General features: G+C 39.8%; 5 protein-coding genes and 87 non-coding genes across 95 annotated transcripts; 5 read left to right on the top strand and 87 right to left on the bottom strand.

Moving 5' to 3' along the window:
* Positions 1-1,304: 1,304 nt before the first annotated feature.
* On the bottom strand, positions 1,305-12,196 carry otulinb (OTU deubiquitinase with linear linkage specificity b). 2 transcript variants are annotated; one of them, XM_017472788.3, is made up of 9 exons: positions 11,895-12,196; positions 11,490-11,665; positions 8,648-8,842; positions 8,455-8,525; positions 7,844-7,956; positions 6,506-6,649; positions 6,004-6,114; positions 4,077-4,346; positions 1,305-3,421 (listed from the first exon to the last, which is right to left on the bottom strand). In XM_017472788.3, exons 2-9 carry the CDS (start codon positions 11,618-11,620, stop codon positions 3,155-3,157), a joined length of 1,302 nt encoding a protein of 433 aa, XP_017328277.1. In that variant the 5' UTR covers positions 11,621-11,665; positions 11,895-12,196; the 3' UTR covers positions 1,305-3,154. The 2 variants fall into 2 exon arrangements, with proteins under 2 accessions (XP_017328277.1, XP_017328278.1); XM_017472789.3 differs by having other exon boundaries at positions 11,850-12,196.
* A 5,008-nt stretch (positions 12,197-17,204) lies between these two features.
* amph (amphiphysin) lies at positions 17,205-57,270 on the top strand. Of its 2 annotated transcripts, XM_017471127.3 has the most exons (25): positions 17,205-17,489; positions 27,080-27,160; positions 28,523-28,577; positions 28,699-28,793; positions 30,241-30,336; positions 30,501-30,608; positions 30,756-30,841; positions 34,490-34,565; positions 37,578-37,660; positions 38,801-38,939; positions 39,536-39,658; positions 39,824-39,925; positions 40,113-40,136; positions 40,334-40,354; positions 42,199-42,354; positions 46,092-46,136; positions 48,481-48,669; positions 49,093-49,146; positions 50,581-50,631; positions 50,844-50,897; positions 51,300-51,341; positions 54,069-54,398; positions 54,781-54,957; positions 55,106-55,207; positions 56,304-57,270. In XM_017471127.3, exons 1-25 carry the CDS (start codon positions 17,421-17,423, stop codon positions 56,406-56,408), a joined length of 2,463 nt encoding a protein of 820 aa, XP_017326616.2. In that variant the 5' UTR covers positions 17,205-17,420; the 3' UTR covers positions 56,409-57,270. The 2 variants fall into 2 exon arrangements, with proteins under 2 accessions (XP_017326616.2, XP_017326618.1); XM_017471129.3 differs by lacking the exon at positions 54,069-54,398 and having other exon boundaries at positions 17,207-17,489.
* A 4,172-nt stretch (positions 57,271-61,442) lies between these two features.
* Positions 61,443-70,306, top strand: LOC108267144 (uncharacterized). 2 transcript variants are annotated; one of them, XM_047156358.2, is made up of 6 exons: positions 61,443-61,659; positions 61,752-62,060; positions 66,795-66,842; positions 69,066-69,377; positions 69,473-69,586; positions 69,918-70,306. In XM_047156358.2, the coding sequence occupies exons 1-6, from the start codon at positions 61,611-61,613 to the stop codon at positions 70,067-70,069; spliced, it is 984 nt and encodes a 327-aa protein (XP_047012314.1). In that variant the 5' UTR covers positions 61,443-61,610; the 3' UTR covers positions 70,070-70,306.
* A 6,371-nt stretch (positions 70,307-76,677) lies between these two features.
* LOC108267226 (uncharacterized) lies at positions 76,678-205,637 on the top strand. Its single transcript, NM_001329268.1, is given in 6 exon segments — positions 76,678-76,720; positions 76,816-77,124; positions 200,919-200,975; positions 204,279-204,602; positions 204,867-204,965; positions 205,165-205,637. Coding segments are annotated over 6 exon segments (960 nt in total). The 3' UTR covers positions 205,293-205,637.
* LOC108267227 (uncharacterized) lies at positions 87,208-87,931 on the top strand. The gene is made up of 3 exons (XR_008396760.1): positions 87,208-87,307; positions 87,414-87,826; positions 87,913-87,931. It is a non-coding gene; the product is annotated as an uncharacterized LOC108267227 (transcript).
* trnar-ucu (transfer RNA arginine (anticodon UCU)) lies at positions 96,066-96,155 on the bottom strand. The gene is given in 2 exon segments: positions 96,066-96,101; positions 96,119-96,155. It is a non-coding gene; the product is annotated as a tRNA-Arg (tRNA).
* On the bottom strand, positions 96,413-96,486 carry trnat-agu (transfer RNA threonine (anticodon AGU)). Its single transcript has one exon. It is a non-coding gene; the product is annotated as a tRNA-Thr (tRNA).
* On the bottom strand, positions 98,022-98,111 carry trnar-ucu (transfer RNA arginine (anticodon UCU)). Its single transcript is given in 2 exon segments — positions 98,022-98,057; positions 98,075-98,111. It is a non-coding gene; the product is annotated as a tRNA-Arg (tRNA).
* trnat-agu (transfer RNA threonine (anticodon AGU)) lies at positions 98,385-98,458 on the bottom strand. Its single transcript has one exon. It is a non-coding gene; the product is annotated as a tRNA-Thr (tRNA).
* On the bottom strand, positions 100,005-100,094 carry trnar-ucu (transfer RNA arginine (anticodon UCU)). The gene is given in 2 exon segments: positions 100,005-100,040; positions 100,058-100,094. It is a non-coding gene; the product is annotated as a tRNA-Arg (tRNA).
* On the bottom strand, positions 100,368-100,441 carry trnat-agu (transfer RNA threonine (anticodon AGU)). The gene has a single exon. It is a non-coding gene; the product is annotated as a tRNA-Thr (tRNA).
* trnar-ucu (transfer RNA arginine (anticodon UCU)) lies at positions 101,988-102,077 on the bottom strand. The gene is given in 2 exon segments: positions 101,988-102,023; positions 102,041-102,077. It is a non-coding gene; the product is annotated as a tRNA-Arg (tRNA).
* Positions 102,351-102,424, bottom strand: trnat-agu (transfer RNA threonine (anticodon AGU)). Its single transcript has one exon. It is a non-coding gene; the product is annotated as a tRNA-Thr (tRNA).
* trnar-ucu (transfer RNA arginine (anticodon UCU)) lies at positions 103,971-104,060 on the bottom strand. The gene is given in 2 exon segments: positions 103,971-104,006; positions 104,024-104,060. It is a non-coding gene; the product is annotated as a tRNA-Arg (tRNA).
* trnat-agu (transfer RNA threonine (anticodon AGU)) lies at positions 104,334-104,407 on the bottom strand. The gene has a single exon. It is a non-coding gene; the product is annotated as a tRNA-Thr (tRNA).
* On the bottom strand, positions 105,954-106,043 carry trnar-ucu (transfer RNA arginine (anticodon UCU)). Its single transcript is given in 2 exon segments — positions 105,954-105,989; positions 106,007-106,043. It is a non-coding gene; the product is annotated as a tRNA-Arg (tRNA).
* trnat-agu (transfer RNA threonine (anticodon AGU)) lies at positions 106,317-106,390 on the bottom strand. The gene has a single exon. It is a non-coding gene; the product is annotated as a tRNA-Thr (tRNA).
* trnar-ucu (transfer RNA arginine (anticodon UCU)) lies at positions 107,937-108,026 on the bottom strand. The gene is given in 2 exon segments: positions 107,937-107,972; positions 107,990-108,026. It is a non-coding gene; the product is annotated as a tRNA-Arg (tRNA).
* trnat-agu (transfer RNA threonine (anticodon AGU)) lies at positions 108,300-108,373 on the bottom strand. The gene has a single exon. It is a non-coding gene; the product is annotated as a tRNA-Thr (tRNA).
* trnar-ucu (transfer RNA arginine (anticodon UCU)) lies at positions 109,920-110,009 on the bottom strand. The gene is given in 2 exon segments: positions 109,920-109,955; positions 109,973-110,009. It is a non-coding gene; the product is annotated as a tRNA-Arg (tRNA).
* trnat-agu (transfer RNA threonine (anticodon AGU)) lies at positions 110,283-110,356 on the bottom strand. The gene has a single exon. It is a non-coding gene; the product is annotated as a tRNA-Thr (tRNA).
* trnar-ucu (transfer RNA arginine (anticodon UCU)) lies at positions 111,903-111,992 on the bottom strand. Its single transcript is given in 2 exon segments — positions 111,903-111,938; positions 111,956-111,992. It is a non-coding gene; the product is annotated as a tRNA-Arg (tRNA).
* trnat-agu (transfer RNA threonine (anticodon AGU)) lies at positions 112,266-112,339 on the bottom strand. The gene has a single exon. It is a non-coding gene; the product is annotated as a tRNA-Thr (tRNA).
* trnar-ucu (transfer RNA arginine (anticodon UCU)) lies at positions 113,886-113,975 on the bottom strand. The gene is given in 2 exon segments: positions 113,886-113,921; positions 113,939-113,975. It is a non-coding gene; the product is annotated as a tRNA-Arg (tRNA).
* On the bottom strand, positions 114,249-114,322 carry trnat-agu (transfer RNA threonine (anticodon AGU)). Its single transcript has one exon. It is a non-coding gene; the product is annotated as a tRNA-Thr (tRNA).
* On the bottom strand, positions 115,869-115,958 carry trnar-ucu (transfer RNA arginine (anticodon UCU)). The gene is given in 2 exon segments: positions 115,869-115,904; positions 115,922-115,958. It is a non-coding gene; the product is annotated as a tRNA-Arg (tRNA).
* Positions 116,232-116,305, bottom strand: trnat-agu (transfer RNA threonine (anticodon AGU)). Its single transcript has one exon. It is a non-coding gene; the product is annotated as a tRNA-Thr (tRNA).
* Positions 117,852-117,941, bottom strand: trnar-ucu (transfer RNA arginine (anticodon UCU)). Its single transcript is given in 2 exon segments — positions 117,852-117,887; positions 117,905-117,941. It is a non-coding gene; the product is annotated as a tRNA-Arg (tRNA).
* Positions 118,215-118,288, bottom strand: trnat-agu (transfer RNA threonine (anticodon AGU)). The gene has a single exon. It is a non-coding gene; the product is annotated as a tRNA-Thr (tRNA).
* trnar-ucu (transfer RNA arginine (anticodon UCU)) lies at positions 119,835-119,924 on the bottom strand. Its single transcript is given in 2 exon segments — positions 119,835-119,870; positions 119,888-119,924. It is a non-coding gene; the product is annotated as a tRNA-Arg (tRNA).
* Positions 120,198-120,271, bottom strand: trnat-agu (transfer RNA threonine (anticodon AGU)). The gene has a single exon. It is a non-coding gene; the product is annotated as a tRNA-Thr (tRNA).
* Positions 122,990-123,079, bottom strand: trnar-ucu (transfer RNA arginine (anticodon UCU)). Its single transcript is given in 2 exon segments — positions 122,990-123,025; positions 123,043-123,079. It is a non-coding gene; the product is annotated as a tRNA-Arg (tRNA).
* Positions 123,353-123,426, bottom strand: trnat-agu (transfer RNA threonine (anticodon AGU)). The gene has a single exon. It is a non-coding gene; the product is annotated as a tRNA-Thr (tRNA).
* trnar-ucu (transfer RNA arginine (anticodon UCU)) lies at positions 124,973-125,062 on the bottom strand. The gene is given in 2 exon segments: positions 124,973-125,008; positions 125,026-125,062. It is a non-coding gene; the product is annotated as a tRNA-Arg (tRNA).
* Positions 125,313-125,386, bottom strand: trnat-agu (transfer RNA threonine (anticodon AGU)). Its single transcript has one exon. It is a non-coding gene; the product is annotated as a tRNA-Thr (tRNA).
* Positions 126,933-127,022, bottom strand: trnar-ucu (transfer RNA arginine (anticodon UCU)). The gene is given in 2 exon segments: positions 126,933-126,968; positions 126,986-127,022. It is a non-coding gene; the product is annotated as a tRNA-Arg (tRNA).
* Positions 127,296-127,369, bottom strand: trnat-agu (transfer RNA threonine (anticodon AGU)). Its single transcript has one exon. It is a non-coding gene; the product is annotated as a tRNA-Thr (tRNA).
* Positions 128,916-129,005, bottom strand: trnar-ucu (transfer RNA arginine (anticodon UCU)). The gene is given in 2 exon segments: positions 128,916-128,951; positions 128,969-129,005. It is a non-coding gene; the product is annotated as a tRNA-Arg (tRNA).
* Positions 129,279-129,352, bottom strand: trnat-agu (transfer RNA threonine (anticodon AGU)). The gene has a single exon. It is a non-coding gene; the product is annotated as a tRNA-Thr (tRNA).
* On the bottom strand, positions 130,899-130,988 carry trnar-ucu (transfer RNA arginine (anticodon UCU)). The gene is given in 2 exon segments: positions 130,899-130,934; positions 130,952-130,988. It is a non-coding gene; the product is annotated as a tRNA-Arg (tRNA).
* trnat-agu (transfer RNA threonine (anticodon AGU)) lies at positions 131,262-131,335 on the bottom strand. Its single transcript has one exon. It is a non-coding gene; the product is annotated as a tRNA-Thr (tRNA).
* On the bottom strand, positions 132,882-132,971 carry trnar-ucu (transfer RNA arginine (anticodon UCU)). The gene is given in 2 exon segments: positions 132,882-132,917; positions 132,935-132,971. It is a non-coding gene; the product is annotated as a tRNA-Arg (tRNA).
* Positions 133,245-133,318, bottom strand: trnat-agu (transfer RNA threonine (anticodon AGU)). The gene has a single exon. It is a non-coding gene; the product is annotated as a tRNA-Thr (tRNA).
* On the bottom strand, positions 134,864-134,953 carry trnar-ucu (transfer RNA arginine (anticodon UCU)). The gene is given in 2 exon segments: positions 134,864-134,899; positions 134,917-134,953. It is a non-coding gene; the product is annotated as a tRNA-Arg (tRNA).
* Positions 135,227-135,300, bottom strand: trnat-agu (transfer RNA threonine (anticodon AGU)). The gene has a single exon. It is a non-coding gene; the product is annotated as a tRNA-Thr (tRNA).
* On the bottom strand, positions 136,847-136,936 carry trnar-ucu (transfer RNA arginine (anticodon UCU)). The gene is given in 2 exon segments: positions 136,847-136,882; positions 136,900-136,936. It is a non-coding gene; the product is annotated as a tRNA-Arg (tRNA).
* On the bottom strand, positions 137,210-137,283 carry trnat-agu (transfer RNA threonine (anticodon AGU)). The gene has a single exon. It is a non-coding gene; the product is annotated as a tRNA-Thr (tRNA).
* trnar-ucu (transfer RNA arginine (anticodon UCU)) lies at positions 138,829-138,918 on the bottom strand. Its single transcript is given in 2 exon segments — positions 138,829-138,864; positions 138,882-138,918. It is a non-coding gene; the product is annotated as a tRNA-Arg (tRNA).
* Positions 139,192-139,265, bottom strand: trnat-agu (transfer RNA threonine (anticodon AGU)). The gene has a single exon. It is a non-coding gene; the product is annotated as a tRNA-Thr (tRNA).
* On the bottom strand, positions 140,812-140,901 carry trnar-ucu (transfer RNA arginine (anticodon UCU)). The gene is given in 2 exon segments: positions 140,812-140,847; positions 140,865-140,901. It is a non-coding gene; the product is annotated as a tRNA-Arg (tRNA).
* Positions 141,175-141,248, bottom strand: trnat-agu (transfer RNA threonine (anticodon AGU)). Its single transcript has one exon. It is a non-coding gene; the product is annotated as a tRNA-Thr (tRNA).
* On the bottom strand, positions 142,795-142,884 carry trnar-ucu (transfer RNA arginine (anticodon UCU)). Its single transcript is given in 2 exon segments — positions 142,795-142,830; positions 142,848-142,884. It is a non-coding gene; the product is annotated as a tRNA-Arg (tRNA).
* trnat-agu (transfer RNA threonine (anticodon AGU)) lies at positions 143,158-143,231 on the bottom strand. The gene has a single exon. It is a non-coding gene; the product is annotated as a tRNA-Thr (tRNA).
* trnar-ucu (transfer RNA arginine (anticodon UCU)) lies at positions 144,778-144,867 on the bottom strand. Its single transcript is given in 2 exon segments — positions 144,778-144,813; positions 144,831-144,867. It is a non-coding gene; the product is annotated as a tRNA-Arg (tRNA).
* Positions 145,141-145,214, bottom strand: trnat-cgu (transfer RNA threonine (anticodon CGU)). Its single transcript has one exon. It is a non-coding gene; the product is annotated as a tRNA-Thr (tRNA).
* Positions 147,347-147,436, bottom strand: trnar-ucu (transfer RNA arginine (anticodon UCU)). Its single transcript is given in 2 exon segments — positions 147,347-147,382; positions 147,400-147,436. It is a non-coding gene; the product is annotated as a tRNA-Arg (tRNA).
* Positions 147,710-147,783, bottom strand: trnat-agu (transfer RNA threonine (anticodon AGU)). Its single transcript has one exon. It is a non-coding gene; the product is annotated as a tRNA-Thr (tRNA).
* On the bottom strand, positions 149,324-149,413 carry trnar-ucu (transfer RNA arginine (anticodon UCU)). Its single transcript is given in 2 exon segments — positions 149,324-149,359; positions 149,377-149,413. It is a non-coding gene; the product is annotated as a tRNA-Arg (tRNA).
* On the bottom strand, positions 149,687-149,760 carry trnat-agu (transfer RNA threonine (anticodon AGU)). Its single transcript has one exon. It is a non-coding gene; the product is annotated as a tRNA-Thr (tRNA).
* trnar-ucu (transfer RNA arginine (anticodon UCU)) lies at positions 151,307-151,396 on the bottom strand. Its single transcript is given in 2 exon segments — positions 151,307-151,342; positions 151,360-151,396. It is a non-coding gene; the product is annotated as a tRNA-Arg (tRNA).
* Positions 151,670-151,743, bottom strand: trnat-agu (transfer RNA threonine (anticodon AGU)). The gene has a single exon. It is a non-coding gene; the product is annotated as a tRNA-Thr (tRNA).
* On the bottom strand, positions 153,290-153,379 carry trnar-ucu (transfer RNA arginine (anticodon UCU)). The gene is given in 2 exon segments: positions 153,290-153,325; positions 153,343-153,379. It is a non-coding gene; the product is annotated as a tRNA-Arg (tRNA).
* trnat-agu (transfer RNA threonine (anticodon AGU)) lies at positions 153,653-153,726 on the bottom strand. The gene has a single exon. It is a non-coding gene; the product is annotated as a tRNA-Thr (tRNA).
* Positions 155,273-155,362, bottom strand: trnar-ucu (transfer RNA arginine (anticodon UCU)). Its single transcript is given in 2 exon segments — positions 155,273-155,308; positions 155,326-155,362. It is a non-coding gene; the product is annotated as a tRNA-Arg (tRNA).
* On the bottom strand, positions 155,637-155,710 carry trnat-agu (transfer RNA threonine (anticodon AGU)). The gene has a single exon. It is a non-coding gene; the product is annotated as a tRNA-Thr (tRNA).
* On the bottom strand, positions 157,257-157,346 carry trnar-ucu (transfer RNA arginine (anticodon UCU)). Its single transcript is given in 2 exon segments — positions 157,257-157,292; positions 157,310-157,346. It is a non-coding gene; the product is annotated as a tRNA-Arg (tRNA).
* trnat-agu (transfer RNA threonine (anticodon AGU)) lies at positions 157,620-157,693 on the bottom strand. The gene has a single exon. It is a non-coding gene; the product is annotated as a tRNA-Thr (tRNA).
* Positions 159,240-159,329, bottom strand: trnar-ucu (transfer RNA arginine (anticodon UCU)). Its single transcript is given in 2 exon segments — positions 159,240-159,275; positions 159,293-159,329. It is a non-coding gene; the product is annotated as a tRNA-Arg (tRNA).
* On the bottom strand, positions 159,603-159,676 carry trnat-agu (transfer RNA threonine (anticodon AGU)). The gene has a single exon. It is a non-coding gene; the product is annotated as a tRNA-Thr (tRNA).
* trnar-ucu (transfer RNA arginine (anticodon UCU)) lies at positions 161,223-161,312 on the bottom strand. Its single transcript is given in 2 exon segments — positions 161,223-161,258; positions 161,276-161,312. It is a non-coding gene; the product is annotated as a tRNA-Arg (tRNA).
* trnat-agu (transfer RNA threonine (anticodon AGU)) lies at positions 161,586-161,659 on the bottom strand. The gene has a single exon. It is a non-coding gene; the product is annotated as a tRNA-Thr (tRNA).
* On the bottom strand, positions 163,206-163,295 carry trnar-ucu (transfer RNA arginine (anticodon UCU)). Its single transcript is given in 2 exon segments — positions 163,206-163,241; positions 163,259-163,295. It is a non-coding gene; the product is annotated as a tRNA-Arg (tRNA).
* On the bottom strand, positions 163,569-163,642 carry trnat-agu (transfer RNA threonine (anticodon AGU)). The gene has a single exon. It is a non-coding gene; the product is annotated as a tRNA-Thr (tRNA).
* trnar-ucu (transfer RNA arginine (anticodon UCU)) lies at positions 165,189-165,278 on the bottom strand. Its single transcript is given in 2 exon segments — positions 165,189-165,224; positions 165,242-165,278. It is a non-coding gene; the product is annotated as a tRNA-Arg (tRNA).
* Positions 165,552-165,625, bottom strand: trnat-cgu (transfer RNA threonine (anticodon CGU)). Its single transcript has one exon. It is a non-coding gene; the product is annotated as a tRNA-Thr (tRNA).
* trnar-ucu (transfer RNA arginine (anticodon UCU)) lies at positions 167,758-167,847 on the bottom strand. Its single transcript is given in 2 exon segments — positions 167,758-167,793; positions 167,811-167,847. It is a non-coding gene; the product is annotated as a tRNA-Arg (tRNA).
* On the bottom strand, positions 168,121-168,194 carry trnat-agu (transfer RNA threonine (anticodon AGU)). The gene has a single exon. It is a non-coding gene; the product is annotated as a tRNA-Thr (tRNA).
* On the bottom strand, positions 169,735-169,824 carry trnar-ucu (transfer RNA arginine (anticodon UCU)). Its single transcript is given in 2 exon segments — positions 169,735-169,770; positions 169,788-169,824. It is a non-coding gene; the product is annotated as a tRNA-Arg (tRNA).
* trnat-agu (transfer RNA threonine (anticodon AGU)) lies at positions 170,098-170,171 on the bottom strand. The gene has a single exon. It is a non-coding gene; the product is annotated as a tRNA-Thr (tRNA).
* trnar-ucu (transfer RNA arginine (anticodon UCU)) lies at positions 171,718-171,807 on the bottom strand. Its single transcript is given in 2 exon segments — positions 171,718-171,753; positions 171,771-171,807. It is a non-coding gene; the product is annotated as a tRNA-Arg (tRNA).
* Positions 172,081-172,154, bottom strand: trnat-agu (transfer RNA threonine (anticodon AGU)). Its single transcript has one exon. It is a non-coding gene; the product is annotated as a tRNA-Thr (tRNA).
* trnar-ucu (transfer RNA arginine (anticodon UCU)) lies at positions 173,701-173,790 on the bottom strand. Its single transcript is given in 2 exon segments — positions 173,701-173,736; positions 173,754-173,790. It is a non-coding gene; the product is annotated as a tRNA-Arg (tRNA).
* trnat-agu (transfer RNA threonine (anticodon AGU)) lies at positions 174,064-174,137 on the bottom strand. The gene has a single exon. It is a non-coding gene; the product is annotated as a tRNA-Thr (tRNA).
* trnar-ucu (transfer RNA arginine (anticodon UCU)) lies at positions 175,684-175,773 on the bottom strand. Its single transcript is given in 2 exon segments — positions 175,684-175,719; positions 175,737-175,773. It is a non-coding gene; the product is annotated as a tRNA-Arg (tRNA).
* Positions 176,047-176,120, bottom strand: trnat-agu (transfer RNA threonine (anticodon AGU)). Its single transcript has one exon. It is a non-coding gene; the product is annotated as a tRNA-Thr (tRNA).
* trnar-ucu (transfer RNA arginine (anticodon UCU)) lies at positions 177,667-177,756 on the bottom strand. Its single transcript is given in 2 exon segments — positions 177,667-177,702; positions 177,720-177,756. It is a non-coding gene; the product is annotated as a tRNA-Arg (tRNA).
* trnat-agu (transfer RNA threonine (anticodon AGU)) lies at positions 178,030-178,103 on the bottom strand. Its single transcript has one exon. It is a non-coding gene; the product is annotated as a tRNA-Thr (tRNA).
* On the bottom strand, positions 179,650-179,739 carry trnar-ucu (transfer RNA arginine (anticodon UCU)). The gene is given in 2 exon segments: positions 179,650-179,685; positions 179,703-179,739. It is a non-coding gene; the product is annotated as a tRNA-Arg (tRNA).
* trnat-agu (transfer RNA threonine (anticodon AGU)) lies at positions 180,013-180,086 on the bottom strand. The gene has a single exon. It is a non-coding gene; the product is annotated as a tRNA-Thr (tRNA).
* On the bottom strand, positions 181,633-181,722 carry trnar-ucu (transfer RNA arginine (anticodon UCU)). The gene is given in 2 exon segments: positions 181,633-181,668; positions 181,686-181,722. It is a non-coding gene; the product is annotated as a tRNA-Arg (tRNA).
* On the bottom strand, positions 181,996-182,069 carry trnat-agu (transfer RNA threonine (anticodon AGU)). Its single transcript has one exon. It is a non-coding gene; the product is annotated as a tRNA-Thr (tRNA).
* Positions 185,622-194,050, top strand: LOC108267231 (T-cell receptor gamma chain C region DFL12). The gene is made up of 5 exons (XM_053681463.1): positions 185,622-186,051; positions 186,161-186,514; positions 190,785-191,093; positions 191,502-191,573; positions 193,469-194,050. The coding sequence occupies exons 1-5, from the start codon at positions 186,009-186,011 to the stop codon at positions 193,618-193,620; spliced, it is 930 nt and encodes a 309-aa protein (XP_053537438.1). The 5' UTR covers positions 185,622-186,008; the 3' UTR covers positions 193,621-194,050.
* Positions 205,638-239,779: the final 34,142 nt, after the last annotated feature.

Raw genomic sequence — 239,779 nt, forward strand, 5'->3', positions numbered from 1 at the left:
GTTGTTGGGCTACCTTACACGATTTATAATTGAGTTCTAGAGAAGCAAAGTGTGCAGAGTCGAGGTGGAAGAGCCAGAGTAAGCTTATTTATTTATTATTATTTTTTTAAATAATGGCGGGGGGCAAGTTTGGGGTTAGCTAAGCGTTCACGGAAGAGGTGGGTCTTTAGCTGTTTTTTGAAGATAGTGAGAGATTCTGCGGTCCGGATTGAGGTTGGAACTTCATTCCACCACTGAGGGACGGCCAGTTTGAAGGTTCTGGAAAAGGATCTCATGCCTCACTGAGCAGGCACTAACGGGCGTCGGTCGTTAATCGATCGCAGGTTTCGTGAGGGAACATAAACCTCAAGGAGAGTGTTGAGGTAGGGGGGCGCTGTACGTATACAAAGAACCTACGATGCTTCCCCTACAGTTAATATTAGCCAAAAATGACATCGCTTTCAAGCACAAACTGCAATTGAACTGCTTGAAAGCCATGTTATATGACTATAAACACATGAATTTATGCTCATAATGATTTATGAGGAAGGCTATATTATTTTTGTCCTGTTTTTTTGTTGTTGTAATGAGCTCTCAAGCTTTGGGTTCTGGTTTTGGTACCATTAGCTACACAACGGGCCATTTAACCTCTTGAAAGCCAAGTAATAACGCTCTGAACACATGAAACTCAGCTCATGCTGATTTATGCGAACGGTCAAGAACGCCTCCGCTATCCTGTTTTTCTATTCAGTGGAATGTAAATCTACTCAAAGTATTTGATTTCCGTAAAGCCAACCATTCAAACAATTCAAAGCTTTTACAGATTGCGTTTGCGTACTTGTCCAATAGCAACTTCATTTCTGCGTCCAGCTTCAACCCCTTCTCCAATAATAAATGACTCCCTCTTCAGAAAAGTGCTGCTAGTTTTTTATTCTGGTTTTACTGTGTTGTTTTGTCATTACATTGTTGTTTTTTTTGTTTGTTTTAAGTACAGTAGGGTTTTGTTGACAGAATTACCTGCATGTTCTGGGTTTTGGTGATTTTAGACATCGTCCCCTCCAAACAGACTCAGATGGGGGTGGAGTGAAGGGGCATTAGGGAATGTCTATGGAATGACTGACAGATTTACGAGGCCACGGCCTAAACATTTTTTTAATCGTGTCGTCATAAACTGTACAGGTTTTTAAATTTTTTTTTAGCACTACTAAGAAAAACAAAAATTTGACTTTAATCCCCAATAGTAGTTCCAATGTTTCAATGTCTCTGTGATCATGTTAATACACTCACACCCTCGTGTGGATGGAACTCAACATGACACCGAAAACTCTCACCAATTAGACGTTTTATTGTCTTGCCTGAGAGAAACATGCACAAACACACAATTTATCATGAAGACGGAAATAAAAGTCGGATCTGAAATAAAGCTACATGTGCAATTCTCGTATGATTTCATTTCTTGCAGCATGTTTGGAAAAGCAAAAAAAACCAAAAACAACCCAAAAAGCTATGTATAAATGTAATTACTTCTAAAAGAGTAAACCTAAATGACATTTTAGAAAATTAAATATTTTTCATTTCACTTTCATAAATTAGACAAACAAAAGACAATCAGCCAGATGAGGACTTCCTTTCGGAAAACCTAAAATTGCACTTTCTGAATTTCTAATTTAAATCCAGTCTCCTCCAGATATATCGTCTATAATTCGGTATATTGTTTAGGTACGTACAGTAGTCCCTGAATTTTGCATCAGCATTCCGTTATAGCGTTGCTAAACCTGTGCAAACAATGCCTAATAAACTGGTTTGTTTATTGAATTATTGCAATTAAATAAATAGACAAAAACAGAAGGAAACTTGTGAGGAGGGTTGGGAATGTGCGGACGTTTGGGGAATATAAAAACTCAATACATTTTCAATCTATTCCTTTCACAAAACATTCTCAGAAGGTAGAAACAGTTACTGGACGTGTTTCAAGTGTGTTTCCATACGAACTACTGACAGCAGAACGCGCAACAGTGCACTCTGATTTTGAATTGGTTTCGGGAATTCCAGCATTCAGTTATCAGTTATGCGTAGATGAGTTTACGGTTCATGCGAGAGAGATACTAGCTGCGAAATCTTTAATAATTAACGGCCTAGTGTAAAAGCCATGTGTGAAAGAAAAGAAAAGAAAAAAAAAAAGCACGAAATCAAATATTAACTGAACCGAATTAGGTCTGGTCTGAATTGGCGTTTAGTATTGATCACAATTGTTACTGAACATTTTATTTAGTGCTGTACATGTTTCATTAATCTACGAGGCTTGGTGTTTATAACGTTAGCGGATTTTAAATGAAGTTCATTAGCTTGTTATGTTAATTACCTTGGACTGAAACACCTGTATAAAAGTGCGTAATACAGTACGTTATTACATCAGACTCCCTCATTGCCAATAAGCGACGGCAGCTGACTGTCAAGAACATACCGGATAAGAGCCGTTTTCACACCCAGCCCTGTCTGCAGACACTTTTCTCAGCTAGCCTGTAATGTTCGCTGTTGTGCACTCCTTGTTTTTACTTGAAGTAAGTTTATACTTACATGCTTGGAGGTGTTTTTATTCTCTCATAGCATATTTTTGTTTATTTCTTGAAAGGTTTACGTTCAATACATTTGGCACGAATTGAATTCCATAAACAAGTGTCTCTTTCAATGGAATCCCTACTAAATATAATGATTAATGACGTTAACTAGCCTATATATAAAAACAAAAAACAAAACAAAACAAAAAAAAAGTCTAAATGTTAGCCGAGTCGAACATACATTAATAGATTTTTTTTTCGCATGAAAACACGCTCCGTTTACCTGCACAGTGCATCTTTCAAACCGGAAAATCAAGAGCAGACGAGAGATTACTAATGTGAGATAAGGGGAAGGGGTGGGACTTCCAAGGTGTCAGCTAATATCAGAGAGATCAAAATATCTGTGCAACTGTCAGTCAGTCTGTCTAGATTCACATATTGATTGGCTTATCTGTCATTTATACTGGAGGAAAAAATCCCCAGAAGACTCCTCAGCTCACGCCAATGCTGAATTCTATGCAAAATGCATAAAGGATGGAAGGTCTGTGGCTGAAAATGATCTGACATAATAAAGCCTCCAGACGTTTGGAGGCTGTGTCATTGTCATCAGATTTTCTCTATAGAAGTGTAGTTTTTCCTGTTCCATTTGAAGGCAAGTTCCATTTGGGCCTGATTGACTTGTCAGGTTTTGTGGATTGCAGTTTGGGCTGTTTAGGGACTGGCACGTTATAGTGTCGATCGTCCTCGGTGACCAGGCTAAGGCAAGGCCACTCCGTCATGTGGTCATCTGGGTAGTAGGTGATGAACTCCTCTGTATCGGTCTTGTAGAGCCGATAGGCCTGAAGCGTATGCTGTAGCGAGTAGCCGAGCAGAAACATCTCCACCTGCAGCAGACAGGAAAGGTGCTTAGTGTCTCATACCCTTCACTAAATCTGCAAATATCTGGAATGGCATGATAGGATTTGCCTCAGTAAGAGATTAGCATATGTGCACAGATATGGTATCAGCATGTATGTATTGTGAAAAATGTTTTTCTTGTATCACATGTCTTCGTTTCAGTATTTTGAATGAGGACCTTCTATAAGGTGGCTTGACGGTTAAGGCTCTGGGTTACTGATCAGAAGGTTCAAACCCCAGCACTGCCAAGCTGCCACTGTTGGGCCCTGGAGCAAGGCCCTTAACCCTCTCTACTCCAGGGGCGCCATATCATGGCTGACCCTGCACTCGGACCCCAGACTCTTAACAGAATAACCTCTTAATATGCAAAGAAAAAAAGAACTTCACTGTGCTGTAATGTACGTGTGACCAATAAAGACTATCATTATAAACAAAGAAAATACACATTGTTATAGTACAGCATATTGTTATAATACACGGAGAACACTTTATGGTCAGACTTAATAATAATATTTACGTGGTATGATGATATACTGTAGATTTTGTCTGCTTCAGGAAGGTACATCTCAGTATCACTGGACCTTACTGCTGCTCAGGAGGTCAGGATACTTTGTTTTTATAAAACTTCGTTGAAGTTCTCACCTGTTCCAGACCTCCGCTGAAACCCACATGTCTGAGATGATTAATGAGAAAGCTCCTGGGACATTTGGAGGTGTCACGGGCAAAAAGAAGCCAGCAGAACTCAGGCACACTGGAGCCCTTCTTCATGGCCGAGTGCAGCTGAATAACTGTCTTCAGCATCAAGAACTTCAGGGCCTCCAGCAGCTCATATTCTTCACGGCCCCCCACAAACAGTTGCTGGCAAAAACGTTCCCGCTCCGCTGGACTCTCACACTGAACTGCCTCCTGCCACTGTGGGAACGTGATAGGAGAAATACCATTCCACCAGGTCTTCAGGTAAGTCACATACAGTCCAAGTCTATTCTCAGTATACTTCATTCATTATAATGTTTCATAATTAGCAATAATAAATATCTCCTTCCTTTGCACAAATATTAAATGCAATGCCACATGAATTAGAAAACAAATGTGTACAAAGTAAAACATAATACAGTAAATCTTAAATGTCCAAAATGAGAACAACTTTTAACATCGATTATTGCTTGCATTGAGATGCTCACTGTCAGGGAGTGTTAACCAATTCCTGATACTTTAGCACAGTGGACATTTAGTGTAATATTGACATGTCTACTCATGCTAAACAGAAATATACCTTCAAATGTTTCCAATTCCATGCTCTCAAAGTACCAAGGTTAAGAGTAAACAGAGTGGCGGCTACCAATTTCCCCATCAACTCTAATTTCAAATCACATCGAAGAGTTATTTTACTTCTGAACAATTAATGATTCATTGTCAGTGCTTATATTTACATTTATGGCATTTGACAGATGCCCTTATAAAGGCTGACATACTGAAGGGCTTTGAAGTCTCCATCAATAAATACACCCTTATACTGGTTCACTCGGTCAGGGACTACGAGTACTATCAGTGTAAAAACCCTGCTGGGGCAGTAGCATAATATGAAAAACACAAGACACAAAGTCTTAATTTACTTGGTTCTCAGAATCAGAGTTCTTAGTTAAAGCTATGTCTACAGCTGCATCTGGGAGGTTCTTCCAGGTTAATACTGACCTAAGCTGACAATTTCAAAACCGTTTTTTATCAACGTTTGGAAAAGGGTTTAAGTTCCGCCACACACTAGCTGTGGTGGTGACAGACCAGGTAGGGTTGGATGATGCAATGCATCCCACATCAACTGCAGACTTTCACATGGCAGCTGATCACACAAACTCCATGGCACATGTTCTGGCCATTTTGTTGAATCATAGGCTGTATGGGTTTGGCCATACGCTTGCCTTTGATGCCCGTGTTGCATTACTGGTGGTCTTACCAAATGGAGTGCTACAGCTGTGACGACCCTTTGCTTTTATATAAAACAAACGAATAAATAAATAAAGTGGTCTCAGGTACAACTAGTGTAGTTTTATAAGGAAATGAGCTGTAAGTATTATTGAGCATCTTACAGAGCCAGCCAAAGTTCTTCTGGAGAACTTCTCACTTGCTTCTTATTTTTGTAGCAAAACCCAGCAGCCATCATTATGGCTGAAAAAAAGTAATTTCTTAAGTAATACGCCACTTTCTTTACTAACATATAAACAAGTTTCTGTAACATTTAATTTTGTGCTGGAAAACTAATGTTTGGAAATCTAAAATGTTTTTGTACTGACTCGTTAACGTAGAAGTCATAAAACAAAAAATAATGTTTGTACTAAAAAACCCAATAGGGTGCCTAAGCCTTTTGCACAGTACTGTACATGCGTAAAATTTGCTTTTATTAAATCAACTTGCAAATGCAGCAGATCTGTAATTTCATTTCAAGCAGTCTGGCCTTTAAAGAAAAGATGGCAGCCTTCCAATAGGACCAAACTACGAATCTTTTGATTACACTGACATGAAAAAGGCATTAACAAGATGCTGTGAAATAGGATGGAGGTTCTATGAGTGTTACCCTGACTCTAAGGAGATTTAGACAATGTTCCAACTGTTCCACTGCTCCTCCTTCATCTCTGCTCCCGAAAGGAAACCTCCATTCTTCCACTAAATCTTGCACACACTCCAGCTGTGTTGAAACACAAAACAGACAGCTAGACACCTCAGCTATCAATTAGGCCTGTTTGATTTCACCATAAACATAATAAAATGTCTGTATGTCAATTTATTTCTGTCAGTGTATCCTAAGCCAAAAACACAGGACGTTTTTGTTTATGTAAAATAAGATTTATTAGTCCATGTAATAAAATCAGAACTAATAATGGGTGCCAGAATATAACATCCTTACTACAATTACAACAACCACAAGTGCTTACATATAAATCATTTGAACTCTTGACAGTAAACCTAGACGGGGCGGTCAGAAAATTACACTGACATCTGTAATAAAATGTAAGAGTGCGTTATCTGTAAAGTATAAGTGTGTGTGTTTGTTTTTTTGCAGAACACTGAAGACAAACCTGAACAATTTCTGCATTTTGCAGCCAGTTACTGAGTATGTAAGACTGGCTGAAGAGCTGAAAGAGGGTTGCCCTTAGAGCGCAGTAGTTATCACCTCGTACTCTGCGCAGACTCTCAAACTTTTGAGCTATAGCTTCATACCCCTAAAGAAAATGGCACATGGAATTAGTATGAAGGCAAGTACTGGCTGATGTAGAGACATGTCCAGAACTGTGTAGAGCGGCTTTCCTCCTACAAAGGGTACTTAGCAGAAGAATGAAAATCGTGAAAACTGAAAAAAAGTAAATATAATAATAAAAAAAGTGGATTTACAGTAATTAGACCTTCTACTATGGTTAAACTTGATTAAATATGTAACTAAGTAACAATAACAAGTAAGAATTACTCAACACTGCCAATTATGAACGAGAGGAGCTGTAAAGAAAGTAACTTACAAAAAATCCAAAACAACAACAACAACAAAAAAAGGCCACATGCCTTATGGGTAATTCCTGCATCGAATACTTCATTTTGTCATCCTTACGGTTATTTTTATTTAGCTTAAAAGATTACTGAAAGGGGTTATTATTGTAACCAAAAAGGTTTAAGCACCACTGGTGTAAAGAATCAGATTTCTCCATTAAAGTGCAGATGATGTGATTGTCAAGGTATAGTTCATAGTTTAGGGGTTAACACTTCTGCTGTCACTGTTTGCTCCAGGCACAGTGGTGCTTGAAATTTTGTGAACCCTGCATAAATATGATACAAAACATCAGATCACAAGTCCTGAAAGTAGACGAGATCCCAATTAAACAAATGAGAAAAAAAAAAATACAACACTTCTTATTGAGGAAAATGATCTAATATTTCATATCTGTGAGTGACAAAAGTATGTGAACCTTTAGGATTAGCAGTTCATTTGAAGATGAAATTGGAGTCAGGTGACTGCACAAGCGGCTCACGCCGGATACTGAAAGCAAATGTTCATGTACATTTGCCACTCACAGATATGTAATAATGGATCATTTCCCTTAATAAATTAATGACCAAGTATAATATTTTTGTCTCATTTGTTTATTAGGGTTCTCTTCATCTACTTTGAGGACTTGTGTGAAAATTTATGATGCTTTACATCATATTTATGCAGATATATAGAAAATTGTAAAGGGTTCCCAAATTTTCAAGCACCATTGTATATCATACACAAGAGAAACGGAACTACCTGTGAAATTAAATGCCACCCCCCCCCAACCACACACACAAAATTACACATTATATGTCAAGCCTTGAAAACATTCCTTTACAATTCAAATATTTTAACATCTTCAAGCAACTGTACAAAAACTGTTAAAGCGTACTTTTCTGATAAGGTGGCTTTTGGTGGTATTTCCTTTCCATTCTCTCTGACTGTAGGATAGCAGACCCTCAGGAGCTGACACACTGGTCTGGTCCTCAGAACTAGGCACTGAAGCTAAAAAACATAAATATGACCTTGAAAACAATTATCTCATCTCGAACCATAACACGACAGAAAAACGCACTACACTACAACTACACTGAACCACATCTTCCACAGCAATAAGCATGAAGATAGATTTCACCTGCTTTCATCAACAAAGTATGAAACTCTTACTGTCCACTTTAATAGGAACACCTGTACATCTGCTCATTTATGCGGTTATCTAATCTTCAACTGTTAAGCAGTAGCCCATCCACATCAAGATCTGATGTTTTATACTCAAATCACCCCATCACACTTCCTCCCCCATTCTGATGTTTGATATGAACATTGTCTGACGCTCTTGAGCTGTATCTGCATGATTTCATGCACCGTGATGCTGCCACATGATTGTCTGATTGGATAACTGCATAAATGAGCAGGTCTACAGGTGTTCCTATTAAAGTGGACGCTGACTAATACAGAATACTAGTGGCTGATCTTTAGTATACTTTATTATTGCTTTAATACCTGCATGTGACAGCTGCTTCTCCTGTCTTTCCTGCTCTATTTCCTCTGCTGCCCTGTACAGATCCTCCTCACTGTGAAAGAGGAACATGGTCAAAACGTGAAACACTGTATGATATTTGAACAACATGAACCAGTGTACATTCTGGTTCACATCACAAGGCTGACTAGTTCGACCCAATGAGAAGCGGAGCACCTGTTATCCACCGCTGTCGACATCTCCTCTGGACGCTTGCACAGATGACGATCTTGATTTGAAGACTTGGCTTCTTGCTCAGGAGCTGCTTGCATACTGAAAGTCATCTCTTTGCTTTTTCCATGTTTAGACGGACAAGCATCCTTTTCACTGGCAGTAGCTGGAACGGTTTGACCGGGCTTCTTGAGAGATAATCTAGAGAATAGGAATTCGCACATTATTGCTTAAATATTACATACTCAGCAAAAAAAAAAAAAAAAAAAAGAAAAGAAAAGAAAGAGAGACGTCCTGGCACATTCAACTGCTTTTATTTCCAGCAAATTTCTTAACGTGTGTAAATATCTGTATTAACATAAAAACATTAAACAACTGAGACATAAACTGAAGAAGTTATTTGACGAACAGAAATGGAATAATGAGTCCCTGAACAAAGGGGGGGGGGGGGGGGGGGGGGGGGGTTGTCAATATTAAAAGTAACAGTCAGTATCTGGTGTCCACCAGCTGCTTTAAGTCCTACAGTGCATCTCATCTTCATGGACCGCACCAGATGTGTTAGTTCTTGCTGTGAGACGTTCCCTCAATCTTCCACCAAGGCATTCGCAAGTTCTCGATCACGTCTCAATCACGTGATGGTTACATGTAATTTTCCACTGCAAGAACAATCAGCTGTCCTTTCTGTTTCCCTGTAGCATTGCAGTTTATTTATTTACCCAGACATTGCAGTTTATTGCTCTGAACACATCTGCAGTCCTCATGCCTCCCTGCAGCAGGTCTATGGCATGTTCACGCAGGTGAGCAGGAACCCTAGACATCTTTCTTCTGGTGTTTTTCAGAGTCACTAGAAAGGTCTCTTTAGTGTCCTATGTTATTGTAACTGTGACCTTAATCACCTTCCGCCTGTAAATTGTTTGTGTCTTAAGGACTGTTCCACAGGTGCATGTGTAGTAATTGTTTACGATTCATTGAATACGCATGAAAAACATTGTTTAAACCCTTTCCAATGAAGATCTGTAAAGATTATTCGGATTTTACAAAGTTATCTTTAAAATACACTCTCCTGAAAAAGTACGTTTCTTTTTTGCTGAGTATATATACATACCAAATATTTGCTCTGCCCAGATACTAGGGCTGCAATTATATGGAGAAAATAATGATACAGTCTCCTCCAAAAGTATTAGAACAGCAAGGCCGATTCTTTTGTTTTTGCTATACACTGCAAACATTTAGGTTTGAGATTTAAAAGATGAACATGAGACGATAGACCAGAATTTCAGCCTTCATTTCCCGATATTTTCATCTAGATGTTTTAAACAATTTGGAACCCACCCATTTTTCAAGTGATCAAAAATATTAGAACATGCGCCTGACAGGTGTTTCTTGTTGCCCAGGTGTGCAATGTTAGACTGATTGTTAACAGCTCTGAATATCTACTCGGTCTGAGGCCTTGGTTTCACCTGTGAAGAGTGGATTTGTTGTTACAAAGGATAAACCAACATGAAGACCAGAGAGCTGTCTGTGGGGAAAAAACCAAACTATTTTGAAGCTGAGAAATGAGGGGAAAATCTATCAGAACTAGATGACAAACACTGAGAACTGTAAATAAAAACCCCAAAACAACAGTCAGTGACATCACCAACAACCTCCACTGATGGTATCACAGTCCAGCATTCAAAGCAGATTTCAAGAGCAGAAATATATAGAGGCCATATTACAAGATGCAAACCACTCATCAGCATCAAGTATTAGAAAGCCAGACTGGAATTCACAAAGAAATATAGAGATGAGACTCAAAAGTTCTGGAATCAAGAACACTTGCAAAGTGGAGGTTGTAGCTTGCATGACTGCTTTTGGAACAGGCTCACTATAGTAAATGGCACTTATATAGCACTTTTTTAACCTTAGCAGTTCTACAAAACGCTTTACCCTGTGTCTCATTCACCCACCCACCCACCCACCCACACACACACCCACACACACACCCACACACACACCCACACACACACACACACACACACACGGTAGCAATACCGGACAACAATAATCCGATGTTAACCCGATTAAGATGATACTCGGATTAAGAAACTAGCATGTAAACAGCGATTATTGATGACCTTAATCCGATTGGGGACGTAATGACGTGTGACGTTAATCCATCTACGTTCTATAACATGTAAAACCTGAACATGAAAGGAATATTCTAAAAGCGACTCATGTAAACACCTTAATCAGAATATTGTCTTATTCAGAATAAGGTCAATAATTAGATTACTGCTGTCCGTGTAAACGTAGTCAATGACCCAAAACACTACAAACACAACAAAGGACTTCAGTAGGGGGGAAAACATCGAAGGGTTTAGACTGGCCAAGTCAATCACCAGATTTTATCTCAGTCAAGCATGCATTTTACCTCCTGAAGAGGAGACTGAAAAAAGACTCCCCCAAAACAAACAAACAAACAAACAAACAAAAAAAGTGACAGAAGCTGTGGTACAAACCTGGAAAATCATCAAAAAGAAGAATGCAACAGTTTGGTGATGTAACTGGGTCACCGGCTTGATGCAGGTAAGGAAGGTATATGCAACCAAATATTAATGTCTACTTCAATTTACTTTAAATGGATCTGTTCCAATACTCACCTAAATACGACTTTCTGGAGTCAGAATGTATTTCTCGGTGTAAAATCGCTAAACACGAGTCTGTGTTCATGTCCTTTGTTTGCTCTTTTGAGAATTTGTTAAGAAGTGTCCAGAGTTATTGTGCAGCATTCCTCTCCCACAAAACACTACATGTTCACAAGTTTGGAATCAAGACAGTAATAAACATAAGCTCGTGTAGCACTTACCCTACTGTTTTGGATTTTTTGCTCTCGCTGCAGGATTCAGGAGGACACTCATCTACAGCTCCCCGGTTGTTCTTGGTTTTGTTAGTCTTGCAATGGCGTCCATCTTTCGCACCTGGTTCAGCGGGACGCATGTTGCAGAGCACACAGCATCTCTCCTACACCTTAATAAGCTGCAGCTACACAAACGTAAACACAGTGGAGTAAACAAGCACTTACAAAGTGCTTCACATCCAGTAAACACAGCTGCACTTCCGCAAGATGAGATAGTTATTTGCATTAAGCCTCTTAGCTAGATAACTAGCTAGTTAAGTGATGTTAGCACTTGACAGACAATGACAAGGCAGATGGAAATAAATATACCTAAATGTATATTTCAATAGTCGACTTCTTTAAATGTTTATTCACCTTCTAGTTTATGTACCCACGAAAGCTAACATGTAAATTAAAGTTAGCAACAGCCTGCTAATCTCCGCAAAAGCAGTCGCTTCCTGTTTAAAACGGATGTTGGGAAGTGTAGTTTCCACAAATGGTTAATACCAATGACCGTGTATATTTGAGTGGACTTCATAGCGTCATTTTTTTTCTCCTACTGTGCGGTTTTGTAGCCTTTTTTGGTCAAAATCTGTAACGGTATATATATATATGAGTAGACATCATGGCGCCATTTACTTCCATTGTGCGCTTTTAAAGCCTTTTTTGGTCGATTTGGGAATACTGGAGCCAGAGCATGCGCAGTAGAGACCTTGGAGCCAGAGCATGCGCAGTAGAGACCTTGGAGCCAGAGCATGCGCAGTAGATACCATATTGGTGATGGAAACTGTAAATGAAAGTGTACATTGTAAGATATTGCCTGAACAGGAACTAAATATGGTACATTGGTTAAACATGGTTTGTCCATCATTTTAATCTAAGTAATGTAAGTATAAGTAGCCAATATGATGTACCAACTAAAAATATACTGGTAAACTGCATTAAACATTTACACTCAGCACAACCTATTTTTTGAGAAAAACTCATCGCTGCCTACCATGATTTTCATCTAGCTCTAACACCTGCCATAACTTACCCACCGAGTAACTTACCCATAACTTACCCACTTATCCAACAGAGAAATGCTCCAGTCAACCTCTCGTGGAGTTTGTTTAAAAAAGGAGTGACTGTCTAAACTAGCTAAACAAAGCTACTTCGAGTGTTTCCTATGGTCATACATTAAATTGTAGATTATTATGAAATGTAGTTAGCTGCCATAGTGTTTCACTCATATTGGTTTGCTAGTTATAATATCAGTACAAAGAGCTAGCTTAGACATCAAAAATGATAAACATACCAGGAAAAACTGCAAAGAACTCCCCGCTGAGGGTCTGTTAGAACAGTCAACAGCAGAACAAGACATGTCTTTGTTACAGAACTGTCAAGAGCTTCAGGTGTGTATTGGAGAATACGAGCATGTTTATGAGACTCAACTGTCATGTTCAAAACTGTCCATCACCTCATCAACTATGCCCTTTTATTTATCACCAAATAACTCGTATAAGATGCATTATTATAAGGAAAAATATTGGTGGAGATACCAAGGTCAGCTGAACGGAAAATAATTTGTGGAGCTGTGAAACTTAAAATGTAATTTGGGGTCTTTTCACTAATAAGAGGACAGCTGGGGTTAAAAGTGTAGCTGCAGCCAGCCAGTACAAGGGAAAACATTTTGACATCACTTTTGAGTCTCTGTTACAACATCCACCCATATATACAATCATTGTGTACTACTAATTACACACCTTCTTTTTTTGCTTTTCTTGGGCTTGCTCCTTGCATCGTTTTCATTGTATTTGTCACCATCCTCATGGCACTTTGGCTATAATGAATAATTGTCTATGTACTGTTTATGCCAAAGTTAGGGTTATGTTGTTTTCGAATCCTTTTATATAAATTTATCATGTGTTCTTTATAAAACACTCTGATATTTCTTTTGCTGTTGATAACTGTACTTTCAAATGATAGCTGTCTATTCTCTTTCTCTACCCTGCTGTATGTCTTTGCTTCTTTTATCTGAGTATTTGTTGCAAGCAAATATAACACGATAACCTGATTGAGCTATAGGACACAGTTTCCTTTTGAGTGCGTTAACTTCAGTGAGTCATTATGCCTTGTATGTCCTATTCTTAGCCTTATAATTATGATTTGATCTGTTTCACCTGTTAGATCATACAACAGTTACAATTATCACTTATTTGCCAGTAAAACATCCAGAGAGAATAAGGTCTGGTTTAAGACTGGTTAAAGTTGACCTGGTTAAAGTTAGACATTATTATTATGTTCCTGGAAATGCTTGGCTTCCCTGCCATGCCAGCAACCCTGCCAAGGCTTTGCTCGGTCCTGGTGGGCACAGAAGGTTCTACCTATGTGGAGAGAGAGAGGGAGCTGGGGGAGACATTGAAGAAGAAGGAGAAGGAGGAGAGGAAAAGCGGGGCAGGAACTGGCTGAAATTTTAATTAGTAGATCATTTATATAAAAATACTGTCACGATCACCATGGATAATTTCCCCCAGACCACCAGAAGGCATCCTCACTGAAATTTCTTCCTTTGTTGTCTGCCCCAGATCAGTGTTTTCCCTCCTTGATTGCCAAGCATTATATGTTGTTGTATTTGCATTGTGAGCAGATTTTGTTTGCCTTACCCTGTCCTGCCATAGTCTTGTCCTTCGTTTTAGTTCTTGTTTATTGGTTCTTTTCCTGTCGTTTAATAGTTTGCCTAGATTTAGTGATTTAGTGATTTAGTAATGTCTTTGTGCTGAAACAGGGAGCTTGCAAAAGGGGGCTGGGGGTGTGGACTTTTAGGAACCAGTTCAGAATAGGATGAAAGCCAACATATTTTTTTTTGTGAACAAGAAAATGCATTGACTAGAACCTTTTGTTCTGAACAGCAGCTTCCATTTTTTCTGTCCTGACTCTATCCAAGCACGAAGAAACTTCTTTGGTCACTATTCTGGGGTGTAAAATTGGTCAGGCCTTGAGTCCCAAGAAGGTTAAGGGTCAATGGTGGAATTGGAGTTTGTACTGTAACATGGTCATCAGCACGTGATGTAGTCTATGTCCAATGGGTAATGTTTTCAGCCTAGAAGCATTCTGAAAGCAGCAACTGCCATATATTGTTAGGTCACGTGCAATTCTTTTGAGGGGGTGGACGCTACTTAGGGCTCAACCCACGAGGTGGAGCAAGGGCACTTGGGCATTTGTAAGGGTCCTGTATTTGTGATTGTGTAAGCTTGTGTCTCTAATGAGGCATATGGACATACAGAGGATGTAGGAGCGTTGGTTTAGCCTTTGGTAACTTACGTATTGGTGCTGTGTATCCAGTCTGCTTTGTTCTGTTGGCTTTGTGATCCAGAAACCTGAACTCTTCTCTCTATGGCTACTTCTGCTGCAACCCTAAGGGTGTCCCATGTAGGGAAGACTTGGCAGGGTTGCTTTGTATGCTTCTGTGAGTGTGAACTTTGCCAGCCATGCTGAACCCCCCACATAAACCAGATTGACTGAGAGCTTTGCTCTCTCCTAGGCAATGTGCCCTGCTCTTAGAAGCAATGCTTTGATAAACTCCACAGTGGAAGGACCAGCCTGTACTGATTGGGGCAGCCACTCTAATTCTAGCAAGAAATTCATGTGCTCATGTGTGTCAGATAACTGATATCATAATCTCTGGTCATGACTTCATCACCATGTCTGCATTTGGTACCCAGGAACAGTATGTCTGCAACAGACCTTGGGGCATAAACTACCAGCGATAAAATACAGGGCCCACAGGGGGCATACAGTCCAGGCTGATCCCACACATGCTAAGATCCCGTATCCTGGAGCGATCGAGTGAGCAGCTTGGTGGTGGTGCAGTTGGCAGCTGAAGCGGCAATGGACACACACACACATATTCTGGTGCTGTTAATGCCAATGGCACTGGTGGATGAGACATAAATGGAGGGGCACACATGCTCCTATCCTCTGATCCTGAGCAACCCACCGAACAACAAAAACAACAACTCAAAGGTGCATGGGCACCCCTCTCTCTCTCTCTCTCTCTCTCTCTCACACACACACATATATAGAGTTCACCCCACAATATTTTTTCCAGTGAGATTGTACATATTTAAGACAATATCTTGAAGATGTTTGAGAGGGAATGAGCACAGACTCAAAGAGTAAACTCCAGGCAACACACATGAGATGATTTAGAAGATGAATTAGAATGCAGGAGCTGTACAACCAAAACTACAGGAATGACCCAAGTTCAATACTAACTAGGAACTACTGTTGAGTGATACCTGCAGTTTGCTGTTTGTTTTTTTGTGGGTGGGGCATATGCATTCCAGAGAACATACCTGTTTACCCGAAGCCTGCCTTCCCCAGCCACCTTACCGCAATGTACCATGAAGCCAATGGCACTGTTAAACAGTTCAAACAGACAGAAATAAGTAAAATGCAGGATTCTGATCGGTTAATCTTGTTTTTCACCATGACAGCTGGTGGTAAATAAAATATAATAAATTAAAAGTATGGGACATGTTCATTTGATCCTTGGGGCAGTTAAATATGACATCACAACTATGACTACATTGACCTTTTTATAAGCATCATTATAAAGCAATTATTGTGCAAAACATGTTATTTGTGATGCTTTTTTGGAATAACATTTTGGTGTAGTAATTGCACAGTAATGTAGTAAAATACTATATATACTTATCATATTAATGATATATAATTAAAAAAAAGAAATGTTCTCCTCCGGCTTGCCTTCTTCCCATAGTGGAGCCTCTTCCCCAGGTAAGCGACGCTCACACACCCAGCCATCACATGATATAAAAGAAAACATGAATCATCAGACCAGGGCACCTTCTTCCATTGCTCCGTGGTCCAGTTCTGATGCTCACGTGCCCATTGTAGGTGTTTTGCGGTGGTGGACAGGGGTCAGCATGCGCAGTCTGACCAGTCTGTTGCTACGCAGCCCCATACGCAGCAAGCACCATGTATGCTGACACATTTCTATCATAGCCAGCATTAACTTTTTCAGCAGCTTGTGCTACAGTAGGCCTAGCTCTTATATGGGATCAGACCAGATGGGCTAGCTTTTACTCCTCATGAGCCTTGGGCACACATGACCCTGTCACCTGTTGTCTTTCCTTTGACCACTTTTGGTAGGTAGCCCACTAACTATACTGCATACCGGGAACACCCCTAAAGACCTGCCATTTTGGAGAAATCTTTTTTTCTCCCCCATTTGCTCATTTTTCTTGCTTCCAACATATCAACTTGGAGAGCTGACTGTTCACTTGCTGCCTAATACATCTCACCCCATGATAGCAGAGATAATCAATGTTATTCGCTTCACCTGTCAGTGGTTTTAATGTTACACACACACACACACACACACACACACACACACACACACACACACAGTATATATACAACAACAAAATAGCATTATAACCATCTCTGCTACTTAAACCCTGTAAGTTAACGTGGCCTAAATGTGTGTCACTGGGAATCTTCTGTCACTTACAAACCGCATACTTCTGCACTAAATAGTGTACAAAAAAGAGCTCACGTGCTCTACAGTAGAGTAGCACAGGATGCGATTTGGGACGCAGCCATATAAGCGACTGTTTATAAGCACTGACGTAGGAGCGAGAGACACACACACACACACACACACACACACACTGGATATACAGTTCTAAACTATTAGGCTCTTTTGTATTGACATATTACTAATAGCAGTATTATTGAATGTAATTGGAGTGTGGTGGTAGGTGTTCAGGTGGTAATGCGGGGGTTGGGGTGTGGCGTATAGCTTTAAGAGCTCCTCCTCCTCCTCCTCCTCCTCTGCCGCTGTCCTCCTCCGTGTAGGTGCTGAAACACTCCAACCGTTTCAATCCCTGAGCAGCCATGGCAGAAATAAAGACGGGCATTTTCGCCAAAAACGTCCAGAAGAGGATCAGCCGGGCTCAGGAAAAGGTAAGACGCTATATTAAATTTGCTTATTGATAAGCAAATTACTATCACAACACAAGCAAGCGTTCAGGTTGATTTATTTATTTATTTGTTTATTTTTATTTCACGTCTGAATTGCTAAGGGAAGATGCTCAGGGTAGCTACAAGGCGGATCAAGGAAAACACAAGCCTGTGGTTAAAAAAAAACCAACTACTTTATATATATATATATATATATATATATATATATATATATATATATATATATATATAGCCTAACAAACAGGCTAACAATCATGTTTTTAAATAGCAAATAATTTCTTTTACCACTTAACTCTCCTTACAGCTTGCAATCTTATCCACTACTGTCATTTGAAACGACTAATGCAAAGGCATTTCGTCACACTATGCCCATAAATGAAAACATTTACAAATCTGGTCGTTTAAAAAAAAATATATATATATATATATATTTAATAAATACATAAATTCATAAATCCATTTACAGCAAGCGAGCTCGCGCGAGGAAATCCAGTTGACCTCCGTTTTAATAACAGCCTCAAGCGCATAGGCTGAATCCCAAATGACTGCTCGCTCCCTACAGTCGCGCACTACATCCGCTCGTGCACCCTCTGTGACTGCGTTATAGCAGGGCAGATCATAGAACCGCATCTTCGTGGTTCAGTGTAAAATATATCCCAAAGATTATATTTTGTGGTGTAGTAGACTATATTTTATCTGCAAGGTCAGAGAGAGGGAGAAGGAAGGAGGATGTGTGTGTGTGTGTGTGTGTGTCTGTGTGTGTGTGTGGGGGGTATCCCTCTTTCCTTATGAGGGGGGGGGGGGGGGGGGGTGTTAGGCATGCATAAAATTAACCCATTGTGGCTGGAGAAGGTGGATACGCTCCTTTAAAATTTTTTTAGACATGGACAAATAGACATGGACCATGGACTTAATGTAACCTCAGTGTATCCCTGTACATCAAATACATTCAGAAAAGAGCTTTCGAAATGTCCTCTGATGCCCTCCCATCAGTTTCCATCTGACAAAAGCTGCAGAATCTTAATAACTAAAACAAGACGCTTCCTTCTGCCATCAGAGAGCTGATCAGAGGCTGAGGTCTTCCATTCTGAACTGCTGGGATATTTGCCCACACTATACTTTATAAATCTTCTGATGGTATTAATGTATAATCACTAATGTTACACGTCTAACAATTGCACATACTCATCTGCTAAATGTGCACTGAACTGAACATGCACATGTTGTCTTTCCCTGGACTTTACTGTTTAGTGAATTGTTATTGATATATTATTGATTGTCGATCTGCACCACACTTAATTACCACCAACTCCAACGTTATGTCGCAATAACATCTTAAGATCTAACGTATGAGTCAAAGTGTTTTTGCTGCATAAACTTTTTAGTTTTGCACTGGAGCTTTGAGGTGAACATAGCTGACACTTAATTACTGCTTATGAAACCATCATACGATAGCGTCAACATACAGTATCATTACGTTTTTTCTTTAAATATATACAATTTTATCCTGGATATAAAATGCCTTGGGTGGCATTGCCTCTTCACAGCTCCAAGGTCTCAGGTTTGATCATGAGCTTGGGTTATCGTGTGTGGAGTTTTGCATGTTCATGTGGGTTTCTTCTGGGTTCTCAGGTTTCCTCCCATCTTCCAAAGACATGCCAGTTAAGTGAATTGGCTGTGATAATTGGCTCTAAGTGTGAATGAGCATGTCATCCCGTCCAGGGTGTCTTTGGGCTCTGGAAACGTCTCCTCTTCTCGGCAAAAGCAACCAGGCTTGCAAGTCTAGTGGTAACGATGCATGGTAACGTGGGTTTTTTCAAAAACGAGGAATCTCTCCGTATACTTTTAAGACTAAAGAATTTAGCACCTAAAAGCTATCTGCATTTTGAAGATACCCATGCTACCGTATCGTGTTTCCACATGACTTGCAAGCTTGATTGTATTTGCAGAGAAAAGGAGATGTTTCAGAATATTATAGTTTTATAATTGTTCTTATGCTAGAACTTTCTGCATGAAGTGGGCAATGCTCAATATGTTAAAAAAGGGGGGCAAAATTATTTATTAGACATCAGACCTATTCAAATAGGCTAGTACTAGAGGTTAACTTGGTTAAAACATTGCAGCAGAACCTCTTTAAGTAATATCACACGAGTAAGAGTGCAGCTGATTACCTATGGCCAGATCACAGCTGTGCCAAAATATAGTATAACTGCATGATTGTGTGTGTGATATGGCTTTTTGTTATGGTTCTTTAAACAAGAAATTAATACTGAGTACCTGACATTTCGGACACAATATGGCCAAGTGTACTGTTTTTTTTTTTTTTTTTTGCTCTGCCAGCAGAAATAGATTCTGAAGAATGTACAGAATCTAGCTAACTCACACTGATTTGTACATTTTTGTTAAAGGTGCTTCCAATAAAATTGGCGTCCCTTCTTTCTTTTCATCTTCATCTGATGAGCTTTCATATTTTACGTCAAAAGTTATATTCTCATGTCCGCTGATGATGTCGCGAACACTACTGTAGTAACAGTTTCGAACTAGGAAGTAGAATTTCATATGCCCTGGATCCCAATTCACCTACAGTACTTGTATTATGTACTTTAAAAGTATGTACTCTTTTTGTGTAGAATACTTTTGAGTGTGTAGTAAAAAGAGTATGAAAGTACTGGGACATACTAACACATCATTCAAAGGAAGAGAACGCTGCTGCCCAGAAGAGAACCATGTCACCATAAACAAACAGCTCCTTGCATTTGAGCTTTTCTTCATTCATTATTCCTTATATAATTCATACTATATAATTTCATGTACCATTCCCTTGATTTGTTTTTCCACATTTCATTTACAATTCTCTAAAATACAGTGTCCTCCGCTAATATTAGCACCCTTGGGAGGCATTATAGGAGAAGACTCGGAGATGTTATCTTGGCAAAGGGAGGTAGCACAAAGTATTGACTAAAAGGGTGCCAATAATTGTTGCACACCGATATTTAACAAAGATTTTTTGGGGGGATAAACCTGTGTTGTGTTTGCAATTGTTTGATATCCATGACAGCAGGTTATTTTTGTGATTTTTTTTAAAACAACAAATCAAAAGGTTAAACAATAAAGACAATTTTTCACAGCCTTCTTTGCTCATATTTACTAAGGGTGCCAATATTAGTGGAGGACACTGTACGTGCTTGAATTCAGCAAAGAAAAAATTCAGCTGCGTTCTAGCACTTTAACCCAAACCATTTGGTTAAAACAGACATATTAACCAAACCAAGATGAATACTAGGTTAAATCTACCCTGTTTATACAAGCAAAGCCAGAGGCTGGTTGTCACACTTTACACGCTTTTTTGGACATTTTCGGTGCATGGTGGCTTAATGGTTAGAACGTGTTTCTCGCACCTCCAGATTTGGGGGCTCGATTCTCGCTCGGTACTGTGTGCATAGAATTTGCATGTTTTCTCCGTGCTTCGGGGGTTTCCTCAAGGTACTCTGGTTTCCTACAAAGTCCAAAGACATGTGCTGTAGGCTGATTGGCATTTCCAAATTGTACGTGGTGTTTGAATGGGTGTCTGAGTGTGTGTGGATTGTGCCCTGCAATGTATTGGCACCCCGTTCAGGTTGTCCTCTGTCTTGTGCCCCGGGTCCCCTGGGATTGGCTCCAGGCTCACCTTGGATAAGCAGTATGGAAAATGGATGGATGCATGTCCTAGAAAGGTACATGTGAGAACCTGCTTTATTTTTGGCTGTGGCTAGAAATCCTCTAAGGTGTTTTGTTGTTGTTGAGTTGTTCTTTTCCCCCCCTTTCAGTTGTAGCCTATAATTCCCAGCGCACTTTTTGTTGCAGTTCATTTGAAATACAACGTTTTGTAGTCTACAGCCAAACTGGGCTTTCCCAACATGATGTGTGACATTGTAAGAGGATTGCTCTTCTTTTTATATCCAGTGAGACAGGAAGTGGAAATCTCACTGTGGCTGTTATGTGTTGTGGAAAAGCCCAGATCGTACAGCTTGATTTTGTTTTCCACAAATGCTCAGATGACTGTTTTAACGGATGGTATAATATTACACAAGTATTAGACAGGTATTAGACCACCTTCAATATTTTCCAGATATCTGGGTTCCTGTGATCGTTATAAAACAACCGCCTACAGACAAACACAGACAAGTGTACGCGTACAGTTCACCCAGGTGGAATATGAGATCCTCAGCCAGGACAGATAATATGAAGTGGTGAAAGAGCTTATTCCTAGTTTAACCCCCACTGTTTACAAAATATCAAGATAAACACTCATAATTCATCAGGTGTTAGCTGATTAATATACAAATGCACAATCCACAGCAATATTATTATGTAAAACTGTATTGCATAGCAAATAAGATCTTTGGAATCCACATTATTCAATCAATTCTAGAAATATCTGCTAATTATAGCTGAAATTTCTGAAAACTGGCTTAGCCAGTGCAAACAGTGGAGGCGGTTGGTGGCTGCAGGCCAAAAGCTGAACACAAGCGACATGTATAATTAACAGTTTGTCACAAGACCAGCCAGTCTTATTTCCTGTGATAAGAGCAAATGATGCACTTTTAAAATTCTCTCCCAGAATTGACCAGATGCTAATATTACATTCTCAGAAAGAATAAAAGTATTGAAGCTGCAGAAGAAAAGAAGGCTCTGCAGTGGTCGCGGTTTGCTTTTCGGGGCCCAAGTACTGTTAATATTTTATAGGCTGGCTGTGTCTGCATGGTGTCTCCAGCCAGTTGGGAGTACGGTTGTTGCATTTGTGCCAAACTGCATTGCATTGCTGCATTTTCTTTCCTTTGGAATTTGAGACATTTGTGCATGCATTATTTTGCTCTTTTTTTTAAGTACAAGGGTTTCTCCAAATGTTACGGAGGAGAGAGTAATAGCAAAGCATTTAGGTTATTCCAGGGCTCATCAACTGGTGCACGGTGGTCCGAATGCAGACCCAGCAAAGTATCTCAGTGGACTGAACTGAGTATCTGAATAAATACAGTAAACAGAGGAAATGAATATATATAAAAAACGGATTGTAGTATAGTTAATAAAATTTTTAAAAAGTCAAACTAGTTCAGTTTCTGTAGCAGATCCTCAGTTGCAGCTTATCCTCTCAAATGCATTTATGTAAATTATTTAACTCAAGGCAGCTCATCAGACCCGAGACTAGCTAGAGGTCTGTACACATTAGTTCACAAAGGAGAGAGTTTTAACAGACATTTATAGATTTTTCATTTTATTTACTCTCTCTTGAGCTGACAGTAGGTGGATGAAAACAGAAAGTTCAATGATTAATGATTAGACAGTGATGTATGTGTGAAATTTCTTGCATCAAATTTAAAATGGATGAGTCGATAACTACGTGTACATGCACAGTCATATTCCAAATACAATGTTTATACAGGCATTGGAATATTCCTGTATACGTGGTTGTTGTAAGTATGCCTGAGTTGCCATTCCTAAATACCTAGCCTACACCTATGCATGTGTTAGCACCCACAATTCCTTGCAAACAGAGCACGCGCATGGATCTCCTTTCAGTATGCAACAAATTTCCGATTCAAGCAGGCATGTTGGATTGTGGTGTTTACATGACTCAGAACTAATTAAACTATTGGCAAATTCTGATTAATATTGTAATATTGATGTGCATGTAAACGTAGTCAGTGACACTGGTCATGAAGCAATAGCCATAAACTAACCTTTGTAAACAAGGAAGTTTCTGTAACTGGACTTTTACAAATTTTAGTAGGATACTGCTGCTTTATTCTATAAGCAGGGCCTTTGTGTATATGTGTGTGTGTGTGTGTGTGTGTGTGTGTGTGTGTGTGTGTGTGTGTGTGTGTGTGTATCTATATCTATATCTATATTTTTATCTATATATCACCCTTGGTAAATATGAGCAAAGAAGGCTATGAAAAATTGTCTTGGTTGTTTTGACCTTTTGATCTTTTGTTAAAAAAAAAAAATCACCAAAATACTCTGCTCTCATTGATATCACACAATTGCAAAGAAAAACACAGGTTTATCAAAAATATCTTTGTTAAAAATAGGTGTGCAACAATTATTGGCAACGTTGTAGTCAATACTTTATGCTACATCCCTTTGCCAAGATAACAGATCTGAGTCTTCTCCTATAACGCCTGATGAGGTTGGAGAATACATGGCGAGGGATCTGAGAGCGTTCCTCCATACAGAATCTCTCCAGATCCTTCAGATGTCGAGGTCCATGCTGGTGGAGTCTCCTCTTCAGTTCACCCCACAGGTTTTCTATGGGGTTCAGGTCAGGGGACTGGGATGGTCATGGCAGGATCTTGATTTTGTGGTCAGTAAACCATTTCTGTGTTGATTTTGATGATGTTTTGGATCATTCTCCAGCTGGAAGATCCAACCACGGCTCATTTGAATCTTTCTGTCAGAGGCAGTCAGGTTTTCATTTAATATCCATTGATATTTGATAGAGTCCACGATGCCATGTGTCCTAACAAAATGTCCAGGTCCTCTGGCAGAAAAACAGCCCAAAACATTAAAGAGCCGCCACCATATTTAACCGTGGACATGAGGTACTTTTCCATACGGCTACCTCTCTGGCTCAAAAAGCTCTGTTTTGGTTTCATCTGACCACAGAACCCTGGCAAACTGAAGATGCTTGAGTTTGTTTTTGGTAGTTTTGGAGACTTTCTGACCCCAAGACGCAACTAACTTCCGCAGTTCTCCAGCTGTGATCCTTGGAGATTTTTTGGCAACTTGAACCGTCCTCTTCACAGTGTGTTGAGATGATATAGACACACGTCCTCTTCCAGGTTGATTCATAACATTTCCAGTTGACTGGAACTTCGTAATTATTGCCCTGATGGTGGAAATGGGCATTTTCAATGCTTTTGCTGTTTTCTTATAGACACTTAGCATTTTGTGAAGCTCAACAACCTTTTGCCGCACATCACAGCTATATTCCTTTAATCCTTACCCATTGTTATGAATAACTAAGAGAATTTGGCTTGTGTGTTCCCTCATATTTATACCCCTTGTGAAACAGGAAGTCATGGTTTTCCTGTTCCTAGTCACCCAGGTGTACTTAAAAAAATTTAAAATATCAATGTTTATCAATATATAACAAAGATTTTTTGGGGGGATAAATCTGTATTGTATTTGCATTTTTTTGATATCCATGAGAGCAGAGTATTTTGTGAATATTTTGAAGAAAAGCTCAAAAGGTTAAACAATAAAGACAATTTTTCACACCCTTCTTTGCTCATATTTACCAAGGGTGCCAATATTAGTAGAGGGCACTGTATATATGTATATAAGACTTTTATTTCGCATTCTTTTCCAGTTTCATACAACAATTTTCATTATAAATTATATTATTGACAACAATTTGAGTGAAAAGTAGCATCTTTGAAATAGATTCATGAATTTCAGAGTTTCTTAATATTTGATATGTCGCTTTTTTGTTTTTGCTTTAATGACAGTGTGCACTCGAGCTGGTACAGACTCCGCAAGTTTGTGCAAAACCTTATGATCCATTTTAGATCAAATCCATCAGAGTGTTGTCTGAACAAATGTTTCAGGAGAACAGATTAGGCCTTTTGTACAAAGCACTTAACATGGTCAGTATCACACATTTTCTTACATTTAAATAGGGACCTAGAAATATTAAATATTCAAGATACTGAACATTTACTTTCCTTGTTTTTAGACATTTCCGCATTCTGTTTATTTCTGATTTTAAATGAACCAGAACCAGATTTTCTGAGTGGTCTCAGACTTTTGGACCCCACTGTATTTCCAAAGTGTGTTGTTTCTATATAACTGTTATGTTCGAATAATCTGCTTTAAATGTAATTTTAAATCTGCTGAGATAATTACTCATCTATTGGAGTTAATCATCATCTGCAGACACACATATCTGACAGCCTGTGTCAGAGAAGCAGGTACACACATGGAATATTATGATTATGCTGTAGCTCTAGCTGTAGTAATCCTGTTTTGTGTGTGTGTGTGTGTGTGTGTGTGTGTGTGTGTGTGTGTGTGTGTGTGTGTGTGTGTGTGTGTGTGTGTGTGTGTGTGTGTGTGTGTGTGTGTATTCCCTGGTGGCCCACTGCGTAGCTCTGTGTCACGACATCATTGTACACACAGATTCCCTTCTGTACACAGTTGGGACAAAACTCATGCATAATGATGCATGTTAATGTTACACTGGGCATTTAGTAATGGTAATAGAAATGTCACTCCCTCTATCAGACAGCAGAACATTAAACTGAGAGTTGTGTTCACTGATCAGAGTTGGTCATTTGATCTGGTTATGTTGCTTCTTTTATGTGGAAGCTTTTGCACAGCAACACCAGTGTGAGAGCGGTGTAACGACACTGAGTGTAGGAGACTAGTTTACCACTGGAGGTGAGAATTTTCACACCGCTGAAATTTGTGAACAAACTGTGAGCATAGTTGTGTAATAAAATGCTTGAAAATTTCGAGAATCGGATCATGTAGGAAGATATGTGGATGTGTGTGTGGCGTAAGGTGAAAATAAAGCTCTTAAATATATATTGAGTTGGTATAGCCGGATTTTTATGAACGGTTTATGAGCAATGGAGCCTCGGATACCATAAGGATCTGCAGCTTGTGCTGAAAATGGTAGCAGTTGTCTCACTCATGGATGGCATGTGTCATCGCTCTTTGTTTGGAATGTTTCCCTGTTAGAAATTCAGTGAGAGTTTTATGGAGTCAGCCGACATGAAGAGTTTAGCAGTGAGCTGTTACGGTCCATTTAGGGACAGATGTTTTATATTTGCATGTACTCATTTGGCTGATGCTTTTAACTATCTCGTTGTTGGACAGCTGCTGAATTAGTATATTTTAAAGAACCATATTCAGGTAAAAGACAGTTGTAGGATGAACCGAGGAAACATCATCTAAGCACAATCTAAACATGATACGGACCACGACTACAGCCATGGCAACGGCAAGCAGAATTAACTGGAGCGCTTGTGCATACAGTATGCGTAAAAGCCTCTAAGTCTACTGCAGCAAAAACTCCAGTTTGCCATAGTCAGTACAGTGTGAGGTTCAGGCAAGATAATGTTACTTTATATTTTGTTTATAGTACTCTTTATAACGATCACTCTACCTTGAATACTTTTTTTTTTTTTAGAAGATCAGAGGTGAATCAAACGTCTGTGATTTGCAAAGTGTCAAAAACCATTTCAACAAAGGAAACACATCAAATTTGTTCCACCACCTCAAGCTAAAACACTGACTACTGTAAGCTGACGTGGCTTCACTTGTGGCCAGAAAGATAGTGTTGAATGTTATTATATTTTATATTATTTATATTATTTTATGTTATTTATATTGTTACCTCAAAAAATACTGTGAAGTATCATGGTAATAGCTTTAAGTCCCTAGTTGATCATGTGACAGCTTTATTAGAGATAATGGACATGACAGCCACTAGTTGAATAGTTTAATATAATATATTATACTGTATGATATGCACAACATGAAGGTGAGCTCCATGCAGTGGATGATGCTGTATTCCTTCTTTCTTCTCCCAGGTGCTGCAGAAGTTGGGGAAGGCTGATGAGACAAAAGATGAGCAGTTTGAACAGTGTGTTCAGAACTTCAAGAGGCAGGAGGTGAGATATCAGAATCAAACCATCATCTATATTATGATTACATAACATGACCAGGATGCTATGCTTTTAGAATTGGCGTAGTTGTTTTTTTTTTTGTCTCGTCTCTGTTTCTGGTTGTGAGACTCATTAATTCTCATTAATAGCTAAAATATTGATCTTAACCCTCTAATATTGTATTTATGAATGGCTATAACAAAAAGCATGTTTTAATAATAAATAATATTCATTATTTATTCTTCATAGCTTGTGACTATGAAACAGGTGGAATTATTCTGTCAGGGATATTGTCTCAAAGCTCAAATCTCAAAGCTGTTGATGTTTAGAGCTTTAAAAAAAAAAAGGTTATATCTGGGCAATAATTATCATGCCTCTTTCCCTGTAGTTTCTTCACTCGTTTCTATGAACTACGAGTAAGAAACTATTAAGATACGGTATATTCATACACATTAATGTGTTAAGTCTCACATAGTATTTTGCTTGGATTCAAAACTTGGAACATGTTTTAAGATTGGATTAGTTTCCTATTTTATTATGTATTTCCACTTGAGGTATGTAATTAGGGTAGTCTGCAGGAGAAGAATAAAAATTAAATTTAACAGGGAAATGTGTTGTATTGGTACCTGTGGTATTGATGCCTGTTGTGAAGACAAGCAGCAGTCTAATCCCGCCCTTTCCACCTGTCCTCACTAATCCTGATTAGACTGTTTTATATATCAGCCTGCTAGAGCTTAGAGCAAAAAGTCTTCTTCCTTTCCTTTCCTTTCCTTTCCTTTCCTTTCCTTTCCTTTCCTCGCCTCTACTTTCCTCTATGTGACTATCTCTGTGTGTCTGAACTGCAAACTGCCGTTTCCAGATGGAAACCAAATACCAAAGCTGCTGAGTCAGCATCTGTCAATCGCGTTGTGCAGGAGGATTTCACCTCCAGTGCGGAAATGGGTCCTATTTACCAGCTATTACAATAGCTGCACACAAATGCCAGTGAAATACAGCATGGTGAACCATTAACTACCCACACACATCATCGTACCCACCCTGTACTTTTTTATAAATAAAATTCTGCCTTGTTTAGCTTGAACATTATTGTTTTTAGTCTCTCTTGTTTATCTGGTGGTATAAACAGTACACCTCCCTGTTAATTCAAGCCAGTCTAATAACCACTCTCTATTTTGTGGCATTCACTATTAATATTAAAGCTACGAATGTAGTTTGCACATTCTGTATGTGACCTAACCTATATGTGACAGATATGATGTACAGTATACCATGCTCTGTGTTTATAGGCCTACAGGGTTTAGGTAAATATTGGTCTGGTGCTACTTGGTGCTTTTATGCTCTGAGTCTTATTTTGTTTTGTCTCTCCAGTCTGAGGGTGCAAGGCTACAGAGGGAGATGAAGGCTTATATAGCAGCTGTGAAAGGTGATTCATCCTAACACACACTCGCACAAACACACACAAAATAAACAGACCTTTGTAAATGATGCTACTGGAGTGATGGATAGGAGTGCTTAGCTAAGCCTGCTCTATTGTAATACTACAGGAATGCAGCAGGCCTCCATGAACCTGACAGAATCTCTTCACGAAGTGTACGAGCCTGACTGGCATGGCAAGGATGATGTGATGTCTATTGGAAAGGTGAGTGTTATTTTAGTTGTTTCGGTTAATCTATAAGAAAATGCATATTGAACACTAGCCACTTTGTATTACCCTTGACTTCCTTTCTGAACAAGGTTGCACTAATTAGTCTGCTACAGCTTAGATAGTGTCTATTTGCTGGGCTATGAGAAACCTGCTAGAATGACTAAAGGGAGGCCCTGGGCTTTGTATTTCAAACCCGTCTCTGAAGCAAAGGATCAAGGTGAGGCATGATCGAATTTCCCTCTGCGGTTTTGTGTGCACATGGATTCATTTACTCTGGCAGCTAGAAGAAAACTGGATTGCTTGAGAGATATGTTTAAACAAGATTTGAATAAGATCCTTTAAAGCAAGAAATAGCATCAAGGATGAATGGGAAAGCTTGTCAGGGCATTCTGGGTCAGTTTGAGATGGGTTGAGTTGTACTGTCTACATTGGCCTTGGCTTTATTGTCATCACTTTTAGAGGAAAAAAAAAAGCCTCACTGAAACATACCGCAAAGTATGACCGCAGAGAGGGATTTTAATAGCATAAATTATAGCCTGCAGCTTCAATAAGCTGTTGTCAGTATCTAAACAGACACAATGTGTAGTGTAATAAAACATAATATTCCCTTGCTTGCTTACCTACCCTTAATCAAAATAAAAAAAGGCTTTAAGTGACAGCTTAAATGCATGTAATTTAAATACATTATCGGTTAAAAATAAACTCCTTGGAAAAGGCAATTGCAATGATAAGGCCGTGGAAAATCAAACTCAATCAATGCCATCTATCCTTTTTAACTAAACCATGTTGGCAGTTGAGCAAAGCAGACAGCTCTTCCTTTTTGAGAACTGAATCCCAGATGATGAAGCATGACTAAGCACATTTTTCACTTATTGTTCCATTTACCCAAACATTCTCCTTTTTCAGAAGGATGTTGATGTTCTATCCAAAGACTTATGAGTAACTGTCTTTTGTGATGCAGTGAAAGCATAATTTGTGCCCTTTTTGTTACCTTCAGATCTACACTGCAGATATATACACTGATCAGCCATAACATTAAAACCATGGACAGGTGAAGAGAATAACATTGATTGTCTCATTACAACGGCACCTGTTAAGTGGTGGGATATATTAGGCAGCAAGTGAACAGTCGGTTTTCAAAGTCGATGTGTTGGAAGCAGGGAAAACAGGCAAGTGTAAGGATCTGAGTGACTTTGACAAGAGCCAGATTGTGACGGATCGACAATGGGTCAGAGTATCTCCAAAACGGTAGGTCTTGTGGGGTGTATGCAGTTGTTAGTACCTACCAAAAGTGGTCCAAGGATGACAGGGTCAACCGGTGACAGGGTCTTGGGCACTCAAGGCTCAGTGAAGGCTTGTCCGTATGGTCCGATCCCACAGTTCTATTTTCTTGTTCCTTTTGTACTGGACGATCATTACAGCACTTCATACTCTCTTCTAGAATTGTGATGCATTATGGGAAGACTTCCATCAAAAACTGGTGGACTCCACAATCTTAGCACTGGACACATATTTGGCTCAGTTCCCTGATATCAAGGTACCATTCTACAATATTTATGGCTCCTCTGTCAGTGTACTAGTTTAATGAAACATATGTGCATGTTATAGTCTGAGGGTATAAACGTAGCTTATCACTGCTACTTAGCAAAGGACAACTTGATTGTAAAGCAAAGGTCTGATCATTATTTTCCCCTTCTCTAGGTGCGTGTAGCGAAGCGGAGCAGAAAGTTAATTGACTACGACAGTGCAAGGCACCATTTTGAGACCCTGCAGACATCTGCCATTAAGAATGAAAGAAAGGTCGCAAAGGTACAGGAGGATATGCTTTATACACTCTATAGCCTGTACTGTAGATTATGTACTCTAGATTATGGATGTGTGGTCAGTACGTACTGTATTGGTCTTGCTGGATGTGCTAAAGATTAACCTGATTTCCTGTTCTATGTTTTCACACAGGCAGAAGAAGACTTGAAAAAGGCACAGAAAGTGTTTGATGATCTGAATGTGGATCTGCAAGATGAGCTGCCCAATCTGTGGGACAGGTGAGCAATGTTTGAAGAGAGCACTGAAACTGTGCAGTAAGCACAGCTTCATTAATGAATAAATTGGTGGGAAAAAAGCTTTTAAGGTCAGTAGTTGTGGCATCGGTGGTAATCGTTCTGTTTGTTGTGGCTACTTCATGTATTTTGGATGCAAATTGGACTCATTCGCTTAATGCTCGCTCATTACTTGAATCCTACAATGTCACCCACTCATAACCTGTTCTTTAAACCATTATGCTATGTCCTGACCCTACATTGATTAAAAAAAAGGAATATATAGTTTACGTAAAAATATTATATTTGTCATCAAAATGTGATTTCTTTACTTATAGTAAATTTTATTTAAACAGGTATCAATTATGTAGAGCTAATGTTAATATTTATGTAGTATTAATCTGATCCAGTTACATCATAAATTCTCGTGAGGATGTTGGAGCTGAGAGGAAGAAATTAAGTTAATATTAAATTAACTGGGGTAACTCATGTGTAGCATAATAGTCCAGTGGGTAATGTTGCCACTTTACACTCCATTATAAACTCCATTGGTACACAAAATGGCAGTGACATGGCAGTACACCCAGTGCAACAAATTCATCATAGACAAAATATACACAATCAACAAAGCAGGAAAAAAAAAAAACAGTCAGAATTAAGTGCACTGCTTAGAAAAACCAGGTCAATCGATCAATAAAAAGAGACAGCAAGATAACAAGTGACTGAAGATAAAAAGTCCTATTTGCATATGCCTTAAGTAGCCACAGGGAGTAATGAAGCACAGGGAGGATGGGAAGTGGAGCTGGAATGAACTGGACCTCTGGGAAACCTGAAATGGACATTCACAATACACATAGAGAGAAAAAACAGAAAGATTACCACAGATGCGGGTGGGTCATAACAGTACCTTTTTGGGGAACGCTTAATATGATAGTGGTTTATTGGGTACAATTTTTAGCAGCTACTAAAATTGTAATTGTGAAATAATAATGATGAGCTCAATTCAGGTAACATTATTTGCTTTTTTCTTCGGAGCACCACAATTAGATATTTGTACTCAAATATCTAATTCATAAAATTCATGCAATTCATAAAATTCTGCAGATTGCATGAAAATTGATTGCATAATTTTGCTCTGCACTGCATTATTAGTTGTTTCCATTTGTCTTACTGTGCTATGATTAAGACACAAAGCAATTAATTATGCAGGAATTAAATACTTTCGCGTTACACTTTCAGTGAACATTCTCATGTAATGTAGCACATGATAAAACAGACTTTTGCATTCGCGAGAGTCTTTAAGGTTAAGAGTGAAGCAAAAATAATGAGAGAATGAAAAGTAAACAATATGAAATTATACAGAAGGGCCCAGTGCCCATATTTTAGCCCATTTCTTTTCAGTAGTTGTCGAATACTAAATTAAAAGAGTCAGTCTTCAAATAGCTGCATGTGAAATACATAAGTGAAGCTTCGGTTCATTGCACCCGAGGTGATTCGCATATTGGGCAAAACAGGAAGGACTCCAGTCTGATACTCTGACAGTGAACTGCTCCTATCAATATTATTGAATTCTTTCGAACATGACTTTTCCCTGTAGCTCAGTGTATCCATTTGTGCAGTTTGCTCTGTAACATAGCAGCTGGACACATTCATGGCATCATCGTCATCACGATAACAGAGTACAGGTATGCTCCTGAGATATGCTGAAGGATTCTGAGGTACGTCGTTAGTTAGCTAAAGCAGGAGAATGACCGTTTCCTCTTTAGCATGTAAGCTGAATTTGCTGATTCTCATGTCAGTGTGTTGTTGCAGCATTGAGGCATATTATCTCTCTCTTTTAATGGGGCTTGTAAATTATATGGCTTATTTATTGGACTGTATTGCAATCTGTGTAGAAATAAACAGAAGAAAAGTATTGACAGGAACTGTAGGAACGTGTTGATGGACTTTTTGTGGGTCAGTATTAAAAATACAACTCTCAGTAAGGCTATATAATCGGAATGATTTATTAGGGACTGCAACGTTCATGTACTCAGAGACTGATAATGATATCCTGCAAGTTAATAAGGAGTTATAATGACTTTATATAACTGAGCTGCAGAGGTATTGTTGCTGTGTTGACTGTGGTTGATTTCTATACAGAGCATATGGAGAGTCTTGTAGATAGAGTGCATATTCATCATTTGTAGAGAGCTAAAGTACTGTGCAAAAGTCTTAATTTTTTTTAAATACAAATTTTTGTCTTAGATATAGAATTTATGGGTGTCCAAAGACATGTGATATAGACTGGCATCTATGATTGGCATCTCTAAATATATGATAAATATAATATATGATTGGCATCTCTAAATTGTCAGTAGTGTGTGAATGGATATATGTGTGTGTGTGTGTGTGTGTGTGTGTGTGTGTGTGTGTGTGTGTGTGTGTGTGTGTGTGTGTGTGTGTGTGTGTGTGTGTGTGTGTGTGTGCGATTGTGCCCTGTGATGGGTTGGCACCCCATCCAGGGTATCTGGATGCCCCGAGTCCCCTTGGATAGACTCCTCCATGACCCTGTGTAGGATAAGTGGTATGAAAAATGGATGGATAGAAGTGTATTTTATATCTTCTGCATTATTAGGTTAGTAAAAAAAAAACATTATTAAACAAGATTTCCAAGCATTACTTGTCCATCAAAAATGAAACTTTCGAACAGAAAAATGTTTGTACTCCAGTAAAGACCAGTAACATCTTACTAGACCACTTAATAGACCACTTTTCAGACAAAAACCATAATGAAGTCTGTCAGGTTTTAGAAGCATAAACAGAAGTAAGTGTGACAAAGTCTCCAGACGTTTTGTGGCAGATTCTCCAAGATGCTGAGAAAAACTTACCAGCCAATTTCATGCACAAAGTGTACTTAAGACTACTGCTGCATTTTTAAAGGCAAATGTTTATCACCAAATATTGGCTTTGTATAGTTTACAACTGTTCAGTGCTCCTAATACCAGAAATTTGAAAAAAAAAAAAGTATAAATGTTTAATTTTATTATCATTTATACATTTTTTTTTTCAAATTTCTGGTATTAGGAGCACTGAACAGTTGTGAGCTATGAGCTTCAGCATTTCTTTACTGTGCCTAAGACTTTTGTACAGTACTATATATCCTAAATGACAAGCTTATGAATGGCATGGGAGTGTATTAATATATAATAAAATAGCCTTATAACAATACATGTACTCTAGTGAGTGTAGCATTTAGAGGGACTGCGCATTTGCTGCTTACAAGAGGAACAGCAGTGTGCTTACATAATCGTTTCAATCATGTTTGTCCCTTCAGCTCTGTTCAGTCATGACCTGGGAAAAAAAAAATACAGACATAAAATAAAATATACTTAAAAATGTGTTTGTTCATCCAGCTTTATCTTGATATTCTGAGATTGCTTGTACACATTACTTTTACTAATGTATATACATACTATGATGAATCAGTATACAGTATAGGCGGTATGGATTTGCCTATCAGACTGGCTTTTTAATAATAGTTTGCAGGTCTTCACATTCAGGCTATTCATACTTTTCTATGAGACATAGATGTCAGCATTTTCATGGCTGAATGGGATGTTGAAGCATGAGTCCTCTGTGTATTCTGATAGAGTTCTCTTCTTGTCTTTGCAGTCGAGTGGGCTTTTATGTGAACACCTTCAAGAGTGTCAGCAGCCTGGAAGCCAAATTTCACAGGGAAATCTCAGTTGTAAGTCACGCTTTTAAAAAGAAAACTCATTTGTGTAATTGTGTTTCTTCGAAGTGGACATGAAATGACAAAACCAAAATCGAATGATGATGGCTTACTGTAATCACTACAATGCTCATTTTTGCTTAATGCACTGTTGTATCATAACACGACTCATAGTAAGAGATATGCTAATGCCGCTAACTGTAAGAGGTTCTTAGACTCCTAGGAACGAAAATGATTAGGCTAAGTGCTACCTTTTACTGTGTATGATTATTAATGTTCTTAGCTTTTCTCAGCCAATAATCCGACTATAGCCGGTCATGTGGTCTTTCGGTGATTGGTAGACGTCATCATAATAAGAATAAAGTGAAGCGATGACATATAACCATGTGGAAAATGAGTAATCTGTTCATTAACAAAAAGTAACAGATGTCTGGCAAGCATTGCTTTCATGCACTGAAGACATGCACGTCCCCTTGGAGGCAGAGACTATTATTGCCCTTTCAATCTCATCTTCCTCCCAGCTGGATGTGCAGTGCTGCAGTTGACTATTATCCATATAATTTCTAAATTGCAGCGCAGGCATAGATTTTCTCAACGGAGATATTTATGGCCTATATAACTCTATAACAGTGCTTCCCATCTGTGTTATATTTAGCTTAAAGAAATTGTCCCCTCTCAATCCTTTAAAAACAAAACCCACATATTTGTGGCCTAAAACACACTGAGATATGACTAAACGCTTTGTCTTATTTTTAAATCTTCAGTTGACAAGAACTTATTTAATCTGCGGAGGATGGTTTGTTATCTTAATGGAAAAAGACCCCCCAAGAACCAGTGTTAAACACTTTATCTGCCCATAAATTTAGATTTATATTTAAGCCCTTTTGTTTGGAAGATAATCATTGGGAAATTCACTTGTCAATTAGACAGCATGTACAACAGTTTTACCATTAGAGGTCATGATGTAGCGTCTGACGAGTGTGTGTGTGTGTGTGTGTGTGTGTGTGTGTGGGGTGTATTTTTAGCTTGAGTGCAGTGCTCTGGGTAAATACTGCCATAGCCAGCAGGGAACCAGACTGAAGCTCACCTCAGACACTTCTGTATCTATCGCTCTAAATCAATCATTCATTCTTTCTTTAACTCTCTCCATTCCTCCCCTATTCTGTATTTTAGAATAATATCAGTGTAGAGAGAGGGAATAGAAAGAGGGAAGGTTATTATTTCATGTTTTATCAAGACCTTACAGGCACATTAACACATTAAGTCGTTATATTATTGGATCACGTTCAGAAAATGTAGTAAAATCAGTTCAATTCAGTAAACTAATATTAGCGCTTGTTAGTTCTGGTTTCATAGTCTAGAACTAACTAGTCAGGTCTCGGTTGTGAAACACGTTACTCATTATTTGAAGCTGACAAAGAGTTGCCCATTTAATGCATAATGTTTGTGCTTTTCATGACATATGGTTAGACTCATGAACTAAGCCTAACTTCTCTTCTCTGCTAAAGCAATCAGGCTTTTATGTCTTGTTGGTAACGTGGCACAGTAATGCAGGTACAGTATTTATGACAAAAAACAGAATCTATGCATCTATTAATGTATAAATATTAATTAATTAATTAATCATTCAGGGTGCATATTATCCAAGTGGAGTATTTTACAGGGGAGGACACATCAGTAGACAAGGCATCAGGGCTAAGCAGATTTCATATCCAAGCTATTAGTTTGTATTTGTCATTGCCATGGCTGCACAAGTAGGTTAAACAACCAGAAAAAAAAGCAAAACTACTTACTGATTTTCCCAACACAAAAGTATTAATTTAGTATATGTTTAAACATAATACAGTCCGACAAAGTTGACACAGTTTTTTTTTTTGTGATTGCTGTGCCCTCCAAATTTTTTTTTGATGCAACTTTCAGAGTTTTTTGTGCTTATTTGTGGAAAACTACTCAAAAGTATGTACTTTTTCTTCACAAAAAGAGTACATACATTTAGTGCATAGTATAAGTATACCGATTGGGATGCAGGGAATGTTATTTATCATTTTTAAGCCTAGATGTACTGTATCTTGGCAACCAAAACATGATACTGGAGCTTTTACTTGCTCTGTGTGCTAGCTAATGAATTTAGCTAGCACACTGATTTTTACCATACGTAGGCATTTACTTTCTAAAAATCTGCTTAATCACCTCAAATCTTTCTTTCCAATGAGAGAAAGACCGAGAGAGAGAGAGAGAGAGAGAGAGAGAGAGAGAGAGAGAGAGAGAGTATGTGTGTATAAAACCTGTCATCTAAGTGTGTTTTTTTTCTAGGTGAGTGTTTTTGCATCATTTCTCCTGCTTTTACACATTACACTTCACTCTAGAGTCTGAATAAACCAGAGCTCATATATAAACTAACCTGTACTACACTGAGTCATTTTGGGTGCTGTTCCATTTTAACTGTGCTTGGCTCAGTAGTGACAGACATCCTCGATACTGCCTTCTGCAGGACAACTCACGTGTTACACCAACCATCTGCTTTTCTGTCTGTCTCAATTCCTTCCTGCATGCAAATGAAAGACCAAATGTATTGACACTTAATGAGGTTTCCTGCCTATTCAAATATACTGATCAATACAAGTTGATGTTTTTGACTGTAGCATCTACTGTTTGATTGTTGCTAGTAGGAATAAAGAGAAAAGCTAACCTATTTTGTGGTTGCAGTATCACAATATCATAGTTCTAGTACCAAATCATTTCTCACTGAGCATTTGGAACATACTGTAATAAAAGCCAGGTGGAAATGTATGTTGAAGTCACACTTTTAGTTTCACACTGAAGTTTTAGGTGCATTTCATATTTCATATCTACACCATATATGGAATATATTGATGTATATTTATAATAAATTATAAATTACCCTTTGCACTTAATTATCGAGAAAGAAAATTCCACCAGAGGCTGAAAGTTCAGAGATATTGTTTGTATGAATTTACTAACACTATAATTGATTTTACCTATTTTATTGCTTATTTGTTTCACTAGTTCTGTCACAAGCTGTATGAGGTGATGAACAAGCTTGCAGAGCAACACTCAGACAAAATGTTCACCATTCAAGGAGCACCCAGGTGAGCATCTACCATTTATTTGTTTACAGATATACACGTTTCACCAAAGTCTAGATAGTCCCGAGACATTAATACTGCCATGATTGCTTTATTACAGAAAGCTCTAGAACTATTCAGTTACCTAACCTATGGTTTTGAAACTATTTTCTGATTTAGTTATTCCTGTATTGTGGTTCTATTTGTCCTCCTCTTATAGCTGCCACAGAAGGTATGTGATGTATTATAGAGAGTAATGTAGGATAGACACCCTGGGGCTGTGGTACTATACAGTGTCATAGTAGTGTCATAGTAGTGCTGCTGAAGTAAAATATCTTAGCAATATAGTTCACACTGCAAATGGAAACAGTTGTGAAGCTCTGGGTAGTCTTTGTGGTAACACTTTATTTGGATAGTCCAATGTAGACACTCAATAGAGTCGACAACCCATAGCCTGTTAATAACCTGTTATTTGGATGTGATTAACTGGTAGGTAACATATCCATTGTGTAATTCAATGTATTTCAGTTCAGTCTATAGAGCTTGATGTTTAGTAGATATGGACTGTACAGGGTGTCCCAAAAGTCTCCATGCAGAGGGGACTATGTTTGCCAGCACCATGTTGGTTGTGCCTTTGTCAATGGATGTTCGTGGACTTCTTGGTCGGTCCGCAACACTCCCAGTCTTTTTGAATTTGTTAATTAATAAGTTTGGCGACAGTGTCATGTGTGATGTGCTTGCCATGTTTCCTGTTAAAGTCCATATATAATACAAACTAAGTATGAAACATTTTAGAAGACATTTTGTTTAAAAAAAATGTTGATTTCCCCTATGTATGGAGAGTTTTGGGACACCCGGTATAAATAAATTTTATCACATGCTGCTGAAACTTCATCTGACATGTTGATAAGCAGCTAATACGCTTGTTCAGGACAGTCTCTAGATGGCTAGTAGAGTAGAATGTCTACATTGGATTATTCAAATAAATATATTACAGTATCTTTGGTTGCTATATCAAACACAACAGTCTATTTAACCTTTGTTGCGTTCATGTAGGCTGGCATTTTGTTTAATATTTTTTCTTTACTTCATCTTAATGCTGTTAATTTTCTGATGTTATGAATAAAACAAAGCATACCTGTGTATATACAATTTTATTTTCAGTGACTCGGGTCCACTGCGCTTGGCCAGAACCCCAACACCTCCTGAGGATGAGAGTCCAGAGGACAGCCCTGTTGTCAGCCCCAACCACACACTGAGACCTACTTCACCTGGCCCTCCTCGACCTAAATCCCCCTCACAGGTTAGCCCTGGAACCCCTCTGCCCTGAATAAACTAAACCAAATAACATCACGACAGAAACTGCATGCACAAATCATATTGGAAGTTCTAAAACACAAAAGTTTACAAATGTAATATCTCAAGGCCCATGACATACCAATGCATTGGTTATGAAATTAAACAGTAATTATGAAGTTAGTTGTGTTAGCATCAATTTCAGGACACTTTATGTCTGTCAGTTTTGAGTGAACATAAGAATCATGACAGTGAGACACATTTTACATAATCCTTCTCTAAATCTGTGAAGTCACTTCTCTAAATCTGTGAGATTATTATAAAATTCATAAGTATTAAACCTCTGAAACATTGGCCTCTTCAGTACATGTTGCTTTTTAGTGTAAACTTTTCAAACAAAACATGAAATTAACAAACATCTCTGCTGATCCATGTTTGCTTTTTTCTGTTTTGCATGATACAGAGTGAAGATGTAAGTGAGCCTGTAGTTTAGAGTAATTTCTTGTGATTTTGACATGCATATATTAGCGTGGTAGTGATACACAAGTTTTGACATGGGATGATGGTTTACATAATTGCATGCTCACAACATGCCATTATCAGCTCAAGATGGGACCACCAAAGCCTCCTCCTCCCAAAGTCACTCCAACCAAGGAGATGCCCCAAGAGCAAATCATCAACCTGTTCGATGGAGGCTTTCCAGAGATCAGTGTTACCTCACCACAGGTGAAGGCACATATGAAAAATTATTATTTATTTTAAAATAACTACTTTCAAGTTTCTAGAAGATATATGTTTGTAGTTTGCTAACCTTACATGACATTGCAGGTAAACTCAAAATGCATCATTCTCAAAATCCTTTTTTTTAATTTTTTTTTTTTTTTTTTTTAGCCAAATGAGAAACCCACAGAATCTCTCCTGGACTTGGACTTTGACCCATTCAAGCCAGACAGCAATCAAACCATTGGTCAAACCCAGTCATCTGCATCTCAGGTCCATTTCTCTCTCATGTCCCATACTCAGTCAGTGGGATTTACCTTATTGATTATGAAAATGACAACATGCCTTTTCTATGTGCATTTCCTTTTAAAAAGGAATATATAATACATAAATGATAATGTAAATAATACTATGCAACAATAGGACCCTAATGCAGATTCTCTATTTTGTACTTGTCTAGGCATTATCCTGGGATCTTTGGACGGTGAGAGCTTTTATTATTTTTTTTTGCTTATGATGATGGTTATTGGGTTAAATGTTATGCTGATCAGTGAACCTGTGTTACAATTCTTTTGTCCTGGTTACTCATATATGGAGCATTATGAGTAGATATTTGTTCTCAATACAGTCTTTCCAAGTACGACATACATACATTTTGACATACATTTTTCTGTTTTCCAGACAAATACTGAGGCCCAGCCTGTAAGTAATGATTAAGAATGATCTGTGTGCAAGAGGGAGAGAACAGTGTTAAATGGTATTAAGTTATTATGGGTTTTATTTGTCACAGAAACTGTTACAATGAAAACTTCCTAATAATTGTAGATAAAGTTAGTTTTTAATTTTTTTAAATTTATTTTATTTATTTTTATTTTTATTATTATTATTTTTTTTAAAAACAGGGTGTTCACAGCAATGGGGCAATCACAACATGAAATTTTTCTTTTGTTTTATTTGTAAATAATTCTGCAAAGAATATTGATGGCTTAGTGGTTAGCACGTTCGCCTCACACCTCCAGGATCTGGGGTTTGAGTCCTACCGTGGCCCTGTTCTCCTCATGCTATGGGGTTTCCACCGGGTATTCCGGTTTCCTCCCCTAGTCCAAAGACATGCATGGTAGGCTGATTGGCTTGTCCAAAGTGTCTGTAGTGTATGAATAGGTGTGTGAGTGTGTATGTGATTGTACCCTGTGATGGATTGGCACCCTGTCCAGGGTGTACCCCGCCTTGTGCTCACTGGGATAGGCTCCAGGTTTCCTGTGACCCTGAAAAGGAGTAAGCGGTTGAAGATAGATGGATGGATGGATTTAGTTTATATTTATGACATATAAAGCCAATTAAATCCATATCAGTTCCAGGTTGATACATTACAAAATGTGGAGTGTAAACACAATACAGTTTTTATTTTAATTATTTTTTTTTATTGAAGCAAAAAAAAAAAAAAAAAAAAAAAAAAATCCAACACCTATCACAAATATGAAAAATTAATTGCCCCTTTAAACTTAAAATCTGGTTGTGCCACCTTTAGTAGCAATAATTGCAACCAAATTCTTCCATAACTGAAGATCAGTTTTTTACTTACTTCTAGAACTAGGATTTACTCATATGATTTGGATCATTGTCTTTCATTTATCTTTTTGTGGAATTTAGTGATTCTTTTGCACCAGATGTAATGGGACCCCTGTCTTCCAAACAGTTTGGGGATCATCGAGGTGTGCTTTGGCAAAATCCAGAAAAGCCTTAATGTTTTCTGGGTTAGCATTGTTTTTCACCTTGCCACTCTTCCATGGATGCCATTTTTGCCCAGTGTCTTTCTGATAGTGCAGTCAGAATATTGACCTTTATTGATGCAAGAGAGACCTGTAGTTCCTTTGATGTTGTCCTTGGCTCTTTTGTGACTTCCTCCATCTTGGAGGAATATTGGAAGGTTGGCCACTTCTGGGAAGGTTCACCACTTTTCCATTTGGAGATAATGGCTCTCACTTTGGTTCTTTGGAGTCCCAGAGCCTTTGAAATTTTCTCAGGCTGATGTATTTCAATCATCTTCTTCCTCATCATTTGAATAAAAACGTTATGTTGTCTTTACTCAGGTTGGCTTTGTTTTATCTTAGATTTTGTTTTAATTTCTGAAACAATTTAGTACGAGATATACACACAAAAAAATAAGAAATCAGGCAAATACTTTTTCACAGCACTGTATATGTTAGGTACAAACATAATTTGGAATACAATGAATGGTATTGGTAATGAATTTCTTGGTAATGAATTGCAGTTTGTACATCTGCTTTGTAGGTGATATATGATCAATCCATTTGTGCATTCAGAATGTACCTTTCACATAAACACTTATAAAGGAACACAGTTATGTGATGTGTTATTGGTCAGCTAATCTGATATTTTGTTCCAGTCCACTAGACATTGGACTGAGTGTAATGTGGCCCGATACCTAAAATAAGCTTGACACCCCTGATGTAAGACTTTGTGTATGTGACTGCTGAGGACTTGGTCTTGACAATAAATACTCACTACCTACTTTCTCTGACTAGGCTTCAGATGCTGGTTTCAATGCCAACTGGACGGCTGACTTTGGTTCTGCAGCTCAAGATTTGGGAGATGTTCAGCCTGCAACAGATGGGCAAGGTTGGCCTCCTGCAGAAGGATGGTCCACAGATACAGTGCCCCAAGGAGAAGCCACAGGCGAGGTTAGAAGCTGGGATACAAAGTATGACCAAGAGCCAAATCCAGACTGTGAAGCGTGTGCTCTCAGAAGTGGCAAGATAGATCTTCCATTTGAACAGCAGCCTGTTCAGGAGGTTACTGAGGAAGGGTGGGCATCAGAGCAATCAGACTCAGACACACATCACTCTGGGTGGACAGGGCATGAGGAAGGATGGACTGCAGAAATGAAAACCACAGGTTTAGAGGAGAGTGGAGCTGGAAAGTCCATGCCAGGGATTATATTCACAAATGAGTTTGGCCAAGAAATAACAGAGGCCCCAGAGGGAAGTGGGCAGGGATCATACTCAGAAGAAGAGGGAAACAACTCTAGGTGGTACTTAACAGGTCAGGGAGAGGTGGATGGGTCAGGGTCTGAATATGAGACTGCTGAGGAATGGGGAGATGCTCCAGGTCAGAACAGTGGATGGATCAGTGCTGATGATGAGCTCGAATCTGCAGAAAATGAGGGACCAATATCAGATCAAGATATCACCAACAGCAATTTAAATCAAGAGAGCTTTGTGAATACTGACTCCTTCTTGGAACACAGCACCATAGATGTTGCAAGCTTTATTGGTCATACTTTTATAGCTAATTGGGAGCAGCTGGAAAAGGCAGAATCAACAAAGCCTAATAAGGCAACAGAGTTTGGACAACACAGTTCATCACAGTATGTTTTCAACACAGCAGATCCTTCTCATATCACAGAGCAGAATGACAGAGTAAACAATAAACTTTCAAATTTTTCTGAACCCAAATTATGCTCTGACCCATTTTGCAAACCAGAGAGTGACCTATTTGGTTCAAGACCTGATCCTTTTGCTGCATCAGAGGAGGATTCATTTGTTACTGGCAATGACTCATTTGCCAACTCAGACAAGAGTCTATCTTGGCCATCAAAGTCAGAAAACTGTCAGATATCTCAGAAAGTTGCCAGTGATCCATTTGCCATGCCCACGGGAGATAATTTTGGCTCTGAATGTTCATCTACAGAGGGTCAAGCAACTGGTTTTGCTTCAGATCCTTTTCAAGCAGGAGTTGTATGGGCTCCAGAAATCACACCAGATCCTTCTGCCAGAGGGACAAATCAGGAACCCTTTGCCAGTGAGATGAACCATCTTTTTGCCAATAAAACTGAACAGGATCCTTTTGCCAGTGAGACTAACCAGGATCCTTTTGCCAGTGAAACTGACCAGGATCATTTTGTCAGTGAAACTGACCAGGATCCTTTTGCCAGTGAGAGTAATCAGGATTCTTTTGCCAGTGAAACTGACAAGGATCCCTTTGCCAGCAAAAGTAATCAAGATCCTTTCACCAGTGAGACTAACAATCTTATTCGCAGTGAAACTGACCAGGATCCTTTTGCCAGTGAGACTAACCAGGATCCTTTTGCCAGTGAAACTGACCAGAATCCTTTTATCAGCAAAACTGACCAGGATCCTTTCACCAGTGAGAATAATCAAGATCCTTTCACCAGTAAGACTAACCAGGATCCTTTTGCCAGTGAAACTGACCAGGATCCCTTTGCCAGCAAACCTAATCAGGATAATTTCACCAGTGAGACTAACCAGGATCCTTTTTCCACTGAGATTAACCAGGATCCTTTTGCCAGTGAGACTAAACAGGATCATTTTGCCAGCAAAACTGTGCAAGATCCTTTTGCCAGTGAAACCAATTGGGATCCCTTTGCCAGTGAAAATAGTCAAGGTCCTTTCACCAGTGAGATTAACCAGGATCCTTTTGCCAGTGAAACTGACCAGGATCCCTTTGCCAGCAAACCTAATCAGGATAATTTCACCAGTGAGACTAACCAGGATCCTTTTGCCACTGAGACTAACCAGGATCCTTTTGCAAGTGAGACTAACCGGGATCCTTTTGCCAGCAAAACTGTCCAAGATCCATTTGCCAGTGAAGCTAATTGGGGTACCTTTGCCAATGAAAATAATCAAGATCCTTTCACCAGTGAGACTAACCGGGATCCTTTTGCCAGTGAAATGGACCAGGATCCTTTCACCAGTGAGACTAACCAGGACCCTTTTCCCAGTAAAACTAACCAGGATCCTTTTGCTAGTGACACTAACCAGGATCCTTTTGCTAGTGACACTAACCAGGATCCTTTTGCTAGTGACACTAACCAGGATCCTTTTGCCAGTGAAACTAATTGGGATCCCTTTGCTAGTGAAAATAATCAAGATCCTTTCACCAGTGGGACTAACCGGGATCCTTTTGCTAGTGTGAACCATGAGAACCAGGATCCTTTTGCTAGTGAGAATAACCAGGATGCTTTTGTTAGTGTGACTAACCAGGACTATTTTGCCAGTGAGACCAATCAGGATCTTTTTGCCAGTTACAATAACCCAGACCCTTTTGGTAGTGCGACTAACCAGGATCCTTTTGATAGTGAGACTAACCAGGATACACTTGCTAGTAAGGCTAATCAGGACTTTTTTGCCAGTGGAACTAATCAGGTGCCTATTTCTAGAGAGACAACCCAAGACCCTTTGGCCAATGAGGGCAACCAGGGATGTGCAGGGGTCTGTGTGTCCACAATGAATAGGCAAGCAAGTGGGGAAGAAACAGACTTTTCAACCAGGAATGGATTTGCCCCGTGGGCAATATTTCCTACCCCAACTGCTGATTTGGTGATCTCCAGTAAGGATTCTTGGCAGGAGCTGGATGACAGCGGTGGCTACTTCCTGTCTGGTGACCAGGGTGACATCATTACAGGCTGGCCTGGAGACAGTGGCCCAATTCAAGACCCATTTGTTCCCTGTCCTGGTCAAAACAGCATATCTAGTCCAAAGACTGCAGCCATGGAAAAGACAGCCAGTGTTAAAGAACCAGAAAATTCTGACCTGTCTGAAGATGAGGTTGCAAATCGGAGATATGGAAAGTTGTACCAAGAAATAGATGCACAGAAGGATGAGGTACCTGAATTCCTCCCTATTTTAGTGTAGCATGAACCCAAACACAGTCAGAAGCTCTTTTCCTGCCTGCAGATGAAGCAGTAGTTTCCAACTACAAACCCCTTCAGACCCCAGAATCCCTCACAGTCAACAGATCCTGGTCCTTTGTCTCTGTCTCTCCTCTGCTTGCTTCTGATGTTTGGTTTAATTGTTTAATTAGTATTCCTAATCCCATTACTCGTATACAGCAAGTGTGTTGAGGGCCAATATTCAGACTGTTTCTGTGATTTGGTTTAGGTGTCCAATAAAGCTCTAAATGGACTTGCTCAGGTAAATAGGCAATTAGACTTGTTGATTAAGCTTGAAGTGCCAATAGAGTTTTGTACTGACTGCTGCAAGAATGTTCTTAGATTGCTCTGATTATCATCAAACTTAGAAGTAGCATTGTCATTATTGTAACATTGTGGTTACAAAGCATTTTTTGTTTATACTCTATAGTTTAGAGTTTAGATTGTAGTTTAAGTCAACTTAAACTTTACTGCAGATTGTTTAAGCTTATATATAGCTTAGCGCTGGACTGATCTTTAGACACCTTGAACAATTATGGAGTGGTTTTTGTTAACACATCTAGCATTGTCTCTAATACCGTAATGATCCTTAATCACCCCCCTTCTCTAGAAGGTTCAGATTCCTTAAAATATTTTTTATTTTAGATACAATTTTTGGACGTCTTACCTTGACAACTAACCTTGATGTTTCATATGTTACTTGATTTGTTAACAGTTCCTCTCATATCTTTTGTATTGCTTACGAAGGTGGATTCCTCAGTTCCAACTTTTGTGGCTGACTTTGATAAAATGGTGAGTCATTGGTTCTCTTCAATACAATATATTATTCTCTCATAGTGTGCATTGTAAAATGTTAAATTAATGTAAATGTATTATGTTAAATTAAAGTTTGATGATTTGCATTATGTATACAGCTCAGGGGTGGCACCACTACTCCAAAAGTGGTGGGGCAAATTTGAAACATTGCCTATTAATAAAGTATCACTATCACCATTAATACACTATCAAATGACAAATAAAACTGACATTTTGTAGTAATTTTCACAATTTATTTGGACAAAAAACAGATCAGTCACATGGAAAAAGTAAGTACACCCCTACATTTACCACACCTTCAAATCCATAAAATTATAATTAGGTGTTCAAGATTGGGTGCCAGTGATTAAAACCTGCTTATGGAGTGCAGGTGGAACCGGTCTTATTTATACCCCTCTCATATCTAATGTCTGGTGTTCCCTTTGCTATTGAGGTGTGGTGTCATCATGCCAAGATCTAAAGAGTTCTGGAAGGCCTTCAGAATAAAAGGCTGTAGATGCCTATAAGTCTGGCAAGGGATTTAAAAAGATCTCAAAATTATTTGAAATACATCATTCCTCTGTAAGGGAAATCGAGTTCTGCTGATTTCAAACGACTGCCAATTTGTCCAACACTGCCCGTCCCAGCGAATTCAGCCTAACAGCAGACCATCTCATGCAAAAAGAAGTCTCCAAGAACCCCAAAATTTCATCACAGGATCTGCTAGTAAGTCTTGCAATTGTTAGTGTCAACGTGCCTGATTCTCCAATCAGAAAGAGATTGCACAAATTTGACCTGCATGGGAGGTGTTCCAGGAAAAGGCCTGTGCAATACTACAGTTTGCCAATGAGCATATAGGTAAAGACCAGGCCTTTTGGAATAATGTGCTCTAAACAGACGAATCAAAGATAGAGTTGTTTGACCACAGTAACAGCAGACATGTTTGACGCAGACCAAAGACAGCTTTTAAGGGGAAGCACCTAATACCTCATCCTCATTTTCAGGAGAAGCACTGTGAAGCACGGTGGTGGACATGTTATGGCTTGGGGTTGCTTCGCTGCCTCAGGGACTGGAAAGCTTTCATTCACTGATTCAACTATAAATTCTGCATCGTATCAAAGAGTGATTTAAGATAATGTGAGGCCATTTGTCCAAAAATTTAAGTTGAACCGAAAGTGGACTTTTGAACAGGATAAGGATCTTAAGCACACTAGCAAATCCACCAAGGAATGACAAAAAAATCAGAAATAGAGGGTTTTAGAATGGCCTAGTCAAAGCCCGGATTTGAATCCCACTGAAATGTTGTGGGGATCTGAAACAGGCAGTACATGCAAGAAAACTCTCAAGCATCTTGCAACTGAAAGAATATTGCATGGAAAAGTGGTAAAAAAAATTCCAGCAAGCCTGGTGGACAATTATGCAAAACGCCTACAAGAAGTTATTTCTGCTAAAGTGGGCAATACTAGCTTCTTAGGCCAAGTGTGTGCTTATTTTGAATATCACCTCTATTAATATTTTAGTTGAATAAATGATTGAAAAAGGTATTTTTCCTTGTGGTTTTGTTCAAGTATGTCAACTTTATTAATAGGCACCGTTTCAAAGATGATCAAATGTTTGCTTGTCCAAATATGTCAAAAAAAGCCAACAATTTCCATTGGATGCACTTATTTTTTTCACATGACGGAATATCTTTTTTTTTTTTTTAAAACAAGTTGAAAGAGTATCTGAAACTCAGAAAAGCATCTGTTTGGGATGACTGTTTTGGGATCCATCACAATGATGCATGTTGTATATACTCAGAAACAGAATAGCAAATGATATAGGATAATTATCATAAAAGTGTTGTTTTGTAAGTAATATAAGTTTTGGTTTTTATTGTTTATCTGGTTGTAACATATGAAATTCTTCTCTTCTAATCTGTACTCAGATTCACTAATCTTTCTCTTTGACAGTGTATGCACCTGTGTGATTTTATGTAATTATATTTGAACCCAGACAGCTCGTTTTCAGTTTTTCATTAACATAAAAGTATAAAAAGAACCTCTTGGTTATTTAAAATGTCTAATAATGTTATAAATATTATAGGTAAAGCTAAAATTGACTTCCCCTAGGTTAATAACTCAGTGTGCATGTTTCATGACCTTTACAGGTTGACTATTATACACTATTTTCACACATATACTTGTATATAGACACAAACCTCCTGGATTGTTTAGATCTTTTAGATCTGAGATAATATTTATTGACCATTATTTCTAAAGCTGCTCCCTTGTGAGAGGACAAAGGGTGTCTGGTCTGAATTTGCGATTCTCATACTGCATATGTGTGTGTATATCTAAAGTCTGAGGCCCCAGAAGGGGCAGAAACTGGTACAGAAGCAGCCCCAGAGGGATTGGGAGAGGGGGAAGGGGAGGTGTCCCCAGCCCAGGCCCCAGAGGCTGAGGGCAGTGTCACAACTCCTCCTGAACAAACCACTACTGAACCGGCAGAGACCACTGCTGCTAGCAGCCCACCTGCAGAGACTGATTCTGTGAGTGATACTGGGCTATTAATGCCCAAATATTATTAGAATTGTAGGTTATGTTAATCATTTGTAAAATAAAAAATCATCATCATCATCATCATCATCATCGTCATCATCATCATCATCACATTTATCTCCATCAGCACCTTCTTCAATTTACCTAAACTACAGAAATCTATATCTTTGTCAGCGGCTTCACTGTATTTATTTATTTACTTATTTATTTACATCAGCTGCATCATTCATCAGTCATCATTCTTTACCATCACAATATCATCTTTCTGTTTATCATTATGCTTTGGGGATTATGTTCGACCATTTAAAAAAAACAAACATTTTAGATATGCTCCCATCATGAGTCTTTTGTGAGATGATGATCAAAGGGTTGTAGTTAATGGTATTTTTCCATGTACTGTGCTGCTCTTTAAGAGCATAGTGGAGTCTTCTGAAGCTGCTGAAACTATGGCAGCAGAGCAGACTGAGGTATGTACCTTTTTTTTTTAATCAGCCTCACACTGTCTGTGCTGCCTGCATTATCTTGCTCATCACATTACTGTGCTTTATGAGAAACTTAAACATTTTTATTTTTATTTTTATTAATTATTGCTTTTACTTATACACTAATCTTGATCATGTATGACAGTGGGAATCAAAGTTGTGGAACTGTGGAAAAAAATGTTTTTTCTTTTATTTTTTTTCTTTCTCATTTTAGTATTTTCTGTGATTAATTTGATGTCTGTGATTGTAGAAGTTTGGTTTAAGAAAAAACAGATTCTCACTGCATCATTCTTGGTGTATGTGTGGTGACCTGGGAAAACCCTTCACATGGTGAAATTCTGACATTATGTACTACATATGCACTATATAGCCAGATGTTTGTGGACACCTGATCATCACACCCATATGGGTTTTTGAACATCCCATTCCACATTTAATCCCCTCTTTTGTTATAATAACCACCACTTTTGTGGGAAGTCTTGCTGCTAGATTTTGGAGTGTGGCTTGTGCCCATTCATGAGGCACTAATGAGGTCAGGCATTGGATTCAGGTGAGGAGGCCTTGGGTGCATTTCAGTTCATCCCAAAAGTGAGGTCAGGGCTCTGTGCAGGCCACTCGGGTTCTTCCACGCCAACGTTGGCAAACAACGTCTTCATGGAGCTTGCTTTGTGCACAGGGGCATTGTCATGCCGGAACATGTTTGGGCCCTTTAGTTCCAGGGAAGGGAAATTCAATTCAATTCAATTCATTTTCATACCCACATATTGGCGTGATGGTCAGGTGTCCACAAATTTTGGCCTCTATAGTGTAGTTCTGAAAACTAGGAACGGGGGTATACTAGGCAAGACTAAGTATCTAATAAAACATTTCCATATTATTTTGGTTAAATATATATTTATCGTTTCTTAAATTTCTTCAGACTGTGTTATAGAGAGAAAAACACTATTTTGACCAATTTTTTTTCCTGTTTGCCAGACATCTGACAGGTTTTTCCCAGACTGCCACAAATATGTTGGCTTTTATTAATCATAAGTTATTTTTTGTTTGTTTTACCATTGATTATGTTGATTCTGTTTTAATGAAACTGAAGATAAACTTAGCCAAATGTCAAATGGTAAAAATAGTACCTATGACATAATTAATGTTCATATAAATCATGTAACACTAGCTTATCTTGACTTTGGATGGCAATAATATTTTACTTGTCTGTTCTCATTTACATCATAGCCACAAAAACATATCGTGGAAAAATGAGGTTGAGTGTCTACCCATGAGAATAATTTGTCTTTTACTGTTTTATTACTCTTACTACATCATTTATATGGCATAATGATATGTATTATCTTTAGTTATCTGACTGATGCATATTTGAGCCAAGCATTTCTTTAGTAACTGGGGATTAAAATATTTTATGTGTAGACCACCCCAGTTGATGAGACTGAGAAAGAACAACTCATCCAAGCGTCTCCGGTAAATATGCCTTTTGTCTTGAATGGTATTAAGTTAAAAATAATTTCAAATTCAAGTTCTAATATAGCACTAGATCATATGAGCTTGCCTTCGCTACAGTGCAAATCCACTGTGCCATCTAATTCTTACCACTTTTGTACTTCTGCATATATGTAACAGAAATAAGGCCAGAGTTTTAAATTACAGTAATTATTACACATTTTTGCCATAAGGAGGAATCTGCTCCAGTAGCAGAACGAGGAGAGGAGCCATCTACAGAGGCTCTGGTAACTCCCCTCTTACTCTTCCCATATAAAATTGGACCTGTTTACACTGTAATGAAATTATTATTATTATTTTTTACACTACGGTAGAACCCCAATACAGTCTACATAGACATTTATTCAGACGTTTGTGCTTTACATTGTGTAGGTAATAGCAGAACAAACTATTCCAGATATACCTTTTTTAAATCAGTTACGGATATATCTTGGTAGTTGATTATTCTGTTTTCATAATATGTACAAGAACTACTAGTTATATTGCTTGCTTTAGAAATAGACCATGGAAACAAGCTGTGTCTAGGTTTTGAGGCATTTTAAACACACCCTTGTGTAGGAGGTATTCTGCAAGTTTCATGCTTGTGCATGTGTAATAATTATAATTATTCACCTTTCTTTTGTGTGTAGGCACCTGCAGAAGATAAAGAGTCTCCCATTGAAGAGACTCCGGTAACTACTTAACACTCTCAATTACTATTGTCATGGTAAAAGCCATAAGACCCATAAGTGGAGTAGTGGTCGATTAAATTTACACTGAATTTAGCACACTTTTCCAGCTGTGGCGTCTGCTTTGTATACTGTCTCAACATGAAGTCTTTTAAGTTTATCTTAAGCAAAATATTTTTCTTCTGATCACAAACATTTATTAGGAGAATTATGAAATTCTCAAAATGACAACCTGATTATCAGGCTACCTAATGAGTCAATAGTTATATAATTTAACACACTAGTAAAGGAAAATATCATTATATTACTCATACTTTTATTATTTAAAATATTCTTTCTTTTATTTTATTAACTAATGCACATATTTAATAATTTATCTATTAATTAAATCTCACAACATTTTCTAATCTCCTAACCACTTATATGATAATGAGGGGGTGTGTCCAAACCAATCCAGGAGGTTTCGGGCTGACATCAAGGTTAATGCAGGCTATAACCATGGACGGTGTTGTCCACATTGTCTTTGTCCAGTGAGGAATTTTTCAGCTTCTAATATAGATTACAACATGCTCTCATTACTGTCAACATTATTTAAAGATAAGGCCTCACAAATATTTTCAGAACTTTCTCCAGCTCAATTCAAAATGTCATAACACATTTTAAAATACTATATACTATACTACTATACTCTATAACACTACAACCCTAATTCTGAAAAAGTTGGGACATTATGGAAAATGCAAAAAAAAAACCAAAAAAAAAAAACAACCCCAAAACAAAAAGAGTCATTTGAAAATTCAATTCACCCTGTACTATATTAAAAACACACTATTAACACATTACTTGATGTTTTACTTTGTGAATTTAATTTATTTTGGAAATTAAACACCCATTACAAATCTGATGACTGCAACACACTCCACAAAAGTTGGGAAAGTTGACTGTTTAGCACTGTGTAACATCACCTTTTCTTTTAATAACACTTATTAAGCATTTGGGCTTAATAATCAATCTGGCCACCACCAATCTGGCCGAAATGTGAAATGCCCAAAATCCTACCGATTTGTCTTTGGGGAATGTTGCTCTGAAAGTGTTGCATTAGTCACTGATTCATCTGTTGGCAGATTGGCGAGCCTCGACCTGTCCTTGCTCTTGAAGGACTAGGCCTTTTTTTTTTTTTTTCTTTTCTCGAGGTTCCTTATATACTCTGATTAAACGATTGCCTCATCTATTTATTTATCAAGTTGTCATGTTGCTATTAGTCCTAAATTGCCCTGTCCCAACTTTTTTGGAACATGTTGCATGCAACAATTTCAAAATAAACATTTACCTTCAAAAAACGATGCAGTTTTTTGTTTAAATACAAGTCAAAGTACATTTACAAATCACTCCTCTTTGTTTTTATTAGCATTTTCCATACTGTCCCAACTTTTTTGGGCTTGGGGATGTATATACTATATAAAATACTACTAATTAATGTTTACATTTTTGTTTAATTCGTATATTGTTTTATGAATATTTATTGTTTTTGACTGTTGTTTTTTTTGTGAATAATTTATTGGTGGATGGAGAATGTATAACATTCATTTAAACTGCAGTGCATATTTCATACTGTTGGTTATGCCATTGCTCAACATAATAGCTCAGAAAAAAAAAAAAAACATTTTAAAGTTTACTTTAAAACAATTCACTTTTCTGAGCCCCTTCCCCACTTAATGAACATGAATGAGATCTGATCCTTGGTTTGATTTATATTTTTTATGATTTGTTATATTTTGACACAAATTATTTAAACCACGTTACCACAAAGTCAACTGAAAACATATTGGACTTGAAAAACGAATGAAAAACACAACATAGCATTTTGTTGCATATTGAACATGAGCTCTAATTTTAAGTGACAATTGTAAGTGTCTGTTTTGACATTCATACACTTGGCACAGATGACACTTTGTGGTTTCAGTGGAGATTTCATTCCATTTCATTGTAATTAACATTTTTTCCCCCCTATCATTTTAAGCATCATCATTCAAAATTTCTGAATGTGTGATGTGCTGTGGTACTATTTAGCTTGTCAGTTCCAGGGTAGTATAAGGTAGCAGGTTGTATACGTAACAATTACATAATGTAACCTATATTCAAAATATAAAAAGGAAGGTCTCAAAAGTTAGGTTGATCAGTTTCGAAATTATTTTTCTTACTTTCTTTTTATTGCAGTCAAATGTACTCTGCTGTATATACTACATTAAATTCAGTATATATTAAATACAGTTTTTACAGAGACTTGAAATTGTAGTGGTGTCAAATGTAGAAGAAGAAGAACTTAAAAAAGGGATTGATCACACCCAAGGCTAATTCCTGTTAACTGGTAGCTTAGCATTCAGATTACTTCGTTCGTGTTGTTACTGATTTCATCTCAGCTATTAGTCCCTTTCCCCTGTGTGTTAAGTAAGAACCCCAGTAACCATGACTTCTTTTCTCCCCCAAAACCCTTCATCATACCTAGTAAACCTTCCCCAATTCAAATGGCATGATCCAGTTTGTTTATCCCTAAACTGACCCTCATCCCCTCCTTACTGAGGACAGTTTCAACCACTGCAGTTAAACTGGTCCCAGTTCCCTTCATTGTGCTAAATGCCTTCCCATGTGCTGCTCCGCACTGATCCATCCAAATAAGTGGCTGTAGCAAGTCTCTCGTGCCTGACTCTCACAACTGGATGCATCTTTTAGACCATAGATAACAAACCAGAAGATGCAACCAGTACAGTAGAGACCAAACCGGAAGATGAAACCGCTACCCTAGAGGTCAAACCAGAAGAAGAAACTGGTACAGTAGAGATCGAACCAGAAGGAGAAACTGGTACCATAGAGGTCGAACCAGAAGGAGAAACTGGTACCATAGAGGTCGAACCAGAAGGAGAAACTGGTACCATAGAGGTCAAACCAGAAGGGGAAACTGGTACCATAGAGGTCGAACCAGAAGGAGAAACTGGTACAGTAGAGATCAAACCAGGGGATGAAACCAGTAAGGAAGGGGCTTCAAAGAATTTTGAAGAGGAGGTAGATATTCAGCCATGAGGCTATACTTTGGTACACTTGTCACTAATAAGAACCAGGATGTATGTGCTGTGGATGTAGCATAAAGACTTTGATGAATGAGATGTTAGTATGTTGTATACAGAATGTTAATGGGCTATTTGCCTTTGGTGTATAAATAATATTTTAAATTGTAGAATGTAACATTTTTAACCTGAAATTTCTTTTTTTATTTTTTTTTTGATGTACTTTTTTTAATTTTAAATTTAATGAACCATGGGTTTCTTGTGTTTAGAATGTTACCTGAAGAATTGGTTGAACAATTTGCTTAAAATGTTGCTTGTGAAATTTACATTCATGAAATTGTGGTGAAGTTACATTTAACATACATCTTGGCTCATCTCAGGAAAAGATGCCTATTCCCTCTGTGGTCATTGAGCCTGCTTCCAGCAATGAGGGCGATGATGACAGAGATGGTGACATTATATCTCCAATAGCATCTAGTGAAGATGGAGTGACACCAGACAACCAGACAGCCAAAGATATTTCCTCCTCTGGCATGCCTCCAGGCTTTCTGTATAAGGTCAATAAACAGCATCAATAGACATGTAATCATATTTGACAGCATATGTGTACCCCCCCCCCCAAAAAAAAACCCCAAAACAAAACAAAACAACAACAACAACAACAACAACAAAACAATGAAACAAAATCTATTCCCTTTGTTTTAGGTTGAAACAATGCATGACTTTGAGGCTGCAAATCCAGATGAGCTTGAACTGAAGAGGGGAGATATTGTTCTTGTTGTTCCCACAGAGCTGGTGGAAGATCAGGTATGGACTGTGTTAATGAACTATTTGTTTGAAAATTTTAGTTCCTTTAAAGGTTTGGGGAACCTAAGCTCAAGTTCATCATATGCGTCAGCTTGCATGCAATTTTAAACCTGTTATAAATAATGTAGGCACGGTGGCTAAGTGGTTATCATGTTTTCCTGGCACCTCCGAGGTTGTATGTTCAAATCCCGCTTCCACCCTGTGTGTATAGAGTTTGCATGTTCTCCCCATGCTTCAGGGGTTTCCTCTGGGAACTCCGGTTTCCTTCCCCAGTCCAAAGACATTTGTTGTAGACTGATTGGCATTTCCAAATTGTGTGTGAATGGGTATGTGATTGTGCCCTGCAACGGGTTGGCCCCCCATGGTGACTTCCGTCTCATGCCCTGAGTTCCCTGGGAAAGGCTCCAGGCTCCCCATGATCCTGTGTAGGATAAGTGGTATGGAAAATGGATGGATGGATAAAACTGAATTATCCAGCCTATACAAACGTTGATTTGAAGATCAATGATTTTTGTATACTGAATAATTTCTTGACATGGTGGATCAAAAAAATAAATTATATTAATTTACATACTGGCTTCCTCCGAGAGACCGGTTTTGCATGACCTGTAATTGTACAACTTTTTTCCAGATTTTATGCATCTGTGTCTGTTTCCTAAAAGAATGAGGAAAAATCTCTGATATGATAGCTGAAGATATTTTTGGACTTTGACCTGTCTAAAGACATTTAATCATTTTTTAAGGGTAGCTTATCAAGCATATATTGAAATGTGAATACAAAGGTAATGGACATTCAGTATGTGCTTTAGTATTTAGTGATCTCTAGCCTAAACTATTACACACTAAAACCTTACTATACTTTTAAGAACAGCCTTATACCTGCCCGTTCATACACTTATCTAATCAGCCAATCATGTGGCAGCAGTGCAATGCATAAAACCATACAGATACAGGTCAAGAGCTTCAGGTACAATGCCCTTTAAACATAACAGAAAACTATCACATCATTTCAATTATTAGGTTGTTGGACAACCTCTACTCCATCCATCCATTTTGCTCAATAGAATTGGCTTAAACTGACTAAGTGTCTCTGCAGGATGCTGGCTGGCTCACTGGCATCAGGGAGAGTGACTGGCTACATCAGGGAGCCTCTGCTCAGAAAGGATTATTTCCAGAGAATTTCATACAGCGAATGGACTAAAGCCTCAGAGCATGCTGGGACACGACGTATAAAAGCCAAGAGCTGCAGACAGTCCTAACACTACAGTGCAGTCTGGAGCCCTGACACACAGTTGTGGATCAGAGCGAACAAAGCAAATCATATCTAAGAGGAAAATACACAATCAACAAAATGCGAGGACACAAAAGCTCTACTCAGATTGTAAAGAAAATAACAGAGCATGATGCGATAGTATGGTCTACCTTACTCTTGAATTGAGAGTTCTCTGTTTATGTTTGTTTACTTGTAAGCAGCAACGAATTGATGTGTGCTTTTTTGGAACTGTGGTGACCTCCACCTGTAATCCCTGTAATCTGTTTAAAGGTAAATTATGCTCTAAAGACAAAAAAATATTTTCTCTGCAAGTGTATCGTATCGAGTTTGTTGCTCTGCAGCAAATTTTATCCAAATTTGTAGTGATATGATCTATTTAACCGTTCTAAGTGTTACGCAAGACTTCAATGTTTCCTTTAAGACATTTCCAACCTAAATGTTACCTTGCATCCTTGTTAGTGTTCTCTGTAGTTTTAATGGCTGGACATGTATGGCTCTGGTGATCATTTCTGGAGAAACCAATATCGATATTTTGTGATTTTAGTATTATAAGTCTCTACCTGAAGACAGAATTCCAGATAGAACCTTGTAATACTAAGGGCACAATTTGCTTAGTAAATACTTGCTGTGCTCTTGCCAAAATAATAATAATAATAATAATAATAATAATAATAATAATAATAATAATAATTATAATGAAATCCTAAATATGTGACCTGATTAAAAGAGAAATATGGATATCTGTAGAGTTATAAACATGAAATGTTTCAAGAAGAACATCCTTTTTTGGGGTGGGGGTGTGTGTGTGTGTGTGTGTGTGTGGGGGGGGGGGGGGGGGGGCAAAATGCAGCTTTGCAAAATACACAACACAGAACCGTAAACGTTTACTTATACCCACAATTAAATAAAAAAAAAAACAACAATTACCCTGCAGACATTTCTGAAAAAAAAAGTGTTGGATAAAGTTTTATGTTTTGAAAAGTTCTATTTATTTAACTTTATATTTTTTAATGTGAAGCTCATTGGGAGAGTTTTGGGCTGGGATCTCTGCAAAAATATGCAATATTTGTTGTTTGGTTTAAACCGTAACCATTGTCTTGATTGTTTAGAGGTAAAGGTCACTCCTGTGTTTGTTAGCCTTCACTGTAGAGAATTTTTGTGATGTACATATCTCCGTTAATTTATCTTTAAAGTGAATAAAGAATACTCCATATGGCTTGGTGTTTCTTCTTCAGGAAAGCAAATCTATTTTCAACTTAATCAGCAACAATGTCAACTGAAGCAACTTGACACAATGTACTTTAAATCCTCAAGATGCATACATACGACACGCACAAAACATTCTTTGGCTTAGAATACGTCTTACACGTTCATAGTGTGACCGTCAGAGTCTGGAAATGAATGTACACATGTAAAACTAACTTGTGGCCACTAGAGAGCGCTATTGGCCTTGTTTTATGTTTATAATGTCGCGGTCACGTCTCGATATACATTTGGTTTTACAATAATCTTATATAAAAAAAATTGCATTAAAAATATATGTCCGGATACCCAGAATTCATCATCTGTTACAATTATTCTCTCACCACATTAGATGGGAATTGGAATTAGGCCTAATATGCAATTACTTGAAGTGCATATTTCTCCTCCTCACCTTTTATACATTTTTTGTACGGGTTATTTTATTGTAATGGATTACTTATGCATTTTTATTTGGTTTAGTTTACATTTATTATAAACTATTATTATTATGATATTAATATAACTATTATATTATTAACTATTATTTTTAATCACAAAGCTGACAATCGTAAATCAATATAAATTTATGCCAGACAAACATACACATACATACATACATACATACACACATTCATGCATACGGACTATGGATTTGGTGTTTGTTGGCCAAATCAGGTGTCTTAAACACCATACAGGAAATGACTGAGCATTAGGAGTACACTGAATCAGCACACGAGTACTGATAAGTAGTATATCTTAAGAAGTCCTGTTCTTTCACACTTTTTGGAGGCCTAAGATGTTTTACCTCTCCAACACTTGGCTGAATGATGATTAGCAGTTATAAACACACTTTGACACTTTTAAGAGTGAAGAATACTTTGGACCAGGCTGCAGTTATGTCACCACATTTTAGGAAGTCCTATGACAGACTGGGTTGAAAGTTTACAATATTACAACAATTATACAACATATTGGGACAATTTACAAGGTGCAGATGACTTCATTCTCCTAATTTTAGAAATTTAATTTCTTCCGTAGAGGTGTTGAGATTGTGGTGGCCTGGGTCAGCCTCTTAAACAGTAGTCTGGCTACTGTTTCTTTCATAAGGAAGTTATGGATTTCACAATACAATAGTTCAACAAAGATTTTCCCATTAGTGATTTTATTTTCCAATCATTTTTCATTAAATGAATCACAGTATATAATACAGATATATTGTACAATGGAAACCTACTCACATCTTACAAACTCACGTGTGCAGCATTAGGTGATGCATTATTTCTTTTGAGGCAGATGAAGTAGGTTGTATTTTCCTCTAGAACCTAGATCTCAGGTAGTTTCTCTTGCAGTGACTGATTGAATGAAGCTAAATACACAGTGCAGACACTACCACTGTCTCTGAAATAAAGTGGGTCACTTGATCAGCATTGCCCTACTATGGGCTGCCCACATCGGGCTAATGCTCTGATGCCAATGTTGTGCCCATGTGCAAATCCCCAGTGGTCTTATGTAGACATGTTTGCAGGGCTATGATAGCAAGTCCCTAATTAACTGTCAGCTAAAACAACTAAAAACACATTGTGCCTAAATGTTATCCACTTGTAACACATTCCTGCTTGAATGGAGCAGTGGGTTTTGCTTTTGTTTTGTTTTTTCACTGACTTTCATGGACAATTCCCATCAGGCAGCTCTCACCTTCCTGATAACCAGGAGGGTGAAGGCTATCACATGCTTCCTCTGAGGCATGTGAATCCAGCCAACCGCATGGGTCATAATACACTTGAATAGTTTTGAAAACAGTACACAAGCATGTGAAAAAATGGCTTTAGAGTTTTGTTTTTCTGAGAAAAAGAATCCATGAAGTTGAAGTTATTCAATGCTTTTTGTGTCAAACCAATAAAAATGATCCATAGTTCTGTTCACATAGACCTCTGGTGTGTTCTTCTCAGCGTTGAGAACCGTGTGAAAATAAAAAATCAAATCACTTACAATGTTCATATAAAAAGAAAGGAGAAGAGCAGGCCTAAAACAGTCAAATGAATTATGTGAAACAAGAACCTTTTCCAACATGCCATGCAAAGCGAGAAGTGCTACTGTACATGAGGGGGGATGTGAGAGAACTTAGGCAGATGGTGGCAAGGAGGAGGCGTTAATAAACCATATCCAGATCCCCACCACATAGATCTGTCCCCATGCCAACCAAATGTAGAAAAAAAAAAACACCTACAAAAAAGATGTTAAAATGTAAACAAATAAACAAAAACGCAAACAAACTAAACTTAATGTCCCCAAAATAAACAAACAAACAAGCAAATAAATAAATATAAAATAAACATAATTAAAAACTTTACTGTATTTTCTTTTTTCTTTAAATGTTTCTTTGCTTTCTGGAAAGATGGACAAATACTTACTTATTATTAGAAGTAGAAGAAGAAGAAGAAGATTTTATTTATTTATTAATTACTTGATACAATAACAAATAAATTAACAAAACTGAAATCTGAAGCCTGGATTCCAAATGTGTCCCGATTAAAGAGCACTGCTTGTGTTGTGAAAGATCGTTATTAAATATTTGCTCTAATTTAAACACACACACACACACACACACACACACACACACACATGCGCGCACCCTCACACACACACGCACACACGCACACACACACACACACACACACACACAGAGGGAAAGTTTTCCGTCCAGTATCTCCAGTTTTAAAAATAAGATATAATTATCAAGTTATTACTCACTGACAGTTTGTCGTAAATAGGCCTACTCATTCACTAGAAAGTTTAAATCCCACTGATTCTGATCCTGTGTGTCTCATTCCTGAGATATAAAACCAAACCAAATGTTTTTTTAACAAAGGAAACATATGCTTTAATACATGATGGTCAGTTTGAATGCTGAATATAAACATTAATCAGTGTAATATTCCACTTTACTCCACATGCCCTGTCAATTTACATTACACATCTAATACTTCAATGCTAATAGTTCAGTGCTAATACTTTACTGCTAATACTTCAATGTTAATATTTCAGCAGTAAGACTTCAGTGCTAACACTTCAGTGCCACCAGACATAATTTAATTTAATAATTTAATCACTGAATAGTGATTTGCCATTTTGCTGTTGTTGTTGTTTGTTTGGGTCTCAATTAGGGCTGAACAACAACTGGAAGTACTTACTATTTCATTTACTTATTTACTCAGGCCTACTTAATTGCTTACTTACTTACTTTTAAAATCATAATGCTAACCCATACCGGCTATAATAACAGCAATGCAACGCTGTTCTTCTTCTGTGAGTGGGAACGATCAGTATCAAAATGTGGTCACGGCTGTTAAACTTTAAAGCTGAGTGCAAATACAAAAACAAACCAACGGAAAGTTTTGTTGCTCTAAAATAATTTTTTCCACCTTCATTTGGTCTTTAGGGTGTGCACATTGGTAGGAGTCTATACCTGTGAACCCCATTGCAATCACAACGTTAATTTCTTTTACACAAAATGGCTGCTTTTTAAAGAAATAAATAATTGTATATATATTTGCATTTTTGACAACTGTAAGTTGGTTTTGCAAAACAGAACACTAACTATAGAAGTTAGAATATGGAGATCTATCAGATAGGCTAAACCACATACACACACACACACACACACACACACCAAAAACCCCCCCCAAAACAATTACATCTAGTTCGAGTTCGTCTCATTTTTGTCAGTGATGATGAAATGTTGTTTGCTTTGTGCACAAAACTTCCTTAAGCCTTTAATCCCCACCCACTGCAACATATGAGGGCTGCACGTTGTAGTATTGTATTTGAATCCTTAGAGCCATTCTCACAAACAAACCCCTGCAAAGACGTGAGGCCTGTTGTCCAAGTATGACCATGTCCAACATGACAGCTGCATGCTTTCTGCTGGTTCTAATCGGTGAGACATTTAAATGTGCTGACAAACTTTACTCATTTAATTTAGGTCCTTCTATGATCTTAGGAATTTTAGCGACTGTTTCTGCTGCTTAGGTTGCATCAGTGCGCAGTTTTCGCACCCGGGACCGTGGGAAATCATTAACCGTGACAGGAGTAAGCGGATGAGCTGCACTGTGGACTCTTCAGTGACCCTCTCCTCCACTGCTCTTCACTGGTACAGAGCCAAACCTGGAAAGGCCTTGCAACGCATTTTGTACTTTGCAGCTGGAGCTTCAACAGGCACCAGCGAGAATGAATGTTTAAGCAGATGTAACGGTGGTAGAAAGGGAAATATCTTCACTCTGACCATCACAAAAGTAAACGACGACGACGCGGCCACTTACTATTGCGCGCTGTGGCGCGGGGACACGGTTACACATTATCCGCTTACAGCGGTGCAAAACCCCACAGCTTCCTTCCTTTACAGAAAAATAGCACGAGCTTGACAAGCAAAATAATAATCACATGATTCACAAGTAAAAGAATAATAATGCGATTCACAAATGAAATAATAATCAGATGAAATTTACATGAGGTTTTCCAACATTGACTTTTAAACATTTTCACATGACGTGCATGTGTTTTTATTTTTCCACATTTTATTCACACGCCATTTTTTTTTTTTACAAATTGAATTATTTTATTTTATTCTTTTAATAATTATTAATTTATTTTGAATGTCTTTTTATACACTTTTTTTTATTTTCACGTTATTTTATTCTTTTTTTCACGATTTATTTTTCACATACGATTTTACATACCATTAATTTACTTTCCCATGTTTTCTTTTTTGTTTTTTTTACACAAGTTTACATTTTTCATGTGATTTTGAGACCTTTATTTCAACATAATATTTATATATTTATAAAATATTATACAGTGGCAAGAAAAAGTATGTGAACCTTTTGGAATTTCATGGTTTTCTGAATAAATTTGTCATAAAATGTGATCTGATTTTCATCTAAGTCAAGGGTATTGACAAATATAATGTGTCTAAAATAATAACACAAAATAAATTCTGATCCCTCACTCTTTCAACATTCAAAATGGCAGTGGAAAAAGAAAGTGAACCCTTAGAATTAATAACTGGGTGACCCGCCTTGGCAGCAATAACCTCAACCAGGTGCCTACTGTAGCTGAGCATCAGACCTGCACATCGTTCAGGAGGAATTTTAGCCCATTCTTCCTGGCAGAACTGCTTTAGCTCGGTGATATTCTTTGGACGTCTCATGTGTATGGCTCTCTTCAAGTCATTCCATAGCATCTCTATTGGGCTGAGGTCTGGGCTCTGACTCGGCCACTCCAAAAGGTGGATTTTGTTTTTTGAAGCCATTCTGTTGTGGACTTGCTCCGGTGTTTTGGGTCGTTGTCCTGTCACATCACCTAACTTCTACACAGTTTCAGCTGACATACAGATATTCTCACATTATCCTGAAGAATTGTCTGATATACTTGGGAATTCATATTCCCCTCAATGTTTGCAAGCTGGCCACGCCCTGATGCAGCAAAGCAGGCCCAAATCATGATGTTTTCGTCACCATACTTTACAACTGGGACGATGTTTTCATGATGAGAAGCCGTGCTCTTTCTATGCCAGATATAGTGCTGTGTGGTTTTTCCAAATAGATCAATCTTAGTTTCATCAGTCCACAAAACATTTTGCCAATACCGCTGTGGAGTGTCAATGTGCTCTTTTGCAAACTTCAGGCGTGCAGCAATGTTCTTTTTAGTAAGCAGTGGCTTCCTTCGTGGTGTCCTGCCGTAGATACCCTGCTTGTTCAATGTTTTACGTTTGTGGACTCATGAACAGAGATGTTAGCCAGTTCCAATGATGCCTTCAAATCTTCGGCTGTCATTTGGGGTTGTTTCTTTACCTCATTGATGAGTCTTCGTTGTGGTCTTGGTGTCATTTTGACTGGTTGCCCTTATTCTTGGTAGAGTAGCAACAGTGCCAAAGTGTCTCCATTTGTAGAATGTTTGCCAAACTGTAGACTGCTGAATTTTAAAGTCTTTGAAATCACTTTGTAACCCTTTATGTAGCTTTATATAAATCAACAATTCTTGATCATAGCTCTTCGGAAAGCTCTTTTTGGCGAGGCATGGCTCACATAAGCGTGTCCTTCTTGTGCAGAGCAAACTCCAAAAGTTTGACGGGTTTTTATCAGTCAAAGTAGCTGTAGTCCACACCTCCAAACTCATTTTCTTAACGAGACTCCAGGTTTGCTAAAACCTGACTCCAATTAGCTTTTTTGAGTTCATTAACTCAAGGGTTCACATACTTTTTCCGCAAGTATTATGAGGTTTTTTTGGTTGTTCTCAATAAAGACATGAAAGATCAGATTTTTTTTGTGTTATTATTTTACACACATTATATTTGTCAATACCCTTGACTTAGATGAAGATCAGATCACATTTTATGACAAATTTATTCAGAAAACCATGAAATTCCAAAAGGTTCACATACTTTTTCTTGCCACTGTATATAATTTTTTTCATACATTATCCTTTTATTTCCATTTGTGACTGTTTTTCACAGATGAATTTTTTTTTTAAGTTTGAGTTTGAGCTGTGAAATGGGTAGGAATCACTTCAATATAATTTTGACATACTGAGATGGTGTATCATATAAAAACTGTGGTGCTTTTAAACATATTCTTTTTGTTCTTCTTTTCTAAATGGTTTGTGCATAGTGTATTCAGCAAAACTAAGGCCAGCGGGCTACCTCCCCATCACTCCTATGACTTGTGCTGCTTCCTGGGACCATCCCCCTCGCAGTCGAGTTTACCTTCTATCCTTTACTGAGCAAAGAGCCATGGAGGAGTACATACAAGAAGTGCTCCAGTAGGAAACTGTCCACTTCTCCCGTGTCTGCTGGTTTCTTTTTTTGTGGAGAAAAAGGAGAGGACTCAGACCTTGTATTGACTACAGAGGTCTAAACCAGTGCACCGTGAAGTACCATTACTCCTTGACCCCTTGCCTCTAGTCCCAGCATCCCTGGAACAACTCTGTTTGTCCCAATTCTTCACAAAGTTGGACCTCTGCAGTACTTATAATCTGGTGCACATTCGTGATGGGGACGAATGGAAGACCACCATTAGAGCCACCTCTGGCCACTATGAGTACTGCATGATGCCATATGGGTTCTCTAGCACCTCCTCAGTGTTCCAGCGCCTAAATAATGATGTCCAAAGGGACATGCAGGGTAAATTTGTGATTGCCTACATGTATGATATTTGGTCTATTCATCCTCTCTGGAGTCCCATGTGAACCATGTTCATTAACTCCTACAGCACCTCTTGCAAAATCCATGCAAAAAATACATGAAACGGGATAAGTGTGAATTCCATCAACACACCATATCTTTCCTGGGCTAAGTTATCAGCCCCAATAGAGTGTATATGGACCAGTCTAAAGTGGCCACTGTCATTGTAGCCCCAGTCATGATTGGCCCATGCCTCATACATTCAAAGTCCTACAGCGGTTCCTAGGCTTTCTCAAAACCAAGCTCTGACTCAGTAAAAAACAGCATTTACCACAGCTTCCATCCTAAAGCATTCAGACCCTTCCAAGCCCTTCGTAGTGGAGGTAGATGCTTCTGAAATGGGAGTGGGTGCCATTCTCTTCCAGAGGTTTTGGGACAAGTAAGTTGTGGACTAGTTCAGAAAGTACATACTACTTTTTTAAGGCATTCATTGCACTATTAGTCACATAAAGCTGAACAGCATTGTATGAATTATAGCATTGTTGTGTGTGTTCATGTGCTGTTTCAAGAATAAAACACAGTGGTTCACTGAAGCATGCGTCTGTTAACTAGTTAATCTGGGAAAACTAAAAAAACCTGACCCCCCAGAAAGTCAACGTATAATTCGCACACTACTATAAACTACTATTTTGGGATGTTTAATATTGGATAATCCCATAATAGGCAGGTGAGAGTCAACAACATAGTCAATCAGCATACAACAGTTTGTTTTGAGCAGTTCTAGACATAAATTTGTGTTCAATATAGCAGGTGAGTTTCCCACTGTTACAGTGTGCGAGACAAACACAAAATGGCTAATATCATTAACCAGGTTTCCGCAAAATTTCCATCCAAAATCAATCTCACAATCTCACAAACAACAGAAAAGACCTGAAACTAGATTGGAAAGTCCATCAATCCCCTTTTCCCTTTCCCAGTCTTGCAATATAAATGTTTCTTAGATCATAGACACACTATCCGCACTTAGACTTTGCCTTTTTTTTTTTTTTTTGGGTGGAAATCTATCACATTCCATTTCTGTTTATTTTCTAATAAACAAAATCTTGGTGGATTGCATAGTATTTTTAAACTATCCCAAATGGCATAAAAATCATGAACTTGGCAACCCTTCCATTACCTGTCCTGTACACTCCTCCACTGAATATATTCAGGCCATGCACGTGGCAGTGTAATTTCTGCCCCAGTAGGCCTTTATTAGTGCTTGTTGTAGTTACCATATTTGACCAGTAGGTGCAATATAAACACTATGGAAGCTAAGTTAGTGTGCTGCTACATGGTTGTACAACATCTAAAGTGTGCAACAAATGCATTGAATTGTGAAGTCTTACAATTATTGAGACTCCAGGAAGGTCCAGGAAGCTTCATTTGGAGCCAGTTATGTCTCATCAATTAAAACCAGCAGACATGAGGCTGGCCATCATATGGATACTACAACATATTTACTACTGGATGGCAAACAAAGCAAAGGGTTAAAAAATAGCCTCAAATAATATTGGTGTTTATGAGTCTCTCATTGTTTGTAATGTACTCATAATTAATATAGATTTGACAAATTAAGGCATCATTTCAGAGTATGGCGCCATCAAATGTTTGAAGAAAGACAGACTTACAGATGAAGTGGTTAGGTTTATTTACTCTCAGCCTTCTGACAATAAAACAAAAGACAGATTAGGGCAAGGCATCTAAAAGTTCCTTCAGAAATTCACATTTGTTTTGTTTTGATTTACAGTTCCAGGTAAATATGATAAAGGTACATGATGGGACAAGTTAAGCTACTCACACATCTTTGAAAATATGCTCACCACTTGATACTTTTTGTTCTTGCCTGTCACATTGTGGGAATGAGAAAGTCTTCAGCTCCGGCATCAGACTGTATGTTACAGGTAAGAATGAAATCTGAATGGTTTTGCTATATAATATGATATTTGACATGCAATATTAGCTGATTTTAAAAGCTATATTACTAAGCATGACTTGGGCTGTTACTATGAAATATTTATATTTGTACAAGCTAAATAATGACTGAACATTCAAAACAATATTCTGTATGACATCCTATCTACATACTGACCACGGTTTTAATAATCCATTTAAAAGTAAAACTAAGAGATTTTTTCCAAATTTCTTATTTTGCTTTTAGAAAGTTCATACTCAGTGTCAACAATTGATCAAATAAACCGATATAAGGAAAATCTTATAATCTTAAAAATGTTAATGGTTATTTAATTGCATTATTATTGTTGTTTCCCAATAGCATTGTAGTAGAAAGCTAACAAATTCATACAATGGTAAAAGCAAGTAAACCCTTTAACACAATAATCTAAATGAGCAGTTTTAAATGTAAAAAAGAAAAAAAATCCAAGACAAAACAAACAAAACAAAACAACAAACCCACAGTAACTCGTGGTATAACTCACATTATAAACCTCAAACTAAAATATTTTGCACATCCATGAGAAGAAATACTGAAATATTGTATCTGGTTTTGCATTTACATTTACAGTATTTATTAGCAGTGACTTTCAGAAGTTCTTTACAGTTTTAATCAAAAGCATATCCTAATACTAGTTCACTGTGTCAGGGTTTGAGGATATCGGTAATAAAAAAACCCCAAATCTGTAAGAGCGGAGTTCAAAACAAGTCAAGACAAAGCAGGTTAATTTTAAATAGCACATTTCATACACAAGGCAATGTTATTTACATTACAAATAAAATGAAAAGCATTTTAAACATCCCTAATTCATTTAAAAATAAATTGCAAATATATTGGAAATATGCAGTATTTAAGTCAAATTAAAATTTTATTTGTCACACACACAAACACACACAGTACGACGTGTAGTGAAATGCTTTTTATGACTGTCCATAACATAAAATAGAATTTACATAAACCAGATTTACTTGTATACAGTTAGAAAAAAAATAAAATAACGTATGGCTCTAAAGATGGGTGGCAGCAACAGTCTGACTATAACTGGGATAAAGTGCGAATGTGTGCAGTTGTTTATGCAGTATAATTCTGTGCAACATTAAGCTGAGGTAGTTGTACTGAAACTGTCCACATATGATAAATACTTATAAATATAGGATAATACAGGATAAGTGGTTACTGAAGATGGATGAATAGAAGATGTATTAATGGAATGTAGGTGGTGTGGGTGTACATCATTGAAAATTTAAATACATAAAATGAAATAAAAAGCTTAAAATGCATTAAGAGAAATACAATTGAGATAAAAAGATAAGTAAGATAAAAACATAGAACAGCAATGCATTCCTAAGTGCAAAGTTAGTATAGCAACAAAAATAGGGCTCATATAACGAAATAAAATGTTTCTACATTTACTATAAAATACTATAAAGAATAGTAAACAGTAACACATGAAACAAAGTCAATATTTGGTGTGACGACCCCTTGCTTAAAAACTATATATAGTAGTCTTGGGTATAATTTGTGCAGTTTTTTTAAGTGAATTCGCTGGTAAGTGTTGTTGAGCATCTTGCAGAACCAGCCACGGTTCTTCTGGAGACTTTGACCTTAGAACTTGCTTCTTATTTTTGCATCAAAACCCAGCAGCCTTAATTTTTTTCCATGTTTTTTTTTTTGCCTGAAAAGTGGTCTCTTACGTAATCTTTCCTCTTTTCTCTTGCCTCTTTCTTTACTGACATACAAAAACATTTTCGGTAACATTTAATTTTGTGCTGTAAATCTAATGTTTGGAAATCTAAAATATTTTTGGACTGACTTGATAATGTCATAAAGAAATAAAAATAGAAATATATAAAAGTAATATACAAAAAAAAGGGTACCTAAGACTTTTGCACAGTACTGTACATGCAGTGTGGATTGCCTAAGCTGTATTACCCCTAGTTGTGAATGAGTGTTTCTGTTACCCCTAGTTGTGTTACCCCTAGTTGTGAATGAGATATGTCTGTGTGAATGGTGCCCTGCATGGGACTGGCATACAGTCTGGGGTGAATTCTCCTTCCTTCTGACCACTGTTGCAAGGATAGGCTCCAGATCGAAGAATACATGTTGTTATATACATGCGTTTATCATGTAATGATTGTTCAGTAATTATATTCTGTGTTCTATACACTAACAGATGGTAACACAAAGGTTCCCAAAGTGTCCGTGTACCAAGTGTCCAGGCCACAATCAAATGGAAAGCGTGTGTTGCTGTGCCAGGCGAGAGGCATGTTCCCGGACCTCGTGAAATTCACATGGCAAGCAAAAGGTCAGGGGGGAGAAACTGTAGAGCTGAAAGATGATGAGCAGCTGGAGCAGAGAGATGAGGATCAGGAGGTCAAAATAACCAGCATGCTCATTGTAGACGAACAGAAAGTGAAGACCAATACATTCATCTGCTCTGTTCAACACGGGGTCAGCAATAAACAGAACGTCAACACACCACAAGGCAATGCCCTGCTCTTATTTCATTAAATGCTATTGTTATCAGATTAGTCCAGTTTATTTGTATATAAATGCTTCTATAATGTTGGTACTCTTTAGATGAAGAGAAACCTGATGCTGATCCTGATCCTGTCCCTGTTAAACCCTGCCCAACACCAAAAGAAAAGGAGCAAGAAGAAAAAGAAGAGGAGGAAGAGGAAACACCTATACATGGTATATATATATATATATATATATATATATATATATATATATATATATATATATATATATATATATATATTCAGATATTAGGTCCTCTTCCTTTCCAAGCTAGACCTCTGTCTTTTCTAAAAGCTGCCAGAATAACAAATTGAAGAACTCTTTAGGGTGCTAGTGGAAAACAGTTGAAAAAAAAGGTTCATATACAGCATATATAGATGGGATAAGAATAAAATCAATATTAATACAACATCAAATAATATGTTTCTATTTCCATTGTATGATGCTAAAATGATTGGAGTGAAATTTAAATGCATGCATTAATGATTTGTCTCTTGTGCAGGTGTGTTTGAGCTCAGACGCAGTCTGTATCTGTTCACTGTGACGTATGTGATACTGCTGGTGAAATGCGTACTGTATTTCTGCACCGTCTTGCTCTTACTTTACAAAAGAAACACTGCAAACAAGGAGATGCTCGGAAGCAAGACTCGTTGATCACCCCAGAATGAAACACCACACCAAGATTTTTCAAGACAACACACATTTAGCACATTATTTTCCTATGTACATTGCAACATGTTTGTCTCAGTTACTCTGATTAATTACAATATTAAGTATTTGGATAAGTGATGAGTAAATAATAATTGTGCTTTACTAAGTTTGGAGATTAATATTTCTACTCCACTCTGTTTGCATTACCAAGATGTTCTTCAATAAATTACAAAAAATTAATATGTAATGGTTTCTTTTTTTGTTTTTCAACAACACTTCAATATAATTCTATATGAATTAATTTCCCTACATTCATATCATATACTGTATTTCGTTACACATAAATCCAAAAAGCCAAAGAGCATTTGCTATTGCATTTTTATGAAGTTTATTACTTTGATTAGAATGGAAACTGCTGTGGAAGGAAAGTGTGGTCGTGGTGGGTTTTTAATTTTTTTTTTAATTTTACATACACGGTAGCTGAATGTGCTTACTGAAAATAAAACACATGCAGCAGCTTCACCGCAATTTGCTGAGCTGATAAGCTATTAGCTGTACAGGATGTGTCTGTATGATTCTCTGAATCCTTATTTGTACTACATTATTTCTTCTTTGTAAGAGTTTTTTTTCTTCTTATTTTAATAAAATGGTTCCAGTTTGGAAACATCTATATACAGCCTTTAACGGTTTCCCCAAATAGACAATCAAAGAACCATTAAAGGTTGTACATTTGGTCTATTTTTCATAAGAGTGTAGATGGATTTACAGATGGTTTTTCAGTACTACTTTTCTTACATGGCCTACCTCATACATGGCTTGCCTTTCTCTTGACATGCACTAAAATCTCAGGAATAGAAAAATTCACAATATAGCCAATTATAACAATATATAATAAAAAAAATATAAAAACTATTGTAATTGTGAAAATATAACATGATATTGATACCATATTTAAAATTTTTTGTGAATTTTTAAAAATTGTAAATAAAAAAGGGTAGCACTGAGAATTTTGGCTGTTGGAGAGGGGCTAAAACCACATTGTAGAACGTAATGATGGTAAATTAAACACATCCTTTGCGGTACAGTTGCACACTCGGAAAAACAAGTAATACTAATGTTAACATAACAGCACAAGATAAATTGTAGTATCTGAATTGATTGAGATTGTCATATCTCTGACAAATAGTCACACACACTACTGAATTAAGCAATGAGATACAAAATTAAGGTTGTGAAATTGTAATGTGTGCAGGTGATAAAAGCTTCTATTTTGCAGGTGATAAAATCTTCTATTTTCACTACTTTAATTTGACAAATAAATAATTTCTCAAATAAACAATTTGGGGACCAAAAACCTCACTGAACCCTGTAGTTTGGAATTGTTAATGTTGGTTTGTGTCAGGCATATTTGCTGGTAATTATCTTTCATGCTATTTTCTAGATCAGATTTTGCATCTGTTCGTGTTCTTTTGGGAGCTGGGAGAAACTCAGACGATCATCATATGATTAGTTGGTGGAGGGGGCACAATTTATCTTATTTTATTTTATTTTTTAAATTTGGTATACATCAGAAAGATCAAAGGAGATGGAATCCTAAATGGAGGCCAATTTTCAAATACTTAAACTGAGCTGCAACTATAGCAGAAGACAGTCAGCTTCTTCATTAATCCAGGAGAACATTATGGTTGTAGAAGAGCATATATTAACCATACATTGGCAAAATTCACTCATTTATTTTCAGGAACTGTGTTATCCTGGTTGGGAGCCGGTGTATCCGAAACCTTTTTTTGGGAACACTGGTGACGGGATTACACGGGAAGTCTACACACAGACAGTAACTCAGGATTGAACTGGGCACTCTGCAGCTGTGAGGCAGCAATAGTACATGCTGCACCACTCTACTGACCTTTGGCATCTAAACTCTAAACAAGATAGCATAATTAAAGCATGAAAAAGTACACTGCAAATTATGATTCCATGACTGCACATGTATGTCTTTGTGTGTCCAATTTACGTGTGCAATGTGTGTACAAGGATTTATTATTATTATTATTATTATTATTATTATTATTATTATTATCATCATCATCATCATCATCATCATCATTTTGCATACCGCTTTTATTCATCCCATATTTAATACATACATGCCACATACTCAAATCTTGACTACATGACTCTGATGTATTTTGTACTTATTAATATAAACCTGACAGAACAAAAAACTTCCAGTGTTGTCAAATTATTTTTGCATTTCTCAACATCATATTTATTGCCAAATCCTACATTAATTATTATATTCATTGTCAAAATGTGTCATCTGAGTAAATTGTTACTCTGAATGTTCAAAGGTGCAAAGTTTCTTTTATTACTGCTAAATGATTGTTTAACAGTGAGGATGCACCTGGATTCTCATAGAGGTATTTTAACAAAAACTTATTTGTGGTTCAACAGTTTGATTGTATTTGATTAAACATCAAATTGCAAAATAAATAAATAAATAAAATAATAATAATACCTTTGGATATATTCACGTTCTTTAGTATTAAAAAAACCCTCATACTACTTAATGAAAATACATAACATTAGGTTACATTATTGTACTTACTGAAATGTTTCTTCATAATCTTCTTCTTCTTATTATTCTTAATATAACATTTCATTCAATCACTTAAACAAAATTAAATGACATGGCAACCATAAACTGTAATAATGATTAGTGTTAGTGCAGTTTGCATTTTTCCACTGAAGAACTATTCTTAAAAATACTGTTTTGTTGGTTTCTCATCTGGTAATTACTTACTAATGACTAACATTTAATGAACATTTAACTTGATGCAAAGTTCTATTCTCTTGCCAAAATTTACTATGTTGATACTTTGTTGAGTTTAATGTATAATACTTTTAATGTAATAATTAGTGAATGTGTGAGTTGTATTTTGAAAATAAAAATAACACAAAAAGCCAAATATATTGTGGCATTACATTATTATATATCCAGGGGAAAACACTCTGAAATCAGATGTTTTGTTCTCTATGATGTATTTTAGCTAGTTTGAGTCTATTACTAACAGCCTTGGTGGTGCATTTAGTCACCTCTTGCACAAGCAGTTCTGCACACATTGTGAGATCACAGCCAAGCAGTCCCCTTCACCCAGAGCTTTTATTATAATTAGCCAGCTAATGTCAGGCAGCTAGCTTGTTTTGTAGGGCCTTATAGGTGTGCAGCAACAACAGCAACAATAATAATAATACCGAGCATAATATGATAGAGTACATTTATCTTTTGTGCAAAAGAGCCATGTTTTAATACCCAAATTCCTAGAAAGAAATATTAGGTTTCTTATGAAGAACAAAAGTCCATCAGGACAGTGTGGGCATTCACTTGTTATTGCGATGGTTGTTTAACCAGTTTCTGATTTTTTATTAATACTGAGCACTACTGCCCCCTGTGTTAAACGACTGAAACACATCATATTTGTAGGATTAGCTGTATCTTGTTTGCCCACAAGTGGCACAGTAAACACATTGCATGTACCAGTACAAGCCCGATGAATACCAGAATCTAGACGTGCCAAAACTGGAATGTGTAATATATTATAATAATTTATTACAAAAAACCTTCACGTGCTTAGCTGTATTACTGTAATGAAAAAGGAACATAATTTATAAAGATTATTTTAAGATCAGTTTGACCTCAAAGTAACAAGATTTAAAAAAAATAGTGTCAAATTCCCTTCATTTCCTCCTATTCCTAAAAAACTAGTACAAATAAGATGTCTTATAATAAAATGTCTTACATTATTGCTGTTATTGTTTCCCCCTCCCCCAGTAATAAGAAAATAACAAATACACCAAGTCTGGATTAATGCTGACTGACAAGGTGTCCAATCCCCACCCCAGGAAATGACATCATTACTAGAAAAACTCGTGTTCTAATCTTGATTAATGCAGGTGCAGTATAGAGTGCTGAATCGTGAGCTTATTTTATATTACAAACTAATTAAAATGTTTATAGCCATATATGCTGTTCTCTTCTCTTTGGTCACAGGTAAGTATCATATCACTGCAATGAAAACTTAAAAAGAGAAAAAGTGAAAAAGAGAAAAAGTTGAAAACAAAATAATGGAATAGCTGTTTTTAATGTTGATTCCAGAAGCTGTCCTGGGACTGACACTGGAGCAAAAAGATCTCTCCATGACTAAAGAGGAGGGCAAAACTGTGTATATCAGCTGCAAAGTGACCGGATTATCCTCTAGCAATTATGTCCACTGGTACCAAAAGAAAGAAGGTGAAGCTCTCGCAAGGATCCTATATATCAAAAGTGGAAGCCTGGAACCTGTTCATGATGCTAACCATAATGAAGCAAAGGAGTTTGGTGTGAGGAAACAGGATGATAATTATGACCTAAAGATTGCAAACCTGAAGAAAAGTCACTCTGCAGTTTATTACTGTGCCTGCTGGGAATCCCACAGTGTCATTAAATATTCACAGTGTGTACAAATACCCTGATGTTACACAACCACAACAGGAAATGATATTCAAATGAATGATACAAAGTGTGAAAAGGTAAATATATACCTGTCAAACACTATACAGTAAAATCCCTAGTGTTGAATTAACACCCAGAGTGTTTATATCAGTCCAATGGTCACATAGGCTGTGGACTTATATTCACACTGTAGGGTATGAATTCAACACTGTGGGTGTTAATTCAACACTGGTGATTTTGCTGTGTACAGGAGTCTCAAAAAGAAATGTATTAAAACACTGATAACTTTTCAATTTTATGTCCTACAAAAGAGTACATGTTGATTCAGTGTCCAGTTTGATTCATGGAAAGGGCAGAAATAAAGCTTTGGGTCAGGATGCATTGACACACACCTGAAAAAAAAATCTGACAGTCTATATAACCAGTGTATGGATAACCCCATTATGGAAGAGCACACCGTGTTTCTGTTTGCCATTCAAACACTGACGATTCTTCTAAATTTTACTTCCACCTGGAATAAATGATCAGTTTAATTAAATGCAATAAATTGCACTAAAGAGCATTTTATTTGTACAAGTAATATGCTGGTCAGTGTTGGAGTCTGATCTGAAGTCCGATCTGGACCCTACTTATATGACTGTGGGCATAAAGCCCTGATCTTGCTCTGTGAACAATGTTTTTTCTTTTTTTAGAGTCAGCTAGAAGCAATACCTTTAGGTCTACCCGAAAATTGTACATGGCAGCATCAATGCCAGCGGTACATGGCACAATTACTTTTGGTCATTTTAAAATGGAAGAACCACATATAAAAGTGCTGTACTACTAACATAAGTATAACTTTGTTAATGTCCAAATATTCATGTGCATGTGTGTATATTATTTTTTATAACAGTGTCATGTAATGTGAGGTTGAGGATGGATGCAAGCACACATAAGAGCTTTATTAGAGGAGAAAGGCAGACAAATTCAAAACATGAGACATAGGTGTGGTCAAACAGGCAATTGGTCAGGCCATCGGCAAACGGGCATAGACGAGGCAAAACCAAATTGAAAAATGAGGACGAGAACAAGATCAAAACTATTCAATTCAATTCAATTCAATTCAATTTTATTTGTATAAGCGCTTTTTATAAAAGACATTGTCTCAAAGCAGCTTTACAGAAATATCAACATGGTATACAGATATTAAAGGTGTGAATTTATCCCAACTGAGCAAGCCACTGAGTGGCGACGGTGGGAAGGAAAAACTCCCTAAGATGTTTAAAGAGGAACAAACCTTGAGAGGAACCCGACTGAGAAGGGAACCCATCCTCATCTGGGTAACAACAGATAGTGTGAAAAAGTTCATTATGGATTTATATGAAGTCCGTATGGTGTTAGGAGCAGCCGTAGTCCCAGCAGTGTGGAATTAGAGAAGATTTGAGCTCCATCCATAGCTCCAACTATGGCACAGAAACAAGGAACAAAGTCTTGGCACGGTGATAACACTCAATACTTCGCCATGAACAATACGACATAACAGGTTTAAATGACATACGTAATCAAGGGTGAACACAAAAGGGCTGAGACTAATGATGAAACATAAGGGAAATAACCAATGACAATAGGGGGTCAGAGACAGGACAGAAATCATGACAGATGCACGTGTGGAAAGTAAAGTCAATGTCACTAAAAAACAAAGAAGTGTGCGCTCGTGCTGTTAGCTTCGCTTAGGGTTTCAGAGTGTGTTACGTGCTCCAGTGCTTTGGCTTTGAGGGGAAATCGTGACAAACAGATATGTCAAATCCTGTCAAATTCTCTCATTTTCTTAATAGAAATTTTTAAATATAAAACATACAAGTAAAAAAAAACAAAAAACCAAAAAAGTTTTACTGGTGGCTTGGGTCAGTGGGAAATTCAATCCAATGTAGTAGTTTAAAAGTAAACAGTTTTTATTCAATAATAAGAAAATAATTAATGAACCAAGTATGGGTTAATGCTGGCTGCCAAGGAGGCCCCACCCCAGGAAATGACATCATTACTTTATAAAGAAAAGACTCATGTTCTATACTAGAGTTAATGCAAAGACAGGTGAAATAAAGGGTGCTGAGAGCAAATTTTATTTTACAACCATATCAAAATGTTTATAGCCATATATGCTGTTCTATTCTCTTTGCTCACAGGTAAGTATCACTGCACTCAAATCATAAAATGAAAATAGAAAAAGAAATAGAAGAAAACAAAATACTGGAATCGCTGCTTTTAATGTTGATTCCAGAAGCTGTCCTGGGAGTGACACTGGAGCAAAAAGATCTCTCCATGACTAAAGGGGAGGGCAAAAGTGTGTATATCAGCTGCAAAGTGACCGGATTAACCACCACTTATGTCCACTGGTATCAGCAGAAAGATGGTGAAGCTCTCACAAGGATCCTATATGTCAGTAGTGGAAGCAAACCTGTTCATGATACTACCCATCCTGAAGCAAAGGACTTTGATGTGAGGCTACAGGCTGATAATTATGATCTAAAGATAACAAACCTGAAGAAAAGTCACTCTGCAGTTTATTACTGTGCCAGCTGGGAGACAGGCTACCACAGTGACAGTAAATATTCACAGTGGGTACAAAAACCCCGATGGTACACAACCACAAAAGGAACTGTACAGAAACTAAATTTATTTAAACATTGATAAAAAAATTCTAACACTACTTTATTTTATTTATTTATTTTTAATTTTTTTTTTAGTCATTTGTCAATAAATGATCAGTTACTAATAGAATAATAATTTTCAGTGCACTAATGTTTCTTGAAGACTTCTATATATCTACAAAACTATCTTTTCTCATATGCGGTAAAATTCTTTCTATTAAGTTGCTGCTGATCAGTGGTGCATTCCAGTCTGAAGCAGCCCTCTAACAGCATTGCTCCCTACCAGAACTATTGTTCTCTTTTTCCAGTATCACCAAACATGTATAACCTACTGTACATAACCTAACTAACCACAAGGTGCTAGGATTGTAGCATCATATCATCAGCCAGACTGTGTGTGAGTTTGCACCACTGAAATATAATGTGTACAAGGAAATAATATTCCTGACAATGACAAGAATGAAATTATTTGTGAGATGTTTGGTTCATAAATTCATTCAACAATACATTCATGGTCTCTGTTACATCCATTACGAACATTTCACTGCCACACCACAACAGGGCAAGTTTGGATAGCATTTAAACCACATTGACACTTGGCCTAAATGTATAGCCTTGCCAACGGTTTACTTTTGTTCTGAACCTTTTGTTCCTGACAGCCATTCTGTGTATGACCTTGCATTGTTTATTGACTTCTATCACTTTGGATTATCCTTACCTTGATCCGATTTTGATCCGTGTACTGACCTTTGCCTGTGACTTTGCAAATGTAATACTCTCTGGATATTGTTGATCACGGCCTATTCTGGATGACCTGGAACTGTTTAATGACTAAGTGGCTTGGAACCCGGATTGCATTTGTAATAAACCTTCTGCACATGGATCCTCACTATTTCACTGACTCCTTCATTACAGTCACCTAATTATAAATGATCTTTATTTATTGAATCCTTAAACAGGTAAGACCCTATGTATATGTGTCACGTTATTTAACGTAATGGAGGTTAGGACAGATGCAAGTGCAGAAAAAAAGTTTTTATTAATGAGAGGCAGGCAAAAATCCAAATTATGAGATAATAGCGTGGTCAAAAAACATGCAGTGGGTCAGGCGATTGGCAAACAGGCACAAACTAAGCAAAACAGGAATCGAGAACGAAGGCCAAGAACAAGATCAAAACAATAACACATGAACCAAGAAACAAACGCTTGGTATACGGAAACTCACGAAATACTTCGCAAAGTCTAGTGTTCAAACAGTCTCTTTTACTGAGGGGCATGTGGGAAAATCTGAGCGTAAGAAAAAAATGGAAAATTTTGTATTCACTGAGCAATCAATTTTTATTTGTATAGTACTTTTAACAATATGTTTGTAAAGTTATGGTTTTGATAAGGTAGGTGTGGAAGAAACTGAGTGGCATGCACAGAGTCATGACCTCAACCCCACTGATCACTTTTGGAATTAAATGAAATGCTTACTGCGTGTCAGGCCTCCTCACCCTACACGGGTGTCCAACTAATTCTATTGTGGCTGAATGGTCACAAATCCCCTCTGTCATGGTCCAAAACCCAGTGCAAAGCTTTCCCAGAAGAATGGCAGTTACTATAACAGCAGAATGGGGATTCGAATCTGGAATGGTTCTTCAACAAACACATATGGATGTGATTGGTCAGGTGCCCACATACTTCCTGCAGAGAGCCAAAAACTGGAATGTGCTATTAGTTAATTAATTACTTTCATTAATTTTATTTAATAAACCTTTATGTGCTTCTAATGAAACAGTAGCATAATCTAAAAGTTATATATTAAAGTGGTTATGTAAGAGACCAGTTTGACCTCAAAATAATATTAAAAAGTATTCTTTGAAGGTCTAAGCAAAACGTTTATTTTTATCACTGTCCTATATATATATATATATATATATATATATATATATATATATATATATATATATATATATATATATATATATATATATATATATATATAAAACTGTCCTGTAATATACTATAATATATACTGTCCCTCCAGTTCTTTGACTTGGACTCAGACTTTAACTTTGAAACATAAGAAAATATACACATTTATAATTACTGTAGGTGGCTGAATGTCTTGCATTTTTTTAAAGTAGTATTTTTCTGTTCAATAATAAGGAAATAACTAATAAAACAAGTCTTGGTTAATGCTGGTTGCCATGGTGGCCAAACCCCACCCCAGGAAATGACATAATTACTAGAAAAACTCATGTTCTAATCTTGATTAATGCAAAAACAGGTGCAGTATAGAGTGCTGAATCGTGAGCTTATTTTATATTACAACCTAATCAAAATGTTTATAGCCATATATGCTGTTCTCTTCTCTTTGGTCACAGGTAAGTATCATATCACTGCAATGAAACTTAAAAAGAGAAAAAGTGAAAGAAAGAGAAGAAGTTGAAAACAAAATAACAGAATGGTTGTTTTTAATGTTGATTCCAGAAGCTGTCCTGGGACTGACACTGGAGCAAAAAGACCTCTCCATGACTAAAGAAGAGGGCAAAAGTGTGTATATCAGCTGCAAAGTGACCGGATTATCTTCAAGCAATTATGTCCACTGGTACCAAAAGAAAGAAGGTGAAGCTCTCACAAGGATCCTATATGTCAAAAGTGGAAGCCTGGAACCTGTTCATGATGCTAACCATAATGAAGCAAAGGAGTTTGGTGTGAGGACACAGTCTGATAATTTTGACCTAAAGATTGCAAACCTAAAGAAAAGTCACGCAGCAGTTTATTACTGTGCCAGCTGGGACTCCCACAAAGTCATCACATATTCACAGACTGTACAAATACCCTGATGTTACACAACCACAACAGGAAATGATATTCACACGAATGATAGAAAGTGTGAAAAGGTAAATATATACCTGTCAAACTCTACAGGAGTCTCAAAAATAAATGTATTAAAACACTGATAACTTTTCAAAATTTTATGTCCTACAGAACATTACTGTTACGAAACAGGACTCAAGACAGGAAGTAAGTGCAGGAGTGACGTCTTTATTCGGACGTAAGCTAAGGACATGAAACTGAAACTCTTATCCCTCAACACGGGATGAGGCATGAAGCACAAAACTTAGAACAAGACTATGACTTGAGACATTCGTTTAACTCACGCATGAAATGTTCATCTAACTCAGGCATAACCCTCATTTAATTCAGGCATGAACGTTTTTAACTACAGCATGAACACTCTTTAAACTCTGGCATGAACACTCTCTAAACTAAGATATAAACACTCTTAACTATGGCATGGCATGAACACTCTTAACTATGACATGGCATAAACACTCTTAAATATGGCATGGCATGCACACTCTTGACTATGACATGGCAGGAATACTCTTGACTATGGCATGACAGGAACACTCTTAACTAACATCACAATCTGGCACCATTATTCATTCTGTCTTCTTCTCTGTTAGTCTTTTCTCTATTAGTCCTTTCCCTACTTTAATACTGCGCGATGTGTGCAGCAACACGAGGGGTTTAAATAACCAGTCACCATTCTCTTAATTGCTGACAACTGGCAACACTTGACACAGTCTTAGCGTCCATGTGCACTTCAAGCACGTGCACATGCGTGCTCTGAAGCCGTTCGTGCACATTGTCGTCACAGCTCCATCTGCCGACGAGATCGTGACAGAACCCCCTTCCAAAGGCCAAAACTCCTGTCCAACGGTTGTCCTGGGCACCTGTGTAATCTGTCTCTTGATGCATCGGAAAACAGGGCAGCCTCTGCTGGGCAGCAGACAGGCGGAGCACCACCCCCAGCGAGGCTGGGTATTGGGCGATATCCACCGCGGGGCTGGAGCTCGGGACGACATCCTCAGCAAGACTGGAACTCTGGGCGACGTCCTGAGCAAGACTGGAACACTGGGCAACATCCTCAGCGGGATTGGAGTGCTGGGCGACGTCCTCAGGGGACTGGAACACTGGGCGACATCCTCAGCGAGACTGGAACGCCGGGCAATGTCCTCTGCGTGGCTGGAGCTCGGAGGGACGTCTTCTGCGGGGCTGAAGCTCGGAGGGACGTCCTCTGTGGGCCTGGAGCTCGGAGGGCCATCCTCTGTGGGCCTGGAGCTCGGAGGGACGTCCTCTGTGGGCCTGGAGCTCATGACAGTTTCCTAACAGGACAGGACAGCAGGACAGCTTCCTCGGCAGGACAGTGGGACGGCTTCCTCGGCAGGACAGGACAGCGGAACAGCTTCCTCGGCAGGACAGGACAGCGAGACAGCTTCCTCAGTGGGACAGGACAGTGAGACAGCTTCCTCGGTGGGACAGGACAGTGGGACGGCTTCCTTGGCGGGACAGGACAGCAGGGGAGCTTTCTCGGTTGCAGAGACCCCCCCGCGGGTCTCTGGCTAAAGCTGGTCTGGAGCTGGAGCTGGTCTCAATCTGGTGACCTCGGGCTGGAGCTCTGGAGCTGAGACCTCCCAATAGGTCTCTAGCTGGAGCTCTGAGGCCACCAGGTTGACCTCCAACGGTGGCCCAGAGGTCGCCAGGTTGACCTCAGATGGGGACCCAGAGGTCACCAGGTTGACCTCGGGCTGGAGCTCCGGAGCTGAGACCTCCCCGTAGGTCTCAAGCTGGGGCTCTGAGGTTGGCAGGTTAACCTCAGATGGGGGCCCAGAGGTCACCAGGTTGACCTCGGCTGGAGCTCTTGAGCTGAGACCTCCCCAAAGGTCTCAAGCTGGGGCTCTGAGGTCGCCAGGTTAACCTCAGACGGGGGCCCAGAGGTCACCCTGTTGACCGCAGGCTGGGTCTCTGCATGAGCTCTCCGGTGTAGTTGTTTATGCTCCTGCCAGCTGCTCTTGAAGCATTCCTTTGAGCAGTAGAATGCTTCCTGGAGACCCAGTTTTTTGCAAGTAGGGCATTGTAGCTGAGTCTCCCTCCTGCAGCCCTCAGACATGCATCTAGATGTCCTCTCCATCACATAGAACAGAACCTGACGTGAAGCTGTGGATTCGGGCATGTTCACCCACCTGGGAGCTGCGGAGTCTAGCATGTCCACCCACTTGTAAAAAAGGTGGAAAGGCGGGTCAGGCTGGGGCTTTCCATTAACCCGCCACCCTGGCAGATCCAGACCCCGAAGATGTCCTGGCTGGAAGAACTCCTCGATACACAATTCCACGAACTGGGTGACATCCTGGAGAGCGGGGGACTCAGCACTCACCAGTTACTCCACCCAGTCCCTGGCCGGACCACAAAACCAGGACACCAAGAACCCGATCCATTGGCTCTTGGTAGGCTTGGGATACGCCAGGCTGCAGAAATAAACCTGGCAACTGCAGAGGAATTCCAGCAGGTAGCTCCCCAATCCCGCTGTCACCGGTGGGAGCTCGGCAGCGAACCTCTGCGGGAACTGCACAGACTGGAAACGCGGCCAGTAGTCCGAGCGCCTCCCAATAAGGTGCCCTCCTGCTACTTCCATGGTTTGGCGTGGTATTCTGTTACAAAACAGGACTCAAGACAGGAAGTAAGCGCAGGAGTGACGTCTTTATTCAGAGGTAAGCTAAAGAAATGAAACTGAAACTCTTATCCCTCAACTTGGGATGAGGCATGAAGCACAAAACTAGAACAGGACTATGACTTGAGACACTCATTTAACTCGGGCATGAAACGTTCATCCAACTCAGGCATAACCCTCATTTAACTCAGGCAATAACACTCCTTAAACTAAGACATGAACGTTTTTAACTACAGCATGAATACTCTTTAAACTCTGGCATGAACACTCTCTAAACTAAGATATAAACACTTAACTATGGCATGGCATGAACACTCTTAACTATGGCATGGAATGCACACTCTCAACTATGATATGGCAGGAACACAACCCACTGACCCCGTAAGGCCGAAAAACCAGCTTGCCCGTCTTTGACCTATCCCCGTAAGGCCGGTATACCGACATTACTCTGCTATGATTTCTTACTTATTTAATTATTATTATTTGACCCAGAAGGTTGATGACGTCATGACGTCATTACGCCGTCATTACGATGAAGCAGATCCAAGCGTGAATGTTGTTGAAACTAAAAATGCCAAAGCAAAAAACTATTCGTGTTCCAGCTAAAGTTACACCTACAGTGAACACAGGTACATCTAAAACAGTGGGAAAAAAACAAACATACACAGTTACACAGGCGAAAGCAAGGATTCTAGATAGTGACAGCAGTGAAAATTCAGGCGGTGTTGAAACCGAAACTGATAGTGAGAAGGCTAGACACTTCGCCAAGAAAAATCCTTCCGTTGAAAAGAAGAACAACCCCCACAAGGAAGCAAAAACTGTTTTTCATTGTCGGGAATGCGACCAATTTCTGTGCATTCGTGAAAACAGTACCTGCTGGTCTGATTATCACCAGAAAGTTGACTTTTGGCCATCGGCAAATGGGCATAGACGAGGCAAAACATAATCGAAAAATGAGGACGAGAATAGGATCAAAACTATGGCACAGAAACAAGGAACAAAGGCTTGGCATGGTGATACCACTCAATACTTCGCCACAAACAATACGACACGACGGGTTTAAATGACAAACGTAATCAAGGGTGAACACAAAAGGGCTGAGACTAATGATGAAACATAAGGGAAATAACCAATGACAATAGGGGGTCAGAAACAGGACAGAAATAATAACAGATGCACGTGTGGAAAGTAAACAAAGTCAATGTCACAAAAAAATCCCGGAAGCGATTGCTCACGCTTTGAGCTTTGCTTAGGGTTTCAGAGTATGCTGCATGCTCCAGTGCTTTGCACGAGGGGAAATTGTGACAAACAGATATGTTAAATCCTGTCAAATTCTCTCATTTTCTTAATTGAAATTTTTAAATATATAACATACAAGTAAAAAAAAACAAACAAAACAAAAAAAGTTTTACTGGTGGCTTGGGTCAGTGGGAAATTCAATCCAAAGTAGTACTTGAAAAGTAAACAGTTTTTATTCAATAATAAGGAAATAACTAATGAACCAAGTATGGGTTAATGCTGGCTGCCAAGGAGGCCCCACCCCAGGAAATGACATCATTACTTTATAAAGAAAAGACTCATGTTCTATACTAGAGTTAATGCAAAGACAGGTGAAATAAAGGGTGCTGAGAGCAAATTTTATTTTACAACCATATCAAAATGTTTATAGCCATATATGCTGTTCTATTCTCTTTGCTCACAGGTAAGTTTCACTGCACTCAAATCATAAAATGAAAATAGAAAAATAAATAGAAGAAAACAACATACTGGAATCGCTGCTTTTAATGTTGATTCCAGAAGCTGTCCTGGGAGTGACACTGGAGCAAAAAGATCTCTCCATGACTAAAGGGGAGGGCAAAAGTGTGTATATCAGCTGCAAAGTGACCGGATTAACCACCACTTATGTCCACTGGTATCAGCAGAAAGATGGTGAAGCTCTCACAAGGATCCTATATGTCAGTAGTGGAAGCAAACCTGTTCATGATACTAATCATCTTGAAGCGAAGGACTTTGATGTGAGGCTACAGTCTGATAATTATGATCTAAAGATAGCAAACCTGAAGAAAAGTCACTCTGCAGTTTATTACTGTGTCTGCTGGACCGGGGTCTCAAGCTACCACACTGACAAAAAATATTCATGGTGGGTACAAAAACCCCGATGGTACACAACCACAAAAGGAACTATACAGAAACTAAATTTATTCAAACACTGACAAAAAAAATTCTAACACTACTTTCTTTTTTCTTTTTTTTCTTTCTTTTTATTTATGTTGAGTCTTTTGTCAATAAATGATCAGTTACTAATAAAATAATAATTCTCAGTGCAGTAATGTTTCTTGAAGACTTCTATATATCTACAAAACTATCTTTTCTGATATGCAGTGAAATTCTTTCTATTAAGTTGCTGCTGATCAGTGGTGCAGTCCAGTCTGAAGTAGCCCCCTAACAGCATTGCTCCCTACCAGAACTATTGTTCTCTTTTTCCAGTATCACCAAACATGTATAACCTACTGTACATAACCCAACTAACCACAAGGTGCTAGGATTGTAGCATCATATCATCAGCCAGACTGTGTGTGAGTTTGCACCACTGAAATATAATGTGTACAAGGAAATAATATTCCTGACAATGACAAGAATGAAATTATTTGTGAGATGTTTAGTTCATAAATTCATTCAACAATACATTCATGGTCTCTGTTACATCCATTACGAACATTTCACTGCCACACAGCAACAGGGCAAGTTTGTATAGCATTTAAACCACATTGACACTTGGCGAAATGTATAGCCTTGCCAACGGTTTACTTTTGTTCTGAACCTTTTGTTCCTGACAGCCATTCTGTGTATGACCGTGCATTGTTTATTGACTTCTACCACTTTGGATTATCCTTACCTTGATCCGATTTTGATCCGTGTACTGACCTTTGCCTGTGACTTTGCAAATGTAATACTCTCTGGATATTGTTGATCACGGCCTATTCTGGATGACCTGGAACTGTTTAATGACTAAGTGGCTTGGAACCCGGATTGCATTTGTAATAAACCTTCTGCACATGGATCCTCACTATTTCACTGACTCCTTCATTACAGTCACCTAATTATAAATTATCTTTATTTATTGAATCCTTAAACAGGTAAGACCCTATGTATATGTGTCACGTTATTTAACGTAATGGAGGTTAGGACAGATGCAAGTGCAGAAAAAAAGTTTTTATTAATGAGAGTCAGGCAAAAATCCAAATTATGAGATAATAGCGTGGTCAAAAAACAGGCAATGGGTCAGGCGATTGGCAAACAGGCACAAACTAGGCAAAACAGGAATTGAGAACGAAGGCCGAGAACAAGATCAGAACAATAACACATGAACCGAGAAACAAACGCTTGGTATACGGAAACTCACGAAATACTTCGCAAAGACTAGTGTTCAAACAGTCTCTTTTATGTGTGGTGTGATTGTGCGTGAGATTGTATGCAGGTGTGCGAGATTAGAATGAAAGTGAGTGTTCTGGGAATTGTGGTCCATGGCGGCCATGTTTGAAGGCCGCAGTGCAGGATGGGAAATGTAGTCACTGGTTTGCTGTGATATGACAATATGATTGTGAAACACATGCAAAAATAACGCATAAGTATGTGGTGTTACTTATTCAAGTAATACTTTACAATACATCTATGTTAATAATCATTACTTAATACAGTAATTACTTAATACAGTACTATTAAAATAACTAATGACAGAAACAATAACGAAAATTATTTGTATTATCTGTATTAAGCATTTTAAGCAGTATTAATATATTTAATATTAATTAAGTAGTGGAGTAATAAGAACTGCAATTTATTCAGGTCTGTGATACAGATTTAAAATTGTATAAGTCTGAGATCCAAATTACACCCACAGACAGATTTTAGACTAGTGGAGCATAATGAGACAAATCTGCACAAAACTGAGGGGCATGTGGGAAAATCTGAGAGTAAGAAAAAAAAAAGGAAAATTCTGTATTCATTGAGCAATCAAATTTTATTTGTATAGTACTTTTAACAATATGTTTGTAAAATTATGGTTTGATAAGGTAGGTGGGGAAGAAACTGATATTAAAAAGTATTCTTTGAAGGTCTAAGCAAAACGTTTATTTTTATCACTGTCCATATATATACATATATATATATATATATATATATATATATATATATATATATATATATATATATATATATATATATATATATATATATATATATATATATATAAAACTGTCCTATAATATACTATAATATATACTGTCCTTCCGGTTCTTATTTGAAACTTTGAAACATAAGAAAATATACACATTTATAATTACTGTAGGTGGCTGAATGTCTTGCATTTTTTTAAGCGTTGTTTTTCTGTTCAATAATAAGGAAATAACTAATAAAACAAGTCTTAGTTAATGCTGGTTGCCATGGTGGCCAACCCCCACCCCAGGAAATGACATCATTACTAGAAAAACTCATGTTCTAATCTTGATTAATGCAAAAACAGGTGCAGTATAGAGTGCTGAATCGTGAGCTTATTTTATATTACAACCTAATCAAAATGTTTATAGCCATATATGCTGTTCTCTTCTCTTTGGTCACAGGTAAGTATCATATCACTGCAATGAAACTTAAAAAGAGAAAAAGTGAAAGAAAGAGAAGAAGTTGAAAACAAAATAATGGAATGGTTGTTTTTAATGTTGATTCCAGAAGCTGTCCTGGGACTGACACTGGAGCAAAAAGACCTCTCCATGACTAAAGAAGAGGGCAAAAGTGTGTATATCAGCTGCAAAGTGACTGGATTATCTTTAAGCAATTATGTCCACTGGTACCAAAAGAAAGAAGGTGAAGCTCTCACAAGGATCCTATATGTCAAAAGTGGAAGCCTGGAACCTGTTCATGATGCTAACCATAATGAAGCAAAGGAGTTTGGTGTGAGGACACAGTCTGATAATTTTGACCTAAAGATTGCAAACCTAAAGAAAAGTCACGCAGCAGTTTATTACTGTGCCAGCTGGGACTCCCACAAAGTCATCACATATTCACAGACTGTACAAATACCCTGATGTTACACAACCACAACAGGAAATGATATTCACACGAATGATAGAAAGTGTGAAAAGGTAAATATATACCTGTCAAACTCTACAGGAGTCTCAAAAATTAATGTATTAAAACACATAACTTTTCAAAATTTTATGTCCTACAGAACATTACTGTTACGAAACAGGACTCAAGACAGGAAGTAAGTGCAGGAGTGACGTCTTTATTCAGACGTAAGCTAAAGACATGAAACTGAAACACTTATCCCTCAACTTGGGATGAGGCATGAAGCACAAAACTAGAACAGGACTATGACTTGAGACACTCATTTAACTCGGGCATGAAACGTTCATCTAACTCAGGCATAACCCTCATTTAACTCAGGCAATAACACTCCTTAAACTAAGACATGAACGTTTTTAACTACAGCATGAATACTCTTTAAACTCTGGCATGAACACTCTCTAAACTAAGATATAAGCACTTAACTATGGCATGGCATGAACACTCTTAACTATGGCATGGCATAAACACTATTAACTATGGCATGAACACTCTTAACTATGGCATGGTATGCACACTCTTAACTATGACCTGGCATGCACACTCTCAACTATGACATGGCAGGAACACAACCCACTGACCCCGTAAGGCCGAAAAACCGGCTTGCCCGTCTTTGACCTATTCCCGTAAGGACGATATACCGGCTTGGTTGTCTATGCCAAATACCCATAAGGCTGATATAGCAGCTGTACAGTGTAAACGTTATCCCCGTAAGGCCGGTATACCAACATTACTCTGCTATGATTCCTTACTTATTTAATTATTATTATTTGACCCAGAAGGTTGATGACGTCATGACGTCATTACACCGTCATTGCGATGAAGCGGATCCAAGCGTGAATGTTGTTGAAACTAAAAATGCCAAAGTGAAAAGCTAATCGTGTTCCAGCTAAAGTTACACCTACAGTGAACACAGGTACATCTAAAACAGTGGAAAAACAAACAAACATACACAGTTACACAGGCGAAAGCAAGGATTCTAGATAGTGACAGCAGTGAAAGTTCAGGCGATGTTGAAACCGAAACTGATAGTGAGAAGGCTAGACACTTCGCCAAGAAAAATCCTTCCGTTGAAAAGAAGAACAACCCCCACAAGGAAGCAAAAACTGTTTTTCGTTGTCAGGAATGCGACCAATTTCTGTGCATTCGTGAAAACAGTACCTGCTGGTCTGATTATCACCAGAAAGTTGACTTTTGGCGCTAAAATGCATTTATTCAAAGGCACTGACCACGCTGATGCTTGTATGGTACTTCTAAATGAGTATAAGGATTTTAGCGAGCATTTTTTGTAATTTCTCTAGTTAAGAATTTTGCTCTAAGTGGAGTAAAAACACTGAACTGCTTCATTTTCAAAGTAATATTACACAAATACATTTTTATAAGTTGTTTCAAGGCCTAAAAATGTTCAAACTAAAATGTTGATTTTGGGGCCAGTTTTGGCCCGGGAACTCAGGGTTGGCATGCTGTTTCTATGGGGAATATAGGGTTGTGGGACATAATACTGGGGGAACTAAGGGGTAAGAGGGATAACTATGGCATGAACACTCTTAACTATGGCATTACAGGAACACTCTTAACTATGGCATGAACTAAGGAACAGGAGAACATACAGAGTATAGTAACATTATAACCTGACACCATTAGTCATTGCGCCTTATTCTCTGTTAGTGTTTTCTCTATTAGTCCTTTCTCTACTTTAATACTGTGCGATGTGCACAGCAACACAAGGGGTTTAAATAACCAGTCACCATTTTCTTAATTGCTGACAGCTGGCAACATTTGACACAGTCTTAGCGTCCATGCGCACTTCAAGCACGTGCACATGCGCGCTCTGCAGCCGCTCGTGCACATTGTTGTCACAGCACCATCTGCCTGCGAGATCGTGACAATTACAAGTTGATTCAGTGTCCAGTTTAATTCATGGAAAGGGCAGAAAGAAAACTTTGGTTCAGGATGAATTGACACACAACTGAAAAAAAAAATCTGACAGTCTATATAACCAGTGTATGGATAACCCCATTATGGAAGAGCACACCGTGTTTCTGTTTGCCATTCAAACACTGATGATTCTTCTAAATTTTATTTCTACCTGGAATAAATGATCAGTTTACTTAAATGCATTAAAGTACACTAAAGTGCATTTTATATGTACAAGTAATATGCTGATCAATGTTGGAGTCCGATCTGGACCCTACTTATATGACTGTGGGCATAAACCCCTGATCTTGCTCTGTGAACAGTGTTTTTTCTTTTTTTAGAGTCAGCTAGAAGCAATACCTTTAAGTCTACCCTAAAATTGTACATCAACGCATCAATGCCAGTGATACATGGCACAATTACTTTTGGTCATTTTAAAATGGAAGAACCACATATAAAAGTGCTGTACTTCCTACACGGTTCCGCTGATTTGAAGTAAATGCCCTCTATTTAAAGCTGAAAGTCTGCACTTTGATGTCATATTCATTATTGAATTCAACTCAACTATATACTGTGGTAGACAGCTAACATAAGTATAACTTTGTTAATGTCCAAATATTCATGTGCATGTGTGTATATTATTTTTTATAACAGTGTCATGTAATGTGAGGTTGAGGATGGATGCAAGCACACATAAGAGCTTTATTAGAGGAGAAAGGCAGACAAATTCAAAACATGAGACACAAGTGTGGTCAAACAGGCAATTGGTCAGGCCATTGGCAAACGGGCATAGACGAGGCAAAACCAAATTGAAAAATGAGGACGAGAACAGGATCAAAACTATGGCACAGAAACAAAGGTTTGGCACGGTGATAACACTCAATACTTCGCCATGAACAATACGACATAACAGGTTTAAATGACATATGTAATCAAGGGTGAACACAAAAGGGCTGAGACTAATGATGAAACATAAGGGAAATAACCAATGACAATAGGGAGTCAGAGACAGGATAGAAATCATAACAGATGCACGTGTGGAAAGTAAACAAAGTCAATGTCACTAAAAAACCCAGAAGTGTGCGCTCATGCTGTTAGCTTCGCTTAGGGTTTCAGAGTGTGTTATGTGCTCCAGTGCTTTGGCTTTGAGGGGAAATCGTGACAAACAGATATGTCAAATCCTGTCAAATTTTCTTAATTGAAATTTTTAAATATATAACATACAAGTAACCCCCCCCCAAAAAAACAGTTTTACTGGTGGCTTGGGTCAGTGGGAAATTCAATCCAAAGTAGTAGTTTAAAAGTAAACAGTTTTTATTCAATAATAAGAAAATAACTAATGAACCAAGTATGGGTTAATGCTGGCTGCCAAGGAGGCCCCACCCCAGGAAATGACATCATTACTTTATAAAGAAAAGACTCTATACTAGAGTTAATGCAAAGACAGGTGAAATAAAGGGTGCTGAGAGCAAATTTTATTTTACAACCATATCAAAATGTTTATAGCCATATATGCTGTTCTATTCTCTTTGCTCACAGGTAAGTATCACTGCACTCAAATCATAAAATGAAAATAGAAAAAGAAATAGAAGAAAACAACATACTGGAATCGCTGCTTTTAATGTTGATTCCAGAAGCTGTCCTGGGAGTGACACTGGAGCAAAAAGATCTCTCCATGACTAAAGAGGAGGGCAAAAGTGTGTATATCAGCTGCAAAGTGACCGGATTAACCACCATTTATGTCCACTGGTATCAACAGAAAGATGGTGAAGCTCTCACAAGGATCCTATATGTCAAACGTGGAAGCAAACCTGTTCATGATACTACCCATCTTGAAGCGAAGGAGTTTGATGTGAGGCTACAGGCTGATAATTTTGATCTAAAGATAGCAAACCTGAAGAAAAGTCACTCTGCAGTTTATTACTGTGTCTGCTGGGAGTCAGCTACCACAGTGACAGTAAATATTCACAGTGGGTTCAAAAACACTGATGGTACACAACCACACCAGAAATATATATTATTATTTTTGCCTTTGCCTGTGACTTTGCAAATGTAATAATCTCTGGATATTGTTGCTCATTGCCTATTCTGCATGACCTGGAACTGTTTATCACTGTCAAATTCCTTCCATTACTTATTTGAAACTTTGAAACATAAGTAAATATACAAATTTATAATTACTGTAGATGGCTGAATGTCTTGAAAAAAAAGTATTATTTTTTCTGTTCAATAATAAGGAAATAAAAGAAGTATGGGTTAATGCTGGCTGCCAAGGTGGCCAATCCCCACCCCAGGAAATGACATCATTACTTTATAAAGGAAAATGGTGCAAATAAGCATTAACACAGAAACCAGGTGCAATAAAAAGTGCTGAACCAAGAGCAAACTTTATTTTACAACCAAATCAACATGTTTATAGCCATATATGCAGTTCTCTTCTCCTTGGTCAAAGGTAAGTATCATATCACTGCATCTATCCATCCATCCATCTTCTATACCACTTATCCTTTCCAGGGTCATGGGGAACCTGGAGCCTGACCCAGGGAGCATCAGGCACAAGGCAGGGGTACACCCTGGACAGGGTGCCAATCCATAGCAGGGCAAACAATCACACACACACTCACACACCCATTCATACTGTACGGACACTTTAGACATGCCAATCAACCTACCATGCATGTCTTTGGACTGGGGGAGAACATGCAAACTCCACACACACAGAGCCATGGGAATCGAACCCCCGACCCTGGCAGTGTGACGGGAACGTGCTGTTTTACAGATGAATGTTTTACAGAAGCTGTTCTGGGAGTGACACTGGAGCAAAAAGATCTCTCCATGACAAAGTTATGCTAATCATCATGAAGCACTTCATCATGAAGGACTTCAATGTGAGGAGTCTGTGAAGTCTGATAATTATGAGCTAAAGATAGCATGCCTGAAGAAAATTCACTTAGCAGGTTATTACTGCACTAGATGTGTGTAAAAAAAACAAAACCCTGATGGTACACAACCACAACAAAAACTCTACAGAAGTGTCATATCTATATTTATTCAAACACTGAAAATGTTTAGAAATATCATGCCTTAATGAAATAAATTATTCAGTTCCAAATTGAATTTGATAAACAGATTGTAATCAGTAATTAAATGAATTAATATTAATAACAAGTAAAAGAATTGGGCACTGCAATTTATTAATGTCTGACAAGCAGATTTAAAATTGTATTATAAATTGTATTCTTAGGCAGGAATGTATAGTATACATATTAAATTATCCATTGAAAAACACTTATGTCCTAGGCATAAACAGTGTGAAGTCTTACCAGTTTACTACAATCGTATGACAAAAGCTGTCTTTTTTTCTGTAATAAAATGAGAGATGAGCCAGCTTATATGTGAATCTGGAATGATCTGTGCAGGTGTTTTAAACTCTCCAATGCTAACAGACACTTCCTGGAAGCTATGCCTCCCTTTCCCCATCTTATGTGCTCTCTTTTTCTGTCATGGTAAATGGAGAATATTTTAAGTTCATTAATGTGAAATAAAATCTATCAGTATATGTGGAACTTAGCTAAATTAGACACGTATATGCTATGTTTAATATAATATGTATTAGAGAAAAAGTTTGGCCAAAAATGGTCAAAAAGGCTCTTTCAGTTTTCAGCCAAAAAAGAAAAAAGGAACTGACTGCACAGCTAATAATATAGTTAAACGTACCTTACTGTCTTTAACACTGAAACTTGTTTTCCAGTCTATTTTAGGCTAAGGGATGGTGGTGGCAGGGACATTCAGCTGTTGTCCGGACTGTACTGTTTGATCCTTGTTTTCTTTTCAGGTTATTACGATTACTTCACAACATAGCATACATAGCAATCTTTTGGGTAATTCCGTGAATTTTAAGCTGCAACATTTCAGGAAACCCTAAAGGGGGGTCACACATACTAATGAAGACTGACAACATCACAGCGGTATTTTATTTCATCCACCAGGGAAAAACAAATTTGCAAACACTGCTGAAGTAGGCAGATGCACATGCACTGTCTTCTTCCTACTGCTGCAGTTAGAGAGCTGACACTCTGTCTTGCAGTGTTCCTGTACCTGAGGATTAGCAAATTTATAAGGAGTTAGTTCAGCTAATGTGGAGCAATTATAGAAAAGCTTAAGTAGCTCAGTTTGTGAACAGTCAGGATATGCAAAGAAAAGAATTTCACTGTCTGTTATGTATATGGAACAAATAAAGGCTTCTTCATCTTCATAGTGAATGAGACCAAAGTAAACTCAAAACCCCAAAGAAGCATGATTAAAATGAAGTTTTGAAACCTACAAATAAAATCATAATTAAGTGGTCTAAATGAATGGGAAACTCATTCCAAGCATAATAAACAGAACTTAAGAGCTAAATATTCAATTTATTCCTAGAACTACTATGAATATAGCATTATTGTTAGTATTGATTTTATGTTCAGTAATAATAATGAGAATTAACAAATACACCAAATCTGGGTTAATGCTGGCTGACAAGGTGGCCAATCCCCACCCCAGGAAATGACATCATTATTTTATAAATTAGATTCATATTCTAAATGCAGCGCACATTTTATTTTACAACCAAATCAAAATGTCTATAAGCATATATGCTCTTCTCTTCTCTTTGGTCACAGGTAAGTATAATATAACAAATGTATGACAAATATAAAAAGAGAAAGAAAGTAGAAAAAAACAGAAAAGAAAATACCAGAATTGTTTTACAGATTAGTGGGTTTTTTTTAATGTTTTTTTTTTTTTTCCTTTTTTTTTTCCAACAGAACCTGTTCTGGGAGTGACACTGGAGCAAAAAGATCTCTCTGTGACAAAAGATGAAGGCAAAACTGTACCTATCAACTGCAAAGTGACCGGATTATCCTCTGGCAGTTATGTCCACTGGTACCAAAAGAAAGAAGGTGAAGCTCTCACAAGGATCCTATATGTCAAAAGAGATAGCTCAGTTATCCGTGATAACCATGATGATGCAAAAGACTTTGATGTGAGGATACAGTATGATAATTATGATCTGAAGATTGCAAGCTTGAAGAAAAGTCACTCGGCAGTTTATTACTGCGCCAGCTGGGAGTCAGCTAACACAGTGACAGTAAATATTCAAAGTGTGTTCAAAAACCCTGATGGAATATATATATATATATATATATATATATATATATATATATATATATATATATATATATATATATATATATATATATATGTGTGTGTGTGTGTGTGTGTGTGTGTGTGTGTGTGTGTGTGTGTGTGTGTGTGTGTGTGTGTGTGTGTGTGTGTGTGTGTGTGTGTGTGGTTGTCTGAGAGTGAGAAAGAGAAAATCATGAATTTATTTATTTTTCACACCAAATTGTTGAGGCACCCCCGGGCCTCCCCTGGCGGCCCCCACTTTTAAAACCACTGGGTTAGATGACTGGGTCAGAGCATCTCCAAAACAGCAGGTCTTGTATGGTGTTCCTGATATGCAGTAATTTGTACCTACCATAAGTGGTGTAAGGAAGGACAACCGTTGAATCGGTGACATGGTCATGGGTGCCCAAGTCTAACTGATGTATGTGGTGAGTGAAGGCTAGCTTTTGGAATTGCACAGATGCACACTCACAGTCGTCTTCCTACCAATTGGGCCTAGACAGTTAGAGTGGACACAGTTTCTTGCAGCATTCTTGTACCTGAGGATTAGCAAACATATAAGGAGGTAATTCAGTTAAAGTGAAACAACTATAGAAGAGTGCAAGTTGATCAGTTTGTGAAAAGTCAGGCTTAACGAGTCAATAACTCTGACGGATATGGTGGCTTGGTTCAGGGTAAGTTAGTTCTTCCAAATTCAGGGAGGGCATTGTGCTTGTTTATTAAACATGTGTTTTCCGGTTGATAGCACAGAATCTACATGAAACACATGTCTGAAAGAAAATAGCTCTGGCTCAACCAATCTAGGCTTGCTGGTGTTTAATCTTGCCTGTAAAACAGGAATGGAAGGTATGGCTCTTGCAACAAGAAAAGAGACCTGCAACAGGTACTGCTGGAATTTGAACCCAGGATCTCCTATTTGCAAAACAAGCACTTTAACCAACTAAGCCACCACACCAAAGACATGAACAGAGATGATATATTAAAGCATCTACTCAACCAGATATGCAATGCACATTCTGTAGTGTCAGGTTCAGAAAAAGATAGCCTAGACCAGTGGGCACCAACGTTGTTCCAGGAGATCTTCCTTTGAAAAACTTAGGTCTGTATAAAGTAGCTTAGACATAGGCGTCCTACGCAGAAAAATCTAACAAGCAACACCCACATGAAAGCAGACAACTCTGGTGGGACTCAAACCCACAACCTTTGAATGGCTCCACTACTGAGCCTAGAAGTCCAACACGCTATCCATTGCGCCACAGAGCCAAAGCTACTGGGCTGCTCAGTCCAGTAGCAGAAACTTCATCTGGGTTCCTTCCAAATTCAGGGACGGCATTGTGCTTTCCTGTACTTCTTTAATAAACAGGAGTTTTACTGTTGATAGCACAGACTCTACATGCTGCAACACATGTCTGAAAGCAAATAGCTCTGGCTCAACCAATCTAGGCTTGCTGGTGTTTTATCTTGCCTGTAACAAAGGGATAGTAGGCTTGGCTCTTGCAACAAGAAAAGAGACCTGCAGCAGGTACTGCTGGGATTTGAACCCAGGATCTCCTGTTTACTAGACAGGCATTTTAACCAACTAAGCCACAGCACCACCCACCTCAGAATAAACCTTCCTAAACTGAATGTCGACTCTTAGTCAAGCTAAGATTTAATGGCATGCAGACTTAGATGACATAGATGACTTAGATATGCAATGCACATTCTGTAGTGTCAGGTTCAGGAAAAGACAGCCTAGACCAGTGGCCACCAACGTTGTTCCTGGAGATCTTCCTTTGAAGAGCTTAGCTCCATCTAAAGTAGCCTAGACATAGGCGTCCTACAGAGAAAAAACAGCCACATGAAAGCAAAGGACTCTTGTGGAACTTGAACCTACAACCTTTGAATTGCTCCAATGCTAAACCGAGAAGTCCAATGCACTAGTCCCTGCACCGCAGAGCCAACACCAAAAGGCCGCCACGGTGTTTCAGCTCAGGTTCTTCCAAATTCAGCTAGGGCATAATGCTTTCCTACACTTGTTTATCACACAGGTGTTTTTATGTTGAAAGCCGAGAATCTAGAATAGGCATATGCATCCTACACAGGTGCTGCTTTGGCAGATGCATATATGTTATTTTTAGGAACTTAAATTTAGCACAGCTTCAGCTTCATTTTGGCCAAATGAGTAGAAACATGTGGAACATGTTTGGAATATCTAAGATTGAGAGTCGGGAATTGCCATATTCAACAGGATTCCTCACCATGGAATTCTTCTCAGATATAAGGCATCCACTCACCAAGCCATGCAATGCACATTCTGTGGTGTCCGATTCAGAAAAAGATAGCCTAGTCATCACCAACCCTGTTCCTAGACATCTTCCTTTGAGGAGCTTAGCTCAATCTAAAGTAGCCTAGACATAGGCATCCTATACAGATGCATATATGTTGTTTGTGTCTGAATGCCGCTCCTACCACTGATTTGAGGCTTGCTAGGATCCTCAACCTATGATAAACCACAAACATAGGTCAAGATATATATCTACTGATAAATTTCAGGCATGATGTCTGTGTTTCAATTCTGATGGTCTCTAGCTTGTGTCATAATGTACCGGAAGCAAGTTGTTTTGCGTTCATGGCATGTGCTGTTTTGAGCAGTCCTAATCACCCTGCCTTTCGCCCTCACTCTCTCTCTCGGTTCTTATTCTTCTCTTTTTATCTTGTAGAGTAAACTCTTTAAATGGACTCTAACACTCATTCTGTTATCAGGCATTAAGCTCAGCCCTGGCTCTGGGAATCCCAGACTACTCATCTCCATTCCACCTGTATACTTCCAAGGATGGAAGCACTGCAGCGGGGGTCCGGGCCCAGGAACATGTTGGTAGCTATCGCCTGGTAGCATATCTTTCCAAATCTTTAGAACCTGCAGTACAAGGTATGCCTGCCTGATTAAGGGCTATTGCTGCATCTGCTCTCATGGTCATTGACACTGAAAAACTGGTTCTTTCACACCCACTCACATTGCACACGTCTCATCATGCCTTATCTATCCTGAATAACAATCAGAGCTGCAACTTAGCTCCGTCTAAAGTAGCCTAGACATAGGCGTCCTACGCAGAAAAATCTAACAAGCAACACCCACATGAAAGCAGACGACTCTGGTGGGACTCGAACCCACAACCTTTGAATTGCTCCACTACTGAGCCTAGAAGTCCAACACGCTATCCATTGCGCCACAGAGCCAAAGCTACTGGGCTACTCAGTCCAGTAGCTGCTCAGTCCAGTAGCAGAAACTTCATCTGGGTTCCTTCCAAATTCAGGGACGGCATTGTGCTTTCCTGTACTTCTTTAATAAACAGGAGTTTTACTGTTGATAGCACAGACTCTACATGCTGCAACACATGTCTGAAAGCAAATAGCTCTGGCTCAACCAATCTAGGCTTGCTGGTGTTTTATCTTGCCTGTAACAAAGGGATAGTAGGCATGGCTCTTGCAACAAGAAAAGAGACCTGCAGCAGGTACTGCTGGGATTTGAACCCAGGATCTCCTGTTTACTAGACAGGCACTTTAACCAACTAAGCCACAGCACCACCCACCTCAGAATAAACCATCCTAAGCTGAATGTCGACTCTTAGTCAAGCTAAGATTTAATGGCATGCAGACTTAGATGACATATTAAGGCATCTACTCAACCAGATATGCAATGCACATTCTGTAGTGTCAGGTTCAGGAAAAGACAGCCTAGACCAGTGGCCACCAACGTTGTTCCTGGAGATCTTCCTTTGAAGAGCTTAGCTCCATCTAAAGTAGCCTAGACATAGGCGTCCTACAGAGAAAAAACAGCCACATGAAAGCAAAGGACTCTTGTGGAACTTGAACCTACAACCTTTGAATTGCTCCAATGCTAAACCGAGAAGTCCAATGCACTAGTCCCTGCACCGCAGAGCCAACACCAAAAGGCCGCCACGGTGTTTCAGCTCAGGTTCTTCCAAATTCAGCTAGGGCATAATGCTTTCCTACACTTGTTTATCACACAGGTGTTTTTATGTTGAAAGCCGAGAATCTAGAATAGGCATATGCATCCTACACAGGTGCTGCTTTGGCAGATGCATATATGTTATTTTTAGGAACTTAAATTTAGCACAGCTTCAGCTTCATTTTGGCCAAATGAGTAGAAACATGTGGAACATGTTTGGAATATCTAAGATTGAGAGTCGGGAATTGCCATATTCAACAGGATTCCTCACCATGGAATTCTTCTCAGATATAAGGCATCCACTCACCAAGCCATGCAATGCACATTCTGTGGTGTCAGATTCAGAAAAAGATAGCCTAGTCATCACCAACCCTGTTCCTGGACATCTTCCTTTGAGGAGCTTAGCTCAATCTAAAGTAGCCTAGACATAGGCATCCTATACAGATGCATATATGTTGTTTGTGTCTGAATGCCGCTCCTACCACTGATTTGAGGCTTGCTAGGATCCTCAACCTATGATAAACCACAAACATAGGTCAAGATATATATCTACTGATAAATTTCAGGCATGATGTCTGTGTTTCAATTCTGATGGTCTCTAGCTTGTGTCATAATGTACCGGAAGCAAGTTGTTTTGCGTTCATGGCATGTGCTGTTTTGAGCAGTCCTAATCACCCTGCCTTTCGCCCTCACTCTCTCTCTCGGTTCTTATTCTTCTCTTTTTATCTTGTAGAGTAAACTCTTTAAATGGACTCTAACACTCATTCTGTTATCAGGCATTAAGCTCAGCCCTGGCTCTGGGAATCCCAGACTACTCATCTCCATTCCACCTGTATACTTCCAATGATGGAAGCACTGCAGCGGGGGTCCGGGCCCAGGAACATGTTGGTAGCTATCGCCTGGTAGCATATCTTTCCAAATCCATAGAACCTGCAGTACAAGGTATGCCTGCCTGATTAAGGGCTATTGCTGCATCTGCTCTCATGGTCATTGACACTGAAAAACTGGTTCTTTCACACCCACTCACATTGCACACGTCTCATCATGCCTTATCTATCCTGAATAACAATCAGAGCTGCAACTTAGCTCCGTCTAAAGTAGCCTAGACATAGGCGTCCTACGCAGAAAAATCTAACAAGCAACACCCACATGAAAGCAGACGACTCTGGTGGGACTCGAACCCACAACCTTTGAATTGCTCCACTACTGAGCCTAGAAGTCCAACACGCTATCCATTGCGCCACAGAGCCAAAGCTACTGGGCTGCTCAGTCCAGTAGCTGCTCAGTCCAGTAGCAGAAACTTCATCTGGGTTCCTTCCAAATTCAGGGACGGCATTGTGCTTTCCTGTACTTCTTTAATAAACAGGAGTTTTACTGTTGATAGCACAGACTCTACATGCTGCAACACATGTCTGAAAGCAAATAGCTCTGGCTCAACCAATCTAGGCTTGCTGGTGTTTTATCTTGCCTGTAACAAAGGGATAGTAGGCATGGCTCTTGCAACAAGAAAAGAGACCTGCAGCAGGTACTGCTGGGATTTGAACCCAGGATCTCCTGTTTACTAGACAGGCACTTTAACCAACTAAGCCACAGCACCACCCACCTCAGAATAAACCATCCTAAGCTGAATGTCGACTCTTAGTCAAGCTAAGATTTAATGGCATGCAGACTTAGATGACATATTAAGGCATCTACTCAACCAGATATGCAATGCACATTCTGTAGTGTCAGGTTCAGGAAAAGACAGCCTAGACCAGTGGCCACCAACGTTGTTCCTGGAGATCTTCCTTTGAAGAGCTTAGCTCCATCTAAAGTAGCCTAGACATAGGCGTCCTACAGAGAAAAAACAGCCACATGAAAGCAAAGGACTCTTGTGGAACTTGAACCTACAACCTTTGAATTGCTCCAATGCTAAACCGAGAAGTCCAATGCACTAGTCCCTGCACCGCAGAGCCAACACCAAAAGGCCGCCACGGTGTTTCAGCTCAGGTTCTTCCAAATTCAGCTAGGGCATAATGCTTTCCTACACTTGTTTATCACACAGGTGTTTTTATGTTGAAAGCCGAGAATCTAGAATAGGCATATGCATCCTACACAGGTGCTGCTTTGGCAGATGCATATATGTTATTTTTAGGAACTTAAATTTAGCACAGCTTCAGCTTCATTTTGGCCAAATGAGTAGAAACATGTGGAACATGTTTGGAATATCTAAGATTGAGAGTCGGGAATTGCCATATTCAACAGGATTCCTCACCATGGAATTCTTCTCAGATATAAGGCATCCACTCACCAAGCCATGCAATGCACATTCTGTGGTGTCAGATTCAGAAAAAGATAGCCTAGTCATCACCAACCCTGTTCCTGGACATCTTCCTTTGAGGAGCTTAGCTCAATCTAAAGTAGCCTAGACATAGGCATCCTATACAGATGCATATATGTTGTTTGTGTCTGAATGCCGCTCCTACCACTGATTTGAGGCTTGCTAGGATCCTCAACCTATGATAAACCACAAACATAGGTCAAGATATATATCTACTGATAAATTTCAGGCATGATGTCTGTGTTTCAATTCTGATGGTCTCTAGCTTGTGTCATAATGTACCGGAAGCAAGTTGTTTTGCGTTCATGGCATGTGCTGTTTTGAGCAGTCCTAATCACCCTGCCTTTCGCCCTCACTCTCTCTCTCGGTTCTTATTCTTCTCTTTTTATCTTGTAGAGTAAACTCTTTAAATGGACTCTAACACTCATTCTGTTATCAGGCATTAAGCTCAGCCCTGGCTCTGGGAATCCCAGACTACTCATCTCCATTCCACCTGTATACTTCCAATGATGGAAGCACTGCAGCGGGGGTCCGGGCCCAGGAACATGTTGGTAGCTATCGCCTGGTAGCATATCTTTCCAAATCCATAGAACCTGCAGTACAAGGTATGCCTGCCTGATTAAGGGCTATTGCTGCATCTGCTCTCATGGTCATTGACACTGAAAAACTGGTTCTTTCACACCCACTCACATTGCACACATCTCATCATGCCTTATCTATCCTGAATAACAATCAGAGCTGCAACTTAGCTCCGTCTAAAGTAGCCTAGACATAGGCGTCCTACGCAGAAAAATCTAACAAGCAACACCCACATGAAAGCAGACGACTCTGGTGGGACTCGAACCCACAACCTTTGAATTGCTCCACTACTGAGCCTAGAAGTCCAACACGCTATCCATTGCGCCACAGAGCCAAAGCTACTGGGCTGCTCAGTCCAGTAGCTGCTCAGTCCAGTAGCAGAAACTTCATCTGGGTTCCTTCCAAATTCAGGGACGGCATTGTGCTTTCCTGTACTTCTTTAATAAGCAGGAGTTTTACTGTTGATAGCACAGACTCTACATGCTGCAACACATGTCTGAAAGCAAATAGCTCTGGCTCAACCAATCTAGGCTTGCTGGTGTTTTATCTTGCCTGTAACAAGGGGATAGTAGGCATGGCTCTTGCAACAAGAAAAGAGACCTGCAGCAGGTACTGCTGGGATTTGAACCCAGGATCTCCTGTTTACTAGACAGGCACTTTAACCAACTAAGCCACAGCACCACCCACCTCAGAATAAACCATCCTAAGCTGAATGTCGACTCTTAGTCAAGCTAAGATTTAATGGCATGCAGACTTAGATGACATATTAAGGCATCTACTCAACCAGATATGCAATGCACATTCTGTAGTGTCAGGTTCAGGAAAAGACAGCCTAGACCAGTGGCCACCAACGTTGTTCCTGGAGATCTTCCTTTGAAGAGCTTAGCTCCATCTAAAGTAGCCTAGACATAGGCGTCCTACAGAGAAAAAACAGCCACATGAAAGCAAAGGACTCTTGTGGAACTTGAACCTACAACCTTTGAATTGCTCCAATGCTAAACCGAGAAGTCCAATGCACTAGTCCCTGCACCGCAGAGCCAACACCAAAAGGCCGCCACGGTGTTTCAGCTCAGGTTCTTCCAAATTCAGCTAGGGCATAATGCTTTCCTACACTTGTTTATCACACAGGTGTTTTTATGTTGAAAGCCGAGAATCTAGAATAGGCATATGCATCCTACACAGGTGCTGCTTTGGCAGATGCATATATGTTATTTTTAGGAACTTAAATTTAGCACAGCTTCAGCTTCATTTTGGCCAAATGAGTAGAAACATGTGGAACATGTTTGGAATATCTAAGATTGAGAGTCGGGAATTGCCATATTCAACAGGATTCCTCACCATGGAATTCTTCTCAGATATAAGGCATCCACTCACCAAGCCATGCAATGCACATTCTGTGGTGTCAGATTCAGAAAAAGATAGCCTAGTCATCACCAACCCTGTTCCTGGACATCTTCCTTTGAGGAGCTTAGCTCAATCTAAAGTAGCCTAGACATAGGCATCCTATACAGATGCATATATGCTGTTTGTGTCTGAATGCCGCTCCTACCACTGATTTGAGGCTTGCTAGGATCCTCAACCTATGATAAACCACAAACATAGGTCAAGATATATATCTACTGATAAATTTCAGGCATGATGTCTGTGTTTCAATTCTGATGGTCTCTAGCTTGTGTCATAATGTACCGGAAGCAAGTTGTTTTGCGTTCATGGCATGTGCTGTTTTGAGCAGTCCTAATCACCCTGCCTTTCGCCCTCACTCTCTCTCTCGGTTCTTATTCTTCTCTTTTTATCTTGTAGAGTAAACTCTTTAAATGGACTCTAACACTCATTCTGTTATCAGGCATTAAGCTCAGCCCTGGCTCTGGGAATCCCAGACTACTCATCTCCATTCCACCTGTATACTTCCAAGGATGGAAGCACTGCAGCGGGGGTCCGGGCCCAGGAACATGTTGGTAGCTATCGCCTGGTAGCATATCTTTCCAAATCCATAGAACCTGCAGTACAAGGTATGCCTGCCTGATTAAGGGCTATTGCTGCATCTGCTCTCATGGTCATTGACACTGAAAAACTGGTTCTTTCACACCCACTCACATTGCACACATCTCATCATGCCTTATCTATCCTGAATAACAATCAGAGCTGCAACTTAGCTCCGTCTAAAGTAGCCTAGACATAGGCGTCCTACGCAGAAAAATCTAACAAGCAACACCCACATGAAAGCAGACGACTCTGGTGGGACTCGAACCCACAACCTTTGAATTGCTCCACTACTGAGCCTAGAAGTCCAACACGCTATCCATTGCGCCACAGAGCCAAAGCTACTGGGCTGCTCAGTCCAGTAGCTGCTCAGTCCAGTAGCAGAAACTTCATCTGGGTTCCTTCCAAATTCAGGGACGGCATTGTGCTTTCCTGTACTTCTTTAATAAACAGGAGTTTTACTGTTGATAGCACAGACTCTACATGCTGCAACACATGTCTGAAAGCAAATAGCTCTGGCTCAACCAATCTAGGCTTGCTGGTGTTTTATCTTGCCTGTAACAAAGGGATAGTAGGCATGGCTCTTGCAACAAGAAAAGAGACCTGCAGCAGGTACTGCTGGGATTTGAACCCAGGATCTCCTGTTTACTAGACAGGCACTTTAACCAACTAAGCCACAGCACCACCCACCTCAGAATAAACCTTCCTAAACTGAATGTCGACTCTTAGTCAAGCTAAGATTTAATGGCATGCAGACTTAGATGACATATTAAGGCATCTACTCAACCAGATATGCAATGCACATTCTGTAGTGTCAGGTTCAGGAAAAGACAGCCTAGACCAGTGGCCACCAACGTTGTTCCTGGAGATCTTCCTTTGAAGAGCTTAGCTCCATCTAAAGTAGCCTAGACATAGGCGTCCTACAGAGAAAAAACAGCCACATGAAAGCAAAGGACTCTTGTGGAACTTGAACCTACAACCTTTGAATTGCTCCAATGCTAAACCGAGAAGTCCAATGCACTAGTCCCTGCACCGCAGAGCCAACACCAAAAGGCCGCCACGGTGTTTCAGCTCAGGTTCTTCCAAATTCAGCTAGGGCATAATGCTTTCCTACACTTGTTTATCACACAGGTGTTTTTATGTTGAAAGCCGAGAATCTAGAATAGGCATATGCATCCTACACAGATGCTGCTTTGGCAGATGCATATATGTTATTTTTAGGAACTTAAATTTAGCACAGCTTCAGCTTCATTTTGGCCAAATGAGTAGAAACATGTGGAACATGTTTGGAATATCTAAGATTGAGAGTCGGGAATTGCCATATTCAACAGGATTCCTCACCATGGAATTCTTCTCAGATATAAGGCATCCACTCACCAAGCCATGCAATGCACATTCTGTGGTGTCAGATTCAGAAAAAGATAGCCTAGTCATCACCAACCCTGTTCCTGGACATCTTCCTTTGAGGAGCTTAGCTCAATCTAAAGTAGCCTAGACATAGGCATCCTATACAGATGCATATATGCTGTTTGTGTCTGAATGCCGCTCCTACCACTGATTTGAGGCTTGCTAGGATCCTCAACCTATGATAAACCACAAACATAGGTCAAGATATATATCTACTGATAAATTTCAGGCATGATGTCTGTGTTTCAATTCTGATGGTCTCTAGCTTGTGTCATAATGTACCGGAAGCAAGTTGTTTTGCGTTCATGGCATGTGCTGTTTTGAGCAGTCCTAATCACCCTGCCTTTCGCCCTCACTCTCTCTCTCGGTTCTTATTCTTCTCTTTTTATCTTGTAGAGTAAACTCTTTAAATGGACTCTAACACTCATTCTGTTATCAGGCATTAAGCTCAGCCCTGGCTCTGGGAATCCCAGACTACTCATCTCCATTCCACCTGTATACTTCCAAGGATGGAAGCACTGCAGCGGGGGTCCGGGCCCAGGAACATGTTGGTAGCTATCGCCTGGTAGCATATCTTTCCAAATCCATAGAACCTGCAGTACAAGGTATGCCTGCCTGATTAAGGGCTATTGCTGCATCTGCTCTCATGGTCATTGACACTGAAAAACTGGTTCTTTCACACCCACTCACATTGCACACGTCTCATCATGCCTTATCTATCCTGAATAACAATCAGAGCTGCAACTTAGCTCCGTCTAAAGTAGCCTAGACATAGGCGTCCTACGCAGAAAAATCTAACAAGCAACACCCACATGAAAGCAGACGACTCTGGTGGGACTCGAACCCACAACCTTTGAATTGCTCCACTACTGAGCCTAGAAGTCCAACACGCTATCCATTGCGCCACAGAGCCAAAGCTACTGGGCTGCTCAGTCCAGTAGCTGCTCAGTCCAGTAGCAGAAACTTCATCTGGGTTCCTTCCAAATTCAGGGACGGCATTGTGCTTTCCTGTACTTCTTTAATAAACAGGAGTTTTACTGTTGATAGCACAGACTCTACATGCTGCAACACATGTCTGAAAGCAAATAGCTCTGGCTCAACCAATCTAGGCTTGCTGGTGTTTTATCTTGCCTGTAACAAAGGGATAGTAGGCATGGCTCTTGCAACAAGAAAAGAGACCTGCAGCAGGTACTGCTGGGATTTGAACCCAGGATCTCCTGTTTACTAGACAGGCACTTTAACCAACTAAGCCACAGCACCAACCACCTCAGAATAAACCATCCTAAGCTGAATGTCGACTCTTAGTCAAGCTAAGATTTAATGGCATGCAGACTTAGATGACATATTAAGGCATCTACTCAACCAGATATGCAATGCACATTCTGTAGTGTCAGGTTCAGGAAAAGACAGCCTAGACCAGTGGCCACCAACGTTGTTCCTGGAGATCTTCCTTTGAAGAGCTTAGCTCCATCTAAAGTAGCCTAGACATAGGCGTCCTACAGAGAAAAAACAGCCACATGAAAGCAAAGGACTCTTGTGGAACTTGAACCTACAACCTTTGAATTGCTCCAATGCTAAACCGAGAAGTCCAATGCACTAGTCCCTGCACCGCAGAGCCAACACCAAAAGGCCGCCACGGTGTTTCAGCTCAGGTTCTTCCAAATTCAGCTAGGGCATAATGCTTTCCTACACTTGTTTATCACACAGGTGTTTTTATGTTGAAAGCCGAGAATCTAGAATAGGCATATGCATCCTACACAGGTGCTGCTTTGGCAGATGCATATATGTTATTTTTAGGAATTTAAATTTAGCACAGCTTCAGCTTCATTTTGGCCAAATGAGTAGAAACATGTGGAACATGTTTGGAATATCTAAGATTGAGAGTCGGGAATTGCCATATTCAACAGGATTCCTCACCATGGAATTCTTCTCAGATATAAGGCATCCACTCACCAAGCCATGCAATGCACATTCTGTGGTGTCAGATTCAGAAAAAGATAGCCTAGTCATCACCAACCCTGTTCCTGGACATCTTCCTTTGAGGAGCTTAGCTCAATCTAAAGTAGCCTAGACATAGGCATCCTATACAGATGCATATATGTTGTTTGTGTCTGAATGCCGCTCCTACCACTGATTTGAGGCTTGCTAGGATCCTCAACCTATGATAAACCACAAACATAGGTCAAGATATATATCTACTGATAAATTTCAGGCATGATGTCTGTGTTTCAATTCTGATGGTCTCTAGCTTGTGTCATAATGTACCGGAACCAAGTTGTTTTGCGTTCATGGCATGTGCTGTTTTGAGCAGTCCTAATCACCCTGCCTTTCGCCCTCACTCTCTCTCTCGGTTCTTATTCTTCTCTTTTTATCTTGTAGAGTAAACTCTTTAAATGGACTCTAACACTCATTCTGTTATCAGGCATTAAGCTCAGCCCTGGCTCTGGGAATCCCAGACTACTCATCTCCATTCCACCTGTATACTTCCAATGATGGAAGCACTGCAGCGGGGGTCCGGGCCCAGGAACATGTTGGTAGCTATCGCCTGGTAGCATATCTTTCCAAATCCATAGAACCTGCAGTACAAGGTATGCCTGCCTGATTAAGGGCTATTGCTGCATCTGCTCTCATGGTCATTGACACTGAAAAACTGGTTCTTTCACACCCACTCACATTGCACACATCTCATCATGCCTTATCTATCCTGAATAACAATCAGAGCTGCAACTTAGCTCCGTCTAAAGTAGCCTAGACATAGGCGTCCTACGCAGAAAAATCTAACAAGCAACACCCACATGAAAGCAGACGACTCTGGTGGGACTCGAACCCACAACCTTTGAATTGCTCCACTACTGAGCCTAGAAGTCCAACACGCTATCCATTGCGCCACAGAGCCAAAGCTACTGGGCTGCTCAGTCCAGTAGCTGCTCAGTCCAGTAGCAGAAACTTCATCTGGGTTCCTTCCAAATTCAGGGACGGCATTGTGCTTTCCTGTACTTCTTTAATAAACAGGAGTTTTACTGTTGATAGCACAGACTCTACATGCTGCAACACATGTCTGAAAGCAAATAGCTCTGGCTCAACCAATCTAGGCTTGCTGGTGTTTTATCTTGCCTGTAACAAAGGGATAGTAGGCATGGCTCTTGCAACAAGAAAAGAGACCTGCAGCAGGTACTGCTGGGATTTGAACCCAGGATCTCCTGTTTACTAGACAGGCACTTTAACCAACTAAGCCACAGCACCACCCACCTCAGAATAAACCATCCTAAGCTGAATGTCGACTCTTAGTCAAGCTAAGATTTAATGGCATGCAGACTTAGATGACATATTAAGGCATCTACTCAACCAGATATGCAATGCACATTCTGTAGTGTCAGGTTCAGGAAAAGACAGCCTAGACCAGTGGCCACCAACGTTGTTCCTGGAGATCTTCCTTTGAAGAGCTTAGCTCCATCTAAAGTAGCCTAGACATAGGCGTCCTACAGAGAAAAAACAGCCACATGAAAGCAAAGGACTCTTGTGGAACTTGAACCTACAACCTTTGAATTGCTCCAATGCTAAACCGAGAAGTCCAATGCACTAGTCCCTGCACCGCAGAGCCAACACCAAAAGGCCGCCACGGTGTTTCAGCTCAGGTTCTTCCAAATTCAGCTAGGGCATAATGCTTTCCTACACTTGTTTATCACACAGGTGTTTTTATGTTGAAAGCCGAGAATCTAGAATAGGCATATGCATCCTACACAGGTGCTGCTTTGGCAGATGCATATATGTTATTTTTAGGAACTTAAATTTAGCACAGCTTCAGCTTCATTTTGGCCAAATGAGTAGAAACATGTGGAACATGTTTGGAATATCTAAGATTGAGAGTCGGGAATTGCCATATTCAACAGGATTCCTCACCATGGAATTCTTCTCAGATATAAGGCATCCACTCACCAAGCCATGCAATGCACATTCTGTGGTGTCAGATTCAGAAAAAGATAGCCTAGTCATCACCAACCCTGTTCCTGGACATCTTCCTTTGAGGAGCTTAGCTCAATCTAAAGTAGCCTAGACATAGGCATCCTATACAGATGCATATATGTTGTTTGTGTCTGAATGCCGCTCCTACCACTGATTTGAGGCTTGCTAGGATCCTCAACCTATGATAAACCACAAACATAGGTCAAGATATATATCTACTGATAAATTTCAGGCATGATGTCTGTGTTTCAATTCTGATGGTCTCTAGCTTGTGTCATAATGTACCGGAAGCAAGTTGTTTTGCGTTCATGGCATGTGCTGTTTTGAGCAGTCCTAATCACCCTGCCTTTCGCCCTCACTCTCTCTCTCGGTTCTTATTCTTCTCTTTTTATCTTGTAGAGTAAACTCTTTAAATGGACTCTAACACTCATTCTGTTATCAGGCATTAAGCTCAGCCCTGGCTCTGGGAATCCCAGACTACTCATCTCCATTCCACCTGTATACTTCCAATGATGGAAGCACTGCAGCGGGGGTCCGGGCCCAGGAACATGTTGGTAGCTATCGCCTGGTAGCATATCTTTCCAAATCCATAGAACCTGCAGTACAAGGTATGCCTGCCTGATTAAGGGCTATTGCTGCATCTGCTCTCATGGTCATTGACACTGAAAAACTGGTTCTTTCACACCCACTCACATTGCACACATCTCATCATGCCTTATCTATCCTGAATAACAATCAGAGCTGCAACTTAGCTCCGTCTAAAGTAGCCTAGACATAGGCGTCCTACGCAGAAAAATCTAACAAGCAACACCCACATGAAAGCAGACGACTCTGGTGGGACTCGAACCCACAACCTTTGAATTGCTCCACTACTGAGCCTAGAAGTCCAACACGCTATCCATTGCGCCACAGAGCCAAAGCTACTGGGCTGCTCAGTCCAGTAGCTGCTCAGTCCAGTAGCAGAAACTTCATCTGGGTTCCTTCCAAATTCAGGGACGGCATTGTGCTTTCCTGTACTTCTTTAATAAACAGGAGTTTTACTGTTGATAGCACAGACTCTACATGCTGCAACACATGTCTGAAAGCAAATAGCTCTGGCTCAACCAATCTAGGCTTGCTGGTGTTTTATCTTGCCTGTAACAAAGGGATAGTAGGCATGGCTCTTGCAACAAGAAAAGAGACCTGCAGCAGGTACTGCTGGGATTTGAACCCAGGATCTCCTGTTTACTAGACAGGCACTTTAACCAACTAAGCCACAGCACCACCCACCTCAGAATAAACCATCCTAAGCTGAATGTCGACTCTTAGTCAAGCTAAGATTTAATGGCATGCAGACTTAGATGACATATTAAGGCATCTACTCAACCAGATATGCAATGCACATTCTGTAGTGTCAGGTTCAGGAAAAGACAGCCTAGACCAGTGGCCACCAACGTTGTTCCTGGAGATCTTCCTTTGAAGAGCTTAGCTCCATCTAAAGTAGCCTAGACATAGGCGTCCTACAGAGAAAAAACAGCCACATGAAAGCAAAGGACTCTTGTGGAACTTGAACCTACAACCTTTGAATTGCTCCAATGCTAAACCGAGAAGTCCAATGCACTAGTCCCTGCACCGCAGAGCCAACACCAAAAGGCCGCCACGGTGTTTCAGCTCAGGTTCTTCCAAATTCAGCTAGGGCATAATGCTTTCCTACACTTGTTTATCACACAGGTGTTTTTATGTTGAAAGCCGAGAATCTAGAATAGGCATATGCATCCTACACAGGTGCTGCTTTGGCAGATGCATATATGTTATTTTTAGGAACTTAAATTTAGCACAGCTTCAGCTTCATTTTGGCCAAATGAGTAGAAACATGTGGAACATGTTTGGAATATCTAAGATTGAGAGTCGGGAATTGCCATATTCAACAGGATTCCTCACCATGGAATTCTTCTCAGATATAAGGCATCCACTCACCAAGCCATGCAATGCACATTCTGTGGTGTCAGATTCAGAAAAAGATAGCCTAGTCATCACCAACCCTGTTCCTGGACATCTTCCTTTGAGGAGCTTAGCTCAATCTAAAGTAGCCTAGACATAGGCATCCTATACAGATGCATATATGTTGTTTGTGTCTGAATGCTGCTCCTACCACTGATTTGAGGCTTGCTAGGATCCTCAACCTATGATAAACCACAAACATAGGTCAAGATATATATCTACTGATAAATTTCAGGCATGATGTCTGTGTTTCAATTCTGATGGTCTCTAGCTTGTGTCATAATGTACCGGAAGCAAGTTGTTTTGCGTTCATGGCATGTGCTGTTTTGAGCAGTCCTAATCACCCTGCCTTTCGCCCTCACTCTCTCTCTCGGTTCTTATTCTTCTCTTTTTATCTTGTAGAGTAAACTCTTTAAATGGACTCTAACACTCATTCTGTTATCAGGCATTAAGCTCAGCCCTGGCTCTGGGAATCCCAGACTACTCATCTCCATTCCACCTGTATACTTCCAATGATGGAAGCACTGCAGCGGGGGTCCGGGCCCAGGAACATGTTGGTAGCTATCGCCTGGTAGCATATCTTTCCAAATCCATAGAACCTGCAGTACAAGGTATGCCTGCCTGATTAAGGGCTATTGCTGCATCTGCTCTCATGGTCATTGACACTGAAAAACTGGTTCTTTCACACCCACTCACATTGCACACATCTCATCATGCCTTATCTATCCTGAATAACAATCAGAGCTGCAACTTAGCTCCGTCTAAAGTAGCCTAGACATAGGCGTCCTACGCAGAAAAATCTAACAAGCAACACCCACATGAAAGCAGACGACTCTGGTGGGACTCGAACCCACAACCTTTGAATTGCTCCACTACTGAGCCTAGAAGTCCAACACGCTATCCATTGCGCCACAGAGCCAAAGCTACTGGGCTGCTCAGTCCAGTAGCTGCTCAGTCCAGTAGCAGAAACTTCATCTGGGTTCCTTCCAAATTCAGGGACGGCATTGTGCTTTCCTGTACTTCTTTAATAAACAGGAGTTTTACTGTTGATAGCACAGACTCTACATGCTGCAACACATGTCTGAAAGCAAATAGCTCTGGCTCAACCAATCTAGGCTTGCTGGTGTTTTATCTTGCCTGTAACAAAGGGATAGTAGGCATGGCTCTTGCAACAAGAAAAGAGACCTGCAGCAGGTACTGCTGGGATTTGAACCCAGGATCTCCTGTTTACTAGACAGGCACTTTAACCAACTAAGCCACAGCACCACCCACCTCAGAATAAACCATCCTAAGCTGAATGTCGACTCTTAGTCAAGCTAAGATTTAATGGCATGCAGACTTAGATGACATATTAAGGCATCTACTCAACCAGATATGCAATGCACATTCTGTAGTGTCAGGTTCAGGAAAAGACAGCCTAGACCAGTGGCCACCAACGTTGTTCCTGGAGATCTTCCTTTGAAGAGCTTAGCTCCATCTAAAGTAGCCTAGACATAGGCGTCCTACAGAGAAAAAACAGCCACATGAAAGCAAAGGACTCTTGTGGAACTTGAACCTACAACCTTTGAATTGCTCCAATGCTAAACCGAGAAGTCCAATGCACTAGTCCCTGCACCGCAGAGCCAACACCAAAAGGCCGCCACGGTGTTTCAGCTCAGGTTCTTCCAAATTCAGCTAGGGCATAATGCTTTCCTACACTTGTTTATCACACAGGTGTTTTTATGTTGAAAGCCGAGAATCTAGAATAGGCATATGCATCCTACACAGGTGCTGCTTTGGCAGATGCATATATGTTATTTTTAGGAACTTAAATTTAGCACAGCTTCAGCTTCATTTTGGCCAAATGAGTAGAAACATGTGGAACATGTTTGGAATATCTAAGATTGAGAGTCGGGAATTGCCATATTCAACAGGATTCCTCACCATGGAATTCTTCTCAGATATAAGGCATCCACTCACCAAGCCATGCAATGCACATTCTGTGGTGTCAGATTCAGAAAAAGATAGCCTAGTCATCACCAACCCTGTTCCTGGACATCTTCCTTTGAGGAGCTTAGCTCAATCTAAAGTAGCCTAGACATAGGCATCCTATACAGATGCATATATGTTGTTTGTGTCTGAATGCCGCTCCTACCACTGATTTGAGGCTTGCTAGGATCCTCAACCTATGATAAACCACAAACATAGGTCAAGATATATATCTACTGATAAATTTCAGGCATGATGTCTGTGTTTCAATTCTGATGGTCTCTAGCTTGTGTCATAATGTACCGGAACCAAGTTGTTTTGCGTTCATGGCATGTGCTGTTTTGAGCAGTCCTAATCACCCTGCCTTTCGCCCTCACTCTCTCTCTCGGTTCTTATTCTTCTCTTTTTATCTTGTAGAGTAAACTCTTTAAATGGACTCTAACACTCATTCTGTTATCAGGCATTAAGCTCAGCCCTGGCTCTGGGAATCCCAGACTACTCATCTCCATTCCACCTGTATACTTCCAAGGATGGAAGCACTGCAGCGGGGGTCCGGGCCCAGGAACATGTTGGTAGCTATCGCCTGGTAGCATATCTTTCCAAATCCATAGAACCTGCAGTACAAGGTATGCCTGCCTGATTAAGGGCTATTGCTGCATCTGCTCTCATGGTCATTGACACTGAAAAACTGGTTCTTTCACACCCACTCACATTGCACACATCTCATCATGCCTTATCTATCCTGAATAACAATCAGAGCTGCAACTTAGCTCCGTCTAAAGTAGCCTAGACATAGGCGTCCTACGCAGAAAAATCTAACAAGCAACACCCACATGAAAGCAGACGACTCTGGTGGGACTCGAACCCACAACCTTTGAATTGCTCCACTACTGAGCCTAGAAGTCCAACACGCTATCCATTGCGCCACAGAGCCAAAGCTACTGGGCTGCTCAGTCCAGTAGCTGCTCAGTCCAGTAGCAGAAACTTCATCTGGGTTCCTTCCAAATTCAGGGACGGCATTGTGCTTTCCTGTACTTCTTTAATAAACAGGAGTTTTACTGTTGATAGCACAGACTCTACATGCTGCAACACATGTCTGAAAGCAAATAGCTCTGGCTCAACCAATCTAGGCTTGCTGGTGTTTTATCTTGCCTGTAACAAAGGGATAGTAGGCATGGCTCTTGCAACAAGAAAAGAGACCTGCAGCAGGTACTGCTGGGATTTGAACCCAGGATCTCCTGTTTACTAGACAGGCACTTTAACCAACTAAGCCACAGCACCACCCACCTCAGAATAAACCATCCTAAGCTGAATGTCGACTCTTAGTCAAGCTAAGATTTAATGGCATGCAGACTTAGATGACATATTAAGGCATCTACTCAACCAGATATGCAATGCACATTCTGTAGTGTCAGGTTCAGGAAAAGACAGCCTAGACCAGTGGCCACCAACGTTGTTCCTGGAGATCTTCCTTTGAAGAGCTTAGCTCCATCTAAAGTAGCCTAGACATAGGCGTCCTACAGAGAAAAAACAGCCACATGAAAGCAAAGGACTCTTGTGGAACTTGAACCTACAACCTTTGAATTGCTCCAATGCTAAACCGAGAAGTCCAATGCACTAGTCCCTGCACCGCAGAGCCAACACCAAAAGGCCGCCACGGTGTTTCAGCTCAGGTTCTTCCAAATTCAGCTAGGGCATAATGCTTTCCTACACTTGTTTATCACACAGGTGTTTTTATGTTGAAAGCCGAGAATCTAGAATAGGCATATGCATCCTACACAGGTGCTGCTTTGGCAGATGCATATATGTTATTTTTAGGAACTTAAATTTAGCACAGCTTCAGCTTCATTTTGGCCAAATGAGTAGAAACATGTGGAACATGTTTGGAATATCTAAGATTGAGAGTCGGGAATTGCCATATTCAACAGGATTCCTCACCATGGAATTCTTCTCAGATATAAGGCATCCACTCACCAAGCCATGCAATGCACATTCTGTGGTGTCAGATTCAGAAAAAGATAGCCTAGTCATCACCAACCCTGTTCCTGGACATCTTCCTTTGAGGAGCTTAGCTCAATCTAAAGTAGCCTAGACATAGGCATCCTATACAGATGCATATATGTTGTTTGTGTCTGAATGCCGCTCCTACCACTGATTTGAGGCTTGCTAGGATCCTCAACCTATGATAAACCACAAACATAGGTCAAGATATATATCTACTGATAAATTTCAGGCATGATGTCTGTGTTTCAATTCTGATGGTCTCTAGCTTGTGTCATAATGTACCGGAACCAAGTTGTTTTGCGTTCATGGCATGTGCTGTTTTGAGCAGTCCTAATCACCCTGCCTTTCGCCCTCACTCTCTCTCTCGGTTCTTATTCTTCTCTTTTTATCTTGTAGAGTAAACTCTTTAAATGGACTCTAACACTCATTCTGTTATCAGGCATTAAGCTCAGCCCTGGCTCTGGGAATCCCAGACTACTCATCTCCATTCCACCTGTATACTTCCAAGGATGGAAGCACTGCAGCGGGGGTCCGGGCCCAGGAACATGTTGGTAGCTATCGCCTGGTAGCATATCTTTCCAAATCCATAGAACCTGCAGTACAAGGTATGCCTGCCTGATTAAGGGCTATTGCTGCATCTGCTCTCATGGTCATTGACACTGAAAAACTGGTTCTTTCACACCCACTCACATTGCACACGTCTCATCATGCCTTATCTATCCTGAATAACAATCAGAGCTGCAACTTAGCTCCGTCTAAAGTAGCCTAGACATAGGCGTCCTACGCAGAAAAATCTAACAAGCAACACCCACATGAAAGCAGACGACTCTGGTGGGACTCGAACCCACAACCTTTGAATTGCTCCACTACTGAGCCTAGAAGTCCAACACGCTATCCATTGCGCCACAGAGCCAAAGCTACTGGGCTGCTCAGTCCAGTAGCTGCTCAGTCCAGTAGCAGAAACTTCATCTGGGTTCCTTCCAAATTCAGGGACGGCATTGTGCTTTCCTGTACTTCTTTAATAAACAGGAGTTTTACTGTTGATAGCACAGACTCTACATGCTGCAACACATGTCTGAAAGCAAATAGCTCTGGCTCAACCAATCTAGGCTTGCTGGTGTTTTATCTTGCCTGTAACAAGGGGATAGTAGGCATGGCTCTTGCAACAAGAAAAGAGACCTGCAGCAGGTACTGCTGGGATTTGAACCCAGGATCTCCTGTTTACTAGACAGGCACTTTAACCAACTAAGCCACAGCACCACCCACCTCAGAATAAACCATCCTAAGCTGAATGTCGACTCTTAGTCAAGCTAAGATTTAATGGCATGCAGACTTAGATGACATATTAAGGCATCTACTCAACCAGATATGCAATGCACATTCTGTAGTGTCAGGTTCAGGAAAAGACAGCCTAGACCAGTGGCCACCAACGTTGTTCCTGGAGATCTTCCTTTGAAGAGCTTAGCTCCATCTAAAGTAGCCTAGACATAGGCGTCCTACAGAGAAAAAACAGCCACATGAAAGCAAAGGACTCTTGTGGAACTTGAACCTACAACCTTTGAATTGCTCCAATGCTAAACCGAGAAGTCCAATGCACTAGTCCCTGCACCGCAGAGCCAACACCAAAAGGCCGCCACGGTGTTTCAGCTCAGGTTCTTCCAAATTCAGCTAGGGCATAATGCTTTCCTACACTTGTTTATCACACAGGTGTTTTTATGTTGAAAGCCGAGAATCTAGAATAGGCATATGCATCCTACACAGGTGCTGCTTTGGCAGATGCATATATGTTATTTTTAGGAACTTAAATTTAGCACAGCTTCAGCTTCATTTTGGCCAAATGAGTAGAAACATGTGGAACATGTTTGGAATATCTAAGATTGAGAGTCGGGAATTGCCATATTCAACAGGATTCCTCACCATGGAATTCTTCTCAGATATAAGGCATCCACTCACCAAGCCATGCAATGCACATTCTGTGGTGTCAGATTCAGAAAAAGATAGCCTAGTCATCACCAACCCTGTTCCTGGACATCTTCCTTTGAGGAGCTTAGCTCAATCTAAAGTAGCCTAGACATAGGCATCCTATACAGATGCATATATGCTGTTTGTGTCTGAATGCCGCTCCTACCACTGATTTGAGGCTTGCTAGGATCCTCAACCTATGATAAACCACAAACATAGGTCAAGATATATATCTACTGATAAATTTCAGGCATGATGTCTGTGTTTCAATTCTGATGGTCTCTAGCTTGTGTCATAATGTACCGGAAGCAAGTTGTTTTGCGTTCATGGCATGTGCTGTTTTGAGCAGTCCTAATCACCCTGCCTTTCGCCCTCACTCTCTCTCTCGGTTCTTATTCTTCTCTTTTTATCTTGTAGAGTAAACTCTTTAAATGGACTCTAACACTCATTCTGTTATCAGGCATTAAGCTCAGCCCTGGCTCTGGGAATCCCAGACTACTCATCTCCATTCCACCTGTATACTTCCAAGGATGGAAGCACTGCAGCGGGGGTCCGGGCCCAGGAACATGTTGGTAGCTATCGCCTGGTAGCATATCTTTCCAAATCTTTAGAACCTGCAGTACAAGGTATGCCTGCCTGATTAAGGGCTATTGCTGCATCTGCTCTCATGGTCATTGACACTGAAAAACTGGTTCTTTCACACCCACTCACATTGCACACGTCTCATCATGCCTTATCTATCCTGAATAACAATCAGAGCTGCAACTTAGCTCCGTCTAAAGTAGCCTAGACATAGGCGTCCTACGCAGAAAAATCTAACAAGCAACACCCACATGAAAGCAGACGACTCTGGTGGGACTCGAACCCACAACCTTTGAATTGCTCCACTACTGAGCCTAGAAGTCCAACACGCTATCCATTGCGCCACAGAGCCAAAGCTACTGGGCTGCTCAGTCCAGTAGCTGCTCAGTCCAGTAGCAGAAACTTCATCTGGGTTCCTTCCAAATTCAGGGACGGCATTGTGCTTTCCTGTACTTCTTTAATAAACAGGAGTTTTACTGTTGATAGCACAGACTCTACATGCTGCAACACATGTCTGAAAGCAAATAGCTCTGGCTCAACCAATCTAGGCTTGCTGGTGTTTTATCTTGCCTGTAACAAAGGGATAGTAGGCATGGCTCTTGCAACAAGAAAAGAGACCTGCAGCAGGTACTGCTGGGATTTGAACCCAGGATCTCCTGTTTACTAGACAGGCACTTTAACCAACTAAGCCACAGCACCACCCACCTCAGAATAAACCTTCCTAAACTGAATGTCGACTCTTAGTCAAGCTAAGATTTAATGGCATGCAGACTTAGATGACATATTAAGGCATCTACTCAACCAGATATGCAATGCACATTCTGTAGTGTCAGGTTCAGGAAAAGACAGCCTAGACCAGTGGCCACCAACGTTGTTCCTGGAGATCTTCCTTTGAAGAGCTTAGCTCCATCTAAAGTAGCCTAGACATAGGCGTCCTACAGAGAAAAAACAGCCACATGAAAGCAAAGGACTCTTGTGGAACTTGAACCTACAACCTTTGAATTGCTCCAATGCTAAACCGAGAAGTCCAATGCACTAGTCCCTGCACCGCAGAGCCAACACCAAAAGGCCGCCACGGTGTTTCAGCTCAGGTTCTTCCAAATTCAGCTAGGGCATAATGCTTTCCTACACTTGTTTATCACACAGGTGTTTTTATGTTGAAAGCCGAGAATCTAGAATAGGCATATGCATCCTACACAGATGCTGCTTTGGCAGATGCATATATGTTATTTTTAGGAACTTAAATTTAGCACAGCTTCAGCTTCATTTTGGCCAAATGAGTAGAAACATGTGGAACATGTTTGGAATATCTAAGATTGAGAGTCGGGAATTGCCATATTCAACAGGATTCCTCACCATGGAATTCTTCTCAGATATAAGGCATCCACTCACCAAGCCATGCAATGCACATTCTGTGGTGTCAGATTCAGAAAAAGATAGCCTAGTCATCACCAACCCTGTTCCTGGACATCTTCCTTTGAGGAGCTTAGCTCAATCTAAAGTAGCCTAGACATAGGCATCCTATACAGATGCATATATGCTGTTTGTGTCTGAATGCCGCTCCTACCACTGATTTGAGGCTTGCTAGGATCCTCAACCTATGATAAACCACAAACATAGGTCAAGATATATATCTACTGATAAATTTCAGGCATGATGTCTGTGTTTCAATTCTGATGGTCTCTAGCTTGTGTCATAATGTACCGGAAGCAAGTTGTTTTGCGTTCATGGCATGTGCTGTTTTGAGCAGTCCTAATCACCCTGCCTTTCGCCCTCACTCTCTCTCTCGGTTCTTATTCTTCTCTTTTTATCTTGTAGAGTAAACTCTTTAAATGGACTCTAACACTCATTCTGTTATCAGGCATTAAGCTCAGCCCTGGCTCTGGGAATCCCAGACTACTCATCTCCATTCCACCTGTATACTTCCAAGGATGGAAGCACTGCAGCGGGGGTCCGGGCCCAGGAACATGTTGGTAGCTATCGCCTGGTAGCATATCTTTCCAAATCTTTAGAACCTGCAGTACAAGGTATGCCTGCCTGATTAAGGGCTATTGCTGCATCTGCTCTCATGGTCATTGACACTGAAAAACTGGTTCTTTCACACCCACTCACATTGCACACGTCTCATCATGCCTTATCTATCCTGAATAACAATCAGAGCTGCAACTTAGCTCCGTCTAAAGTAGCCTAGACATAGGCGTCCTACGCAGAAAAATCTAACAAGCAACACCCACATGAAAGCAGACGACTCTGGTGGGACTCGAACCCACAACCTTTGAATTGCTCCACTACTGAGCCTAGAAGTCCAACACGCTATCCATTGCGCCACAGAGCCAAAGCTACTGGGCTGCTCAGTCCAGTAGCTGCTCAGTCCAGTAGCAGAAACTTCATCTGGGTTCCTTCCAAATTCAGGGACGGCATTGTGCTTTCCTGTACTTCTTTAATAAACAGGAGTTTTACTGTTGATAGCACAGACTCTACATGCTGCAACACATGTCTGAAAGCAAATAGCTCTGGCTCAACCAATCTAGGCTTGCTGGTGTTTTATCTTGCCTGTAACAAAGGGATAGTAGGCATGGCTCTTGCAACAAGAAAAGAGACCTGCAGCAGGTACTGCTGGGATTTGAACCCAGGATCTCCTGTTTACTAGACAGGCACTTTAACCAACTAAGCCACAGCACCACCCACCTCAGCATAAACCATCCTAAGCTGAATGTCGACTCTTAGTCAAGCTAAGATTTAATGGCATGCAGACTTAGATGACATATTAAGGCATCTACTCAACCAGATATGCAATGCACATTCTGTAGTGTCAGGTTCAGGAAAAGACAGCCTAGACCAGTGGCCACCAACGTTGTTCCTGGAGATCTTCCTTTGAAGAGCTTAGCTCCATCTAAAGTAGCCTAGACATAGGCGTCCTACAGAGAAAAAACAGCCACATGAAAGCAAAGGACTCTTGTGGAACTTGAACCTACAACCTTTGAATTGCTCCAATGCTAAACCGAGAAGTCCAATGCACTAGTCCCTGCACCGCAGAGCCAACACCAAAAGACCGCCACGGTGTTTCAGCTCAGGTTCTTCCAAATTCAGCTAGGGCATAATGCTTTCCTACACTTGTTTATCACACAGGTGTTTTTATGTTGAAAGCCGAGAATCTAGAATAGGCATATGCATCCTACACAGATGCTGCTTTGGCAGATGCATATATGTTATTTTTAGGAACTTAAATTTAGCACAGCTTCAGCTTCATTTTGGCCAAATGAGTAGAAATATGTGGAACATGTTTGGAATATCTAAGATTGAGAGTCGGGAATTGCCATATTCAACAGGATTCCTCACCATGGAATTCTTCTCAGATATAAGGCATCCACTCACCAAGCCATGCAATGCACATTCTGTGGTGTCCAATTCAGAAAAAGATAGCCTAGTCATCACCAACCTTGTTCCTAGACATCTTCCTTTGAGGAGCTTAGCTCAATCTAAAGTAGCCTAGACATAGGCATCCTACAGAGAAAAAACAGCCACATGAAAGCAAAGGACTCTTGTGGAACTTGAACCTACAACCTTTGAATTGCTCCAATGCTAAACCGAGAAGTCCAATGCACTAGTCCCTGCACCGCAGAGCCAACACCAAAAGGCCGCCACGGTGTTTCAGCTCAGGTTCTTCCAAATTCAGCTAGGGCATAATGCTTTCCTACACTTGTTTATCACACAGGTGTTTTTATGTTGAAAGCCGAGAATCTAGAATAGGCATATGCATCCTACACAGATGCTGCTTTGGCAGATGCATATATGTTATTTTTAGGAACTTAAATTTAGCACAGCTTCAGCTTCATTTTGGCCAAATGAGTAGAAATATGTGGAACATGTTTGGAATATCTAAGATTGAGAGTCGGGAATTGCCATATTCAACAGGATTCCTCACCATGGAATTCTTCTCAGATATAAGGCATCCACTCACCAAGCCATGCAATGCACATTCTGTGGTGTCCGATTCAGAAAAAGATAGCCTAGTCATCACCAACCCTGTTCCTAGACATCTTCCTTTGAGGAGCTTAGCTCAATCTAAAGTAGCCTAGACATAGGCATCCTACAGAGAAAAAACAGCCACATGAAAGCAAAGGACTCTTGTGGAACTTGAACCTACAACCTTTGAATTGCTCCAATGCTAAACCGAGAAGTCCAATGCACTAGTCCCTGCACCGCAGAGCCAACACCAAAAGGCCGCCACGGTGTTTCAGCTCAGGTTCTTCCAAATTCAGCTAGGGCATAATGCTTTCCTACACTTGTTTATCACACAGGTGTTTTTATGTTGAAAGCCGAGAATCTAGAATAGGCATATGCATCCTACACAGGTGCTGCTTTGGCAGATGCATATATGTTATTTTTAGGAATTTAAATTTAGCACAGCTTCAGCTTCATTTTGGCCAAATGAGTAGAAACATGTGGAACATGTTTGGAATATCTAAGATTGAGAGTCGGGAATTGCCATATTCAACAGGATTCCTCACCATGGAATTCTTCTCAGATATAAGGCATCCACTCACCAAGCCATGCAATGCACATTCTGTGGTGTCAGATTCAGAAAAAGATAGCCTAGTCATCACCAACCCTGTTCCTGGACATCTTCCTTTGAGGAGCTTAGCTCAATCTAAAGTAGCCTAGACATAGGCATCCTATACAGATGCATATATGTTGTTTGTGTCTGAATGCCGCTCCTACCACTGATTTGAGGCTTGCTAGGATCCTCAACCTATGATAAACCACAAACATAGGTCAAGATATATATCTACTGATAAATTTCAGGCATGATGTCTGTGTTTCAATTCTGATGGTCTCTAGCTTGTGTCATAATGTACCGGAAGCAAGTTGTTTTGCGTTCATGGCATGTGCTGTTTTGAGCAGTCCTAATCACCCTGCCTTTCGCCCTCACTCTCTCTCTCGGTTCTTATTCTTCTCTTTTTATCTTGTAGAGTAAACTCTTTAAATGGACTCTAACACTCATTCTGTTATCAGGCATTAAGCTCAGCCCTGGCTCTGGGAATCCCAGACTACTCATCTCCATTCCACCTGTATACTTCCAAGGATGGAAGCACTGCAGCGGGGGTCCGGGCCCAGGAACATGTTGGTAGCTATCGCCTGGTAGCATATCTTTCCAAATCCATAGAACCTGCAGTACAAGGTATGCCTGCCTGATTAAGGGCTATTGCTGCATCTGCTCTCATGGTCATTGACACTGAAAAACTGGTTCTTTCACACCCACTCACATTGCACACATCTCATCATGCCTTATCTATCCTGAATAACAATCAGAGCTGCAACTTAGCTCCGTCTAAAGTAGCCTAGACATAGGCGTCCTACGCAGAAAAATCTAACAAGCAACACCCACATGAAAGCAGACGACTCTGGTGGGACTCGAACCCACAACCTTTGAATTGCTCCACTACTGAGCCTAGAAGTCCAACACGCTATCCATTGCGCCACAGAGCCAAAGCTACTGGGCTGCTCAGTCCAGTAGCTGCTCAGTCCAGTAGCAGAAACTTCATCTGGGTTCCTTCCAAATTCAGGGACGGCATTGTGCTTTCCTGTACTTCTTTAATAAACAGGAGTTTTACTGTTGATAGCACAGACTCTACATGCTGCAACACATGTCTGAAAGCAAATAGCTCTGGCTCAACCAATCTAGGCTTGCTGGTGTTTTATCTTGCCTGTAACAAGGGGATAGTAGGCATGGCTCTTGCAACAAGAAAAGAGACCTGCAGCAGGTACTGCTGGGATTTGAACCCAGGATCTCCTGTTTACTAGACAGGCACTTTAACCAACTAAGCCACAGCACCACCCACCTCAGAATAAACCATCCTAAGCTGAATGTCGACTCTTAGTCAAGCTAAGATTTAATGGCATGCAGACTTAGATGACATATTAAGGCATCTACTCAACCAGATATGCAATGCACATTCTGTAGTGTCAGGTTCAGGAAAAGACAGCCTAGACCAGTGGCCACCAACGTTGTTCCTGGAGATCTTCCTTTGAAGAGCTTAGCTCCATCTAAAGTAGCCTAGACATAGGCGTCCTACAGAGAAAAAACAGCCACATGAAAGCAAAGGACTCTTGTGGAACTTGAACCTACAACCTTTGAATTGCTCCAATGCTAAACCGAGAAGTCCAATGCACTAGTCCCTGCACCGCAGAGCCAACACCAAAAGGCCGCCACGGTGTTTCAGCTCAGGTTCTTCCAAATTCAGCTAGGGCATAATGCTTTCCTACACTTGTTTATCACACAGGTGTTTTTATGTTGAAAGCCGAGAATCTAGAATAGGCATATGCATCCTACACAGGTGCTGCTTTGGCAGATGCATATATGTTATTTTTAGGAACTTAAATTTAGCACAGCTTCAGCTTCATTTTGGCCAAATGAGTAGAAACATGTGGAACATGTTTGGAATATCTAAGATTGAGAGTCGGGAATTGCCATATTCAACAGGATTCCTCACCATGGAATTCTTCTCAGATATAAGGCATCCACTCACCAAGCCATGCAATGCACATTCTGTGGTGTCAGATTCAGAAAAAGATAGCCTAGTCATCACCAACCCTGTTCCTGGACATCTTCCTTTGAGGAGCTTAGCTCAATCTAAAGTAGCCTAGACATAGGCATCCTATACAGATGCATATATGTTGTTTGTGTCTGAATGCCGCTCCTACCACTGATTTGAGGCTTGCTAGGATCCTCAACCTATGATAAACCACCAACATAGGTCAAGATATATATCTACTGATAAATTTCAGGCATGATGTCTGTGTTTCAATTCTGATGGTCTCTAGCTTGTGTCATAATGTACCGGAACCAAGTTGTTTTGCGTTCATGGCATGTGCTGTTTTGAGCAGTCCTAATCACCCTGCCTTTCGCCCTCACTCTCTCTCTCGGTTCTTATTCTTCTCTTTTTATCTTGTAGAGTAAACTCTTTAAATGGACTCTAACACTCATTCTGTTATCAGGCATTAAGCTCAGCCCTGGCTCTGGGAATCCCAGACTACTCATCTCCATTCCACCTGTATACTTCCAAGGATGGAAGCACTGCAGCGGGGGTCCGGGCCCAGGAACATGTTGGTAGCTATCGCCTGGTAGCATATCTTTCCAAATCCATAGAACCTGCAGTACAAGGTATGCCTGCCTGATTAAGGGCTATTGCTGCATCTGCTCTCATGGTCATTGACACTGAAAAACTGGTTCTTTCACACCCACTCACATTGCACACATCTCATCATGCCTTATCTATCCTGAATAACAATCAGAGCTGCAACTTAGCTCCGTCTAAAGTAGCCTAGACATAGGCGTCCTACGCAGAAAAATCTAACAAGCAACACCCACATGAAAGCAGACGACTCTGGTGGGACTCGAACCCACAACCTTTGAATTGCTCCACTACTGAGCCTAGAAGTCCAACACGCTATCCATTGCGCCACAGAGCCAAAGCTACTGGGCTGCTCAGTCCAGTAGCTGCTCAGTCCAGTAGCAGAATTCAGGGACGGCATTGTGCTTTCCTGTACTTCTTTAATAAACAGGAGTTTTACTGTTGATAGCACAGACTCTACATGCTGCAACACATGTCTGAAAGCAAATAGCTCTGGCTCAACCAATCTAGGCTTGCTGGTGTTTTATCTTGCCTGTAACAAAGGGATAGTAGGCATGGCTCTTGCAACAAGAAAAGAGACCTGCAGCAGGTACTGCTGGGATTTGAACCCAGGATCTCCTGTTTACTAGACAGGCACTTTAACCAACTAAGCCACAGCACCACCCACCTCAGAATAAACCATCCTAAGCTGAATGTCGACTCTTAGTCAAGCTAAGATTTAATGGCATGCAGACTTAGATGACATATTAAGGCATCTACTCAACCAGATATGCAATGCACATTCTGTAGTGTCAGGTTCAGGAAAAGACAGCCTAGACCAGTGGCCACCAACGTTGTTCCTGGAGATCTTCCTTTGAAGAGCTTAGCTCCATCTAAAGTAGCCTAGACATAGGCGTCCTACAGAGAAAAAACAGCCACATGAAAGCAAAGGACTCTTGTGGAACTTGAACCTACAACCTTTGAATTGCTCCAATGCTAAACCGAGAAGTCCAATGCACTAGTCCCTGCACCGCAGAGCCAACACCAAAAGGCCGCCACGGTGTTTCAGCTCAGGTTCTTCCAAATTCAGCTAGGGCATAATGCTTTCCTACACTTGTTTATCACACAGGTGTTTTTATGTTGAAAGCCGAGAATCTAGAATAGGCATATGCATCCTACACAGGTGCTGCTTTGGCAGATGCATATATGTTATTTTTAGGAACTTAAATTTAGCACAGCTTCAGCTTCATTTTGGCCAAATGAGTAGAAACATGTGGAACATGTTTGGAATATCTAAGATTGAGAGTCGGGAATTGCCATATTCAACAGGATTCCTCACCATGGAATTCTTCTCAGATATAAGGCATCCACTCACCAAGCCATGCAATGCACATTCTGTGGTGTCAGATTCAGAAAAAGATAGCCTAGTCATCACCAACCCTGTTCCTGGACATCTTCCTTTGAGGAGCTTAGCTCAATCTAAAGTAGCCTAGACATAGGCATCCTATACAGATGCATATATGCTGTTTGTGTCTGAATGCCGCTCCTACCACTGATTTGAGGCTTGCTAGGATCCTCAACCTATGATAAACCACAAACATAGGTCAAGATATATATCTACTGATAAATTTCAGGCATGATGTCTGTGTTTCAATTCTGATGGTCTCTAGCTTGTGTCATAATGTACCGGAAGCAAGTTGTTTTGCGTTCATGGCATGTGCTGTTTTGAGCAGTCCTAATCACCCTGCCTTTCGCCCTCACTCTCTCTCTCGGTTCTTATTCTTCTCTTTTTATCTTGTAGAGTAAACTCTTTAAATGGACTCTAACACTCATTCTGTTATCAGGCATTAAGCTCAGCCCTGGCTCTGGGAATCCCAGACTACTCATCTCCATTCCACCTGTATACTTCCAAGGATGGAAGCACTGCAGCGGGGGTCCGGGCCCAGGAACATGTTGGTAGCTATCGCCTGGTAGCATATCTTTCCAAATCTTTAGAACCTGCAGTACAAGGTATGCCTGCCTGATTAAGGGCTATTGCTGCATCTGCTCTCATGGTCATTGACACTGAAAAACTGGTTCTTTCACACCCACTCACATTGCACACGTCTCATCATGCCTTATCTATCCTGAATAACAATCAGAGCTGCAACTTAGCTCCGTCTAAAGTAGCCTAGACATAGGCGTCCTACGCAGAAAAATCTAACAAGCAACACCCACATGAAAGCAGACGACTCTGGTGGGACTCGAACCCACAACCTTTGAATTGCTCCACTACTGAGCCTAGAAGTCCAACACGCTATCCATTGCGCCACAGAGCCAAAGCTACTGGGCTGCTCAGTCCAGTAGCTGCTCAGTCCAGTAGCAGAAACTTCATCTGGGTTCCTTCCAAATTCAGGGACGGCATTGTGCTTTCCTGTACTTCTTTAATAAACAGGAGTTTTACTGTTGATAGCACAGACTCTACATGCTGCAACACATGTCTGAAAGCAAATAGCTCTGGCTCAACCAATCTAGGCTTGCTGGTGTTTTATCTTGCCTGTAACAAAGGGATAGTAGGCATGGCTCTTGCAACAAGAAAAGAGACCTGCAGCAGGTACTGCTGGGATTTGAACCCAGGATCTCCTGTTTACTAGACAGGCACTTTAACCAACTAAGCCACAGCACCACCCACCTCAGAATAAACCATCCTAAGCTGAATGTCGACTCTTAGTCAAGCTAAGATTTAATGGCATGCAGACTTAGATGACATATTAAGGCATCTACTCAACCAGATATGCAATGCACATTCTGTAGTGTCAGGTTCAGGAAAAGACAGCCTAGACCAGTGGCCACCAACGTTGTTCCTGGAGATCTTCCTTTGAAGAGCTTAGCTCCATCTAAAGTAGCCTAGACATAGGCGTCCTACAGAGAAAAAACAGCCACATGAAAGCAAAGGACTCTTGTGGAACTTGAACCTACAACCTTTGAATTGCTCCAATGCTAAACCAAGAAGTCCAATGCACTAGTCCCTGCACCGCAGAGCCAACACCAAAAGGCCGCCACGGTGTTTCAGCTCAGGTTCTTCCAAATTCAGCTAGGGCATAATGCTTTCCTACACTTGTTTATCACACAGGTGTTTTTATGTTGAAAGCCGAGAATCTAGAATAGGCATATGCATCCTACACAGATGCTGCTTTGGCAGATGCATATATGTTATTTTTAGGAACTTAAATTTAGCACAGCTTCAGCTTCATTTTGGCCAAATGAGTAGAAACATGTGGAACATGTTTGGAATATCTAAGATTGAGAGTCGGGAATTGCCATATTCAACAGGATTCCTCACCATGGAATTCTTCTCAGATATAAGGCATCCACTCACCAAGCCATGCAATGCACATTCTGTGGTGTCAGATTCAGAAAAAGATAGCCTAGTCATCACCAACCCTGTTCCTGGACATCTTCCTTTGAGGAGCTTAGCTCAATCTAAAGTAGCCTAGACATAGGCATCCTATACAGATGCATATATGCTGTTTGTGTCTGAATGCCGCTCCTACCACTGATTTGAGGCTTGCTAGGATCCTCAACCTATGATAAACCACAAACATAGGTCAAGATATATATCTACTGATAAATTTCAGGCATGATGTCTGTGTTTCAATTCTGATGGTCTCTAGCTTGTGTCATAATGTACCGGAAGCAAGTTGTTTTGCGTTCATGGCATGTGCTGTTTTGAGCAGTCCTAATCACCCTGCCTTTCGCCCTCACTCTCTCTCTCGGTTCTTATTCTTCTCTTTTTATCTTGTAGAGTAAACTCTTTAAATGGACTCTAACACTCATTCTGTTATCAGGCATTAAGCTCAGCCCTGGCTCTGGGAATCCCAGACTACTCATCTCCATTCCACCTGTATACTTCCAAGGATGGAAGCACTGCAGCGGGGGTCCGGGCCCAGGAACATGTTGGTAGCTATCGCCTGGTAGCATATCTTTCCAAATCCATAGAACCTGCAGTACAAGGTATGCCTGCCTGATTAAGGGCTATTGCTGCATCTGCTCTCATGGTCATTGACACTGAAAAACTGGTTCTTTCACACCCACTCACATTGCACACATCTCATCATGCCTTATCTATCCTGAATAACAATCAGAGCTGCAACTTAGCTCCGTCTAAAGTAGCCTAGACATAGGCGTCCTACGCAGAAAAATCTAACAAGCAACACCCACATGAAAGCAGACGACTCTGGTGGGACTCGAACCCACAACCTTTGAATTGCTCCACTACTGAGCCTAGAAGTCCAACACGCTATCCATTGCGCCACAGAGCCAAAGCTACTGGGCTGCTCAGTCCAGTAGCTGCTCAGTCCAGTAGCAGAAACTTCATCTGGGTTCCTTCCAAATTCAGGGACGGCATTGTGCTTTCCTGTACTTCTTTAATAAACAGGAGTTTTACTGTTGATAGCACAGACTCTACATGCTGCAACACATGTCTGAAAGCAAATAGCTCTGGCTCAACCAATCTAGGCTTGCTGGTGTTTTATCTTGCCTGTAACAAAGGGATAGTAGGCATGGCTCTTGCAACAAGAAAAGAGACCTGCAGCAGGTACTGCTGGGATTTGAACCCAGGATCTCCTGTTTACTAGACAGGCACTTTAACCAACTAAGCCACAGCACCACCCACCTCAGAATAAACCATCCTAAGCTGAATGTCGACTCTTAGTCAAGCTAAGATTTAATGGCATGCAGACTTAGATGACATATTAAGGCATCTACTCAACCAGATATGCAATGCACATTCTGTAGTGTCAGGTTCAGGAAAAGACAGCCTAGACCAGTGGCCACCAACGGTGTTCCTGGAGATCTTCCTTTGAAGAGCTTAGCTCCATCTAAAGTAGCCTAGACATAGGCGTCCTACAGAGAAAAAACAGCCACATGAAAGCAAAGGACTCTTGTGGAACTTGAACCTACAACCTTTGAATTGCTCCAATGCTAAACCGAGAAGTCCAATGCACTAGTCCCTGCACCGCAGAGCCAACACCAAAAGGCCGCCACGGTGTTTCAGCTCAGGTTCTTCCAAATTCAGCTAGGGCATAATGCTTTCCTACACTTGTTTATCACACAGGTGTTTTTATGTTGAAAGCCGAGAATCTAGAATAGGCATATGCATCCTACACAGGTGCTGCTTTGGCAGATGCATATATGTTATTTTTAGGAACTTAAATTTAGCACAGCTTCAGCTTCATTTTGGCCAAATGAGTAGAAACATGTGGAACATGTTTGGAATATCTAAGATTGAGAGTCGGGAATTGCCATATTCAACAGGATTCCTCACCATGGAATTCTTCTCAGATATAAGGCATCCACTCACCAAGCCATGCAATGCACATTCTGTGGTGTCAGATTCAGAAAAAGATAGCCTAGTCATCACCAACCCTGTTCCTGGACATCTTCCTTTGAGGAGCTTAGCTCAATCTAAAGTAGCCTAGACATAGGCATCCTATACAGATGCATATATGCTGTTTGTGTCTGAATGCCGCTCCTACCACTGATTTGAGGCTTGCTAGGATCCTCAACCTATGATAAACCACAAACATAGGTCAAGATATATATCTACTGATAAATTTCAGGCATGATGTCTGTGTTTCAATTCTGATGGTCTCTAGCTTGTGTCATAATGTACCGGAAGCAAGTTGTTTTGCGTTCATGGCATGTGCTGTTTTGAGCAGTCCTAATCACCCTGCCTTTCGCCCTCACTCTCTCTCTCGGTTCTTATTCTTCTCTTTTTATCTTGTAGAGTAAACTCTTTAAATGGACTCTAACACTCATTCTGTTATCAGGCATTAAGCTCAGCCCTGGCTCTGGGAATCCCAGACTACTCATCTCCATTCCACCTGTATACTTCCAAGGATGGAAGCACTGCAGCGGGGGTCCGGGCCCAGGAACATGTTGGTAGCTATCGCCTGGTAGCATATCTTTCCAAATCCATAGAACCTGCAGTACAAGGTATGCCTGCCTGATTAAGGGCTATTGCTGCATCTGCTCTCATGGTCATTGACACTGAAAAACTGGTTCTTTCACACCCACTCACATTGCACACATCTCATCATGCCTTATCTATCCTGAATAACAATCAGAGCTGCAACTTAGCTCCGTCTAAAGTAGCCTAGACATAGGCGTCCTACGCAGAAAAATCTAACAAGCAACACCCACATGAAAGCAGACGACTCTGGTGGGACTCGAACCCACAACCTTTGAATTGCTCCACTACTGAGCCTAGAAGTCCAACACGCTATCCATTGCGCCACAGAGCCAAAGCTACTGGGCTGCTCAGTCCAGTAGCTGCTCAGTCCAGTAGCAGAAACTTCATCTGGGTTCCTTCCAAATTCAGGGACGGCATTGTGCTTTCCTGTACTTCTTTAATAAACAGGAGTTTTACTGTTGATAGCACAGACTCTACATGCTGCAACACATGTCTGAAAGCAAATAGCTCTGGCTCAACCAATCTAGGCTTGCTGGTGTTTTATCTTGCCTGTAACAAAGGGATAGTAGGCATGGCTCTTGCAACAAGAAAAGAGACCTGCAGCAGGTACTGCTGGGATTTGAACCCAGGATCTCCTGTTTACTAGACAGGCACTTTAACCAACTAAGCCACAGCACCACCCACCTCAGAATAAACCATCCTAAGCTGAATGTCGACTCTTAGTCAAGCTAAGATTTAATGGCATGCAGACTTAGATGACATATTAAGGCATCTACTCAACCAGATATGCAATGCACATTCTGTAGTGTCAGGTTCAGGAAAAGACAGCCTAGACCAGTGGCCACCAACGTTGTTCCTGGAGATCTTCCTTTGAAGAGCTTAGCTCCATCTAAAGTAGCCTAGACATAGGCGTCCTACAGAGAAAAAACAGCCACATGAAAGCAAAGGACTCTTGTGGAACTTGAACCTACAACCTTTGAATTGCTCCAATGCTAAACCGAGAAGTCCAATGCACTAGTCCCTGCACCGCAGAGCCAACACCAAAAGGCCGCCACGGTGTTTCAGCTCAGGTTCTTCCAAATTCAGCTAGGGCATAATGCTTTCCTACACTTGTTTATCACACAGGTGTTTTTATGTTGAAAGCCGAGAATCTAGAATAGGCATATGCATCCTACACAGGTGCTGCTTTGGCAGATGCATATATGTTATTTTTAGGAACTTAAATTTAGCACAGCTTCAGCTTCATTTTGGCCAAATGAGTAGAAACATGTGGAACATGTTTGGAATATCTAAGATTGAGAGTCGGGAATTGCCATATTCAACAGGATTCCTCACCATGGAATTCTTCTCAGATATAAGGCATCCACTCACCAAGCCATGCAATGCACATTCTGTGGTGTCAGATTCAGAAAAAGATAGCCTAGTCATCACCAACCCTGTTCCTGGACATCTTCCTTTGAGGAGCTTAGCTCAATCTAAAGTAGCCTAGACATAGGCATCCTATACAGATGCATATATGTTGTTTGTGTCTGAATGCCGCTCCTACCACTGATTTGAGGCTTGCTAGGATCCTCAACCTATGATAAACCACAAACATAGGTCAAGATATATATCTACTGATAAATTTCAGGCATGATGTCTGTGTTTCAATTCTGATGGTCTCTAGCTTGTGTCATAATGTACCGGAAGCAAGTTGTTTTGCGTTCATGGCATGTGCTGTTTTGAGCAGTCCTAATCACCCTGCCTTTCGCCCTCACTCTCTCTCTCGGTTCTTATTCTTCTCTTTTTATCTTGTAGAGTAAACTCTTTAAATGGACTCTAACACTCATTCTGTTATCAGGCATTAAGCTCAGCCCTGGCTCTGGGAATCCCAGACTACTCATCTCCATTCCACCTGTATACTTCCAATGATGGAAGCACTGCAGCGGGGGTCCGGGCCCAGGAACATGTTGGTAGCTATCGCCTGGTAGCATATCTTTCCAAATCCATAGAACCTGCAGTACAAGGTATGCCTGCCTGATTAAGGGCTATTGCTGCATCTGCTCTCATGGTCATTGACACTGAAAAACTGGTTCTTTCACACCCACTCACATTGCACACATCTCATCATGCCTTATCTATCCTGAATAACAATCAGAGCTGCAACTTAGCTCCGTCTAAAGTAGCCTAGACATAGGCGTCCTACGCAGAAAAATCTAACAAGCAACACCCACATGAAAGCAGACGACTCTGGTGGGACTCGAACCCACAACCTTTGAATTGCTCCACTACTGAGCCTAGAAGTCCAACACGCTATCCATTGCGCCACAGAGCCAAAGCTACTGGGCTGCTCAGTCCAGTAGCTGCTCAGTCCAGTAGCAGAAACTTCATCTGGGTTCCTTCCAAATTCAGGGACGGCATTGTGCTTTCCTGTACTTCTTTAATAAACAGGAGTTTTACTGTTGATAGCACAGACTCTACATGCTGCAACACATGTCTGAAAGCAAATAGCTCTGGCTCAACCAATCTAGGCTTGCTGGTGTTTTATCTTGCCTGTAACAAAGGGATAGTAGGCATGGCTCTTGCAACAAGAAAAGAGACCTGCAGCAGGTACTGCTGGGATTTGAACCCAGGATCTCCTTTTTACTAGACAGGCACTTTAACCAACTAAGCCACAGCACCACCCACCTCAGAATAAACCATCCTAAGCTGAATGTCGACTCTTAGTCAAGCTAAGATTTAATGGCATGCAGACTTAGATGACATATTAAGGCATCTACTCAACCAGATATGCAATGCACATTCTGTAGTGTCAGGTTCAGGAAAAGACAGCCTAGACCAGTGGCCACCAACGTTGTTCCTGGAGATCTTCCTTTGAAGAGCTTAGCTCCATCTAAAGTAGCCTAGACATAGGCGTCCTACAGAGAAAAAACAGCCCATGAAAGCAAAGGACTCTTGTGGAACTTGAACCTACAACCTTTGAATTGCTCCAATGCTAAACCGAGAAGTCCAATGCACTAGTCCCTGCACCGCAGAGCCAACACCAAAAGGCCGCCACGGTGTTTCAGCTCAGGTTCTTCCAAATTCAGCTAGGGCATAATGCTTTCCTACACTTGTTTATCACACAGGTGTTTTTATGTTGAAAGCCGAGAATCTAGAATAGGCATATGCATCCTACACAGGTGCTGCTTTGGCAGATGCATATATGTTATTTTTAGGAACTTAAATTTAGCACAGCTTCAGCTTCATTTTGGCCAAATGAGTAGAAACATGTGGAACATGTTTGGAATATCTAAGATTGAGAGTCGGGAATTGCCATATTCAACAGGATTCCTCACCATGGAATTCTTCTCAGATATAAGGCATCCACTCACCAAGCCATGCAATGCACATTCTGTGGTGTCAGATTCAGAAAAAGATAGCCTAGTCATCACCAACCCTGTTCCTGGACATCTTCCTTTGAGGAGCTTAGCTCAATCTAAAGTAGCCTAGACATAGGCATCCTATACAGATGCATATATGTTGTTTGTGTCTGAATGCCGCTCCTACCACTGATTTGAGGCTTGCTAGGATCCTCAACCTATGATAAACCACAAACATAGGTCAAGATATATATCTACTGATAAATTTCAGGCATGATGTCTGTGTTTCAATTCTGATGGTCTCTAGCTTGTGTCATAATGTACCGGAAGCAAGTTGTTTTGCGTTCATGGCATGTGCTGTTTTGAGCAGTCCTAATCACCCTGCCTTTCGCCCTCACTCTCTCTCTCGGTTCTTATTCTTCTCTTTTTATCTTGTAGAGTAAACTCTTTAAATGGACTCTAACACTCATTCTGTTATCAGGCATTAAGCTCAGCCCTGGCTCTGGGAATCCCAGACTACTCATCTCCATTCCACCTGTATACTTCCAATGATGGAAGCACTGCAGCGGGGGTCCGGGCCCAGGAACATGTTGGTAGCTATCGCCTGGTAGCATATCTTTCCAAATCCATAGAACCTGCAGTACAAGGTATGCCTGCCTGATTAAGGGCTATTGCTGCATCTGCTCTCATGGTCATTGACACTGAAAAACTGGTTCTTTCACACCCACTCACATTGCACACATCTCATCATGCCTTATCTATCCTGAATAACAATCAGAGCTGCAACTTAGCTCCGTCTAAAGTAGCCTAGACATAGGCGTCCTACGCAGAAAAATCTAACAAGCAACACCCACATGAAAGCAGACGACTCTGGTGGGACTCGAACCCACAACCTTTGAATTGCTCCACTACTGAGCCTAGAAGTCCAACACGCTATCCATTGCGCCACAGAGCCAAAGCTACTGGGCTGCTCAGTCCAGTAGCTGCTCAGTCCAGTAGCAGAAACTTCATCTGGGTTCCTTCCAAATTCAGGGACGGCATTGTGCTTTCCTGTACTTCTTTAATAAACAGGAGTTTTACTGTTGATAGCACAGACTCTACATGCTGCAACACATGTCTGAAAGCAAATAGCTCTGGCTCAACCAATCTAGGCTTGCTGGTGTTTTATCTTGCCTGTAACAAAGGGATAGTAGGCATGGCTCTTGCAACAAGAAAAGAGACCTGCAGCAGGTACTGCTGGGATTTGAACCCAGGATCTCCTGTTTACTAGACAGGCACTTTAACCAACTAAGCCACAGCACCACCCACCTCAGAATAAACCATCCTAAGCTGAATGTCGACTCTTAGTCAAGCTAAGATTTAATGGCATGCAGACTTAGATGACATATTAAGGCATCTACTCAACCAGATATGCAATGCACATTCTGTAGTGTCAGGTTCAGGAAAAGACAGCCTAGACCAGTGGCCACCAACGTTGTTCCTGGAGATCTTCCTTTGAAGAGCTTAGCTCCATCTAAAGTAGCCTAGACATAGGCGTCCTACAGAGAAAAAACAGCCACATGAAAGCAAAGGACTCTTGTGGAACTTGAACCTACAACCTTTGAATTGCTCCAATGCTAAACCGAGAAGTCCAATGCACTAGTCCCTGCACCGCAGAGCCAACACCAAAAGGCCGCCACGGTGTTTCAGCTCAGGTTCTTCCAAATTCAGCTAGGGCATAATGCTTTCCTACACTTGTTTATCACACAGGTGTTTTTATGTTGAAAGCCGAGAATCTAGAATAGGCATATGCATCCTACACAGGTGCTGCTTTGGCAGATGCATATATGTTATTTTTAGGAACTTAAATTTAGCACAGCTTCAGCTTCATTTTGGCCAAATGAGTAGAAACATGTGGAACATGTTTGGAATATCTAAGATTGAGAGTCGGGAATTGCCATATTCAACAGGATTCCTCACCATGGAATTCTTCTCAGATATAAGGCATCCACTCACCAAGCCATGCAATGCACATTCTGTGGTGTCAGATTCAGAAAAAGATAGCCTAGTCATCACCAACCCTGTTCCTGGACATCTTCCTTTGAGGAGCTTAGCTCAATCTAAAGTAGCCTAGACATAGGCATCCTATACAGATGCATATATGTTGTTTGTGTCTGAATGCCGCTCCTACCACTGATTTGAGGCTTGCTAGGATCCTCAACCTATGATAAACCACAAACATAGGTCAAGATATATATCTACTGATAAATTTCAGGCATGATGTCTGTGTTTCAATTCTGATGGTCTCTAGCTTGTGTCATAATGTACCGGAAGCAAGTTGTTTTGCGTTCATGGCATGTGCTGTTTTGAGCAGTCCTAATCACCCTGCCTTTCGCCCTCACTCTCTCTCTCGGTTCTTATTCTTCTCTTTTTATCTTGTAGAGTAAACTCTTTAAATGGACTCTAACACTCATTCTGTTATCAGGCATTAAGCTCAGCCCTGGCTCTGGGAATCCCAGACTACTCATCTCCATTCCACCTGTATACTTCCAATGATGGAAGCACTGCAGCGGGGGTCCGGGCCCAGGAACATGTTGGTAGCTATCGCCTGGTAGCATATCTTTCCAAATCCATAGAACCTGCAGTACAAGGTATGCCTGCCTGATTAAGGGCTATTGCTGCATCTGCTCTCATGGTCATTGACACTGAAAAACTGGTTCTTTCACACCCACTCACATTGCACACATCTCATCATGCCTTATCTATCCTGAATAACAATCAGAGCTGCAACTTAGCTCCGTCTAAAGTAGCCTAGACATAGGCGTCCTACGCAGAAAAATCTAACAAGCAACACCCACATGAAAGCAGACGACTCTGGTGGGACTCGAACCCACAACCTTTGAATTGCTCCACTACTGAGCCTAGAAGTCCAACACGCTATCCATTGCGCCACAGAGCCAAAGCTACTGGGCTGCTCAGTCCAGTAGCTGCTCAGTCCAGTAGCAGAAACTTCATCTGGGTTCCTTCCAAATTCAGGGACGGCATTGTGCTTTCCTGTACTTCTTTAATAAACAGGAGTTTTACTGTTGATAGCACAGACTCTACATGCTGCAACACATGTCTGAAAGCAAATAGCTCTGGCTCAACCAATCTAGGCTTGCTGGTGTTTTATCTTGCCTGTAACAAAGGGATAGTAGGCATGGCTCTTGCAACAAGAAAAGAGACCTGCAGCAGGTACTGCTGGGATTTGAACCCAGGATCTCCTGTTTACTAGACAGGCACTTTAACCAACTAAGCCACAGCACCACCCACCTCAGAATAAACCATCCTAAGCTGAATGTCGACTCTTAGTCAAGCTAAGATTTAATGGCATGCAGACTTAGATGACATATTAAGGCATCTACTCAACCAGATATGCAATGCACATTCTGTAGTGTCAGGTTCAGGAAAAGACAGCCTAGACCAGTGGCCACCAACGTTGTTCCTGGAGATCTTCCTTTGAAGAGCTTAGCTCCATCTAAAGTAGCCTAGACATAGGCGTCCTACAGAGAAAAAACAGCCCATGAAAGCAAAGGACTCTTGTGGAACTTGAACCTACAACCTTTGAATTGCTCCAATGCTAAACCGAGAAGTCCAATGCACTAGTCCCTGCACCGCAGAGCCAACACCAAAAGGCCGCCACGGTGTTTCAGCTCAGGTTCTTCCAAATTCAGCTAGGGCATAATGCTTTCCTACACTTGTTTATCACACAGGTGTTTTTATGTTGAAAGCCGAGAATCTAGAATAGGCATATGCATCCTACACAGGTGCTGCTTTGGCAGATGCATATATGTTATTTTTAGGAACTTAAATTTAGCACAGCTTCAGCTTCATTTTGGCCAAATGAGTAGAAACATGTGGAACATGTTTGGAATATCTAAGATTGAGAGTCGGGAATTGCCATATTCAACAGGATTCCTCACCATGGAATTCTTCTCAGATATAAGGCATCCACTCACCAAGCCATGCAATGCACATTCTGTGGTGTCAGATTCAGAAAAAGATAGCCTAGTCATCACCAACCCTGTTCCTGGACATCTTCCTTTGAGGAGCTTAGCTCAATCTAAAGTAGCCTAGACATAGGCATCCTATACAGATGCATATATGTTGTTTGTGTCTGAATGCCGCTCCTACCACTGATTTGAGGCTTGCTAGGATCCTCAACCTATGATAAACCACAAACATAGGTCAAGATATATATCTACTGATAAATTTCAGGCATGATGTCTGTGTTTCAATTCTGATGGTCTCTAGCTTGTGTCATAATGTACCGGAAGCAAGTTGTTTTGCGTTCATGGCATGTGCTGTTTTGAGCAGTCCTAATCACCCTGCCTTTCGCCCTCACTCTCTCTCTCGGTTCTTATTCTTCTCTTTTTATCTTGTAGAGTAAACTCTTTAAATGGACTCTAACACTCATTCTGTTATCAGGCATTAAGCTCAGCCCTGGCTCTGGGAATCCCAGACTACTCATCTCCATTCCACCTGTATACTTCCAAGGATGGAAGCACTGCAGCGGGGGTCCGGGCCCAGGAACATGTTGGTAGCTATCGCCTGGTAGCATATCTTTCCAAATCCATAGAACCTGCAGTACAAGGTATGCCTGCCTGATTAAGGGCTATTGCTGCATCTGCTCTCATGGTCATTGACACTGAAAAACTGGTTCTTTCACACCCACTCACATTGCACACATCTCATCATGCCTTATCTATCCTGAATAACAATCAGAGCTGCAACTTAGCTCCGTCTAAAGTAGCCTAGACATAGGCGTCCTACGCAGAAAAATCTAACAAGCAACACCCACATGAAAGCAGACGACTCTGGTGGGACTCGAACCCACAACCTTTGAATTGCTCCACTACTGAGCCTAGAAGTCCAACACGCTATCCATTGCGCCACAGAGCCAAAGCTACTGGGCTGCTCAGTCCAGTAGCTGCTCAGTCCAGTAGCAGAAACTTCATCTGGGTTCCTTCCAAATTCAGGGACGGCATTGTGCTTTCCTGTACTTCTTTAATAAACAGGAGTTTTACTGTTGATAGCACAGACTCTACATGCTGCAACACATGTCTGAAAGCAAATAGCTCTGGCTCAACCAATCTAGGCTTGCTGGTGTTTTATCTTGCCTGTAACAAAGGGATAGTAGGCATGGCTCTTGCAACAAGAAAAGAGACCTGCAGCAGGTACTGCTGGGATTTGAACCCAGGATCTCCTGTTTACTAGACAGGCACTTTAACCAACTAAGCCACAGCACCACCCACCTCAGAATAAACCATCCTAAGCTGAATGTCGACTCTTAGTCAAGCTAAGATTTAATGGCATGCAGACTTAGATGACATATTAAGGCATCTACTCAACCAGATATGCAATGCACATTCTGTAGTGTCAGGTTCAGGAAAAGACAGCCTAGACCAGTGGCCACCAACGTTGTTCCTGGAGATCTTCCTTTGAAGAGCTTAGCTCCATCTAAAGTAGCCTAGACATAGGCGTCCTACAGAGAAAAAACAGCCACATGAAAGCAAAGGACTCTTGTGGAACTTGAACCTACAACCTTTGAATTGCTCCAATGCTAAACCGAGAAGTCCAATGCACTAGTCCCTGCACCGCAGAGCCAACACCAAAAGGCCGCCACGGTGTTTCAGCTCAGGTTCTTCCAAATTCAGCTAGGGCATAATGCTTTCCTACACTTGTTTATCACACAGGTGTTTTTATGTTGAAAGCCGAGAATCTAGAATAGGCATATGCATCCTACACAGATGCTGCTTTGGCAGATGCATATATGTTATTTTTAGGAACTTAAATTTAGCACAGCTTCAGCTTCATTTTGGCCAAATGAGTAGAAACATGTGGAACATGTTTGGAATATCTAAGATTGAGAGTCGGGAATTGCCATATTCAACAGGATTCCTCACCATGGAATTCTTCTCAGATATAAGGCATCCACTCACCAAGCCATGCAATGCACATTCTGTGGTGTCAGATTCAGAAAAAGATAGCCTAGTCATCACCAACCCTGTTCCTGGACATCTTCCTTTGAGGAGCTTAGCTCAATCTAAAGTAGCCTAGACATAGGGATCCTACGCAGATGCATATATGTTGTTTGTGTCTGAATGCCGCTCCTACCACTGATTTGAGGCTTGCTAGGATCCTCAACCTATGATAAACCACAAACATAGGTCAAGATATATATCTACTGATAAATTTCAGGCATGATGTCTGTGTTTCAATTCTGATGGTCTCTAGCTTGTGTCATAATGTACCGGAAGCAAGTTGTTTTGCGTTCATGGCATGTGCTGTTTTGAGCAGTCCTAATCACCCTGCCTTTCGCCCTCACTCTCTCTCTCGGTTCTTATTCTTCTCTTTTTATCTTGTAGAGTAAACTCTTTAAATGGACTCTAACACTCATTCTGTTATCAGGCATTAAGCTCAGCCCTGGCTCTGGGAATCCCAGACTACTCATCTCCATTCCACCTGTATACTTCCAAGGATGGAAGCACTGCAGCGGGGGTCCGGGCCCAGGAACATGTTGGTAGCTATCGCCTGGTAGCATATCTTTCCAAATCCATAGAACCTGCAGTACAAGGTATGCCTGCCTGATTAAGGGCTATTGCTGCATCTGCTCTCATGGTCATTGACACTGAAAAACTGGTTCTTTCACACCCACTCACATTGCACACATCTCATCATGCCTTATCTATCCTGAATAACAATCAGAGCTGCAACTTAGCTCCGTCTAAAGTAGCCTAGACATAGGCGTCCTACGCAGAAAAATCTAACAAGCAACACCCACATGAAAGCAGACGACTCTGGTGGGACTCGAACCCACAACCTTTGAATTGCTCCACTACTGAGCCTAGAAGTCCAACACGCTATCCATTGCGCCACAGAGCCAAAGCTACTGGGCTGCTCAGTCCAGTAGCTGCTCAGTCCAGTAGCAGAAACTTCATCTGGGTTCCTTCCAAATTCAGGGACGGCATTGTGCTTTCCTGTACTTCTTTAATAAACAGGAGTTTTACTGTTGATAGCACAGACTCTACATGCTGCAACACATGTCTGAAAGCAAATAGCTCTGGCTCAACCAATCTAGGCTTGCTGGTGTTTTATCTTGCCTGTAACAAAGGGATAGTAGGCATGGCTCTTGCAACAAGAAAAGAGACCTGCAGCAGGTACTGCTGGGATTTGAACCCAGGATCTCCTGTTTACTAGACAGGCACTTTAACCAACTAAGCCACAGCACCACCCACCTCAGAATAAACCTTCCTAAACTGAATGTCGACTCTTAGTCAAGCTAAGATTTAATGGCATGCAGACTTAGATGACATATTAAGGCATCTACTCAACCAGATATGCAATGCACATTCTGTAGTGTCAGGTTCAGGAAAAGACAGCCTAGACCAGTGGCCACCAATGTTGTTCCTGGAGATCTTCCTTTGAAGAGCTTAGCTCCATCTAAAGTAGCCTAGACATAGGCGTCCTACAGAGAAAAAACAGCCACATGAAAGCAAAGGACTCTTGTGGAACTTGAACCTACAACCTTTGAATTGCTCCAATGCTAAACCGAGAAGTCCAATGCACTAGTCCCTGCACCGCAGAGCCAACACCAAAAGGCCGCCACGGTGTTTCAGCTCAGGTTCTTCCAAATTCAGCTAGGGCATAATGCTTTCCTACACTTGTTTATCACACAGGTGTTTTTATGTTGAAAGCCGAGAATCTAGAATAGGCATATGCATCCTACACAGATGCTGCTTTGGCAGATGCATATATGTTATTTTTAGGAACTTAAATTTAGCACAGCTTCAGCTTCATTTTGGCCAAATGAGTAGAAACATGTGGAACATGTTTGGAATATCTAAGATTGAGAGTCGGGAATTGCCATATTCAACAGGATTCCTCACCATGGAATTCTTCTCAGATATAAGGCATCCACTCACCAAGCCATGCAATGCACATTCTGTGGTGTCAGATTCAGAAAAAGATAGCCTAGTCATCACCAACCCTGTTCCTGGACATCTTCCTTTGAGGAGCTTAGCTCAATCTAAAGTAGCCTAGACATAGGCATCCTATACAGATGCATATATGTTGTTTGTGTCTGAATGCCGCTCCTACCACTGATTTGAGGCTTGCTAGGATCCTCAACCTATGATAAACCACAAACATAGGTCAAGATATATATCTACTGATAAATTTCAGGCATGATGTCTGTGTTTCAATTCTGATGGTCTCTAGCTTGTGTCATAATGTACCGGAACCAAGTTGTTTTGCGTTCATGGCATGTGCTGTTTTGAGCAGTCCTAATCACCCTGCCTTTCGCCCTCACTCTCTCTCTCGGTTCTTATTCTTCTCTTTTTATCTTGTAGAGTAAACTCTTTAAATGGACTCTAACACTCATTCTGTTATCAGGCACTAAGCTCAGCCCTGGCTCTGGGAATCCCAGACTACTCATCTCCATTCCACCTGTATACTTCCAAGGATGGAAGCACTGCAGCGGGGGTCCGGGCCCAGGAACATGTTGGTAGCTATCGCCTGGTAGCATATCTTTCCAAATCTTTAGAACCTGCAGTACAAGGTATGCCTGCCTGATTAAGGGCTATTGCTGCGTCTGCTCTCATGGTCATTGACACTGAAAAACTGGTTCTTTCACACCCACTCACATTGCACACATCTCATCATGCCTTATCTATCCTGAATAACAATCATAGCTGCAACTTAGCTCCGTCTAAAGTAGCCTAGACATAGGCGTCCTACGCAGAAAAATCTAACAAGCAACACCCACATGAAAGCAGACGACTCTGGTGGGACTCGAACCCACAACCTTTGAATTGCTCCACTACTGAGCCTAGAAGTCCAACACGCTATCCATTGCGCCACAGAGCCAAAGCTACTGGGCTGCTCAGTCCAGTAGCTGCTCAGTCCAGTAGCAGAAACTTCATCTGGGTTCCTTCCAAATTCAGGGACGGCATTGTGCTTTCCTGTACTTCTTTAATAAACAGGAGTTTTACTGTTGATAGCACAGACTCTACATGCTGCAACACATGTCTGAAAGCAAATAGCTCTGGCTCAACCAATCTAGGCTTGCTGGTGTTTTATCTTGCCTGTAACAAAGGGATAGTAGGCATGGCTCTTGCAACAAGAAAAGAGACCTGCAGCAGGTACTGCTGGGATTTGAACCCAGGATCTCCTGTTTACTAGACAGGCACTTTAACCAACTAAGCCACAGCACCACCCACCTCAGAATAAACCTTCCTAAACTGAATGTCGACTCTTAGTCAAGCTAAGATTTAATGGCATGCAGACTTAGATGACATATTAAGGCATCTACTCAACCAGCTATGCAATGCACATTCTGTAGTGTCAGGTTCAGGAAAAGACAGCCTAGACCAGTGGCCACCAACGTTGTTCCTGGAGATCTTCCTTTGAAGAGCTTAGCTCCATCTAAAGTAGCCTAGATATAGGCGTCCTACAGAGAAAAAACAGCCACATGAAAGCAAAGGACTCTTGTGGAACTTGAACCTACAACCTATGAATTGCTCCAATGCTAAACCGAGAAGTCCAATGCACTAGTCCCTGCACCGCAGAGCCAACACCAAAAGGCCGCCACGGTGTTTCAGCTCAGGTTCTTCCAAATTCAGCTAGGGCATAATGCTTTCCTACACTTGTTTATCACACAGGTGTTTTTATGTTGAAAGCCGAGAATCTAGAATAGGCATATGCATCCTACACAGATGCTGCTTTGGCAGATGCATATATGTTATTTTTAGGAACTTAAATTTAGCACAGCTTCAGCTTCATTTTGGCCAAATGAGTAGAAACATGTGGAACATGTTTGGAATATCTAAGATTGAGAGTCGGGAATTGCCATATTCAACAGGATTCCTCACCATGGAATTCTTCTCAGATATAAGGCATCCACTCACCAAGCCATGCAATGCACATTCTGTGGTGTCAGATTCAGAAAAAGATAGCCTAGTCATCACCAACCCTGTTCCTGGACATCTTCCTTTGAGGAGCTTAGCTCAATCTAAAGTAGCCTAGACATAGGCATCCTATACAGATGCATATATGTTGTTTGTGTCTGAATGCTGCTCCTACCACTGATTTGAGGCTTGCTAGGATCCTCAACCTATGATAAACCACAAACATAGGTCAAGATATATATCTACTGATAAATTTCAGGCATGATGTCTGTGTTTCAATTCTGATGGTCTCTAGCTTGTGTCATAATGTACCGGAAGCAAGTTGTTTTGCGTTCATGGCATGTGCTGTTTTGAGCAGTCCTAATCACCCTGCCTTTCGCCCTCACTCTCTCTCTCGGTTCTTATTCTTCTCTTTTTATCTTGTAGAGTAAACTCTTTAAATGGACTCTAACACTCATTCTGTTATCAGGCATTAAGCTCAGCCCTGGCTCTGGGAATCCCAGACTACTCATCTCCATTCCACCTGTATACTTCCAAGGATGGAAGCACTGCAGCGGGGGTCCGGGCCCAGGAACATGTTGGTAGCTATCGCCTGGTAGCATATCTTTCCAAATCCATAGAACCTGCAGTACAAGGTATGCCTGCCTGATTAAGGGCTATTGCTGCATCTGCTCTCATGGTCATTGACACTGAAAAACTGGTTCTTTCACACCCACTCACATTGCACACATCTCATCATGCCTTATCTATCCTGAATAACAATCAGAGCTGCAACTTAGCTCCGTCTAAAGTAGCCTAGACATAGGCGTCCTACGCAGAAAAATCTAACAAGCAACACCCACATGAAAGCAGACGACTCTGGTGGGACTCGAACCCACAACCTTTGAATTGCTCCACTACTGAGCCTAGAAGTCCAACACGCTATCCATTGCGCCACAGAGCCAAAGCTACTGGGCTGCTCAGTCCAGTAGCTGCTCAGTCCAGTAGCAGAAACTTCATCTGGGTTCCTTCCAAATTCAGGGACGGCATTGTGCTTTCCTGTACTTCTTTAATAAACAGGAGTTTTACTGTTGATAGCACAGACTCTACATGCTGCAACACATGTCTGAAAGCAAATAGCTCTGGCTCAACCAATCTAGGCTTGCTGGTGTTTTATCTTGCCTGTAACAAAGGGATAGTAGGCATGGCTCTTGCAACAAGAAAAGAGACCTGCAGCAGGTACTGCTGGGATTTGAACCCAGGATCTCCTGTTTACGAGACAGGCACTTTAACCAACTAAGCCACAGCACCACCCACCTCAGAATAAACCATCCTAAGCTGAATGTCGACTCTTAGTCAAGCTAAGATTTAATGGCATGCAGACTTAGATGACATATTAAGGCATCTACTCAACCAGATATGCAATGCACATTCTGTAGTGTCAGGTTCAGGAAAAGACAGCCTAGACCAGTGGCCACCAACGTTGTTCCTGGAGATCTTCCTTTGAAGAGCTTAGCTCCATCTAAAGTAGCCTAGACATAGGCGTCCTACAGAGAAAAAACAGCCACATGAAAGCAAAGGACTCTTGTGGAACTTGAACCTACAACCTTTGAATTGCTCCAATGCTAAACCGAGAAGTCCAATGCACTAGTCCCTGCACCGCAGAGCCAACACCAAAAGGCCGCCACGGTGTTTCAGCTCAGGTTCTTCCAAATTCAGCTAGGGCATAATGCTTTCCTACACTTGTTTATCACACAGGTGTTTTTATGTTGAAAGCCGAGAATCTAGAATAGGCATATGCATCCTACACAGATGCTGCTTTGGCAGATGCATATATGTTATTTTTAGGAACTTAAATTTAGCACAGCTTCAGCTTCATTTTGGCCAAATGAGTAGAAACATGTGGAACATGTTTGGAATATCTAAGATTGAGAGTAGGGAATTGCCATATTCAACAGGATTCCTCACCATGGAATTCTTCTCAGATATAAGGCATCCACTCACCAAGCCATGCAATGCACATTCTGTGGTGTCCGATTCAGAAAAAGATAGCCTAGTCATCACCAACCCTGTTCCTAGACATCTTCCTTTGAGGAGCTTAGCTCAATCTAAAGTAGCCTAGACATAGGCGTCCTACAGAGAAAAAACAGCCACATGAAAGCAAAGGACTCTTGTGGAACTTGAACCTACAACCTTTGAATTGCTCCAATGCTAAACCGAGAAGTCCAATGCACTAGTCCCTGCACCGCAGAGCCAACACCAAAAGGCCGCCACGGTGTTTCAGCTCAGGTTCTTCCAAATTCAGCTAGGGCATAATGCTTTCCTACACTTGTTTATCACACAGGTGTTTTTATGTTGAAAGCCGAGAATCTAGAATAGGCATATGCATCCTACACAGGTGCTGCTTTGGCAGATGCATATATGTTATTTTTAGGAACTTAAATTTAGCACAGCTTCAGCTTCATTTTGGCCAAATGAGTAGAAACATGTGGAACATGTTTGGAATATCTAAGATTGAGAGTCGGGAATTGCCATATTCAACAGGATTCCTCACCATGGAATTCTTCTCAGATATAAGGCATCCACTCACCAAGCCATGCAATGCACATTCTGTGGTGTCAGATTCAGAAAAAGATAGCCTAGTCATCACCAACCCTGTTCCTGGACATCTTCCTTTGAGGAGCTTAGCTCAATCTAAAGTAGCCTAGACATAGGCATCCTATACAGATGCATATATGTTGTTTGTGTCTGAATGCCGCTCCTACCACTGATTTGAGGCTTGCTAGGATCCTCAACCTATGATAAACCACAAACATAGGTCAAGATATATATCTACTGATAAATTTCAGGCATGATGTCTGTGTTTCAATTCTGATGGTCTCTAGCTTGTGTCATAATGTACCGGAAGCAAGTTGTTTTGCGTTCATGGCATGTGCTGTTTTGAGCAGTCCTAATCACCCTGCCTTTCGCCCTCACTCTCTCTCTCGGTTCTTATTCTTCTCTTTTTATCTTGTAGAGTAAACTCTTTAAATGGACTCTAACACTCATTCTGTTATCAGGCATTAAGCTCAGCCCTGGCTCTGGGAATCCCAGACTACTCATCTCCATTCCACCTGTATACTTCCAAGGATGGAAGCACTGCAGCGGGGGTCCGGGCCCAGGAACATGTTGGTAGCTATCGCCTGGTAGCATATCTTTCCAAATCCATAGAACCTGCAGTACAAGGTATGCCTGCCTGATTAAGGGCTATTGCTGCATCTGCTCTCATGGTCATTGACACTGAAAAACTGGTTCTTTCACACCCACTCACATTGCACACATCTCATCATGCCTTATCTATCCTGAATAACAATCAGAGCTGCAACTTAGCTCCGTCTAAAGTAGCCTAGACATAGGCGTCCTACGCAGAAAAATCTAACAAGCAACACCCACATGAAAGCAGACGACTCTGGTGGGACTCGAACCCACAACCTTTGAATTGCTCCACTACTGAGCCTAGAAGTCCAACACGCTATCCATTGCGCCACAGAGCCAAAGCTACTGGGCTGCTCAGTCCAGTAGCTGCTCAGTCCAGTAGCAGAAACTTCATCTGGGTTCCTTCCAAATTCAGGGACGGCATTGTGCTTTCCTGTACTTCTTTAATAAACAGGAGTTTTACTGTTGATAGCACAGACTCTACATGCTGCAACACATGTCTGAAAGCAAATAGCTCTGGCTCAACCAATCTAGGCTTGCTGGTGTTTTATCTTGCCTGTAACAAAGGGATAGTAGGCATGGCTCTTGCAACAAGAAAAGAGACCTGCAGCAGGTACTGCTGGGATTTGAACCCAGGATCTCCTGTTTACTAGACAGGCACTTTAACCAACTAAGCCACAGCACCACCCACCTCAGAATAAACCATCCTAAGCTGAATGTCGACTCTTAGTCAAGCTAAGATTTAATGGCATGCAGACTTAGATGACATATTAAGGCATCTACTCAACCAGATATGCAATGCACATTCTGTAGTGTCAGGTTCAGGAAAAGACAGCCTAGACCAGTGGCCACCAACGTTGTTCCTGGAGATCTTCCTTTGAAGAGCTTAGCTCCATCTAAAGTAGCCTAGACATAGGCGTCCTACAGAGAAAAAACAGCCACATGAAAGCAAAGGACTCTTGTGGAACTTGAACCTACAACCTTTGAATTGCTCCAATGCTAAACCGAGAAGTCCAATGCACTAGTCCCTGCACCGCAGAGCCAACACCAAAAGGCCGCCACGGTGTTTCAGCTCAGGTTCTTCCAAATTCAGCTAGGGCATAATGCTTTCCTACACTTGTTTATCACACAGGTGTTTTTATGTTGAAAGCCGAGAATCTAGAATAGGCATATGCATCCTACACAGGTGCTGCTTTGGCAGATGCATATATGTTATTTTTAGGAACTTAAATTTAGCACAGCTTCAGCTTCATTTTGGCCAAATGAGTAGAAACATGTGGAACATGTTTGGAATATCTAAGATTGAGAGTCGGGAATTGCCATATTCAACAGGATTCCTCACCATGGAATTCTTCTCAGATATAAGGCATCCACTCACCAAGCCATGCAATGCACATTCTGTGGTGTCAGATTCAGAAAAAGATAGCCTAGTCATCACCAACCCTGTTCCTGGACATCTTCCTTTGAGGAGCTTAGCTCAATCTAAAGTAGCCTAGACATAGGCATCCTATACAGATGCATATATGTTGTTTGTGTCTGAATGCCGCTCCTACCACTGATTTGAGGCTTGCTAGGATCCTCAACCTATGATAAACCACAAACATAGGTCAAGATATATATCTACTGATAAATTTCAGGCATGATGTCTGTGTTTCAATTCTGATGGTCTCTAGCTTGTGTCATAATGTACCGGAAGCAAGTTGTTTTGCGTTCATGGCATGTGCTGTTTTGAGCAGTCCTAATCACCCTGCCTTTCGCCCTCACTCTCTCTCTCGGTTCTTATTCTTCTCTTTTTATCTTGTAGAGTAAACTCTTTAAATGGACTCTAACACTCATTCTGTTATCAGGCATTAAGCTCAGCCCTGGCTCTGGGAATCCCAGACTACTCATCTCCATTCCACCTGTATACTTCCAAGGATGGAAGCACTGCAGCGGGGGTCCGGGCCCAGGAACATGTTGGTAGCTATCGCCTGGTAGCATATCTTTCCAAATCCATAGAACCTGCAGTACAAGGTATGCCTGCCTGATTAAGGGCTATTGCTGCATCTGCTCTCATGGTCATTGACACTGAAAAACTGGTTCTTTCACACCCACTCACATTGCACAAATCTCATCATGCCTTATCTATCCTGAATAACAATCAGAGCTGCAACTTAGCTCCGTCTAAAGTAGCCTAGACGTCCTACGCAGAAAAATCTAACAAGCAACACCCACATGAAAGCAGACGACTCTGGTGGGACTCGAACCCACAACCTTTGAATTGCTCCACTACTGAGCCTAGAAGTCCAACACGCTATCCATTGCCCCACAGAGCCAAAGCTACTGGGCTGCTCAGTCCAGTAGCTGCTCAGTCCAGTAGCAGAAACTTCATCTGGGTTCCTTCCAAATTCAGGGACGGCATTGTGCTTTCCTGTACTTCTTTAATAAACAGGAGTTTTACTGTTGATAGCACAGACTCTACATGCTGCAACACATGTCTGAAAGCAAATAGCTCTGGCTCAACCAATCTAGGCTTGCTGGTGTTTTATCTTGCCTGTAACAAAGGGATAGTAGGCTTGGCTCTTGCAACAAGAAAAGAGACCTGCAGCAGGTACTGCTGGGATTTGAACCCAGGATCTCCTGTTTACTAGACAGGCACTTTAACCAACTAAGCCACAGCACCACCCACCTCAGAATAAACCTTCCTAAACTGAATGTCGACTCTTAGTCAAGCTAAGATTTAATGGCATGCAGACTTAGATGACATATTAAGGCATCTACTCAACCAGCTATGCAATGCACATTCTGTAGTGTCAGGTTCAGGAAAAGACAGCCTAGACCAGTGGCCACCAACGTTGTTCCTGGAGATCTTCCTTTGAAGAGCTTAGCTCCATCTAAAGTAGCCTAGATATAGGCGTCCTACAGAGAAAAAACAGCCACATGAAAGCAAAGGACTCTTGTGGAACTTGAACCTACAACCTTTGAATTGCTCCAATGCTAAACCGAGAAGTCCAATGCACTAGTCCCTGCACCGCAGAGCCAACACCAAAAGGCCGCCACGGTGTTTCAGCTCAGGTTCTTCCAAATTCAGCTAGGGCATAATGCTTTCCTACACTTGTTTATCACACAGGTGTTTTTATGTTGAAAGCCGAGAATCTAGAATAGGCATATGCATCCTACACAGATGCTGCTTTGGCAGATGCATATATGTTATTTTTAGGAACTTAAATTTAGCACAGCTTCAGCTTCATTTTGGCCAAATGAGTAGAAACATGTGGAACATGTTTGGAATATCTAAGATTGAGAGTAGGGAATTGCCATATTCAACAGGATTCCTCACCATGGAATTCTTCTCAGATATAAGGCATCCACTCACCAAGCCATGCAATGCACATTCTGTGGTGTCAGATTCAGAAAAAGATAGCCTAGTCATCACCAACCCTGTTCCTGGACATCTTCCTTTGAGGAGCTTAGCTCAATCTAAAGTAGCCTAGACATAGGGATCCTACACAGATGCATATATGTTGTTTGTGTCTGAATGCCGCTCCTACCACTGATTTGAGGCTTGCTAGGATCCTCAACCTATGATAAACCACAAACATAGGTCAAGATATATATCTACTGATAAATTTCAGGCATGATGTCTGTGTTTCAATTCTGATGGTCTCTAGCTTGTGTCATAATGTACCGGAAGCAAGTTGTTTTGCGTTCATGGCATGTGCTGTTTTGAGCAGTCCTAATCACCCTGCCTTTCGCCCTCACTCTCTCTCTCGGTTCTTATTCTTCTCTTTTTATCTTGTAGAGTAAACTCTTTAAATGGACTCTAACACTCATTCTGTTATCAGGCATTAAGCTCAGCCCTGGCTCTGGGAATCCCAGACTACTCATCTCCATTCCACCTGTATACTTCCAAGGATGGAAGCACTGCAGCGGGGGTCCGGGCCCAGGAACATGTTGGTAGCTATCGCCTGGTAGCATATCTTTCCAAATCCATAGAACCTGCAGTACAAGGTATGCCTGCCTGATTAAGGGCTATTGCTGCATCTGCTCTCATGGTCATTGACACTGAAAAACTGGTTCTTTCACACCCACTCACATTGCACACATCTCATCATGCCTTATCTATCCTGAATAACAATCAGAGCTGCAACTTAGCTCCGTCTAAAGTAGCCTAGACATAGGCGTCCTACGCAGAAAAATCTAACAAGCAACACCCACATGAAAGCAGACGACTCTGGTGGGACTCGAACCCACAACCTTTGAATTGCTCCACTACTGAGCCTAGAAGTCCAACACGCTATCCATTGCCCCACAGAGCCAAAGCTACTGGGCTGCTCAGTCCAGTAGCTGCTCAGTCCAGTAGCAGAAACTTCATCTGGGTTCCTTCCAAATTCAGGGACGGCATTGTGCTTTCCTGTACTTCTTTAATAAACAGGAGTTTTACTGTTGATAGCACAGACTCTACATGCTGCAACACATGTCTGAAAGCAAATAGCTCTGGCTCAACCAATCTAGGCTTGCTGGTGTTTTATCTTGCCTGTAACAAAGGGATAGTAGGCTTGGCTCTTGCAACAAGAAAAGAGACCTGCAGCAGGTACTGCTGGGATTTGAACCCAGGATCTCCTGTTTACTAGACAGGCACTTTAACCAACTAAGCCACAGCACCACCCACCTCAGAATAAACCTTCCTAAACTGAATGTCGACTCTTAGTCAAGCTAAGATTTAATGGCATGCAGACTTAGATGACATATTAAGGCATCTACTCAACCAGCTATGCAATGCACATTCTGTAGTGTCAGGTTCAGGAAAAGACAGCCTAGACCAGTGGCCACCAACGTTGTTCCTGGAGATCTTCCTTTGAAGAGCTTAGCTCCATCTAAAGTAGCCTAGATATAGGCGTCCTACAGAGAAAAAACAGCCACATGAAAGCAAAGGACTCTTGTGGAACTTGAACCTACAACCTTTGAATTGCTCCAATGCTAAACCGAGAAGTCCAATGCACTACTCCCTGCACCGCAGAGCCAACACCAAAAGGCCGCCACGGTGTTTCAGCTCAGGTTCTTCCAAATTCAGCTAGGGCATAATGCTTTCCTACACTTGTTTATCACACAGGTGTTTTTATGTTGAAAGCCGAGAATCTAGAATAGGCATATGCATCCTACACAGATGCTGCTTTGGCAGATGCATATATGTTATTTTTAGGAACTTAAATTTAGCACAGCTTCAGCTTCATTTTGGCCAAATGAGTAGAAACATGTGGAACATGTTTGGAATATCTAAGATTGAGAGTAGGGAATTGCCATATTCAACAGGATTCCTCACCATGGAATTCTTCTCAGATATAAGGCATCCACTCACCAAGCCATGCAATGCACATTCTGTGGTGTCAGATTCAGAAAAAGATAGCCTAGTCATCACCAACCCTGTTCCTGGACATCTTCCTTTGAGGAGCTTAGCTCAATCTAAAGTAGCCTAGACATAGGGATCCTACACAGATGCATATATGTTGTTTGTGTCTGAATGCCGCTCCTACCACTGATTTGAGGCTTGCTAGGATCCTCAACCTATGATAAACCACAAACATAGGTCAAGATATATATCTACTGATAAATTTCAGGCATGATGTCTGTGTTTCAATTCTGATGGTCTCTAGCTTGTGTCATAATGTACCGGAAGCAAGTTGTTTTGCGTTCATGGCATGTGCTGTTTTGAGCAGTCCTAATCACCCTGCCTTTCGCCCTCACTCTCTCTCTCGGTTCTTATTCTTCTCTTTTTATCTTGTAGAGTAAACTCTTTAAATGGACTCTAACACTCATTCTGTTATCAGGCAGTAAGCTCAGCCCTGGCTCTGGGAATCCCAGACTACTCATCTCCATTCCACCTGTATATTTCCAAGGATGGAAGCACTGCAGCGGGGGTCCGGGCCCAGGAACATGTTGGTAGCTATCGCCTGGTAGCATATCTTTCCAAATCCATAGAACCTGCAGTACAAGGTATGCCTGCCTGATTAAGGGCTATTGCTGCATCTGCTCTCATGGTCATTGACACTGAAAAACTGGTTCTTTCACACCCACTCACATTGCACACGTCTCATCATGCCTTATCTATCCTGAATAACAATCAGAGCTGCAACTTAGCTCCGTCTAAAGTAGCCTAGACATAGGCGTCCTACGCAGAAAAATCTAACAAGCAACACCCACATGAAAGCAGACGACTGTGGTGGGACTCGAACCCACAACCTTTGAATTGCTCCACTACTGAGCCTAGAAGTCCAACACGCTATCCATTGCGCCACAGAGCCAAAGCTACTGGGCTGCTCAGTCCAGTAGCTGCTCAGTCCAGTAGCAGAAACTTCATCTGGGTTCCTTCCAAATTCAGGGACGGCATTGTGCTTTCCTGTACTTCTTTAATAAACAGGAGTTTTACTGTTGATAGCACAGACTCTACATGCTGCAACACATGTCTGAAAGCAAATAGCTCTGGCTCAACCAATCTAGGCTTGCTGGTGTTTTATCTTGCCTGTAACAAAGGGATAGTAGGCATGGCTCTTGCAACAAGAAAAGAGACCTGCAGCAGGTACTGCTGGGATTTGAACCCAGGATCTCCTGTTTACTAGACAGGCACTTTAACCAACTAAGCCACAGCACCACCCACCTCAGAAGAAACCATCCTAAGCTGAATGTCGACTCTTAGTCAAGCTAAGATTTAATGGCATGCAGACTTAGATGACATATTAAGGCATCTACTCAACCAGATATGCAATGCACATTCTGTAGTGTCAGGTTCAGGAAAAGACAGCCTAGACCAGTGGCCACCAACGTTGTTCCTGGAGATCTTCCTTTGAAGAGCTTAGCTCAATCTAAAGTAGCCTAGACATAGGCGTCCTACAGAGAAAAAACAGCCACATGAAAGCAAAGGACTCTTGTGGAACTTGAACCTACAACCTTTGAATTGCTCCAATGCTAAACCGAGAAGTCCAATGCACTAGTCCCTGCACCGCAGAGCCAACACCAAAAGGCCGCCACGGTGTTTCAGCTCAGGTTCTTCCAAATTCAGCTAGGGCATAATGCTTTCCTACACTTGTTTATCACACAGGTGTTTTTATGTTGAAAGCCGAGAATCTAGAATAGGCATATGCATCCTACACAGATGCTGCTTTGGCAGATGCATATATGTTATTTTTAGGAACTTAAATTTAGCACAGCTTCAGCTTCATTTTGGCCAAATGAGTAGAAACATGTGGAACATGTTTGGAATATCTAAGATTGAGAGTCGGGAATTGCCATATTCAACAGGATTCCTCACCATGGAATTCTTCTCAGATATAAGGCATCCACTCACCAAGCCATGCAATGCACATTCTGTGGTGTCAGATTCAGAAAAAGATAGCCTAGTCATCACCAACCCTGTTCCTGGACATCTTCCTTTGAGGAGCTTAGCTCAATCTAAAGTAGCCTAGACATAGGCATCCTATACAGATGCATATATGTTGTTTGTGTCTGAATGCCGCTCCTACCACTGATTTGAGGCTTGCTAGGATCCTCAACCTATGATAAACCACAAACATAGGTCAAGATATATATCTACTGATAAATTTCAGGCATGATGTCTGTGTTTCAATTCTGATGGTCTCTAGCTTGTGTCATAATGTACCGGAACCAAGTTGTTTTGCGTTCATGGCATGTGCTGTTTTGAGCAGTCCTAATCACCCTGCCTTTCGCCCTCACTCTCTCTCTCGGTTCTTATTCTTCTCTTTTTATCTTGTAGAGTAAACTCTTTAAATGGACTCTAACACTCATTCTGTTATCAGGCATTAAGCTCAGCCCTGGCTCTGGGAATCCCAGACTACTCATCTCCATTCCACCTGTATACTTCCAAGGATGGAAGCACTGCAGCGGGGGTCCGGGCCCAGGAACATGTTGGTAGCTATCGCCTGGTAGCATATCTTTCCAAATCATTAGAACCTGCAGTACAAGGTATGCCTGCCTGATTAAGGGCTATTGCTGCATCTGCTCTCATGGTCATTGACACTGAAAAACTGGTTCTTTCACACCCACTCACATTGCACAAATCTCATCATGCCTTATCTATCCTGAATAACAATCAGAGCTGCAACTTAGCTCCGTCTAAAGTAGCCTAGACATAGGCGTCCTACGCAGAAAAATCTAACAAGCAACACCCACATGAAAGCAGACGACTCTGGTGGGACTCGAACCCACAACCTTTGAATTGCTCCACTACTGAGCCTAGAAGTCCAACACGCTATCCATTGCGCCACAGAGCCAAAGCTACTGGGCTGCTCAGTCCAGTAGCTGCTCAGTCCAGTAGCAGAAACTTCATCTGGGTTCCTTCCAAATTCAGGGACGGCATTGTGCTTTCCTGTACTTCTTTAATAAACAGGAGTTTTACTGTTGATAGCACAGACTCTACATGCTGCAACACATGTCTGAAAGCAAATAGCTCTGGCTCAACCAATCTAGGCTTGCTGGTGTTTTATCTTGCCTGTAACAAAGGGATAGTAGGCATTGGCTCTTGCAACAAGAAAAGAGACCTGCAGCAGGTACTGCTGGGATTTGAACCCAGGATCTCCTGTTTACTAGACAGGCACTTTAACCAACTAAGCCACAGCACCACCCACCTCAGAATAAACCTTCCTAAACTGAATGTCGACTCTTAGTCAAGCTAAGATTTAATGGCATGCAGACTTAGATGACATATTAAGGCATCTACTCAACCAGCTATGCAATGCACATTCTGTAGTGTCAGGTTCAGGAAAAGACAGCCTAGACCAGTGGCCACCAACGTTGTTCCTGGAGATCTTCCTTTGAAGAGCTTAGCTCCATCTAAAGTAGCCTAGATATAGGCGTCCTACAGAGAAAAAACAGCCACATGAAAGCAAAGGACTCTTGTGGAACTTGAACCTACAACCTTTGAATTGCTCCAATGCTAAACCGAGAAGTCCAATGCACTAGTCCCTGCACCGCAGAGCCAACACCAAAAGGCCGCCACGGTGTTTCAGCTCAGGTTCTTCCAAATTCAGCTAGGGCATAATGCTTTCCTACACTTGTTTATCACACAGGTGTTTTTATGTTGAAAGCCGAGAATCTAGAATAGGCATATGCATCCTACACAGATGCTGCTTTGGCAGATGCATATATGTTATTTTTAGGAACTTAAATTTAGCACAGCTTCAGCTTCATTTTGGCCAAATGAGTAGAAACATGTGGAACATGTTTGGAATATCTAAGATTGAGAGTAGGGAATTGCCATATTCAACAGGATTCCTCACCATGGAATTCTTCTCAGATATAAGGCATCCACTCACCAAGCCATGCAATGCACATTCTGTGGTGTCAGATTCAGAAAAAGATAGCCTAGTCATCACCAACCCTGTTCCTGGACATCTTCCTTTGAGGAGCTTAGCTCAATCTAAAGTAGCCTAGACATAGGGATCCTACACAGATGCATATATGTTGTTTGTGTCTGAATGCCGCTCCTACCACTGATTTGAGGCTTGCTAGGATCCTCAACCTATGATAAACCACAAACATAGGTCAAGATATATATCTACTGATAAATTTCAGGCATGATGTCTGTGTTTCAATTCTGATGGTCTCTAGCTTGTGTCATAATGTACCGGAAGCAAGTTGTTTTGCGTTCATGGCATGTGCTGTTTTGAGCAGTCCTAATCACCCTGCCTTTCGCCCTCACTCTCTCTCTCGGTTCTTATTCTTCTCTTTTTATCTTGTAGAGTAAACTCTTTAAATGGACTCTAACACTCATTCTGTTATCAGGCATTAAGCTCAGCCCTGGCTCTGGGAATCCCAGACTACTCATCTCCATTCCACCTGTATACTTCCAAGGATGGAAGCACTGCAGCGGGGGTCCGGGCCCAGGAACATGTTGGTAGCTATCGCCTGGTAGCATATCTTTCCAAATCCATAGAACCTGCAGTACAAGGTATGCCTGCCTGATTAAGGGCTATTGCTGCATCTGCTCTCATGGTCATTGACACTGAAAAACTGGTTCTTTCACACCCACTCACATTGCACACATCTCATCATGCCTTATCTATCCTGAATAACAATCAGAGCTGCAACTTAGCTCCGTCTAAAGTAGCCTAGACATAGGCGTCCTACGCAGAAAAATCTAACAAGCAACACCCACATGAAAGCAGACGACTCTGGTGGGACTCGAACCCACAACCTTTGAATTGCTCCACTACTGAGCCTAGAAGTCCAACACGCTATCCATTGCCCCACAGAGCCAAAGCTACTGGGCTGCTCAGTCCAGTAGCTGCTCAGTCCAGTAGCAGAAACTTCATCTGGGTTCCTTCCAAATTCAGGGACGGCATTGTGCTTTCCTGTACTTCTTTAATAAACAGGAGTTTTACTGTTGATAGCACAGACTCTACATGCTGCAACACATGTCTGAAAGCAAATAGCTCTGGCTCAACCAATCTAGGCTTGCTGGTGTTTTATCTTGCCTGTAACAAAGGGATAGTAGGCTTGGCTCTTGCAACAAGAAAAGAGACCTGCAGCAGGTACTGCTGGGATTTGAACCCAGGATCTCCTGTTTACTAGACAGGCACTTTAACCAACTAAGCCACAGCACCACCCACCTCAGAATAAACCTTCCTAAACTGAATGTCGACTCTTAGTCAAGCTAAGATTTAATGGCATGCAGACTTAGATGACATATTAAGGCATCTACTCAACCAGCTATGCAATGCACATTCTGTAGTGTCAGGTTCAGGAAAAGACAGCCTAGACCAGTGGCCACCAACGTTGTTCCTGGAGATCTTCCTTTGAAGAGCTTAGCTCCATCTAAAGTAGCCTAGATATAGGCGTCCTACAGAGAAAAAACAGCCACATGAAAGCAAAGGACTCTTGTGGAACTTGAACCTACAACCTTTGAATTGCTCCAATGCTAAACCGAGAAGTCCAATGCACTACTCCCTGCACCGCAGAGCCAACACCAAAAGGCCGCCACGGTGTTTCAGCTCAGGTTCTTCCAAATTCAGCTAGGGCATAATGCTTTCCTACACTTGTTTATCACACAGGTGTTTTTATGTTGAAAGCCGAGAATCTAGAATAGGCATATGCATCCTACACAGATGCTGCTTTGGCAGATGCATATATGTTATTTTTAGGAACTTAAATTTAGCACAGCTTCAGCTTCATTTTGGCCAAATGAGTAGAAACATGTGGAACATGTTTGGAATATCTAAGATTGAGAGTAGGGAATTGCCATATTCAACAGGATTCCTCACCATGGAATTCTTCTCAGATATAAGGCATCCACTCACCAAGCCATGCAATGCACATTCTGTGGTGTCAGATTCAGAAAAAGATAGCCTAGTCATCACCAACCCTGTTCCTGGACATCTTCCTTTGAGGAGCTTAGCTCAATCTAAAGTAGCCTAGACATAGGGATCCTACACAGATGCATATATGTTGTTTGTGTCTGAATGCCGCTCCTACCACTGATTTGAGGCTTGCTAGGATCCTCAACCTATGATAAACCACAAACATAGGTCAAGATATATATCTACTGATAAATTTCAGGCATGATGTCTGTGTTTCAATTCTGATGGTCTCTAGCTTGTGTCATAATGTACCGGAAGCAAGTTGTTTTGCGTTCATGGCATGTGCTGTTTTGAGCAGTCCTAATCACCCTGCCTTTCGCCCTCACTCTCTCTCTCGGTTCTTATTCTTCTCTTTTTATCTTGTAGAGTAAACTCTTTAAATGGACTCTAACACTCATTCTGTTATCAGGCAGTAAGCTCAGCCCTGGCTCTGGGAATCCCAGACTACTCATCTCCATTCCACCTGTATATTTCCAAGGATGGAAGCACTGCAGCGGGGGTCCGGGCCCAGGAACATGTTGGTAGCTATCGCCTGGTAGCATATCTTTCCAAATCCATAGAACCTGCAGTACAAGGTATGCCTGCCTGATTAAGGGCTATTGCTGCATCTGCTCTCATGGTCATTGACACTGAAAAACTGGTTCTTTCACACCCACTCACATTGCACACGTCTCATCATGCCTTATCTATCCTGAATAACAATCAGAGCTGCAACTTAGCTCCGTCTAAAGTAGCCTAGACATAGGCGTCCTACGCAGAAAAATCTAACAAGCAACACCCACATGAAAGCAGACGACTGTGGTGGGACTCGAACCCACAACCTTTGAATTGCTCCACTACTGAGCCTAGAAGTCCAACACGCTATCCATTGCGCCACAGAGCCAAAGCTACTGGGCTGCTCAGTCCAGTAGCTGCTCAGTCCAGTAGCAGAAACTTCATCTGGGTTCCTTCCAAATTCAGGGACGGCATTGTGCTTTCCTGTACTTCTTTAATAAACAGGAGTTTTACTGTTGATAGCACAGACTCTACATGCTGCAACACATGTCTGAAAGCAAATAGCTCTGGCTCAACCAATCTAGGCTTGCTGGTGTTTTATCTTGCCTGTAACAAAGGGATAGTAGGCATGGCTCTTGCAACAAGAAAAGAGACCTGCAGCAGGTACTGCTGGGATTTGAACCCAGGATCTCCTGTTTACTAGACAGGCACTTTAACCAACTAAGCCACAGCACCACCCACCTCAGAAGAAACCATCCTAAGCTGAATGTCGACTCTTAGTCAAGCTAAGATTTAATGGCATGCAGACTTAGATGACATATTAAGGCATCTACTCAACCAGATATGCAATGCACATTCTGTAGTGTCAGGTTCAGGAAAAGACAGCCTAGACCAGTGGCCACCAACGTTGTTCCTGGAGATCTTCCTTTGAAGAGCTTAGCTCAATCTAAAGTAGCCTAGACATAGGCGTCCTACAGAGAAAAAACAGCCACATGAAAGCAAAGGACTCTTGTGGAACTTGAACCTACAACCTTTGAATTGCTCCAATGCTAAACCGAGAAGTCCAATGCACTAGTCCCTGCACCGCAGAGCCAACACCAAAAGGCCGCCACGGTGTTTCAGCTCAGGTTCTTCCAAATTCAGCTAGGGCATAATGCTTTCCTACACTTGTTTATCACACAGGTGTTTTTATGTTGAAAGCCGAGAATCTAGAATAGGCATATGCATCCTACACAGATGCTGCTTTGGCAGATGCATATATGTTATTTTTAGGAACTTAAATTTAGCACAGCTTCAGCTTCATTTTGGCCAAATGAGTAGAAACATGTGGAACATGTTTGGAATATCTAAGATTGAGAGTCGGGAATTGCCATATTCAACAGGATTCCTCACCATGGAATTCTTCTCAGATATAAGGCATCCACTCACCAAGCCATGCAATGCACATTCTGTGGTGTCAGATTCAGAAAAAGATAGCCTAGTCATCACCAACCCTGTTCCTGGACATCTTCCTTTGAGGAGCTTAGCTCAATCTAAAGTAGCCTAGACATAGGGATCCTACGCAGATGCATATATGTTGTTTGTGTCTGAATGCCGCTCCTACCACTGATTTGAGGCTTGCTAGGATCCTCAACCTATGATAAACCACAAACATAGGTCAAGATATATATCTACTGATAAATTTCAGGCATGATGTCTGTGTTTCAATTCTGATGGTCTCTAGCTTGTGTCATAATGTACCGGAAGCAAGTTGTTTTGCGTTCATGGCATGTGCTGTTTTGAGCAGTCCTAATCACCCTGCCTTTCGCCCTCACTCTCTCTCTCGGTTCTTATTCTTCTCTTTTTATCTTGTAGAGTAAACTCTTTAAATGGACTCTAACACTCATTCTGTTATCAGGCATTAAGCTCAGCCCTGGCTCTGGGAATCCCAGACTACTCATCTCCATTCCACCTGTATACTTCCAAGGATGGAAGCACTGCAGCGGGGGTCCGGGCCCAGGAACATGTTGGTAGCTATCGCCTGGTAGCATATCTTTCCAAATCTTTAGAACCTGCAGTACAAGGTATGCCTGCCTGATTAAGGGTTATTGCTGCATCTGCTCTCATGGTCATTGACACTGAAAAACTGGTTCTTTCACACCCACTCACATTGCACACATCTCATCATGCCTTATCTATCCTGAATAACAATCAGAGCTGCAACTTAGCTCCGTCTAAAGTAGCCTAGACATAGGCGTCCTACGCAGAAAAATCTAACAAGCAACACCCACATGAAAGCAGACGACTCTGGTGGGACTTGAACCCACAACCTTTGAATTGCTCCACTACTGAGCCTAGAAGTCCAACACGCTATCCATTGCGCCACAGAGCCAAAGCTACTGGGCTGCTCAGTCCAGTAGCTGCTCAGTCCAGTAGCAGAAACTTCATCTGGGTTCCTTCCAAATTCAGGGACGGCATTGTGCTTTCCTGTACTTCTTTAATAAACAGGAGTTTTACTGTTGATAGCACAGACTCTACATGCTGCAACACATGTCTGAAAGCAAATAGCTCTGGCTCAACCAATCTAGGCTTGCTGGTGTTTTATCTTGCCTGTAACAAAGGGATAGTAGGCATGGCTCTTGCAACAAGAAAAGAGACCTGCAGCAGGTACTGCTGGGATTTGAACCCAGGATCTCCTGTTTACTAGACAGGCACTTTAACCAACTAAGCCACAGCACCACCCACCCCAGAATAAACCTTCCTAAACTGAATGTCGACTCTTAGTCAAGCTAAGATTTAATGGCATGCAGACTTAGATGACATATTAAGGCATCTACTCAACCAGCTATGCAATGCACATTCTGTAGTGTCAGGTTCAGGAAAAGACAGCCTAGACCAGTGGCCACCAACGTTGTTCCTGGAGATCTTCCTTTGAAGAGCTTAGCTCCATCTAAAGTAGCCTAGACATAGGCGTCCTACAGAGAAAAAACAGCCACATGAAAGCAAAGGACTCTTGTGGAACTTGAACCTACAACCTTTGAATTGCTCCAATGCTAAACCGAGAAGTCCAATGCACTAGTCCCTGCACCGCAGAGCCAACACCAAAAGGCCGCCACGGTGTTTCAGCTCAGGTTCTTCCAAATTCAGCTAGGGCATAATGCTTTCCTACACTTGTTTATCACACAGGTGTTTTTATGTTGAAAGCCGAGAATCTAGAATAGGCATATGCATCCTACACAGATGCTGCTTTGGCAGATGCATATATGTTATTTTTAGGAACTTAAATTTAGCACAGCTTCAGCTTCATTTTGGCCAAATGAGTAGAAACATGTGGAACATGTTTGGAATATCTAAGATTGAGAGTCGGGAATTGCCATATTCAACAGGATTCCTCACCATGGAATTCTTCTCAGATATAAGGCATCCACTCACCAAGCCATGCAATGCACATTCTGTGGTGTCAGATTCAGAAAAAGATAGCCTAGTCATCACCAACCCTGTTCCTGGACATCTTCCTTTGAGGAGCTTAGCTCAATCTAAAGTAGCCTAGACATAGGGATCCTACACAGATGCATATATGTTGTTTGTGTCTGAATGCCGCTCCTACCACTGATTTGAGGCTTGCTAGGATCCTCAACCTATGATAAACCACAAACATAGGTCAAGATATATATCTACTGATAAATTTCAGGCATGATGTCTGTGTTTCAATTCTGATGGTCTCTAGCTTGTGTCATAATGTACCGGAACCTAGTTGTTTTGCGTTCATGGCATGTGCTGTTTTGAGCAGTCCTAATCACCCTGCCTTTCGCCCTCATTCTCTCTCTCGGTTCTTATTCTTCTCTTTTTATCTTGTAGAGTAAACTCTTTAAATGGACTCTAACACTCATTCTGTTATCAGGCAGTAAGCTCAGCCCTGGCTCTGGGAATCCCAGACTACTCATCTCCATTCCACCTGTATATTTCCAAGGATGGAAGCACTGCAGCGGGGGTCCGGGCCCAGGAACATGTTGGTAGCTATCGCCTGGTAGCATATCTTTCCAAATCCATAGAACCTGCAGTACAAGGTATGCCTGCCTGATTAAGGGCTATTGCTGCATCTGCTCTCATGGTCATTGACACTGAAAAACTGGTTCTTTCACACCCACTCACATTGCACAAATCTCATCATGCCTTATCTATCCTGAATAACAATCAGAGCTGCAACTTAGCTCCGTCTAAAGTAGCCTAGACATAGGCGTCCTACGCAGAAAAATCTAACAAGCAACACCCACATGAAAGCAGACGACTCTGGTGGGACTCGAACCCACAACCTTTGAATTGCTCCACTACTGAGCCTAGAAGTCCAACACGCTATCCATTGCGCCACAGAGCCAAAGCTACTGGGCTGCTCAATCCAGTAGCTGCTCAGTCCAGTAGCAGAAACTTCATCTGGGTTCCTTCCAAATTCAGGGACGGCATTGTGCTTTCCTGTACTTCTTTAATAAACAGGAGTTTTACTGTTGATAGCACAGACTCTACATGCTGCAACACATGTCTGAAAGCAAATAGCTCTGGCTCAACCAATCTAGGCTTGCTGGTGTTTTATCTTGCCTGTAACAAAGGGATAGTAGGCATGGCTCTTGCAACAAGAAAAGAGACCTGCAGCAGGTACTGCTGGGATTTGAATCCAGGATCTCCTGTTTACTAGACAGGCACTTTAACCAACTAAGCCACAGCACCACCCACCTCAAAAGAAACCATCCTAAGCTGAATGTCGACTCTTAGTCAAGCTAAGATTTAATGGCATGCAGACTTAGATGACATATTAAGGCATCTACTCAACCAGATATGCAATGCACATTCTGTAGTGTCAGGTTCAGGAAAAGACAGCCTAGACCAGTGGCCACCAACGTTGTTCCTGGAGATCTTCCTTTGAAGAGCTTAGCTCCATCTAAAGTAGCCTAGACATAGGCGTCCTACAGAGAAAAAACAGCCACATGAAAGCAAAGGACTCTTGTGGAACTTGAACCTACAACCTTTGAATTGCTCCAATGCTAAACCGAGAAGTCCAATGCACTAGTCCCTGCACCGCAGAGCCAACACCAAAAGGCCGCCACGGTGTTTCAGCTCAGGTTCTTCCAAATTCAGCTAGGGCATAATGCTTTCCTACACTTGTTTATCACACAGGTGTTTTTATGTTGAAAGCCGAGAATCTAGAATAGGCATATGCATCCTACACAGATGCTGCTTTGGCAGATGCATATATGTTATTTTTAGGAACTTAAATTTAGCACAGCTTCAGCTTCATTTTGGCCAAATGAGTAGAAACATGTGGAACATGTTTGGAATATCTAAGATTGAGAGTCGGGAATTGCCATATTCAACAGGATTCCTCACCATGGAATTCTTCTCAGATATAAGGCATCCACTCACCAAGCCATGCAATGCACATTCTGTGGTGTCAGATTCAGAAAAAGATAGCCTAGTCATCACCAACCCTGTTCCTGGACATCTTCCTTTGAGGAGCTTAGCTCAATCTAAAGTAGCCTAGACATAGGCATCCTATACAGATGCATATATGTTGTTTGTGTCTGAATGCCGCTCCTACCACTGATTTGAGGCTTGCTAGGATCCTCAACCTATGATAAACCACAAACATAGGTCAAGATATATATCTACTGATAAATTTCAGGCATGATGTCTGTGTTTCAATTCTGATGGTCTCTAGCTTGTGTCATAATGTACCGGAAGCAAGTTGTTTTGCGTTCATGGCATGTGCTGTTTTGAGCAGTCCTAATCACCCTGCCTTTCGCCCTCACTCTCTCTCTCGGTTCTTATTCTTCTCTTTTTATCTTGTAGAGTAAACTCTTTAAATGGACTCTAACACTCATTCTGTTATCAGGCATTAAGCTCAGCCCTGGCTCTGGGAATCCCAGACTACTCATCTCCATTCCACCTGTATACTTCCAAGGATGGAAGCACTGCAGCGGGGGTCCGGGCCCAGGAACATGTTGGTAGCTATCGCCTGGTAGCATATCTTTCCAAATCCATAGAACCTGCAGTACAAGGTATGCCTGCCTGATTAAGGGCTATTGCTGCATCTGCTCTCATGGTCATTGACACTGAAAAACTGGTTCTTTCACACCCACTCACATTGCACACATCTCATCATGCCTTATCTATCCTGAATAACAATCAGAGCTGCAACTTAGCTCCGTCTAAAGTAGCCTAGACATAGGCGTCCTACGCAGAAAAATCTAACAAGCAACACCCACATGAAAGCAGACGACTCTGGTGGGACTCGAACCCACAACCTTTGAATTGCTCCACTACTGAGCCTAGAAGTCCAACACGCTATCCATTGCGCCACAGAGCCAAAGCTACTGGGCTGCTCAGTCCAGTAGCTGCTCAGTCCAGTAGCAGAAACTTCATCTGGGTTCCTTCCAAATTCAGGGACGGCATTGTGCTTTCCTGTACTTCTTTAATAAACAGGAGTTTTACTGTTGATAGCACAGACTCTACATGCTGCAACACATGTCTGAAAGCAAATAGCTCTGGCTCAACCAATCTAGGCTTGCTGGTGTTTTATCTTGCCTGTAACAAAGGGATAGTAGGCATGGCTCTTGCAACAAGAAAAGAGACCTGCAGCAGGTACTGCTGGGATTTGAACCCAGGATCTCCTGTTTACGAGACAGGCACTTTAACCAACTAAGCCACAGCACCACCCACCTCAGAAGAAACCATCCTAAGCTGAATGTCGACTCTTAGTCAAGCTAAGATTTAATGGCATGCAGACTTAGATGACATATTAAGGCATCTACTCAACCAGATATGCAATGCACATTCTGTAGTGTCAGGTTCAGGAAAAGACAGCCTAGACCAGTGGCCACCAACGTTGTTCCTGGAGATCTTCCTTTGAAGAGCTTAGCTCCATCTAAAGTAGCCTAGACATAGGCGTCCTACAGAGAAAAAACAGCCACATGAAAGCAAAGGACTCTTGTGGAACTTGAACCTACAACCTTTGAATTGCTCCAATGCTAAACCGAGAAGTCCAATGCACTAGTCCCTGCACCGCAGAGCCAACACCAAAAGGCCGCCACGGTGTTTCAGCTCAGGTTCTTCCAAATTCAGCTAGGGCATAATGCTTTCCTACACTTGTTTATCACACAGGTGTTTTTATGTTGAAAGCCGAGAATCTAGAATAGGCATATGCATCCTACACAGATGCTGCTTTGGCAGATGCATATATGTTATTTTTAGGAACTTAAATTTAGCACAGCTTCAGCTTCATTTTGGCCAAATGAGTAGAAACATGTGGAACATGTTTGGAATATCTAAGATTGAGAGTAGGGAATTGCCATATTCAACAGGATTCCTCACCATGGAATTCTTCTCAGATATAAGGCATCCACTCACCAAGCCATGCAATGCACATTCTGTGGTGTCCGATTCAGAAAAAGATAGCCTAGTCATCACCAACCCTGTTCCTAGACATCTTCCTTTGAGGAGCTTAGCTCAATCTAAAGTAGCCTAGACATAGGCGTCCTACAGAGAAAAAACAGCCACATGAAAGCAAAGGACTCTTGTGGAACTTGAACCTACAACCTTTGAATTGCTCCAATGCTAAACCGAGAAGTCCAATGCACTAGTCCCTGCACCGCAGAGCCAACACCAAAAGGCCGCCACGGTGTTTCAGCTCAGGTTCTTCCAAATTCAGCTAGGGCATAATGCTTTCCTACACTTGTTTATCACACAGGTGTTTTTATGTTGAAAGCCGAGAATCTAGAATAGGCATATGCATCCTACACAGGTGCTGCTTTGGCAGATGCATATATGTTATTTTTAGGAACTTAAATTTAGCACAGCTTCAGCTTCATTTTGGCCAAATGAGTAGAAACATGTGGAACATGTTTGGAATATCTAAGATTGAGAGTCGGGAATTGCCATATTCAACAGGATTCCTCACCATGGAATTCTTCTCAGATATAAGGCATCCACTCACCAAGCCATGCAATGCACATTCTGTGGTGTCAGATTCAGAAAAAGATAGCCTAGTCATCACCAACCCTGTTCCTGGACATCTTCCTTTGAGGAGCTTAGCTCAATCTAAAGTAGCCTAGACATAGGCATCCTATACAGATGCATATATGTTGTTTGTGTCTGAATGCCGCTCCTACCACTGATTTGAGGCTTGCTAGGATCCTCAACCTATGATAAACCACAAACATAGGTCAAGATATATATCTACTGATAAATTTCAGGCATGATGTCTGTGTTTCAATTCTGATGGTCTCTAGCTTGTGTCATAATGTACCGGAAGCAAGTTGTTTTGCGTTCATGGCATGTGCTGTTTTGAGCAGTCCTAATCACCCTGCCTTTCGCCCTCACTCTCTCTCTCGGTTCTTATTCTTCTCTTTTTATCTTGTAGAGTAAACTCTTTAAATGGACTCTAACACTCATTCTGTTATCAGGCATTAAGCTCAGCCCTGGCTCTGGGAATCCCAGACTACTCATCTCCATTCCACCTGTATACTTCCAAGGATGGAAGCACTGCAGCGGGGGTCCGGGCCCAGGAACATGTTGGTAGCTATCGCCTGGTAGCATATCTTTCCAAATCCATAGAACCTGCAGTACAAGGTATGCCTGCCTGATTAAGGGCTATTGCTGCATCTGCTCTCATGGTCATTGACACTGAAAAACTGGTTCTTTCACACCCACTCACATTGCACACATCTCATCATGCCTTATCTATCCTGAATAACAATCAGAGCTGCAACTTAGCTCCGTCTAAAGTAGCCTAGACATAGGCGTCCTACGCAGAAAAATCTAACAAGCAACACCCACATGAAAGCAGACGACTCTGGTGGGACTCGAACCCACAACCTTTGAATTGCTCCACTACTGAGCCTAGAAGTCCAACACGCTATCCATTGCGCCACAGAGCCAAAGCTACTGGGCTGCTCAGTCCAGTAGCTGCTCAGTCCAGTAGCAGAAACTTCATCTGGGTTCCTTCCAAATTCAGGGACGGCATTGTGCTTTCCTGTACTTCTTTAATAAACAGGAGTTTTACTGTTGATAGCACAGACTCTACATGCTGCAACACATGTCTGAAAGCAAATAGCTCTGGCTCAACCAATCTAGGCTTGCTGGTGTTTTATCTTGCCTGTAACAAAGGGATAGTAGGCATGGCTCTTGCAACAAGAAAAGAGACCTGCAGCAGGTACTGCTGGGATTTGAACCCAGGATCTCCTGTTTACTAGACAGGCACTTTAACCAACTAAGCCACAGCACCACCCACCTCAGAATAAACCATCCTAAGCTGAATGTCGACTCTTAGTCAAGCTAAGATTTAATGGCATGCAGACTTAGATGACATATTAAGGCATCTACTCAACCAGATATGCAATGCACATTCTGTAGTGTCAGGTTCAGGAAAAGACAGCCTAGACCAGTGGCCACCAACGTTGTTCCTGGAGATCTTCCTTTGAAGAGCTTAGCTCCATCTAAAGTAGCCTAGACATAGGCGTCCTACAGAGAAAAAACAGCCACATGAAAGCAAAGGACTCTTGTGGAACTTGAACCTACAACCTTTGAATTGCTCCAATGCTAAACCGAGAAGTCCAATGCACTAGTCCCTGCACTGCAGAGCCAACACCAAAAGGCCGCCACGGTGTTTCAGCTCAGGTTCTTCCAAATTCAGCTAGGGCATAATGCTTTCCTACACTTGTTTATCACACAGGTGTTTTTATGTTGAAAGCCGAGAATCTAGAATAGGCATATGCATCCTACACAGGTGCTGCTTTGGCAGATGCATATATGTTATTTTTAGGAACTTAAATTTAGCACAGCTTCAGCTTCATTTTGGCCAAATGAGTAGAAACATGTGGAACATGTTTGGAATATCTAAGATTGAGAGTCGGGAATTGCCATATTCAACAGGATTCCTCACCATGGAATTCTTCTCAGATATAAGGCATCCACTCACCAAGCCATGCAATGCACATTCTGTGGTGTCAGATTCAGAAAAAGATAGCCTAGTCATCACCAACCCTGTTCCTGGACATCTTCCTTTGAGGAGCTTAGCTCAATCTAAAGTAGCCTAGACATAGGCATCCTATACAGATGCATATATGTTGTTTGTGTCTGAATGCCGCTCCTACCACTGATTTGAGGCTTGCTAGGATCCTCAACCTATGATAAACCACAAACATAGGTCAAGATATATATCTACTGATAAATTTCAGGCATGATGTCTGTGTTTCAATTCTGATGGTCTCTAGCTTGTGTCATAATGTACCGGAAGCAAGTTGTTTTGCGTTCATGGCATGTGCTGTTTTGAGCAGTCCTAATCACCCTGCCTTTCGCCCTCACTCTCTCTCTCGGTTCTTATTCTTCTCTTTTTATCTTGTAGAGTAAACTCTTTAAATGGACTCTAACACTCATTCTGTTATCAGGCATTAAGCTCAGCCCTGGCTCTGGGAATCCCAGACTACTCATCTCCATTCCACCTGTATACTTCCAAGGATGGAAGCACTGCAGCGGGGGTCCGGGCCCAGGAACATGTTGGTAGCTATCGCCTGGTAGCATATCTTTCCAAATCCATAGAACCTGCAGTACAAGGTATGCCTGCCTGATTAAGGGCTATTGCTGCATCTGCTCTCATGGTCATTGACACTGAAAAACTGGTTCTTTCACACCCACTCACATTGCACAAATCTCATCATGCCTTATCTATCCTGAATAACAATCAGAGCTGCAACTTAGCTCCGTCTAAAGTAGCCTAGACGTCCTACGCAGAAAAATCTAACAAGCAACACCCACATGAAAGCAGACGACTCTGGTGGGACTCGAACCCACAACCTTTGAATTGCTCCACTACTGAGCCTAGAAGTCCAACACGCTATCCATTGCGCCACAGAGCCAAAGCTACTGGGCTGCTCAGTCCAGTAGCTGCTCAGTCCAGTAGCAGAAACTTCATCTGGGTTCCTTCCAAATTCAGGGACGGCATTGTGCTTTCCTGTACTTCTTTAATAAACAGGAGTTTTACTGTTGATAGCACAGACTCTACATGCTGCAACACATGTCTGAAAGCAAATAGCTCTGGCTCAACCAATCTAGGCTTGCTGGTGTTTTATCTTGCCTGTAACAAAGGGATAGTAGGCTTGGCTCTTGCAACAAGAAAAGAGACCTGCAGCAGGTACTGCTGGGATTTGAACCCAGGATCTCCTGTTTACTAGACAAGCACTTTAACCAACTAAGCCACAGCACCACCCACCTCAGAATAAACCTTCCTAAACTGAATGTCGACTCTTAGTCAAGCTAAGATTTAATGGCATGCAGACTTAGATGACATATTAAGGCATCTACTCAACCAGCTATGCAATGCACATTCTGTAGTGTCAGGTTCAGGAAAAGACAGCCTAGACCAGTGGCCACCAACGTTGTTCCTGGAGATCTTCCTTTGAAGAGCTTAGCTCCATCTAAAGTAGCCTAGATATAGGCGTCCTACAGAGAAAAAACAGCCACATGAAAGCAAAGGACTCTTGTGGAACTTGAACCTACAACCTTTGAATTGCTCCAATGCTAAACCGAGAAGTCCAATGCACTAGTCCCTGCACCGCAGAGCCAACACCAAAAGGCCGCCACGGTGTTTCAGCTCAGGTTCTTCCAAATTCAGCTAGGGCATAATGCTTTCCTACACTTGTTTATCACACAGGTGTTTTTATGTTGAAAGCCGAGAATCTAGAATAGGCATATGCATCCTACACAGATGCTGCTTTGGCAGATGCATATATGTTATTTTTAGGAACTTAAATTTAGCACAGCTTCAGCTTCATTTTGGCCAAATGAGTAGAAACATGTGGAACATGTTTGGAATATCTAAGATTGAGAGTAGGGAATTGCCATATTCAACAGGATTCCTCACCATGGAATTCTTCTCAGATATAAGGCATCCACTCACCAAGCCATGCAATGCACATTCTGTGGTGTCAGATTCAGAAAAAGATAGCCTAGTCATCACCAACCCTGTTCCTGGACATCTTCCTTTGAGGAGCTTAGCTCAATCTAAAGTAGCCTAGACATAGGGATCCTACACAGATGCATATATGTTGTTTGTGTCTGAATGCCGCTCCTACCACTGATTTGAGGCTTGCTAGGATCCTCAACCTATGATAAACCACAAACATAGGTCAAGATATATATCTACTGATAAATTTCAGGCATGATGTCTGTGTTTCAATTCTGATGGTCTCTAGCTTGTGTCATAATGTACCGGAAGCAAGTTGTTTTGCGTTCATGGCATGTGCTGTTTTGAGCAGTCCTAATCACCCTGCCTTTCGCCCTCACTCTCTCTCTCGGTTCTTATTCTTCTCTTTTTATCTTGTAGAGTAAACTCTTTAAATGGACTCTAACACTCATTCTGTTATCAGGCATTAAGCTCAGCCCTGGCTCTGGGAATCCCAGACTACTCATCTCCATTCCACCTGTATACTTCCAAGGATGGAAGCACTGCAGCGGGGGTCCGGGCCCAGGAACATGTTGGTAGCTATCGCCTGGTAGCATATCTTTCCAAATCCATAGAACCTGCAGTACAAGGTATGCCTGCCTGATTAAGGGCTATTGCTGCATCTGCTCTCATGGTCATTGACACTGAAAAACTGGTTCTTTCACACCCACTCACATTGCACACATCTCATCATGCCTTATCTATCCTGAATAACAATCAGAGCTGCAACTTAGCTCCGTCTAAAGTAGCCTAGACATAGGCGTCCTACGCAGAAAAATCTAACAAGCAACACCCACATGAAAGCAGACGACTCTGGTGGGACTCGAACCCACAACCTTTGAATTGCTCCACTACTGAGCCTAGAAGTCCAACACGCTATCCATTGCCCCACAGAGCCAAAGCTACTGGGCTGCTCAGTCCAGTAGCTGCTCAGTCCAGTAGCAGAAACTTCATCTGGGTTCCTTCCAAATTCAGGGACGGCATTGTGCTTTCCTGTACTTCTTTAATAAACAGGAGTTTTACTGTTGATAGCACAGACTCTACATGCTGCAACACATGTCTGAAAGCAAATAGCTCTGGCTCAACCAATCTAGGCTTGCTGGTGTTTTATCTTGCCTGTAACAAAGGGATAGTAGGCTTGGCTCTTGCAACAAGAAAAGAGACCTGCAGCAGGTACTGCTGGGATTTGAACCCAGGATCTCCTGTTTACTAGACAGGCACTTTAACCAACTAAGCCACAGCACCACCCACCTCAGAATAAACCTTCCTAAACTGAATGTCGACTCTTAGTCAAGCTAAGATTTAATGGCATGCAGACTTAGATGACATATTAAGGCATCTACTCAACCAGCTATGCAATGCACATTCTGTAGTGTCAGGTTCAGGAAAAGACAGCCTAGACCAGTGGCCACCAACGTTGTTCCTGGAGATCTTCCTTTGAAGAGCTTAGCTCCATCTAAAGTAGCCTAGATATAGGCGTCCTACAGAGAAAAAACAGCCACATGAAAGCAAAGGACTCTTGTGGAACTTGAACCTACAACCTTTGAATTGCTCCAATGCTAAACCGAGAAGTCCAATGCACTACTCCCTGCACCGCAGAGCCAACACCAAAAGGCCGCCACGGTGTTTCAGCTCAGGTTCTTCCAAATTCAGCTAGGGCATAATGCTTTCCTACACTTGTTTATCACACAGGTGTTTTTATGTTGAAAGCCGAGAATCTAGAATAGGCATATGCATCCTACACAGATGCTGCTTTGGCAGATGCATATATGTTATTTTTAGGAACTTAAATTTAGCACAGCTTCAGCTTCATTTTGGCCAAATGAGTAGAAACATGTGGAACATGTTTGGAATATCTAAGATTGAGAGTAGGGAATTGCCATATTCAACAGGATTCCTCACCATGGAATTCTTCTCAGATATAAGGCATCCACTCACCAAGCCATGCAATGCACATTCTGTGGTGTCAGATTCAGAAAAAGATAGCCTAGTCATCACCAACCCTGTTCCTGGACATCTTCCTTTGAGGAGCTTAGCTCAATCTAAAGTAGCCTAGACATAGGGATCCTACACAGATGCATATATGTTGTTTGTGTCTGAATGCCGCTCCTACCACTGATTTGAGGCTTGCTAGGATCCTCAACCTATGATAAACCACAAACATAGGTCAAGATATATATCTACTGATAAATTTCAGGCATGATGTCTGTGTTTCAATTCTGATGGTCTCTAGCTTGTGTCATAATGTACCGGAAGCAAGTTGTTTTGCGTTCATGGCATGTGCTGTTTTGAGCAGTCCTAATCACCCTGCCTTTCGCCCTCACTCTCTCTCTCGGTTCTTATTCTTCTCTTTTTATCTTGTAGAGTAAACTCTTTAAATGGACTCTAACACTCATTCTGTTATCAGGCATTAAGCTCAGCCCTGGCTCTGGGAATCCCAGACTACTCATCTCCATTCCACCTGTATACTTCCAAGGATGGAAGCACTGCAGCGGGGGTCCGGGCCCAGGAACATGTTGGTAGCTATCGCCTGGTAGCATATCTTTCCAAATCCATAGAACCTGCAGTACAAGGTATGCCTGCCTGATTAAGGGCTATTGCTGCATCTGCTCTCATGGTCATTGACACTGAAAAACTGGTTCTTTCACACCCACTCACATTGCACACGTCTCATCATGCCTTATCTATCCTGAATAACAATCAGAGCTGCAACTTAGCTCCGTCTAAAGTAGCCTAGACATAGGCGTCCTACGCAGAAAAATCTAACAAGCAACACCCACATGAAAGCAGACGACTGTGGTGGGACTCGAACCCACAACCTTTGAATTGCTCCACTACTGAGCCTAGAAGTCCAACACGCTATCCATTGCGCCACAGAGCCAAAGCTACTGGGCTGCTCAGTCCAGTAGCTGCTCAGTCCAGTAGCAGAAACTTCATCTGGGTTCCTTCCAAATTCAGGGACGGCATTGTGCTTTCCTGTACTTCTTTAATAAACAGGAGTTTTACTGTTGATAGCACAGACTCTACATGCTGCAACACATGTCTGAAAGCAAATAGCTCTGGCTCAACCAATCTAGGCTTGCTGGTGTTTTATCTTGCCTGTAACAAAGGGATAGTAGGCATGGCTCTTGCAACAAGAAAAGAGACCTGCAGCAGGTACTGCTGGGATTTGAACCCAGGATCTCCTGTTTACTAGACAGGCACTTTAACCAACTAAGCCACAGCACCACCCACCTCAGAATAAACCATCCTAAGCTGAATGTCGACTCTTAGTCAAGCTAAGATTTAATGGCATGCAGACTTAGATGACATATTAAGGCATCTACTCAACCAGATATGCAATGCACATTCTGTAGTGTCAGGTTCAGGAAAAGACAGCCTAGACCAGTGGCCACCAACGTTGTTCCTGGAGATCTTCCTTTGAAGAGCTTAGCTCAATCTAAAGTAGCCTAGACATAGGCGTCCTACAGAGAAAAAACAGCCACATGAAAGCAAAGGACTCTTGTGGAACTTGAACCTACAACCTTTGAATTGCTCCAATGCTAAACCGAGAAGTCCAATGCACTAGTCCCTGCACCGCAGAGCCAACACCAAAAGGCCGCCACGGTGTTTCAGCTCAGGTTCTTCCAAATTCAGCTAGGGCATAATGCTTTCCTACACTTGTTTATCACACAGGTGTTTTTATGTTGAAAGCCGAGAATCTAGAATAGGCATATGCATCCTACACAGATGCTGCTTTGGCAGATGCATATATGTTATTTTTAGGAACTTAAATTTAGCACAGCTTCAGCTTCATTTTGGCCAAATGAGTAGAAACATGTGGAACATGTTTGGAATATCTAAGATTGAGAGTCGGGAATTGCCATATTCAACAGGATTCCTCACCATGGAATTCTTCTCAGATATAAGGCATCCACTCACCAAGCCATGCAATGCACATTCTGTGGTGTCAGATTCAGAAAAAGATAGCCTAGTCATCACCAACCCTGTTCCTGGACATCTTCCTTTGAGGAGCTTAGCTCAATCTAAAGTAGCCTAGACATAGGGATCCTACGCAGATGCATATATGTTGTTTGTGTCTGAATGCCGCTCCTACCACTGATTTGAGGCTTGCTAGGATCCTCAACCTATGATAAACCACAAACATAGGTCAAGATATATATCTACTGATAAATTTCAGGCATGATGTCTGTGTTTCAATTCTGATGGTCTCTAGCTTGTGTCATAATGTACCGGAACCAAGTTGTTTTGCGTTCATGGCATGTGCTGTTTTGAGCAGTCCTAATCACCCTGCCTTTCGCCCTCACTCTCTCTCTCGGTTCTTATTCTTCTCTTTTTATCTTGTAGAGTAAACTCTTTAAATGGACTCTAACACTCATTCTGTTATCAGGCATTAAGCTCAGCCCTGGCTCTGGGAATCCCAGACTACTCATCTCCATTCCACCTGTATACTTCCAAGGATGGAAGCACTGCAGCGGGGGTCCGGGCCCAGGAACATGTTGGTAGCTATCGCCTGGTAGCATATCTTTCCAAATCTTTAGAACCTGCAGTACAAGGTATGCCTGCCTGATTAAGGGTTATTGCTGCATCTGCTCTCATGGTCATTGACACTGAAAAACTGGTTCTTTCACACCCACTCACATTGCACACATCTCATCATGCCTTATCTATCCTGAATAACAATCAGAGCTGCAACTTAGCTCCGTCTAAAGTAGCCTAGACATAGGCGTCCTACGCAGAAAAATCTAACAAGCAACACCCACATGAAAGCAGACGACTCTGGTGGGACTTGAACCCACAACCTTTGAATTGCTCCACTACTGAGCCTAGAAGTCCAACACGCTATCCATTGCGCCACAGAGCCAAAGCTACTGGGCTGCTCAGTCCAGTAGCTGCTCAGTCCAGTAGCAGAAACTTCATCTGGGTTCCTTCCAAATTCAGGGACGGCATTGTGCTTTCCTGTACTTCTTTAATAAACAGGAGTTTTACTGTTGATAGCACAGACTCTACATGCTGCAACACATGTCTGAAAGCAAATAGCTCTGGCTCAACCAATCTAGGCTTGCTGGTGTTTTATCTTGCCTGTAACAAAGGGATAGTAGGCATGGCTCTTGCAACAAGAAAAGAGACCTGCAGCAGGTACTGCTGGGATTTGAACCCAGGATCTCCTGTTTACTAGACAGGCACTTTAACCAACTAAGCCACAGCACCACCCACCCCAGAATAAACCTTCCTAAACTGAATGTCGACTCTTAGTCAAGCTAAGATTTAATGGCATGCAGACTTAGATGACATATTAAGGCATCTACTCAACCAGCTATGCAATGCACATTCTGTAGTGTCAGGTTCAGGAAAAGACAGCCTAGACCAGTGGCCACCAACGTTGTTCCTGGAGATCTTCCTTTGAAGAGCTTAGCTCCATCTAAAGTAGCCTAGACATAGGCGTCCTACAGAGAAAAAACAGCCACATGAAAGCAAAGGACTCTTGTGGAACTTGAACCTACAACCTTTGAATTGCTCCAATGCTAAACCGAGAAGTCCAATGCACTAGTCCCTGCACCGCAGAGCCAACACCAAAAGGCCGCCACGGTGTTTCAGCTCAGGTTCTTCCAAATTCAGCTAGGGCATAATGCTTTCCTACACTTGTTTATCACACAGGTGTTTTTATGTTGAAAGCCGAGAATCTAGAATAGGCATATGCATCCTACACAGATGCTGCTTTGGCAGATGCATATATGTTATTTTTAGGAACTTAAATTTAGCACAGCTTCAGCTTCATTTTGGCCAAATGAGTAGAAACATGTGGAACATGTTTGGAATATCTAAGATTGAGAGTCGGGAATTGCCATATTCAACAGGATTCCTCACCATGGAATTCTTCTCAGATATAAGGCATCCACTCACCAAGCCATGCAATGCACATTCTGTGGTGTCAGATTCAGAAAAAGATAGCCTAGTCATCACCAACCCTGTTCCTGGACATCTTCCTTTGAGGAGCTTAGCTCAATCTAAAGTAGCCTAGACATAGGGATCCTACACAGATGCATATATGTTGTTTGTGTCTGAATGCCGCTCCTACCACTGATTTGAGGCTTGCTAGGATCCTCAACCTATGATAAACCACAAACATAGGTCAAGATATATATCTACTGATAAATTTCAGGCATGATGTCTGTGTTTCAATTCTGATGGTCTCTAGCTTGTGTCATAATGTACCGGAACCTAGTTGTTTTGCGTTCATGGCATGTGCTGTTTTGAGCAGTCCTAATCACCCTGCCTTTCGCCCTCATTCTCTCTCTCGGTTCTTATTCTTCTCTTTTTATCTTGTAGAGTAAACTCTTTAAATGGACTCTAACACTCATTCTGTTATCAGGCAGTAAGCTCAGCCCTGGCTCTGGGAATCCCAGACTACTCATCTCCATTCCACCTGTATATTTCCAAGGATGGAAGCACTGCAGCGGGGGTCCGGGCCCAGGAACATGTTGGTAGCTATCGCCTGGTAGCATATCTTTCCAAATCCATAGAACCTGCAGTACAAGGTATGCCTGCCTGATTAAGGGCTATTGCTGCATCTGCTCTCATGGTCATTGACACTGAAAAACTGGTTCTTTCACACCCACTCACATTGCACAAATCTCATCATGCCTTATCTATCCTGAATAACAATCAGAGCTGCAACTTAGCTCCGTCTAAAGTAGCCTAGACATAGGCGTCCTACGCAGAAAAATCTAACAAGCAACACCCACATGAAAGCAGACGACTCTGGTGGGACTCGAACCCACAACCTTTGAATTGCTCCACTACTGAGCCTAGAAGTCCAACACGCTATCCATTGCGCCACAGAGCCAAAGCTACTGGGCTGCTCAATCCAGTAGCTGCTCAGTCCAGTAGCAGAAACTTCATCTGGGTTCCTTCCAAATTCAGGGACGGCATTGTGCTTTCCTGTACTTCTTTAATAAACAGGAGTTTTACTGTTGATAGCACAGACTCTACATGCTGCAACACATGTCTGAAAGCAAATAGCTCTGGCTCAACCAATCTAGGCTTGCTGGTGTTTTATCTTGCCTGTAACAAAGGGATAGTAGGCATGGCTCTTGCAACAAGAAAAGAGACCTGCAGCAGGTACTGCTGGGATTTGAATCCAGGATCTCCTGTTTACTAGACAGGCACTTTAACCAACTAAGCCACAGCACCACCCACCTCAGAATAAACCATCCTAAGCTGAATGTCGACTCTTAGTCAAGCTAAGATTTAATGGCATGCAGACTTAGATGACATATTAAGGCATCTACTCAACCAGATATGCAATGCACATTCTGTAGTGTCAGGTTCAGGAAAAGACAGCCTAGACCAGTGGCCACCAACGTTGTTCCTGGAGATCTTCCTTTGAAGAGCTTAGCTCCATCTAAAGTAGCCTAGACATAGGCGTCCTACAGAGAAAAAACAGCCACATGAAAGCAAAGGACTCTTGTGGAACTTGAACCTACAACCTTTGAATTGCTCCAATGCTAAACCGAGAAGTCCAATGCACTAGTCCCTGCACCGCAGAGCCAACACCAAAAGGCTGCCACGGTGTTTCAGCTCAGGTTCTTCCAAATTCAGCTAGGGCATAATGCTTTCCTACACTTGTTTATCACACAGGTGTTTTTATGTTGAAAGCCGAGAATCTAGAATAGGCATATGCATCCTACACAGATGCTGCTTTGGCAGATGCATATATGTTATTTTTAGGAACTTAAATTTAGCACAGCTTCAGCTTCATTTTGGCCAAATGAGTAGAAACATGTGGAACATGTTTGGAATATCTAAGATTGAGAGTCGGGAATTGCCATATTCAACAGGATTCCTCACCATGGAATTCTTCTCAGATATAAGGCATCCACTCACCAAGCCATGCAATGCACATTCTGTGGTGTCAGATTCAGAAAAAGATAGCCTAGTCATCACCAACCCTGTTCCTGGACATCTTCCTTTGAGGAGCTTAGCTCAATCTAAAGTAGCCTAGACATAGGCATCCTATACAGATGCATATATGTTGTTTGTGTCTGAATGCCGCTCCTACCACTGATTTGAGGCTTGCTAGGATCCTCAACCTATGATAAACCACAAACATAGGTCAAGATATATATCTACTGATAAATTTCAGGCATGATGTCTGTGTTTCAATTCTGATGGTCTCTAGCTTGTGTCATAATGTACCGGAACCAAGTTGTTTTGCGTTCATGGCATGTGCTGTTTTGAGCAGTCCTAATCACCCTGCCTTTCGCCCTCACTCTCTCTCTCGGTTCTTATTCTTCTCTTTTTATCTTGTAGAGTAAACTCTTTAAATGGACTCTAACACTCATTCTGTTATCAGGCATTAAGCTCAGCCCTGGCTCTGGGAATCCCAGACTACTCATCTCCATTCCACCTGTATACTTCCAAGGATGGAAGCACTGCAGCGGGGGTCCGGGCCCAGGAACATGTTGGTAGCTATCGCCTGGTAGCATATCTTTCCAAATCCATAGAACCTGCAGTACAAGGTATGCCTGCCTGATTAAGGGCTATTGCTGCATCTGCTCTCATGGTCATTGACACTGAAAAACTGGTTCTTTCACACCCACTCACATTGCACACATCTCATCATGCCTTATCTATCCTGAATAACAATCAGAGCTGCAACTTAGCTCCGTCTAAAGTAGCCTAGACATAGGCGTCCTACGCAGAAAAATCTAACAAGCAACACCCACATGAAAGCAGACGACTCTGGTGGGACTCGAACCCACAACCTTTGAATTGCTCCACTACTGAGCCTAGAAGTCCAACACGCTATCCATTGCGCCACAGAGCCAAAGTTACTGGGCTGCTCAGTCCAGTAGCTGCTCAGTCCAGTAGCAGAAACTTCATCTGGGTTCCTTCCAAATTCAGGGACGGCATTGTGCTTTCCTGTACTTCTTTAATAAACAGGAGTTTTACTGTTGATAGCACAGACTCTACATGCTGCAACACATGTCTGAAAGCAAATAGCTCTGGCTCAACCAATCTAGGCTTGCTGGTGTTTTATCTTGCCTGTAACAAAGGGATAGTAGGCATGGCTCTTGCAACAAGAAAAGAGACCTGCAGCAGGTACTGCTGGGATTTGAACCCAGGATCTCCTGTTTACTAGACAGGCACTTTAACCAACTAAGCCACAGCACCACCCACCTCAGAAGAAACCATCCTAAGCTGAATGTCGACTCTTAGTCAAGCTAAGATTTAATGGCATGCAGACTTAGATGACATATTAAGGCATCTACTCAACCAGATATGCAATGCACATTCTGTAGTGTCAGGTTCAGGAAAAGACAGCCTAGACCAGTGGCCACCAACGTTGTTCCTGGAGATCTTCCTTTGAAGAGCTTAGCTCCATCTAAAGTAGCCTAGACATAGGCGTCCTACAGAGAAAAAACAGCCACATGAAAGCAAAGGACTCTTGTGGAACTTGAACCTACAACCTTTGAATTGCTCCAATGCTAAACCGAGAAGTCCAATGCACTAGTCCCTGCACCGCAGAGCCAACACCAAAAGGCCGCCACGGTGTTTCAGCTCAGGTTCTTCCAAATTCAGCTAGGGCATAATGCTTTCCTACACTTGTTTATCACACAGGTGTTTTTATGTTGAAAGCCGAGAATCTAGAATAGGCATATGCATCCTACACAGGTGCTGCTTTGGCAGATGCATATATGTTATTTTTAGGAACTTAAATTTAGCACAGCTTCAGCTTCATTTTGGCCAAATGAGTAGAAACATGTGGAACATGTTTGGAATATCTAAGATTGAGAGTCGGGAATTGCCATATTCAACAGGATTCCTCACCATGGAATTCTTCTCAGATATAAGGCATCCACTCACCAAGCCATGCAATGCACATTCTGTGGTGTCAGATTCAGAAAAAGATAGCCTAGTCATCACCAACCCTGTTCCTGGACATCTTCCTTTGAGGAGCTTAGCTCAATCTAAAGTAGCCTAGACATAGGCATCCTATACAGATGCATATATGTTGTTTGTGTCTGAATGCCGCTCCTACCACTGATTTGAGGCTTGCTAGGATCCTCAACCTATGATAAACCACAAACATAGGTCAAGATATATATCTACTGATAAATTTCAGGCATGATGTCTGTGTTTCAATTCTGATGGTCTCTAGCTTGTGTCATAATGTACCGGAACCAAGTTGTTTTGCGTTCATGGCATGTGCTGTTTTGAGCAGTCCTAATCACCCTGCCTTTCGCCCTCACTCTCTCTCTCGGTTCTTATTCTTCTCTTTTTATCTTGTAGAGTAAACTCTTTAAATGGACTCTAACACTCATTCTGTTATCAGGCATTAAGCTCAGCCCTGGCTCTGGGAATCCCAGACTACTCATCTCCATTCCACCTGTATACTTCCAAGGATGGAAGCACTGCAGCGGGGGTCCGGGCCCAGGAACATGTTGGTAGCTATCGCCTGGTAGCATATCTTTCCAAATCCATAGAACCTGCAGTACAAGGTATGCCTGCCTGATTAAGGGCTATTGCTGCATCTGCTCTCATGGTCATTGACACTGAAAAACTGGTTCTTTCACACCCACTCACATTGCACACATCTCATCATGCCTTATCTATCCTGAATAACAATCAGAGCTGCAACTTAGCTCCGTCTAAAGTAGCCTAGACATAGGCGTCCTACGCAGAAAAATCTAACAAGCAACACCCACATGAAAGCAGACGACTCTGGTGGGACTCGAACCCACAACCTTTGAATTGCTCCACTACTGAGCCTAGAAGTCCAACACGCTATCCATTGCGCCACAGAGCCAAAGCTACTGGGCTGCTCAGTCCAGTAGCTGCTCAGTCCAGTAGCAGAAACTTCATCTGGGTTCCTTCCAAATTCAGGGACGGCATTGTGCTTTCCTGTACTTCTTTAATAAACAGGAGTTTTACTGTTGATAGCACAGACTCTACATGCTGCAACACATGTCTGAAAGCAAATAGCTCTGGCTCAACCAATCTAGGCTTGCTGGTGTTTTATCTTGCCTGTAACAAAGGGATAGTAGGCATGGCTCTTGCAACAAGAAAAGAGACCTGCAGCAGGTACTGCTGGGATTTGAACCCAGGATCTCCTGTTTACTAGACAGGCACTTTAACCAACTAAGCCACAGCACCACCCACCTCAGAATAAACCATCCTAAGCTGAATGTCGACTCTTAGTCAAGCTAAGATTTAATGGCATGCAGACTTAGATGACATATTAAGGCATCTACTCAACCAGATATGCAATGCACATTCTGTAGTGTCAGGTTCAGGAAAAGACAGCCTAGACCAGTGGCCACCAACGTTGTTCCTGGAGATCTTCCTTTGAAGAGCTTAGCTCCATCTAAAGTAGCCTAGACATAGGCGTCCTACAGAGAAAAAACAGCCACATGAAAGCAAAGGACTCTTGTGGAACTTGAACCTACAACCTTTGAATTGCTCCAATGCTAAACCGAGAAGTCCAATGCACTAGTCCCTGCACCGCAGAGCCAACACCAAAAGGCCGCCACGGTGTTTCAGCTCAGGTTCTTCCAAATTCAGCTAGGGCATAATGCTTTCCTACACTTGTTTATCACACAGGTGTTTTTATGTTGAAAGCCGAGAATCTAGAATAGGCATATGCATCCTACACAGGTGCTGCTTTGGCAGATGCATATATGTTATTTTTAGGAACTTAAATTTAGCACAGCTTCAGCTTCATTTTGGCCAAATGAGTAGAAACATGTGGAACATGTTTGGAATATCTAAGATTGAGAGTCGGGAATTGCCATATTCAACAGGATTCCTCACCATGGAATTCTTCTCAGATATAAGGCATCCACTCACCAAGCCATGCAATGCACATTCTGTGGTGTCAGATTCAGAAAAAGATAGCCTAGTCATCACCAACCCTGTTCCTGGACATCTTCCTTTGAGGAGCTTAGCTCAATCTAAAGTAGCCTAGACATAGGCATCCTATACAGATGCATATATGTTGTTTGTGTCTGAATGCCGCTCCTACCACTGATTTGAGGCTTGCTAGGATCCTCAACCTATGATAAACCACAAACATAGGTCAAGATATATATCTACTGATAAATTTCAGGCATGATGTCTGTGTTTCAATTCTGATGGTCTCTAGCTTGTGTCATAATGTACACAGCACATGACTGCTCAGCGTAGAAAAGGATATGAAGCTATCCTTTGCGCCACACACAACCTCACTATTAAATCTGTAACCACTGGTAACAGCCCTGCAGTCTTGCTCCACAGACTTCTACATGCCTACTCGGAGGAGCTCGCACCTAAAGCTTGGTTGGTTGGAGCTCCTCATCACTTGTCTCTGATATGTCACAGCATCCTCTGAAGGCAGGAAACAAGGTATACGTCAATGGATCGTGTTCTAAACCTAATGACTCATCATTTATATGTGTCTCCTCTGTTCATTACCAAATATTGTTCATGTGGCTCACTCTGTCCCCTTTAATTCTGCTCAGGCTGCAGAACTCGTTGCTCATGCCCGTGATTGTTATCTCTTAAAGGTTAAGACTGTTACTATTTACACTGATTCGCATTATGCTTTTGGTGTCGCACATGATATGGCATGATATGGTAATATATGGTATCCTCATGGTTTTTGTGCCACTGAAGGTAAACCCATATTGTATACAACGCTCGTCTCTGGTCTTTTAGAAGCTTCGCTCTTTCCTGACAGGCTTGACTCCTCTAACACAGAACAGGCCAGTGGTAATTCACTTGCTGATGAAGTAGCTAGGTGAGCCTCGAAAGAGGGCTCGCCCAACCCCTTTGTTCAGAATAATGTCTCCATTTTGCACATGTTTTCGCATTATTATTGCCTTTTTCTGACCATGTATATTGTCTTTTGATTTGGCATAGTCTCTTAAATAAAAGCTTTAACTGCATTTACATTCATCTTCCTAAACCCATTACATGACAGAATACTTCGCCTACACCATGGATGCAGCAGGAAAGTGAAGAGAGCATCATGTTGAGATGTTTGTACCAGCATTTAATTCTGTCCTTTTTTCCCCAATGGACTTTTATGAATCCCTCGGTTCCGTATGATGGTTTTTCAGTTTATCTGCAAATTTTTCTGTTACAAAGCCAGCTATATTTTGCTAGCCTGGAGGACCTCAAATCCGATGAGAAGCAGTGGCTGGTGTTGTCCTGGCTCACAGGATCCAGTGGACTAAATAGCCTGTCTCAGTTAGTGTGACTATCAATAACGGTGTTCGGGAGTTCTGAATTCACCCCGGCCTTAAAGTTTTTTTGGGAGAGGACCAGCCTGTCAAACAAACCTGTTTCACCATTCATCGCGTACTATGAGAGGGAGCCAGTGGCTGACAGGGTGGCCACCACAGTTCAGATCCAACCCCAGGCCAACAGGCAAACAGTTGTCGTATTTTACCATTGCCCTGTTTACCTTTTTCAATCTGTCAATCAATATATACAGGAAGCAAGAAATTGGAAACACCTTTTGTTTCTTGTACATTAGTGGACTCTTGTGTTTACTTTAAACCATTTTTGTCCATAGAGAAACTTCAAAATGTTGGAAAATAAAAGTTTATATTGGCAAGAAATGATAAAATGGAATTTATTAAGCACTACTTTGATGAACATTCACATGCTGTGATTTTGGATGTCCTGTTAATATACCAAGACATAAAGATTAGAGTGCGCGCTTTAAAAACAAACATAAAGGATGCAGGTCTGTTTAGAGGAAAAATTATTTCCATTAAATGAAGTAAGGAATGCTATAAGAGCAGAGCTGTGTGGACCAGCACAGTTATTTGGCTGGTTCATGCGGTTAGTGCTTTAGCAGAAACAATTTGCGTGAAACACGTGATGATGTTATGTGGCTGCTGCAAGAACTTAACCCACAGCGGACAGATCAGAGGACACGACGTAGATTTGTTACATTTTTATCTTAACCACAGTACGGACAAAACATATTAACTCATGCACATGACTCATTACTCATGACTTTCCAGTACTGGCGCAGCCTGTTGTACTTCCTGTATAACTTGATTGACAGATGTGTCGTCCAATCAGTGGTAAGTAATTCATTAACAAAATATACATACCTTTTCCGCTTTGTTGGATTTGTTAATGTGTTTATAATTTGTTGTTTTGTTTTCAGAATTGTTATTTTGTTTTCATATTTGTGTTTTGTTTTGCACTTCTCTTGTTTTGCCACCGTACTAAATCCAATACATGACAAAATAACAAATACACCTGGGTTACAAAATACAAGTCTGGGTTAATACTAGCTGACACCCCAGGAAATGACATCATTACTTTATAAATGAAAGACTCGTATTCTAAATTAGCATTAATGCAAAACCGGGTGCAATACAGTGTGCTAAAATAAGAGCATAGTTAATTATTGTTATTATTATTATTATTATTATTATTATTATTATTATTATTATTATTATTGCTTTATTTTTACATCCCAATCAAAATGTTTATAGCCATAAATGCTGTTCTCTTCCTTTTGGTCACAGGTAAGAATCATATTAGACTAATTAAAATATGAATGAAATATAGAAACAAGAAAAGACAACAAAATACTAGAATAGCTGTTGTATAAATTTGTCTGGGAGTGAAACTCAGACAAAAAGATCTCTCCATGACAAAAGAAGTGGACAGAACTGTTGCAAAGTGAACGATTTGTCCACCACTTATTTACACTGGTACCAAAAGAAGGACGACAAAGCTCTCACAAGGATCCTACATGTCAAAAAAGATAGCCCACCTGTTCAAGATACTAACTATCCTGAAGCAAAGGACTTTGATGTGAGGGAAAATTCTGGTAATTATGATGTAATGATATCAAAATTGAAGAAAAGTCACTCAGCGGTTTATTACTGTGCCAGCTGGGAGTCAAGCTACCACAGTGATAGTGAATGTCCTGCATTCTTGTTGATATTGTGTTAGTGCTCGCTGACAAAGTGGCGAATCCCCACCCCAGGAAATGACATCATTACTTTATAAAGGAAAGACTCATGTTCTAAACTAGCATTAATGCAAAAGGTGCAATAAAAAGTGTTGAACTGAAACAAAATAAAAATGTCTATAGGCATATATACTGTTATCTTCTCTTTGCTCACAGGTAAGTATCAGATCACAACATTAAAAATATAAAAAGAGAATGTAAGAGTAAAAAAAAAATTAACACATAATACAAGAATGGCTGTTTTATGGATTAATTTTGATTACAGAAGCTGTTCTGGGAGTGACAGTGGAGCAAAAGGATCTTTCCATGACAAAAGGAGAGGGCAAAAGTGTGTATATCAGCTGCAAAGTAACGGAATTAACAACAGATTATGTCCACTGGTACCAAAAGAAAGATGGTGAAGCTCTCACAAGGATCCTATATGTAAAAAAAAATAGCCCAGTTATTCGTGATAACCACCTTGAAGTAAATGATTTCGATGTGAGGACACAGTCAGATAATTTTGATCTAAAGATAGCAAAACTGAAGAAAAGTCACTCAGCAGTTTATTACTGCGCCAGCTGGAAGAGAGATGCCACAGTGACTTTAAATATTCACAGTCTGTACAAAAACCCAGATGGTACACAACCACAACAGTAACTCTATTGCACCAAATGTATTTAGATTTTTTATATTCTGGTATCTTCACTTCACTTCCATGTTATTTGTCCCCAAGGGGCAATTGGTTTTATGGCAAGACATACATACAAACAAGACAATGTAATATTAACATCATTAAGAGGAAAAACATCACTATTATACTAACAAAGCTAACCTAAACCATCCCCCTTACCGGAATTAATAAGGGAAATGGCAGTAGGAATAAATCAATATCTATTGCTCTTTACAGGGGGGAATCGAAACCAGGAGCCAGAAGGTAGAACACTGAAACAAATCAGTGAGAATCCTTTGCTGGGCACCTAGGATTTTACTGCTGACCTTCACTATTTTAGACAAAGCAATTTTTGCCTTGACACTGAGATTGCCATACCAGCATATTACAAAAAATGTTAATACAGACTCAATGTAGGATTTGTAAAAAAAAAAAAAAAAATCGGGTCATCAAGGTCTTATCAACATAAAATGTTGACATTTTATGTAGGCAAAATAGTCGTTGCTGATCATTTTTATAAAGTGTGTAAAAGTTAAAAATCAACTTATTGCCAATCAGGCTACCAAGGTACTTGTATGATTCGACAACTTCAACCACCTGCCCCTTAATAGTAGTACTCCGAGGAGGAGACTGAAAATAGCAGTATCATCTGCAAATTTTAAAATATGTTTGTTATCATGCTGACTGTGACAATTGTCACTGTAAAGAATATAGAGAAGTGGTGAGAGAACACACCCCTGAGGAGACCCTGTGGATAATGACATCTCTTCAGAGACTCATTCATTCACCTTTACTCTATTAGTTAAAAAATCAAGAATCCAGCCCACTATACTAAAGTCAAGGCCAAAATTTAAGAGCTTGTCTACTAAAATGTGGGGTCTTAGTCCTATAAGCAAATTGTAATGGGTCAAGGAGATTTTCTGTTTCATGAGGAGCTCTTTTTTCACTTTCACTTTCACTTTTTCACTTTTGTTACACTTCATGACTAAGGAAGTCAGGCAACAAGCCTAAAATCATTTAGTGTTTGGGGATGGCTATGTTTGGGTACTTGAAAAACTGTAGAAGGGACAGCCGGAAGATATAACAACATATAGGGCCTAGTTGCTCTGCAAAAGAGATAAGCAGGCGACTACTTATATTTTCAGGGCCAGGACTTTTCCTTGCTGTGGAGTGTTTAAACATACTAACCACATCACTTTCACCAAAGGGAGTAAGACCACTGTCAGACATGATAATTTTCTGCTTCAAAACTACATTTTTAAAATTGTGGGTGTCAAACCTCAAATAAAACTCTTGTGCAAGCTGATAACATCTATATATTATCTATATTTATAAAAAAAAAATAATAAAAAATAATAATTAAAAAAAAGGAAATGCAAGGCATCTCACACCCCTCAGCATTCTCTGGTATGAATTTCAGTTAACATAAAAAAGAAGTCATGTTAACAGCAAAGGAATCATTGTGGTGAGCTCATGACAGACTTATTGTCATTTCATTTCTATTATTTTCATACTCTGGATTAATGACTTTATAAGTAAAGCTGGAATTCAAAGTTGATCACTTGTTTTCTGCCAGAATAAATTCTTTATGGATATTGACACTAAAGGATCTGCATCTATGCTGGATCTGGCTCCATGAAGATCAGTGCACATGTTTTTATGACTGAATGTCACACTGTGTGCAGTGAAAGTCTTCGGCTCAGGGACAAGACTTTACGTAACAGGTAGGAAGAAAGTCTTTTTTCATTGTCTGTCAACTGTGTATAATTGTTTCTGAAATTATTTTTTAAAATTGGGCAGAAAAATGACAGTAGTTATATGAAACGGAAATTCTTTGATCTAAAGTCTTCTACACTCTCTCTTTCTGTCTCCAAATTCATTCAGGTTTCTAACACTGCTAGTTTGATTATGAGTAAAAATAATAAAATAAAATAAAATAATGGTAAGCCTATTTTTTTTCTGGTCCAAGAAGTGACCTTTATATACTGCCATATGCTGTTACAAATGTAATTTCACAATTTAAATATGTAGATAATTTTCTTGATTTTCCTTGGTGAAAATTATTGACTTTATGTAAAGTTTATATTGCTGATCAATCTAATGTTAACATAAAAAAAAAAACTATTAGACATTTAGTTACCTAACTAAGCTAACTGTCTAACCCACGTTATTTTGCTTTTCTGAGTTGTATGGGATTTTATGTGGTCTTTCTTGCCTATTTTAAAGTAGAATATTAATATGAGGTGACACATGCTGAACTCTCAAACCAATATGGCACCATAGAAATTATCAAAGAAAATGTAAATAAAATCATTAAGAAATATTTTTTGTATATCAAACAATGTTGTAAAAAACTGAATGTGATTTTATATAATACCATAAGATTCTCTTTTATAATGTTCTTTAAAAAAATGAAAAGAAAAAGGTAAAATATGGAGACAATTATTTAAAAGGGTTAATGGGACTAAGTATAATAAATAAATGATATTTTATGAAAGTATAGATAATGTGGCAAAATTTGTATCCAGCCAAAAATGTACTTAAGAGCGAGTCAAAAAAGTTGCTACTTTAAAATGTACTTAAATATTAAAAAGTAGGTTTGTAACTGATGAAATTATGTTACTGACATTTTCTTGTGAAAATTAACATTTATTACTTATCTAAAACTGGTAGAGGATGATTTTTGTTTTAAAGTAACTAGGAAGCTTGCTGCCTGAAAACATCCTTCAAACATTTTGCTAGTATTTTTACTGGTCATGCATGCTTGACTAGCATTGCATAGTTTGCTAATGAATTTATCAGAAATAAAATATCATGTAAAATAACATGATAACAATATTTAGCATTCGCTAGAATTTGACTTTGCTGCCTAGCCAGTTTGTGTGAGCCGCTGAAATGGATGCTAGTCTAACCTGGCATTTAGAAAGAAAACAAGTTAACTTATAAATGTATAACTCACAAACATCAACGGGCTAAATATAGACATCATGTTAGCAAATTAGCAAAACCTCGGCATGCTTTTTCAAATGAGATGAATTAGAGTTCATGTCTTCTATGGAACGAAAGAAGATGCTTCATTTTATTTGAGTCTTTGCTTATTCCAGCATAGTGAAACATATTCATGTTCCACGCTGCATTCCAGTTATTTATCCATCTTCAGACACACACAAATTGCTATAGCATTAACTACATTGTGTAGCATGAGAATGTCACTGCAAATTACATATTGAATTATGATTTTTGATAGTATTTTATACAGTGTTTAACCTGATTGGGTGTTAAACTAAAATGACTAGATGCTAAGCTGAGCCCATTCTGTTGATATATAGCATAGTAATTGGCTACAATGACATAATCACTATTCAATTGGCTACAAGTATTCAATTTCAACAAGTAAAGTATACCCCCACCCACCCCCAGAAAAAAAAAGAAAAAAAAAAGAAATAAAATAAATACAATTAAACAAATAAATAAATAAATAAAAATGACTTACTAAGTATAGTGGATCTGCGGATGTGGAGTTGGGATGAATAGACACAAACATACACAGTATTTATACAAGCTTTTTTTATTCATGTATAATGAAGTATCCACCATTCTTCTTTTATAACAAGGAATAGAACACAGACAGGCCTAGGTAATGCAGACAAATCCAACATCCAGCTAAGGAACATGCACACTAGAGCACTCTATGAAACTTGGGAGTCCATGAAAAGACTCCAAAGTAACATCACTAGGATACATTAGGAAAATAAGGAATATTTTATACATATACACAAGACACAAGTGTAAATAGTGAGAAAGGGGTTGTGACGAACTGGAGCAGGAGCAGCGTGGCAGGAAAACTGACCTCCCGAACTTCGGAAATGATGGACAAATCCAGGACAAAGATTAAAATTTCTTGCTGGTAGCAGAATCAAATTTTCATTCGGATGACCACCACAATCCTCTGGCAGTCAAAGACCATGGATTTAAAGTATAATTCAGACTGAAGGAATGCTCTCAGGTCTGTTTTTAGTTCTTCCATGTCAAACCTTATAAGAGAGAAAAGGTGCATCATATGCTGAATCCAGCAGTTTCAATATTTTCACTTTTTTTTTGTAATTAAAAGCATAGGCCTTCCTCACCATTTTGCATGCCAGATTTGTCCAGTGAAAAAAGAAATACAAATTTCAGCATGTTTCATCTGGGTTACTGATTGCTTATTTACAAGATCATTGTCTGTCCTCTTAACCAGACAAAGAAAAGACGAGTCCAACAGTATCTGTGTATCCAGTGTCCAACGAGGCGAATGGAACAAGTGTACTGCTGTGCCAGGCGCAAGGCATGTTCCCAGACTTGGTGAAATTCACGTGGAAGGATCTTAATGGAAGACAAGTGCAAGCATCAGAGGGAGGTTATGAGCTGTTGGAGCAGAGAGATGGTCAGGATCAGAATATCAGAATAACCAGCATGCTCATTATTGACCAAAGCAAAGTGACATCATATCAATACACATGCTTCGTTAAACATGAAGGTGAAGAGAAGATAGGAATCATTCCAAAAGGTACAACAAAATCACCTGCTCTGTTCATTACAACATTTTTACAACTACTGTCACTTTCCAAGACCTTTCATTAATCATAACAGTGCTACATGCATCCAACAAACTATTTCCCAGAAATACTTCATTGTAATTTTAAATATTCCCCTACACTTTCATATTACTGCATTTATCTGCACCTTTTTCTACAGGCTGTAATGTTTACAAACAGCTAATTTTATATAATACATCCACATTTGGATATGAATTAATTTTTAAGGTATTTCAAAGATTCTTCCATTATTATATAGAATTTCTCTTGAATATTGTCAGTTGAACAGACATAGGACAAAAGACACAAAAGACAAAATCAGGATGATCTTGTATGATATATTGAACTTTTTACAAAAATATTTGGTTGGCAATCCTTAGATGAGCAACCTGCTGCACCAAGCTCCTGCATAGAACAACAAACAGAACAACAAGAGGAAAATCTCATTTCTGGTAAATAAATAAATAAATAAATAAGATTAAATGACAGTTTACATGTGATGATTTACAATTAAGAACTACAGTATCTCACAAAAGTGAGTACACCCCTCACATTTTTGTAAATATTTGATGATATCTTTTCATGTGACAACACTGAAGAATGACACTTTGCTACAATGTAAAGTAGTGAGTGTACAGCTTGTGTAACAGTGTAAATTTGCTGTCCCCTCAAAATAACTCAACACAGCCATTAATGTCTAAACCACTGGCAACAAAAGTGAGTACACCCCTAAGTGAAAATGTCCAAATCGGGCTCAAAGTGTCAATATTTTGTGTGGCCACCATTCTTTTCCAGCACTGCCTTAACCCTCTTGGGCATGGAGTTCACCAGAGCTTCACAGGTTGCCACTGGAGTCCTCTTCCACTCCTCCATGAAGACATCACGGAGCTGGTGGATGTTAGAGACCTTGTGCTCCTCCACCTTCCGTTTGAGGATGCCCCACAGATGTGCATTAGGGTTTAGTCCATCACCTTCACCCTCAGCTTCTTTAGCAAGGCAGTGGTCATCTTGGAGGTGTGTTTGGGGTCGTTATCATGCTGGAATATTGCCTTGCGGCCCAGTGTCCGAAGGGAGGGGATCATGCTCTGCTTCAGTATGTCACAGTACATTTTGGCATTCATGGTTCCCTCAGTGAACTGTAGCTCCCCAGTGCCGGCAACACTCATGCAGCCCCAGACCATGACACTCCCACCACCATGCTTGACTGTAGGCAAGACACACTTGTCTTTGTACTCCTCACCTGGTTGCCGCCACACACACTTGACACCATCTGAACAAATTAGGTTATTTTGGACTCATCAGAGCACAGGACATGGTTCTAGTAATCCATGTCCTTAGTCTGCTTGTCTTCAGCAAACTGTTTGTGGGCATTCTTGTGCATCATCTTTAGAAGAGGCTTCCTTCTGAGACGACAGCCATGCAGACCAATTTGATGCAGTGTGCGTCATATGGTCTGAGCACTGACAGGCTGACCCCCCACCCCTTCAACCTCTGCAGCAATGCTGGCAGCACTCATACGTCTATTTCCCAAAAACAACCTCTGGATATGACGCTGAGCATGTGCACTCAACTTCTTTGGTCGACCATGGCGAGGCCTGTTCTGAGTGGAACCGGTCCTGTTAAACCGCTGTATGGTCTTGGCCACCGAGCTGCAGCTCAGTGTCAGGGTCTTGGCAATCTTCTTATAGCCTAGGCCATCTTTATGTAGAGCAACAATTCTGTTTTTCAGATCTTCAGAGAGTTCTTTGCCATGAGGTGCCATGTTGAACTTCCAGTGACCAGTATGAGGGAGTGTGAGAGCGATGACACCAAATTTAACACACCTGCTCCCCATTCACCCCTGAGACCTTGTAATACTAACAAGTCACATGAAACCGTGGAGGGAAAATGGCTAATTGGGCCCAGTTTGGACATTTTCACTTAGGGGTGTACTCACTTTTGTTGCCAGCAGTTTAGACATTAATGTCTGTGTGTTGAGTTATTTTGAGGGGACAGCAAATTTACACTGTTACACAAGCTGTACACTCACTACTTTACATTGTAGCAAAGTGTCATTTCTTCAGTATTGTCACATGAAAAGATATAATCAAATATTTACAAAAATGTGAGGGGTGTACTCACTTTTTTGAGATACTGTATATCAATTAAATGGGTAGAAGAGACGGGATATTATTTCAATCTGTATCAATGATGAATATCGCTATGTTTGGTTAATAGAAATTAAGATAATATAAAAAAGCCTGAATTTCTTTGTTAACAATGTTAAATGCTTGTTATAAAATTAACATAGAATTGCAATGAGTGTATAAAATCTATCTTTGTTTTTTACCTTGTGTCTCTTGTGCAGATTTGTTTAAGCTCAGCCACAGTCTGTATTTGTTCAGCGTGACATATGTGATGCTACTGGTGAAAAACCTGCTGTATTTCTGCACCGTCATTTTCTTACTGTACAAGAGGAATTCTGCTAACAAGGAGATGCTCGGAGGAAATGCTCGCTGATCGAGTCATTATTCTTGTTACTGACAATTTCATTTCGTTTGAAAAAATATTTTAAAAGATAATAAATTTATAGTAATCCAGTTTGTTAAACATCTGTTATAATCTCATTCTGTTCATATTTGTAATTTTTTAAATTGCTGCTCCAATGTTGTTTCAGTAGTAAATTAACCACAACAACAACAACAACAACAACAACAACAAAACCCCACTGTGGACTGTTTGTGTGGCAGCATTATCCTTTTCTGGTCCTTTATTAGATATAACAGGCATAAATCTTGGTCAATGGAAATTTTAGTTCGTTCTGCTCTGTACTATATTCTGTGGTATTTGGTTTCTTTAGTGCTCTTCTTATGAAGTTTTTGTCCTCTGTAATAATAAAATGTTTTCAGGTTTTTTTTTTTTATAGTGATCAATAAAAGGAAAAAAGTCATTAACTGTTTCAGCCTCAAATTTTCTACATTTCTTAGCACAAATCACTAATATAAATATGGTCATCCTTACTGACTCAATTTGAACTAATTTAGCATATTAAGACTTTCTGGAAGAAGAGCTCATTCATAAATTCATTTATGAACAATGATCAAAGCTCTGTAATTTAGCATATTTATGCAAAAACTCTGCAACTTGCTTAGTTTGTTGTCCACCTGAACTGTAAAGGCCAAATCTGAAAAAAATATCATATCATATTTGGTCATTTTGTATGTCTTAAAATATAGACATGCTACCACTGTAAGGGACCTTTTATTTTTCAAGAATTCAACTGTATTTAACAGAAAAATTAAACTCTTGTCATTTTCTCCAAAAATATTTCTATTTTACTTAATTAGCATTAAACTGTTAAATACTTAAAAGACAACTAAAATTGTCTTTTGTTAATACAAATGAGTTCCATGACAGTAAGAAAGCAAATATGCTTTATCCTGTGATATAGTATAGTCTATACAAAGCATAACTAACAGGTGTAGCCCATGGGATACTACTTTTAAATATAGTGTACGAGGCATATAAATTTGGGATAAGTAATTTTTTTTTTTTAAAAAAAAGCCTACAATCAATCTCGTAATTAATGTATACTAGTTTAATTATGACTGCAAAACCTCATTTGGTACGTGATTAGAAAATGTGGTGGTACAAATGTGTGGTGAGTTTGCATGCACTGTGTAGGTGAGAGTGCTTCCTGGAAATAGAGCTCACTGTTTGTTGAGCTGATAAGCTGTTAACTGCTCTGTGTGTGTGTGTGTGTGTGTGTGTGTGTGTGTGTGTGTGTGTGTGTGTGTGTGTGTGTGTGTGTGTGTGTGTGTGTGTGTGTGTGTGTGTGTGTGTGTGTGTGTGTGTGTGTGTGTGTGTGTGTGTGTGTGGTTTTACAAAGCAGCATGAGCCATTAGAACAAAATGCCCTGCATGAATTTACTCCCCCTTAATATGGAACATTATATGGAGGTGATTCCATGCTTAAATGTTATTACGGTTACAAATATAGATGCATAATAAGGGTATTTTTGTTTACCCTGAAATACTTCAAAAATCGTATCTTGTTTTTTGCATTAATGGATGCTGCTTAACCTTGCTTGCTTAGGACATCCTTTTCCACGAGTCATCCATTATAGGTTATGAAAAAAGTTTCAGTCATTCACTTAATCCTGTCACCTGAACACATTCACCCCTATGAAATATTTGGAATATTTCCCAAGTTACATGTTCACCAGGAACTTGCATTACCCACATGAAAATACTATAAGTTTTTTCATTTTGTTTCTTTATTTTCAATGATATTAATAAGTAACTTATTAATTTAAAAAAATAATTATGAGTAAATTATTAGCAAGTGCTTCAAATCATGACTTTAGAAAGGATGCTGGTTAACCACAGTTTGTGTATTTAATAATTCTATGCTAAAATACTCAACTCTGTTACGCTCTACCCTGTTACTCAATTAAGAGTAATCGGTTCAATGCTGAGAAAAGCTCATTTAAAAAATAATAATAATAATAATCACACATAAAGTTTATTAAACAGTTATATGGGCTTAATGGCACTGTGACCACAAAAATAGGCCACCATTTAACTAACTGGGGACTTCCCATACTAATCTCACTGAGTTTTTCATTATCACCATCGCCTCTGACTTCCTCATAAGGGACAAATGTATGAATTTAAAAAATATATTCTGAAATTTCATATTTCTGTAAAGCTGCTTTGTGACAATGTCCGTTGTTAAAAGCGCCATACAAATAAAACTGTATTGCAAACCGAACACTGACATATTCAGCAAAGCTTTATTTAGATTTTAAAGTAGAAAAGAAAGGTGAAGCTTTAAATATCGCTACTCTGAAAGGAACACAAAATTAACCTGAGGAAGGTTTTATCTATTATACTGTTATAACCGTGACAGTTCAGTTTAATGTTTATTGTAAGGATGCACCTGGACTCGCAGTTGTGCAGTGGTTTTTCTATGAAAAGTTCTCAATGGTTCAACAGTTATTTAATTAATGTGAGAGATTCCATTATACCAGTGCTGTACCTAAATACTCAGAAACAATGAAGGGAAATGTGTTTGAGCAATGTATACAGCATGCTAGCACATGAATAGATGCTTTCTTAAATACATACTTATCTTCAAAGGTATAATGTCCATAATAGTGTGGATAACGTATTTTATGAGAACACTGAAAACCCTGCACATCTTTTGTTTGCAAACATTTTGGTTATTAAAGCAATATGCAAATGACTTATTCTCTTTTAAAATGCAATAGTGGCAGCAACATGTAAGCAGTATATTTGTCTGTAAACCGGGGCTCCACAGAGGGCGATAAGGGCTCTATAAATACTATCTATTGATCTATTCTATCAATAAACAGGGCACATTTTATAAGACAAATTAGTAAAACAGCTAGCTTACACACAACATCTAGTCAAAAAACAATGCATAATATTATTTAATGTTTGATTGCTGTGTACTGTAAGAGTGACATGTAACAGATAAAGAGAAGGAGGAGTAAGCTGAATGATGAGCTCCTCTTAATGATGTTCATCGTGTATTAGTAACTTCTGGTGCAGTTTCAAGAGCTTCCTACACATCACACAATCACCATGCATCTCTCACTGCAGTTATGCTTGTTGATGATTTTTCTAATTTATCCAGGTAAGCTTCACATCCTGAAACGTTCATTAAGCAAAGTTTATTTATATACCTTTTATTCCAAACCTGTTGTATTTTCATACAGATATTTATTAATATGTATCATTGAGTTAAAATCATATTTTTTTCTTTTCCACAGTGCACAGTGATGTGGAGCTTCATCAGAAGTTCTTAATGACTAAACCCACCACTAAGCTCGCCAAGATAGAATGTACCTTCCCTTCAGAGTGTAGATTTTACATTCACTGGTATCAGAAGAAAAATGGTGAACCTTTCAAGAGAGTTCAATATGTGGACATCGATGATCAAACCACCCGTAATGATCCTGGTTTTGAGACACTGAAATCTGAGAAGATAGGAAATAAGTTTGTTTTGATAATCCCCAATTTAAAGCAAGAGCATTCAGCAACATATTATTGTGCCTGCTGGGTGTGGGGCACAGTGAGCTTAAAACCGCAAGTCCTGTTCAACAACCCACAATCAGAATACACAGCTTCTTCCCAAACTTCATACTACATTACTAACCTCACCTATGTTGTAAAAAAAAAAGAGAAAAATAATTATATAAATCCACAGCTTCTAATATTTTTAGAGTTTATATAATTTTCTTTTGATTACAGAATTAAAGGAAAGGTTTCAGAACTACACAGCAAGCTAAATGCATGACTACAGTGAGGGAAAAAAGTATTTGATCCCCTGCTGATTTTGTACATGTGCCCACTGACAAAGAAATGATCAGTCTATAATTTTAATGGTAGATTTATTTGAACAGTGAGAGACAGAATAACAACAAAAAAATCCAGAAAAACGCATGTAAAAAATTTTATTAATTAACTTGCATTTTAATGAGGGAAAAAAGTATTTGACCCCCTCTCAATCAGAAAGATTTCTGTCTCCCAGGTGTCTTTTATACAGGTAACGAGCTGAGATTAGGAGCACACTCTTAAAGGGAGTGCTCCTAATATCAGTTTGTTACCTGTATAAAAGACACCTGTCCACAGAAGCAATCAATCAATCAGATTCCAAACTCTCCACCATGGCCAAGACCAAAGAGCTCTCCAAGGATGTCAGGGACAAGACTGTAGACCTACACAAGTCTGGAATGGGCTACAAGACCATTGCCAAGCAGCTTGGTGAGAAGGGGACAACAGTGGGTGCGATTATTCGCAAATGGAAGAAGCACAAAAGAACTGTCAATCTCCCTTGGCCTGGGGCTCCATGCAAGATCTCACCTCGTGGAGTTTCACGAGAGTGAGGAATCAGCCCAGAACTACACGGGAGGATCTTGTCAATGATCTCAAGGCAGCTGGGACCCTAGTCACCAAGAAAACAATTAGTAACACACTACGCCGTGAAGGACTGAAATCCTGCAGCACCCGCTAGGTCCCCCTGCTCAAGAAAGCACATATACATGCCCGTCTGAAGTTTGCCAATGAACATCTGAATGATTCAGAGGACAACTGGGTGAAAGTGTTGAGGTCAGATGAGACCAAAATGGAGCTCTTTGGCATCAACTCAACTCGCCGTGTTTGGAGGAGGAGGAATGCTGCCTATGACGCCTGGAACACCATCCCCACCGTCAAACATGGTGGTGGAAACGTTATGCTTTGGGGTTTTTTTTCTGCTAAGGGGACAGGACAACTTCACCGCATCAAAGGGACGATGGACGGGGCCATGTACCGTCAAATCTTGGGTGAAAACCTCCTTCCCTCGGACAGGGCATTGAAAATGGGTCGTGGATGGATATTCCAGCATGACAATGACCCAAAACACACGGCCAAGGCAACAAAGGAGTGGCTCAAGAAGAAGCACATTAAGGTCCTGGAGTGACCTAGGCAGTCTCCAGACCTAAATCCCATAGAAAATCTGTGGAGAGAGCTGAAGGTTCGAGTTGCCAAACGTCAGCCTCGAAACCTTAATGATTTGGAGAAGCTCTGCAAAGAGGAGTGGGACAAAATCCCTCCTGAGATGTGTGCAAACCTGGTGGCCAACTACAAGAAATGTCTGACCTCTGTGATTGCCAACAAGGGTTTTTAAACCAAGTACTAAGTCATGTTTTGCAGAGGGGTCAAATACTTATTTCCCTCATTAATATGCAAATCAATTTATAACATTTTTGACGTGCGTTTTTCTGGATTTTTTTGTTGTTATTCTGTCTCTCACTGTTCAAATAAATCTACCATTAAAGTTATAGACGGATCATTTCTTTGTCAGTGGGCAAACGTACAAAATCAGCAGGGGATCAAATACTTTTTTCCCTCACTGTATATTATAAATGCATGACTATATTATACATACAGTATATTCCCTAGCACCAATTTCAGTGTACTGAATGAGTTGTTTATGAACTGATATGCTGATTTAGATGTGTTGGGATTAGATATTATTTTAGAACTATTTTTAGTTGATCTGTACAGAATCCCTGCCATAACCAACAAAATAGTCATGAATTTTATAAAAGAAAAAAAAGAAAGAAAGAAAAACCACTCACACATTCAATTATTTTAATATTTCATAGTCTTTTTTTTTTTAATTTTGCAAACAATTTCACATTTAATTATGGTTCATGATTTCTTTTTACCCTTTATGAATACACTTGTGTATTGAATTCATATTCAGGGTACACTGTCTCTCTCTCTCTCACACACACACACACACACACACACACACACACACACACACACACACACACACACACACACACACACACACACACACACAAAGTGTAATTGTCTTTTATATGGTAACTAGGATCTGTGTTTAGCTCCATGTGATTCAGTGATTAGATATTAAATGACTTATAAACATTCCCATCTCTCATCTCAAAAACAATATAGATGTCTAAGTGAGACAGCACTATGATCTTTGTAGTGAAGTTTTAGATTTCATTACACTGATTTGTTGAACTGTTGCTACTATTAATGAAATGACAAACAGTTTGCTTTACAGAAACACATGTAATATCGGTTATTGTAAATTACACTTGTTCTGTAGATTAATGATGTGTACAATATTAACATCAACATGGCACTGATACATGATACTCCTAGTGGTAAGATCATGAATAATGAATTAAATGTCTTCATTTGAATTGGGTTTGCACAATCAAGAATAAAACATATGTTACTCAAGTCAGGTCATTATTCTACATTTCATGCTAAAATTCACATTGGAAGGGATGCTCTGTAATACACATTTGAAAGGAGTATTTATAATTAACTTTAATGCATACTTCTTACATCATGTATATGAAGTAATTTTTTGTCATTGGACATCATGCTGTGGGATACTGGGTGAAGGTTTTCGGCTCAGGAACAAGACTTTACGTAACAGGTAAGAAAAGGATTTTTTTGTGCGTTATTCCAGAAATATTTTGAGGCTTTAAAGCAAATTCGTGACAATATCTAATCATAACCCTAATCACATGATATACAAATGATTACTTGTCTTCATCTGATCTCAGAAAATAAAGACTATTAAAGAAATTGTTTAGATGTCAAGTTATTTAGAAGTAGATATTTGATGTAGACTGTGTCACAGTGTGTTGCTGGATACACCTACTACTACCAAGTATTTGGATCTGGAACTCGACTTATCGTCACTGGTATGAGCACATTTTCAGTTTTGTTTTGGTCCACTGACCTAATAAAATGTCCAAAATGAATTAAGGAAACACAAACATAGACTAAAAAGGATGACCGGTGAATCAATGTTTTATATGTTAATAATGTCTGAATAAACAGATTTTTTTTTTAACTAGTCTTAGAAATACACAACATGACACAAAAATGTCCAAAATTATATAAATATATGTATATATTACAAGTTTAGTATTTTCAACAAATACTTTCTTGATCATTTGATTACAATATAAGAGTGTTAAAGAGCTTAATATACATAGTATTCACAGAAACTGGTTATACTGGTACCACATTTTGAGCACTTAAAGCGAAGTCATCTAACCATTACATTAAGCATATGGTAAACAAATGTCTTGTCTTTAGTAAATTCAATATTTCTAATTAGTGAAGAAAAGTAGTAATAAATAAGAGTTGTAAGAAAAGTAGAAATATAAAGTTTTGTTTTTTTTGTTTTTTTTTAAAAAAAGCTTGTTTAGATGTCTGGTTGTTTAGAAGTATTTGGTGTAGTCTGAGTCGCAGTGTGAACTGGATACAGCTACAAAGTATTTGGATCTGGAACTCGACTTTTCGTCACTGGTATGAGCACATTTTCAGTTTTGTTTTTGTCCACTGACCTAAAAAAATTCCAAAATGATTTAAGGCAAGACAAACGTCATAAAGTAAGGTAACAAGAGTAAAAAAATGTCTGGAGAGAAATCAATATTTTAAGTAATGTCTGCACAAGACAGCACAGGAAAGAGTGTTTGTGCATTATTCTAGAAACATCCTGAGGCTTTAAAGCAAATTTGTGACAATATCTAACCATAACCTTAATCACATGGTAAACAAATGAGACCTTAGGTACTTTTTAAATAGCCAATAAATCTAGTATCTGTTCTAAGAATATTGACTATTAAAGAAATTGATGTGTTTGATAGTGTTTAGAGTTATTTGATGCAACCTGTTTCTGAGTTTGACACTCACAACTAGGGCAACATATATCTTTATAAAGTATCTGGAAGTATTTGGATCTGGAACTCGGCTTATCATCACTGGTATGAGCACGTTCAGCATTTTTTTTTCTGACCTGATAAAAAGTCCAAAATGAATTAAGGGAAGACAAACTTTATAAAGTAAGGTAACAAATGTACACTAATGATTACTTGTCTTCAACATTTCTAAGTAGCTAACAAAACTACTTTCTGATCTCAGAATTTAGAGTCTATTAAAGAAATTGTTTAGCTGTCAAATTATTTAGAAGTAGGTATTTGATGTAGACTGTGTTACAGTGTGTCACTGGAAGCACTTACTACTCCTACAAAGTATTTGGATCTGGAACTCGGCTTATCGTCACTGGTATGAGCACATTTTCAGTTTTGTTTTTGTCCACTGACCTAACAAAATGTCCAAAATGAATTAAGGCAAGACAAACTTCATAACGAAAGGTAACAATAGTAAAACTGACAGTAGAAAAAAACAACAATTTAAAGTCATTTAAGAGTATTAAAGAGCTCAACATACATAGTATTCACAGATACTGGTTATACTGGTACCACAGTTGTTTCCCAGAGTACTCCAACATTTTGAGCACTTAAAGCGAAGTCATCTAACCATTACATTAAGCAAATGGTACACAAATGTCTTGTCTTGTCTAAATTCAATATTTCTAATTAGTGAAGAAAAGTAGTATCTGTTTCAGAACATAGGGGCTATTTAAAAATGCTTGTTTAGATGTCTGGTTGCTTAGAAGTATTTAGTGTAGCCTGAGTGACAGTGTGAACTGGAGACGACTACAAAGTGTTTGGATCTGGAACTAGACTTATCGTCACTGGTATGTGCACATATTGCAGATTTTCATCTACTGACCTAATAAAAGAAGTGTTTATAAAACTTTATTGGGTGCCTTTAGGTTCAACAACAAAACTGTAAAAATCAGAATAGAATAGAAAACGGTCAAATAAAAACAGAAGTGTAAAAAATAACTGCAAAGGAAGTAATGTTTTAAATAATGCCTGACTATGTAGATACGGTATATTTTGTTAGACTTAGAAATACTGTACACATGTCCACACATAAATATTGTTTACCATAAATATTACATGCAGTCACTAGTATACATTATAACACAAGAGGGTTTTATATGCTTAAGATTTAAACCCTGTATTAAACCATTAGCATTAAACCCCGGTTGCTTCTCAGAACATTGCAACTGGGCAAAATAGCCAATAGCCCTGTGATGAAGGCGAACACAATTCCATTTTGTTCGAATCTTTTATTTGTTCATGAATTGTTTATGCTTGCTTTAAATTGTTTCTTTTAAAAATTTGCAGTGAAAATGCTGGTGAAATGCAAAATGCTAATCAAGTAACAAGTAACACTCTGGACTGCAGTTACAGTCTTTACAAGAATGACTGTTTTTTTTATAGTAAGATATATCAGGTAGTTGTGTGACAAGTGATTTAGACATTGTCACTTATTTATATGATAAAAATGTTTTAATTGTTTGTGAATGTATTCAGATAGAGTACAGTTTAATCAGTTTTACCAATTAATTACCAATTACTGTATGACTTGAATTAGATGAGTTAGCATTGGCCTGTAAATTCTGTATTTCCCTGTAAGGACCTGATGTTCAATAAGTATTCTGATCCAAATTTAACACTGCTAATCCAGTAACATTCTATACTTGACGTCTTATTCATGCTTGTGGCTTTACATCATTTACCAAAAAGGTAAGTTAGACCTCATTGCAGACCTCAGGCCTAAAGCGGACCTGTAATCACAAAAAATATAAATGAATAAATAACCTCCCAATTTTAAAGCATATTGTTTACCATGCCATTTATGTTAGTAATTTATTAACAGTTACTACATGAGTTGGATTAGATGGCTTAGCATGACGTAAACTGTAAATTCTGCATTGTGTACTCTTCCCAATCTGGGACCTGATGTTTGATGTCCCTGTTCTGTAAGAAGTCCTGATCCATACTTAGCACTGCTAGTCCGGTAACACGCTAAACTTTTTCATGCTTGTGGTTTGACATAATTGACCAAAAAGTTAAATTAAATCTCACCGCAGACCTCCGGAATAAAGTGGACCTGTGAACACAAAGTAATACATCAATTAAAAAATAACTCTTGGGTCAAGGTTGTCTTTTAAAAGTTTCTATTCAATGGTGTTAAAGATGGCTACTTCAATAACAAATAACACTTGTCCACTCTGGGTTAATCAGTAAAAAAGACTTACCACCACATTCAAGATTCATGATTATAATTTAGTCATCAGTACATAAACCTAGTAATATTTGTTATTTATTTATTAATATTAATATTTTATTATTATTATTATTAATAATAATAATAATAATAAGAAGAAGAAGAAGTAGAAGAAGATGACGAAGAAGAAGAATTAGACTTATTACTGATAAGCGCACACCAAAATCTTTACAGGAATCTGAGTTATAACAAGAATAACTCAGGTAGATGCATGACAAGTAATGTTAAACGTTATGCCATTTTTTAATTCAATAAATATTTAAATAGTATGTAAATGTTTATATATTCAGTGTAGTTTATTGTTTAACATGCCATTTACTTTAGTAATGATTAACGATTACAATACGAGTTGAATTAGATGGCTTAGTGTGGGGTAAACTATAAATTCTGCATTCAGTTCTGTGTTTCTCGAGGACCTGATGTTTGTTGTCCCTGTTCTATAAATAGCCCTGATCCAATTCACTGTGTTTATGAGTATACCATTGCATTTTTTTGTTATGTGAAATGTCATAATTCCCAATTCTGCACGATTACCCAACTGACTGAAATGAATCTAAAAATAGCTATTCTCCCATTGTGTTTATTGATTGCTCACTTATATTTGCATGTCCTCTAAAAATACAGATCCTGTGAAGGAACGGGTCAAAGAACCTCAAGTGTACGTGTACCCAGTGTCCACGCCAGAAAAAGGAGAAAAATCTTTTTTGCTGTGCCATGCGAGAGGCATGTTTCCAGACCTGGTGAGATTCACATGGCAAGCAAAAGATCAGGGTGGAAAAAACGTGGACCTGAGAGGTGATGAGCGGCTGGAGCAGAGAGACGAGGTTCCAGAAGTCCGAATAACCAGCATGCTCATTGTAGGGAAGGACAAAGCAAAGAACAATAATTTCATCTGCACTGTTAAACATGACAGCAGTGTTAAAGACAAGGAATTACAAATTCCAAGAGGTAACAATAAGGCAGTGATATGCTCTTATGTGTCCTCAGAATGTCCTCTACAGTATGTCTTCACTATTTATCACTAATTTGAATTTGTTTGTTGTTCATGTGTGAACTATTCGTCATCAATACACTTTGTGCTTTGTGCACCATCCGGCTCTTAAACTAATGCTGCATAGTTATTTAATTTACAAATAACAGTACAGGTACATAAAATATCACAAGGTTATTTTCACAGCTACAAAACTTATACAATGATGTTATTCCTTACAGAAGAAGACACTTCTAAGTCAAACGCTGGTGTTCTTAATACCTGTCCAACTCAAAAAGCAGAAGAAGCAGAAGAAGTGGAAGAAGAAATCATGAATTTTGGTAAAGAGATTAGCCAAATATCATCTAAATATATGGATGAAAAGGCATCTTTACATGACATAATTATGTTGTCATATTTCACTGGCCAATTCGGCAACAGTCATAATAACTGAATATAACATTTAATGTCATCAATGATAAATATGTAAGTTTTGTTCACAGATCTGTAAAAGATTTCTTCTTTTTGTCTCTTGTGCAGGTGTGTTTGAGCACAGCCGCAGTCTGTACCTATTCAGTGTGACATACGTGTTACTGCTGGTGAAAAACGTGTTGTATTTTTGCACTGTCTTTGTCTTACTGTTCAAGAGAAATCCTGCTAAGATATAGATGATTAGAGTCAAAGTTCGCTGATCAGTCCATCAGCCAAAGAACACAACTCAACACACCAACTTCTTTCAGAATTATCTACATGTATTTTTACTCTTAATTTTTAAATTCAAAAACTTTCACTTGGATTCACCTGACAATTCATTTGCCTACCTTTTACTATTAATATTTTTTTGTGTTTAAACAATTTGAAGATTCTAATCATTTGCATATTTTAAACGTACGTCAGTTTGTATGCACAGTTAAGTTGAAACTTTCTTTCAACTCGTGATATCTTATAACCATTCTTTGTATTTGTTGTCTATACAATTGTTTTATTAACGATGTGCTACTGTTTTATTAAAATATTTTCAAAAATATTTTTAAAAAGAAGTATTATGTGTGATGCAAAATAATTAAATAATTATTTAAACATTCGCATCAAGACAGTTCTAATATTTGAATAATAAACGTTGTATCTTGTGTGTATTTCAGCATTTCATTATTTTGTCTTTCTTGCTCTCTTCCTGTCAACACACCAGTTCATATATTCACTAAATGCTTTCAGAAACAGTAAATAAGAGCTTTATTAATTAACTACAGACCTTCTAGACAGCCTTTTTTATGATCCTTTGGAGTAATTACAGGTTTGAGCAAGTGAACCATTAGAAAAAAAATGTTAATTAGTAATAATCATCATAAATCATCAATTCTCATCAGTCAACACATCAGCTTTTATAGATAGCACACATGCAGTATATTGTATGCATTTTCTTAATTAGTTACACTGATTAACCAGCAAAAACACGTTGTTTTTTTTTGGATAAGTGATAAGTAAATAAAGATCTGTGGTGTTGCTGATTAATTGGTTATTTGTATTTGTAGCCTATTTGTTGTACATTTTAAGCCAAAAAGAGTCTATTTAGCTAATGTATTTGTCTTAATTCTAGGTGATGTTTATTACTCTTTTTTAAATTTATTTAGTTGATTATAATGGAAACTGCTGTGGGAGGAAAGTATGGTGGGTTTCTCACGAAGTGCAGCTGAGTGTGTTTACTGGAAATAATCCACTTGTAACAGTTTAACCACAGTTTGCTGAGCTGATAAGTCATTAACTTCCACAGGAAGCCTTTTTTTCTACACAAGTTCTCTCAAAGGGTCCTTTTGAGAGTTCAGTTCTCTCATGAGTGAGCTGAGGTAAGGACTGAATTGGGCCATTTGGGCCATTTGCTTTTTGCAATGAATGTTTGCTTTAATGCACCAGAGGGACAACAGAGGGAGTACAATATTGAACTCAATAATCACAAATCACAAATAACCAAATAGGAAATCACACACAATTATGTTTTAAGCATGTTTGACAACCAAGGTTCATATTCAGTATAGTACAGCTCCACTGTCTGCCAGTTTGTTGTAACCACAATACAAAAACCGTATTTAAATAATGTAAAATCAAACAAAGAAACAAAAAACTTAAATTTTTGTATGTATTAAAGATGTGAGGAATTTCTCATTCTGAGTACATCTAGTGTAAGTGAATATTGTAACATTCAATGTTCATTTAAAATAATAACAATAATAATAATAATAAGTAGAAGAAGAAGAAGAGATGATGATGATGATGAAGAAGATGAAGAAGAATCATCATCATCGTCATCATCATTATTTATTAGAGCTAAATAAGTGTTCGTCACTAAGGATGCACCTGGACTCTATCAGTGCTTTAGTGATATTTTCAGAAAACGGCCCTGTGGTTCAACAGTTCACAGTGATTACAGAATATCTGATTATAGAACCTCAAACTAAGAAGACAGCTTTGTTCATATACTAATACAAATAAACTGAAAGTAAATTAAGCAAAATTTTAATGAAATGGCAATCATTGACTATAATCATTATTGTTAGTAGAGGCAACTATTGTTCGTTTCACTGTTCAATTGTCATTGTAAATACTATTTTTTATTATGCAATAATTTGTATCCCAAAAAGTAAATCAACATTCAGAAACATTCAGGTGGGAAAATATAAGCACACCCTTCCTACTTCCATAATCATTAAGTGAGTAATTAGCAGCTAGGCATTACTAATGAAATGCACAAGATTATTTAGTCATCAAGAAGTGTAACTGCCTGTATAAATGCACATGTTTTGGCACTTTGGTGCTCTGGAGCACTCAGATGTGTGTTTTCATCATGCCAAGAAGAAAGGACATCAGCCATGACCTCAGAGAAGCAATTGTTGCTGCTCATCAATTTAGGAAGGTTTATAAGATCATCTCCAAATAATTTGAAATTCACCATTCTGCAGTGAAAAGGATTGGTTACAAATCAGGACAGTTGGCAATATTCCCATAAGTGGGCGTCCCAGCAAATTCAATTCAAGGACAAGCCGTTTAACGCTCAGAGATATAACAAAAAACCCAATAGCTACATCATGTGACCTACAGGCCTCTGTAAGCACATTAAATGTTCATGTTCATGACAGCACAATCAGAAAAAGGCTGGACGAGTTTGGCTTTTATGGAAGGGTGTTTAGGAAAATGTCCCTTCTCTCCAAAAAGAATATGGCAGCACAACTTAGGTTTGCGAAATTGCATCTGAACAAACCACAAAGGTTCTGAAACAATGACCTTTGGACTGATGAGACCAAGGTGTATATGTTTGTGCATGTTATCATGCACAGTATCATGTTAGGCAAAAAACCGAACACTACAGTATTGTAGTGTTATTACCTCAAACACCTCATACTAACTGTCAAGCGTGATGGTGGAGGGGTGAAGATTTGGGCTTGTTTTGCAGCTACAGTGGCTGGGAAACTTGCCCTCACTGAGACAACGATTAACTCTCTTTATACTGTACCAGAATAATCTTGAAACAAATGTGAGGCCATTGGTCCAGCATCTTAAACTGGGCTCAAATTGGGTCATGCAACAGGACAATGATCCCAAACACACCAGTAAATCAACATCTGAATGGTTAAAGACAAAGACAAAAAAAAGTTTGAGTCCAGACCTTAACCTGACTGAGATGTTGTGGTGGAATCTTAAGAAACTGTGTATGAAAGAATGCCCTCAAACATCAAGGAACTGAGACTGATAAACACCTACAAAAAATGTTTACTTCAAGTTATTGCTGCTAAAGGTGGTTCTACATGTTACTGAATTAAAGGTTATACTTATTTTTTCCCACCTGGTTTCTGAATGTTGGTTTACTTTCTGGGAAAAATGGACTATATATTGAAGCCTGTTGTGTTTTTTTTGTCAACTGAGGTTTTGTTTGTTCATAGAAGTTGGTGAGGACCATACAATTGTTATTTAGGCCCTGCATATTATCAAACCAATTTTACTGACAGAGATGATTAAAGTCTTTTCTTGGCTCTGTAGCTTTTAATGTACATTTGAAGTGGATATGTGTGCTGAAAGTATATAAAATAACATAAAAACCAAAAGTGTCTAAATATGTCTTTCCCCTCACTGTAAATATTGCGCAAGGTACTATTTTTTTTGTAATTATACTAAATTTCTTCAAACTATTTCATGTCCTGTGTAACACCTTGCTGTAAACTGCTGCTTCAAGAACAGATAATTAGATGAAAAACAATGAGTTTACCAGAAGAAGGAGTGAACTGCATGATTCCCTCCCCTTAATATTGTTCATTCTGTTCCCAGTATCTGAAGGTGCTGTTTCATGTACTTCCTCCATGTTTTACAGCCATCATGCAGCTCTCATTCCAGTTATTTTTATTCCTACTTTGTGCAGGTAAGCTTCAGGTCTTTAAATATACCTTCACCTCTTATCAAAGTTTGTGGCCTCATAAAATATGTTATTCTTCCACTTTTGTGCTTTAGCGACTATACACGTTTTTTTTTTTTTTTTTTTTTTTTTTTTTTTTTTTACAGATCTTCTGAATTTGTACAGATATTAAGTCATTCGAATAAAATAAACCTTTTCCTCTTCAATAGTGGACAGTGATGTGCAGCTGCACCAGAAGATGTTAATGACTAAACCTGCCACCAAGCTTGCCAAGATAGAATGTACCTTTCCATCAGACTGTTATTTTTACATTCACTGGTATCAGACAAAAGAGAGTGAAACTTTCAAGATGGTTCAATATGTGAAAATCAATGATGGAACAAACCATAATGAACCTGGTTTTGAGTTCTTAAAATCAGAGAGGACTGCAAATGATAAGTTTGCTTTGATAATCCCCAATTTGAGGACAGAGCATTCAGCAACATATTACTGTGTTTGTTGGATGTGGGAACTGCGTACAGTATCACAGTGGTAAAAGAATCTAAGGTTAAATACAAAAAAATCTGAATTAAAATCTTAGTGACATTGAGCTGTGTTTAATACTTTTACTTTCGAAAGACTAGTACTGTTCAAAATGTGTTTGCCAATTTAGGATAAATAATAAGTAGCAGGTACAGTAGTCAAGTAGCCATTAACTATAAAGGTAGGTTACCTGAGCAAATTACAAGTTGTGTTTGGTTGTGCCAGAAAAAAACACAGCAAGCCTGTTTGGGTCTTGAGAGCAACGTGGCACAAAGAACACCTTCCTAACACAGGATTGGACTGCATGTGCTAATTTATCTTGTCAAGGATTCTTTTTACTATGATCCCAGACACTTATTCATCTGCCAGTTAATGTTGCAGGTACCTGGTGTCAGATTGGAATCTTGTTGATTTGTGGATGTACATATCCTGGGGTCTCTGTTGGTTGTTCTCATGCTGCACTTCTATTCTTTTTCAGTTAGTGTGTTCCATCTACAAGGCTGGGCTTACGTCAACATGCTAAGAACTCTTTCTGTAGGTGCCTCCTATTAACACTGTGTAATGTTGATTGTGGCGGTGAAAATTGCTTTTCTATCAGCTACCTAGAGATAGTTTTAGCTACAATCATGACCATCTTGATGACTCTTAACTGCTGGTTATTGTGATGTCTAGCATGTTGTAGACCCTACATAGGGACTGGCCAGGAAACTGTCTGCAATCAACATCAATGGGCTAACATTTCACTCACTACCCATTGCAATGACAATACTCGTTGTTGTACTCTGTTCCCTTTTACTTTCATGGGCTTAGTCCATGTGTTCCTCCCAAGAGATCGTAACTTCTGGTTTCTGACAGCACCACTGTGGTCTCTTGGCTATTAATATGACAGTATCTGGAAGAAGACACCAATGGTCTTCTTCGCAAGGTTGTGGTGTTTGGGGTAGCTAATCCCACTACAGATGATATCCATCATGACTCTTAGCACCTGATCAACCCCTCACCTAGGGGTCATTCCATCTCAAGTGGTCTAATACAGGTTGCTTGATGTTTTTAATTTTGCCAGTTTTTTGGAGTGATTACTTCTATGTTTTGGCATTTCAAAATAACCAGTTTTGCCCCAGGTTTGCTTCAGCAGAGGAGCTTCTGGGGTGTATTCTTTAGAGCTCTTAATGGACCACTTCTTCTCATTTAGCAAATGCTTAATGAATACAAAAGGATTTCTTAGAAAGGCAGTCTGCTTCCTTGCTCACTCAGTCCTCTGTCTTTGATGCAGCTCTGCACTCCTCAAAACCATCAATCTTTCAGGGGCACAGTTCAGAAATAACTAGCCACCCCTCCCCACTTGCCACCTTGCACTGGCTTGCTGGAGCTGATGGAACTTGGATGCAAATGCTGATCCAGACTGCTGATTTCAAATACCTGGACACACTGTCTGCTCATCCGTGAAGACAACAGACAACCTCATACAAGCAACTCAGCCATGGTTGATCAAGTCCCAACTTGTGCACAGACACCATGTATCTACTTCCCCACAGATCAGTTCTAGAGGTAGTTTCAGCTGCATCCATGACCATCCTTATGCAATGAGCTCCTGTGGTGCCCAGAATGTTGTAGGCACTGCATAAAGACTGGCCAGCACACCCTATTTCAATGGTCTTACACTTTGCATGCCACCCATTGCTGCAGCACTGCTCTATAATGTCAGAATACAGTGGATACAGAGGCCCTCTCAAGTTGAATTATTTTCTTAATATTTTACATATTAAGTTGAATGTAAAGTGAATGCTCTGCCAAACAGATTTTCATGTGAAATTTTAGCTGTCAGAATGTCTGTACAGATGACAGCAAAGTTTTAAAAATGTTCAAATAGCATAATAAATGATAGTAATAACAAGAAATTTAGCTAAGAGAACAGAAGTGACTGAATTAATCAGCGATTATTTCCCAACTGATGTAAGGGTGCACTAAGATGAGTCGAGTATAGAAATGACGACAATGCGCTGGTTCGTCAAATGCCATGAGGGACTTACCTCGGGTGATGAGACAGAAACCGAGACTCTTGTTGCTGTAAATTAAAATGATAATCAACATGTCCTACTGTAAATGTATAGTTAATTCAAATTTAGCTGTGATGTTTTTCTATAAGTAAATTTTCAAAATTATATATAGTAAAAAAAAATTTTTTTTTTTAAATTGACCATGTGAAGGGTTTATACAGACACCACACATAAGTCTTTTGCATATCTGACTGTATGTCTGTATGTATGTTTGAGTAATATACAGTACATCTACTCAAGTGGGGTTTTATTCTAAACTCCAGATGTTTACAGATGAGTGAACTGTACACCCCAAACATGTCTGCTCAATGCTAGGTCTGTTCTCCATCTTCATATAGTGTTGTGATTGCTGTTGCTGAATTAAGAAGTTCTGTAGCTTTATCTTAGATATGGCGACTTCAAGATGTCCTAATATCACTATCCTAATATTTGGTCCCTCTCTCCTGTTTTGTTTGACTGTCTCTGATTTGCTTACTTTTCATATTTCTTTATATTTTAGGTTTGTATCTGTTTTCTGTTTGGACTTCAGTAGTACAATTATGGAATTGCTTATGAGATGCCTTCTGTGTTTTGGCCACACCCGAACACTCTGAATATGATTTTTGGATTAGGCCGGAAAAAAAAAAGACATGACATATACATCCTGTTACGGCTTTGTCAGGTCAACTCTGGTAACGCTCTATGTGTATTTGCCTGAACTTACCAAGCCGTTTGTTCTGTACACTGTTATTCTGGTTTCTGGATTTGCCCTGATTATGTGGTTTGCTCATCACCTGATTCTTGTCTGTTGATTTGGATTTGTCTGCCAGTTCACCCAAATGAACTCTAACTGCATTTGCAGCCACTTCAGTTTACTTTTCATGACAGGCTTTCTGCTGTTACAGATGAGGTCAAAGTGATTTAGTGGTTAGTGAGTCAGGAATGACCCATAGATGTGAATTTCCACCCCTAATGCTAATAGTGGTAACTGGGGGCAGGGTGGCTTGACAGTTAAAGGCTTACTGGTTAAAAGGTCACAGGTTCAAATAAAGTCAATGACAAATAAAGTCTTCTTCTAAAGCCTTAGCTGCATTGACATGCTCCAATTGGATCACAAAAAAACTAGGTTTAGGGTTAAAATCATAAGAGAAAAGTTGCATTGATGTCTATACTTTAGAGCTTGTACATGTCCGATGTGCACATAATTTTAATATATCTTCAGAGGTGGGTAGAGTAGCCAAAAATAATTACTCAAGAAAAGTAAAATTAGTAATGTTAATAATTATTTGCGTAAGAGTAATAAAATATCCAATGAGAAGACTACTCAAGTAGTAAGTTACTGGTTATTTCGAACCTGATTAAAAGTCATACCTCTCATTGGAAGTCTGTCTGTTCTGTTTATATGATATAAAATCTGGGTTCAAGATGAAGCACTATACTCCAGTCCTGCAATGGGTGCAATAACACACAAACTGTTATTTTCAACACAGAATCTCACACACCTGCCAAAAAAACAAACATTTTACCAACAGTCTTTATTTTCACATGTTAACAACACAAACTTGTTAGCATCTACATATAAAAGTGTGTGTGAGTGTGTGTGTGTGTGTGTGTGTGTCCTGCCTCCCTCGACATGCTCGCTTTATCCTCCTCTTCGACCATTATCTTCCAGGACTGAGCCACTAAAAAGTGAGCCATTGTTTCGAATGCATTCAGACCACTGCAGCGTATTGTGAGACTTGCGACCTCATTATACATGATATAAACTAATTATTAAAACTACATATATTCATTAACATTTAACAGTAACGGGTGTAGCAAAGTAAAAATACATTTCTGTGATTAAAAATGAATTTGAGTAAAAGTATTTTCAGTTAAACCTACTCTTAAAAGTACTTTTTTTGTTTCAAATAGTTACTCAAGTAAATGTAACAAAGTAAATGTAGCGAGTTACTACCCACCTCTGAATATTTTTAATGAGAGAATGACATCTATTTCAGCACCTAGTGGTAGGATCACAATAAACTTGCTCAAATATCTTCATTTGTGCTTGGCTTGCCTGCTTCTGTTCTGTTCTACATCTAAATATTTTGATCTAAAATTCATACTTAAGCTATTACCAAAAATAAAAATCAATATGGAACTTTGTGATAAAATATGTACTGTATATAATTGAATAAAAATTTGTCATTGAACAATACGCTGTGTGATCCAGGAATGTCTTCGGCTCAGGCACAAATCTTTATGTAACAGGTAAGTAAGGGTTTGTATGATACTTCAGAAATATTTTAAGACATTTTTGTAAAACTACGGCAATATCTAATTATCAAGCAAAGTACAAAAAAATTGGTTTTAGTTTAATTTTTCAATATTATATTATTATATTTCAATATTTGTATATTTAATAAATATAACTAGCATCTGCACTCAAAAACTGTTGGAGAGGCTGTTTAAAAATATTTTATGTAATCTGTGGCTGTGTGTGTGTGTGTGTGTGTGTGTGTGTGTGTGTGTGTGTGTGTGTGTGTGTGTGTGTGTGTGTATGTATACACACAAAATATATCAATTTTTTAAATAAATTTTATGCATGTATATATATATATATATATATATATATATATATTTTTTTTTTTTTTTTTTTTTATTTTACAGTACTGTGCAAAAGTCTTTTTTTGTAATAAGTTTGTATTTTTTGTGCAAACTTTGTTATATATTATTTTATGACTTCTACATTATCGAGTCAGTACAAAAACATTTTAGATTTCCAAACATTAGTTTTCCAGCACAAAATTGAATGTTACAGAAAAATGTTTGTATGTCAGGAAAGAGAGCAGAATATTAAATAAAAAGAGACACTTTTCAGAAACCACAATGATGGCTGCTGGATTTTGCTGCAAAGATAAGAAGCAAGTGCGACAGTCAAAGTCTAAACAAGAACTGCGGCTGGGTTGACAAGATGCTCAGTAAAACGCATATTTCCTTATAAAACTGCACTAATGCTACAGAGACTACTTTTTTTTTAAGCAAATGGTCGTCACACTAAACATTACAGTTGTTACATTTATTACTGTTTATTTTACTGCTCTTTATCGTATTTATTTAACAGAGAAACATTTAACTTCATTATTTTTGAAGGCATTTTTTGCTCTACAGCATTTCTTTGCATGTGCTTAAGACTTCTGATATATTACAGCAACACTGATAGATTTATGTAGGTTGGTTCAGGGATCCTGGTGATCCTCAGAGTCCTGGAGGTCTGGCTAGAATAAAAGCTGAAGAGACAGCAGCAATAAATAAATAAATAAATAAATAAACAAATAAATAAATAATAGACAAAAGTATGTCTACAAAAAAAAAACTACATCACAACATAATAGCACTGACCAGCTTATTGCATTGTCATTTATTCAGAGTGACCTGAGGATGTACTGAACGCCATCTTACATTCATCACCCTCTCTGACTCGAACTAGGTTATAGGCACTGGATGTTTTGAACTGCTCCAGAGCTGAGGGCACCAGAGGCAGTGGGTATCTGTATTTTACTGTGAATTAGGTCAGGCCACCATAATCTTTGCAGGGATGAAGACCCTCACCCATTGTCTGTATGAAAATGAAGGTGGAGGGTCTGATGTTGCCTTGCTGCAAAGCATCCAAGATGTATTCTTTCATGGCCTTATTTTCTATAACAGATGTGTGAATGGTGGTAGAGTGTGGTACCTGAGAGCTGGTTGTTGACATAGTCATTTCAGCAAAGCATTTATGGATCATAACTGCTTGGATGGTTTCTGGGATCTCTAGAGATGTGGAGACTATAGTGATTGTGGAATGAAATAAGCAGTTTTTATAACAGGATTTTATAACAGTTTTTATAAGAGGATCAGGCTGTGATTTCTTGTTCAGGCCATGAGATTCTTTGTTTGTAGCCAAGGTAAACTGAGCACTACTTTTTCCTTGTCAGACCTGAAATCTTGAGAAGTACCATAAGCAGTGTAGTAGTAAACCACGACATTTGGAAAGATTTCTGTCATAATTTTCAAGTGATAAAAACATGACAAGGATGGTGCCATGTCACTACTGAAATTCATAATTTTATAGTTTAAACATTTGCTCTTGATGAGCATTGATTTCACAGGCTTTGGCTGTTACCTCCAAAGTACTGACTTTTATTCTACTTTGCAATAAAATGAAAACCTGTACTAAAATTGTTAAGGCACTTCTGCCACCCACTGGTCAGAGGACATGCTTCAGGGAATAATAATAAATATATTACTTTAACATGTTCCCAAACCATTAATATTTTCATGTATACTGTAAACATAAATTTAAGATAAAATGTTATATAAATGTTAAATTGTTATATACTACAATTGGTATAACGACATCTGTCTCACGGGTAAGATTTACTTGACAAATAAAATCATTGATCATTAAATCATAAAAAAATTAAATAGTGTTAATCACACTGAAATCAGCAGATAATTACATTGTATGAGTTGAATTTAGTTAAATGGTAAAATCTATAGTGTTGTGCCCCTCCTGGACCTCCAGGCTGTTTGAAGCTTCAGTTCTATATAATTACTCGAGAAATTAATGTACAGTAAAAATAAATAATAATAAATGATCTCACATTATTGATTGCTTGTAAATTAGACATTTCATTGTCCTCTAAAGACACAGACACTGGGAAGGACTATGTTAAAAAAACCTCAAGTGTCCGTGTATCCAGGAAGTCCAAATAACCAGCATGCTCATCGTAAACCAACACAAAGTAAAAACCAATAAATTCACTTGCTCTGTTCAGCACGACAGCATCTTTGATGATCAGAGTGTCGTATTTCCAAGACAAGAGAACAAGGCAGTGATCTGCTCTTATGTATTCTCAGAATGTCCTCCATTGTCAATCTGGACTTAAGCATTATCAGTGTGGCTCAATTCAATGTTAAATTCCTCTGAACTTAAAAAATAGTATATAATACAATTACATGTTACATAATAAATAAATAAATAAAGACATGAATAAATGAATTAATAAGCATGTAGTATGTAATTGTATTGCGATGTATATACTACTCTTCATTCATTCAAACCTATATGATATTATTAATTCCTTACATTCGAAGAAGATGCTATGACAAAAATCTGTCCAATGCCAAAAGTAGAAGAGGGGAAATTCATGACTTTTGGTATGTAGATAAATCAACGATTACTTCTCATCTAATGATTTACATTCAGGAGAGTATTAAATTTGTGAGATCTCTCCACTGAGCTGAATATCATTTCAGTTTGCTTATAAATTACTTTTACAAAGAGTAACATTTCATTAATTCACTAGTCAAGATTTTAAAATGGAGTAAAATTAAGTAAATGAATGAAAATGTTCTAATGCCGAGACGACAACTTTCCGATTTTGGATTTGATTTTCTTTCTGCGTCTCTTGTGCAGATGTGTTTGAGCTCAGCCGCAGTCTGTATCTGTTCAGTGTGACATATGTGATACTGCTAGTGAAAAACGTGCTGTATTTCTGCACCGTCTCTGTCTTACTGCACAAGAGAAACGCGACGTTTCAGTCCAGTTACCAGTCCATCAAACAAACAACACACCATCATAAATACACTGGCAGTCAAGTATTTTTAACAAAGTATATCTTATATACAGATTTTCCTCTGTATCATCTTTTTTTTCAGTACACACGGTATACTTTTATGTCTCTATATACTTACAGCATCTACAGTATGCAACCATTTTTAAGTATTGCTTTGTATTTCTTTTTCTATATTTGGAATATTTTATGATATTTTGTATCTAGACAGACTTCACATTTACAATGTGAACTCCATTTGAACTCCTAGCACAGTCCATTTTATTGCAGATCATAGAATTTATTTTGTGAATTTTATTACTTCTGCCCATTCTAGCAATTCTATCTCTTGCTCTAATTATGTCACGCCTGTATTTATGTATTCGCACACATTCTTATATAGAACTTGCTTTCCAAGACCAAGCACAGCCTCAACAGCAATTCTTTTTCATCATCAGGTCTGGAATATTTTCCAAAAGCAATAATACACAAAGATCATTGTAAGATGGTATAATGTGTGTATTATTTTGAACATTTGCCTGCACATCAAAAGTTAAGAGAAACTTAATTTTACAGCAAAAATAAACTTTCAAATAAAATTGTACTAACGATGTGTAATATGATAAATAAGGCCTCAACTGAAAAATTTCAATAAAAAATAATAGTAATAACAGACATCTTTTTCTGGCATTCTGGACTTTGTGGAGCTGTTTTAAAACAAATCAGCTCATAGCAGATTGACTGAGCAGATAACCAGCTATGCTTCCTTTCCAAATATCTATTATACAGTTTTGAATCCAAGTATTGTTGTCCCAAACGTTTTGACATTGATTAAGAGTTAGTTAAGAGGGTTTCAGTATGACATCTTTGGGGAACTCGGATCTATAAATTTCATACTGGTAAAATATAGTCTATTCCACACACTTCTCTTTCAGATTTGTGATTAATTATGCAGTAGAAGTAGATTTGTGGTCCATAAATATATGCGTTTATAGGGAAACAATGCAAATGTATAAATATATTTTGTAGAATGTAATGTTTATTGTGTTTAGATATCCTTCTTAACAAATATAATCTATTGGTAATATCATCCATAGCCACAATAACAGAATTTTTAGCATCCTGTCATATTTATGTGAATGTATTTAACAGAATTTGCACACTAAATGAATGTGCGATAAATCACCCTTACTGGTTCTATTATAATTAGTATTATTATTATTAATTTTCTTGTTGTTATTGATGTTTGTATATTTGTTTAGGGTGGAAACTGTTGTGTGTGTGTGTGTGTGTGTGTGTGTGTGTGTGTGTGTGTGTGTGTGTGTGTGTGTGTGTGTGTGTGTGTGTGTGTGTGTGTGTGTGAAAGGGATAGTGGTGGTGGGTTTTGCATGCAGTGCAGCTGAGTGTGTTTACTAGAAATAAACCACATGCAGCAGCTTGAACACAAAATGCTGATCTGATAAGCTATTTGCATCTGCAGGATGTGTGTGTGTGTGATTTTCTGAGCCTCTATGTGGTGATTTCACTGAGCAAAAATAACCCTTGCCTAAATGCAACATGCATCTTGATAAAAACATTTTTTTTTTATTTCCAGGCATTTTTATTAATATCTCCATTATGCTATGATTAAAATAAACAGATGGTCTGTGGGTTTATGTAACTGATATGTAACTGTATTTGGATCTGAATAAAAATATATATAGAACTGTGCAAGAGTATTATGCATATTTAAAGAAATGCTTTCAAAAATACTGAAATTAAACATTCCTACATAACAAATTCACATATAAAGGGCAGTAAACAGTAATAAAGTAAACAATGTCAATATCTGGCATCAATATATATATATATATATAAATATATATATATATATATTTATATATATATATATTAAATACATCCGTAGTCACAGGTACATTTTGTGCAGTTTTATAAAGAAATTGACTTATGGAGAATCTGCCACAGTTCTTCTTGAGTCTCTTGACTGAGTTGCTTCTGTTTTTTCAGGTAAAACCTGACAGACTTTGATATCCATTTTTTACATCTGAAGAGTGGTCAGTTACATAATATGTTGCTTTCCTTTTTTGTTGGAAAAGTATTATTTATTTATTTTATTTGACTGATTCAGCAATGCAGAACTATAAAATAAACAAGTTTGTATTAGAAAAACATGAATGTCTAATACTTTTGCACAGTACTCTAAATGCACAGTTGGAATCAGAGGCAGTTCTGAGAAACTGTGTGTCTTTCATCACCGTACTGTTTCCATGAACTGTCTGAGGTTAAACAGTTTTTATTACATATACTATATTAAGAATATTAGATCAGCTTCTAACTGCAAAGTTAGACAGACACAAGCACACACACACACACACACACCAACACTTTCCCTCCTAATGAAATCTTTAATGTACAAAACAGGGTTTACATTATTAATAATAATAATTTTATTTTTTAATAATTCTATGTATAATGTACACTCCCAGGCAATAAATAAATAAATAAATAAATAAGAAATATTTTGAAAGGGCCAAACTTAAAATGGCAAAATACTGTATTAAGCTTATTTTCTTAACAACAAATTATTGGTCAGGAAATTAACAAGAATTAAACAGATAGATAAAGTAACTCAGAATAGTTTTTCCTTTTGATTTCTGTAAATGCTTAACCCTCCTATTATATGTTGGGGAAAAAAGTTACATCCATTATGTTATGAGTCAAAATTATTTCCACAGTTTAAATACACACAACAAAACAGCAAACAACAGCTTAAAACAGTAAACCTTTATTATGGCTTGTCTGACACCACAAAAAGAAGAAATATTTGCATATAAGTTCATGACTCTAAATGAGGAAAAGTCAAACCATTTCAAAGCAGAAAAAGAGAGATTAACCAGTATTTCAAACAGCTCAAATGTGGAAATTGATCAAACTGACCAATAACATAATAGGAGGGTTAAGCCTTGTGGGTAAATTTTATTTATTTTTTACTTTATTATATTTTTGTACACTCACACATATGTTAGATTGAATTTTACATCAAACATTTTAATCATTATCATGATTTTACCTTTGCGTACAAGAAGACTGTATACATGAATTTCCCTGTTACTTTTCCCCAAAAACAGTTCAATGCAGCAAACATAAACGAGCAAATGGTGGCACAGGAGGTCTCAGGAGTGCATTTGTTTCATTCTTGCTCATTTCCTTAATATTTTGGCATTTTTTGCTCAGGAATGCATGATGTACACTCATGTACATTGGGATATACCAAATGCTTACTATAAAAGTATAAAAATATAATAGACATGACAAAATAAGTATGGCCAACTAAACTATGCCACAGAACTCTACAGCCCTCTCGTGGTGATCACTCTGAATACTGTCTGCTGTGATATTTTAGCTCTTGGGGGGGCGAGTGTGTTTACTAGAAATAAACCACATGCAGCAGATTGAAAACAGTGTGCTGAGATGATAACCTATTTGCATCTGCAGAATGTGTATGTGGTTCTCTGAGCCTCTGTGTGGTGGTTTTGCTGAGGGTCTCTACATGGCCTTACTTCATTGCAACTTGATATTAACATTATAACATTTTAAAACGTTCCATTCATTTTTGTTATGATCGTCAGGTTGACTAAAATAGTCAGCTAGGTGGGGCACACGGTGGCTTAGTGGTTTACATGTTTGCCTCACACCTCCAGGGTAGCTGGTTTGATTCCCACTGTGGCCCTGTTCAATACCCACCTGTGTGTGCGTGGAGTTTGCATGCTTTACTTTTGCATGTTCTCCCTGTGCTGCAGGGGTTTCCTCTGGGTACTCCGGTTTCCTCCCCCAGTCCTTAGACATGCATGGTAGGCTGATTTGCATGTCCAAAGTGTCCGTAGTGTATGAATGGGTGTGTGAATGTGTATGTGATTGTGCCCTGCGATGGATTGGCACCCTATCCAGGATGAAACCTGCCTTGTGCCCCATGCTCCCTGGGATAGGCTCCAGGTTCCCCGTGACCCTGAGATGGATAAGCAGTATAGAAAATGGATGGATGGATGGACTCAGATGGGTGGTCTATGTAACTGACTTTCAAAAGTGAGACAGTGTATTTGAATTTGAATAAAAAATATAAATGCACAGCTGGAATCAGGCAGTTGTGTGTCATTCACTATGTTTATCAGTGATGATGCACCTGTACTATTTCCATGAGCTGTCTGTGGTTCAACATTTTTTTTTTATTATATATTAAGCATAATACTATTTTAAGCATGTTAGACCAGCAAATTAAACACATATTTCTGATCCTCTTGAGGTTATCTCGAATTAATTAGACCTGAAGTCGTGTAGTAAAATGTGCTCTATAGTTTCATATATATATATATATATATATATATATATATATATATATATATATATATATATATATATATACATTTCACTACAACATGGTGTACAGTATGTATACTATAATCTGTGTACTAGAGATACTACATGGTCTACACTTTTCAGATGCATTTAAACTATTAGAAAGAATTAAAATTATAATGCATATAATGATTATAATGATTTCAAAATGTTTGGTAAAATAGTATCATTCTGATTACAACACAAATCCCAAAAAAAGTTCGGATGGTATGGAAAATGCAAAAAAACAACAACAAAAAGAGTCATTTGAAAATTCAGTTCACGCTGTACTATAGTGAAAACACATTATTGACACATTATTTGATGTTTTACTTTGTACACTCATTTCAAATCTGATGACTGCAACACACTCTAAAATTTTAAACATTTTACCCCTGTGTAACATGACCTTCTTTTAATAACACTTATTAAACATTTGGACGCTGAGTGAAGACACCAGTTGGTTAAGTTTAGCAAGCGGAATTTTCCCCCATTCAACCACTATACGTTTCTTCAGCTGTGCAACTGTACATGGCCTTCGTTGCCTTATTTTACACTTCATAATGTGCCACACATTCTCAATGGGAGACAGGTCAGGACTGCAGCAGGCCATGCTAACACCCACACTCTCTGCTTACGTAACCATGTGCTTGTAATTCAGGCAGAATGTGGTTTGGTGTTGTCCTGCTCTGGATGGCAGCATATGTTGCTCCAAATGTGTACATATCTTTCTGCATTAATGGTGCCCTTACAGATGTGCAAGTTACCCATGCCATGGTCACTGACACGCCCCCATGCCATGGGCACTGACACACCCTCATACCATGACAGACGCTGGCTTTTGGACCTGATGCTGATAACAATTTGGATGATCCTTTTCCTCTTTGGCCCAGAGAACATGACGGCTGTTTTGTCCAAAAACTATTTGAAATGTCGGCTCGTCGGACCACAAAACACGATTCCACTGTGCTACTGTCCATCTCAGATGAGACCAAGCCAGAGAAGTGGGCGGAGTTTCTGGACAGTGTTGATGTATGGCTTCCACTTTGCATGGTAAAGCCTTAACTTGCATCTGATGACGCAGCGGCGAATGGTGTTGACTGACAATGGTTTACCAAAAGTATTCCCGAGCCCATGTCAGGATCTCCATTACAGACTCATGATGGTTTCTAAGACAGTGATGTCTGAGGGATCAGAGATCACGCACATTCAGAAGTGGTTTTTGGCCTTGCCCTTTATGCACTGAGATTTGACCAGATTCCTTGAATCTTTTAATTATATCGTGCACTGTAGAAGGTCAAATGCCCAAAATCCTCCCGATTTATCTTTGGGGAATGTTCTTCTCACACTGCTGGATTATTCGCTGGCGCATCTGTTGGCAGATTGGCAAACCTCGACACATCCTTGCTCTTGAAGGACTAGACCTTTATTGGAGGCTCCTTATATACTATGATTAGACGATTGCCTCACCTGTTTCACATTACCTTCTCATTTCAACTTCCTAAATTTCCCCATCCCAACTTTTTTGGAAGGTGTTGTATGCATCAATTTCAAAATTAACGATTATCTTCAAAATAAAATATACAGTTTATGACGTAAAACATCAAATACCTTGTCTTTATACATTTTTTGTTTAAATACAAGTCAAAGTACATTTACAAATCAGTCCTCTATGTTTTTATTAGCATTTTCCATACCGTCCCAACTTTTTCGGAATTGGGGTTGTATACGTAAGTCAGTGTTGTGAGCGTGCTTGTTGTGTTTACTCGCTTTCGCTTATGCTACATAAAATTATAACTTGAAATGTCTCCAAAAGAGATTTTGCCTCTCATTGGGATGATGTAAAGGACAGGTAAAGTATGACTTTATAAATTTAAATATAAACAATTTCAAATCAATTTCAAAGTTTGAGACAAATATTATTTTCATCTAAACAATAATTGAACACTGTTGCCATTTATATGGAAAATCGAACGCAAAATATCACTCAAAATCCATTTTGAAACATGTTAGTGGCAGCAACTGGGAAGGCAAGGATACATGAAGGAGATGAATCCTGCAATCAATATTTAGACAACGAACCTACCAAAAAAACAAACAAACAAAAAAACAGGGCAAGCTGCTAGCTGTTATTGTCCTTTGTTTGTTTTTACACTTAATTATTTTTTGTGAAAAAACTACATTTAAATTTGCTGTTAAATTGCTCATAACAGAAACTTTCTTTGAATAAGTATTGCATAGACATTTTATTATAAGCCTAATATACTGACTGACGACATTCTTACAATAAAAGAATATATAATAAATTATCAGTCTGAAATCCTGTGTACTTCTCCTGCTTTAAAACAAGTTCTTTTGTGAGAAGGATACTGAGTGGTTCACCAGAGGGAGGAGTAAACTGCACAATGAGCTCCTCTTAATAGTATTGTTTCTGTAATCAGTTTCCACAGAGCCTCTTACACACCTTACATTTGCCATGCATCTCATATTGCATTTTTTATTGCTGATTTTCCTAATCTGTTCAGGTAAGCTTCAAGTATTTAAATCTATTTGCTTCCCTTCATCTGATTTTCTCTTTATCTGATTCTTCTTTTAAAGCTTTTTATCCTTCACCTACTGTGATTTTCTCCACGAGAGATAGTCTTTCTTTACTTAGAGATTTTTTTTGTCCTTTTCCACAGTGGACAATGCTGTGGAGCTGCACCAGAAGTTCTTAATGACTAAACCTGCTAACAAGCTCACTGAGATAGAATGTACCTTTCCAACAGACTGTAACTATTACATTCACTGGTATCAGAAGAAAAATGGTGAACCTTTCAAAAGAGTACAATATGTGGGAATAATTAATGCATACCAAAGTAATGACCGTGGTTTTGAATTCTTACAATCAGAGAAGATAGCAAGCAATAAGGTTGTTCTGATAATCCCCAATGTAAAGCCAGAGCATTCAGCAACATATTATTGTGCCTGCTGGGTGGATTATCACAGTGAGATTAAAGCTACAAATCCTGTACCAAAACTCTACACCCACCATCATACAGCTGCATGCTGAATAATTTATCTCACTAACAGACTTCATCTTTTATATGAAATCCAACAAAATCACACTTTTTACATGAAGACAATCCTGTAGAATCCATCACTAGTTCTGTCTCATGTTGGAGTCAGACAAATCTGTTAAACTGCATTGATTCCAAACAGACATCACAATGTAAATGACCATTAATTCACAGAATGAGTTCACAAGATGTCATTATTTTACTCTTGTGAGATTTATTTCTCTGTTTTATATTTTGTATAAGAGTTTTAAATGCTTTACTTTATTTTTAAACGTTTATGTGCAATTAGGCAATTTATGTCATTTACATTTCAGTATAATTGTGTTGGGTATGAGAAATAGTGCTGTTGCGCTTGTGCGAGTGACGTACTGAGTTCATGTTGGGGTCGGGGGACATGCGCAAGGGAAGAGCGCAAAAAAGTTCATGTCAGTGATCCATGAGGAAATGTAGCTCTGACAATAAAGTTAGTAAAAGCTTTATTTCTACGTGTGTATGCCTGCATTATTCGAACCCGTTTAGAGATTGGACCTTCGCGAGTTCTCCTTAACCCCTCTTACACTATTATCACTTTTAAAAGCTATTAATATATGACTTCATTTTTTTCTTTACATCTAAGGATCAGTGTATTAGTGTATTAAAGTTTTTTCTGAATTGCTAAAACAGTAAACCCCATTCTGTGAAACGGTCCATTTCCTGAAGCCATTTGCCATAATCAAACACTCTTTTGGGAAATCCTTAAACCAACTTGACCTACTTAGACACAATTGCCATAATCAAACACTCTTTTGGGAAATCCTTAAACCAACTTGACCTACTTAGACACAATTTGCAGAACTCAAGCACTTTTTTCAAAAGTCTAAGCACATTCTCATACTTTAAAGCTAATTTTACATGGAGATGCATTTGTGAGGCAAAATGTTGTCATCAGTTGTCATCATTTAAACACAGAGACTCAAAATTGTTAGTGCTTGTTTCTAATGGTGAAACCAATCAGTGAATGGCATATAAGCCAGAGAAAGTAGCAAGGGCCAGTTGAATGTTGATACTAACCATGGATGGCAACTATCACCAAGGCAGAGGAGAAAGAGTTCACGTCAGAGGTGGTGGACAAGGAGGAAGGGTACGTGTAAGAGGTGGTGGAGGAGGAGGAAGAGGAAAAGGAGTTCCAAGAACACCAATGTCTGATGAAATTTGTGCCACCATCATTGATCATGTCATTGTTCATAGGATGATGATGATGATGATGAGCAAAGCTGTACAACAGGTTCAATCCAATAATAAAACAACTAGAGAACAACCTGTACCATCTATGTACTGAAGTCAAGCGTCAAGTTTACTAACTTCACAGTACTGTATGTGTATGTAATTCCATCTTTGCTTTTTGTAGAACTGCAAGACTGTCTTAAGGAGGTGGCAGACGTTCCATGCTTATGCTACAGCAAGAGGCTTACATTGTTGATATTGTAAGGCTGGTGCCAAGATATTAATACTACCACAGAATTAGCATCTTCTTCCGAGATAACACATCATGTTGATTGGAGACTGGAAAATCACACCTCACCACATTGTGTCCTTCTTCCTCTCTCCCCACACCCTTGTCTCTCTCTATGTTGAGTTCACCTTAAACTCACCCAAGGTCTATATGCATTACATAATATGTTTAATGTGAATAAGAAGTTGACTATACACGTTTAGTATCATTCAAAAGGTGTCAGTGTATCTGTAAATATGCTCTCATTCCCTCAGCAGCAGTTCAAATTGCTATTAAGATCTAGAGAAAAATATTGCATGCCGTTAAAAGCATACCCTCCGCAGGTCACTCACAAAATTACCTCCTGTATGTAAATAAATGTATTATGTATTATCCTGTATGTAAATAATGTACTGACAATAGCCAGTACTATTAATATGAACTATTAATCAACTTATAATCTTATGATTGGATCACAAGGATTTACACAATCCTAACTGATGTTAAAGTGTTGGTCAGTGTGTCACCAAACACCCACATTACAAGATTTGGCAAGGAAAAAAATTTTTTTTTAAAAATTAAAAAACAAGCCATGCGGCCAACACTCAGAACCTGGGATCTCGCATATTTTCTAACAAACAAACGTGAATATGTATAGCAGGGACTCCGGCAAGACTAGTTATGACAGCATAACTAAACGGGAGAGCCAGAAGGTAACACAGACATAAGGTCGCCCTAGGACATAAGGCTGGTGAACATATGAAAGTGGGTGGGGGACATCATCCAAACATCCCAGTTCACCACAACACTCTATGCCATTGAGCCTTCTAGATCTGCTTCTTTACCTAAGAAAAGACTATTCACAAAAAGCGTGACTAAGTCCAGGGTGAAAACATATTTGTTTAAACATTGAGACTCTGTCTGACTCCCAAACACTAACGGTAAGACTACACCCTTTTAATTCAATTCAACTTGAACTATATAGCAGTTTTGTTACGCCACGGCCAGCAGAGGGCACTGCGGCACGGCTTCTGACTGGTCACGTGACTCTTTTGTTTTCGTTTGCTTCCTGCTTGGACATTAATTTAAGTCTGATCATGTCTCTGATTTGCCCCAGGTGTTCATGTTTTGGTTTGATTATGTTGACTATTTAAACCCCTCGGTGACTCAGTCTTATTTGGTTTACGTTTGTCATGTCAAGGAAGTATGACGGTATGTGCTAACGTGTAGCATACTAGCGTTCGTAGCTAGATGTCCAGAGTTTGTATAGTTAGTAGAGACCGCGCTCCCTGTGTTTTGTTTGTCTGCTAATTAATAAAGACTTTGACCTGCATCCGCCTCCAGTCCCGTTTCGTAACACGTTTTAGACCTTTTCCTACATATTTGCCAACTTACATATTGTATCTCTAACTTGGCTAATGGCTTTCTCTTCACCACTCTTCCATAAATTCCAGCTTTGTGGTGTGTCCAGGCTATGTCTTGTTGACAGCTTCTCCCATCTGAGCTTCTCCCACCGCTCCTTAAAAACTTTTAAGGATGGCCCATGGCCATCTGACTCAATTATAATGATTTCATTTCATCTTATGATTATGATGTTAAATCATGTGCTGTGACTCCACTTGTGGAGTCAAATAATATGATGGTACATCATCCTTTGTACTTGTAATAGGTGTTTGAACATTTTTAAAAAAATAAAAGTCTTCCAGTTTTGGGTTTTTTTTTTTTTTTTTTTTTTTAAATATTTTATTACTTCATTTTTTAACTGGTGTACTGGGACATGTAAAAACTACTCAAAGGTTTGTCCTCTTTACCTCCTCAGGTTTATTTGTTGAAAAGAAATGTGTAAATTGGCCTCAACGTATGGCGTACAAGGGATCTACTAAGTGGTCAACCATATGCTGTCAGACGGATCTTTGTAATAATGTAGTTCCATGAAAATTGCAAGTGCCTGAAAATATTTGAGGAAAGATCATTTGCTCTTGATTTGCAATAATGAGGTTTTCCTGTCAATCTTGTATTCAACAGATTAGTAGGGATTAGTAAAAATGTGCACTGTATAACTCTTAAAGTGATGTGCTGTAGAAATAAAATAATTTCTGTAACCACACAACAACTATGTGCAATTTTTAACAAAGCATTCCTGCTTGAAAGAGTGTGAAGTTCTGAGGTCTGGACCACGTGCAGTGCACTATGTTTATTAGCAATGTGTACTGACCTATTAAAATAATTTAGTATTGTATTTGTATAAAGGGAGGAATTAGCAAAATCTCACCTGTACTATATCAGTCTGGCCACTAGGTTCCTACTATCCATCCATCCATCCATCTTCTACCGCTTACTCCTTCTTCAGGGTCGCGGGGGAACATGGAGCCTATCCCAGGGAACATTGGGCACGGGGCGGGGTACACCCTGGACAGGGTGCCAGTAGGATCCTACCACAACTTTTGATTTGTGAAAAAAAAAACATTTAGGTGAGGTGCATCTCATTGTGATCCTGCTACAGCCTTTAGGATGTAAAAATGTGTGTTTTTAAATTACTTTTGTATGTTAAAACTTATGTCATTTTACTTGGACGTCAGAGTTTTAACTCGGTGTGCAGAATTGTCAGACGGTCCATTAGGCAACTTGCGCTGTGACACCGAGTCAGAACATTCTGCGAGCGTGCCACAAAACAAAATAATTCCAACTCAGAAAATAAGATGGCAAGAAACTATAAATAAAGCATATTTGAAATATTTTGCATTTTTGAGCAAAAATGAGTTTTAAACATAGTTAATCAGTCATTTAATTGTCAATATAAAAACAAAAAAAAAATCAATGAACGTCTTTATTTGTATACCAAAAATGGATTGCAAAAAATCTTATACCACTGCTTCCTTCTTCTCTCCAAATATCTATTGTAGAGCTTTACATAACTTGGGGATGTCAAAAATAACATACCTTTGTTTTCTTGACACTTAATTATTTTTTGTGAAAAATCCCTACATTTTAATTTGCAGTTAAATTGCTCATAACAGAAACTTTCTTTGAATAAGTCTTGCAGAGACATTTTATTATTTTTATTACATATTTCATGCAATAATCGTAATATACTTACTGAAGACATACAGTCACTGACTTACGGTAAGAGTATATATAATAAATCATCAGTTTGATATCCTGTGTGTTTCTACTGCTGTAAAACAAGTTATTTTACGAGAAGGACACTGAGTGGTTCACCAGAGGGAGGAGTAAACTGCACAATGAGCTCCTCTTAATTGTGTTGTTTCTGTAATCAGTTTCCACAGAGCCTCTTACACACCTTACAGTTGCCATGCATCTCATATTGCATTTTTTATTGCTGATTTTCCTAATCTGTTCAGGTAAGCTTCAAGTATTTAAACCTATTTGCATCACTTTATCGTGTTTTCTCTGTTTCCCTTATAAAGTTTTTTTTTTATCCTTCAATTGATGTGATTTCTCCTTGAGAGATAGTCTTTCTTTACTTAGAGGTTTTTTTTTTTGTCCTTTTCCACAGTGGACAATGCTGTGGAGCTGCACCAGAAGTTCTTAATGACTAAACCTGCTAACAAGCTCACTGAGATAGAATGTACCTTTCCATCAAACTGTAGATTTTACATTCACTGGTATCAGAAGAAAAATGGTGAACCTTTCAAGAGAGTTCAATATGTGGACATCGATGATCAAAGCATCTGTAATGAACCTGGTTTTGAGACACTGAAATCTGAGAAGAGAGGAAATAAGTTTGTTTTGATAATCCCCAATTTAAAGCGAGAGCATTCAGCAACATATTATTGTGCCTGCTGGGTGGATTATCACAGTGAGATTAAATCTACAAATCCTGTACCAAAACACTACACTGCAAAACCACTACACTGGAGACAATCCTGTAGGGTACATCACTAATTCTGTCTCATATTAGTGCTTAAGATAACTTAAGGTAATCAGGCTCAGACAGCTGTACTTAATTAAAAGTCTTGTTATATTCAGTTTTTATAACAGTAAAACTATGTATATGTGATACACATCCCTACTTTTAGCCTCATAAAGTGCTATTTAATTAACTGATGAGGTGAATTATATCTGTTGGTGATCAGACTTTATTCTACAGTGAATTTTACCATTACAGAATTCTTTAAATTACCATTTAATGGCCACACACTTAATGAGAAATGGTGTATCATTTTAGGGTAACCCTTTACTAGGTCCACAAAGACCTGCTTTGAGAGTGATGAATTAATACATGCACTAATCCTTAGCACATCCGGAAATAATAAAGAGTATATTTTAACTGCCTCTGAGCTATATATGAATGACCATTAATAATGGTACAGGTAAGTCTGGACATTGTTTAACTCATTTATTATATTAAAACAATTATTAATAAGTATTAACAAGTATTAATAAAGATAATTTACATTATTAATGCTTTTTTTGCACACAATATAGGTTATTCCTCACTTTAGTATTTTAGAAACATCGGACAATTCACAGTTTACAATTCAAAGCCAGCACTAATACCAAGTTCATTTAATTTAAAAAATACATAAAAAATGTGTATGTGATCAGAGGTGGGTAAAGTAGTCAAAACTTTTAGTCAAGTACAAGTAAAACTACTCATTAAAATAATTTAATTAATTAGCATTAATTAGGTCATGCACTGATATCAAGTACATTTTACAAATGTCTGATACAAATATTTGGCCTTGTTTTATGAATAAAACATATACTTGTTTCATTACTTAATTGGAAATAAGAGAATAAAATGTTAGAACATATGAAATTGTCAATTATAATATATAATTTATAGATTTAAAAAAAAAAATAGAACATTGTAGAGAGTATGGGTCAGGCTCTAGTAACAGCCATTTCTTTAAAGCCTGGTTCACTCTGGCAGAGGTGTGAGTGACTGTGTTGAAAGGGTGAACTGTGTTGTTGCTAGAGGCAGTATTGCTGTTGCGCGAGGCACATGGAGGCCTGACAGGTGCAGAAACAGGGGTGTTGTGACCAGCTGGGAACTCCCTAGAGATGGCTGTTAATAGAGCCTGAACCATACTCTCTACAATGTTGTATGAAAAATAAAAAATATAAATGGGACGGCAGGGCCTGCAGCCCACACACACTACACGAAGCGTGCTCCTTGCACAACTGCTGGCGAGGTGCTGAATAGACAGTGTCATTTCAGCACCTCGACTGTTTTGGACAGCAAGAGTGCACATGGCTGTGAGGCGGGGCAACAGAAACACACTGCTGGCGGCCAATGAGTGGAGCGGCTTCTCTTTACCATCCAGCAGAACGAGCTGGTGCTATAAAAGGAGGTTTTCACATGCACGTGTACTAACCCATCTCGCTCTCTCTCCCATTCTAGACGCCAATGCGAAAGACAATAACAAGGACAGTGAAGAAGAAACTTCACGGCTGCACAGCACCTCTCCCAACCCTCCACGGCCTCCTCTATGGCTCCTGGGTCCTGCCTCGTGGCAGCTCCAGCCCCCTTATCGCGCTCCTCACTAGCCAGACAGCAACTTCCCCACTCTCACTCCTCTCCCTTGTACTCACACTCCTGCTTCTAACCTTTAATAAATAACACTGTTTTTGGCATGACCTCGACTTTCCAGTGTCTGTGTTCTGCCTGTCCCGGCCTAGAGGCCAAGCTCACATGCGAAGATAATGTCAAGGCCTTCCTCCTGACTTTCGAGCAGGCCACCCAGCACGAGCACTGGAAAGAAGAGCACTGGGTAGACATCCTTGCCCCATTCCTGTCAGGGGAGGCCCAGCATGCCTACTACGCCCTCCCACCTGACCCAGCTGCCAACTAGACGATACTGACAGCAGAAATTCTGAGCCGCTGTGGCCTATCACCCATGCATGCGGTGGCAGAGTGTTACAGCTTGTCATACTGGCCAGGAAACACGCCTTGGGCTTGAGTCTGTTGTGAATAGCCTGATGCTCGCTCCAACCCAACCAAAACACGGCCAGCAAAGTGGTGGACAGGGTGGTGATGGACCAGTTCCTGCAATGCAAGATGCAAGGATCCTGGGAGCCAAGGGAGATGGTGGAAGCCCTCGAGTGTGCCCTAGCCATGCTAAGCATTGGCAGGGGTGAGTGAAAGGAACAACTGCCGGGCCTCCACCAGGGCCCGGCCCACATTGGCTGGAGCCCAGTTTACACTGCAAGATGAGACCACTGGAAAGCTGCCCCACCTATGGGACCACCAAGGATGAGCCCATGCCCACCGAGCCGGACCCAACCTCCCCACCGCATGTTGTCAAGCCCTGGCTGGCCATGCCCTTCATTCTACTTCACCTCCCGACGCTCCCACAGTGGTCGTGAAAATAAACAGTAAGCACATCACTGCTCTCCTCGACTCAGGGAGCACAGCCAGACTGCCCTTGGCCGATTGCCCAAGCCCACAGGCACCCTCCCAGTGTCCTGCATCCACGGAGACATCCGGGAGGTCCTGGCCTCTGACATCATGGTCTTCTCACCGGGACGGAGCATGGACGCTCCTTGTTGGGCTGATCCCCAAGCTTCCGGTGCCACTGCTGCTCGGACGAGACTGACCTGGGTTCCCCACTGCACTGGCCACGAGACTCCATAACCACCACACTGCCAGAAAAAAAGGCCAGCCGTCAAAGACCAGGTCTTTGAGGGATCCCCAAAAACATCTTAAGTAACTTGGGTGATCTGTGTCGGCTGTTACCGGTCAAACACCTCCGGAACTCTGTCTACCACCTGCAGACGATTGGCCTAGTGGAACGGTTCAACCAAACATTCAAGCAAATGCTCTGATGGGTGGTAGACGAGGATGGCTGAAACTGGGACCTCTTCCTCCCCTGTGTCCTCTTGGCCATCCGGGAGTTAGTAAATTGATGGTCTATAAAAAGGAAGAAGAAGCAAGAAACTTCTCATTATGAGTAAAAGCAAAGAGCTCTCCCAAATCCTTCACAACCTAATTGTTGTGAAACATATTGATGGAATCGGATACAGATGTATTTCAAAACTTCTGAATCCTCCAGTAAGCACCATTGGGGCCATTACCCGCAAGTGGAAACATCATCACTACATCATCAACTGGCCACGCACAGGTGCTCCTCACAAGATTTCTGACCAGGGAGTCGAAGAATAGTCAGAAGAGTAGCCCAAGCGCCAAGGACCACTCGGAAAGAGCTCCAGAAACACTTGGAGGCAACAAGTGCCATCGTCATAGGGAAAACAATAGGCAATGCACTCCACTGCTCACGCTCACCCCTCAAGACTCCATTACTAAAAATGCTGCAATAGAATATACTTTACTGATTTGAATTCTTTACTGAATTCAACAAAATACTATGCATAGAGTTAAAATATATGGTTCTATGTCTGTGATGTCACTTTTGGGGAAGTGACATACTTCAATGTAAAACTAGTATCATGAGAATCAATGGTAAGTAATAGGACATAGCCATATAAGTGACATCATGTTAAGGTTATATTTAATTAAAAAAAAATAATAATAAAATAATATTTTTTTAAAAAAACTGAGAAAAAAAACCCAGTTAAAACTGATTAAAGGTTTGGAAATGTTACATATATGGAAGTGTAACGATATAGTGCAACAGAAAATGTAGAACTTAATTTCAATTATAATAATGATAATGAGTCTTTATTGGTCACATATACATTACAGCACAGTGAAATTCTTTTCTTCACATGGCAGGTTGTTGTGATGTAAAAAATATCAAAGCCAAGATAAATCATGTCAGATTCTTTTCCACCTTCAATGTCAAATTACAACGAATACAAATTGAGTGAAAAACAATTTTAAAAAATAAACGTTTTAGGGAAAAATAGGAAGAAAATAAATACCTGGTTGCTTAAGTGTGCACACCCCTTGGTGATGGGGCTGTGTCCAATATGAATCAATCAATGAACCAATGTTCAATGAAATTGTTCTGATTAACCCCAAATAAAGATCTGCTGTTACTGTAGAATTTTCTTCATATCTTCTAGGTTTCATCTGACTAATCATGGTCGACAAAGAGCTTACAAATTCTGTACGGTATCTCACTTGTTGAAAGATATCGATCAGTATAGGGGTATAAAAGAATTTCCAAAACATTACATGTACCATGAAGGCCATTATCAACAAATAGAGAAAATGGAGAACCACAGTAACGTCACCAAGAACAGGAAATCCATCCAAAATAAAAAAAACTTACTTGGGAGGCTGCCAAGAGACCTACAGCAACATTAAAGGAGCTGCAGGAATATCTGACAAGGACTGATTACTCTCTGCATGTGACAACAATCTCTTGGATTCTTAACATGTCTGGGCTATGGGGTAGAATGGCTAGATGGAAGCCCTTTCTCACAAAAAAAACAAACATCCAAGCTAAATCACCCCAAACCATGCAGCAAAATGTGTTATGGTCTGATGACACCAATTCCAAAAGGTATAATAATTCCATAATTAAAAAAGGTATGTTTGGTGCGAAAAAAGGACATCACCAAAAGTACACTATACTCACGTTGAAGCATGGTGGTGGCAACATTGTGCTTTGGGGCTGCTTTTCTTCATCCAGAACTGGGGCTTTTATCAGGGTGGAGGGAATCATGAATAGCTACAAATACCAGTCCTTCAGGTGTCTGTCAATAAGATGAAGATGAAAAGGAATTTCACCTTTTAGCACAACAATGCCCCAAAGCGTACATCAAAATCAACAAAAAAAATGGATTAACCGAAAGAACTTCAAAGTTTTTGAATGACCTAGCCAGAGCCCAGACCTAAATCCAACTAAAAATCTGTGGGGTGACTGGAAGCAGGCTGTGAACAGGAAATGCCCTCACAATTTGATGGAGTGAGAAAATATCAAACCTACCATTTTAACAGGGGTGTGTGTACTCTTTATAGCCACTGTAGGTCTATGAAGTCATATGGTCTATTAGACATCATGTTATGCAAAGCTGGAGGAAGGTTTTTGTCTCAAGAACAAGACTTTACATAGCAGGTAAGAAAGAGTTTTTCTAGTTTATTCTAGAAACATCTTTAGGCCTTTAAGCAAACCTTTGACAATGTCTAATTATTAAACACATTACACTGCATGCACATAGACCTGGATTTCAGCTTTGTTTAGAATATATAGACTATAATGTTTAGAGGATGTTTAGATGACAAGTTTTGTTTTGTTTTTAGAAGTATTTGATGTAGTCTGTGTCACAGTGTTACTTCAATGGCTACTACTACTTCTACACCAAGAAAGTATTTGGATCTGGAACTCGGCTTATCGTCACTGGTATGAGCACATCTTGCCCTTTCTTATTTTTTTTTGTCTAATGAACTGATAATATATTCAAAGTAAATTAGGGGAAGTCAACTTTATTTTTTTACTTAAACAGCTAAATCAGAGTGAAAGAATTGAGAAATGAATTGCAGAGAGAATTTTTTATTTTATTTTATTTTTTTTTTAAAGTCAGTTGTCTTAATTAAAAAATATTCAAGGTGCCCAACTAAAAATTATTAAATGTACCAAGTCAATGACAAACAGAACAAATAACATTTAAAACACATTTATAGGGTAAACCTGTGACAATATCTAACCCTTTTTTTGGCCAATATTTCTAATTAGAACATATTAAACTTTTTAAAACAAATGAAAAGGTTGTTTAGACAACTAGATGTGACACGGGATGCTATTTGGGTCTTGAATTTAGCTAAAATGAATTATGGCAAGACAAGGTAATGTAGTATCTGTTAGCTTAAAGAATTACATTGAACAACAAAAGAGTAAAATAATGCAAAAGAAGAGTAAATTAAGTAAAACTAATACAGTACAAAAGAAAATTTCATTGCACTTTTAATTAGCTACTGGACTAAATAAAAAATAAAATTTCAGTAACCAAAACAAATAGAAATATTAAAAGAATTGAAGCCCAAAAACCTTAAGTATGATATTAACTATAACACATAAATTAATATTTATAGACTGGATAATTATAGACTGAATGTATGTTGTCTCATAAAAGACTCTTGATATATTTGTGTGAAGTTCCATCAGAAAAAGTGCTTAAAAAATGGTTTCAATATAAACTGCAAATTTTTAATTTATGCACTTTACAAAAGTTTCACTTTGTATCTTATAACCTGCACAAAGCAAGTTATTAGTTTAATCCCAAATATTCTTTACATATGTATATTGTAAATAAGATTATGTTGTCTATATTGCCAAAGGTTTGTGGACACCTGACAATCACACCCATATGTGCTTGTTGAGCATCCCTTTCAAGATTTGGTCCCCCTTTACTGTTCTAATAACCTCGACTATACTTCTAAGTCTGTTCACTAGATTTTGTAGCATGGCTATGTGGATTTTTGTTCATTCAGCTACAAGAGGTGAGGTTACCCACTGAGGTCGGGTAAGGAGGTCTGGTGCAGTCAGAGTTCCAGTTCATCCCAAAGCTGTTCGGTGGGGTTGAGGTCAGAGCTCTGAGCAGGCCATGCAAGTTCTTCCACTCCAACCTTAGCAAATCATGTCTTCTTGGGCCTCACCTTTAAACAGGGGCATTGTCATGCTGGAACAGGTTTGGGCCTCTTAGTTCCAGTGAAGGGAAATTGTAATGCTACAGCAAGCAAAGGCATTCTATACAATTGTGCTCTTCCAACTTTGTGTCAACAGTTTGGGAAAGGCCCACATATAGGTGTGATGTTTAGGTAACCACGTTTTTGGCCATATAGTGTAGATATAAATATAGTATAGTATAGATAACAATTATTTTTGCTTTTATAAGAAAACATAATGTCTTTAGTAACCAACATTTTACTCGAGCATAGTTCAGTGATGTCCCTCTTCAGTTCTGGATGTCCTTACACTAGATAGTCTTGAATAAAATCAAATGATCTGAATCAATAATGTCTTGCTTGAATTAGAAATATTAGTTGAGTGACAGGTGAATGTTAACACAAACTTGCAATGAAAATTTGGTTGTCTGATCATCTTTATTGATTGGTCACTAACCAAACATTTGCATGTCACCTAAAGATACAGGCACTGGGAAGGACCAGGTAAAAAAACCTCAAGTGTCCGTGTATCCAATGTCCAGGCCTCAATCAAATGGAAACAGTGTGTTGCTGTGCCAGGCAAGAGGCATGTTCCCAGCGCTGGTGAGATTCACGTGGCAAGCAGAAGATCAGCATGGAAGAAAAGTGGAGCTGACAGATGATGAGCAGCTGGAGCAGAGAGATGAGGATCAAGTCCAAATAACCAGCATGCTCATCGTAGAGAAAGACAAAGCCATGAACAGTAAATTCACCTGCTCTGTTCAACATGACAGCAGCTTTGATGACATCACTCCAAGAGGTAACAACAAGGCAGTGATCTGCTCTTGTGTGTCCTCAGAAGTGGCAAATGCTATTCTTCATAAAGTCTTCATTCACAACTCAATGCAGACGTTGAAATATTCTTTTAAATAACCAACCGTTTCATTTTTGGACATGGATAGGCATTTCTGGATATATCCAGGGATCCAGGATTTCTGGATTATGAGAAAATTTTTTCTCTTGCATAAAATGTGACTTTTGGTAAAGATATACAGTATAGCAAGATTACATCGTGTGCAGTGATTTACATTTACAACTACTGCATTTGTAAAATGTTTATTCTGAGCTGAATATCATTTTAGTATGAAGTCTACTTTTAATACGAAGACAGCAACACTTTCTGATTTAGAGTTTGATTGTCTTTTCTTCTCTCTTGTGTAGGTATGTTTGAGCTCAGCCACACTCTGTACCTGTTCAGTGTGTTGTATATGATGCTGCTGGCGAAAAATGTGGTGTATTTCTGCACCGTCTCCGTCCTATTGTGCAATAGAAATAGAGCGAGCAAGGAGATGTTCAAGAGCAAAGCTAAACACGCCAACAAAAGATAAACCCATCAGCCAAACACACGGCGTTTCCATTCCATGTTTTCCATTAATTCCCTCTGAAGTAGAATTTGTATTAGTACTTGCTTTATATCCTCTTTTTTCTGTAATTTTACAAAAGTACTGAAAACTTTAGTGATTATACTGATGTGTATTTCAAATGGACATCTGTCTACATACATTCACTTTTAAACTTTTATACCTCTTTTATCTGTTACCATCTTGAAAAGTGCTTTGTAGTTGTAGTATTTTTTTTCCCCTGTTCGTCTAAATATACTGTATAGACAAAATAAATAATAGGGTCTCAGTTCATTTTAAACTATTCTGTGTCTCTTACTCTGCCTTTTAACATGTTCACAAAATGGTCTCTTGATTATAAATATGAAGAATATTCTGGCATTTTCAGTGTCATTTGGAGTAAATAGATTCGGGGTGTTTCTTCACAGTAATTAGATCACTGAGAGATGGTACAGTGGGTAGAATTTTAAGCACTTAAGAGGGTTTCAGTATGACATTTTCAGGAAACTTAACTGACTTTCAAATCCTGTACTTTTAACACACATGTAGAGTCCCCACACAATTGGTGTAGCACTTTGAGGTTCATTATTACTCATGATACTCGTGTAAGTGTTGCAAGGTAAAGCTCAAATGACGATGTCCTCAATCAGTTAAAGTTCCTGGATGTAAATAGGGGAGCACGGGGAACAAGCTAAGATTTTGCTCCTTTTTATGTTATGACACAAGGTCAAGCCACATGAACACATTTGCTATCAATGGTCTGCAGCAGTTTCAGAACAATTGTCCTGTGTTCTCAAAAATCTGTGTCGAAAAGTGCTTTCAGGACATATAAGTAATTATAAGTTTTTTTTTGGTTACTGAGCAGTTTGTGTAAATGACAGAATCTGACCTTATATTACTTTAAACACCATCTTCTTGCCTAAAATGTAGTAATGTTTTGAAACATGTGACCAACTCACAGCAAGTGTTACAGAGGCTTAAGTCCAACCGCCATACTTTATTAGTTATCATAAGCTGTTACGCGGTGTTACAACTAAGCCGCCTTTCTAAAACATGACAAGTTAATTCTATCTCATATAAAATAAAAACAATAGATTTCTTGAAACTTTTTATTCACAGAATGAGACACCAAGTAAGAAAAACCTTGTGTGTGGTAAAGATTATGCTTTCTATATCCTTAAGGGAGCAAAGGGTGAAGTGTCTTGTATGAGTGTATAAACACCATGTTAGTCATATTTGTGATGAAGAGTAGAACCGTGTTGACCTGTTCGTTGTACTGTTAAAATCACTGTTCAGGCAATTTTATATTGTTGCCAGAGCACAATCTGCATATGCAGATGTAAAAAGGAAAAGAGAAAACTTCTAAAAACATTTATTCGTATTTTGTATATCTAGTACCTAATACGTGCAGATAAAGAACCATCTGTCTCTTGTGTTGAAAATGATTTGGTTTATTCCTGGGTGATAAAGATTAGTGATAAAGAGATTTGACCCATATATTTGACCCATATATACCAGAGACACACGACATGGTTAAAGGCAACAACAGAGTCCCTGTGGAGTGCGAGCAAATTGGGGGGGGGGGGGGGGGGGGGGGGGGACTATAAAGAAAGCCAATTTACTTCAATTTATTTAAATATTCATTGGGGGTGCCAAGAATTTGGATACATATTTTTGAGAAAATATACTATTATGTGAAAGAAAAAAAAAAGTCATTTTAAGGAGAATAAACCGCTGTGGGTTGAATGCGTGGTGTGTGGTTTTTTTTGTTTGTTTGTTTT

The sequence above is a fragment of the Ictalurus punctatus genome, chromosome 7 (assembly GCF_001660625.3).
Source record: "Ictalurus punctatus breed USDA103 chromosome 7, Coco_2.0, whole genome shotgun sequence".
Classification (NCBI taxonomy): Eukaryota; Metazoa; Chordata; class Actinopteri; order Siluriformes; family Ictaluridae; genus Ictalurus; species Ictalurus punctatus.

What these genes read in the sequence shown, in the direction of transcription:
- otulinb (XM_017472788.3), bottom strand. Translation starts at nt 11,620, where the DNA reads ATGCGTCCCGCTGAACCAGGTGCGAAAGATGGACGCCATTGCAAGACT. An exon ending in TCGACAGCGGTGGATAACAG is followed by an intron (nt 8,526 to 8,647) that starts GTGCTCCGCTTC and finishes CCTCTTTCACAG; the next exon opens with TGAGGAGGATCTGTACAGGG. An exon ending in AAAATGCAGAAATTGTTCAG is followed by an intron (nt 6,115 to 6,505) that starts GTTTGTCTTCAG and finishes GTTTCAACACAG; the next exon opens with CTGGAGTGTGTGCAAGATTT.
- LOC108267231 (XM_053681463.1), top strand. Translation starts at nt 186,009, where the DNA reads ATGTCTATAGGCATATATACTGTTATCTTCTCTTTGCTCACAG. An exon ending in TATCTTCTCTTTGCTCACAG is followed by an intron (nt 186,052 to 186,160) that starts GTAAGTATCAGA and finishes TTTTGATTACAG; the next exon opens with AAGCTGTTCTGGGAGTGACA. An exon ending in AGAGGAAAATCTCATTTCTG is followed by an intron (nt 191,574 to 193,468) that starts GTAAATAAATAA and finishes TCTCTTGTGCAG; the next exon opens with ATTTGTTTAAGCTCAGCCAC.
- amph (XM_017471127.3), top strand. Translation starts at nt 17,421, where the DNA reads ATGGCAGAAATAAAGACGGGCATTTTCGCCAAAAACGTCCAGAAGAGG. An exon ending in CAAATACTGAGGCCCAGCCT is followed by an intron (nt 40,355 to 42,198) that starts GTAAGTAATGAT and finishes TTCTCTGACTAG; the next exon opens with GCTTCAGATGCTGGTTTCAA. An exon ending in AGCCATCTACAGAGGCTCTG is followed by an intron (nt 50,898 to 51,299) that starts GTAACTCCCCTC and finishes TTTTGTGTGTAG; the next exon opens with GCACCTGCAGAAGATAAAGA.
- LOC108267144 (XM_047156358.2), top strand. Translation starts at nt 61,611, where the DNA reads ATGACCATGTCCAACATGACAGCTGCATGCTTTCTGCTGGTTCTAATC. An exon ending in CTTTCTGCTGGTTCTAATCG is followed by an intron (nt 61,660 to 61,751) that starts GTGAGACATTTA and finishes TCTGCTGCTTAG; the next exon opens with GTTGCATCAGTGCGCAGTTT. An exon ending in CTATTGCGCGCTGTGGCGCG is followed by an intron (nt 62,061 to 66,794) that starts GGGACACGGTTA and finishes GCCTGTCACATT; the next exon opens with GTGGGAATGAGAAAGTCTTC.